This window comes from Pantherophis guttatus, chromosome 2 (genome assembly GCF_059756535.1).
Source record: "Pantherophis guttatus breed Tessera chromosome 2, ASM5975653v1, whole genome shotgun sequence".
NCBI classification, from domain to species: domain Eukaryota; kingdom Metazoa; phylum Chordata; class Lepidosauria; order Squamata; family Colubridae; genus Pantherophis; species Pantherophis guttatus.
The window spans coordinates 34,640,313-34,864,584 of record NC_142064.1 but is presented as its reverse complement, the minus strand read 5'-3'; the positions used below and the strand labels follow the sequence as shown (position 1 = coordinate 34,864,584).

The 224,272-nt window shown below is 38.4% G+C and overlaps 4 protein-coding genes, 3 long non-coding RNA genes and 1 other non-coding gene across 17 annotated transcripts; 3 read left to right on the top strand and 5 right to left on the bottom strand.

Annotated features, from left to right (window-relative positions):
* The first annotated feature begins 19,596 nt into the window (after nt 1–19,596).
* AGGF1 (angiogenic factor with G-patch and FHA domains 1) lies at nt 19,597–44,540 on the top strand. Its single transcript, XM_034441089.3, has 14 exons — nt 19,597–20,121; nt 21,719–21,818; nt 24,365–24,552; nt 26,253–26,399; nt 28,154–28,342; nt 30,175–30,508; nt 31,570–31,681; nt 32,795–32,846; nt 32,975–33,076; nt 33,308–33,473; nt 35,677–35,759; nt 37,109–37,236; nt 37,998–38,097; nt 41,816–44,540. The coding sequence occupies exons 1-14, from the start codon at nt 19,969–19,971 to the stop codon at nt 41,999–42,001; spliced, it is 2,040 nt and encodes a 679-aa protein (XP_034296980.2). The 5' UTR covers nt 19,597–19,968; the 3' UTR covers nt 42,002–44,540.
* On the bottom strand, nt 35,011–47,085 carry LOC117679286 (uncharacterized). The gene is made up of 3 exons (XR_004595339.2): nt 46,876–47,085; nt 45,645–45,679; nt 35,011–35,682 (listed from the first exon to the last, which is right to left on the bottom strand). It is a non-coding gene; the product is annotated as an uncharacterized LOC117679286 (long non-coding RNA).
* Nucleotides 45,875–46,011, bottom strand: LOC117679386 (small nucleolar RNA SNORA47). Its single transcript, XR_004595379.1, has one exon. It is a non-coding gene; the product is annotated as a small nucleolar RNA SNORA47 (small nucleolar RNA).
* Nucleotides 47,086–56,347: 9,262 nt separating the features above from the next.
* PDE8B (phosphodiesterase 8B) lies at nt 56,348–120,634 on the top strand. Of its 6 annotated transcripts, none has more exons than XM_034441083.3 (22): nt 56,348–56,362; nt 78,964–79,023; nt 80,147–80,337; nt 82,727–82,786; nt 83,915–83,972; nt 93,671–93,759; nt 95,946–96,024; nt 96,380–96,520; nt 97,424–97,512; nt 98,860–98,920; nt 99,535–99,586; nt 100,264–100,341; nt 101,096–101,172; nt 102,402–102,566; nt 103,582–103,627; nt 106,732–106,858; nt 109,315–109,513; nt 110,483–110,700; nt 113,391–113,526; nt 115,869–116,036; nt 116,678–116,807; nt 118,050–118,377. In XM_034441083.3, exons 2-22 carry the CDS (start codon nt 78,997–78,999, stop codon nt 118,169–118,171), a joined length of 2,313 nt encoding a protein of 770 aa, XP_034296974.2. In that variant the 5' UTR covers nt 56,348–56,362; nt 78,964–78,996; the 3' UTR covers nt 118,172–118,377. The 6 variants fall into 6 exon arrangements, with proteins under 6 accessions (XP_034296974.2, XP_034296972.2, XP_087741891.1 ...); XM_034441081.3 differs by lacking the exon at nt 56,348–56,362 and adding an exon at nt 62,266–63,175 and having other exon boundaries at nt 78,967–79,023; XM_087885765.1 differs by lacking the exons at nt 56,348–56,362; nt 118,050–118,377 and adding exons at nt 62,269–63,175; nt 118,712–120,634 and having other exon boundaries at nt 78,967–79,023.
* Nucleotides 120,633–145,685, bottom strand: WDR41 (WD repeat domain 41). 5 transcript variants are annotated; one of them, XM_034441085.3, is made up of 14 exons: nt 143,562–145,685; nt 141,318–141,430; nt 139,470–139,518; nt 137,166–137,297; nt 136,591–136,653; nt 134,544–134,655; nt 132,229–132,291; nt 130,681–130,788; nt 129,539–129,720; nt 126,896–127,017; nt 126,230–126,318; nt 125,595–125,642; nt 124,001–124,134; nt 120,633–122,026 (listed from the first exon to the last, which is right to left on the bottom strand). In XM_034441085.3, exons 1-14 carry the CDS (start codon nt 143,610–143,612, stop codon nt 121,865–121,867), a joined length of 1,428 nt encoding a protein of 475 aa, XP_034296976.2. In that variant the 5' UTR covers nt 143,613–145,685; the 3' UTR covers nt 120,633–121,864. The 5 variants fall into 5 exon arrangements, with proteins under 5 accessions (XP_034296976.2, XP_034296977.2, XP_034296978.2 ...); XM_034441086.3 differs by lacking the exon at nt 143,562–145,685 and adding an exon at nt 142,984–143,551; XM_034441087.3 differs by lacking the exon at nt 125,595–125,642.
* A 19,343-nt stretch (nt 145,686–165,028) lies between these two features.
* LOC117679112 (uncharacterized) lies at nt 165,029–168,243 on the bottom strand. Its single transcript, XR_004595281.2, has 3 exons — nt 168,166–168,243; nt 166,520–166,618; nt 165,029–165,334 (listed from the first exon to the last, which is right to left on the bottom strand). It is a non-coding gene; the product is annotated as an uncharacterized LOC117679112 (long non-coding RNA).
* Nucleotides 168,244–197,315: 29,072 nt separating this feature from the next.
* Nucleotides 197,316–206,806, bottom strand: OTP (orthopedia homeobox). Its single transcript, XM_034441079.3, has 2 exons — nt 206,405–206,806; nt 197,316–199,034 (listed from the first exon to the last, which is right to left on the bottom strand). Exons 1-2 carry the CDS (start codon nt 206,804–206,806, stop codon nt 198,504–198,506), a joined length of 933 nt encoding a protein of 310 aa, XP_034296970.2. The 3' UTR covers nt 197,316–198,503.
* A 7,707-nt stretch (nt 206,807–214,513) lies between these two features.
* LOC117679098 (uncharacterized) lies at nt 214,514–217,910 on the top strand. The gene is made up of 3 exons (XR_004595274.2): nt 214,514–214,733; nt 215,742–215,834; nt 217,542–217,910. It is a non-coding gene; the product is annotated as an uncharacterized LOC117679098 (long non-coding RNA).
* The last annotated feature ends 6,362 nt before the right edge of the window (nt 217,911–224,272 follow it).

Below are 224,272 nucleotides of genomic sequence, written 5' to 3'. Positions count from 1 at the left end.
CCATCCTTTTGAGTAGGTAAATTGAGGACCCAGATTGTGGGAGCAATAAACCAGCTTTGTATAGAACAACACCGTTTAGGGGGGGCCGAAAGCCCTAATAAGCAAGTATATACATAAAAGTATGCAGGCTATTGCTATAATGCATTGTAAGCCGCCCTGAGTCTACAGAGAAGGGCGGCATATAAATTGGACTAATAAATAAATAAATATCTTAGGGCTGTAATTTCAGATTTTAATCACAGTGTATCTGAAAGGTGTCAGGTTGGAAAAGGTTGTTCTATGGAAAACAGCTATGAGTAATTTCAGATTAAAACGTTGCATTTAAAAATGTTTTGTAATTATTACAATTCTTTGACAAAGAATTTTCCCTGAAGTATTTTTTGTTTAAATCTCTTGGTTTGTAGCTTTTATTTTTATTTTCCTAAGCACTTTTCTTTTATATTAATTTCAAATATAATCAAAGCATGCTTATATTTTTATTTCCATATGAAAAGGATTTGAGAAACAAAACAAATACAGCTCACCATATTTTATGGCACACAGCTGTCACTTTTATATCCGCATTCTAGATGAAGCCACTTTCATCCATCTTTCTGTAGCACCATTATAGCTTATCACAGTATCAGCAATCAATTTTACTTCTGCTGCAATGCTTATTTTTCTGTGGGGAATAACTCCAATGTTAGCCATTAGGAAAATAGATAAAAAAATTTAAATACATTAGCATCTCATTAGCCAATAGTTTAGAAGAAGCTTTCTTATGACCTGATCCTATGAGAAACAATTTTTACATTGGAGCTCTTACACCTCACTCCCCATTTCCTCGTGGCTGAATCCATGCAGCTTTGTTAGTAATAAAGTTGATTACTCTTGCTTTTCTTTCAGAATATTTATTCAATTTCCTAATCCTACCAACAGCTCTAGAATTTCTAACTTGTCTCCCAACCAATGACTGACCAGACTGACTGACCCTTCTTAACATGCAGGGTCAACTAGGTCAGGGGTCTCCAACCTTGGCAACTTTAAGCCTGGAGGACTTCAACTCCCAGAATTCCCCAGCCAGCTTTGCCAAGGTTGGAGACCCCTGAACTAGGTAGTTCTACGCTACCTCCTCACACAAAACGTAACTGCTACTCAGTAAGTACATGACAAACAACATAGTGCAATAGGTTAAAAATGTGAACAAGAATATCATACCTCATACGACATAATAAGGGGATCATATAATTTAGATGATTAGGCTCCAATCCCTGACATGCTCGGTTTTCTGTGAATATGCACAAACTGAAGCCACAAATAGAAAAACACTGTCAGAAAAGCTAACATTTAGAAAGGAAATGAAATGATGAAAGATTCTAAGAAAATGTACATATGCAAAACAAAGAGAAAAGAATCACTATATCAGCCGCTCAAAATGCAAAATGCTTACAGCCAACAACAAAAAAGGTTGAGCAACTTGATCACTCTTTTGATTCAATCTTTTCCAATAAGAGTTATATTAGGAAATTTAAAAAGCAAACTGAAACTTGAGATTAGCTGCAAAAGTTGATGGAGATGGCAGAGATGGCTAAATTGACTGCTTCAATTAAAGAAACAAACACAATTACTTTGGTTTCTACTTGGAAATCACTTCTGGACTTTGTGCTTGAGGTGGAAAAAAAATGAAACCTTGATTTTTGGGTTTACCTATTAGATTTGCTGTTATAGAAATTGCTAGTTTATACAATTATGTAAAAATAAAAAGTTGAGGTTTAATGATATTATACTGTATTATTCTATTGCACCAAAGGGAGTTGAAAGTCAACACTTTTTCTTTCTTTCCCCCTTTTTCCTACACTTTTTCCTTTCCTTTTCCCTTACCTTTTCCTTCCCCTATCTTTCCTACGATTTTCTTTTGCATTTTTGTATTTTATATTATAAATTAATTTAAAAAAGAGATTGGTAAAATGTGGTTTGGAAAACATGTTTTTTTTAGTTTTAATCTTCAGAACCAGAACTAAATATTAATATCGAAGAAGATTCTAGAATAGATCACTAAAAGATCAAGATATAAGCACCTAAAAACAACTTGATCACCAAAAAGCACTGATTAGTCAAGAACAAGTAATCTTTAGTAAAGCATTTGACGAAGTACAATATGCTATGACACTCTTTATTAGTGACTTAACTGTGGCTGAATCACAGAATGTAAAGGATGGAAAGGACCTGGAGATCATTAATTCAATTTCCTACACACTTCAGGTGTCCACTACTACAGCACCTTTGATACATGGCTATCAAGTCTCTATTTAAACATTTTTGACAAACACCTCCACCTCCCAGGTTTGTCTGTTCCATTAGTGAACAAGGGTTACCATTAAATTTTTCCCTATTCCCCGCTTCCTTGTAACTTAAATTAATTTCACCTTATTCTGTCTTCTGGAACAATTCTGAAAAAAAATATATCCTGTCTTCTAAAAGATAGCTCTTAAAACATTTTAAGATAAGTTATTTTGTCTTCCTGGAGTCTTCTCTTGTCCATGCAAAACACACAAGAGCCAATTTGGTCCAGTGGTTAAGGCACCAGGCTAGAATCTGGAAGACTGTGAGTTCTGTCCCACCTTAGACATGAAAGCCAGCTAGGTGACTTTGGGCCTGTCATTCTCTCTCTCTCCAATCCAACTCACTTCACTTCACTGGGTTGTTGCCAAGGGAAAAATAGGAGAAGGAAGAAGGAAGGATTACATATGTTTGCCAGCTTGAGTTATTTATAAAAATAATAAAGGTAGGATAAAAACATCTAAATAAAAAAATACATAAAGGTTCTAACTGTTCTTCCTACGTTTTCCTGCTAGTGCTCTTATCACCTTGATTGATCTCTGGATATCCTGCTATTTATCAACATCCTTTCTAAAATATGGAAAGACACAGCTGGACATAGTATTCGATGCATCTGCAGAACTGAGATCAATAATGTCTCTTGATTTTGTCATTATACTTCTATTGATATGGCCTAGGATTTTATTGACTTTTTCTGAAGCTGTAGCATAGTAGTATTCGGATTGTGTTTTACCAAGATATCTAGAACATCTTCATGCATATTGGTGCCTAGTATGTTATCTCCATTATGCCTTTGATGTTTCCCCTCAGATCTAGGACTTTGGATTTGTTCTTGAGATTTATATTTTACCCAATGCTCCAACTTATAAAGAATTTCCTTTTAAGCACAGTTCTCATATAGAGAAAGAACTGAAGAAAGTCTCAATACCCTATTAGAATTGGCCCTTTCCTATTGTATTTCTACAGTGCTGACATAGTGAGAGAGAAAAAGCTCTGTATAGAAATATAGCGATGCATGTACATGAAACCAACTATACACATCAATACAGAAAACACCTAAAGGATATAATACATAGAAGTACAGGAAAAAAAGTTCACTCATTCTTCATCTTAGAATCCCAAGTGGCTGTGCCTTCTCTCAAAACAGGAAGAAGGAGGTGGGAGAGTTTTCTAGCTGTAGTTGTAAATAACTTGCTAAGGATTGGGAAATTGAACATACTGTAAATGCTGAATAAAGGCTTGCTTTTTGTTGGGCCATATGAATAATGTTGGTGTGCTGCACTGAACTTCTATCAAATACTAAGAATCCACAGAAAACCCCAGCCCCAGTCACTATCAATTATGCATGCCCTCTTGAATGACCTCCTACGAGATGGAGAAATGATCAACAAAAGGATCTTGGCCTAAAGTGAACATCATAACAAAAGACCAAATGAAATATTAACTATATGATGAACTCATTATTTTGGGTATCAACATTATCTGGATGAACATGACTATAGAATGATAAAGTGATTATTGTTATTATACTTAGTCTACTGGCAAGAAAGTGCCCAGCTTGTACAATATTCTTCCTCTCTTATATACAGCTAGGGAAGGAAACAATGTCTGGTCATTCCTTTTTCCTGGAAATAGTTGGTGGGAGCAATAAACTACTAAGAAACCACAGCTAGGCAAGAAGAAGTGGAGATATGTAAATGGGAGCTGAGGGTGGAAACACCTTCACCTTTCACCCTAGCAGGCCCATCTCACATGTATTTAGATGTTACAACAAACACTTGATTATCTGCTGTTTTCAACAGGGTGGTTATTACCCACATCTTCTAGGTAAAGCACAGTGGATTGTATTGCACTTTGTCCTAGGAAAGAAACAATTCAGTTGTTCCTTGTTCAATTCAGGTGACAATGGGAAACAGCAAACAACAATTCATAGATAGCAGCACCTGGCCAACTATGGACCTCAGAAACTCAGCAAGGTTGGGTTGGTTAATAATTATACATGGGAATATGGAGGCTGTTAGCTAGAGTGCTGTTCAAACACCTGTATGAATGAGTCCATGTATTCATCGGGTGTTGAATTCTTCTTTCTTACTTTATATTTCTTTCCAAACAAGCAATTTTAAAATATTATTATCTCTCTCCTTGTAAAGTAAACTGATTTCTTCCCTTTTCCTGATATACCTGTATGTGAATACAGGTAGTCCTCAATTTATAACAATTTGTTTAGTGACCATTCAAAGTTACAATGGCACTGAAAAAAGTGACATGATTTTTTTTTACCGGGTTTTTTTTTACCATTGCAGCTTTCCCATGGTCACATGATCAAAATTGGACACTTGGCAACTGACTCATATTTATGATCATTGCAGTATCTCAGGGTCATGTGATCACCTTTTGCAACCTTCTGACAAGCAAAGCAGGGGTGGATTCTACTTACCTTTACTACCGGTTTGTAGCGGGGCCACGCGCGCTCTTTTGCACATACGCAGAAGCGTTTTGATGATGTCGGCAGTGGTGGGTTCCTCCCAGTTCGGCCTGGTTCATCTGAGCCGGTAGAGGTGACGATATGACATCACCGGTTCTCTTTGTTCGGGAGCTGGGCCCTCCTGCCTCCCCCCAGTATTATTCTTACCTTTTATTTGGCCCCGCCCCCAATCTATTCACTGCCTCCCGAGTCCCAGCTGATCGGCTAGAAGGAAAAAAACTGCTTAAACTCTTGCCGCAGGGCTTCAAAGGGCCGCCCTACAGCTGATCAGTGTTAGGTTAGGTTAGGTTAGGTTTATTAAATTTATATACCGCCCTTCTCCCGAAGGAGTCAGGGCGGTGAACAGCCAAAAGTAAAATACATACAGTATAAAAATTAAAATAAATTAAAACAGAATTAAATTAGTTTGGCTTCCCCAAATTTTAAAACCCCTTATCCATAAAATAGCCCATTAAAATTTTAAGCCAGCCCGGCTTACTGAAATAAGAAGGTCTTCAACGTTCGGCGGAAAGTACAGAGGTCCGGGATCACTCGTATTCCTGGGGGTAGCTCGTTCCAGAGGGCGGGTGCCCCCACAGAGAAGGCTCTCCCCCTGGGGGTCATCAGTCGACATTGCTTGACCAACGGCACCCTGAGGAGACCCTCTCTGTGGGAGTGGATTGGCCAATGGGAGGTTATCGGTGGCAGAAGGTGGTCTCATAAATACCCAGGCCCTAAGCCATAGAGCGCTTTAAAGATGAGAACCAATACCTTGAAGTGCATCCGGAAGACCACCGGGAGCCAGTGCAGCTCGCGCAGGAGAGGTGTTACATGGGAGCGCCATGTTGCCCCCATAATTACCCACGCGGCTGCATTCTGGACCAGCTGGAGCCTCCAGGTGCTCCTCAAGGGGAGCCCCATGTAGAGAGCCATGTTAAAAGGCAGTGTGGTGGTAGATCAGTGCGCTCCAAAAACAAATGGGTAGACCGGTGTCTCCAAAAACAAATGGGTAGACTAGAATGCTCCAAGAACAAATGGGTAGACCGGTACAGCTCTGCAAGCAGTTAAAAGCCTGGTAGATCAGTACTTCTGCTAAACCCTAAAGAATTGTCACATGACCATCAAACCACGCCTACAAAATAAGCCACGCCCACAGAACCGGTAGTAAAAAAATTTAGAACTCACCCCTGGATGTCGGGGTCGGTGGGTGGAATTTTACTACCGGTTCTATAGAACTGGTGCGAACCGGGGACAACCCACCACTGAAGCAAAGTCAACAGGGAAGCCAGATTACTTAACAACCATGTTACTAACTTAACAACTGCAGTGATTCGCTTAACAGCTGTGGCAAGAAAGGTCATAAAATGGGGCAAAAATTCACATAACAACTGTCTCAGTTAAGCAACAGCAATTTTGAGCTCAATTGTGGTCATTAAGTCGAGGACAATCTGCATGTGTGGTACATATAGATGTGCATGATTTCACTTCACCAGCCGAAATAATTTTGGTAGAGTCCAACATGGCTCACCAAACCGAAAAGAATGCCTCTCATCTTGCCATAAACTAGATTAGTGAAAAGGAAAGGTTACCTTTTTGTAATAATCCAAATTCCATTTGACTTAAATACCTGACATTTCCCAGTAATGACACTGTTTCGCTCTCACCAAATTTGTATGACGCACCCCAAACTGCCCCCTCATATGCAAATTGTATCTGCATTTCTTAAGCTAATGTTGCGCATTTGCACTTGTCACATGTTAAAAGTAAACTGTATACACAACTACAAAGGCATAATTAATCCTTTTCATAACATAAAATGACTTTTATGCAGTTAATCTAATTGTCTCTGTGCCTTGTCATTTCCATTAATAAACACTGCTAAAAATATTTTCCCAGTTATTTCCACTAACAATTGAAAGAACACTTTAGTACTGCAAATACCATTTTACTTTTTTGAAAAATAAATTTCTGAAGTACCCCTAATCATATATTATACATTTATCTACCTCAGTTTTGGCAGAGAATTTCCCTTGGCAGCAGGGGTGAAATCCAGCAGGTTCTGACAGGTTCTGGAGAACCGGTAGCGGAAATTTTGAATAATTCGAAGAACTGGCAAATACCACCTCTGGCTGGGGTGGGAATGGATATTTTGCAGTATCCTTCTCCTGCCATGCCCACCAAGCCACACCACACCCACCAAGCCACGCCCACAGAACTGGTAGTAAAAAAATTTGGATCTCACCACTGCTTGGCAGGCTATCCTTATATTGGTATAGTGTGTTTAGCACATGGCCAGGAGAAGATCTGTGTCAGGCTTGATTCAGATTTGGCCTCAACTGTGCGTAGGCATTGACACAAACCTACACTGCAAAAGGATTGATGGGTAAGCATAGGTTATAGATGATTGCAGACAGGCCAATGTGCACACCTTCCAAATCTCAACTACATATTGTGTGGAGATGTGCATCCTGCTTGCTGATTGGTTGATCCGAATTCCTGTTGGGAGACAGGCAGAAGGCAAAGCACATTCAAACAATGTTAACATTTGCAGAAGTATAAATGCAACAACTATGCAATCATCTCCGAATGGCAGACATATATGTTCTCTGATGTGCAGTAACACAGAAGTCTAGATCAAACTTTAAACAACATTGCAGAATACTCTGTTCTATTCACTCTGCTGAATGAGCCAGAGGAAAACAAAGGAATGGCGTTTAACTATTTTGTCATCCAAGATTTTTTCCCTCCTTCTGTATATGCCTAGACAGGACATCCCAAGTGTAAGGGACAAGAAGATTTCCAAAATATGGTAGTATTTCAAAATTCCAGTATTGATATACATTCTCAAAGTGATGGTTTTAATCAAAGTGAGCACTCTTTCTTAATGGTTTTTTTTTTTCCTTTTTAGATCAAGTAGGGATGAAGTGAATTCTATTTTGAGATAATGGTCCTGAATGTAAGCATTTAGGTCTTTGTAAGTACACTCCAACACCTTGCATGGTGGTCCAGAAATACACCTACACATAAATGTGTTATTCTGCAGAAGTGGCTGCTGTTTGATAGCAAACAGGAACCTGTATTCTGTGCCAGCTGCCACTTCCAGCTTGTCTTCAAGGGCAACCCTACTTAAAGCACATCTAACTAATGAGCCACTGTTTTCAGCACCTCCTAGTTTGGCTACCAAAGCTGGCCACCTGCTGTTCCCATAAAAGTTGCGACTCCAAGAAAAAAATTGGAATTGAAATTGCATTCCAGTTCCTTCAGAAGAAGAATAGCCGCATTAAAATAATAGAACCACAGAGTTTCTGTAGTCATAAATCTATCTTGTTACGTTTCGATATCAGATTGTTTTACTCCATGCGGTAAAGCCTGAACATGTATGATTCTGGTCATCTTCATTCCTTGTCTTTTGCCATGTCATTCTAGACATTTACTTTGGCACTTCTTCTGGAATTTCTTGATTTGCCAAGGGGAGGCTGCCCTGGAGCAACCCTATCAAGAAAGCCCTATCTTTGTGTTCTGAAAATGAAGCAAGCACCTTTCAGAGCTGCCCAGCTAAAGCAGCTAAACAGAGTTTTCCATTTAATTCACTTGTTTTAGGTATCATTTTATGTCTCTGGTTTTCTATAAATGAGATTTCCTAAGCCCAGAGGAAACAGAAATGATAAAGTTCCATATTTTGGGATTCTGTTGTTATCTACAAGTGCTTTAATGGTTCATGGTTTGAGAACTTTGGAAAAGAGGAGAGACACTCATTTGGTAGCTCTCCTAGATTAGAGCAGAAAGACATGCAGTACAGGTAACCCTCGAATTACGATCACAACTGAGCCCAAAAATTATGCTGCTAAGCGAGACATTTCTTAAGTGAGTTTTGCCCATTTTATGACTGTTCTTGCCACAGTTGTTAAGCGAATCATTGCAGTTGTTAAATTAGTACCCTGTTTCCCCTGATAATAAGCCCAATCGGGCTTTTGAGCGCATGGCCATAAGGCCAAGTGCTTATTTCAGGGTTCAAAAAAATATAAGACAGAGTCTTATTTTCGGGGAAACATGGTAACATGGTTGTTAAGTGAACCCGGCTTCCTCATTGACTTTGCTCGTCAGACTGTTGCAAAAGTTGCATGACCCCAGGACACAGCAACCATCTAAATATAAACCAGTTGCCAAGCATCTGAACTTTCATCATGACCATAGGGATGCTGCAATGGTCATTAAGTGTGAAAAACAGTCATAAATCACATTTTTCAGTGGCATTGTAACTTTGAATGGTCACTAAACAAATGTTTGTAAGTCAAGAGCTACCTGTACATGAATATCCTGTCAGATGTAAATGCCTTATTCTCCAATGTGTAAATAGTGTACAGACAGGGTATCAGGGGTTAACTTATTCTTCACTTCTTAATGTATTCATAATTCACCACTCCCACATATAGCTCCACCCATTGTATATATAAGGAGCTACCTACACCATTTCCCTCGCTTCTATCTGTGAATATTCAGTGAATATAGAATGCCTAATGTAAATAAAGAATATATAGTTAAATCCTAAACTCTTGTTGATCTTATTGAGTCTGATCCTGAAAATATTGCAACAAACTGGTAGCAGAGGATGGTTAATTGACTCAATAAAAAAGCTTTAAGATGTCTAAGAAAGATAGGCCCAACACCAGGGCCTACAGCAAAGAAATGGAAACGGAACAAGAAATAATCAACGAATCCACCAATGCAATTTCGAGAGAATCCGAAGAATACACCACTGAAGACGAAGAAATAATTGATGACCAGGAGGAAACCGAAATAGGAAATAACGAACTCAGGTCAGAGATATTAAAACTATTAAAAAGTCAGAAGAATGATGAAAGCCTCATCGCGAACCTCCAAGATATGCTGAAGAACAGCGGAGCAGCGAGAGAGAAAAACATCACCAATGAAAAACCCAAAGATCCAAAAATAGTGAGTAATATGACTGCGGAGGAAATCATTACAAAGAAGAAAAACGATGATCCCGCACAAAAATTTGAATGGCGGCCATCTTGGTTTCAACCGGCCTCCAAGATGAACGAAGCAGAGCGAGCAAGCCGCAATGAGGAGAACCTTCTACGACGACGCCGAAGAAGAAATGAGCATCGCGCATGCGCGAAACTACGCTGACGATCCGGGAAGACATGAACAGGAGAGAAGATCATGCAGACTCGTAGCGAGCATCCCCACGCCGTTTTGCAATTTTCTGCATTTACGAGACCACGGACTACCTCAGGTTGTAAGTAATGGACCCAATAATGTCGGAAATTTACCCAGTGACTTCCCAAAACTAAGGGTTGATGGCATTAATTTACAAGAATGGTATCAACAGCTCCAGGTTGTCTTTATGAAGGAAAACTTACTGTTTTTTATCACTAGTCCCCCAAAAAGACCTTGGACACTAAAAATAGATTGTTTACACCATAGAGCTTTTTTCTTAATAATATCTAGTGTGTCTCCTGCAATGTATCACAGCATTAAGCCAAATTTGACTGTTTCAGAAATTATTCAATGCATGTTTAATTTGTTTCACAGTGACAGTGTAGCCACCACCACAAGGATATCTAAAGACTTCTTTTCATCTAGGATAAAACCAGGGGTTTCCATAAGTGAACATTTAATATCTTTGAACAAAATAAGAGCTGAACTGCATTTGAGGGGGGAGGTGATTTCAGACCAAACAATGAAAAGTGTCATTATCAACTCACTTGATCCATCATGGGACAATTTTATGTCACATTTAGACACAATCAATCTAGGGTATTTATCCATAGAAAGTCTATCTAACAAATTGATAACAGAAGATAATTCTAGAAGGAATCGTTCTAACAATCACACAGAACATAAACCATATAGGAAAGTAGCTTTCCAAGAAAAATATAGTGGAACATTTAAATGTCATAATTGTGGATCCAGGGAACACAATAGAAGAGATTGCCCAAAATTCTTAAAAGAAAGATATAGATCAGAATACAGAAACAAATACGATTATAGACAGCCTTCCATAGAAAGGCATAGATATAGGAGCCCACCAAATCACAGAGAGAATAGAGGGGGCAGAGACAATTCAAAGGATAGAAAGTCTGGTTCACTGAATGGATTAAATAAACAAGACAACACTAACACACAACAAAGTGAGAACAATAATTGGCTTATTGATTCTGGAGCAACTAATCACACCACTAATAACAAAAGTATATTGTCTTCATTTGCAGAAGATAAATTTGTAATTAAGGTAGCTAACCAAGAAAAGGTTCAAGTATTAGGTAGAGGAAATGTAACCTTACCTGGTCTAGGAAAAATAGAGGGGGTATTACTAATACCTGAAATACCTCATAACATATTAAGTGCCATAAAACTAAGCAGAGATTCTGACATTAACATTGTCTTTTCAAAAGGAAAGGCAACTTTGGAAAAGAATAAAATAAATGTAGGCACTGTGGTGACTAAAGGAGGACTACCTTACCTAATAACAAAAGAAAAATGGTTACATAACATTGATTCAAATATGGAAGATTGTATTGAGATAGATGATGAGAATGTTAGCAACAGTGACAATGATGAATGTAAAATATCTCATGATCACACAGATGCACACAACGATAAGAAGCCAAAGATAGGCAAACCAATTCATGATGAGTGTGCTCACATATTGCATAGGAAGTTAGGACATGCCAGTTTTCCTGTAGTGCAAAAAATGACTGAACACGCAGAAGGTGTCAAAATAAAAAATTGTGAAAATTATCTGGAATGCTCAGTATGTAAATCTACAAAACTAAAAACTAGTCCCAGGCCAAAAAAATCTACCAGATCAACTAACAAAATTTTTGATTTAGTACACATGGACTTAGTTGGTCCATTAACCCCATCAATCACTTATAGGAAACGTTACTTCCTGACAATAGTGGACGATTATAGCCGCTATGGATTTGTTTACACATTAAAACACAAAGATGAAACATTTCAAAAATTTAAAGAATTTTACAAACGCATAGAAACACAACACAACATCAAAATAAAACAAATTATGACAGACAGAGGATGCGAATTCATGTCTAAAGAATTCTCACAATGGTTAAAAGACAAAGGAATGTTACATTACACATCTAGTCCATTTTCTCCGTTCCAAAACGGGATTGCAGAGAGAAAAAATTCCACATTACAAACCATGATTAGATGCACATTGGAAGATGCTGGCTTAAGCAAACAATTCTGGTCAGAAGCCTTACATTATTCAAATTACACACAAAATAGAACATGGTCCAGCATTATAAATAAGACACCATATGAAGTGATGTATAATAGAAAACCAAAATTAGCACACATGCATATATTTGGAGTCACAGCAGACGTACACATACCTAAACAATTAAGAAGAAAGGGAGAAAATGTGTCCAGGAGACTCAGATTTATGGGATATGAGACTGGCACTAAAGGATACAGATTCATTGATAGTAACAACAAATTTATAGTCTCCAGAACAGCTGTGTTCCATGAACAAGCTAACTGGTCTAAATTACATCTTAATGAGATATTCCCAAATAAACATGAAGATACAAAATCTCATGAGAAAGGGACTATAGAAAAACAAAATATCGACAAATATAGAAACAAAACTAAAACTTGGACAAATAGCCAACTCAAAATAAAGACAGACACACTAACAAAAAAGGAAGCAAGATATTTGCATGATAACGATAGTAAACCCGAGAAAATCATTAGAAACACCAGAAATCAAATGCCAAATAAATACAAGGATTATGTAATGCACATGAATGGTGAACCAACAACACCCAATACATACGAAGAAGTGTTAAAACTTCCTCACGAAGAAAAAGAAAAATGGGAATTAGCAATGAAGAAAGAGATGGAAAGTTTACAAGGACTAAATGTATTTACACCTGCATCTGCACCTAAAGATAAGACAATTATTGGTACCAGATGGATATATAAAATTAAGAATTTAGAGGGAGGAAATACTCTATACAAAGCTAGATTGGTTGCACAGGGTTATGCACAGAAATATCCAGAGGACTATACTGACACGTATTCCCCCACTGTAAGAACAGAGAGTGTCAAAACAGCTCTAGTGGTAGCTTCAGCACTCAATCTAGATGTATTCCAATATGACATACAGACTGCGTACCTACACGCTAAATTAGATAAAGAAATATACGTGAGAGCACCTCATAGTCCATACACAAACAAAAATGAGACTTGGTTGTTAAACAAAAGTTTATACGGGCTAAAACAATCTGGTAAACGGTGGTATGATTGTTTAGTAAAAGTACTTAAGACCATGGACTTCAACGCTACCACTGCTGATAATTGTTTCTTTGTCAAGAGGGGTGATGATTACATTGAATTTGTATTGATTTATGTGGATGACATTTTATACATAGGAAAACATAAAGAAAGAAGAGAAACTTTTGTAACTAAACTAAATGAACATTTCTCATTGAAATCTTTAGGCAAGGTAAACAAATACCTTGGTGTCCAAATTAATAAGACAAAAAGGGGATTCAAACTTACCCAGAGAGATAAGATCATAGATCTTTTAAATAAATGCAACTTAAACAATGCCAAACCTTGTGATACCCCTATGCAAACTGACTTTCTAAGGAATTCTGATGAATCTTCTCCCGAGTTCAAGGACAATACATTCTATAGATCAATCATAGGTTCACTCCTTTACATATCTAATTGGACTAGACCGGACATCGCTTTACCACTCAATTTATTATCTAGGCATGTCAGCAAACCAACAATGTACCACTGGGAAGCTGTTAAAAGAATTTTAAGATATTTAAAAAGTACACTAGACTTTTGTTTAATGTTAGAACCTAATGATATTAAAGAACCAAAGCTTACGTGTTATGCAGATGCAGATTGGGCTGGAGACACCTCATGCAGAAAAAGCACATCTGGTTATGTATTTCTCTTAAATGACTGTCCAGTTTACTGGTACACTGGTAAACAAGAACTAGTGGCTACTTCAACAACAGAAGCGGAATATGTTTGTTTATCCAAGGCCGCAAATAATCTTGTATGGTTTAATGATTTAATTTCAGATGTCTGGAAAAAACCTGCTCTGCCTTTTGTTATGCATGAAGACAATAAAGCAGCCATTGAAATATCTAGATCTGATGCCATTGGACAAAGGTCCAGACATATAGATATAAAATTTAAACATGTGAGACAATTATCTCAGGATGGATTTATTAAAGCAGTGCATTGCGACACTTCAGAACAATTAGCTGATATATTAACGAAGCCTTTACCTTCTAAACAGCATAAATACTTAACCTCTAAGTTGTATGTTTTGTATTGTCCTGAATCTGAATGTAACTGGTGTTGTATAACGAATCGGCATTTAGAGGGGGATTTGTCAGATGTAAATGCCTTATTCTCCAATGTGTAAATAGTGTACAGACAGGGTATCAGGGGTTAACTTATTCTTCACTTCTTAATGTATTCATAATTCACCACTCCCACATATAGCTCCACCCATTGTATATATAAGGAGCTACCTACACCATTTCCCTCGCTTCTATCTGTGAATATTCAGTGAATATAGAATGCCTAATGTAAATAAAGAATATATAGTTAAATCCTAAACTCTTGTTGATCTTATTGAGTCTGATCCTGAAAATATTGCAACATATCCCTTCCACAATACTGGTGCCACTATTCTATTCAAATGTGGTGTGAATATGGGGAGATAGACTCCATGTGTCTGGCCTTCTAGGTATGGATTATCATGTAGACTTGTAATTACTTTATGTCTCTGTTCATATCTTTATATTGATATGATACTACTTTTCTAAACCTATACATTAGTTAGCAAAGAATGGATTAAGTTGCAAAATTTGCTAACTTTTGGGATAATAATATTTGTAAAGCCTACATTATTAATAACATAATATAAATAGTTTACTAATAGTTTACTAATAGTTTACTATTAATAATTGTTCTTTTTTAGAGCAGTTTATCTTCAAGACACAAATGTCTTATGACCTTTTTTGGTCTTATGACAAAACTAAAAGTACAACAAATCTTATATCTCTTGGTAAATTAGCTCTTTCACAGAAATGGGCTTAACCTGTAATTGATGATAAAAGTATTTATAGCTGTGTTCCTTTTTTCTGTTATTACCAGATATATCAAAAGATAAATCAGCATGGTGACTTGATGATTGATTGCTTCCACAAACTAAGAAGGGATTCAGAACTACTAAGCAAAAAGCAAGGCAAAAAGATAACTTTGTAAAAGCTTCACTTTGACAGAATGCAAATCATAGATAATGTAGCTTGAGAACTGAGAAATACACATATTTGGTCCAAGAGCAGCTAACAATACTTACCATCAAAAGTCTTCTTTTCAGAGGAAAATAGTACCTTCGTCAGATGTTGTATGGGGTTGAAATACTTACTACTGACTAATAACAAAGAAATACATGTCTCTGTGTGTGTGTGTGTGTGTGTGTGTGTGTAGAGGGCGAGAGATAGAGAAACTAATTAACTGTATACTAATTAATATACTAATAGTATGCTATTAGTATACAAAGCATACTAATATATACTTTGGTATGTATATATTAAAAGCTGCTTTGACAGCCAAGATGGCTACATTCTTCCCATCCCTTTCTTAGCATAGCTCATGCTGCAAAATGACCAAGACCGGTTGTGCTACAAAACTAGGCCTAAAGCATTAATTCAAGTATGTTATCCAGTAAACTGGCTAAATTGGTCTATCATTGAATATTTTAGAACAGTTAGGATTTTTAAAAAATATTTTATTTATACATTTTTCTTTAACATACATAAGTGCTTATTAAACAGTGTGCTGCCTGAGACAATTTAGTTATACATAATAATAGTAATATTATTATTTTCTTGTACATAATGGTATTCTACCAACTTCTAATTTTTACCTCTATTATATAACCATTGGTAAAACAAATCCTATGTCAAAAAATATTCTGTAGTTAGGATTTTCAGGTACACCCCCATCATAAGTAAAAATAAGCTGAACTGGATAAAGCTTATTTTATTTTCTGTCTATTCTTTTGAGGCAGGTTTCTTATTTATTTTTTCATATTGGTCTTTTAATTTGGTGGATGAAGGTCAGATTGTCATTCCAGGAAATGCTGCATTGTATGCTCCATATATGCAATAGGAAACAAGACAGCAAATGCATTACTTCATACATTTTCTCAAATGTAATGCATTTAATTTCAAATATATTAATATCTGAATAAATTTATGATGCAGAATCTCTTCAAAAAGCCAAAAATGGGCAGGAAATTTATTAATCAAATCAAGGAAACCTGAGTGTTACTTAACCTTCTTCTGGTTCTAATAATCCTGGTGTACCATAAATTTTCTTCTGTAAAGTCACACTGTCACCAGTCAAACTGTTCTCCACAACAGCAGTGCAAAGTCTTCAGTTGTCAACCCTATAAGGTAGACTAGGCTAAAAGATTTTTGTAATCCACTTTCATTGTCTGGACTCCAGCTATGTTTTCCTCTTTGTTGCGTTGGTAAGAGATCTTCCCTCTCTCCATTAAGGTGGTGCTCTTTACAGAAATGAAGGAACTCTGGATATGGAACTGTTCATGGGAAGATTTTTATGTGCACTAAATCCTATACATTCAAAGGCTTTCCATTTAAGAAGGCAATCACCTTGCACCTGATCTTCATTAACATCACAATGTGACTTTATAGAAAAGAAGGATTGCTCACCAGTATTTTTATAAGTTGTATACATCTTTTTAGAAGTCGAGTTGGACTTTTGTCTAATATATTCTCATTAAACAGAAGCTTCTATATGAAATTGTAAGTGACAAAAGGATTAGAGAAACATGTTGAATACATTTCTTTCTTATTTATTAAACAAAATATGGTTTGCCAGTTTGATAGCAATTCTTCATAAAGAATGGTAGTAAATAGGAACAGAACTGTTTGGCAACATGTGACAAAATATACTATTGTGGTTAACAGTACACCAGCACCATCTACTGGATTCTAATGAAAGTATCTAGACAGCTGAAGGTTGAAAGTAAGTTTCAGTACAACAAACCACAAGGACAAAAAAAACATGTGAGGTTATGCAATAACCAAAAGATTTGGTTCAGATTCCAGTTCTGAAAATAATTCAGATCATCTCTGAATTAGAGAAGTCTCTAAGTCAAAAACTACCTATTTAAACACGATCTAAATTCAAAATGAGATTAAGAAATCCAGATTTTCATTTTTCTTACTAGCTATTACTAAAAATGGGAAATTAAAATTTTTAAGAACATTTTTAATAAAATTGGATGAACGTAACAGCTCCGAGTAGATAAATCTGTCATGTTTACATTTTAAAGTTTGATTTTTTAAAAAGAAGCTTCTCCAGTTTTTAAAATTTGAGGGCAAAATTGGATGAAGGTGATAGGCTTAAAGTTTTATCACAGAGGGCCTGGCTCCAATGAACACCACCATATCCTTATTGTCAAGTTAGTGTTGTCTTTCAGCAATTGAGCTAAATTTTGTGTGCATTTTTATTTATTTATTTACTTATTTATAATGTCACCATCTCCAACCCTGGGTGGTTTACATTTTTAAAAAAGAAGTAATAAAACTAACTAATGCGACAGTAAGCAGAACAGGGATTCAGAAACCTACTCCAGTGCCTGGGAGAATAGCCAAGTTTTGAAACACTTCTAGAATGTTATCAGTGAAAGACCCATCCAAATCTCATGGAGGATATCATTCCAGAAGGTGGGAGCTACAACAGGGAAGGCATACTTACTGGGGCCCGAAAGATAGCATTTTTTAATTGAAGGGAGTCAAACTGCATTGCATCTGTCTGATCTTACAGGGCAAGTTGAAAATATGGGAGACAAGTGGCACCTTAGATAACTTGGCTCTATTTATGGGTGATAACCATATTGCATCCAGGCTCCATGACAATCAGTGTAAATGGGTGACTAAGAATTGTCCAACACTGCTTGCGCTATTTCATTTTGGACCAGCTGTAGCTCCTGAATCGTCTTCTAGGGCAGTCCCATGTTGAGTGCATTACAATAATCCAGCCGTGAGTGACTATCTGGAAAGCTTCCCGAGAGCCTTGGCTGCACAAAATCCCAAAATATAAAATTAATTTCCATTTTTTGTTTTGAGATACATTGCTGCCAAGCTGGGCAGCTTTCGTTCCGACAAGAACTCCCTCTATTTTCTGCCTCCTGGTTCATAGGCTCTTAAGGGAATTAAAACTAAGTTGTTTTTTTCCTTGCCATGAGAATGGCCAAGGTAGTGCTGACAATACTACCAAAAGCTGATTTTGCACTCACTTATTGCTCAACCAGGAGTGTAAATCATCTCTGGCTTTTTTTTTTCAACTGTGAGATAATTGCAACGCAGGTTGTCCTTGTTTAACCATTCAGTAACATCAGACTTTAAAAGCTACTTAAAACCCATCCTCAATGTTATGATTGATGCCCCTCTAGAAGTCACTATTGTATTTTGGGCACTTGGCAACCGGTTTGCATTTATGACTGGTGAAAGTGATCTTCTAGGGCAGCATTTCTCAAATATTTGGTCTCAAAACTTCACTTTAAAAATTACTGAGAATACAAGCAGCTTTGTTTTTTGAGGGTTATATTTATCAATGTGTACTGTATTATAAATTAAAACTGAGAAATTTTAAAATATTTATTTGATTTTGTAGACCGACTTTCAGGAATCTGGAAACTTTGGGAACTGCTGTTCTAGAGAAACCATCTTTGAGGATTGCCAATTTTAAAAATGGGGAAAAAATTAGGAAAAAAAACCCCCAACATAAATATTTCAGTAACTCAATTATTTTCTTTCACTTCTCCTCATCTTGGCTTTTCATAGAAGAATGAAACCAAAGTAGCCTATTCCGTAAACCTGCGGATTGCTTTTTGCATTATTCCAAAATTCATTCGGAATTATTAGAAATATCCAGGTTAAGGTAAGTCCTTCATTGCTACTGTGGGAAAACTGCTTTGCTCCATTCATCTTGGGTATTTGATAAAACACAAGGTACATTGAAGCACTGCTTTTTCAGAAGATATCCACTATTTGAACTGACATTTAATATGAAAATACTATTCTTGCCCTTAAAGGGGGAAGGTTATTTGTTGTGGGGGGGGGAGCATCTAATAATGACTCACTGGCAGTGTATAAATAATTCAATGTATCCGCAATCATATTCATTTATATTCATTCAGTGATGAAAATCACTGTTCTTTAACAGCGTAGCTCGACTGGAGGACCGGATCCGATCGGCTGCGTCCTCTTCCCGGCCTGCCAAGCTGTCTCAGGAATTCTGGGAGTTGAAGTCCACAGGTTGTAAAAGGGCCACATTTGCCCACCCCTGCACTACCTGACTCTGTAGTTTCTTCCCCAAACCCCCAAAACTTTTAACCGTAAACTGCCTACTTTTGACCTCACCCCATTCCTAAGAGGTCTGTAAGGAGCGTGCATAAGATCACCAGCGTGCCTACCGTCCCTGACCTAATATTCCTTTTTACTTACTCTTTTCATGTATTCAAATTATGTTTATACTTTTACATGTTATCTTATATATGCTTGACAAAATAAACTTATGACTTAAATAAGCTTCTTGGATGAGAAGCGAAACGTCTTCAAAGAAAAACCAGACAGTCCAGTTGCCTCTTGAGGTGGGGGGGGGGGAAGAACCTTTGGGACTCCAGCCCTAAAATAGCATGCAAAAAAAAAAAAAAAGGTGAGGGACGGACAAAGACTTTCCGCGCCCTCCTCGGCCACCAAAATGCAGGCCGGGAAGAGGACGCAGCCGATCCGATCCGATCCTCCTTTGGCGCAGAAAGGCGTCACTTCCTCCCTTCTCAGGAAGAGCGACGAGGCCGCCCATAATCCCCGACGAACTTTGTTATGTTTTCTTGAGGGAGGAAGGCCCACGAGGAGCCGAGGGGCGGGGCGGCGTGAGGAGAAAAAGGGAAGCGGCAGACGGCGCCGGGGCCTCTCGCGTCTGCGATGGGCTCGAGGGACGTTGCGGAGGCACCGGCGGCGGCGCTGCTGAACAGGCGCCGAGGTCGCTGCTCCTCAGCCAGCCCGGCTGATCGCTGAGCAGCCGCCGCGCCTCCTCGCAGGGAGAGCGGGTGGGGGGAAGGGATGGCCGAGGCGACCGGCGAGTCCCCGGCGGCTGCCCTGCGGGAGAAAGTGGCTGCGCTGGAAGCGGAGTTGAGCGCCTGCCGGAGCCGGCTTGAGCGGGAAAAGAAGCGGCGCCTCCAAGCCCAGGCCTGCTCGGCCAAGTTACGGAAGCAGGTGAGGCGCTCTGGCGGGAGCTCTCGGGGAGGCCCCGCGGCTCTTGCGCCTTTCCACTCCGGCCGGCTTCTCGGGGACAGGCAGTCGCTCTGCTGAGGCTGCTCAGCCGGGAGTCGGTTGCTTGTCGCCTCTGTTGAAGGGAGGAGGTCCTCTTTGATTCACTGCCGGGCCTTGGATAGAGACAGGAGGCAACCCTGCGCCTCAGCTACCTCTACTTAAGTTTCCCTGCCAGGGAGCAGAGTCTGGAAAAGATGTTGGCCTTGACTTGAACCGTCCTGGTCCAGCTTTCCCTAAGATTTCCCTCCTTAGATCCTGGCTTTTCTCAATATGGCAGCTGCCCTGTATTTATTTATATCTGGCTTGCAGTTGGCTTGTTGACTCATTAAATACCATCATCACATCGTTTTTTGACTCTTGGGGACTACATACATCCCCTCCACACCCACACATTATGATCTATTCCTAATACTTGTATTGCAGAGGAAGGTAGGCTTAGACATAAGTTCTCTCAAATGATTCAGAAGGTAGTTAAGGGCTCTCAGGAGTCTTTCAGAGCCACGGAACATTACGAATCTATTAAAAAGAGAGAAAAGCAAACCAACGTGATGGATAAAAGATGAATTAGGCGGCACAATCCATTTATAGGCAGTGTTTGACTTTGTTCAATGACCATTTGAAATTATGCTGCTGCTGTAAAAAATGACTTGCAACCGGTCCTTGTACTTATGGCTACTGCAGCATCCCTGTGTGATCAAAAGTCAGGCTTGTGGCAAGCCACATTTATATTTGCAAAAGTCCTGGTGTCCTAGGTCAAGTGATCACCTTTATTGACCTTCTGGGGGACTTACGATAAGCAAATTCAATAGGGAGAAGCTGAATTTGCTTAATGGCTGCAGTGAATCACTTAATGACTGCAGCAAAAATGGCCATAAATTCAGGCATAGTTCACTTAACTATCACAATACTTAACGATGGACATTTCAGTCCCAATTGTAGTTATAAATTGAGGATTAGCTATACAGCTAATGGCATGCTAGAAGATGATTAGACTAGCAGGCGTGACCATATCTTACATGATTTTGTTTTGGGCTTGGTTTTTTTTAATTTCCCCCTCCCTTTAATTAAAGAGAATAGACACAAAAAGCAAAAGCAAAAAAGAAACAACCAACAATAAAAATATTATATACACTATGACTTATATGTACACACAAAGTTTCAATAAAGTTTGACTATTATTTCCAATACATAATCCACTCTGTAAGCAACTCTTTCATATATTGCAAATAACGTTAGAACTATGCACCATAAATGTACCTTTCCAGTGATGAAGGACAACCGTGTTACTGTTAAGCAGTGCATGGAAAATCCATTTCGGTTGTTCACTGATCAATTTCCAAGTTCTAGTAATTCAAAAAAATGTAGTTATCTGAAAGTATCAAATTTTGTCTGGCAGTCAAATTAACATGCATGTCCAGCAACTCTTTTTTCCCTTTCTATACAAAGGAGGGTCTGATCTATTTGAAATATTTTTTGGTTGAATAAGTCATACTAATCTATGCTGTGGGTTTAATTTTTAACTGCTTGTCTTATTTTGTAGGTTGAAAAACTTTGTAAAGTCAGCAATGGTGAAAGAAATGATAGGACAACATCTACTGTAGAAGTGCAAACTGAAGACTCTGCTGCATGGTTATATGCAGGTAATAGGAAATAATGGAAATCCTATGAAAATACAAAATAAAGGGTCCTTGTTGCTCTGAGCTTGGTTTGTTTTCTAACATTGTTTGTTAGCACTTATGATGTTACCTAGTTTGGATAATGGAATGTCTACAAAAAAACAACCAAGCTCAGAGAGCAACAAGGACCTCTTGTTTCAACCCTGAACTACAAATATTCTCCTTTATTAGATTCAAAATAAACTTGTGGCTATTAGATACATGCCTGTTGTTTTTGTCTTGCTGATAAAATACTTCGTCCTAACCGATACAAAATGCTCCAAGTTGCATTGTAAGTCTACATTTATTATTAAAATTTTGTTATGAAATTATTTAGACAATAGCTGCCAATGCAACTTAAAAATAGTAATATTTAAATAATTACTTCCCTTTATAGACTGAAATACATTATTTGAAAAGAAAAGAAGGGTGGTGGGGGGAAGAGAAGGTATTTAATGTAGTGTTTAAAATTACAGTTCATATCATGACCAGCTATAATGACAAAAGTTCAATCAAGTAACTAGATATGATACAATTTGAGCCAATCAAAATCAACCCTGTCTTTTTCAAGTATCTATTTGGTTATATAAATTCATTATTAATCCCTGTTCTATCTTTGAGTTTAATATTTTGTCCAACAGTAAAGATTCATAATGACGATATACTTTAAAACTAAAAAATAAATGTGTAATAAATCTAACATTCCTATTTGCTTATCCCTAGCTTCTACCTCTCCAGAGAAGCTATCAAAATCAGTTGCTATCAAAATTGATGTTTGGGTTAAGGCTGTTCCCCAAGGCAAATCCACTGAGGAAAAATATGCTTTTAGGTGTTCACAATGATTGGAATGTCTTATAGTTTTCTTATGTATCTTTGAATTACCGTATTTTTCGCTCCGTAAGATGCTCCAGACCATAAGACGCACCTAGGTTTAAAGAAGGAAAACAAGAAAAAAAATCTGCCTCTGCCTCCGAGCCCCAGCACGTGGCTCGTCAGAGCTCCTCTGCATTGTGCCCACCACTGGTCACCTGAGCAACGGCTGGATCCTGGCCTCCCATAGCCCCGCCGATCAGCGGGCTGGCTGACCAGAAACGATGCCATTGCTGCCTCCTCCGTGCCTGCTGCCTCCTCCGGGGAACGCTGGAGCCTTCACCGCTGAGCAGCTGATCGGCGGTTGGATCGGCCTTCTGGAATACTGTCAATCAGCTGTTCCAGGTGTTTGCCGCCAGCACTGTTTGCTGGCAATAGGTGGCAGCAGCGATAGGCACCGGCGATCCCCACCGCCTAGAACAGCTGATCAGCGGTATTCTGGGAGGCCGATATAACTGCTCTGTCCCCGTCCCACACACGCACCCCCACGGATGGCCCGGAGTTAATAAGCCACACGACAAAATCTTTGAAGATAAAGCTGGCAGCAACCCAGTGGCTAGCTGCCAATTCAGACTTTACTCACACAAAACAAAGATTAGACTGCAAGCATTCCGATAAAGCAGGCAGAGTTTCAACAATACAAGGATTAGTCCAAATGCAGTCCGACAAGGCAGGCAGAAGTCCAGTAACGCAGAGATCATGGATTATTTCTAGTTTTTGCTCATCACAAACTGAACCGGCCACCACACCCACATTTATACCCTGTGGGGTGTGGTCCAGTGACTCAACTAATCTCTGGCATGCCTTCCCCTCTGCTGCGCACGCTTCTCCCTGCGCCTCTGCCGAGGGTCCAGCCAACACTTATCTACTTCTTCGCTGTCCACCTGTGGCTGCGGGGACGTGCTTGGCTCTGGGCCTATATTTTGGCCTTCGGTGTTCTCCGGAGGCATTGCCAGAGAGGAGGGTCCTGGAGAGGGAGGCCTTGCCAACTCCTCTCCCTCACTCTCAGAGTCTGCATCTGTTGATAGCCCAGGCTCAGGCAACGGAGCCACAACAACCACCGCCGATCAACTGCTCAGTGGCCAAGGCTCCAGCATTCCCTGGCGGCAGTGGCAGCAATAGGCGGCGGCAGACCATTCGTCGCTGCCTGTTGCCGCCAACACCTCCCCCCCTGCTGCGGCGCCCTGGTTTGTGGCGCAATATTCGCTCCATAAGACACACAGACATTTCCACCCACTTTTGGGGGGAAAATATGGTACTCTAGAAGTGTCAATAATCTCAATATTACGCAGAGCCCTAGCATAGGCACATTAACAACACTTTGTATTTTTTGCATGCTTTTATGCTATTTATTTATATGATGTGTATCCATATCTGCCTGTCTGCCTATCTTGTCTTAATGAAACTAAAAAGATTTCCAAGCAGGTTTACAAATACCAAATTACTGTACATTATTATTTTGTTATAAATAATGCAGTAGAAATTAAACTCAGAACTAAAAGATACCTTCTTAAAAGTCAATAGAATCTTACTTTGGTATTTAAATTGTGATAGACTTTAATGCATGAACACTAGGAAATTGGTTTTATATATATCAATAAAATGAATATTGTCTCGTATGTAAAGTAGTTTTTCTAATTCTTCACTCTGATTTTTAACAGATTATTACTATCCTCATAATTATTACAACTGTTCTGAATTATCCAGTGCACCAGTGCAGCCAAATAACGATAATGAAATATTGAACTCAAATTGTACAGATCATTTACAATTAGACAATCATTTAGAAGTTAAAGACAGACAGCAGGATGAGCTTGAGGAACAGGGCAACATAATAAATAATGTGCAGGTAAGATAGCTTATTTGTCAAATTTATATATTTTTTTCATCCAAAAATTGTTTGTGGCATATTTCATTGTTCATTTCATTTTTCTAACATCTTTTAAATTAGTTTTTGTTTAGAAATGCTGGAAGTTCACTAATAAACAACAATGTACTAAAAGGATACTAAGATTAATTACCGGGACAAAGATTAATTATATATGTCATTATACTATCTATTGATGCTTGAGGCATTATTTTGAATTTTCTACATGAAATGTAGATAACGATGCATGAAAGAAGAAACATTTTTCTCTAAATAAACTTAAAATTCTTAATTGTAGCTGTGTATTATTGTACAGTAGCTGTGTATTATTGATGAAACACATGCCGCTAAGTGCTTCTTTACGTTTTAGCAGCTTCCCTCCATATTGATCATTCTTGATATAATCTTAAAATAGCCTTATTGTCTATTTTAATTGTGGAAGGATTGTGTCTGGGTAGGCAATGCTTTGTAGTGAAGAGATGAAATAATATTTTTTTAAATTCTATTTTTAGTGACTACAGTAATAACATCAGTGCATTTCACAAATGGATGGAGTTAATTTTAGCAACAGTCACTACTTTCTATTCTTTTGGAAATTAGCAGAAAACTATGAATAAAACTATTTGGGAATCTGCCACTGAATTTTATTTGCATGATTCTGGAGACTTTTAAGAATTACTAAAATAAAAGTTTGGAGTAATTTAAAAATACTTCTGTATCAAGATCATTTTGAATCAAGATCACATGAAGTGTTAATACCACTTTATAATGCCTTGATAAGGCCACACTTGGAATACTGCATCCAGTTTTGGTTACCACAATGTAAAAAAGATGTTGAGACTCTAGAAAGAGTGCAGAGAAGAGCAACAAAGATGATTAGGGACCTGAGGCTAAAACATATAAAGAATGGTTGCTGGAACTGGGTATGTCTAGTCTGATGAAAAGAAGGACTAGAGTTGACGTGATAGCAGTGTTCCAATATCTCAGGGGCTGCCACAAAGAAGAGGGACTCAAACTATTCTCCAAAGCACCTGAGGGTAGGACAAGAAACAATGGGTGGAAACTAACCAAGGAGGGAAGCAACTTAAAACTAAGGAGAAATTCCCTGAGAGTTAGAACAGTTAATCAGTGGAACAACTTGTATCCAGAAGTTGTGAATGCTCCAACACTGGAAATTTTTAAGAAGAGATTGGATAACCAGTTGTCTGAAGTGATGTAGGGTTTCCTACCTAAGCAGGGGATTAGGCTAGAAGACCTCCAAGGTCCCTTCCAACTCTGTTTTTCTGTACAATAAGCATATTTTTTTTACAGTGTACTTTTCTACAAAGTTTTTACAACTCTTTTGTTAGTATGATTTTTAAAATATTTTATATGGAAAATTTATCTTTTTAAAAATATAAGATGCAATTCATACATTATTGTATTATGTTAGAGATTCACACACAAATAATTTATAATAAAAAAGTGGGATTGGTTGCTCTTATAAGCTAATACATTTAACAGATAATATTTTGGAATGAACATATGGAATGAAATCTTATCACATAGAATGAAATCTAAACTTAGTTTGGGATTTGGTGAATCCTTTATAAAGTTACTATAAAATAAAGTTTGCAAAATAAAAATTGCAATATTCCTACATATCATAATTTATCATGTCATATTGTATTTCTTAATCCTAGAAATCAAAAGATGTTTCATTAACAGAAGGCACATTAGCAGAAAGTCTGAGAGCTGCTGCAGAAGCTGCTGTTTCACAAACAGGATTTACATATGATGAAAATACTGGATTATATTATGATCATAGCACTGGATTCTATTATAATTCGGTAAAGTTTTTTTACATTGAAGTTTTCATTGTTTACATTGTTTAAAGTATGTTCTTGTGAGTAAATTTTAACCATTAGAATCTGTTAGCAAATCATCATGTTGTTTGTTTTGAAAGTAATCAGCAGTTCTATTTAACAAATGGGTTGACTAAAAACAGGGCTTGTGTATTTCAAACTGGTTTGTGTAAAGGAAGGATTGTAAAAGTAATATGAGAATACATATGGGGTGACATGCCTCTGAAATTTGTTTCAGCAGATATTAGAGAATATTTTCAAGGGCATCTACAAATGCATAGTTCATGAACTGTCCCCCCTTAAAGTAGCATGTTGGAATGCTTTGAATTACAGAGGGCAAAGGGCATTGAATTACAATGGGTGATCCCATTTAATATTCATATTCAGAGATCAGTGATGCAATCAGAAGAACAGTTTAATGTAACAGTATCAATTAAACATTCTTAAATGTATATTTTAGGATTAACCTAACAATGACAAAATAAAGTACTGATTTTTATCGAATTAATTATAACAAAAATCTGGAAATGCAGAAACTAAAATACTGAAATATAGCATCCAGAATTGTGCTACATGTATTTAACTGAAAAGTTAATTCATCCAAAAATATTGAACAGGGAGCAATAAAAGTCAGACTTGTTTTAATAGTAAAGCTTTATTTATAAAGATTATGTAGGCACTTCCAACTTGAAGGATTCTAAGAAGTGTACAAAGATATGCACATTATATATTAACACAGCCAATATATATAATAAGAAATACATTCAAAGAAAAATATATACTAAATATGGGGGGGGGGGGAGAAAAAATAGGAATGAAGAAAAAGCATTAGAAAAAACATTATTTTTTCTATCTACTTTTTCTTTGTCTCTTCCTTTTCTCTTCACATTTTTTTCCTTGAATGACACAGTCAACGTAAACAAACGTACAAAAAACTGCAAAAAGGATGGTATTATACTTAACAGTTACACATTTGGTGCCAGCAATTCCATACCAATTCGGTCTCAGAGGCCTTCTAAAATTCCCAAGTTTTTACAAGCTTCCAAAAATCGATGATAGTAGAAACTATCCTTAGGGAGCAACCTGTTCCAGGTATTCACTCGGGTAAGGGAGACAGAATCTGTCTGAGATTTTGTAGATATTTGAGCTACAAAGGGCTTTATTTATGAAAACTAGTACTTTGAATTCTGCTATGAAATCTGTTGATATAGGTAGTGAAATTACTATATGATATACAGTAATTGTTTACATATAATCTTAAAGAACAGTCTTGTGTAAAGTGAATTACAGTAATTCATACAGGAAAAGACAAAATGGCACGAGCGATATCTGTTACACAAACAAAAGTAGGAATGTTGCCATTACTTTCTGGAATTAAAGTTAAGTCAAGGACTACATTCAACATTACATAGATGGGTTTTTGCAGATATACCAAGACTTATTTTATGCCTCCCTCTCCACCACTCATTATATACAGTATACAGAACTTGTTCCAGAGTGTCCATAATTGTCTAGAAAGGAATTGGGATGATATATACAGTAAGGGAAAGCAGAAGAATTGTTTGAATCAAATGACATCATTTTTAAAATCAAATGCTTTTAGGAATTATATCTCTTGCAAAGTATTTTTATCAAATGTATTGTCAAATGTTGTTATAGTATATATCTGTCAAAAGTACATAGTAACATGTATAAAATACCAGATGTAAAGATATGATGCATATTTAACTTTATTAAAGGAAAATCAGCTGTATTATGATCCAACCACTGGAATTTATTATTACTGTGATGTTGAAAGTGGCCGATACCAGTTCCACTCTCGAGTGGATCTACAGTCTTATGGAACTGAAACGGTTCAGAGCAGCAAAGACAGAAAAAGCAAAAAGAAACGAAAAGATGCAGAATGCTCTAGGACAAATGAGCACAAGGTATTTACTTAGCAAATGATTTTTAATTCGTAAAAAAGCAGCTTGTGGTGCATCAGTAATAATAATCAAATGATAATTAATGCAGTAAAATAATATTCCCTGTTGGTAACATTTATTGATCTCTTGTATATATATCCAAGCAATTGTGTTGATCACTCACTCACACAGGCATGCATGCTCTGACAGAAATTACAGACACTTGTGCTCAGCAGGCATAAATCTGCATGTTTAGTAAATCCTATTAAATTCTGTGACTCTTTTTGCTAAGTGACTATGTGTAAATTGCTGTTATGTTCAGACTAGATGCTTATACCCATTTATTTTTGGGGTGGTGGTGAAAATTGGGATCTTCCTTTAGTTGAACTGGATCAGTAGAAACCTTCCTTCTGAACTGAAAGCATAAGAAATCCTATGCTTACTATATAATAAGGTCCAATGAATTCAGTGGCTCTTACTCCCAGGTGTGGTACTATGTACTTAATTGAGTTTGACCTCCCACAGGTAATAATTTGAGAGGGGGGAGGTCTTCCCTTCAGGAAAATATGGTGATTATAATTTGAAATACAGAGCAGGTATGGCAACAGTTATTGTATATTTGATGTCACAGTGAAGCGTAATTTGTGGCTTTTTTTCTGATTATCTCAAGGCCAATTGGAACTGACAAAGATGTTTCCTTTTGGAATACTGAGTTGGACTATGCCCCCCAATAAGTCGTACTTCCCAATAAAATTACTTTGATGATTTTAAAAATTTTATACTGATCAGTGGGAGGAAATTTGATTTATTTGCTTTTTTGCCTTTAGATAGATTAAGGCAGGTGTCAGGATTCCAAGTAACACCCCCTAATGAATTTAAGTGTAAGTCATCAAATTATCTGTTTTTACAGATAATTTTAAAAATACACTTATGGGCTCTATATGTGTTACACTTTGTCCTAAATTATGCATGAAGTTGCTTCTCCTGCTTTGAGGTAAGTAATTTTTTTGCCTTAACAATAAGTAAAATGAGTGGTAGATAAAACAAGGAACTTAAATTGCTTATGGCTTCATTGTAAGAATTTGTATCCTTAAAATTGAATATAAAATAAATTAGCAGCAGCCCAACAGCACTGAAACAGGCACAATTTCTTTCCTTTGGGAATTATAGATCCTGGATTTTGGATGCATTTTATGTTAGCCCATCTGAGGTACCTTGGTTGAAAACAGTTGACAAAATGCAGCATGTTGTCCAGTTAAAGATTATGGGAATAAGAGTTTTAGTAGTATATGGGTAGATAACCAGAAAAGTAACAAAGAATTAACAAAACAATGGTTGACAGTCTTTCTCCCATAAAAAAACTATCCTAACAATTCTATCCAGAATATAATAAACTCACTTCTGTAAAAGAAAAAATTGGTCTTGTCCTTCTCTTTTGTCAAGTAATTCAGTTGGAGCTATATGTTTTTTCCTAAGAAGAGAAATTAAAAGTTATTTTTGAGAAGACAAAGTCTAACTGTTTTTCCTAGGTTTATTGACAGAATTTGGAAATGATGCTTAGTTGGCCAGCTGTTTATTCTAACAGACTACTGAACTAAAGGAAAATGTAGGAAATGCATTAGGGGCAAAAGGCTAGGAGGAAAGTGACATCCCCAAGTGTAAGGCACAATTTGTTTAAAAAAGGAAAAAAAAGTGTTGAGAATAGTAAGGGAATGCAACCATTATATTTTGCCATAATTGTAAAAGCCATCAGTTATTTCTCATTATCCTGCTATATACTGTCTGTACGTGTACACACAAACACACACACACTAATTTTAAAACTTAACTACATTCCTTTTTCTATAAATCTTCAGAATCTGAACACAGAGGAGCAAAAATCATCTAGCAATCTGAATTGCATTTTTGCCCCTAATGAACCAAGTTCTCCAGGAGAGGAAGAATGTCCAGATGTGAAAAAGGCTAAAGTGGATATTGATACAAGAAACACTCAACAGACTAAGGAATCAGTTACTGCCAACGGAAGTAGTATAAATGCAGAGTTTACTGCTAGTACAGAAGACAGTAAAACAGATACAGAAAGTGAGCCAGAAGAAGGTGAAATCACAGACACCGAACAGGAGGAATATAGCAGTGAAAATGAAGTGACAAGTGAAGAAACTGTAAATTCAGAAGATGTGGACAGTGAAGGTGAAGGTTTTTATGAAGGATATTTAGGAATAATATTTGCAGATTGGGAATGATAAAAAATAATTGTCAGAAAGTTGAAATATACACATTTGAATGCAAAACTGTCTAAATCAGGTTCTTCAGTGAAGTATATAACCCAATATCTTGCTTATGAATATTGCAGTTAAGTATGATCTATAATTAGAAAAATATATCAGATAAAAACTTACTGTGCACATTGTTGTTTATACTGATAGAAAAAAGTAAACGGACTTGAAAACACATGTTCAGAAAAACTATTTTTACATGTGGATATAAGAGGCTTATTGATATCAATAAGTTATTAAGATGGTAATTCTCTTTAAAAAGTACTTAAAGTTCACAAAATGTTCAGTAACATTTAGTCTACTGCTGAGAAAAAGTATCACTTCTGCTTTGTTCCAGACTGCTCCAGAAAAATAGACAACCGAGGTATTCCTCAATTTACAATCACAATTGAGCCCAAAATTTCTGTTGCAAAACACTTGTGAATTTTGGCCCATTGTATGGCCTTTACTGCCATAGTTGTCAAGTGAATCACTGTTGTTAAGTTAGTAACATGGTTGTTAAGTGAATCTGGCTTCCCCATTGATTTTGCTATCAGAATGTTGCAAAAGGTGATCACATGATCCCAAGACACTGCAACCATTATAAATATGAGTCAGTTGCCAAGCGTCTGAATTTTGCTTTGGTTACTCTAAGATTATTTTAACTGTAGTAATGCTATATTTTTTCCCATATATGCATGTAACCAAGGTAGGGTTACCTTGATATGCATGTAACCAAGATCAAGGGTTACCTTGATTAACATTGATCTTTAATGGCTACACCTTGAGAAAATAAGTTTGCCAATTTTTCACTTGTAGATATGGTTGCATTATTCATACTTTAATTTTTACATAGTTTTTGCACATTTTATATATTGCTTCCAGATATATAATGGCTGAAAATCAAATGTGCTTTCTAATTCTCTTCGGGAGATGCAGATTGCATAATATAGGAAAGTTTGTCTTTCTTAGCCTGATATTGATTTATTTATTTAGATGAAGACAAGATCTGGCCACCTTGTATCAGAGTGATTGTAATTAGGTCACCAGTACTGCAGATGGGGTCTCTGTATATCATCACAGCTGTGAAACCTGCCACAATTGGAAGGTACCACACAATTGTTAATGTCTAGATTTCCTCATTAATTCCATCCTGTTTATTCATATTTGTAATATTTTTAATGATCATCTTTAATTAAGACTTCATTTTGAATGAACCTGATTTCTTGTATAAGTATTAATTATAATGAATGTATTGATTTACCATTTTTAAAACAAGTAAATTAGATTTTTTTTCATTACATACACAAAAACAGATGCATGTATATGTAACTGTATATGTAGGAAGAGCACTGAGGAGATACAGATGAAGAAAAATGTCCTTAAGTTATGTCCACATTTCTCCTTTTTTCTTTCCTTACTGCTACTTAGGTAGAGACTTCTATCCTTGCATAAAAGGCATTTGCATCCATTGGGGGTTGGGATTTTTTCTTCTTTTTTGTAAATTCCACTTTTTCTCTTAGTTTATCATCTCATTATAAGGCATTTTGATGGACTCTTGAATCTGGTCTGCTGGATATGAGAAAACCAGCATTTTGTGTGTGTGTATAGGTGACTATCTGAACCCTGCTCCTTTCTAATAATAATCCCTTTTAAATTGACTGATGTCTCTGGATAATATTGGCAATAACTGTGTCCTAATGGGCATTTCTAGCAATACTGGAGGAAATTACTGTTTAATTCAATTTACACTAGAGCTTTGTAGAAAGTTATGAAAATAACTAGATTCAAATGCTCTGCAGTGAAGTGGGGAAATAAAAAAGAATCAATTTCGGGCAACCTTTAGAGGGCTTGTCTAAGCCCATTTTGATGGAACCAGGATATACTGTTCATTATTTAACCAAATAAAAAAGCACTAAGAGATCAGCATTCAACTTTTCTAATATGAAAGGTACTATTTTACTAAAAATAATTTTAGCCTCAAAATTCAAAGAGTTATGTGTCTAGTGTTCTTACAGCTCTCAAAAGGTAATTCTTAAAAAGTGTGCCTCTGGTAACCCAAAGGCTTCCATCAGGCAATTAAAGGAATGCTGACCTAATCCCTAATGAGGGATTCTGCCAATGAACTCAAGTCTGCCATGGACTGCTGAGGCTAGTCTTGCTTCTGAGTGAATTTGTGTGCCATGTATCCTCAGACTTTAACAATTACTTATTTTTACAGAGAGAAAGGGATGGAACATACTCTGCAGATTCCAGAGGCCTCGGTCAGCAAGGTAGTTTATTCTTTAAGGATTTTTATGGAATTGTAAAGATGATTACAGTAGAAAAAATGATTTATTACATTTTAAACACTTTACAATATTTATGTACTTGCTATCAAAATATTTGATTTTTCTGTTAGTTCCACGTGGAAGTATACTTTGATCATGAATTGCAAAGTTATGTTCTTGTGGACCAAGGCAGTCAGAATGGCACTGTGGTTAATGGAAACCAAATTCTTCAGGTGAGTATAACAATGAGACCTGTTCTTGGCTGATTTTGTTGACCCCTGCCTTTGCCCAGCACTTCAAATGGCCACTTCTCTATCCTTTCTGCTCAGCTGTGACACTGCTAAATGCAGGTTTTTGCTGTGTCACATGCCACACTCCCTGTACCTTTCTGAAGTAATGGTCCCAGGCTCTTTTGTTAGCATTTAATTTTCTGCTTTCTAGTTCTTGTGTTAATTTATTTACAGCCTAAAACAAAAAGTGAGCCCCATGTTCTGGAACACGGTGATGAAGTGAAGATTGGAGAAACTGTACTATCTTTTCATATACATCCTGGTAGTGAAACTTGTGATGGATGTGAACCAGGACAAGTCAGAGCTCATCTTCGCCTTGATAAGAAAAATGAATCTTCTAGTAAGTAATGAAATATTAAAGTTAACTTCTAAGGAAAAGTTTAAACAAAATATTATATTGAAAATAATATTGTATAGTTAAGTTTAACATAGCTCACCAAAAAAAATCAGTAAGTAAATTGAGTAAAATCAGTAAGTCAACCTCAAAAACTCTTAGACATAGATATGTGGATCATCCAAAGTTAGGAAACATTCAAGATCTTTTTATGAGGCAATATATTATAAAACCCAGATAGGATAGAAAGAGAATAATAGAAAGTTGAAGTCATGAAGCTTGCATGGTTAGAGTCTTAAGATAAAAAAGAAAATGAGTTTATTTAATAAATTAGATTTATAAGATGTATACTTTTCAGACCACTGAAAATGCTGATGTTTAACATTTACTGAGATTTGCTGAAAATTCTTAATATTTAAAAAAGCAGATGGATCTTTTCAATACTGAAACTTTTTGTGTTTTTAATGCACAAAAATATTCAACCTAATGGTGTTTGTCTAATGATGTACGCTAATGGTCTTAGCCATATTAAGCAGCCTGAATTCAAGAACTGAAAGTTTTCAAACTTAAGTTTTTTCATCTCTGTTTTAAGTTAGAGTCTCAAATTCTCTCTCAATTCAGGATGCAGAATATATAGACATATATTTATACCTTTTAGTCAATTGACAGCTCTTATGCTATATCTGATCTCATCCTAGCTATATTAGAGGAAAACACAGTTCTTTGCCTCCTTTCTAATTGGATTAACCACTCTCAGTGCTCAGTTTAGCATAAGATTAACTTCACAGATAGCTCAAGACAATATTTATTTCTGCATTCGTGGGGAGGGCTACATTTTTGTGGGGATGACTAAGAACCACAACAATCTGGGTAATTATGCAGAATGTTATGGGTAGGACTGGATTTTGGAATTTTACATATGTGTTTTTTCCAAGTGATAGGCCAGTGGTAGAGAACCTAAATGGGAGTGTACGTGCATGCGTGCCAGAAACCGGAAGAGCAGCCACCCAGTGCACATGCACATGCTGGGCAGCTGCTCTTCCGGTTTACGGCGCATACCAGCCATCTAGTCTTCCGGTTTATGGCGCGCATGTGTGCACTATCACCAACTGGCTGGTGGGCATGCGCGTGCCAGAAACCGAAAGATCATTTTCCCGGCATGCACACCGGCCAGCTGCTCTTTGGGTTTCCGGCGCTCCCGCATGTGTGAAGACCAGCTGGCTGGCACGCCGGAACACGGAAGAGCAACGGGCAATGGCTCTGCGTGCCACTTCCAGCATGCATGCCATAGGTTTTTCCATCATGGTGATAGGCTGCTTCTTAATATTAGTCCTATTCTCAGACATACTTTATATTTTGTTTGATGATGAAAATTGGCTAGAAATAATGTCTCTGCTTACTGCTGAATTTTGATACCATGATTTCTGTTGTTCTGGGAATTGCAAAAAAAGTGTACAGGAGTTCATCTACCAGTCTACCCAACGAAGTAGTTACTACACAGTAATACAAGTACAAGAATTTAGATAATCAATAGTCTGTATAATGAGGTTATTACTCCTTTATTACCATCTTCAGTTATAAGTGAAGTAAAAAGTATCAAGTGTTAGAAGCTAAAAAGTATAGTGTTAGATAGGATACTGCTGTCCTGTGTACATAGTCACCTGACAATTAAAAGAATATGCACTTGTATCCTGTTCATCTCAAAGCAATTGAACATAAAAACTTAGTCTTTCATCGGCAGAAATAAATTAATTCAGAAATAGTAAATAACTTAAGCTCCTTCACAGGTTTTATAATGGAAGGGGAAGATTGTGTTAGTTGAATTTGGAAGCGTTTTTAAAGCTAGCTAATTTCATTAGGGCTTAAACCTTTGTGAGCAATAGTTCATTGGATGCATAGAATAGTTTGTTCTTATAGGACTTTAAATACAGTGAGTGTTTTTAGCAAATAACAAATGTTCTTATCCTTTTCCATTTGCTAATTGATAAGGTACTCAGTCTCTTCCTCTCAGTCTCTACAATTAAAATCATGCCCATTCTAAACATCTGAGAGAGTGAGCTCCTGCTTGCGAATGATCACGCATTAATGTTGGTTAGTCTTGAAGGTACTATGAGGTAGATTGGTGTAAGTCTAACGTGGCTAATTTGATTCCTATCTACATGCAGTAAGTTACTGGTTTTGTTACTTGATGAAATCCTTTGTATTTCAGTTGTTCCTGCATTGACAAAAGAAGAAAAGGAATTAGTTAGAAGAAAAGAATTAAAACAAATACGTGTAAAATATGGTTTACAGGTAGATTTATTTTTAAATGTATTCTTAATTGATAATGCATTTTGGAACTTTTTTTAAGCATTTGGACTCTAGTCTATTCCGATATTCCTCAATTATGATAGTTATCAAGGTCTGTAATACAGAATGAGATGTACTACAAATAAGAATCAGGATACCATACTGGATTGAAATGGTGGAGACATTAGCTCAAGTCCTTATTCAATCATGGAGCGCATTTAGTAATTTTGAATTAGTCATTCTCTCTCACCCAAGCTATTTTATGTGTCATGGGGATATACTGCCCTGCACTTCCAAAGAAAAGGCAGGGTATAAATGCATGAATTATGCCCCATTTATGGATTATGTGAGCATTTAACACAAATTTATAGGAGTGTTTTTTTTTTTTGCCTGATTAGACCACAGGCAAAGGCTCTAACACCACCATTGTAAACATAATATTGCCTTTTAAAGGGGTTCATTTTTATAGTAACTTAAGAATATAAAAGCAGACCTACTGGATAAAATCAAGAGACCCTTCTAATCCAACACCTAGCTCCTATTGCAGGTAATGAGCTCCTTGTCAAAAACCCACAAATAAGTGGGGTTTTGACAACTATGTGGGTGTACAGGTTGTTTTTGACTTAACAATTCATTTAGAGACCGTTGGAAGTTACAACAGCATTGAAAAAAGTGACATGGCTGGTTTTCACACTTATGACTAAAGCAGCATGGTCACATGATCAGAATTTGGACGCTTGACAACTGGCATGTATTTATGACTTACACTGTTCCAGGTGTCATGTGATTGCCATTTCTAACCTTCCCAGCTGGCTTCTGACAAGCAAAGTCTGTCAAACTATTTACTAAGATTGTATTACTATTATTCTTCTCATCCTTCCTATTACCTATCTCCTCCCACTTATGACTATAACCATGTTGCTTGTATTTTTACAATTTATATTGTTCTGTTTGTTTCCTAATATGATTTGATTGCTTATTAGTAACCTATGACTATCACTAAGTATTGTATCTTAATGATTCTTGATGAATGCATTTTTTTTCTTTTCCTTTTAAGTACACTGAGAGCACATGCACCAAAGACAAATTCCGTGTGTGTCCAATCACACTTGGCCAATAAAAAATTCTGTTCTGTTCTATTCTATTTATTATGCATACTTTATGAGCCTGTACTATTTTCTATCCCTCCTAGTCATTTCTTTCTAAATTAAAAGAATATAAATAACTCAGTCTGTTTTTTAAGATCTTTCAAGCCCCATTATTTTTACTGCACTTTCCTGTAGCAATATATATATAAAACTAAGATTTTAAAAGTACACTTAATTTATGAGATTTATTTTTGTTTTTTAAAGAATACAGAATATGAAGTTGATAAGGTTATGAAAAATCCGAATTACAAAGACAGAGCAGGAAAGCGCCGTGAAACAGTTGGAAGTGAAGGGAACTTTTATAAAGATGATGCTCCAGCCTCTATACATGTGTAAGTTGGTTGGTTTCTTTTATTTTACATAATTAGAAGGTATTGCATTAATATACAATACTGCATAGATTCAATTTTCTTAAAAAAATTAAAATAATTTGGCACATTACAAATATTGATTAAAATAAGTCAAAACAACCAATGTTGTAATCACAGCGAAGATTAAAATACATTAAAATTATGGTAAGAGACAAGCACTTTAAATTGGGTTTGATAAGAATTTGACATCTACATTAATTGGAAGTCAGGATTGGTATAATATGATCAGAATAATAGACACTGCAAAATATCATAGTTATATGAAGTGTTCTTGATGCTCTCTGAGCTGAGTTTTTTCCTTGTTTTTATTACCCAAATTAGGTAACATCATCAATACTGTAGGGAATGGGATTTGCTCTCATTCTATATTCTACTGGCTTGCCCTGTCCGTGTTGATGGGAATGCTCTTGGTTGAGCTGGTTACTGTTAGCTTGTTTGGCAGTTCCTTGATTGGGCTATTGCTTCTTGATTGCTACTTTAATGTTAATCTTGGTGTTAATCTCTGTTCATCTGGATGTAGATTGCTGGTGAGGTATTTTGGTCGTAGTTGTATGTTAGCTTTGGTGTTCAGAGATATTTCCTTGCATAAGAAGGCATATTTTATATAAATATATTGTCAAAATAAGTATTAAAATATAACCCCAGTATCTTCCATTATTGAAAAATTTAAACAATTATTGTTCCAACTCCTCTTTTCCATATTTGCTGTTTTACGTTTGAAGGGAAATTAGTGAGAATAACAAAGGACACAAACTATTGGAGAAGATGGGATGGAAGAAAGGAGAAGGACTTGGAAAAAGTGGTGGTGGAATAAAAGATCCGGTAGGTATTTTTTTTTTTCCAGTGAGCAATCCCATATAAATAATATCTTAATTCTGTTTATCAAAAAAGAACCCTGTTAAAATAAGTAGAATTTAAGTATACTTGTGCCGTGCTGTAGGACACACTTGTCTTGCAAACCTCTGCAGACTTACCATATGGATTTCTGAGCACACACAGGTGTTCTGTATACCAAAAAAGGTGGATATCATTAGTTGAAAAGGACCTCCAAACCCTTCCCAAGTGCAAGAAACCAGCACCATCACATCTGGAACAGCACATGGCCAACCTCCAGTAAAGGGCAGCTCATCATCTCCTGAGGCAGCCTGTTCCATTGTTTAATTCTTACCCTTAAGACTTTTTCTTGGTGTCCAATTAAATCTGCTTCCTTGTCATTTAAACCTTTTAGGTTTTTTTATGCTGTTTTCTGGAGGAGTCTGAATAATTCTGCCTTGCCTTCTATATGATAGTCCTTTACATACTTCAAGATAACAATCATGTATCATTTCAGGTTTTTCTTCTCCAATCAAAATGCAATCAACTGTTTGACAGTTATTAGATATATAATCTGATTGATAAATCTATCATAATTAATTTTTGAATTACATAAAAAGTCATTACAAGTAGTCCTCACTTACTGACCACTTGCTCAGTGACCATTTGAAGTACAGTGGTGCTGCAAAAATAACTTTATGGCCAATTTAAGACTATTTACAACCCGCAGTCACATGATCACCATTATAGTCAGTATCCTATACCGGACCTGTGGGTTTTTTCATTTTTTAGCTCCTTGCAGTGCAGAAAGAAAGGGACTGCAAGAGAGTAAGCAATTTATTCTTCTATCCCCTGAAAGCAAAGCAATCCCACCAGCAGCCTGGAGTTGAGAGCTACAGGTACACTAGGGAAATAGCTTATGGTGCCCTCTTGAAATCCCTCTCCAATCTCTCCACTTCTACAAATGGGGAAAGTTCTGGGAAAGGACTGCCTTCAGAAAGTGCTTGCTTTTCCCCCATCCCCTCACATAATGGAGACATTGGAGAAGGGATTTAAAGAGTACTATGAGTTGTTTGTGTAGCAAGCCTGTGGCTCTCTGCCTGGGCTGCTGGCACCATTGCATTGTTTTCAATGTGTATAAGACAGTAAGCGGCCACTGTCCTTTCCAAAGGGCAGAGGAATGGGTGGGAAGCAAACAAAAGCTGAAAGTGTGAAACTGCCTAGTTTTGTCTTTCCAAACAGAAAGCACAGTTGCAGTCACGTGATTTCCCATTTAGCCATCTGCTTTGCTTAACTGTGGAATTGCTGGTCCCAATTAAGGTTGTTAAGTAAGGATAGTTATAACCACTTAGGACCTAATGCAAACTAGATTTTAGCCCCGAAGAACCTTGGGTGTATAATTCTCTAGTTACTTAGGGTTATCAGAGGCACATAATTTCTGCCATCACAATTCCCTTGGAGAAGAGCCTAAGATTTGCTGCTGCTTATTCAGGTTCTGCTAAGCCTCTATATCTGCCAACAAGAAGTTCAGAAATTCAGTTGGCCAATTCTGAGCAGGTCATGATTTATCCAGGCTGAAACTCTAATAAGCATTTTAATTGCTTCTGGTTTCATCTGGGAAAATTTTAAGGGTTTTACAAGCAAGTAGAATATGATGTCTTGCCCATCCTGTTCCCTGTGCTCATGTGCTCGGCTTATTTCCTTTCTGCTGCCACATGTACATTCAGGTGCAAGATACCTGCTGCCCTCCACCCCTCTTCATGATCTCCCAGCACCCTCCTTCACCCGTGGCTACCAGTCTCCTGCCAGAGCCCACCTGTCCCTCCTCTGTTGTCTAGTGCCTTTCTTTCCCTTCTTTCCCTGTCACTGCTGTAGTGTACGGCACCCCCAACCTTACCCACTTGCTCTCCATCCCATCTTTTCATCACCTTATTCTCCATTACATGCACTTTACTGCTGCAGTATGCAAATATTGATGGTTTTGCATTTTCTCCTCGGTTTCCCATACCAGAACAGCTCTGCTCAGAATGTTATGTTATGTTCAGGCACAGACCCAGAATGAATATTCTAGTCTCTGCCTGAACATAACACACGTGCTTTGGACAAGTATTGCTTGTTCCATGCATGCAACATTTTGTAATCCCTACTACTACAGTATTAAAATATTTGTGATTGGGAACTGACCATCCTGACAATGTAGTATGGATGAGCAAATCATTCCAATGAGATGCTTTTACAATGTGCAGAAACAATAGCAAAGCATATATTCAATCATTAAAACAAAAGCTACATTTTTTGTAAGGTTGGTGTAGCTATCTCCAATCAGCCTGCGAACAGCTGTAGTAAAGTAGCTGTGCATTTGTATACATGCAGAGGCATCTGTGTGAATCTTTTAAAATATATTATGTTTCAATAATTGAAAAGTTGACTTTATACATGATTGTTTGCTTTGCAAAATACCTCTTTCAAATGTTTTGCACAATCCTACACACAGGCATATGGCGTTGGAATAACTTGCCGTTTTTGACAAAATGCAAAGTTTCGTTTTAAAAGCAAAGGGTTCTAGGCACAGATGTCATATGAAATTGTATTTGCAAGGATATAGTTTCTGCACTGTAATATGTTTACTGGAACTGATAAAGCAAACAAATTCAAATTTCTCAGTGACCTTTTCATTTTTACTGCTTACTAACAAGCCTAAGAAACATGATATGCATGCATGATACGCATGGCTGTCTTGCTAACATGATATGCAACAGGGTTAAGAAATTAAGAAATCTGGTCTGAAACAGCAGTAAGACACAAGGATGATTAAATTTGGAAAAAGTCTTTCAAACTGTAAGAGCTTTTGTCAGAGGTGATAAGTTCAGTTTTTCAGATCTGATAATTTAGGAGGGAAACTGGGAATTAAATGTTAGTGTCTGAATGGTGGCTGCCAAACTCACATTAGGCTTAATTAAGTTGTCTAAGAAAATTGAAAAGTTTCCCATGTACAGTAGAACCTCTGGTCACGACCATAATTAGTTCCATAACTTTGGTCACAACTCGATTTAGTCATGACCCAAACCTAATTTTGGAAATTTGGTGCTTACAAAAAAATGGTGCAGAAAGGGAAATCAGCTGGGGGGGAGGGAATGGGGGGAGGGTGAATTTTTTGGGCGGAACCTGATTTGGTCATGGTCAGAAACGTTTGTGACCAGAGGTCCTATAGTATGATAAAATTAAATGGTGAACTAGTAGTCTACTAGATTGAAACATACACTTGAAATTTGACATGGCATATTTACTTGTTTTGTTAAAACAAATTAGTCTTAAACACACTTGAATATACTGGAAATTTCTCGATTAATGTCTGATCTTGTAATATACTTGATAAAATCTAAGTGTACTATGGAGTGTGACTTCCCCATCTTCCTCCCTCTCTCTCTGTAGCCTTAATATATTTTTAGAATGTAGCCAGAAGAACAAACTATATCAGAAGAAGAAACTATATGTTATTATATTTTCCCATTGGCCATTTTGGGTGTTTTAGTGCCCCAAAAGACAGATGGACTTGTATATGCAAAGCATGAATACACACCAACAGTACCTTAATATTTTAGCAAAGTAATAAGAACATTATTTCAGGTTCTGCACACAACAGTGTTTTTCCATGCCTAAAAACATAATTAAAATTATAGAATGCATATTTCCTGAATTTAATTTATAAAAATTTAATGTTTAACAGATCAAACTTCAGTTACACAGAAAGCATGCAGGCTTAGGTGCAAGTATGCCTATTTCTGCTGAAGAGATTCAGATCATCAGTACCAAAAATAAAAGGAACTGGGAAAAAGCGAGAGAAAGATTTGCAGAAACGTTTCAGGATTCTAAAACTCCGCAAAAATGCACCGAAGAAGCTAACCTGAATTAGAAGAGCACCAAAATTAAATTCATAATTTGTTAGCTTGTTTATGTAATTATGGTTTTTTTTCCTTAAAGATGGAAATGTATTTGTTGTATATTAACTGCTATATACGCTCACTTAATTGTAAAGCACTGTCATTGTACATGTTGATTTATTTCTCTGACACCAATTTTAATCATAAGATGTGCATGGCCTTAAGTGGCCCAGTTCTTTTTGAAGAATTTTGGAAGCGAGTATGAGGGTAATTCAGGATTTTTTTTTATTCTACCACTTTGTTGAAATAATTAATTTCTGTCACTTTTTTTATTCCTCATGGATCTCAAAGGATTCTGTGGCCTGATGCAACAGAAACCAAGAAACAAGAGCCAAAAGAAAAGCAATACTGATGCATCTCACTTTCATAAAATGAAATCAATAGATTTTCTACCGTGTTTCCCCGAAAATAAGACAGCCTTATTTTCTTTTGACCCCCAAAATAAGGGTGTAGCCTTATTATCAGGGGGGTTCTTATTATTTGCAGGAGGTGGCGAGCGTCGAACTGGATGTCCTATCGCCACCAGTGCCTCCCCTCCCTGTTCTTCGCGCCAGCCAAGCAGCTGGTGGTGCTGCCCTGGTGTGTCCCGCCTCCGTCTCGTGGCTTGTTGTGCCTTGCATGCACGAACTGCAGCATCGCTGCAAACTTCATCATACCGGCAGAGCTGGTGTCCTGCAGCTCATGGCTGCACTGGTATGTCGAACCTCGCGGTAGTGCTGCTGTTCATGCATGCAACAGCACAAGCCTTGCAGAGCCCTGCTCCACGAGGCAGTGGCGGGACGAGTCTCACAGACTCATTTCTGGCAGGTGGGGCGGGTGAGAAGCAAGACGCGCATCTTACCTTTCCACCTCCATCACATTCCTTGCTGTTGTGTCCAGGGAAACACGTAAAAAAAACCTTGCAAGTTCAATTAAACTTCTCAAACTCACTAGGGTTTTTTTATGTGTTTCCCTGGACATAATGGCAGGGAACGTGATGGAGCTGCCAGTCTCCGGTAAGATGCTTGTCTCACAGTGGGGTGCAATTTGGGGGTGGCAGGTGGGGCGGGGCGGGCCACGAGTCTCGCCAGAGACTGGCAGCTCTGTCACGTTTTGGCCAGTCTCTGCAGGGAAACACCTTGCACGGTCAAGAAAAACTTCTCACAAATTGCTCGTACTCGCAAGAAGTTTTTCTTTACTGTGCAAGGTGTTTCCCTGCACAGACCAGCCGAGAGATGCGATGGAGCTGCCAGTCTCCAGTAAGATGCGCATCTTGTGGCAGGGCGCAATTTGGAGGTGGCAGGTGGGGCGGGCCACAAGACATAAATCCCAGCTGGAAGTGGAGAAGAGACCAGTCGGGCCAGCCGCCTGCTGCCGTGTCTTCTGGCAGCCGGGGCAGAGAGGCAGCTGCAGCCCCGCATGGAGCTGGAATCATAGAGTGGGAAGCGCACTCACAGAGCGGCCACTGCCAGAAGACTCTCCTGCCTTGGCTCCTGGAAGACTCAGCAGCAGGCGGCTGACCTGACCAGTCTCTTACCTCTCAGTCTGTGAGTGGCACTCTGACTGGCCAGAGGGGGGGGTTCTCCGCTGGGTGGGCACTACATGGCAAGAGGTACCAGGCGGCTGCTCTTGCGAGTGGGGTGGGAATTTGCAGGCAAGGGGGATGGATGGGAGGCGGGTAAGTGCCAACAACACTGGGGAGAGATAGAACAGAGAGGCAGTTCCCAATAAGCTCAGCTGATCTGTGGGTTGCGATTAAGGGGCCCTGCAGCCATTAGCTGACCAGGGAAGTAAAGGGCTGCATCCTGTGCTAGCCATGCCCACCTCTTCACTAGGGCTTATTTTCGGGGGAGGGTGAATATGCCCCCCCCCCCAAAAAAAATCAGGCTTGGCCTTATTTTCAAGACATGTCATATTTTTGGGGAAACACAGTAAAATTAGACAATTCTGTTCTAAATGCAATATCACTATTTTTGGTGAGAAAACAATATACCAAAGGCCATATAGAAGGCCTTATTTTCTTCTGTGAAGAATTATTAAGGGTTGTACATTAAGCTTCTAATATTCTATTCAGGTAGCATGTTTAGAAAATGATACTATAGTCTGATCTGTACTTTTTAGAATTCAGAATTACATAGTTCAGGGGCTGAACTATTATAAAATTCAGAATCTTCCTGGATTCAATTATTGTTTTTGATGACATGCAAGGATGTTTCTAATCCAGTTTAGTTTTTTCAGTATGAAGGGAATTCTGAGGTAGAAAATGCAATCAGAGATTTGGAAGTGGCACAGTCTAGGACTTTGGTACCATAAACTTGTCTTGAAGCCCTATTATTATTAGCCTTATTAGCCTTCTTATCTTCAGTCTGTACTGCCATACACTTTAAGATTTTTAATAGACAAGCACTATTTATTAACCTTTGTCCGTTGCTGGCAATGGAATTTAGGCTGGATTCTATTTTTTCCTCCATTTTTCTTCAAGGTAGAGACTGATTTATTTATTGAAATGTTAATAAACATGCTTTCAAAAGATGTACTGTGAATTTTTAACTCACAAAAAAGATAAACAAGAAAAATTGAATCAAATTTCATTTATATTTGGGTCTATGGATATTTTCAGTCATCCAGGTTATGACATGACATTTGTATTCGTGTTTTATAATTATATAGAATAATCTGCATTGTGGGTAACTGATCTGAACAATGGCTAATAGACCAATACTTGGTTTTATTTTTTGTTTTTTTTAAGATGCTGGAATTCTTACATCAAAGATCATTCAGCCCACATTTCATCCAAATATCACTATTTAAATTTCTAGGGATAAAACTGATTTAATTTTAAAACTAGTTAATCTTTCAGATTAAATTACTGGGAATAGCAGCTTGAGGTGGCATGTTCCTTCTTAATTATTCAAAAATGCCTTCAGTTCTTTAAAAGGCACCTATTATAGTTCAATTATGTCTTCCTTAGCTCTCAAACAGCTAATAATAAAAAATTGTATTGAAATAATTGTAACATCATAATGCTAATATCAATCATCCACATAGTTCTGTGATCATCAAACAGCAATGTTTCAGGAACAGACATGTTTTTATGGAATTTTTTTCAACTGCCTTGTTCTGCCTAAGAACAAAATGACAGTTGTGATAGTTTAAATTATAATTTAGAAATGAAACTTTGAACCGTTTCATACAAAAACAAGACAATTCTCAAAGCAAGCCACCATGTTTTTAAGTATTAACAGAATTGGATCCAAGACAGCATGTATTATTTGATGATATTTTAATTGAAGAACGTTTAAATAGGTTCACATAAGTGTGAAAAGTGGAAAGGTACTCGAATATGCTGAGTTTATGTATCAAATCAAATTAAAAAGGCATTTGTTTGATTTTGATTTAGAAGTACACAACAGAGGCCCTAGATTCTTTGAAAGTATTGTCACAATACTGCATTTTTCAATGCAATAACAAGTGAAAATGTTGAATATATGTGTGGAAGTTCATCAACTATAATATGAAAAAGTTATATAACAAATGTAACAATGTGGTGATTCTATGGTAAACTTAGATATTTAAAATTGCTCTGTAAAGGGCATGTTGAAAGGAAATCTTGTTTGATGTTTATAAGATACCTACTGTAGCAAGATCTGTTTTTCAGTTTTTTGATAATCCTATTGGGAGGAAAACAGGTTTGAATTAATATTTACCATATAATTCATCTACATCTATACTCAGGTATGCAACCTATCGTGCTATAGATTTACAAATCAAAATTTTTTTATATATGTTTCAATATCAAACATGATTTATAAAATGCTATTTAATAATGCTAGAAAAGCTACTTTAAGCTGCCATGAAGTTTGAGAAAAATATGTGCAAGTAGCAAAGGTATTCCTATATCTAGTAAGTTAAAGGAATGTGACTTGCTTTTGCACAATTTGATTTTGGAGGTTGTAACCAATAAATGCAGTACTTGGAACTGCCTTATTTTCTCAGACCTCCTTCCATGGGCCACTTATAAATTGCACAGGAGGCAATAACATTTAGCCCTAGAGATTTCAGACGGTTTGCAATATCTGGAAAAGTGGCTACAGGCAGAGAACTTACACAACAATCAAGAATTCGCTTTGGCCCAACAGTGAAAGTTATTTTATTAAGCTTATTTTTTTCATTGTGATACAATAAAAGTATCTGCCAATTCTTCACTCACCCCCAAATACAAAGAACAGTCCCGAGATATACTGAACAAATAAAGGAACTGAAAATGCAAGTAGTTTAAGAAGATAATTTTTGTTATTTTTCACATTTAGAGTACATGCAAATAAACTTCAGTGTATTGAGTTTGTCTCATTGTCCCAGTATAGGCATGTAAGCATCACTGCTGTAATAATCTTCTAAATGCAAGTCACCAGATTCTCGATTCTCTTGTTGCTGGCAACGTGTGAGCTTGAAAGGCTAAGGCGCAATTGTGTATGGGTTTTGCTCCACGTGCAGCAGCAGTACAGTTTAACTTTGAAAAGAATGTAAAATCTTGTTTATCCTAAAGATGTGTGAGCATTTCCTAAAATCTCCCCTAGCTTTAATTACACTAGGAATTAGACTTTTAAGTTTGTAAGAAGCTTTCTCTTTTTCTGCCTAAAAGGTAGGAGAGTAAAAATCATTCTCAACTTTTTTTTAAACAGCAAGCGCTACAAAAAAAATTGGTAGCAAGCTACGCCATGCTGCCTTTTGTCTCCTTTTAGATTTTACTTTTGGGACAAGGTATAAATCCAGCCAATGAGATATACAAAAAGGTTTTTGAATTTAACGCTTCTATTCCCGCCCATTTTGTTCGGATTTAATTTGTATTGTCTTTCCAACTACTTACCCTTCCCGGCAAGATCTTCCAAATTGTAAGCCGCTTTAATCTACCCAACTCATTTTCAATAAATCCTGACCTTTATAGAATACTCTCGACAACAACAGCCTTACGCAAAGCAATCGCTGTCCTTTTAAGAGAGAAAATATCTTCACCAATTCCCCAATTTTCCCCGTCGACTTCCTCTTTTGAGGCACGGGCCATCACGTGCTTTGCCTTAAAGAACCCGTGCGCAATTTTATCCGTGCAGTTTTCTGCATTTCAACTGACGATTCCTTTAACTGGCTGAAGGATTCTGGGAGTTGAAGTCCACACATCTTAAAGTTGCCAAGTTTGAAAAACACCCTCAGAGTCTCTTGGTTTCTAATTGCCTTAACTATTACACCAAACGGACTCTCCTATTTTATATTTAATAGAAAACTTAATCATATAAAGGTGCCACCATATCTCTCTATATCTCATATTTTATATCTTGTAACTCCCAGCATTAAAGATATGTAATGGTCGTGTACACTCCACAACCTCTGGTCTGTGGTGTTGAACAGCCAAAGCCAAAATGTTGTTTACATTTTTCTGCCAGAAAATCCCATTTATTTATTTAATATAACTAAAGAGTAAATAACCATTTACTCTTTAGATTCCCTCAAGATGAAGACGAAGCTTTAGAAAAGCTTTACAGCGGATTAATGTTTTGCCAGCCAGGCTGGATATTAAGGGAGAGAAGACTGTTCCTTAGCCTGTAGTTTGATGACCCAGAATATGATCTTGAGTTTCACCTAAACTTCATTATTAAAGAGATACAGATTAAATTGTGTACTGCATTTGCCATCTTTTCTGGGAAAAGTACAAATAATTCTTGCTTAATAGCTACTCCTTCAGTGACTGTTAGAACTTACAATTGTGCTGAACAAGTAGAACATATAACCAACCGTTCCTTTGTAGTGTTTCCCTGGTCCCATTTTCATGATCCAGGTGCTCAGCGAACAGCTCAGAATTACAACATGTGGCAACCACGTAATGTTTGTTTGTTTGTTTATTTATTTATTTATTGGTTCGATTTATATGCAGCCCTTCTCCGGAGACTCAGGGCGGCTTACAATGCATTAAGCAATAGACTTCATACTTTTGTATATACCTGCTTAGTAGGGCTTTCGCCCCCCTAAGTGGTGCTTTTTTTTAATATACAGAGTCAGTTTATTGCCCTCACAATCCGGGTCCTCATTTTACCTACCTCGAAAGGATGGAAGGCCAAGTCAACCTTGAATGTTGCATTTAACAAGGGTCGGGGTTCCCTTAATGACAGAGCCAGAAGTGCTGGAACTGCTGTCGCTAAGTGGTGTGGTCATGTGACATCATTCTTTATGATTAGATCATTAGGGGACTAATCAAGATGATTAAGGGACTGGAGACTAAAACATATGAAGAACGGTTACAGGAACTGGGCATGGCTAGTCTAGTGAAGAGAAGGACCAGGGCAGACATGATAGCAGTGTTCCAATATTTGAGGGGCTACCACAGAGAGGAGGAAGTCAAGCCATTTTCCAAAGCACCCGAAAGCCAGACAAGGAATAATGGATGGAAACTTATCAAGGAGAAATTCATCCTAGAAATAAGGAGAAATTTTCTGACAGTGAGAACAATCAACCAATGGAACAGCTTGCCTTTGGAAGTTGTGGGAACTTCATCACTGGAGGCTTTCAAGAAGAGATTGGACTGCCATTTGTCAGAAATGGTGTAGGGTCTCCTGCTTGGGTTGGGGGTTGGACTAGATGACCTACAAGGTCCCTTCCAACTCTGTTAATCTGTTAAATCTGTTAGACTGCATTGGTTAGCAATGAAAATTCCAGTCCGGATTACTTTCATTAACTGAGGACTACCTATAGTGTTAAACTTCCTGGATTTGTAGATTTTTGTTCCAATTGCTCCTTTTGGCCACTAGATGCCGCCATAGCTATACGAGAATCAATCAGCAAACTTGGGTGAGCTGTAAAGAATAAGAGTGAAAGGAATAACAGTAATTAAAAATCCTGGTAGTTATTTGTTAGCAAAGGAAATTCTGGTGCAATTACCATCATTAAATGAGGACCACCTATACGAGAAGCTTTGGAATTGCAACTGATGACCCTTCTTCTAGCACAATCACTTCAACCAAATATATCCTGTACCAGTTGATTTGTTCACAGAGAACAATTCATTTCAGTCTGTCTTACAAAATCTAAAATGCCACAGCATTTCAGTTGGATTAAGGTCAGAATTTTGAAATACGGAATTTCTTCCATGAATGCCTTCTAGAACATTTCCATAGGAGACCTTTGAATCAATTATACACATGGCCAATATCACAGTGTTGATCATGCCTGAGATCTGAGCCAATTTATTACTAAACATTTTTTAAAAGGTTCTTATCTGGTACATCCAAAATTGTAACAAAAGTGATTTACTGACTTGTTTATGTGAAATTTGCAGAGTTTGTAGGTGAAAATTTGCCCCACTCTATCTCCTGTTCCCATAGGTCACAGGTCCTAACTCTTGGTCCATGGACCAGCACTGGTCCGTGGCATGCCAGCAACCAGGCCACACAAACACGCAAAATCCCATCCATGGAATGCAGGCAGCACGCAAAACCTCGCCCCCTCTGGTCCGCGGAAAAACCTTTCTCCATGGAATCAGTCCTTAGTGCCGAAAAGGTTGGGGGCTATTGCCATAGGTGTTCAGTTGCCACAGCTTTATTCTCAGCTTTATTTCTCTGAAGTTGAGAAAAATGAACACATTTATGTAGTTTTGGAAAGGCCACCTAGCTCCCAAAGGACTCTGGGCAGCTTACATAGTTCAAAGAAGTTTTTAAAAAAACATGTACACCTGAATAACATCACCCATTGCAAAAAACAACAACCCCACATTGCTCAACAAATCAACAACTTTAGGACTGGAGTAAAGGAACCTTTTCAAAGACTTTGTTCTGCCCCAGCTACGGACCCCAAAGAACGCAGCACACACAAACTCTATACAAAGCTTATTTTACTCAAATAAGTTAGTCTTTATCATTCAAAGGCTGTTAATGAACTGTCTTAACAGTCTACCAGAATTCTAAGATAAGGTAATCACAGTCTTACTAGAGTTGGCAGAAAGCCCAGAAACAATTTTGCAGACACGAAGGAGAGTGAACTAAAGTTGTTCTCTACAGCTTGTTGCAAGTGGCGTTCCTTCTTAAATAGGCTAAGGGAGTGGCCAATTAGCCCCAAGCCTTACTCTCGAGGAGACCTCCTCCTGAGGAGCCACTCCTGCCTTTTGGCAGCTCTGCACGCCCGTGCATTGAGAAGAGGTTCCTCCTTCACTTAAAGGAGGTTCTGAAGGCTCTAGCTGAATCCCTGCCTCTAGCACCACATCTTCTACAGCCTCCTCACTGTCCGACTCGAGTGCCAGCTGCACAGGCTGCTGACGCAGCACCACACCAGCCTCCTCATTGTCAGAATCAGCTACAATCTGCACAGGCCGCTGATGGGCCACAACAGACTTATAAAACCATGTAGGGTGGGAGTCATGCACACCTATGGGGAGATGCTGTGCCAGAGGGCAAACACATTGACAGAGAAGGCATGTCTCTGGATGCTACTAGGTGGCATTGTTTAAATGAAGGCACCCAGATCATCCCTACTGTATCTTATTAGATAGGCAGAAATAACTGGAGACAAGTGGTGCCTCAACACCCTATATGCCATGAAGATTTTTTTAGATGACAACTGGCATCTTAAATTGCACCTAAATGCTAACTGTCCAGCAATGTAACTAGTGACATATGGGTGCATTTAAGTACATGGCAAATACATGTGTATATTTGAATGTATATGTCAAGATCACGGTTGTAACCTTCTCCTTTTTTAGTTATGAGCACTCTTGACTAGTTCTCATGCATCTGGGATTAAAGAAGAGAACCTTTTAGTCCAGGGGTGGGTTCTACTTACCTTTACTACCGGTTTGCAATGGGGCCGCGCGTGCGCGTTTGCTTCGCTCAAGCGCGTGTACTCTTCTGTGCAGAAGAGTTCTGATGATGACACGGTCGGTGGGCGGAGCCTCCCTCCGGTTTTATTACTGGTTCTATAGAACCGGTCCGAACTGGGGGCAACCCACCACTGTTTTAGTCAGCGATCACAGATTCTAATTAAACTGAGCTGGTGTATCATTTCCTCTCTTGGCTTATTGTTTAAGGCTCTGCTTAATTATTAAAACATCAGCTAATTTCTTTTGTATGTCCAATATAATATATTTTTCCATGTCATTCCTGTAGCCTGTCATTTATAAGTCCACTTTTAACTCGGTCTCTGCCTTGCTCCTCTTTCATTACATCTTTTAGACACTGTTTATCCATAAAGACAGATATTGCTCTTGACATTGTTAACATTAATTTCTGACATGATTTTTTGAAAGTATCAATATTTCATGTTAGAATATTTTGCACCAATCTCTGTTAGTCAAGTTTATGTGCTTTTCTCCTTTAAATGAAATCACTAATTCCCTGTATTGTTTAATTTTTAACAATTTTATGATTTTTAAAAAATTAAAAATAAAAGTATTTTACCACTAGAAGGATTTTTATAATTAATCCAAAAACCTTATTTCAAATTTATCTGGATCTTTACTTATTTGTAGCTTTATAAAATCAAAGTTTTAATCAATATTTTGCATTTTTTTCAAAAACTTTTTTTAAAAAAATTCAGCTTGTAGTTAAAATTAACTTTTACTAAGAATTGAAGGCATAGTCACCTGGTGTTTTCAAACTTGTTGGATCAAACCATTTATAATAACTGAAAAGTAGTTAATAAAAAATTTCCAAACATGATTAGAAAAAGAAGTATGCAAAGTTAGTGTGTTTTCAGAAGGCATTGACCATAGTATGAGCAAGATGACTATTCCCTCGTCTTCTAGTGGTCAAAATCCATTGGAGACTCTGTCTTGTGGTCTCCTTTCAAGGGCAACTGTCTGGATTCCTTGTGGCTCGTCCACTCCTTGATTGGGAGAAGTTCAAAGAGACGGTCAGCATGCCATCTCTTCCTTCCTTACTGCAGTTATTGGCTTTCATTTTTGTGCAGCTGTCTTCAGTCTATAATTTCTTCTTCCAGATGTCAGGCTTGTCCTTTATTTTTTTCCATGAAAACACGGTCACAGAATCAAGACTCCAAGGGTGCTATTCAGCAGGTTCTGACAGGTTCTGGAGAACTGGTAACGGAAATTTTGAGTTGTTCGGAGAACTGGCAAATACCACCTCTGGCTGGCCCGAGAGTGGGGTGGGAATGGAGATTTTGCAATATCCTTCCCCCAGGAGAGGGGAGGGAATGGGGATTTTGTAGTATCCTTCCCCTGGAGTGGGGTGGGAATGAGACTTTGCAGTATCCTTCCCTTGCCACGCCCACCAAGCCATGCCCAACAAGCCACACCACACCCACAAAGCCTCACTCACAGAACCGGTAGTAAAAAAAATTGAATTCCACCACTGCAAGACTCATATTCAGTACTGTGTTGAATCTTCCTGAACATATTGGCTGTAAATTTTGTTTATCTGGAACTAAGGAATATCAATGGAATATGTATATACCCCCTTTTTTTTTTTTTGCAGATTTGTTATTGGCTATTATATGTATCTTTCACACATTTAAGTAGCTATACAGAATTAATGAATTAGCCTATAATGGACAAAATAAACTTGACAAACAAAGTGGAGATTGCACCCCTACTACTGTTTTTTAAATATAACCAAGGTCAAATCCAGTTCTTCTTGAAATGAACAGTAGGTTTTGGCACCCCTTGCTTTTTATACCTCTTCGTACATAGCCTAAAACTATTATTATTGAAAGAGAGCTACAGCGAATGACTGGAATGCGGTATGTTCAGATCAACTCAGAGATATTATCCCTGTTTTCTGTTATTTTAGTGGATGAAGTAGAAAGTCTCTGAAACTGACCCTGAAATGATTTAATTACATCTTCCCTTTGTGGTTATATTGAATGGAAATCAACTGAGAATATTTATTTACTTCAGTGTGTTTGGAGACTAAAATATTTATTTTCTGTTATTGATCAAAGCCTACCTTTTTCACAGCTCAGTGCACAACAATGTGGTAGATTCTGTGAAGTTGCTTGGCATAGCTGCCATCTTCCCTTGCTCATTAACTGTATTTACTACCAGAAGGGAGATTGTTTTCTGGTGAAGGCCTCAGACCATTTTGCAGGTGGGAGGAATAGGAGTGAGTGAGTGAGTATGTGTGCATATAAACTCTCTCTTACACTCTCTCTGACACATTATGTACACTTGTATTATACACACATAGTGTGTACATACACATACAAATACATATATACACATACACATATATAGTACATATAGCCCTCGGCTTACAATCACAATTGAACCCAAAATTTCTGTGGCTAAACAAAACAGTTAAGTGAGCTTTGCCCCATTTTATGACTGTGTTTGCCACAGTTGTTAAATGAATCACTGCAGTTGTTAAGTTAGTAACACAGTTGTTGAGTGAATTGACTTTGCTTGTCAGAAGATCGCAAAAAGTGATCACATGACACTGGGACACCATCATAAATATGAGTCAGTTGCCAAGCATCTGAATTTTGATCACATGATCATGGGGATGGCTGCAACAATCATAAATATGAAAAATTGTCATAAATCACTTTTTCCAGTGCTATTGTAACTTTGAAAGGTCACTAAATGAGTTGTTAAGTCGAGGACTGCATATACACATACACAATTGTAACTTTGAACTGTCACTAATTGAGTTGTTAAATCGAGGACTGCATATATGTATACACATACATCTACACATCAGCAGATTTTTTTGCTGATCCCTCTTTCATTTTTGTCATGTTTTCCTGAATTTTTAATTACTTTGCTGTAATTTGATTATTTTATGAACATATTCATCTTTTATTGTATCTCAAGCTTTGAATTTTGCTGTTTTAATATAAAAATGGCACATTGATATCTCAGATCTTTCCAAAAATTATTAATAAGTGTTTGGTGTCCAAAGGCACATTTTGAAACCTAGGAAATAATTGTGTATACCGTAACTGAGATGTCCTATACCTGGTAAATATTATTGAAATGAATTAACTTGAACAGGTTCTGATTTTAATTAATACGGTATTGTAATGTAGAGAGTTTCATAGACACATTGTTGCCACAAGAGGAAGTCTGTGCAGCAATATTAGTAAACTTGCCTTAAATTATCTTCTTGTGCCTCCACATTCTCAATCTGTATTTTTTCACTTAAAAAGGACTGCTCAAACTATGCATATTTATGAACAAAGAAGCCTTCCACTCCCTGCATAGATAATGATTGTCGTAGATTCAGGTAGCACTGGGCCTTGTTGCATTATGCACTATGGTTCACCTGTCACTCCCCATCAGTGAAATGAAGAACAACAGGAATAAGAACAGCGGTGAAAAAACAGGTCTTTATAAAATATAGAGGCCTTAATTTCAGAGATCTGAAAGCACTCAAAAAAGTGTGAAGGCAAAACTAAGTAGATTTGGCCTAGGATAATTTGCTGTCCAGGAACGTCCAAAGGATGAGATTAAAAAAAAAACAACAACAGTCAAGATGGCAGCTGTGATGGTGTGATCAAACTCTACCTGTTTCTCCTCCATTCTTTGTACAAAAACTGGTAAAACTGAAAGTTTACTATTTATATTTCACTGCAATTATGGATACATCCAGCTGTGTCTTCTGAAGCATAATTATTAATTTCTGTAGGTCTTAAGGAAGCCATATGCTGATCAGTCAAGTTGAGTTGACTCCAACTTTATCCTGCAATATTTGGACTGGGACTTGTTAACAGTCAAATTATACTATTGTGATTTTTTTTCCCCCATTCCATCAGGCAACAATTTTTTATTGTTATAATATCTGTATGGAAGAAATAGATTTTGCAATGTTCTGTGGTTTCTGATTATAAGGTTTGTTATTTGCAAAATCCTTAGCCCCTGTCCTTTGAACATCTGGAAGCCACAGGGTGGTGCTTGGACCTTGGCTTCTGGTTTTGGTCTTGACTGTTGTTCATTAATGTTTACATCAATTGTCATGTTATCCCATCACCAGCTGGCACGTCTCAAATGATCTCATCTTAGCTTGCTGAGCACCTGTATCACTTTAGGGCCCAAGTATTGTTCTTCATGAGCTTCTTTTGTTTTATTTTCTGGCCATTCATTCTTGTTTGGCTTTGTGTTCATGGGGATAATTCCAACAGCATTAAAGAACATATGACAAAGTTTCCCAATAAATTTTATTTTGAGAATGCGTTGCGTATAGTTATGTTCAGGTGCTGATGGATCAAGAATATTTAAAATAGAGAGGAGATTGAGTTTGCTTTACTTTTAAGATTTAATGGCTGGATAAAGGTAGCCAAGTTACAGGAATTGCTCCTGTACTCTACTAACCTCCACGTTGAGGAGGCATTTGGGATTTATAATATGGAATAACTATTCTTGACAACCATTTCAAAGCTCTAACTGTTACATAGCTTAGCTGCTAAAATTGTCCTAGCATCTGTAGGTCACCTTGCAGACTCAATTTCCTCTGCTGAAATTTGGCAGCAAACCATCAGAATTTGCCTGCACACTTTTCCTTTTAAAAGGAACAATGTCTTGCTTAGCAACGGAAATGTTGGGCTCAATTATGGTAATAAATCACGGACTACCTGTACTGACTTTTAATACCAACATGTAGTATTTCAGTCACTGACTTGGTTGACAATAGTCCCTTGCAGTTGCTGGGTACTCCCTCCCTTCCCTTTGGATCTCTAGGTTTTATTTTGGATTCAGTTGTTATAGCAGAAACATTAAAGCAAAGAAAAAAAGATCAACAAGCATGTTAAAGACTACAGTGTTGTAGGAAAGACTTGGGAGAATGAAAAAGTCTTTGCTATTGAAAAAAATACATAAGTAAGTTCCAGAGAAGTCAATTTTGCTAAGAATATTCTATAACCGCCAGTACTGACCAGCTATTTCTTAGCTGAGGACACCTAAAAGGGGCATTCATACTCAAGGGGGCATGAATTTCTCCAAATATAAAAATATCAAATTGTATTTGCAGAGGACTTTCAGAGTGAAAGTGAAATGTGCATTTTATTTCACTGTATGCCCAGTAGATATTAATCTGAACCACACACACATACACAATGTGATAGATCTATCAATTATAATTAGCTGTCACATTAAATAAAACCTCTAATATGATTTGTTATTTCCTGGGAGTAAACAACTTCCTCCCTAGTAGCATTTAAATCACCGATTCTGGCTTAGAAGAACAAACCATACCCTCACTGTGGCTCTTACATTAATGCAAGAATCTTTGCAGAATACAATTGATTTCAGAGGTGAAATAAATGCCCAGAGGAGATTTGACCAAAAAAAATCAGGATATTGAGAGCCGGCAATGTATTTTCTTTTTATTAGATTTTGCAACCAGGGATCCTTGGAATTGAATCAGGTACTTTTATTTTCAAAGATCTTTAGTTTTAAGAATAATGATCCAGTTTGGTGACTATTGGATAGGTCAAATTACAAAGCAATAATTATTTTGCACTGTCTGCTTTTCATCAGCTATCTCATGGTTGCTTTGAAAAAAGGACTTTTGTAGGAGGATATGCAGGCTCATTCATTCATTTAAGATCCTGGCTTCTTTTTGAAACACCCGCAGTGCCATGCCTTTTTGTGGTTCTAAATAGGGTACCCCACCGTCTGAAAGTACCCCACATTGGTACAAAACTTGGAATGTACTTACCCCAAATGCAGCAAACTGCTTCAGCTATAATGCATGTTCTTCTAAGTTTCTTATTTAGAGAAGCTGACTTGAGAGTCATGACATGATCAAGATGGATTGCTTTTGCTGCTCCATCTTTCTGATGCAGATAGCGATCTGGGACAGTCCCTATACTATTGTGTGACAGGAGATTGCTGGGTGCTGCTGGAACTTTAGGAAGCTGCAGTTACAGCAAAGGAACCGACTCTTCTTACAATAATGTCAGCATAAGCCAGAGTCTTTTAAGAATTGGAAATGCGAGGAAAGTGAGATGAGAGAGATATGAAAACTGGTAGAGGAACTGTAGCCGTAACTGATCTTAGCTGGAAGCATATATACCCAACATTTCTGTTGCAACATCTGAGCTTTGAAGCAAACAGCCCAGTGAGATGCATCTGGCTTGCTGGGACCAACCTGAAAATAAATGGACACTGAAAGAAAATCTAAAGCCATTTTGGCTTGAACAGCACTATTTCCAGCCTAAGAATGACTGCTTTAAAAGTGAACGGAAGTAGTCACCAGAGTTTGACTGTACCACATGGGAAGGTAAAGCATGAATGACAGAGAATGTTAGAGATACATTAAACAGAAAGGAAAACTGAAGGAAAACGGATAGTTAGCTATTTTTTTTCTCATGGTAAATGTATTTTAATTGTGTTGTACGGTGATCAATGTTACATAATTAGTTTTCTCCCTATCTTCTCTCTCTGAATGGTACCCAGTCTGTTACACAGTTTCTCCCTACTTCCGTTCCACTAGTGGTCCATTAGTATCAAATACAATTTGATGCTTTTAATTTTGCTAACTAATACAATAGAAGGATTAGATAATGAATGGAATCAATGTGTTCTAAGTGCTGGAATCAGGGTTGATTTTATGTTTTATATCTTGGAAATGACCAAACTGCCATAGTCATCTGTCAGTAAATTATGATTGCTGTTCCTAATTCCAACAAGTGTATCATTATATTTAACCAATGTCTGACTTGTTACTCTTCTATATGCCCTTGAATTCATGGAGGCAGAGAGTCCTTTGTAAGGATATAAGATAAACAAAGAGTAATTTGTTTCTGTTTCTCTAATATATTTTCTATGTTACTTGCAGCTTCTTGCTGTAAAACCAACAATTCATAGAAGTGTTTCAAAACAGCAGATAAGCTGCTTAATGCTTATGTAGCAATGAGCTTTGTTTATTGTGCAGTCGCAGGCTGTAGTCCATGATCCCTTAATTTACTGTTTCAGCTCATGCCCATTTTTAAACTTTATACAGGAAATCTTCCAATAATCCATTGTTGTATGCTTTTACACGTTTTTTCCTAGTGGTGGAAAGTTCTATGAATATTGCTAAGAAGCTGTGCTTCCTTATAATAAAAAAGGACACTTAAACCATCTTTAATTTTTTTTTTTTGCTTAGTTTGGAAATATGAGAACATTTACTAAGGTAGAAGTGACTTCCCTACAATAGATCTAGAGAAAACAAGCTAGACAAATAGAAATGTTATTTTCTAAGTGTTTTGCTTTTACCTCCGACACTTCTTTTTGCCCTTTTCTGCTGGGTATTGTCAACAGTGATTTTTGGTTCTTGGTATTTGTATAACAGTGAGAGACCTCTGTAGTTTCCGCAATCTCATTTGCTTCCCTTATTTTTATAGAGAGACTCAATGACCACATTGGGGAAATTGTCAGTCATCCCCTCTGTGGAGCAAATGTCTTCCATGATATCTTGAAACTCCTGCAACGTGTTTAGCTTTAGTGCTTTGTAGGACTCAGCAGGAATGCCCTCCTGCCCTGTTGTTTTATTTGAATTCATTTGTAAGATTGCTTTCTTGATCCCATAAGTAGAGGGAGTCTGGTCTAGGGCAACCAAGACTGGCTGCTGAGGAATCTGCTGTAAGACAACAGGATCAACTGTGGATAGTCTACTGAGTTCAGCCCAGCAATTTTTCAGTCCTTCCTGGTCTTTGGTCAGGCTTGGCCCATCAGATGACAGCAAGAGGGAACATCCTGATTTAGAAGGTCCATAAACTGCTTTATGGCACTGAATAAACTCTCTGGTGGCACGCATGTCTGCATAACTCCACCAGCTCTCAGCCTTTCTCTGCCACAACTTGTTTTGCATTACTTGAGGTTCTGCCTGTACTTTGGACAGCAGGTGTTTAAACTTGTCTTTCTTTGAGACAGATGATGGATCATTCTGTTAGTCTGCATAGGCCTTGTTCTTGGCCTGGAGGGCTGTTGAAATTGTCTTGTGATTTTCATCAAACCAGGGTATGACCAGGTTTTCAGTAAGAGTACAGCTGTTGTACTGTATATTATAACATCTTTAAACTGTGTTCACTTTTCAGAATAGGCTTGTACAAGCAGTAAATGAAGTAACTTTGAAAACATTGGATTTGGACTGGATCTTGCAGTCTACTAAAGATGAATGATGCTCTGGTAGTCCTTGGGGGTTTACAAAATGAAAGGGATTATGTGCAGGTTGAGAATTGACCAGACCAGCCTATGATCTGTCCAGCTCTCAGCACCTTACATAATCCAGGTAATGGTGACATTGTTAAGGTTGTGCTGACATACTATGGCATAGTTAAGTACATACCAGTGTTTGGACCTGGAATGCATGCAGGTTGTTGCAAGTCTGAACATTGTGTTAGTGATGCACAGGTTGTGCTTGGCACACTTACTCAGAAGCAGTAGGCCATTACTGTTGACTTTTCTCACCCCATGTCTGTCAAGGACTCATTTCTTTTCTTGATCTGAAATTTGGTCAGTTATCTTAGTAGGTGTTAGGTCTTAGGTTTGATATGTGTTACTATTCTTAAAGCTTCTATTTGAATTATTGTCATTGTATCAAAATTCAAAATGAAAATACAGAATGCAAGGCTGGTGACAGTTAAAACTGATGACAGTACTTCAAATTTATTTTCCTTCTCTGAATTATTATCTTCCAAAGTATGGAAAACATCTGTATTAATCCTGTGAATGTCAGAATTAGCTGCATTCATACATTTATTAGGAATACATAGTGCTTACAAGGCACCTATATCTAAGTGTCCTTAAACTTGTGTAAAAATCTAAGACTAATAAATAATGAAAGAACATACAAACAAGCCTTGTTTAAATATAAAAGATGAATTTAGTGGTATATAAAGAATGTATAACCTTTTTTTTTTGTTTGAGAACTGCATTTAAAACCTTCAAGAGATATACCAGAAGCCTAAATATTTTTTTAATAAATTAAATTAAATAAAAAACTCTCAAATATTATTCCATATATGTATGGAATATCTATATGTACCGGTAATCATTTCTTTCGGGCTCTGGATCTCTTCTTCCTTTCCCATAGAAAACCATAGGACTTTGAAGTCATAGTTGTACCCTCTTGGGTTATAGCAGTGGTAGGCAGTCCAATGCTTTTGGAACAAATTGTTGCTCCTTCCATTATAATGAGGCTTAACACAATTTATTCATGTAGTGCTACTCTTGAAGATAGTTCATCAGCTTCATCTGGTCTAAAATATGACTGCAAAGGTTCTGGTAGGATCTATCCATTCAGATTATGTAAGATCAGCTCTCTCTGTTCTCACTAGCTACCAGTCTATTTTTGAACTCAGTGGTGGTTTTAAATTTTAAAGCCTTAAAAATATGGAATCATATCTTACTTACTACTGCCTTCCTCTATGACTCCGCCCAGGAGTTTTATTTCATAAACAAATCTTTGTATTTCTTTGTCTTTTCAGATTGCAGAGGTCCAATTATTTCAGTTTCTCAAACTCAGCAAATTTAAAATGTACAGGTAGTCCTTGACTTACAACAGTTCATTTAGTGATTGTTCAAAGTTACAACGGCAATGAAAAAAGTGACTTATGATCATTTTCCACACTTATGACTGTTTACTGCATCTCCATGGACATGTGATAAAAATTCAAACGCTTGGCAACATAATGCCAAGATCATGTGATCACCTTTTGCAACTTTCTGACAAGCAAAGTCAGTGGGGAAACCAGATTCATTTTAAAACCATGTTACTAACTCATCAACTGCAGTAATTCACTTAACAAATGTGTCAAGAAAGATCATAAAATGGGGCAAAATTCATATAACAAATGTCTCACTTAGCATCAAAAATTTTGGGCTCACTGTGGCCGTAAGTCGAGGACTGCCTATATGGTTTTCAGCTCCCAGAATTCCCTAGTCAGTATATTACTCAGGGAATTTTGGGAATCAAAGTTCACATATCTTAAAGTTGCTGAAGTTAAAAACCCTGGGTTATATTGCACCCAAGATTCAAAAAGACCTTGTAAAGAAATGCTACCTTTGTGCTCAATAGCCCTCCCCCAAGTTACCTGGTTTAATGTACTATATTTTATTTTTGAAGCCAGTTTTTGTAATCCAAAAACATTCCTTGATTTGAGGACAGTCCATAATCCAGAAACTAAAGGATGGCTGGTATGTTTGAAGAGAAGGAGTCCCTGCTGAAACCCACTCAGTGCCCAAAGATTCCCCTTTAAGGCAGTTTGGAGAAAACAAACTAATGGCAAATTTGGAAGAGCATTCAAAGAAAACTCTGGATTTGCCAGAGAGAAAGGGGGTAAAATTTCATTCAAGGGGAGTGAGAAGGCTCTTTTTCACTTCATACAGTGTTGTACTGTTTCCCCAGTGGGATGAAGTAGTTGACTGGGCTGCCAGCTGCTTGTTGCTCTAGTCCAGGGGTCCCCAAACTTGGCAGCTTTAAGACTTGTGGACTCCAACTCCCAGAATTCTTCAGCCAGCTGTGAGTTGAAGTCCACAAGTCTTAAAGCTGCCAAGTTTGAAGACCTCTGCTCTAGTCCAATATTTTTGGCCTCACAAAATTTTGGGGCAAAAATTCTTCCTCTTCTAGGAGGGGAGGCTAAGATAGATAAATGCAGCCCAGCTGATCCTCCCATGCCCTTTCTGTACTGAAGGGTGGAGAAGGAATGTGGCCTGTTCTCCTTTCACAAATATTCAGCTCGCCCGCCGTTTCCTTTAGAATAGAATAGAATAACAGAGTTGGAAGGGACCTTGGAGGTCTTCTAGTCCAACCCCCTGCTTAGGCAGGAAACCCTACATCACTTCAGACAACTGGTTATCCAACATCTTCTTAAAAACTTCCAGTGTTGGAGCATTCACAACTTCTGGAGGCAAGTTGTCCCACTGATTAATTGTTCTAACTCTCAGGAAATTTCTCCTTAGTTCTAAGTTTCTCCTCTCCTTGGTTAGTTTCCACCCATTGCTTCTTATTCTGCCTTCAGGTGCTTTGGAGAATAGCTTGACTCCCTCTTCTTTGTGGCAGCCCCTGAAATATTGGAACACTGCTACCATGTCACCCCTGGTCCTTCTTTTCATCAAACTAGACATGCCCAATTCCTGCAACCGTTCTTTATATGTTTTAGCTTCCAGTCCCCTAATAATCATATTTGTTGCTTTTCTCCGTACTCTTTCTAGAGTCTCCACATCTTTTTTACACCGTGGCGACCAAAAACTGAATGCACTTTGGTTTATTCTCAGGCGAAAGGCACTGAGGCAGCTGTTGCCTCAGTGCGCTGGAACCAGCGGCTGCAGACGATCCGTAGAGGAGAAATGGGGGGGGGGATATAAGATAAAAGGACCGAGGTAGAGACGAGGAAGCCCGAAGTGGAGTCCGAGAGGAGGCTGCCCGATTCCTGAAGGCGAATTGAGGGAGCGGGGAGCGGCGGCTGCCGTCTGGGTTGGGCTGAGCAGCGCCGGGCGCCTGGCCGCCTTGCTCCAAGTTTCCGTCAGGCGGGCAGCCTCCGCCTCCTCCCTGACGCGGGCTGTGAGGGATGCCCCCATGATGGAGCGCGGCGGACTCGCACTCCCGTCTCTGCCTGGCGGCGGGGAAGGACAGGGCGCCCTCGCCGCAGGGAAAGAGCACTGCGGGGACCGGCGAGGCTCTCCGGAGTCCCTGCCTCCCGTGTCGGGCAGCGCGTAGCCTCCGCCGACGGAGAGGAGGAGATGGCGAGTCGCAATCGGCGCCGTCGCCGCCGCCGCCGCCCAAGGCCGACGGCCGATGTTCCCGCTCTGGGCTGAGCTGCCCGCTCGGCTCGGCTCGGCGTTCCGCAGAGCTCGAGAGGCGCGAGGGCGGCTTGGTGTGGCCCCCGCCGGCTTGTTCGGTCGGTGGGAGCGAGCGAGGGCGGCGCGGCGGCGCGGCAGAGGGATGGGCTGCGCCCCCAGCATCCACGTCTCGCAGAGCGGCGTGATCTACTGCCGCGACTCGGAAGAGTCCAATTCGCCGCATCAGACCGCCGCCGTCTCGCAGGGAACGGCCGCCACCTTGCACGGGCTCTTCATCAAGACTGACGCGGCCGACACCATCCCTTCGGTGCTCGCCTACCAGAGTCGCCAGCCGCCGCCGCCGCCGCCGAACTGCCCGGCCTACCCGCGCAGGGAGGTGCGCAGGAGCGGGGGTCACCACTGCTGTGGCGTCGTCGAGGCGGAAACCCAGACCAGCCAGAGTAGCGTCAAGGTAAGGACTGCACTTGCTGGGCGCTATCCAGATCTCTTGCATCTAGCTGGAAGACGGAGCAGCCTTCCTTCAACCTGCTTCCTTCCAGATGTGTTGGACCAGACTCCCTACAGCTGTCATCAACCTTACCTGATGTGAAGGGGGGTAGGTCTGGGACTGACATGGGGATCATGGAAGCTGTAGTCCAACACATTAGGAGGGCACCAGGAGGGGAAGGTCAGAAGGGCATGAGGTTGGGTTGAAGAGGAAGAACCTCATGATGAAGAAAAGGAGAAAGTTTTTTGTCCTTCCATCACCAGAGATCATCCTTTCAGGTAACAGAGACATCTTGAGGAAGTCACAGGAACAGAGATTTCTAATTAACACCTGACCCTATGGTCAAAATAGTAATTATCTCAGTGGGACTCTCAATATTCCCCAGAAGAAAAACTTTACTTGGGCAATTCTTTCCCACTCCAGTATTCCTTAACTCCTAACTAGGAATCACTCATTTGAAATAACCAGCCAAGCCAGAAGTTCACTCCTGAGTACCTTTGCCAAGTTTAGTTCACACTCCCTTTCATAGTTTAGTCCAGTTTTTCCCCCATCTAAGATTCTCTTGTTGGATTCAGCTGCAGCTTTTGTTTTCGACAGTCTCAAATTCCAGCACATCTGGCTTCAGCTGAGGAAAGGCTGATTTAAAAACTGCCTAAAAAGGAACAGATGAAGCGCCTTGAGCCACCTAACTTAAAACTGTCTTTGGGCTGTTCAGTCAAGGTTTTTTTTATCTGTTTCCCAGGAGACGAGCAATAAAAGCCACAATGAGACGAGGGGACTAGAAAAAAGGCAGTGCGTTTAGTCTTCCATACAATATTGCTTTGGCTGTCGGGGCAGAACCTCCCATGCTCTACAGAAGATGATAAGGGAGAGAGCACGAGGTTGACGATCAGAAAGGCTGCAGCAGATGCACATGGGATGCGGTGGTTGCCATGGCATCCAATGGCTTACTTCTTCTCCAGGTTTTTCCTGTCTGGTCAGGTACAAGCACATTGGCCAATGTCCTCTCCTGTATATTGGCTGGTAGGAATCATGTTGAAATTCAGGGTTAAGTTTCTGTATATTTTGGGAACTTCGTTGTATTTACCTTTATCAATCCATGTGCTTTGTCTGTCAGAACGTATCCCAAATGCATCTTTATCTACATACACATGGTGGAATATGAGTTAAAACAGAACCACCTTATGAAAGCACAAAGTAAGTAAAATCTCCCTTGAGAGAGGGAGGTCAATTCTTGGTGACCACGTTAACAAGTCCATTAATTTTCTTAACAACAATAGAGAATACATGAATTCATTTAAGCTGGTGCAGGGATGAAGGATAATATTTGCCTAATTCCTCCAGGCAGCACATTCAGTGTTCCTGGGAAACTGTCAGATGTGAGTAGTAAGTGCTCAAAGAAGACTTAAACAGTGGGAATCCCTGGGATTTGACAGGATTGCTACAGTGATCACAGAAGAGTTTGGGAATCTTGTGGTCTTCGCCATGTTGGCTGGCATCAACTGGAGTCGAGTTCAAAATATTTGGACTTGGTTGCTTTTTTCTTGGTTAGAATATAGAACTTGAACCTAGGGCCCCTGCTTCTTCATGTAATTTATCTGAAATAGTTATTAACTCTAAACATATCTTTCTTCTATTTTGATTCTTAAATGGAGATAACTTGTTCATTTCTTGGAACTCTTTGGTGGAATTTTAAGAAATAAGGGCAGGAGTCATTTATATGCCTCTTTGGAATTTCTAACCATTGCATTTTCATAAACAACATTTTAAAATACATATTGGACATTTTGAAATATATTAGAGTGGAACTGAAAGAAAGGAAAGAAGAGGCTAACAAAATAGCAATAGCAATAGAATTTAGGCTTATATACCACTTTGTTGTGCTTTAGAGTCCTCTAAGTGATTTACAGAGTCAGCATTATGCCCTCAACAATCTGGGTCCTGGTGAGAATTGAACTGCTGGCAGTCAGCAGAATTAGTCTGCAATACTGCATTCTAACCACTGCGCCACCACAGATTTTAGAAAGCCAGCATGGTGGATTAGCATTCACTAGATGGTTCTTAAAAGGTACATGGGGGACTGAAGTAAATTACAGCTAGTCTTTGCTTTACAGCCAAAATTAGGACCAGAGTTTCTGTTCCTAAGCAAGGTGATCGTTACGTGAGTTGTATCCTATTTTACCTTTTTTACCATGATTGTTAAGCAAATCACTGCAGTTATTAAGTGAATCATGCAGTCGTTAAGCAAATCCAGCTTCTCCCGATGATTTTGCTTGTCAGAAGCTGATCGGGAATGATGTTCACATGATATTCGGGAATGGGGATCACATGAATGGGACACTGCAATTGTCATAAATACATGCCAGTTGCCAAGCAACTGAATTTTGAATAGGTGACCATAGGAATGCTGCAACAGTTATAAGTGCAAGTTGTAAGTCACTTTTTCAGTGCTGTTGTAACTTTGAACAGTCCCTCAACAAAGGGTTGTAAGTCAAGGACCATCTGTACCTGATCCATGGACGTACATATGGGCCAAATAAAAAATGAATATAGGGATGGAAATTTGGAGGTGCTCAGAACTCCTTTTCTTCAGTATTTTGGTACCTTTTCTGAATAGACTTACTATACTGTTTATTCTTATACATTAAGCCCAATGTGCAGGAATTGAGATTATAAGCAACAAATATAATTTCTATGAGGTCAGCCCAAGACTGCTTAGTAAAAGGCAAGCTAAGGCTGGCAAAAGGTTAAGGCTCAGGCTAAGATCAGCTCCTGATTGGGAGAGCTACTGGTGAGCTCATAGATTACATGTGATCTCCAGATCTTTTGCAGCCCTGAAATCCACTGGTCACGAAGCACTAAAATTTGGCAATAAATTGTCAAATAATGGCAGCATGGATAAATAGCTCATCTGATAAGTTTTAGATAAGCAGAAACATTACATTCCCTTCTTCCTAGAAAAGAATATGCACAAATAATTCTGGTCCTGATTGTTTAGTGACCATATAAAATAATAGCCTAGGAAGAGGGAGAGAAATAAAGTATAATTCTCAGATATTAAAAAGTTGCCTATTTGTAATTTCTTTGTACTGATTCCCTATAGAATTCTCTCCCTGGCAAGAGAAGGTTGGTCCCATCTGTTTATTTTTTTACAAGATAGATATATATAATATATATACCATATATATTCTTTTAGCTTCTGGCTCGCAGTTCTTATTATTAATATACATGTAATGTAATAATAGTCAAGTTGCATTTATGCTCTGTATTTGGTTTATTTCAATTAATTTACTCTTAGGTTTGCTTAAACATTGATTTGTGGTTTTATGAATAAGTTGTTGATTTGTATGATGTTTTTGATTACATAATCTCTTTTCTTTTTGTATGGTAAATAGCATCTATTCTTTCAGAAGAAAGAATGATCCATAATATATATGGATGAATAAATACCTTGGCAAAGATGAAGTTTTAATATATGGCTAATAAATATACTTGGTATATAAATGCATAAATGGAAACCATCTAAATCTAGTTAAAAATGTTGCAACCTGATGCACAGAACTGCGTTTGCATATTTTCCCACTATGCAAGTAAGCGGACAAAAGCATATGACCCATCATTGCAGTGATGGGTTGCCCCCGGTTCACACTGGTTCTTTAGAACCGGTAGTAAAACCAGCAGGAGGCTCCACCCATCGACCCCGACATCAACAAAATGCTTCTGCGCGAGCGAAGCAAGCGCTTGCATGCAGCCCTGCTGCGAACCGGTAGTAAAGGTAAGTAGAACCCACCCCTGCATCATTGGAAGAACCTCCTGTATTCTACTATAAATATGAGTGCATATATATTCCATTATAGTTCAACTAAGCATAAAACCATTGATTAGATGGCTGCGAATTCAAATGCTTTGCAAAATAAAAATGTCAAGTTGCAACTTGCTATATTCTCTTGACATAATTTGTTAAGTTTTTTCCTCAACTACTACATTCTGCAAAAGTTTAAAGAGAGTATTGCAGCTCTTTTAAGAAGAGTAACAACAATGAAAACACTTCCACTTCATATATTGTTATTCTCACCTCTCTCTATATTTAAAGATGAGTCACTTTGTAAAGAACCAGTAATCTCATGGTTTACATTTGGAAGTTCAATGCCATCTGTCTTCTGTGAAGTTCCTTCAAGTCAGTCCACAATTATATTGAAATATGGTATTATCTGGATACAGACCTATCAATCATAGAGTTATGTCAGCAGCTTTAGCCAACACAGGTACATGGTAGTGATTTATTATTACTGTTTAACTATAGTTTAATATAAATCCATCTTTTATAGACAGGACACATTTGTGTTAGGCTAAATGGGTGTATAACCCTCAAAAATAGATGGGATTCTACTAGCCAGTTTCACTGGGTTACTGGATAAACTTTTGATGGTTGAGAGTACCACAGAATAAGAGGGCAGCAGTAGATGGGACAATGAAGCCAAATGTACTGTGTTATAGGTGTCCTTATTGTGTTCTCTTCCTCAGATTTTGGAGAATCACCTGTGGGAAGGTCATACCACTGATTTCAAATAATAGTCTCAGACAGAACCTTGGAGGCCTCAAAAAAGAGAAGAGATATGGGATATTAAAGAATACCAATCACTGCTTTGCACAGCCCATTTTGCTTTCAAGATAATGCAGAAGACTTTCTGTGAAATTTCCATAAATAAGGCTTCTAGTAAAATTTCAGAGCTGTCAGTTATTTTCATTGTGAATATATTCAGCCATTAGTTATATAACTTAAATTAGGAATGTACTTTTCTTGAGGAAAAAGGGGGACAATTTTCCCCCTTCTGTTCTTATATTAAAGTCATTTATATAACAATAAAGTTGGGCAAAGAGCAGTCTGAAAATTGGCCCTGTTTTATTGTAATCTAAGATGAGCTAAGAAGAACATGCCATTTTATGCTAATGTATCCTCTTCTATAATAACACCGCAACTAAAATGAGATAATTTGATACAGCAAAAGAAATTTCTTAAAGGATTTCTAAGTTTGGTTAATACTTACTCTGCAGAATAAAGGTTATTTTTTTTTCTTTTTAATATTGAAGAGAGCTCAAAATGATACTTTGCAAATGACAGCTGAAAGGAGAAAAAAAAGTACATTAAACATTCAGCAGTGTGAATATGCTGGCTCAGTGCATTATAACAATCCAAAATGAGCACATGGAGTATTTAAAATTCAGGTCCAAGATTTGTTATAAAATTAAACTTACACATTGCACTCATGTTCATTAGAATGATGTGACAATTTTTTTGAAACCACTTCAGAAGAGCAAGCAAATAGGTCATCTTCCTTGCAAATTTAGGATTACTGGATTACTTAATACTGGGTACCAGGCACTTTCTCTCCATAATTATATTAAAGAGGTTTTTGAAAGAGCTAAGTTTTTTTGTGCAATAATAATGTTCTTGGTGTGCACTGTCCTTTCACTAAAAGCAAGTTTTTTGGGACAAAGTTATCCTACATTGGACAATGTCACTACAGTGTTCTCCAAAAGAGGGAAGGAATTATTGAGATTCTGTAGCCTTGAACTATTCAACAGTTTCACTGACAAATGGAAATTCGGATCTGTTTGTTGTTGACTAACAGTTTTGCTGCTGCTACTGTAGTGAGCCAATTTTAAGCAATAATGTATTGTGACTTTAGCTTTCTTTTTATAGTGTTTATTTCACTGTACCATTCACGAAAGAGTCAATACTTTTTCTATTGTGAGTCTCCAGAATCCAATCTTTGCTCCCATAAAATATCACAGGGAAAACTATGGCCTCAATCTATGGCCAGAATTGAGCCCAAAATTTCCAGTGCTAACAATACAGTTGTTAAGTGAGTTGCCTCCCATCTTACGATCTTTTTTGCCACAGTGAAGTTGTTAAGTGAACTATGTGGTCATTAAGCAAATTCTGCTTTCCCCATTGACTTTGCTTGCTGGAAGGAAGCCAGCTGCGAAGAAGGTTACAAATGGTGATCGCATAACCCTGGGACAATGTAACTGTCATAAATATGTGCCAGTTGCAGAGAGCTCAAGTTTTGATCACATGACCATGGGGATGCAGCAATGGTCATAAGTATGAAAACTGGCCAGAGGTCCCTTTTTTTCAGTGCTGCTGTAATTTTGAATGATCATTAAGAAAATGGTTGTAAGTCAAGGATTTACAAGGACTGCCTGCATTGCCTGCACCATTCTGCTCTTTGGAGGCATAGGCACATCATGATCTCCGAACACCTTTTCCACAGCTTTCATTAAGGCTCTACAACGTGCAACTCTGTGGTGTATTTCTACTGGATCCTTTACTATTGATAGCCAACCCTAAAGGCAAAAGCTATCTACTACTTCAATATCTTCATTGTCACTTCTAAGGCTGGTTGCTTACTTCTGGTCTTAGTTTCTCTAGCCTGGAACATAGTTCTTGCCCATCTTCCATGGAGATTCCATTTATCTATCTGGATGCAGCTTTCATGTCTCCTCCTAGTCTTCTTTTCTCCAAACCAAATATCCCAAGTTCTTTCAGTCTGTGTTCACAAGGCATCTCAAGTCTCTATCAGCTTTGTTACTTTCCTCTGAATCCTCTCTAACATGGCATAGTAAAATCCATTTTTCGCTGTAGCCAAGAAAGATTTTTGCTCCTTTATAATATGGGAAATCATAAACATAGATTTCTAAACCCTTTAAAACTATAATTTTACTAAATGGTTTCAGATGCCTTTGCTCTAACAAAGGATTACAATTATTGCACAGAATTATAATGAAATAATGGAAAAAAACATTGCTAACACATTCTACTACATGTATTAAAATTTGTTCCTCATAATACTCAGCTAATGATTATACTTGTGCTACAGAAAAAATAATTTTCCATATTTCTTTCCTAATGCATGTGCTATCATGTAAACTGCTCATTTTATCATATTCTGATATCATGTCTAAAATATGAAGATTAGAGTTGTAGGAATAAAATCCTGATATTAATACAAATTAATGGAAAATGCACTACTGAAGCAACTAATAGTAACAAACTAATAATTATTCGAGTTCTTTGAGTGAAATATAGATTATATCTGTTTATTAAAGAGCCTTGGTGGTGCAGCAGACTAAAGTGCTGTTAAGTAGCACCAGCTGCCTGCGATTACTGCAAGTTCAAATCTTACCAGGCTCAAGGTTGACTTAGCCTTCCATCTTTTCGAGGTAGGTAAGATGAGGAGCCGGATTGTGGGGGCAATAAGCTGACTTTGTATAAAAAAGAACACCGCTTAGGTGGGGGCCGAAAGCCCTACTAAGCAGGTATATACAAAAGTATGAAGGCTATTGCTTAACGCATTATAAGCCGCCCTGAGTCTCCAGAAAAGGGCGGCATATAAATCGAACCAATAAATAAATAAATAAATAAATAAATATTATATTTCATAAGGCTTTAAAAACTTGGCTATATACCCAGACCTGGGGCTCGGAATGTGTTAAGGGACCCATTATCTAACTTTACTATTAGTTGATTAATCATCATAGCTGCTGTTTGTATTTATTTATTTTGTAGATGTTGTTACTGTTTTAATGTTCTTAATTGTTTTATAATTTTAGAATTGTAAACCGCCCAGAGTCATCTGGTTGAGTTGTATGGCTATAGAAATAGAATAAATAAATATCAATAGAGTATAAATTAAGCAAAGTAAAACACTTTAAGAGAGCCAGTTTGATGTAGTAGTGAAGGCATCAGGCTAGAAATGAGAAGATAATGAATTCTACTTTTTTCTTCCTGGGCTTAAAACCAGCTAGATAATCTTCTGCCAGTCACTTTTGCTCAGTCCTAAAAAGCAGGCAATGGCAAATCACTTCTGAAGAACCTTGTCAAGAAAACTGTAGGGACTCATCCAAGTAGTCTCTAAGAATCAGACACAACTGAATGGGGAGTGTGTGTGTGAAATCCTTTTAAAACTCTCTTATTTCACTAGTGGATGGCGCAGTGCTCAGTGATTAAGACGCTGGGCTTGTCAAGCTGGAAAGCCAGCAGTCCAGGTTTGAGACTGCCAGCTTGTGCCACGCAACAGAGCTCCTATCCTCGCCCCAACTCCTGCCAGCCTAGCAGTTAGAAAGCATGCAAATGTGAGTAGATAAATAGGAACCACTTCAGTGGGAAGGTAACAGGACTCCGTGATGTCATGCTGGCCACAGGACCATGGAAAGCTCTCCTGACATTGGCTGAATGGCCTTGAAATGGAGATTAGCACCGTCCCCTAAAGTCAGCAATGACTAATCAAGTAAAATTCCATAGAGACTCCTTTATTTCATTAGCACATCGCTGAAGTTTCTGACTGAAAATAAAGGGAAATTTGCTTTCTGTAGAAATACTCAACAGAGAAAAAAAGAATTGGACTTGTATTCTCTCAAATTCCCAGATGGGATGGATAGTTTGCTAGAGCAGTAAAATAATTGTCTCAGCAGCTATCCAGCCATATCTGAATCTGGAAAATATAGCAGTTAGGGCTGAGCTCAGCAGCTTAAAAGATTCTCCCATAGAAAACTATAAAAGGCAGACTCTGGGCAGACATAAGGGAAGCTGATCTGTCCCTACATTAGAGGATCTCTGCTGTAAAATGATCCAAAGAAGTTGTATAAAAAACTGAGAAGGGATATAAAACAAATCCAAGAGACAATAAAGCTTAAAGAGCAACTCAAATAGATAAAAGATCAATAACATACTGTTCGGTCAACATTATTTTTCTCTCTGGAACAGACTAGTTGGAGCAGAATCCCTCTTTCTTACCCCCTATCTCCGCTGTGATTTTCTTGATCATTTCCTGCCCATTTATTACAAAAGATAAGAAATGTTGGATAGATTTAGTACAGTACTTGAGTAGGAGACCATCAGGAAATTTTTTGTATTAGATTGGGAAATAATTTTTAAAAATCTGCCCTCCCCCAAAAGAATGGCAAAATGCTTCTATAATGTTGCCAGGAAAACCATTCAGTTGTCTCCCTATGCTCTCTAGGAGCTGGACTCTACTCAAGGATACAGTTGTGTTTACCTTTAATAAGATAACCAGGTTTGTTGTTGTTAGTTGAGAAGTCGTGTCTGACCCATCGCAACCCCATGGACAACATTCCTCCAGGCCTTCCTGTCCTCTACCAGCCTCTGGACTCCATTTAAGCTCACGCCTACTGCTTCAGTGACTCCATCCAGCCACCTCATTCTCCGTCATCCCGTTCTTCTTTTGCCCTCAATCTTTCTCAGCATTAGGTTCTTCTCCAGTGAGTCCTTCCTTCTCGTTAAGTGGCCAAAGTATTTGAGTTTCATCTTCAAGATCTGGCCTTCTAAAGAGTAGTCAAGGTTGATCACCGGTTTGATGCCTTGCAGTCCAAGGGACTCGCAAGAGTCTTCTCCAGCACCATAGTTCAAATGCCTCAATTCTTTGGTGCTCAGCCTTTCTTATGGTCCAACTTTCACAGCCATACATTGCAACTGGGAAAACCATAGTCTTGACTATACGTACTTTTGTTGGCAGAACCAGGCGATTTTTGTTAGGCAATAAAATTAAAAGGATCAAATCAGCAAGGGCAGATGAAATAATCAGTAAGTTCAGTAGTAAGTTTAATATTTCCAACTTTGGATTTGCATGCATTTTATATTATAAAATATATAATATATAAATCAGTAACGATGATTTTTTTCTTTCATAGGACATGATAGCATGTGTTCCTAATGGCCTACTGTTTTACCCAAGGAAATATACAAATTATGTTCAAAATAAGTGTCTTTAGTCCCTATAGAATAGATAGAGCCATGGTGGTGCAGTGGTTAAAATGCAGTACTGCAGTGCTAACTCACTACTCACCCCAGGAATTCGATTGTAAGCTGTTCAAGATTGACTCAGCCTTCCATTCTTCCGAGGTCAGTAAAATGAGGATCCAGATTGTTGGGGGCAATATGCTGACTCTGTAAACCGCTTAGAGAGGGCTGTAAAGCACTGTGAAGTGGTAAGTAAGTCTAAGTGCTATTTCTATGGTTAAAAAATACAAATTCAGTCACATTAGTAACATATTTCTCCATAATAAGTCTAGGGATTACTATAATAATGCATTTCTAGTTAGTTTTAGATCTTATCTTAGTTGAATATGGCAGTCCTATCATTATGTTATTTTTTCTGTCATTTCATTCCATGTATCAAAAAAAAACCCCAAAGCATATTAGTTCCATTAAAACTGTGTTACAGAAAGAGCCTGGTATATCAGGTTTTGGCTTAAATTGCTGACAATTTTGTGCCAGTGTTCCCTGTTTCTAAGGATGCTTTGGAAATGTGTACAGAGACTTCAGCATAAAGAAACGGGGTAACATATAGTGTTTTTTCAATAATAGCAAGAAAAATAAAATGAAATGTTCCTTAAATGCTGGGACATATGCATTGCTCCTTCTCTGCTGTATTCTCCTCCCTCCCCCGCACCCCGAAAAAAACCCTAGGCTGGATTAATAATCAAGCAATCAGCCAAAAGCTCTTTATATAAAAACACATTGTAATGAAACTATTCTGTGGACTGGTTTCATTTTAGTAATGTGAAGATTACAATGTGTGGCTAGGAACACTGGAAGTTATCTTATGCTAATTCAGACTAATTGCCAATCTAGATCAATAGCACATACTGAAGCCATTCAGAGCCTTGGAAAAACCATGAATTCAATGTGCAGGAATGGGTATGAATAATTAAAGTACTTATTTCATGAAAGTTGTAGGTCTGCAGAAGTATCTTGGGCTGAATTCTCTGCTTTTCTTCTCTCTCAAAAGAAGAATCCCCCAAGAGAGCATGATGTTAGTGCCAAAAATAGAATACAGAGCTCAAGGATAAATATTCTGCAGGCATGCAGTACGTGGTCCCAGAATCTGTCAGCTGAAATGATACCTCAGTACCCCAGAGGTTAACTGAGCTTTTAACTCCTGCTGACGTCATTCAGTCTTTTTGTTCTTATTAGGGTACCCTGACAGCCGTTAGGCAGAATAAAAAGAGCTTCTTCAGGCAGCAAATATAGAAGTGTCTTTAACACTACCATTGCCCTCAGCTTTGGAGAATGGCCTTGTGGTTGTCAGTGATGAAGTAAAGCTGCTCTTTAGCAACAAACCCCTTTGATTATTAAAACTGGTATGTCATCTGTGCATTATACAGCACCCACTGTCACATCTAGTTTGGCTCTTAGAAGTTTGCACAGTGGCATGGCAATGAAAGAGAAATATTGGTGAATCTCATTACTAGTTCTGTCACGAATAATATAGGCTATGTACTCCTGACAAGTGATGCAGCACTATTCAATGCCGCAATTACATTAGAGCACGATGTCTAGTTTCCCTGGTACTGTACAAAAGTGGAGTAGTTCTAGTGTCCAGAAAATTGTAGTCTTGAAGAAAAATACATAGAGCTTCCAACAAATCAGTAAGAACTATTGTTCTGGAAATGATTCTGCCAGTCATAAGAAGCTATTCGTGTGATATTTTGAAGTCTCTGCACAGAAAAGACATCAAAACTCTTAATCAGTTATGTAAATGAAAAAAGTTTGTTATTCATCGTGTGTCATTAGCTTTCAAATGCGTTCACATTTCTTTGTTCTAAATTCTTTAGCAGGAATGGATGAATCAGTAGCATGGATTGATGCATATTCTCGGAGAGTAAGAGACATCACGATGCTGTTCAGCTATTTCTTAGAAACAGATCATTGGATACCTAAATTAAAAATTTAGAATTGCCTTATTCTGAGGTTAGATTTCTATTCCATCAATACATAGTGATGGGCAGAATCTTTCTAGGATGCCAGGGAGGAGTGGATTTGGGACTTTGTGCTCATGTAACATATACCCTGCCATCGTTGTTTGCAGGGATGGGCAGGATGAGGTACATAACAAATCAACTATCACGGCCTTACAATACAAGTTCTGTCCTTATATAGGTGTGTTGGCATTGTACAAACATGTGCAAGGGATGATGCTTTCATCACAACACATTGATGCTTGTTTTGTTATTCTGAGGTGTATGGAAAAAAAACAAAAGAAGATCAGAGTACAAATCTAAGAAACAGATCAATGCTTCTTTAAAGTTTTAACTCAGTTAGGTCTACCAGATTTGGGTGATGGAAATCAAAGGAACCACTAACTGGCAGGAAAGAATTAGGAATTTCTTTTTTTTTTTTTTTTGCCATCTAGTCAGATTTTTACCTCCCCAGAGCTGGTAGTTCTATATGAAATAGTAGAGAGCCAGATCGGTGTAGTGATTAAGGCATTAGGCCAGAAACCTGGTGACATGGAGTTCTACTCCTTTCTTAGGCACAAAGCCAATTGGATAACTTTGGGCCAGACACTTTCTCTCACTCCTAGGAAGGAGACAACAGCAAACCACATTAAAAAAACATTGCCAAGAAAACCGCAGTTACCAGATGTCAACACTGACTCAAAGGCATAAAAGAATCTCCACCCTGAGATAGTAGTTGGAACTAGATGTTAAAATGTGCACTAAAAAAAAAAAGATGGCGTACTTAATTGGCATGCTTATATATCCAAATTTTATTTCATGTTTATAGGAATCATATTCTATTATAGAGGGATGAGAGTATCTCAAGAAGGAGAACTTCTGAGATACCTTATACACCACACATTATTATGAAAAAAACAGTCTGTTTAACTATAGCCTTTTCCATGTTGATATGCTTGGATACCCCTCCCATCATCACACCCCATTCTGCAATAATAAAAATTATATGGTTGCATTTAAAATGCCTACCTTTAAAGGCATGTACCATGTTGAGAATAGCTATTTGGAGTACTTATGAATCTCAAACAAGTCTGTCTTTAAAGGAAAAACTGGCACAGGAATCTTACAATAATACTAATTTAACTTGCTGCACAAAAATTATCATGAAATTGGCACAATGACAGCTTTGTAGTATTCTTTTGTGCAGTGCAGCCATGTTTTTTGTGAGCTGCAGTTAATGTAAATGCTTAGGTACATATTACTGACAGTGTTAATGAAATGTACGTTCATTCTGCATTGTGCTTATGGTGTAACTCAGTAAGAGAGTTTGAGTTGGGCTAATTGAGCAGCCTATTAATGTTAGAATAAACAATTTAGTTTATGTTGGATACCACTAAAGAAGCATCAATGAGGCAAATCATAGATCAGGAAAACATAGGATTCATGTTGAGCATTATTTCTTGATGTGTTTTTCTGGGAAACTGTTTTTTGAAGTGTTCCAAACAACGGAATATTTACTCCAATAAAAGTAGAATTGTATCACCATATTAAACCAGTTATAATTCTCAAAAGCATTTTTCAAATTCTCTTCACTAAAATTTCATTTTATTTTATTTTTTTGGCAACCAAAGAAGCTTGGGTGAACTAGATTCATGCTGAAGGAGTGGGTCATTTGAATCCGGGTCCTTGCAACAATGACTCATGCCCTTATCATAGGGCAGTGCCTAGTGTGATGTGCTTTACTTGGGGCTGTCATGAAGACCACTTGGAAACTAAAGTTGGTCCAATATTGCATCCACTCAGTTCTTGGCCAGTGACACTGCTATAGTCACATTACAATGCTTTTGTAGATGTTGCACCAGTTTCTAGTAATTTTAACAGAATAACAGAGTTGGAAAGGACCTTGGAGGTTTTCCAGTTCAACCCCCTGCTTAAGCAAAAACCCTATACTATTTCAGACAAATGGTTGTCCAGTCTTTTCTTAAAAACCTCCATCATCAGAGTACCCACTACTTCTGTAGGCAAGTTATTCCAATGATGAATTATTCTAATTGTGAATAAATTTTTCCTTAGTTCTAGGTTGTTTCTCTCCTTGATTAGTTTCCATCCATTGCTTCTAGTTCTGCCTTCAGGTGCTTTGAAGAATAGGTTGGTCACCGTCTTCTTTGTGGCAGGTCCTTAGATATTGGAACACTGCTATCATGTCACTCCTAGTCCTTTTCATTAAAGATTTCATTAAAGTTTCTGATTGCAATTCAAAGTTCTGGTTAATCTATGAAGTTCTATGTGGCTTGATTCCTGGATACTTAAGTAACTGTCTTCTTCAGGCAGTTCTTCATTACTTGGCAATAAAGAACCTATCTGGTATGATGTCAATGGAGGGCAACCTTGGGGCTTCTTGCCTAAAAGGGGTAGTACTGATGATAAATCCTCTCAATTGTTTCTTCTTTAGCTGTGAAGGGGTCCTCCTGCCCCAAAGGGTAGACAATATTTTAAGAGGATGGAAAAACCAATTATGTTCTGTCAAGTATTTGTCAAGTAATGGGATCATCAGGATTTGGGCTGTGGATTAGTTGCATTGTTTGTAGAGATTTTATAATGTTTAATTTTACCATGGCTTTTGTTGATGGTGGTTATTCTGTTGGTCATTTTTGACAACTATCCAGAATCTAACGATGGAATAGAAATTTGTAAAATAAATAAGTAAGCTAACTAAAATTAGGACTGTGCAAAACTTTTGAAAGATGCTGTACAAAACTTATGACAGCAAATAAAAACCTCTCTTCAAATAATTAAATATGATTCGACTCCTGGATACTTTAGCAACTGTCTTCTTCAGGCAGTTCTTCATGACTTGCAATAAAGAATCTATCTGGTATGATGTCTGTGGGAGAGCAAGCTCATCTAAAGCTCATATAACTGTTCCTGACTGCAAGCATGTCCGTGCCTAGTAATCTCATTTCATTGGCAATCATAACAAAAATATTGCCTGTCTAAATACACAAATGTGCAAATAATTGGAAGAAGGCTTTTGAAGCAGCTGAATGAAGTTCCCAAAGGATGTGGCTCCTTTAATCATTTAAGAGAGGTGCTTTGTTTGCACTAAAGTATTTTGTGGACACCTAATTTGAACTCTTTGCACAGCTCTAGGTAAAATGATAAATATAAATACAAGGGTAGTCCACTGGAAGTTTATAAAATTGAGTGAAACTTCAGAAACCCAAAGAAGTCCCAGTGGTCTGCAGTTGATATCTGACAAATATTCTTCTTGAATAGGTTTCATTCAATTCAATTGTACTTATTCCAAGTATGATTTTAGCTTATGGTTATGGAATGTGTCTTTAAACATTAATTCGCTTCAAGGAGAATTTAGAATCAAAATGATGTACTATAGTGCTTCATGTCTTACAGGAATAAAAATATCTTTGAACACTGAAACCTAGTCTTCTATATAGAGAAAGGGTCTGTTAGGCTACACTTCAGTACCTGACATTTAAATTGTGTGAATAGAACAATAAGCAAGACTGTTCTGACAGAATATGATTATGAAATCACAAGCCCCAATCATTTCCATAGTCTTTTCCTGCCAGAGGAATAGTTAATCTGATTTGTTTCAAGAGCAAAATGTGATTTTGACTGAGTTGTGCTAAGAATAACTGGAAGAGTTCCTGTTGCAGAACTCTCAATAAATAAGCTGTTGATAAATTTCTAGAGACTGATAGCTATGCTTCCTAGCAGGAAAGTCCAGAATTCTGAAGTCTGTATAAATAGAAAGAATAATTCAGTATAGACCTAAGGATCATTCTTCTGGCTTAAAACACAAAAATTTACAGTATATGACTGGGCTTTGTTTGAAACCAGAACTGTAGAGAAAATTATCAAACAATAAATTATTTTTATTCATTAGTTTAATCATTGTAATGAAATGCCATTAATATAGACTCACAATGGGACAAAACAAAGACTTACATGCTGCTTTTTTTTTTAAGCAGGCTTCAACTACTGAGACAGAAATTGGACCTATGAGACTGACACAAGATCCTATTCAGGTAGGACTTCTTTTATTTGGCAATAAAAAACCTATCTGTCTTACTTTACCAATAAACATTAAGTTCTACAGCCCCCCCCCCCAAAAACTCATTTTGTAGGGTTTAAGAATCCTTTAAAGATACTTGGGGGGTACCTCCTGGAAGTTTAAGAAAGTCTACAGATAGATAGATGATAGATGATAGATAGATAGATAGATAGATAGATAGATAGATAGATAGATAGATAGATAGATAGAGGTGGCGCAGTGGTTAGAGTACAGTACTGCAGCTACTTCAGCTGACTGCTAGTTCACAGATCAGTGGATCTAATCTCACCGGCTCAAGGTTGACTCAGCCTTCCATCTTCTGAGGTGAGTAAAATGGGGACCCAGATTGTTGGGGGAAATATGCTATTTAGTATACTGTCTTTGGTGTAAGCCGCCCAGAGTCTTCGGAGAGTGGGCGGCATAGAAATATGACTAATAAAATAATAAAATAAAGATAGATAGATAGATAGCAATAGCAATAGCACTTAGACTTATATACCGCTTTACAGTGCTTTCCAGCCCTCTCTAAGGCTTACAAAGTCAGCATATTGACCCCAATAATTTGGGTGATAGGTAGGTAGGTAGGTAGGTAGGTAGGTAGGTAGGTAGGTAGGTAGATAGATAGATAGATAGATAGATAGATAGATAGATAGATAGATAGATAGATAGATAGACTAGATGTATATTATTCACTGAACTGAAAGGTGGAGGTAGTGGCATCATTATATTCTGGACCATTGATGACATAATTAGAAATGAAATAGACATAGTTAAGAATAGAAACTTTATAGACACATTCACAAGCTCACACATATTCCTTCGGCAATATAAAGCTTATGTCTTTAAAAGTAAAAATAACATTCAAATATGTACACACATTTAAAACATTGCTTTTTATTTCTTGCTTTTGAAAAGTGAATGCATTCATGGGGGCTATGAGGATATTTTAAAAAAATAATTTAATACTAAACATTACTGAGTCAATTATACAGTGAAAGAGTTAGTTTAGTTGTTACTTTATTTTATTTTATTGTCATAGGCTAAAATTATTGTTTTAAATGCATAGTAATTTTAAACTATCTTCTGTATTTTTATAGGTATTGTTAATCTTTGCAAAAGAAGACAAACAGAGTGATGGATTCTGGTGGGCTTGTAATAAAGCTGGGTATAGGTGTAACATTGCTCGGACACCAGAATCAGCACTTGAATGCTTTCTTGATAAACATCATGAAATAATTGTTATAGATTACCGAAACCCCAGACACTTTGATGCAGAAGCCATCTGTAGGTAATTACTTGTTCTTGTATTTCATATGACCCTGACAGTATAGGAAAATACTATTATGCAATTTCTATATTCACTTCCTAACTTCAGTATCGAAACTGTTTCTGGACAATTGAGTGGGCTGTCATATGATGAGATGTTCTTCCATATGAAATCAGTGTGTGAAATCTCTGAATATAAAAAAGTTAGATTTTAAGGAGAAGGATTTATCAGTTCTCTACATGGGGCATATATGAGAAAGAGGTAAAAAAAATCAAGGTGATAGCTGCGTCCTTTTTATATGTGTTACATGTTCAACATATATGAAAAAGCAGCAGGGCTTTGATCATGGAGTCATGGCAACTTCCCAGTCTGTGGAGGTTCTAGGAAGATGTTTTCATATGCCAGAATCCTGTGGAACCAGGGTATTTCTTCCTTGTTCTGTCTTCCAATGACAGGCATAAAGTCAAATAAAAGAGATGCCTGGGAGATGGCTCTCCATAAACCAAAAATAAGATCAGGAGTCTTGCTGAGAAAGTAAAGACTAAACTGACCATTGCTCTGGCCATTTTGACTGATGGTTGGGTCAGATGCATTTATATCAGGGGTGAAATCCAGCAGGTTCTGACAGGTTCGGGAGAATCGGTAGCGGAAATTTTGAGCAATTCAGAGAACCAACAAATACCACCTCTGGCTGGCCCCAGAGTGGGGAGGGAATGGGGATTTTGCAATATCCTTCCCCTGGAGTGGGGTGGAAATGGAGATTTTGCAGTATCCTTCCCCTGCCACGCCCACCAAGCCACATTCACCAAGCCACACCACACCCACCAAGCCACGCCCACAGAACCGGTAGTTTAAAAAAATTGGATTTCACCTCTGATCTATATTGCAGATAGTTACTTACATACCAGTGCAGTTAATGATCAGATCCTCAGAAGTCCATCCATTAAGGCATTTATGAAATTCAATTCCTGTATAAACAGTAGAAGTACATTCTATTGATTATCCCTGGCTGGTCAGATGAAGCATGCAAATACAAAAAAAGTAACATAGAAAATTAAACTCAAAAGTAAAATCAAAGTAAAAGTTTTTACTTCTGGACCCTGGACCTCCACACGTTATTTATAGTAGTAGCATCATTAGTAATCTGAGGAGTTTCAAAAATTTTGTAATTATTCTGATATGCTATGGCAAATCCAAGAGTGTATTTTCATGACTGCTAAACAAAATTTGTCTGTGAAATATGTAATATTGATCTGATAATGGGATAGGAGGAATGAGATCTATATTTCATCTTCTATGCCAGAAAAGTCTTTTAGAAGGGGCATGTTTAATATGGCTCATAAATCTCTGTAAAAACTGCAAAATAACAAAACAGGGCCTACATCCTCTGTTGCATGAGAACCATAGTAGCAAAAAAATTCAAAATAGTGGATCTTATCATGTTTAACAGCTGAAGGTAATATGTCAAATGTGGCTAGGAAAAATGCTCTTGAAGTCTGATATTTGATGGAAAAAATGGCAACAATCAGCTGGGCTGGCATAGAGAAGCATAAATGAAGACTTAGCCAGATTCTAATTTATAGACTAGGTTCTGGAGTACACAAACATGTAATTTGTTTCAAATCATATATACTGCAAAAGAGCCAATAGATGTTTTGCTTTAACATTGCGTCTAAGCTCTGCCTAAAACTTGTATCTTCAGCATTAAGTACATGTGTAAAAAATCAGGATACTGCAGTAGAATGATGAAAATGAGGCTTATATTGCTTTTCTTGGGAAAGGACACATGAACCCATATTCAGGATCTTGTGACAAAAAAGTCACTGTTTTGTTATAATAAGATGAGCGGGATAAATGAATAATCAGTCACTATGGGCTTTGATAGAACCTTGTTCTTGCCAGCTTTACAGAAGCCAAAACTGTTATGTTAAGCTTTGAACAACCCATATTCCTTCTCTGACTGCTGACCACCATCCATATAGTCCATATAATATTTCAGTTGAATGACTTCTGAGACAATATCCTTCTAACGGAAGAGTTTTAGCCAATATAATCTATTTAGAATTCAAAACCCAAGTTTAATAAGGACTCTCTTCTTACTAGCCTACATAACTGCAGATATGCTTTCAGTATATTGGTTCTATATGATCCAATCTTGCTTGCCAAGAATCTGTTTCAATTTAGCAGAATTTATTGTTTCATCTGTTTTTTTTAGCAATCTAGGCCTGGCCTTTCATAAAATAGAACAGTAAAATAACATCCGATTTGCTTGCTGTCTTTACACTGTGTAAAAACAGAGAGAGAGAGAATAAGATTCACATAATTATGCAACCCATTTTAAAATGTGGTTGGTAAATTTTTGTTAATAAAATTGTTTAATCAAATATGGCCTGAACTTTCTTCATTCCAGGTCAATTCGTGCTACAAAACCTGCTGAACATACTGTGATAATAGCTGTTACCTTACAAGTGTAAGTATTTTGGGGACGCATGCTTATTTTATATACTTTTTTTAATGGGTATGGTTATTCAGTGAATAAGTAGCAGTTTCTTATGAACATCTTAGTTTATGTCAGAGGATAAGGTGAGGCCCCATACCTGCATACAACTCTTTAAAGCCTGTAGTGTCCGCTGAAGACCACCAAATATTGTAATGGTTAATGGAGACAGAAGGAGAACTATGTAGCTCTCAAATATAATTACATTTGATTTTAATTAAATGTAAATGTAATTAAAAACTAGCTTTGTTCTGGTGAAAGGTACTACTTTCTGGACTGCCATTGTCAACATGTCACTGAAATTCAATTTTTTCCCGGCCTAGAAAATGATCAGAAAACCATCAGAAGATTCTTTTGACACATAAATCATTACATGGTTGAAATCTCATTTAGAAACCATTAGGACATGGTATGGTTGCTCCTGGAAGGAGACTTGAGATCAAAGCAAACAACGCTCAAGCCTTCTCTGCAGCAAAGTTTCTGACAGGGGTTCCAAGAGACGAGTTCAAACCTTTTACCATCAAACACCATACAAACCACAGCTTAGTTGGGTTTTTCTGTGCCCATCTTAGCAACACATAAAAAAGACCAAATTCTAGAAAATTCATAATAGTTGGGAAGCTGAAAGAACAACAATAAATATATCCATCATGAGTTGTCATTTGTGAATGCAACATGAATATTTCTTTGGCAGTAAGGAAGGGTGCCTCTCCGTGTCTCCTTTTTTTTTCTTGTGGCCTCCAGAGCTTCTCAGAATGATCTTTGCAAAATTTGGCAGCAAATGTATGGTTTTTAATGTGACTTTTATTTTTAAAAAAAACCCAAAAGCGTGACACACCTATTTTGATTTTAAAAAAAATCAAGGAAAGAAAAACCAAGCCTTTTAGTCCTGCTCTCTCTGAAGATGTTACTACAGTTCTGCCATTTCTTCTGTAGTCCATAGAGATATTAACCTCCCCACACCAAAATAAAATACAACCACAAAAAGTGGATTTTTTGAATGATTGATTGATTCAGTGCCATCATGTTGGTGTGGTATCAACTCTTAGCAACCGCATACATCGACTCTATTAACTGATAATATATTTTGTATTTCTGTAGATCTGCTGGTCAGGAAGAAGCTTCTGTTCTCCCACTTCTCCATGCGGGATTTAATAGGGTATGTTAAAGTTATTGCAGATTGCTTAGGCCATAAACAATTGATTTATCAACCTTCATGTCGACATGACATTCGTGTTGTTGTCATGCAAGCATTTGTTGCATGTGACAACTGCGGCCCCTTCAGCTCCTCCACATTTTAGTCCATAAATAAACACTAAGTTATAGGAGTATTATTGTTGGCTAGATATAAGGGGGTGAAAAGATACTGACAAATAAATTTCTACAAGCCTGGACATGATTTCCTGTAATAGAGACCAAGAAAAGTGTGTTCAGTTTGAAAATAAGGTTGTCTAATGTAATCACATAAATCATCTGTAACTGCCTCAAGCTCTGTATTTGCTGGTGCAGCATAGCCAATGCTGATTGAAAAAGAACTCAAGGAATTGGTTGGCATTTTGCCTTCACAATCACTATGTAAAGAGAAAATAGGCCTGGGTGGTGGGGTTAGGAAGGAGGATCACACCTTTCCTAGCAGCATGTTGGACTGTGTAAAAGAAGCAGATTTCAGAAATTAAAAAGAAAAATGTGCTACACAAGGAATTGTTGATTTAGGATCACAGCTTCTGTTACTAAACAAGGCAGCTATTAAGTGACTCCTGCCCAATTTTATTACCTTTTTGCCATGGTTATTAAGCGAATCACTGCTGTTGTTAAGTGAATCACATGGTCATTTAGCAAATCTGGCTTCTTGACTTAGTTTGTTAGAACATTGCTGGGAGGGTCACAAATGGCAATGACATGTCCCTGGGATGCTGCCACTATCATAAATACACGCCAGTTGCCAAGCACCCAATTTTTGATCACTTGGGTTTGCTGCGATGGTTTATGATTGGGCCAATCATAAATCACTTTTTTCATCAGAGTTGTAACTTGGAATAGTAGCCAAACGAATAATTGTAAGTTGGGGACTACCTCTAAATGATTTAAATTAAACCTCAGATTTCTTGCCAGATTTCATTCTTGAAGATGTACTCTTTTACTTAGCTCTATGTTTTTGGAATATCTTGATAGAATGAGATTTTCATTCTATGGTTGTTGTTTTTTCTGAAAGAACAAAGCTTTAGTTAGCCTTTACTTAACTGATGTTACTTTTTAAAAATCAGTCTCCCTTCTAACTTTTTGTTCCATCCTTTTAGCATGCCTCCTTGCTACATGTATCTTCCTGTTTTCATAATATACCATATGGTCCTGCAAAAATATTGCATTTATTGGCGCCTTATGATGTAATTGTTACTGATATATTTGTTGACCTCTCCCCTCAGATATTTAAGTGTACAAAGTACTCTGATGACACTTATTACATTCACCACTATTTCTCTCTCTAAATTTTTTTTTTTTTCTGAGAATGCTTCAGCAGGAAACATTCTCTCTCGCCATCAGCCATCAATACATTTATGAACTATCTGGAAAAAAGCTGATATAGAAGGGAAATAAAAAAGACACTAAGACTTAGACTTAGGATAAGAAGAATAGAATAGAATAGAATAGAATAGAATAGAATAGAATAGAATAGAATAGAATAGAATAGAATAGAATAGAATAGAATAGAATAGAATAGAATAGAATAGAATAGAATAGAATTCTTTATTGGCCAAATGTGATTGGATACACAAGGAATTTGTCTATGGCACATACGCTCTAAGTGTACATACAGAAAAATAAAATACATTCATCAAGAATCATAAGATACAACACTTAGTGATAGTCATAGGTTACTAATAAGCAATCAAACGGTCATTCATGCCCTCGTCACTTCTTGTCTGGACTATTGTAATGCTCTCTACATGGGGCTCCCCTTGAAGAGCACTCGGAGGCTCCAACTTGTCCAAAATGCGGCTGCGCGGGTGATTATGGGAGCGACACGACGCACCCAAGTAAAACCTCTCCTGCGTGAGCTGCACTGGCTGCCGGTGGTCTTCCAGCTGCGGTTCAAGGTGATGGTTACCATCTTTAAAGCGCTCCATGGCTTAGGACCTGGGTACTTATGAGATTGCCTTCTGCCACCGATAGCCTCCCACCGGCCAATACGCTCCCACAGAGAGGGACTCCTCAGGGTGCTGTCAGCCAAACAATGTTGACTGGCGACCCCCAGGGGGAGGGCCTTCTCTTTGGGGGTACCTGCCCTCTGGAATGAACTGCCTCCAGAGATACGTATGATCCCTGACCTACGTACCTTTCGCCGTGCCCTTAAGACCTTACTATTTCAACAGGCTGGGCTGGTTTAAATAATTTTAATGGGTATTTTAGTTTCTTAGTTTTTAATAAGGGCCAAATTATTTAATATTTATTTATTTATTTATTTATTTATTTATTAGATTTTTATACTGCCCCCTCTCCCGAAGGACTCGGGGCGGTGAACAGCCAAAGTTAAAAACATACAATATAAACAATTAAAAATACGTTTAAAACAGAATTAAATCTAAAATGGCTCCCCAATTTAAAATGCCTTACCCATACCCCTATAAAAAGACGAATTTAAAATTTAAAAATTTAAAATTTCCACATTTAAAAAGGGGGAAGATTTAGGCCAGGCCAGCTTGATAAAATAGAAAGGTCTTAAGCGCGCGGCGGAAGGTGCGCAGATCCGGGATCCTACGTATCTCCGGGGGGAGCTTGTTCCAAATCGTAGGTGCCCCCACAGAGAAGGCTCTCCCCCTAGGGGCCGACAGCCGACATTGTTTGGCCGACGGCACCCGGAGGAGCCCCTCTCTATGGGAGCGTACTGGCCGGTGGGAGGCTATTGGTGGTAGCAGGCGGTCCCGTAAATAACCAGGTCCTAAGCCATGGAGCGCTTTGAAGGTGATAACCAGAACCTTGAAGCGCACTCGGAAGACCACCGGGAGCCAGTGCAGCTCGCGCAGGAGAGGTGTCACATGGGAACTCCATGTCGCTCCCATCACTACCCGCGCGGCCGCACTCTGCGCCAGTTGGAGCCTCCGAGTGCACCTCAAGGGGAGCCCCATGTAGAGAGCGTTGCAGTAATCCAGACGAGAAGTAACGAGGGCATGAGTGACTGTGTGTAGGGAGTCCCGATCTAGATAGGGACGCAACTGGCGAATCAGGCGAACCTGATTAAAAATCCTCCCGGACACGGCCGTCACATGCTCTTCTAACGACAGCCGTGAATCCAGGAGGACACCCAAGTTGCGAGCCCTATCCGTGGGGGCCAATGATTCGCCCCCAATAGTCAGCGATGGCATTAGCTGACTATATCGGGACGTCGGAAACCACAGCCACTCGGTCTTGGATGGGTTGAGCCTGAGCCTGTTCCTCCCCATCCAGATCCGTACGGCCTCCAGGCACTGGGACATCACTTCAAGGGCATCGTTGGGGTGGTCCGGGGTGGAGATGTACAGCTGGGTGTCATCCGCGTACTGATGGTGCTTCACCCCAAAACCACGGATGATCTCGCCCAGCGGCTTTACATAAATGTTGAACAAAAGGGGCGAGAGGATCGATCCCTGCGGCACCCCACATATGAGGGGCCTCGGGGTCGACCTCTGCCCCCCTGTCAACACAGACTGCGACCGGTCGGAGAGAAAGGAGGAGAACCACCTTAGTACGGTGCCTCCCACCCCCAACTCTTCCAACCGGTGCAGCATGATACCATGGTCGATGGTATCAAAAGCCGCTGAGAGATCTAACAGGACCAGGACAGAGGAGCAGCCCCTGTCCCGAGCCCTCCAGAGATCATCAACCAACGCGACCAATGCCGTTTCCGTGCTGTATCCAGGCCTGAAACCCGACTGGAACGGATCCAGATACGACGCTTCATCCAGGTACTGGGGAAGCTGTCCCGCAACCACACTCTCAACAACCTTCGCCACAAAACGAAGGTTGGAGACTGGACGATAATTAGCCAATATTGCCGGGTCCAGGGAAGGCTTCTTGAGGAGGGGCCTCACCACCGCCTCCTTAAGGGCGGCGGGGAAGACACCCTCACCCAATGAAGCATTTATAATCCCCTGGAGCCAGCCTCGCGTCACCTCCCGGGAAGCCAGCACTAACCAGGAGGGACACGGGTCCAACAAACATGTGGTCGCGTTCAATCTACCCAGAATCCTGTCCACGTCATCTGGGGTCACAGGATCAAACTCATCCCAGATAACAGTCTCAAGACCTGCCTCCGTCACTCTCGCTGGATCTACCCAGTCAGAGTCCAGACCTTCCCGAATCTGAGTGATTTTGTCATACAGATACTGAACAAAGTCCTCGGCTCTTCCCTCCAATATGTTTTAAACTGTTTTTAAATTTTATGGAGCTATGTTATTTTATTGTGGCTGTGCACCGTCCTGAGTCCTTCGGGAGAAGGGCGGTATAAAAATGTAAATAATAAATAAATAAATAAATAAATAAAATTGTAGTAGGAAACAAAACAATATAAATTGTAAAGATACAAGCAATATGGTTATAGTCATGAATGGGAAGAGATAGGTACTAGGAAGGATGAGAAGAATAATAGTAATACAAATACAGTCTTAGTAAATAATTTGACAGTGTTGTGGGAATTGGTTGTTTAGTAGAGTGATGGCATTTGGGGAAAAACTGTCCTTGTGAAGAAACTGCAGCTGGAAGGAAGATAACTGAAGAGAGCATCAGGAAGTGTTATGAAGGCCTATAGGACAACCTAAGGGAAAGGGAGAAGAAAAGAAAAGGAATTGTGATGGTAGTGTGTTACTCTGAATGGGAGCATTATAAATACTAAAACTCTGTAACCACTAGATCTAAGCTCATGAAATTAGGGCTAGACAACACCTTACCTACTGGAATCCCAAATGACTCTAAGTAAAAAGTCAATAAAATTGACTTTTATTTTCTTCAAAAAGGGGAGCTGCCTGATGTAAAAGAAAGCCCCCAATCTCTAGCATCCAATGCTTTTGGATCCTATAGGGAGAGTAAATATATTCAGATAACTAAGATGCAGTATAGTGTAAAGAAATAATTGCATGTAGCAAGTTGATATTTTGTGGCTGGCCATCCCATCTAAATATTTGATAAAAATGTGTAAAGGCTCTAATATTCCACGTCTGTCCACTGAACCCAAAAGGTTGCTTACCCCTGCTGATAACCATCTCTTATATTTTCATCCTCCACTGGCATGAATCATAACCAACTGAGATTTCTTTCTTATCTTTCTTGCATATTTGCACACTTGCCATCAGAGCAGCAACAATAATAACCAACTTGTTCAGACAAAGTCCCCTGCCATCATTAGCCTGCGCAGTATATTTCATAAGTTGCAGGGGAAAAAAAGATAAGCATAACAAAGAATGGACGTTAACGTAATTATTGAACAGAGTAACAGAGGCACTTCCTATGCCTCAGTGATTAACTTGAACGGTTGTTTGTTCAAGGAGAAAAAAGCTGAGACTCCCTTCTTCCTTACCTAATAAATATCCTTCTTTCCTTCTAAACATAATTCTTTATAAGTAAAGTTCATAACTACATAATAAATAGAAAAATAAATTAAAAGTATCATACTTACCAATTAATAAAACATATATTTAAATATTAGAATTATCCTTTCAAAATAGTATTTTTGTTATCTAATCCTGAAATGTGTATCAATATGCATACATTACTTTTTTGCATATGATCAATAAATTAATCTTCATCTTTTTTTTTTAATATGTAGATACCAAAGACAGTGCTTTTATTTATTCCTTCATTTATATTTACCTAGCTGATCTCTACAACGTTACTAAGTTCATTTGTTTGGATTTCTAAGCAAAAATAGATGCTGTTTAACATACAACTTAATGTTTTCTAATTCTACTTTTCAATAAACAGTATTGCATCTTTTGGTTGCTATATTCTAACAATGGGAATCATGTCACTAGATTTCTGTTACATCTAATATATCCCACATGCATTACTGTATGGAGAACTCATCTTGTTTATTTTCCATAATCTGAATTTTAGTTCAGAGTATGGGAAATAAACAAAATGAACTCAAACTCATAAAGGTTATGCGCTGCATGGGCCAATGAACTTTATAGGTCAATGTTCTTTCTGGCTTCTTCCACAAAATGGTTTTAAAAGCTCAGTTTCACAAACACTCCCACATTCTACTATATACAAATGTTCATTCAAGGTCCTTATTTCAGGGTTTTGTTTCAACCTTAATCAAGCTTAAAGCTTGTTCTGATAAACATATATTTATTTGTCCTTATGAAATACAACCCATTTTATGCCAGCAACACATCACCTGGATAGCTCAGGCCATATCCCAGAAAGAAAATATCTTCCATTGATACCATTTGCAGAGCTAATCTTTCAATTGCAGTATTCTTATTTCTATTTCCTCTCCCCTTTCATAGAGTGGAAGGATGGATGAGAATTTCACCTGACCTGCGGGATCTTGAGATTCTTTTCGTGTATCATTTATCCACTTATATTTTAGGAAGGGAAATTGCTGGTGGACTTGGTAAATGGTGATACTATATATAGTTAGACTGCATTCTCCTCGTCTTTTGTTGCAATGTCTCTTTTCTTTGAACTAATAAAACCTTGCCCATTCTCATTAGTTTGTCCTTTTGGGTGTACTGTACCTGGCAATTTGGTGGCTAAAAGCATTTAAAATGCATCTCCTGAAGATTTTAGCATCTGTGCTAAGAGATACAGTCCTTCAGATAATCACACATTGCAAGGTGTACTGGGCATTCAAGATTAACACAAATCCTGAAATTATACCTGGAAAATAACTTCCAGTCAGTGCGGGCTTTTCATCGTGGGCATAGCTTACTTAGTATTGGATTAGTACTAGCCTAACTACCACAATCTTCAGCAGCCATTTTCCAGACATATTTCAAGAGTATCTTTATCAAGAGCATATTACAATATTCCAGTTGTGATGTCACAAAGGCATGAATAATTGTTGCAAATCCAACAGGTTCAAATCATATTTATATAGAAATTATTTCTGTTAATGATGACGTTGCTTACTTTTAAGAGATTCTGTTCCTGAGGTGCAGCTATCATTTGTACATGCCTATTTTATTTTTTATTAGATTTAGGTACCGCCCTTTCTCGTCTAAAGGGGAGACTATTATACAGAATGGTTGGTGGAGGCTACAGTTATGACATGAACATTGGTATTTTTTCAAGACAAAACAGAAATAAAGAATATGAGACACACTTTTAATGTTACATTTCTTTCATTGTGTGCCTTTGAAACTTTTTCAAAGATTTGTATGTTGACCCTGGGACTGTTTGTTCTTATTTAGGGCAAGTAACATCAGAAATAGCATTATCCATTGAGATTGCCATCAAAGTTATGTGTCCTCTTAAAAGAAGCTTTTTTCCCCCAGTTGTATATTACTATAATATGCAGTTTCACTGGCAAAATCCATTATCATCAATATTGGAAATAACAGGAAACCATAATTATTTTGGCTATGATTTATTGTCTTTATTTCCCAGAGGAATACCAATGATGTTTGAAGTATCTTAAAACCATAGTTTTCATGTACTACCGTATGCCTGAGCATTCTTTTTGCATTGATCAAAAGCAGTTGAAGTTTCCTGTCAATTGTGCCATGGACAGATATTAGTAAACATCCATGTTATGTGCTAGTTAGTAATTTCTATTAGGAAATTCTGTCCTAATTTTGTCCAATTAAACTGTTATACTTAGTGTAATAGTTAAGGTGGCAGGTTAGAAAGTGAGACATCATGAGTTCTAGTCCCATTTTAGGCATGAAGCCAACTGGGTGACATTGGCCAGCCCCTCTTTCTCAACCCTAGGAAAGAGGCAATGGAAAAAACCACTTCCAAGATCCTGCCAAGAAAACTTCAGGGACTTGTCCAGATAGTTGCCAGAAGAGAAGACTAATCTGGAGGCACGCATACATTCACCTTGCACTAGCAGCTTATTATTTTGTAAGCAAAGAAGATGCATATATACAATAACTTCAGAGGTGGTATTCAGCAGGTTCTGACCAGTTCCGGAGTGGAAATTTTGAGGAGTTCGGAGAACCGGTAAATAACATCTCTGACTGGCCCTGCCCCCATCTATTCTCTGCTTCCCAAGTCCCAGCTGATCAGGAGGAAATGGGGATTTTGCAGTAATCTTCTCCTGGAGTGGGGAGGGAATGGAGATTTTACAGTATCCTTCCCCTGCCATGCCCACCAAGCCACGCCCACAGAACCGGTAGTAAAAAAAAAATGAATGCCACCACTGAATAACTTATTTATTTATTTATTTATTTATTTATTAATCAAATTTCTATACCGCCCTACTCCCGAAGGACTCAGGGCGGTGAACAGCCAAGATAAAATACAGACAATACAAATATTAAAAATCCCTTAAAATTATTAAATATTTCGGCCGAAACACAGATTAAAACACCCAATTTATAACTTACACCCAATGTAACTTCAATTCAAGTTTCTAATACAGCGCTTGTTTTCCCTTGGTAATTATTTTTATGAAAATCTTTAGTCATATTTTTTATTGAGAGATGTTATATCCTAGTATAGCTTCCCCAATCTGATAATCGTCTCATCCAAATGGAAGTATTACTTCTAGGACTGCAAGCCAGTGTCAGAGATTGTAATTCTAAGAGTTGTAATATCAATATATGTCGATAATAACAGGATCCTGGCCTCTCTTATTAAAACACAAAGTTGGCAATGTGATGTGAATGGGCACTAATGTGATCTCCCATACTTCTTGCCCAAAGATTTTTTAAAAGTCATTTAATTTTTTTTAAAAAAATTACATATGAAGCTGACATATGTAAATTCAGGCACCAGCTTCTAGTGCAGAAATGCTTTTACCTTTACAAAAATCCCTCTGGAACAACAGCGAACACCCAGGAGACTCATTTGCATTTCCTTAAATTGGTGCTTCAGTGATTAGTTATGCCTGCCATTATACCTACTGGATTGCCTGGCAGCTGTAGAGAAAAAAAGAATCACCAAATGCATTGCTTTGGAGATGCAATTGGGCCGCATCCCTAAATACTGTTCATGCCTTATTCAAAGACACTTCCTTCTTCTGGTTCATCTGGCTCAAAGCATTGCTATTTATTAAGGCAGAGGTCTTCAAACTTGGCAGCTTTAAGACTTGTGGACTTCAACTCCCAGAATTCTCCAGCCAGCATAGCTTCTGGAGAATTAGCATAGCTGGCTGGAGAATTCTTGAAGTCCACAAGTCTTAAAGCTGCCAAGTTTGAAGTCCTCTGTATTAAGGATTTGAAAAAAACCAGGAGCCAATGTCTACATGGTTTCCCTATATTGTTTGCCTTTTAGAATTGCATTCCCTTGAGTTTGGTGTTTTGCAAGCTAAAAGTATTTATTGGTTAACTCATCAGTAGACAGATCGGTCGTGGGTTTAAATTTTTTTTTACTAATGGTTCTGTGGGTGTGGCTTGGTGGGCGTGGCATGGTGGGCGTGGCTTGGTGGGAGTGACAGGGGAAGATACTGTAAAATCTCCATTCCCACCCCACTCCAGGGGAAGGATACTGCAAAGTCCCCATTTCCTCCCAATCAGCTGGGACTTGGGAGGCAGAGAATAGATGGGGGTGGGACCAGTCAGAATTTTTCTACCGGTTCTCCGAACTACTCAAAAATTCCACTACCGGTTCTCCAGAATTGGTCAGAACCTGCTGAAACCCACCTCTGAGACAGATGATTGTAGAAGTTAATTATTATAACCAGTGACATCTACTTTTTGTTTTCGTATTTCCCAGAGATTTTTGGAGAATAACAGCATCATTGCTTGTTACAATGAACTGATTCAAATAGAACATGGTGAGGTGCGATCACAGTTCAAATTACGGTATGTAAGCATATTTGTTACCATTCATCCCCTGGGTTAGTAGGAAAAGCAGAGTCCTAGTATTATATTAAGATAACTCTGTCCAGATCTTTGGCAGAATAAGAAGAATGGAAATTAATCAAGGAGAGAACAAACCTAGAACTAAATTAGAACAAGTAATCAGTGGAATGACTTGCCTCCAGAAGTTGTGGGTGCTCCAACACTGGAGGCTTTTAAAAAGAGATTGGATAATTATTTGTCTGAAATGGTATAGGGTTTCCTGCTTGAGCAGGGAGTTGGATTAGAAGACTTCCAAAGTCACTTACAACTCTGTTATTCTGTATCCCCGATGCTGGGTATTTATGTATTTATTAAAAGAAGGACCAAGGGAGACATGATAGTCGTCTTCCAATACTTGAGGGGCTGCCAGAGAGAGGAGGGGTCAAGCTGTTTTCCAAAACACCTGAAGGCCAGGCAAGGAATAATGGATGGAAACTGGCCGAGGAGAGATTCAGCCTAGAAATGAGGAGGAACTTTCTGACAGTGAGAACAATCAACCAATGGAACAGAAGTTGTCTTCAGAAGTTGTGGGAGCTTCATCACTTGAGACTTTCAAAAAAAGATTGGACTGCCACTTGTCAGAAATGGTGTAGGGTCTCCTGCTTGAGCGGGGGGTTGGACTAGATAATCTGTATGTATTACGAATAGATTTCTGACTTTTGAATTGTAGGTTTGTGATTGTTAAAATAAACATAGTCTAAAAAAAATGAATCTCAAATAACTAATTGCCTATATTTCAGGAATAATTGCCAGATAGGTTTTGCATGAGGATTTTTATTTCATCCAAGAGTCTTTCAGGTCTCATCTATACTATGGTACTTCCATACCTTTGTATCTCCAGATCAGATAATTTCTTAATGGCTACAACTACCCTTTAAAGATAGCCAACAATGATTTTTTTCTGTTGTTTTGAGTTACTTTTTCTTTTCTCTCGCTCTCTCCTTCTTTCCCTTTTTTCTTTTTTTAAGTAGGTGATATGATTAGAAGTTAGATAAGAAAGAAAGAAAAAGTTTCTTAACAAAGGGTGATATGATCAAAAGCTAGAATAAGTGATAGAAATAAGAAAAGGGGAAACATTAGCATATACTTTTTGACATAAAATGAAAGTAATAACAAGAGAAAATGTGGAATAATTGAACAATGATAGACTATAACTTAATATAAGTATGCATTATTAGAAATATATAAGCGGATTGAATGTAAGGATTATGATTAACTTGATTAGTTTTATTTGTATTACAATGTATGACACTCAGCTGCCACACTGTTCACACATTGATTTGATATTATGATAAAAAATAAAAAGTAAAAAAACTTGGGGAAAAAAACCCAACAACTCAGTAGACACCAGATCAATGTTGCAGAGAATTTGTGGGACTAATTTTTTAATGCTATTTGATGGATTGCATTCCGTTTATGGTTTTAGCTTATTTATTTATTTATTTATTTATTTATTTATTTATTTATTTATTTATCCAGAGATTTGCCTATTTTTGTAAATGTATTTTTATTTGAAAAATCAATGGAAATATTTGCCTCCGTGAGCAGCACCAAATGTTAGTTGGTACAATCTCAGGAAGACACATAAATATATTTCAACTACCCTCAATTTATATGTTGTGGGTTGCCTCCTCCTGCTTTACTATGTGGAACTCTAAACTTCCCTAATCAGAAACATTTTCCCCACAAAGTGCCACTTTGTGTTAGGTTGCAAAGGTAGACTTATCACTGGATTTTCTCCACACTCATGCAAGATGCAAATTGTTACATAAATAAAAACATACATATTTAATACGTCTGAGGAAACATCTGGAAAAATTCTGTTGAGTCCATGCCTTTCTGATTTCTTTCCTCCTGCCAAATAAAAGTTATAATTTTATTTGAGAAATGGGATCTATTTATATTACTATTAATAGTAATATATAGTAATATATTAGTAATATTTATATTAATACTAATAGTATATCATTCATATATTAATGACATTAATGTTGCATAGTTTAATAGTAAACTAATATATTCTAAAAAGTATATTTTTACAGGAAGGTGACGTATTTCCATGAATTTGCATAGGAATTAATCAGTTATGGCATCCTGAATTGTTCTGTCATAGATTCTAATAGTTTCTATTTATTGATTAATTACAGGGCTTGTAATTCAGTATTCACTGCACTAGAGCACTGTCATGAAGCAATAGAAATAACTAGTGAAGATCATATTATTCAGGTATGGAAAAAAGTACAACTGTCCTCAGAAAATTTATTTATCAATGTAACTAGATGTCAATAAAGGAAAGAATCACCATTTTGCCTGAAGTATATGCACATAGGTATCAATTCTGTTTAGATATTATTGGTCTAGGGAGGTAACATGCAAAGTTTTCTGTATTTTATTTTGGAATCCTTTTCTATTGGTGCATTTGCACTGAGTGAATACAAAGCAAAGCCTTTCTATTTAAGTATTTGCATTGGAGGTTTCCCACACTGGGATTATGCAAACAGAATATGAAAATTATCAAAATTTGATTTTAAGTTTTCTGTACTTGCTTATAAACTTCATTTCATTTTAATTTTTTTTACAGTATGTTAACCCAGCCTTTGAACAGATGATGGGCTATCAGAAGGGAGAATTAATAGGGAAAGAACTTACAGAGCTTCCAAAAAGTGACAGAAACCATGCAGACCTGTTGGATACAATCAACACATGCATCAAAAGAGGAAAAGTGGGTGATAATTACCCAATGTGTTTTGCATTCTTTAATGTAATTTATTTATTACAATCTGAATATGAAAAATCACTGTGATGTGGATTCTCCTTTACTGGAGAGGATTAGGCAAAGAATGGGTAGTTATTTGCCATGGATGTTTTAACTTGGAGCAGAAGGTTGGGCTCAGTGCTGTCCATGACCCCTTTTATAAGTCTATGGAGATTCTCAGTGACCTAATGACCGGCTGGATGGGCGTGGCCATGGTGGATGTGGCCAGGGGTGTGACAGGTAGCACTTCACTTCCTGTACCCCCCTGGGAGCAAAACCAGGCCAAGGGGGATGTGCTGCACCCCCCGCGCCCCGTTTTGGGCCTAGTAGGCCTCCCTGCAGCGTCCTTGGAGCAAAAATGGGCCGCATCTCCCCCGTGCCCTGTTTTGGGCCTAGGAGCCTCTCTGAAGCCTCCTGGGAGCAAAAACGGATGGCAGGGGGGACGCCGCACCCACCAGTGTCCCATTTTGAGCCTAGTAGGCCTCCCTGCATTTACCTGGGAGCCAAAATGGGGCACATGGAGACACCTGGAACCAGCTGAATCCCACCACTGGACCCAGGTCATGGTTGTCCCAAAGGTGCTTTTTCAGGAGGCAACTGGACTTTCTTGTTTGTTTGTTTTTTTAATAAGAAAGTCCAGTTGCTTCCTGAAAAAGCACCTTTGGGACTTTTAACTCTATGATTCTCTGTATGTTTGGTACATATGAATATGACATGCTGCATGAAAGCGTCAGAAGGCTACCTGACTGGGAAAGAATAGACAGCAACTTTGTGGATCTCACATAGAGAAGGACTGCAACGGACTTTATTATTTTTAGTAAGGCGGATTGACTACCTTTTTTTTACTATGGCTTCATTTGGCTTCTTTAGGAATGGCAAGGAGTTTATTACGCACGAAGAAAATCAGGCGATAATATCCAACAGCATGTTAAGATAACGCCTGTGACAGGTCAAGGAGGGTAAGGGTGTTAATGAAAAAAATGCATTGACCGTAAGCAATGTGTATCAAGTTTGTTTATTTATCATATTTACAGGTGATAAGATTGCCTCTCGAATCAGGTTCTGGTGACATGGTTTCTCTTTGTTTTAAATCCAACCAGGGATAAGTAGCACCTATCCTATAGGTTGCATTTCTGCGCTTTTAAGTTGACAAAATAATTAAATCTGAGTAATATTATCTTTAGATTTTCATTCACTCATTCACTCATTCACTCACTCACATATTCATTTAAGGTGGAAATCAGAGTAGATGTAGGGGGCTCTATCACTTTATCTACCCTTAAACTCTGCACCGAAGGGGTTGAAATAATTTCATCTGCTTCAAATCTTGCTAGGTGGTCTCTGGCATTTCAAAAGACTGAGAGGCTACATAGCAGAACTCAGATGACAAATGTTGCCATCCATGATGTAGCTTATTAGTTTTTTCTTCTATTTTCTGTAGGGAAAAAAATTAAATGTTGCTCTTTCATTATCTTAGAATTCATTAATTTATGCAATTAATGAATTCAGAGATAATGAAAGAGCAACATTTAATCCTCAAGTTTATAAAATAAATTGAAAATATAGGATGTATTTAGAATATAAGAAAACAGAAAAAAATCAGAAAGAATGACAAGAATACAATACTTAAATAAGTAAATGCTTAATATTTAATTTACTTTACAAAGGATCTACTTTGGTGAAGTATGATAACTGTATATGATAACTCTAGTCCTTGCTCATCTGTGAACTTACAAAAGATTAAAGTTGACAATGTAAAGGAATTCCATCATTGGAATGTCCAATACCTTTTGCTAAATTAAAATGACAGAAGTTAAGGATTTGATTATCTCAGGCATGTTAGAAACTTTATACAAATTAAATACCATTTATCTCATTCAGTGAGATGGCGGAAGTTTCTGTTGCAGCCTTAGACAGAGTTTTATTAACATCATGATGCTGCTCTGCATCAGAAGTGTCAAACTCGCAGCCCACGAGCCGGATGCGTCACACACTGGCCACTCCCCAACCCCATTTTAGCGAAGGGGGAAAAGGTTGCGATACATCATGTGATGGCAATGTGACGTCGCGAGTTTAACACCCTTGCTCTACATGTACAGGATTCTGCTGAATCAGGATAGGCTTGTGTTCTTGAACCCTTTTTTTCTCACACCAATATTAGTGTATGCCAATTATAAGTTATGGGTGTTTTATAGAATGACTTCAATAATTGCCATAAGTAATAAATACAGCATTGAAATAAACTAATTGGATCGAGATTTTTTTATACTGCATTTGATAATAGTAGATTCTTTTTATATTCATAGAAAAATTCGACATTTTGTATCTATCAAAAAACTGTGTTGCAGCAATGATAGAAGCAAACAGGTATGATTTTCCCTTTGTACAATTGCTTGTTGCCTCCTTATTAATAACTGGATGTTTCCAAAGTCTTTAATTATGTATTATTTAAAATATAAATGCCAAATCACATTATCAAAAAATGGATCTTGCTGCTTGGCAAGATGATTTGCATTTATTTTAGCGGCTTCTCCTATGTCTTATTATATACAGCTAATGAGATTCAAATTTCTCTGTTTTGTAGTGGAAAGTTATGGTATTTCAAATTATACTGTTATAGTCATTCAGATTCAATGTAATGAGGAGGTAGCTATACAGGGATAACAGCTGGTTCAACTTTTTAACAGATGATATATGATATAAGCACAAGCAGACTATATAGTAGAGATGGGAAACCCTTGGCCTCCAACAATAACTTAACTTTCTCTTTGACATCCCACCAAAAAGCTGATAGAAGACAAAGTCAATTCCCTGAACACCTCCAAGTTGCAGCTGTCTAAAAAAATTGTTTTTGGTGGCCTTCAACAGTTTTTGATTAAGAAAGTTAAGGGATAGTCACTGCTTTGTGGCAGATCTTTATCTAGCTATTATGATGGGTGCTTATATGTCTCTTATATGTTTCCTTTTTCATATAACACAAGACTTACAGAATACATCATGATGAAAAGTGCACAGGAGATCAGTTTCAATCAGGTTAGAAAATAGTCTTTCTATTATTTGAAGAATCAGAACCAGTCTTACTGTTAGGCTGAAGGATGCTTTATATATTATGGCACTTATACAGAGGTAGTTGATTCTGGAGTGGAAGTTCTATCTGAAATCTGGAAGTAGTTTAAACTCTAAAATTAGGAGTTATTACTCTTTAGTAGATTGCTTCTATTATATATGAAGAGAATCTTAAGCTAATCAGTCTTTTCAGTCCATGTATGTTTCACTAGGCTGAAAAATATAATTTTCAATATATGCAATAAAATGGAAGAATATTTCATTAAAATAATTTGTGACATAATATTGCAAGAAAATAGAAGAATATAGAATTAAGAGATTGACTTTAAGGGTATAGATCAGAGGTGTCAAACTCATGGGCTTAATATATTCCTAGTTATTCTCCGATAGGCTTTTTAACAACATATTATCTTTAAATCAAATCAAGTTTAGTATATAATAAGGCAGTAGCAAAATTGGCTTTGAAGCTAGGAAATTAAAGAATTTGGTTTCTTTGTTTTCTGTTATCCTTCCCTATTTACTGGTAATTGAGGAAGGGTTAATTTTTAAATTTCTGATCTGTAGTTGGGAGGCAATTAGTGGACAAATGTGGCTGTGAAAATAAATCCTACTCCTTTTTAAATCCTTTCCTTTAACATTTATAGACTCTCACTCCTTCAGATGCAAGAACAGGAGGAAAGAATCCATTGATGCTAAATCAATAACTTCTCAAAGTAGTGATGGTAAGAAATGAAATATGCGGGAGATACTATTCAGAGCCCTATGTTAAAAGGAACTGCAATTGATGATTTAAATGACTGGCATTTGATTTAATATTTTTTTTATAATCTTTTTCCAACTATCTTGGCTATTTAATAGCAGGAAGAGGCAGGCTAAATTTAAACTATGGAAAAAATAGGCAACTTCTTACTTTTTAATCATACAGGTAGTCCTCTTGTACCAACCACAATTAGGACTAGCAATTCTCTTACTCAGCAACACAGATGCAAAGTGAAATGCCATGTTATCACGCCTGATCTATGACATTCAGCTGTGGTCCTTAAATGGATCACCCTTGGTCATTGAGCAAGTCATCACATGATTGCGATTTGAGAATTCTTGCTAACTTCCCCTTTGACTTTGCTTCCAGGAAACTGGCAGTGAAGGTTGCAAATGATGGTCACATGACCATAGGATTCTGTAACTGACAACTGACAACATGTGTCAGTTGCCAAGTGCCCATATTGCAATCACATATCCAAAGGGATGCTGCAAAGGCCACATCTTCAAGGAGTGCTCATAAATCTCTTTTTTCAACACTATAATAACTTTGAACAGTCACTGAACCAGCAGTCAATAGGTGGGGACTACCTATATACACAACATAAGAACATATTATTTGGAACAGTCTAATTTCAAATAATACAATGTAAAAACAAGTAGCATTTTAAAATTTTTCAAGTAGCCTTTTTAAAAAGCCTTTTCCGTTTAATGCAGCAACAAGTTTACAGAATCATCGATATTCATCTATAGCAAGAATCCACTCCATGACAATAGAAGCTCCAATTACAAAGGTATGAGGCAAAAGACTTTCTGATGTCATTTTATGCATTGACAATCATTTGCAAAAAATAAATAAAAATGAGCACATCTATTTTTATTATACTTATTGAAATATCAATTCATGTCACACAGAGAGGTTGGGATTTACTATAAATAAGATGGTTGTTTTGCACAAAGTCAAAAGGGGGGAACCTTTACCTTTACCTTTATAATATAGTGAATTTTTAAAATATGCATTTTTAAAAATTTAATTGATTGAAGAATTAGTTAATCATTTTAAAAGCCAACCAAGAAAGTGCCCCCCTCAGAACGGGCTAGCAATTTGGGTGTCCTCCTAGGCTCACAGCTGAGATTGGAACAACATCTGACGGCTGTAGCTAGGGGAACCTTTGCACAGGTTCATCTGGTGCACCAATTGCGACCCTACTTGGATCAGGAGGCTCTCCTTACAGTCACTCATGCCCTTGTCACCTCACGGTTGGATTATTGCAATGCGCTCTACATGGGGCTACCCTTGAAAAGCGTTCGGAGACTACAGTTGGTCCAGAATGCAGCCGCACGAGCTATTGTGGGTGCACCCACATTACACCAATTCTCCGCAAGCTGCACTGGCTCCCTATCGGTCTCCGGGCGCAATTCAAGGTGTTGGTTATTACCTTTAAAGCCCTACATGGGTCAGAACCAGGCTATCTTTGAGACCGCCTTCTACCGCATAGCTCCCAGCGACCGGTAAGATCCCACAGTCAGTCTCCTCCGGGTCCCATCAGCTAAACAATGTCGGTTGGCGGGCCCATGGGTGAGGGCCTTCTCTGTGACTGCCCCAGCTCTCTGGAACCAATTACCCCCTGAATTACCAACTGCCCCCACCCTACTGGCCTTCCGGAAAGCGGTGAAAACCTGGCTCTTCCGGCAGGCTTGGGGCCGTTGATCTCGCTATAGTGATCTTGCGAGACCTGGCCACGAATTGGAGTGTATGGATTTTAATAAATAAAAAAAAAGTTTTCTTTTAAACTTTTGAATGGGAAATTGTTCGCATTGTTTTATTCTTTGTTGTAAGCCATCCCTTGGGAGTTGGGCAGCATAGAAATGCGACAAATAAAATAAATAAATAAATAAACTCCTTTATTTGGGTCATAGTTCTTTTACATTGATAACTCAATATTGCATACAGATTTTATAAATATACCGGATTGAAATCAGCAATGGCCTTGTTATTTCTTTTCCATTTGTAATCCTACAGGTTATTAATATAATCAATTCAGCTCAAGAGAATAGTTCCGTGACTGTAGCAGAAGCCTTGGATAGAGTGTTGGAAATCTTACGAACAACAGAACTCTATTCTCCACAGTTAGGAAGCAAAGATGATGACCCTCATACTAGTGATCTTGTCGGAGGTCTGATGATGGTGAGTAAAGAGACATAAATCACACAATCTGTTTCACTATAAAATTGGTGGCTGGGGTCAGGGGCCCTTTTGCTGTACATCTCTACCATTAAAAACATACTAAAAAGAAATGTATAAAACCAAGCAGTTGTAGTCATTGCAGGAGAAACAGTTCTAGATTCTTGGCCATAAGGAGAACAGAATGTCATGAGACAGGGATCTCCAAACTTGGCCACTTTAAGAATTGTGGACTTCAACTCCCAGAATTCCTCAGCCAGCTTTGCTTCTGGGAGTTGAAGTCCACAAGTCTTGAAGTTGCCAAGGTTGGAGACCCCTGTCATGAGAGACCTCTTCTAGATTAATCATAAAACAGCCTTTCATAAGCTGAGATGAAGTTGTGATGAAAATTCTACAAACCCACATCTTACTTTTAGGAATGTTGAAAGTGTGGTAGAAGAAATTAGTTGTTATCTTCTCATTTTTACTCGAAAACCCGGGATACGTCCTTTAGTAGACCTTAAGGAAATAAAACAGTATTTATTAGATATTGGATAGGAATCAGATTGCAGTGATTTTTTTGCAGAAATTTTATATAGACGTATAGACATTTTATAATTATTTTTAACATTCATATTCATATAGTATCTATTAGCAAAGAGCTCTGCTGGCTCAGCAGACTAATTAACATCCACTTACATCTGCTGCCTGCAATTACTGCAAGTTCAAATCTCACTAGGCTCAGGGCTGACTCAGCCTTCCATCCTTTCTAAGGTAGGTAAAATGAGGACCCAGATTATGGGGGCAATAAGATGACTTTGTATAAATATACAAAAGTATGAAGGCTATTGCTTAACACGTTGTAAGCCGCCCTGAGTCTCCGGAGAAGGGTGGCATATAAATCAAATTAATTTTTTTTTTAAATGTAATTTTCTTGCTGTTTAACTATAATATATGTAATAAATTACATTTATTAAAATGTAATTTCATCTTTTTTGTCTTGGTATATGGAATGTTTTTCTTCTTTTCATTATTTCAGGATGGCTTGAAAAAACTGTCAGGAAATGAGTATATCTTTTCTAAAAGTAAGTTTCTATGTTAAACTCTCTTTTTATTCATTCATTCATGTTAATATTGCAAAAAAATCGCTTTTGCTGAAAAAAAATCAGGAATACAAAACTAATTATCTTAATTTATTTCATTAGTTGTCTATTGAATTTGGTGCATAAAGATGTAATAGGTTTTCACACAACATTTGGAAAGATAAGTTTATCCCTTTTTATCATTCCAGACTACTTGTAGTGCAGTAGACAGAAAATATTCATTAAGTTTGTTTTGCTGTAATACAAGAAATAACAGAATAACAGAGTTGGAAGGGACTTTGGAGGTTTTCTAATCCAGTCCCCTGCTCAAGGGGAAGCTTTACCATTCTGGACAAATGGCTGTCCAATTTCTTCTTAAAAGTTGTGAGTGAAGAAGCAACTTCACAACTTCTGAAGGCAAGCCTTTCCACTGGTTAATTGTTCTCATTGTCAGGAAATTTCTCCTTAATTCTAGGTTGGTTCTCTCCTTAATTAGATTCCATCCATTGCTTCTTGACCTGCCTTCTGGTGCTTTAAAAATTGGTTTACTTCCTCTTCTTTGTGACACTCAAATATTAAAAGACTGCTATCATGTCACTCCAGTCCTTCTTTTCACCAGACTAGATATACCCAATTCCTGCAACCATTCCTCATATGTTTTAGCCTCCAGCCCCTAATAATCTTTGTTGCTCTTCTCTGCACTCTTTCCAGAGCCTCAACTTTCAAGAATTTCAAGAATCTCAAGTTCATTTTAAATTTTCTTAATTTAAACCGTTGGCAAGCTTTTTGCCTTTAGTTATAGATGGGATAATTTATTTATTTATAGAGTAATTTATTATTTGCCTGCATATAGATGGGAAATTGAACAACTGGTCTTGTGGTGCAGCTGGAACAATCTTGAATTGAACACACTCAAAATTGTAGAGATGATAATAGATTTTAGGAGAAGTCCCCCTATTCTACCACCTCTTACAATACTAGACAACACAATATCAACCATAGAGACCTTCAAGTTTCTGGGTTTTATAATATCTCAAGACTTGAAATGGACACCTAACTTCAAAAACTTCATAAAGAAGCACAACAAAGAATGTTCTTCCTGCACCAACTCAGAAAGCCAGCTGGTCCGGTGTGTATGCCGGAACCCGGAAGAGAGCAGTTGGCCATGTGTGCCGGACCAGCTGACTGGCGCACATGCGCGTGACGGAATCCAGAAGAGCAGCTGGCCACCGCATGCATGCGCACTGGCCAGCTGCTCTCTTTTGGGTTCTAGCGCTCCAGTGTGCACATGGGCCCACTCCAGTTTTGGCACTGGATGCCGAAAAGGTTAACCATCACTGCCCTAGGATGTCAAACCACGTAGTAGGGCTGTAGTAGGGCTGTACTACTACTATCCTTCTCATCTTTCCTACTACCTATTCCTTAGTATCTTATGACTATAACTTTGTTGTTTGTGTCTTATGATTATGTTGATTATTTTTATTTAGTATCCTAGGACTATCACTGTGCTGTATCTTATGACTTACAATGATTGTATTTTATGATTATGACCATGATTATCACTTGATGCTTGCATGTACACTGAGAGCTTATTCACCAGAGACAAATTCCTTGTGTGTCCAATCACACTTGGCCAATAAAGAATTATATTCTATTCCATTCTATTCTATTTAAAATTCTTTAAATTGTTCCTTTAAGAACCAGTTTAAGAAAGTGAGAGCTTTTGTAGGCTCCACTGCAGCTATGAGCTTGCTGTTTCTTCTGCAGCCTTTGACCTTCAGACTCGCAATAAGCCTGCAGAACCTTTTCAGATCTTGCAGGTCTTCTCATAAGGAGCAGACTTTAGCCGCATAGGTGGGCAATCTCTCAGCCTGTCCTTATCTGGAGAGGTGCCATTGATTAATGCCACATTGCTGGTCTTTGCTGCAGCATTGTCTCAGCTGTTCACAGAGATGTATCAATCTGCCATTTCCCCCCAAATAAGCAAGCCAAAAGAGTTGAAGGAGCTTCTTGGATGAGAAGCAAAATGTCTTCAAAGAAAAACCAGAAAGTCCAGTTGCCTCATGAAAAAAGCACCTTTGGGACAACCATGACCTGGATGACTGAGAATCTCCATAGACATTAAGCAAACCAAAAGTGGGACTTTGACTGTGTACTTCTGGGTGAGGTCAACAGTAGACAGTCTAAGGTTAAAGTTAAGGGGGTTTGGGGAAGTAACCACAGAGTCAGGTGGTGCATTCCAGGCATTGACCACTCTGTTGCTGAAGTCGTATTTTCTGCAATCAACTTTGGAGCGGTTTACCTTAAGTTTGTATCTATTGTGTGCTTGTGTATTGTTGCGGTTGAAGCTGAAGTAGTCATTGACAGGTAGGATGTTGTAGCAGATAATTTTGTGTACTACAGTTAGGTCAGACTGAAGGTGGCGTAGTTCTAAATTGTCTAAGCCCAAAATTTCGAGCCTGATGGCATAAGGTATTCTGTTGTGAGCAGAGGAGTGGAGGACTTTTCTCGTGAAGTATCTCTGGACTCTCTCAATTGTATTAATATCCAATATGCAGTGCAGGTTCCAGACAGATGAGCTGTATTTGAGAATTGGTCTAGCAAAGTTTTTATATGCCTTAGTTTGCAGTACAATATTACCGGAGAAGAAGCTTCGCAAGATTAGGTTAACAACTCTTAATGCCTTTTTGGCAATGCTATTACAGTGAGCCTGGCACTTAGATTATTTGAGATGAGTACTCCAAGGTCCTTGACAGAGTGAGGGTCGTCTACGAGGTCGTATCCATCCAGCTTGTATTTTCTACTCTGATTTTTTTTTGCCAGTGCATTTGTTGGTTGAGATTTGGAGTTGGTTGAGATTTGGAGTAGCTTCTTTTCATCAGTAAATGGGTAAGATGATACAAATTGAATATAACAATATAAGAAGGTAAGGCACTCCTTTCCAGCAGCCCCATTTTACATCCATGTCTTTCCACAGGCATGGGGCTTCTCTCTGTTTAAGTTTGCTAACATCTCCAGCTTAGCCTTGAGACTTCCTTTTTATTAAGGGTTCTTCAATTGGGCTCATGCTTACAGATTCATAACCTTCCTGTTCCCCATTTCTACAGATATGAACCAGAACCAATCAGTGCCAGTCACCATCAGTGATGCTCCGCCCTGTATTGCACACTTACTGGATAATGAAGAGAGCTGGGACTTCAACATTTTTGAACTGGAAGCTGTTACAAATAAAAGGCAAGCTTTATACCTGTGTTCATTAGATGGATAAAAATAGAAGTTGCGGGCAGTTGCAGTTTTGTCATAAATTAAATTTGTGTGGCTTATTTATAATTGGTTTGGCTGTGTCTTTGTGCTGTCCCAGGTCTCCTAGGCAAATGCAGGCATCAATAAAGTCTTTTATTGCACCACTAAACAAAAGGCCCTCCAGGGGTGTTGGTAAAACTCCACTCCACTTTCCCCCACAAAACAACCACCAACAGTCAGTGTAACCCAGTTCCACCAGAACCAAGCCCCCAAACAGGAAGAAAGTTGGTCTACAAACCAGGTGCATTGTTTGCAAAATAAGATCCATAAACTACAATCCAGAGTCAGTGCCCGTAAAGCAATGTATGAAAATCCAAAGGCTGAAATATGAGTCAAAGTCCATGAGTCAAGGTTTCCAAAAGTCTGGGGAATGCATGCTGAGACAAATGGTTGTTCCCAACAAACACACCTTCCCCCGCCTCTGGTTAAATCACCCCGAGCCAAGTATTCCTTGTGAAGAGGGGCAGGGCATCCTCCTCATGAGCAGCTTTGCAGACCTTCTCTGAGCTTCCCTCCGCTCCACTCTCCATGACCGTGAATCAGGTGAGGGAGGCAGCTTTTCCTTGTCAGAGAGGATCTTATTCCCCTCAGCGTTCCCCATTGTTGCTGCCCATCTGTAGCTGATCCTCCCCTGCGTTTGTGAAGGCAGGTGGCTCCCCATCCAGTCGACCACTTTCCCCAATGGCGGAGGGGCCTGGAACAGCCGGATGTTCCACGGAAATGTCCCAATTCCAACTCTTCCTCCTCCAAACTGGGAATCGACAGGGTCATGACAGTCACCTAGCCCTGGCAGGATTATGACTATCAACAGAGTAAAACCTTAAATGATGTGCTTTTCTTTCTGTGCTTCTAGGTTTGATGCAAGTGGTTTGTAAATTTTAAATATATTAAAAATAGCCTTTTTAATTCCATCTAATCATTTTATTATTTTATAGAAATGTATATATCATAGTTAAATATGTTTTATTGTCTGGTTAACAATGTGGTATGGCACATTGCCATGTTCTGGACTGACAGTACTTAGGGTGGTACAAAATAGGATTTATTGTCATTCACAGCTTTCCTAAAATACAGAAGCTTTATTTTAATGAACGTTCTCTAAAATACTGTGCTGATACTATATATTTTCAAATAAATAGTTTAAAAGTCATTTTCTTTAATGCTATCTTAATTTCCGAAATCCAGTCTTTTTAATACCGGTACAATCTTTATATTATACTTTTAAAAATATAATTATTTCCTTTCATATGTAAGTTTCAAGAAGTTTCATATTCATCATAAACATTTTTAGATGGGTTTTTTATCAGAAAGGATAGAATAACTGCAAAACAGACTCTTCAATGTTGCTGTGCTTAATCTGTCTTTTAAAACTATTCCCATAGAAATTCATGGTCAATTCCTTTGAAATCTATAGATTAAACCAAGATACAGCATGTTTCTACCACTTATGACTTTTATGATAGAACTACACAGAATCACATTTTATCTGCAAAATTGTATCTAAATATCCTCTCCTTTCATGAAGAAATTGAAACTAAGCTATTCTAAATATTTAAGAGTATATCTTTATTACCCTTCTCTCGTTAAGCCTCATTTCATTAAACATGAATTTTGGGTACCTTCGATTGTAAGAATGTATGTTACTAATATGGCATTTTCTGTTTTTCTAATCCTCTCATCTGAAATTCCAAAGATTCCTTTCCTGTCAGGTACAAACTGGACACACCTAACTTACATTTCAGATAAGGCACAATTTGGGCCTTTATTTCTTTCCTTTAGTCTCCCTTCTCTAATTTCTTTCAGATGTCATTTAGTTGTTTATCTTTGGGGAAATGGAACGCTGTACCTCTATTTATAATGAAGCAAGAGTGATGGTATACAGGTGGTCCTCTACTTACGACCACAATTGAGCCCAAAATTCATGTCACTAAGTGAGACAGTTGTTAAGTGAGGTTTTGGTCATTTTATGATCTTTCTTGTCACAGTTGTTAAGTGAAACACTTCAGTTCTGTTAGTAACAGTTAATTGTTAAATGAATCAGGCTTCCCTATTGACTTTGCTTGTCAGAAGATCACAAAAGGTGATCACATGACCCAGGGACACTGCGACCGTCACAAATATGAACCAGTTGCCAAAACATCTGAATTGTGATCATGTGATCATGTGACCATGGAAATGGTGCAACAGTCTAACTGTGAAAAGCAGTAATAAGTCACTTTTTTCAGTGCCATTGTAACTTTGAATGGTCACTAAACAAACTGTTGTAAGTCGAGACCTACCTGTAATTTATCTAATAAAGTTAAACTATCAGTAACCAAAGTCTATAAACATAAGAAGTTCAGTGATGAGTGACCTTGTTTCTTCATTTCTCTCTTGTTATGTTCCAGGCCATTAGTTTACCTGGGTTTGAAAACTTTTTCCCGTTTTGGCATCTGTGAATTCTTAAACTGTTCAGAAGCCACCCTGCGCGCATGGTTCCAAGTGATTGAAGCAAACTACCACTCCTCCAATTCTTACCATAACTCCACTCACGCAGCAGATGTTCTGCATGCTACAGCATTTTTTCTGGGGAAAGAAAGAGTTAAGGTACAGCTTGTGCTGATAATTATCTATTCCTGTTCAAGAGTTATTAACAAGTTCATTTTATAAGAAAGAAAGATTAGTCAAGAAGCAGTGATTTGAAAATCACAGGAAGGTACATTTAGATGAAATGCTGAGGAAAAAGGCATCCATCTTTCCTTTCCTAACTTATTCGTTTTGCTAAAATAAAAGATGGAAGTTAGAGAAAAATAAGAAGAAGTTACAAATGGACAAAAATACCAGATTTCTCCCTACTATGATCAAACAGTTTGAGAATGGGATTGGGCAACAACACAACAAAAGATTTGCCTCTAAGCACCTTAACTGGAAGCCTTTCCCAAATTATAAATTCAGATTCTTTCACTGAATAAGAAAAAAAATCACTATAAAACGGCACACCAAGGAAATCCAATCCTGCTTAATTTTTTTTAACACACTAGGATTAACTTGATGCTTCCATCTGCTGTAAGGCAACTGTGCAGTAGTGGGTTTCAAATCCCATCGCTACTGGTTTGCTCGTGGATGTGTGCACACACAATGCTTCTGTGCATGCGGAGAAGCTTCTGCACATGCGCAGAGATGTCCGGGCAGGTGGGCGGAGCCTCTCGCCACCGCTGCTACCGGTTCGCCTGACCCGGGGCGAACTGATAGCAACCTACCACTGCAATTGTGTAGCCAGAGTTGTCTGTGATGCAGGTACAAAAGAGATGGAGCTTCATCTGTAGCATTCTGTCCGCCATCTTTACTTTTTTTGTAGCCATCCCCCCACCCCCCAGATACTTCTGGAATGTGACTCTGCATTTCATATAATTGAGTCTGCATTTTCCTATTGCATTTACAAGAATAGGTAAACTAATGAAGAATCACAGGGCAATGTTAAAGCCATGTATATTGCCTACATGAATCCATATATGAATGCAGATTTATTGATGATTGACACATTTTAACTGATAAAGACTTAATTTTTCCTTCTAGGGAAGCCTTGATCATTTAGACCAAGTGGCTGCATTAATAGCGGCAACAATTCATGATGTGGATCATCCAGGACGGACCAATTCTTTTTTGTGCAATGCAGGCAGTGAACTAGCTGTTCTCTACAATGACACTGCTGTCTTAGAAAGCCATCACGCAGCTCTGGCCTTCCAGCTGACAACAAAAGACAACAAGTGCAACATTTTTAAAAATCTCAACAGGTTAGACTCCTCAAACTTTTCTTGGATTTGAGCCTGTAAATCAAGAACTATCTGTATACAGGTAGTCCTTAACTTATTGCCACATTTGAGCCCAGAATTTATGTTGCTAAGTGAGAAATTTGTTGAACAAGTTTTGCTCTGTTTTATGACTTTTCTTGCCACATTTGTTAAGTGAATCACTGCAGTTGTTAAATTAATAACCCAGTTGTTAAGTGAAGCTGGCTTCCCCATTGACTTAGCTTGTCAGAAGGTCTCAAAAGATGATCATATGACCCTGGGACACTGCAATGGTCATAAATATGAACCAATTGTCAAGCATCCAAATGTAAATCATGTGACCATGGGGATGCTGCAATGGTCATAAGTGTGAAAAATAGTCATAAGTCACTTCACAGTGCCGTAGTAACTTTGAACGGTCACTAAATGAACTGTTGTAAGTCGAGGACTACCCCGATAATTTATTATTTTGACATAGGCAACACAATAGCAGTATGGTTCCAGAAAATTAATATGGTGAATTTATTTTTGCTTTACAATTAGTTCTCAACTTATGACTACAATTGAGCCCAAAATTTCCATTACTAAGAAAGACAGTTGTTAAGTGAGTTTTGTCCAGTGGTGAAATGTAAAATTTGTTACTACTGGTTCTGTGGGCGTGGCTTGGTGGGGGAGAATGTGACTGGGTGGCCGTGGCCAACTTTTTTTTTTTTTTAACTTTTAAAACCATTCTTTCTACAACCTCTTCGGCCGAAGATGTTGTAAAAAAAATGCTTTTAAAAGGCTCTGACGATCCCAGCTGAGCCGCGCGATCATCAGAGGCTTTTTTTTTTACTTTTTAGCTGAAGAGGTTGTAGAAAAAATGCTTTTAAAAGTAAAAAAAAAAGCCTCTGATGATCGCGTGGCTTAGCTGGGCATGGGGGGGAGCGCGCAGGGATTTTTTTTCTCCAAACCACCTGCCGCCATCGCTAACGGATCAGGTGATCCGGTCTGAACTGGGAGCATTTCATCCCTGGTTTTGCCCTATTTTATGATCTTTCTTGCCACAGTTGATATGTGATTCACTCCAATTGTAAAGCTAGTAATATGGTTGTTAAGTGAGTCTGGCTTCCCCATTGGCTTGCTTATCAGAGGATCAGAAAAGGTGATCACATGACCCTGGGACATTGCATCTGACATAAATACAAGCCAGTTGCCATGCATCCGAATTTTGATCATGTGACCATGGGGATGCTGCAAGGGTCATAAACAATCATAGGTCATTTTTTTCAGTGCCATTGTGACTTCAAATAATCACAGGAAATAGTTGTAAGTCACAGATTACCTGTTTTAAGCAATTAAAATAACACCAAATGCCAACATCATAATACCCAAAGAAATAGAAATATTCAGTTCAATATTGTATAAATATTCCCAGTATATAACGTAAGTTAATAGAATAGTGAAGTAAACAACATTTATAATCCAATAGGATATAAGTTTTATTAAAAATAAAATTATGAATGTAAATATTGTATTTTACAAGACAGATTTAGGACCAAGTTGAATAGTGATAGCAACTAATTCCTATGTATTGCAACTAAGAAAGGAGCCTATTTGCCCATAAAAGGAAGACAAAGATAAACTGGGAAAAGGGATGGAATGAAGCAGATCTTTTAATAATCAGATGCTTTGTAATTGGCCACTGTCACCGAAGTAGTAAATTTGTCACTGCTTCCATTTTATGAGAGCATCCAAAACATGCTCTCAGAATTAACCCCAGGGAGAAGTCAAGTTGTGAGAGTGATTGAAATTCCTCACATTGAAACTAAGTGGTGATAAGTCATAACAGAGGGGTGCATTCTCCCTGACGCAGTTTCTTGTTATGTGCCCTATGATTTAAATTTCAGAAAAATGTATTTCTCTGTGTCCTCTTAATTCAGTGAGGTATCCCAGGGCACTGCCAGTGTTGAAGGGAATGCTGCAAAAGATGCCCCAGGAGCCACTCTCATCTCTGTACCCATCAAGCAATCCATGTCCTGGTTTCTCTTCCCCACCCCCATTTACTCATCTAGCACACTTTTCTTTTCTTTGATATAACAGGTTAAAGTCTTTGAACTACCTGAGAGCTAAACTTTAGTTGTACTTGAAAGCTTAATTTCTCCAGAGGGCTCAAATAGTGGAAAGGAGAGAGAGAAAGAGAGAGAGACAAATAGACAGAGAGAAAGAGAGAGAGAGAGGCATGGCCAGACGTGGCAAATAATTTAACACCCAGTTCTCTGCCCTAATGACCAGCTGGGTAGGCGTGGCTGGGGGGGAATCATGTGACTGGGTGGGAGTGAGTGACATCAAATTGGCCACACCCATCCAGGTTTTGTGGCTCCCGGTGTTTTCTTTTCTGTCGGAAATGGGTCCAAATGGTTCTTTGAGAGTTTTAGGTTGCTGACCCCTGCCCTACCCCAAAGGAAGCCTACTGTTGAGTTTGTGATCACCTCAGATGCCTGCTGGCTTTGGCCATACCTGCTTTCGTGGGCCTCAAAAGCTAAAGCCCACTTGTAGTGCAGTCAAATTGCATGTTTTAGTAACACATAATTGCTGCATTGCAAGGAGATACCTGTACAGTCAAAAATGGATTCGCCAATGTTATCCTGATACATGGGAAATCAGGAATCAGTTCTACCAATACCTATTCAGATGGCTCTTTCTCTTTTCAGAAATCATTATCGAACCCTTCGTCAAGCAATTATTGACATGGTCTTGGCAACAGAAATGACAAAGCACTTTGAGCATGTGAACAAGTTTGTGAACAGCATCATCAAGCCCATGTCCTCAGATGAAAGCAACTCCAACGTAAGCACCAGACCTTGTGAATAAACCAAAGCATTTCAGTCAGATGTCTTTTCTTAGCTTTGGTCATCTTTCATTCATATGACAGCAGTATTCTAATGGGAACAAGGGTGATTTGCATTTCATTTTCAACCATAAGTGCCCATAATTTTGCCTGAGTATATTCTTCTTTATTTTTATGTTATTTTAATGTTTGCATTTTGAATTATTAATGTAATGCATGCTTCTTCACAATTTGAAGGTTTTATTAAAATGGAAAGACTGAGTAACATGGAAATTATTAATAATAATGTTTCAAGGCTTTGTGAACGATACATGAGATCATACAAAATAGCCTTTATCAGTTTAACTCAGGATAGATTGGAAGATTGGTTCCCACAAGCAGTTTTTATCTCTTTCTGTCTGGCTGTGGTTCTTAAAGAGTTTTCAGTGAGGTGTTGCTACATAAGGAGCTTACATTTTGGTCCAGGAAATAAGCTGCTGCAATAAAATGTTGCATTGTGCAATGATGCGAAGTTGGTCTACAACCATTTTACCCCATTCCATCCCGGCCAATCCTCATTGAAAAAGCAAAGTAAAACTGGAGCCTTTGGCTTTTAAAGTTCTTTGCAGTCAGGTAGCATTCATTGAATGCTGAAAATGTTCAGCCTAACTTTTTTTAGTTCTTTTGCAAATCATAGTGTTCTCAGATTCTCCTGATCCTTTCTTTTCTATGAACGGTGCCATCACTGAATATGTAAATATAAGCACCCTTAACTGAAGATTGGTATTTGTGGGAATTTAGCAATGTGTAGAGATCTAAGATTTTATTTAGAGTAACTCCAACACAACATTCTTTTAAATATGTACCTGTTCACATGTAGTAATGAAGGCATAAAAAGACTTCAGATTTACAGGCAAAATGATAATTTTATATTCCTATGGATTTGGGAGAGTTACTTTCATAACTGTATTAATATAAATATCCATGTGGAAAGATTTCTAAAAATATACAAAGGGCTAGAGGAAAATTTGCAATAAATAGTTTTTACAATATTTTTCCTATTGGAGTCACCTATATCTACACCAGTAATTCTCAACTTTGGCAAGTTTAAGATCTGCGGACTTCAAGTCCAGAATTCCTGAGCCAGCATACTTAGTTCTTATGCATTAGGTGCTAAATACAAGAGCCCTGGTGGGGCTGTGGTTAAAGTGCAGTATTGCAGGCAAATTCTGCCCACAGCCTGGAGTTTGATCCTGATGGGGCTCAAGGATGACTCAGCCTTCCATCCTTCCGAGGCCGGTAAAATAAGGACCCACATACAAATAATGCTTACATTGTAAACTGCCCAGAGAGTGCTTTATAGCACTATGGTGCAGTATATAAGTCTAAATGCTATTGCTATTTCTATACAGTATAATGAACATCTATGGCTTTTTATACTTTTGTTTTGATTATATTATAAAATATATTATTACATTGTTTTTATAATACTTTGCACTTTGTATAATTGAAGACACGATCACCAGTTCCAACACTGTTTATTTTTTGGGGGTGGGGGGGTTGGCACATAGGAACTAGTCAAAGACTTAAGTAAGGTGAAGAGAAGGAACTTGCATTCTTCACTTCACAATTACTAGTATGGAGACTACTTTGTCTCAAAATGAAGCTCTTAAGGGATGTTGTGCTCAGGTATCACCAAATCAAATTGTGTTATATTTTGGAGTTTTACATAGCATAATTTCAAATAGGACTTTTAAATTTTTCTACAGTTAAGTTATGAGCCAGTGCATATATAAAAATAAATTGGTTCAATGAAATAAGTGTAGTGTATGCAGTTAATATTCTATTATTAAAAATGTTTCAAGATGTTGTGACACTTGACACAAATGTGTTTATTGTATAGTGAGATAAAGATATACAATAAATGAGTGGCCAAAGACAGACACATCTAAACAGGAATCCCTCATCTCTATTTTGGTTGATTCATTGTCATCACATTACTATAAATTGAGATTTACAATATTTCTCTAACAACCTTGAATTCATTAGACTGAATTCTGAGACTACCCAATAGTCACGTTTCCTGAGGATTGTACAATAACATACAAACCATTACCCTGCCCCAAAAAGCAATGTAAAATCATAAATGCAGTACATGATTTCAGTTAAAAAATTATTGTACCTTCTGATAAGTCTAAGTAAGAAAGCAACTTCTTCACCTTGCTCAAATCTATTGAATTCCAGCCAAAACCAAGCAACTGTGTAGTTTTTCTTATAGTGCATATTTACAGAGTATTATGATAACCTTATATAGCGTCTTGAGCAGTAATGCCAACTGACAGAATGAACAATCATTTTCCAGAATGATAGTGGTGATTGTGAATACACACACAGTCTCAAGAACTTTCCGGATAATCAAACATTGATCAAGCGCATGATGATAAAATGTGCAGATGTTGCAAATCCATGTCGTCCCCTAGAATTGTGTATTGAATGGGCTGGGAGAATTTCTGAAGAATATTTTGCCCAGGTATGAATTTACTGTTGTTAGAAAATCAAAGAAATGTTTTAGTTTATAATTCTAAAATCTAATGCTTCTGTATGAAAATCTTAATGTAATAATTTTATTCGCTTTACTGAACAACTATTTCCCATTCCCCAATAGTTTTTAATTTAATTCCATTTGTATGGTGCCCTACTTACATATTTGGCTTTGGGTGATTAACATGTTAAAATGGACAATCTGCTTCTCAATCGTCTTGTAAGAGATAGACTCGAATGCCAGAGCAATACCATCAGCTCCTATCATGTTAATTGCTGACAAAACAAATTCTGATCTTGAGATATGAATTGTGTGTGAGAAAAGCAACAGTAAAATAATCCTAAATAAGAAGTGAAATGCACATGATCTATTACATGTGTTTATCTTAGGGTACAGTTTGGTTAAAGCAGACCATGATTTAACATTTCCCCTTATAAAAAGTAGGACAGTAGATCGAGTTTCATTTAGGATTATATTTTCAGTTGCCAACAAACTCAGTTTTGTTAATTGAGTTATATAAGTTGTCTTTGCTAGATCAGTATGAGCCCAATAATTAATTATAAAACAGACCATTGATCTACTTTTGTAATTTTCATCCTGGTTGTAAAGTTGAAAATTTCCCCCCACAGACTGATGAAGAAAAGAAGCAGGGCCTACCAGTTGTGATGCCCGTATTTGATCGAAATACCTGCAGCATCCCTAAGTCTCAGATATCCTTCATTGATTACTTTATAATGGACATGTTTGATGCTTGGGATGGTAAGAATTTTCATTTTTCCTCTTCCCTTTTGAGCAATGCATTTTTTATTGTTTTGCCAAGTGGCCCAACAGGTCTTATGTGTTAAAGGATATCCTTGTCCTTTCCGTTATTTAGAGCCTGAAGGTTGTTCCCTAGCCAGACACAGTTGTTCTGGCAAGAGAATATGAGGGTGGAGGTGGGGAGGGGGAACTCTTCCCATTGATTATGTGGCCTTCTGAAAAGAAGCTTAGAGTTTCATGCTAGTTAAAGTTATTTTAAAACTATTTTTAAAAGGCTAGCATGGAGAGAGATTATATTTAAGTGACAGCTATATGGGATTTAACAATTCTACAACTCTTAATTCTACAGCTGTTTGTTTTTAAATCGGGCAGAAGCACTGAGTTACTGTAAAGGGAAAATGAAACCATAAAATATCAGTACGAAAAACTGCATGGTTTCCCATATAATATAGGTGCGAGATGAAAACCAGTTTGATAAGGATTGGCCATGCTCAGGGGCCACGGAACGCTGATCATTGGCAAGGACAATAGCAATAGCACTTAACAATAGCACTTAGATTTATATACCGCTTCATAGTGCTTTTACAGCCCTCTCTAAGCGGTTTACTGAGTCAGCTTATTGCCCCCAACAATTTGGGTCTTCATTTTACCCACCTCGGAAGGATGGAAGGCTGAGTCAACCTTGAACTGGTGAGATTTGAACTGCCAAACTGCAGCTAGCAGTCAGCTGAAGTAGCCTGCAGTACTGCACTCTAACCACTGTGTCACCTTGGCTCTATATGTTAAAAGCTGTGATTTACAGCAAGAGTTCATTGCTGGAGGAATCTGAAATTAACTCAGTGGATTTCTCCCATAAATGAATTGGAATGTAATTATATGAATCAGAATTCTCCAAATTTCACAAATGTTTAAATATACATTTTCATGTATTTTTAAAAATGAATTTAAGTCAGATGCATGATGGAATAAATTTGTTAATGAACATGTGCAAAAAACGTATTACGTTCTAAACTGGAAATGATACCCCACATTCTGTTGTAAGCTATACTTGGGGGAGGAAAAATTTTGAAGAGAAGGGCTACGTTACCTGGTTGTGCTACTGCTAGGCATATAAAATGATTCTTTGTATAATGCTAACAATTGATCCTAAATATACAAAGGCTGAAAGAATGCAGAAATTGTTCATGCTTTTAAAACAAGTATGGCATTGCTTCCCCCATCCCACCCTTCTGTATCTCTCAGCATTTGCATATCTACCTGGTCTGATGCAACACCTAGCAAATAACTACAAACACTGGAAAAAATTAGATGAATCGAAGTGTAGGAGCCTTCGTCTCCCTTCAGAGAATAATCTTGGAAGCTGAAGAGAACAAAAGAAAGATCATAGCCTACCATGTACACTGTGAACCATATACTGGTATGGACCCAAGAAGGGTTGAATTTCCTTCACAATGAAGTAACCAACTGGGAAATGCGGAGAAAAATATTGTTTCTCAATTTTAAATAGTTCAAAATTCTATAAAACTGTGGACTTTTTTTGAAATAAAGGACATAATTTAAAGACAAGAAATGGTTTATAAATGCTATCCTGTTTTTTGTGGAATAATAGATCCTTTTAAGGGTAGTTTTATAAAATGATTGTAATTTGTCAAATGATATTTAATTTATTAGCCAAAATCAATTCTATACATAAAATATAAAACAAGAAAAAATAGCTTCTTTGAAAAAAATTATCAACAATATTTAATTTAAAATTTATTTTACAAAAGCCTTGTTCATAGCAAGTATTACATTATACACTGGTCACTTTTTTGACCCTGAGAACAACTGATTTGAATTCATCCATAGGGACTCTAATATCTCAAACATGGCGATATCTCATTTCCCGTTGTATCTACTTCCAGGATCTACTGCAGATCTCTGGGTTTCCTCCTGCCACAGCCATGGGAGAAAGAGCTCTACCTTCAGATAGCTAGTTAATCTTATAAGGACCCATTTGCTTGCTTTCTTCCAATTAGTAGAGCAAAAAAGCATATGTGTTGACCCCACTGAATGAGAAATCGTTTCTTAATGTAATTGCTGATCTGTCAGACTTTGTTCTCATTTATACATTTATGATTACTGTGATTCAAGACTGTCTATGTGTGGAGCCCTCCTCCCTATGCAGGTTTCCCAGCAGATTTCATTATCAGGGGCAAGTTTGTATGCACAGAGATAGCTCCCTCACTGGCCCTTTGTTACAGTGAGGACTTGCTGCACACTGTGATTTTTACACACAAGAAATCCTTGTATGTGTTTTGCTTGTTAACTAATCTTTTAGAAAATTGTAGTTGATATAAATTCACAAATTAAACAAGCCCATCGTTTTCTCTGCCTTTTAATAGGTAACATCAGCCATATATGAAAGTCTAGAGAACTAGTAAAATGAACAACTAACACTCCATCTTAAAACATTTCTTTGCATCTGCCACAGTATGTCATGCTCTATGATGTTGTACAGTTCCAGATTTCATCTACATGCTTAGAAGAGGAATTGCTGGGACAGATCCTATGAGCAGAAAGTGACAGATGCTTTATATACATGAGCCGTAAATAAAACAAATCCTGCTTATATATTATGTAATATATGAGCCATATTAATAGAAAATCTCCAGAACTGACACCCATACAAAGACCTCCAACCCTCTTTCTTAAAGAAGGGAAATGGATGCTCATCCCTCTATGAGGGGTAGGAAACCCCAGTGCCTTGATGTCCTGGATTGCAGCCATAGCAATTACTCTAAAGACCTTAGTGTTAAGAACATAAGCCACTTATATGCTGAATGCTGAAACCTCTAATATTAAAACTATGTACTTAAAAAACTAAAATAATATAGCCCTAATGATGTGGTTCATATACTGAATGTAACTTTTTCATTCAAGTATGAAGTTTTTACATTAGATGCCAAAGCACAAATATTTTTACATTTACTTTAAACATAGTGGAAAACTGTGATGGGGCTTGCACTGGACAATGAATGAAATCTGTGCTTTTACACAACTGCCATTGATTTAAACTGAGATCACACAGGAGCTATTCCTAACAAATTGAGGTGTTTTTTTTAATTACCTTGACTTCTAGTTTTCATTAAAATAGAAGCATTCTTTAAATAAGCTCATGAGTTTAGACAATCTTCACTAACTTGGTCATTACTCAGATATTATTCTACTTAACTAATAATTTATATAGTACTTTATAAGCAGCTCTTGAAAAATTGACATTTAATGTAGAGTAGTATACTGCCCATCAAAAAGGACTCCGATTCTCTTCTGTATAGTCAGAGAAAATAAAACAGGTGAACTGAAAAATGACAATGATTGTAGCTTAAAGAATGTGCCAACATTTTTCAATGTTTTGTATCAAGTTATGTAAAAGTATACTCTCATAATTCCCATGCTGAGAAATGTACAAAAGCTATATTTTTGTTAAAAATGTAATAGGATCTAACTTTGGTTGCTATGTATTAAAGTGCTACATTGTGTTTAAAAATTTTGCATTTCCTGCAGAATTCATCATTGCTATTATGTATTTCTATCAAAGCCTATATCTAACTAAATTTTAATTAACTTTTATTCATATTGCCTTACTTGCCATTTTATTTGGAATGGATTTGATCCAGGAGGAGAACCCTTCCCTTCAGAAAAAAATTGGCAGGGGATATTGTCCAAAACAGTGAAATGTGTTGGAAGTAATAGTAGATCACATTTTGCTTTCACTGCGAGTGTTTTGTATTAACCCTGCTCAAGAGCTGCTCTCGCTTGTGAAATAAAAACTGAATTCAAATCTTTATATACATGCCCAAATTTTATTTTTCCTCATGTACACTATTCAGTTTTTCAATCACAAAATAATAAGCAATGAAGACAACAATACTGTAAAATATGCCTCATATAACAAAAGCCTCGACTTTCAAGAATCCTCCACTTCTGTGTTTACTTGCAGGTCTTTGTTAGCAAAGAATTTTGACGTGCAGAATTCAACAGAGCTGGCTTTGAACCTGTATGTTTCAGCATACTTCTACTGATTTGCACACTAACTTTCTTTGTTCACACATTGTCCTATATAATGTAGACTTTGAAGAACAAATATAGACTACACTATTTTGTCAAAATATTTGAGGTGGCAAATCATTCAGTGAAATTCTTTGCCTAAAAGGTTTATTTTGTACAAATCTGCAACATATTTCTAAAGCTCTAGACAATTCTCTGTAGAAGTCTGTCTCAATGTTCAGTTTAATCCCTGGCGGTATATGGGGAAAGAATAGTTTGACAATCCATAGATCCTAAACTGTTACTTCCTGACAGAGAGGATCCTTCAAACTCACAAATAAATAAGTTATCACAGAAATTCACTGAAGACTTATCTGGCCAGAATCTCAACATTTGGCATAAAATCATAAGTGTATTTATTATGCTGTATATTAAATTAGAGCAAAGCAAGATCTTCAAAATGAAATACCAATTGACTGCTTCTATTATCTATCATCAAATGCTATTTCTTGGCAAGAAAATATGCCATTCTAATATCTAGTATTTAATAGGGCTGTACAGCAATCTGGATTCAGTCAAAAAGGTGCTTCGGGATATGTAGGATACTCATACACCAACTGCTTGCCATTCCTTAAATGAAATTTCGCTTTTCCTGGGATCTGGCAAAGGGCAGTCATGCAGTTCTAAATAACTAGTGACTGAATTCAAACTGTAGATTTGCATTTGTTTCACCTGTCCTTAAGGAAATGTGAGGAACTGCTTGAAGGCAGCATCAGAACCTTGGTGTATTTATTTGGTGAAAAATCCAAAATTTGGCAATGTCCCTGATTAAGGCATTGTGGGCTAAACAGAATGGTCTGTGTACCAAAATTCAGTTTCTGTGTAGAAACTAACAGTGCTGGGTCCTCATTCATCTAAATTTATGGCAAATTCAAAACACCCCTTAAATATATTTTTTAAAACAAACAAAATTATACCCACAGTTATTTTAAATATTTAATATAAACATCCTATTTGTATTTTATACATTACTTTATCTCAGACCTTAAGTGCAAATCTTCAATTTGTTCCAACTTATGAAATAATATTAAGCTGCGCAGTCTTGATTCTCGTTCTCCATCTTTCCATAGAATAATAAGATGATCAGCAGAACATGTTGCTAGGCCGTGCTCACCAAAATAAAGGAACATCTGCAATTAAAAATCATCAAAATAATGTACTCAACTATCAGATGTCAGAAACATTCCTAATAAATAAAATTAGTTAAGTGTTTTTACATAATTGTACATATTCATTACAATAGTAGCAAAGCAATGAATAGTAATGAACATGTTCAAGATTTATCTTTAGAACATCCAAGCAAACTAGCAATGGTAAAAAAAAAAATTCAGAACAGCTGTAAATAATAAAATTATAATTCCAAAAGTGAACATAAAGGTCAAGATCTAAAAAGTGATTTGAGATATATTAAAAGGCTTGATTACACTGCATGAGGTTTGTAGCCTCATTGTACAAGACACTGTACAAACATTCCCCTATTATAATAGGCCTTCATATTTTTTATGAAATAAATCCAAAATGTCATATGAAGTAGCTGGCAAATTACCAAAATGCAATCAAATTACAACAGTATGCCCACATCTTTATATGAAAGAGACAACTTATTCTATCTTTGGTATAATGTTATGTAAATAGCATTGTGTGGAATTATTGTTTCCATTTTGATTAAATCTATATCTAGTTTTTAGTTCAAATATACTAAATCTGCATGATAAAAGCATCATTTAACAATAAAGTGTTAAATAAAATGCTAAGAATAGTAATAATTTAGTATCTGAGAATTCTGGGCAAGCAGAATATCAAATGAATAAACATATAGCAAATTTCAGCGTAACTCTAATAGCTGAAGACAGATTGGTATCAATCAGAGGTGGGTTTCAGCAGGTTCTGACCAGTTCTGGAGAACCGGTAGCGGAAATTTTGAGTAGTTCGGAGAACCGGTAGTAAAAATTCTGACTGGCCCCGCCCCCATCTATTCTCTATTCCCAAGTCCCAGCTGATCGGGAGGAAATGGGGATTTTGCAGTAACCTTCCCCTGGATTGGGGAGGGAATGGAGATTTTACAGTATCCTTCCCCTGACATGCCCACCAAGGCGCACCCACCAAGCCATGCCATGCCCACCAAGCCACACCCAAGAACCGGTAGTAAAACATTTTGAAACCCACCACTGGTATCAATCCACAAAGTGACACTGTAGGCATAAATAGGTGAGTTTTGTTAAAATAATATACAGGTAGCCCTCATTTAATAACCATTCAAAGTTATAGCACTGAAGTGATTTATGTCCATTTTTTATAGTAATGATCTTTGCAGCATTCCATGATCATGTGATCAAAATTTGGAAGCTTGACAGTGGGTTCATATTTAGGACTGTTGCAGCATCCTGGGATCACCTGTCTGACAAGCAAAGTCAAAAGGGAAGCCAGATTCATTTAACAACTGGGTTACTAACTTATCAACTGCAGTGATTCCCTTAACAACTGTGGCAAGAAAGGTCGTAAAATGGGGCAAAACTCACTTAACAAATGTCTCACTTAAGAAGAGAAATTTTGGGCTCAATTGTGGTCGTAAATCGAGGACTACCTGTATTCCCACTAAACAAAAGAAACCATTTTTAAAGAGTCACCTCATAAATAAATCTTCATAGACAGAAATGACAAGTATATTGCATATTTCACCAGTTTTTAGGGAACCTTTTTAACATGATCATTTTGTTTTGCCATGATAGCAAAGCCGTAGCACTTAGACTTATATACCGCTTCACAGTGCTTTACAGTCCTCTCTAAGTGGTTATAACATTTACAGTCTGGATCCTCATTTTACCAACCTCGGAAAGATGGAAGGTTGAGTCAACCTGAGTCAGGATCGAACTCCAGGTTGTGGGCAGAGTTAACCTGCAATACTGCAGTTTAAACATGATCATGTAATTTCATACATAGTTATCAAACATTTTTCCTACACCAATGCAGGTATAAGATAAAATGTTCTTAGGACCAAAAAAATCCCCAAGGATGAAACAACCAAAGCCAAGGTAACAGTTATCTTAAAAAGTAGCCACCATACAAAAGCAACTTCTGTTACTGCTGTTCTCGATCCAACAAACCTGCACAGCTGCAGAGTGTCCAATCAGATCCCCAGTAAGGTCAAGGGAAAAAATAGTAGCACACTCTGGTGCCTTTTTAGCTATGTGATTTGCTTGTTTGCTTGTCCTACCAAATCCCCATATATTGAAAAAACCTGGAATATAAAGAAAAGGGTTTTTTTAAAAAAAGGAGTTGTTTGTCTAGCCACCATTGTTCTGTTTGTTCACACCCAAAATCTGATAATCAAAAACTTTGTTGAATTAGCATTTCTTTTATTTGCATCCATTCTTGCTATTGCCTATGTATAGAGGGTGAGTTGTCAGCCACTGAAGACTAAATTTCACTTCAAAATATTATGTAATCATAAACATGTTATATGTAGGAACAAAAATGTCTAATTCAGATCACATAGTTTGGAATAAGCTAAATCATTAAATGCTAACATTTATTGTGAACAATAGAGCCAATGTTGACTGAAATCAGTTATAAATAATACTAACTATTTACATTAAATAATATACATTTTTGAGCCATAAAATATGCAGCCACAATAAATGGATAAAAATGTAGCTAAAATAATCTGCCCATTGTACTTTAATTTACTATCTGTGTCCTTAGTTCAATAGCCACTGCCAGAGCCTTCTGAAGAGTCATGTCATAACTTCAGGACAAGAGCCTGAGGTAATTATAGTTACCTCAACCTATACAATTATACCTATATAATTATAGTTATATCAACCTTGGTTTTTATATAAACCTTGACTTATTACATAAACCTTGACTTGGTTTTTTTTTGTAAAGGCCAGATTAATTTTCACTAACCCCACCACTTTGCTGTTGCAATGACAAAGTCCTCTTGCAAAAGGTATTCCACTCAAATCTATGTTTCAGCCAGTGAGGAAAAAGCATTTAATCTAGCTTGTTAAAACAACCTGATATTTGCTACTATTATTATCATTTCTAAATAAGGGGCTATCTGAAAGGCATAGTTAAATGTGTAGCTGGAAGGCAGATTTATGGTATATCTGGACACTAGTGCCTCCCTAATGTATGACATTTTTGGAACTAGAGAACTTGCTTGAAAGTTCCAGTAATAACTTGCATTGGCACTTTTAAATTGATTTATTTCGACTACTTTTAACAGAAAAATATACTGCTCAAAAAAATAAAGGGAACACAAGCAGAAGACATCCAAGATCTGAATGAATGAAATAGCCTTATTAAATACTTTGTTCTTTATATATAGTAGTTTATACACTGCTCAAACAACTAAAGGGAACACAAAACTACTGTATGTAACGAACAAAGTATTTAATAAGGCTATTTCATTCATTCAGATCTCGGATGTCTTCTGCTTGTGTTCCCTTTATTTTTTTGAGCAGTGTAGAATAACAGAATTGGAAGGGACCTTGGAGGTCTTCCAGTCCAACCCCAGCACAAGTAGAAGATCCAAATGGTTGTCCAATATCTTTTTAAAAAACTTCTAGAGTTGGAGCATTTACAACTTCTGGAAGCAAATTGTTCCACTGATTACCGGTAATTGTTCTAATTGTCTACTTGGTTCTAGGTTAGTTCTCTCCTTGATTAGTTTCCATCCATTTCTTCTTGTCCTACCTTCAGGCGCTTTAGAATAGGTTGGTCCCCTCTTCTTTATGCCAGCCCCTTAGATATTGGAACAGTGCTATGATTATTATAAACAGGACTGCTTATTCTCCATATAGCAATACACAAACATGCCTTTTCTTCAATATTGGTATACACCCTTTTGGCTGAAACAACCATACCTCTAATTCATTTAGCTATTCATTAAATTTAATGGGATAAAATGTATTCTTGCCATTCCAAGACAATCTATGAGAAAAGCCACACCACCACAACCTACTGTAACCTATTTTTATTCAAGGCTATAATATGGCAATAAGTTTCTTATTCAGAAGGAATAATTCTACTTTACCCATAAAGTGGCTCTAGGATTAAATGCAATTCTTAAACTGAGAAATATTGTTCCATTTAGAGAACGTGTATTTTTCTACTAAAGGCTTTTTACTTTTTTCCTAAAATGAAAATAAAATATTGGCTAGATTCAAATTAAAAAGGATCTGCTTTGTTTTCAAAATTTTCACAAATACTACTAATAATAAAAGGACAGAAGAACATCTTTACTATTATAAATGGGACTCTAAAGTAGATAAGCTATGGCTGATCACACTCATTTTTATGCAATTAATCTTATTTTTTTGTATACAGACCTGATGGAACAGGTTCAGCTGTAAGATGTTGTTTTTCATGTAATTCCCACATACGAACACTACCATCTTCTGAACAAGATATTAATTTTCTATAAGAATAAATCAAATAGTTGTGAAGAAGCATATTTGCACAACTCTACAAAATCAGTTGACACTAATTTTTTAAAAGTAGCGTTTATCTCTAGAATTGCTTTTATTGATTTACCTACGCAATTTGCTATTTTATCAACCAGTCTAGGCAGCTTATAACCAATCATGGTTAAAAAACCCACGTACAATTAAGGCTAAAACAAGTGGTTTCATCACAAATGAGATAATCCAATTTAAACCAAAATGGAAGAGGGAAAAACATGTCTGTGGAAGATTCTATGATAGGTTTTGCTTCTCCTCTGTGGAGCTATGCTGTGGAGCTATGCTATCTCAAAGGATAAAATCTAGGGATTCTCACAGATCCGAGACTTTTGTTTCTTTGTTAATACTTTTTTAAAAAATTATCTTAAATTTAAAAACAGGTTGTTTAGGCTAAAGATTAGGTTGCTTGCACACAGACTATGACAGAATTCAATGTAAGGAAAGTTTAAGACAGAAAATGCATAAATATTAAGCATGTCCCTGATCATTTTTCTGAAAGTAAAGAATGTATGAAATATGTAATGTAAATGGCACCTATTGGGAATGTTGGTAATATGCAGGACAGTGGAATCATGAGCAGTCTTCTGGAAGGCAATCACACGTTTCATCTGAAGGTTATATACATAGATGCCTTTGCCAACAGCAGCAAAAACACACTGGAAAAAATAAGTCAGTAAAACATCTTAACAAAAGGTACATATTTTATGTAAGAGGTTTCCAATTATTTCTAATTAAGTCAAATATGTAAAAAGAGAAGAACTATGCACATCCTGATTTATAACTACTATATTTATTAAAATATATTAGACTTCAGTTTATATTAGTAGTATAATCAAATTATTAATTATATCTAATATGAAACATAAAAACACTTTTTTTAGATATTATTATTACTACTACTGTTGTCAAAATTTATTGGCCACCAAATTTCAGTGGACTCAAAACTACAAAACTATTTTATTAGGTCTTTGCCAGCGACTCAATTATTTAACAGAATAACAGAGTTGGAAGGGACCTTGAAGGTCTTCTAAGGCCAACCCCTGTACAAGTAGGAGACCCTATACCAGTGAGGGCTAACTTTTTTGTCCTTGTGTGCCGAAAGTGCGCATGTGCGCATGGCAGCACACACACGCGTACCCACAGCCATAATACAATGCGTGCACAACACCCCCTGCACATGTGCGCACCACCAACCCACAAGCTCCCCTTCCCCCTGCGCATGTGACCCCCCGTGCCCTGTTTTGGGCCTAGCAGGCCTCCCTGAACCCTCCTGGGACCAAAATAAGGGCATGGGGGGGCGCTCCACACACATATGTGCTCCCCGTGCCCCCTCCCCGCATGCCTAAGCTGTTACTGGTGTTATGTCTACCTTGTATGCAGCTTTATTCCTCTCTAGCATTCATCTCCATTGTTTAGTGATGTATTTCCTGCCTCTCTAGGTTTTACCTCTATCTGCTCCTTATGAAACCTTATGAAAAGAAACCCTCATTGAAAATAATGTTTTATTGCAGCATCCCTAAATATACAGCTATGTCTCTTCACCCGCTATGATCGCCTAATCCAGTGATGGCTAACCTTTTTCTCTTTGTGTGCCAAAAGCGAGCCTGTACAACGCTCGTGCCGGCAGCCATAATGCAATGTGTGCCCCACGTGCATGCATGCACGCCCCCTCCATGCATGCGCGCAAGGGGTGGGATTCAAAATTTTTAGCAACCTGTATCACAGTGGGGGGGGGTGTTTTTGCCCTCCCCAGGCTCTGGAGGCTTTCCTCAAGCCTCTGGGACAGTGAAAACAGCCTTCCCCGGGCTCCAGAGGCCCTCCGGAGGCTGGAAATTGGCCCGTTTCTGCACTTCTGATACAAACGTGCCACTACCCCTGCACTCCTACCACGCATGCATATGAACCCCGCGCATGTGCGCGTGTCTCCCACATGTGCCCTGCCCCATGCATCCCAAAAATCAGCTGGCCAGCGGGAGGCACACACATGTGCAATGGAGCTGAGCTGGGTGACGGCTCGCATGCCTGCAGAGAGGGCTCTGCGTGCCAGCTGTGGCACGCGTGCCATAGGTTCGCCATCGCAGGCCTAATCTATCCAACTGGCTGCACTTTGACAAGCAGTTGCAAAAATCACTCCGATTTAAGAACAGCACTGATAGTCACTGAATCTAATGTTCTTCCTCCCTACTAAGAGCTAAACAGAAATTTTTCTTTAAAAAAAATTATTTTGGATTGTGGACAAAACTCCTGGTATTTCCAGCATTTTGTACTGCTCTATATACAGATCATTCAGTATTCATTCAAATGCTTAGCAACAGAGATTTTGAACTCAATTTTGGTTGTAAGTCAAGGACCATCATAAACATGTGAATTGGAGATGGAGCAAATTCAATAATCTCAAATTCAATATTCACCATCAGATGCAAGGTTTGCACTAACTCAAAGTATAGCTGATTTCCTGGGTGTTACAGCATTTGAGGTTTTACATTTTAAAAAAAATAATTTGCCAATATTTCTCTTCATGTGCACCAATTATACAAAAATTTACTTAATTGCAAAGGAAGTTATCATTATTTTATGTGTTTAGTACATGTACATTTCGCCTTCCTTCATGGAATTTAAAAGAACATGCATAGTATTCCTAGCTGCATCATAAATCCTCTGACTCATATAGCAAGATCAACTTGACGTACACAGACTGCCAAATACTCAGTAAATTATGGTTAGTCAATGAAGTAAACCAAAATGTTAAGATTACTATTAAATATAAGGAAAATAGAAAAACAAGAGGAATATTAAAGAATTTAATTTTTTTCTGAATGAGAATTCATTTCAATGAGGATTTCACTCACAAATTATATTTTTCATATTCCCATGTACCTTATTATTACTAATATTGTACAAAATACATTAAAGTATATTCTACTTCAGTTTTGAAATGAAGTCATCCATCTGCATTTAATGGTCTTATGTATGAATGATTTTCATCTACACTGCTAAAGGAAATTTTCAAACTTAAGACTACTTTATCCATAGACCCTTTGCTTAGGACTGATTAACAGTATTTCTAGTTGGGTTGAACGTAAAATACAACTGAAAAATAATCCAATTATGTAATAAGGTATCATTTATTAACAATGAAACATGTAATTTACATACTTTTTATAGTATTATTTTTACCTCATGATCAGAAGTTAAATCCTGAATTGACATTTCATTTTGACTTTGTGATAATTTTATTTCTTGTTGGGGGTTCACATGAAGAGATGCATCCCAATTGCATTCATACCCTTGCATTGTCCAGTCCAATGAATTCCACACAATCATTTCACCAGCATGGGAGCCAGTCGCAAAAATCAAATCTAGATATCAAAATAGTAAATATTGATATTGATAAATAGCAATCTATTCTTTATTCAAACATTTGGATTTTAAAAATGAACAATATATTATGTTTTATAAAGAGAAATGTTTGCAATGGGTATAATCCTTTCCAAACAGGAAGATTTAGTAAAGTCATAGAGAACATAGAGTAAAATGTTTTATTACTGCAGGCTACTGACGGGTAACAGATGAACTTTAAACTAACCATGGCTTGCTGAAACCAACCATTAAAATATTTCCCAGAAGCTTAATTTCACTTTGCTGTTACATTAGTCTCAGCTCTCTAAAATAGAAACCATAACTTTCTACTAGACAGCAGAACTATGTTGTCTCTTAGTGTATCACAAAAGTCATCTTTATAAGATATAAAGATTTTGTATCTTTACCAAGTCAGCCTACAAGAATGTAACATCTTTATTCCTCCCTGCCCCCCTCCCCATAAGGTAAGTGTAAAGGTTTCCCTCGCACATATGTGCTAGTCGTTCCTGACTCTAAGGGGCGGTGCTCATCTCCGTTTCAAAGCCAAAGAGCCAGCGCTGTCTGAAGACGTCTCCATGGTCATATGGCCGGCATGAATAAATGCCAAAGGCGCACGGAATGCTGTTACCTTCCCACCAAAAGTGGTCCCTATTTTTCTACTTGCATTTTTTACGTGCTTTCGAACTGCTAGGTTGGCAGAAGTTGGGACAAGTAACGGGAGCTCACCCCGTTACGCGGCACTAAGGATTCGAACCGCTGAACTGCTGACTTCCTTCTCCATATTTCTAGTATAGACATTTAGAATATTTAAAAACAAAAACTTCTAACTTTATTAGGGAAAGGTTTATAGAGGTATATAAACTCCAGTTGGCAGAGGTAGAAGATAGTTATGAAAATATGTAATGTGTAATGAGTGTTGTACCAATCGTTACAAATAATAAAACTGGAAACAAGCTTACCACTGACACTGACCAATGACACAATATTATCCTGGTGATCAATAAGTCGTTTTATTTCAGACACATCCCATTCGGTTCCATCTCTGGAAGCTTTCAATTTTAGAATTACTTGGAAGACAAGATTCATGTTAAAAAAAAACTTTATTAAAGTATAGGAAACTATATTAACTGAAATATTGTTCTTTACTTCCTATCAGCAACATGTTTGTAGTAGTTTTCGCCCATGCTACTTTTTTCCAGGATATACCATTCCATTATCATGCCTTCTTTTCTGTGTTTACTTGAGATTATTGTTAGGAAGTATTTGGGGAGGATGAAAGGGGTGAACAATCCCTTTTAATGTTTGAAATTACAATGTTTTGTTATATATGATAGAGATGCTAGAAAATTATCTATCAGTACACTATGCTGCAAATCATCTAGGCTCCTTTCCTTGATTTCAATGAAAAAACTAGATATCACAATTCATAACTATAGTTAACTACAGCAGTCCTTAATTTACAACAATTGAGCTAAAAATTTCTGTTGCTAAGTGAGACATTTGTTAAATAAGTTTTGCCCCATGTTATGACCTTTCTTGCCACATTTGTTAAGTGAATCACTGAGTTGTTAAGTGAATCAGGCTTCCACATTGACTTTGCTTATCAGAAGGTTGCCAAGGGTGACCACATGACCCTGAGACACTACAACCGTCATAAATATGAATCAATTGTCAAGAATTTTGATTAAGTGATCATGGGAATGCTACAATGATCATAAATGTGAAAAACGATAAGTCACTTTTTTCAGTGCCATTATAACTTCAAACGGTCACTAAATGAACTGTTGTAATTCAAAGATTACATGTTCAAGGAAAGAATATCATCATTCTAATACTGATAAACACATTTTAACATATAAAAAGCTGAATAAGATTTTCCCTACTGTAGAGAGTAAAGAAGATAACTTCATGGAGCTATACAAGCTACATTGCCAACCTAAACACTAAGTCGAGAATATCAAGATGTTTGGAAGTGGCTTGCAAGATTGAGGTCAGTCCCACTAGTTAGACCAGGCCAAGAAATCAACTCCACAGTAAGGCTAAGATTAGTTTTATTAAGATTGGCTATAGGAGCAAGATCTTCAATTCTGAATATATTGTACTTTCTATTCCTCTTATAAGGAGGAGTCTGCTCAAGCTACTTCTGAATACTCTGGACATACACTGGACATACACAATGTTTTACGGCTTATTGGAGTTTGCCTATCTCCATCAAGGTCATCTTCCTTATCTCTATAACTATTTATAGCAGGAGTGTACAACCACATGTAAATCTGAATGACAGAAGAAAAAAAATATTCCATTCTCAGTGAACTATCAATTTACCTATATTTAGGTATATTACATTTTAATTAATTATATTATATACAAGTTAAACTCCATTTCTTATTCTGGCTCCATCAATTGTTTGAAATGTGAAATGTGGATTCCAGCTCTAGCCATTCAAAGATCAGATGTGGTGCTCAGCCACAAGAGCTGGTACTCCTCTAATTTACAGTGATACTTACTCAATTCTTTGCCAACAGCTGCTGCCACACAATTTTTTGGCAATTCAATCATAGCACTGATATCTTTATTAAGAAAGGGGGAAAGCAGAACAAATAGGAAATTAATATCTAGCTTACATGTTATTTCAAAAAATAATTATGTGCTACTCTCTGACTACTCTCAGAGAGCTACTTAAACCAGTCAATATATGATTTCCAGGTGTTTTGCTCTTCTTAGAAACACTTCCCATGAAAGCCATGAAAAAAAAAGTTATAGAAAACCATTTTTATCTTTCTAGGAGATGAAACACAAAGACACCCGCACTGAAAGATGTTCCGATTTTTTTTATCAACAGATTTTGAGGCAATGGCTAGTGTTGGGAGGGCTTTTGGATATAGCTAAAGGTGTGCATGAAGCAGAAAATGTGTTCAAACCTGAAACAAATACTATGTTCAGCAGTTCTGCCAAATTGTGCTGGATGTAGTGTGGTTCAGCAAAAACCAAACCCTCCTCCCCCCAAAATTGGTGGGTTTGGACTTCAGTTGAAAGAAAATCCAGGGTAATCACACAAGCATAATAGGGCAAGACTGGTGTGTTTTCTCCATTTCTTCTATCTTTCCCTGAACGCTCTGTGAGCTGGCCCATCTACTAATTAGCCAAGTGCCTTTCATTCCCTATCTTTTCTTATGCTGCACTTGAAACCAAGGACACCAGTATAAAGGGAGGTACAGAAAGGCAAGCTCTAGGAAAACTGGGGAAATGGGCAGGCAGTTTGGACATGCTGAACTTAAAGTCAGGGGTGGTGGATATCCCATTTGGTCCATCCATCTCCCAATATTCCCAGCATTTTATTTTTACTGCTTCACCTTTGCTACTGCATACTACCAATGACCTTGGATTTTTCTTCTTCTCCCACATACAAATACTTATTCTTGGAACATTTGTATTCTACTCCATGTCCAGGCCAAAACATACATATCTCAATCCAGACATATATGTCAGGCTTCTCTAGGAATCTTTTGCATGTTTACATCTGGCAATTGTCAAAATGTCCAGTTTTCAAATCAAACTGTGTTTGAAATTGTCAGTATATTATGAAATTAAAAAGAGCTTTCAACATGTCTTCTGTCAATTCACATTTAAAGATATGTTCAGCCAATCTACTACCTGTTTCTTCTACATAATAGCAATTTTAGACCGAGCCAGATCCAAGAATGCAAAATAATTCCTAAAGACTTGGCACACGAACAAGTCAGTTATTAGCAGATAAATCAAGGAAAGAGGCCAACAGCTCTATCTGATACATCAGATCCCATCACAGATCTAATAAACAACCAGATAAGTTGGAATCAGTGTCAGATAAACAAGAATAAAGAAACAAACAATAAGACATTCAAAGAATAATCAAAGATGAAAGGATATCTCAGTCAAGGATGATAAGCAAACTAATTGGGTTATGAAAAGACACAACAAAAATGATGGGAAATGCAAGTAAGATTTTGTTGCTGTTATATTTGAAAGTCCTACATGTGTCCAGTAAGAAAATAAATTCTAAGAGGTATTCCTTTTTTACCCATATTTTAGAAACAGAAAATAATATATTTGAAATCAATAAATTTGGTATGGGTATGTAAATTTATAGTTCCATATACACTGTTAAATTGTATCTCCCAATTCTGAAATTTGAGAAGATGGGCATTCTAGAAACAAGAAATATAAACAAACATAAATTTCTCAATTGATGAAAAACTTTGGATATATAATTTGTCAATTCCCTTTTTCAAATTAACTTATACTGAAGGAGTGGCAAGACAAGTATGATCCATATTTAATTCATTCTTTAAAAATAAAATAGTGACAAAATTCCAAACTATAAACTTCAAAACTTGAATAACCTAAAATTTTAATTCTTTTTTTCTGTCTCTCTATACATATTCAATATAAATTTCCTTTGCTTGGTTCAGTTTTGTACTTATATTTTTATTCAATGTTTTTCATTTCTGTCTCCTTCCTTTATTAATATCTTATTTTAAATAAAATATTAAAATTTAATATTTGCTTTAGTAATATGTAGGATTTTTTTGTATAGCATATAGTGTATTATTTAATATTAGTTTTTCTTCTAAAATGCAATTTTTATACAGCTGTATATTTAACGTAATTTATATAAAATATTACATATCAACATTTGTATGAAATGTTAATAGTAACCATTTTAACTTTTATTAAGCTTTAATATATGTTATCATTAGAATCAAAGAGACTTTGCCAGATTAATGCTATAACATTTTATAGATTCATTCTACTGTTTAATAAGTTATTTAAATTTGTTTACCTGCATCAGTTAGATGACTTGTCTTACACAAGAGATCTAATTTTCGGTTCCAAACACACAAATCACTTCCTCCAGAAAGCCATACATCCATTCTTTGAAGAACAGTCAAACACTACAAATTACAAAATCAGATATATAATGTGTAATATTTTTGAAGTATGTTTTCAAATAAAATCATCAGTTTTCAATACTAAAACATTCAATTTCCCACTATCATTCAGATACTAAAACATTTAATTTCCTCCCAGTGACATTTATAATCATTTATAGAGCTTTATGCAGTTTATGAAGCAGAAAGGAACAAAGGGAAAAAAGGGAATTCTAATATTTCAAGATCATGTTGAATTATAAATGCAGTTGAATATGTCTTCTCAAAGGCAAAAAGGTAAAGGTTTCCCGTCTGGACATTCCTGACTCTAGGGGCAATGCTTATGTCTGTTTCTTAGCTGAGGAAGCCAGCATTGTCCAAGGAAATTTCCATGGTTATGTGGCCAGTATGACTATATGCCAAGGCACACAGAATGCAGTTAGCTTCTCATCAAAGTGATACCTTTTTATCTACTTGCATTTGCATGCTTTCAAACTGTTAGGTCACACAGGACTCCGGTCTTGATCCCAGGCTGTCAGCTTTCCAGCTGACAAGTTCAGCATCTTTACCCTCTGAGCCATTGTGCCCCCTATATTCAATAACACTTATTTTTTAAATTAAGTAGGATTGCAATCTATATTTTTCAAATCTTTGAAATAGATTTTTTGTCAAGACAATATCACATTAAGAAAGTTTTTATATCCCACATCTAATTTTGTTTAAAAGGAAGCAACTCAAAATGAAACTTTAAATACCACAAAAATAATTAGTCCTTGAGATGTTTCAGGTTTTGCAAATAGGTCAACATTAAATATACAAAACTGAAATTAAGATTTTACATTACAGAGAAGTTACCATATAGTAGCTCAGTATGCCACCTGAAAAGTATCAATATTAAAGACCAATACTGACATTGCTTTCCACATTCTGTGTCAGATAGAAACCTAGTACAGACGATCTTGACTTATGACTAGTTGTTTAATGACCATTCAAAGATGTCAGCTTGTAAAGACTGCTTTGTGGCCTGTAAAGCATTTCTGCCTATCATAAAACATTGCACACCCTTGGTCACATGACCACATTTCGGGCATTGAGAAACTGACTCACATTTACAACTGATTTCCAAGTGCCCCATGATCATGTGGTTGTCATTTCCTATCTTCTCTACCAGCTTTCCCTGAAAGTCAATAGAGAAGACAGCATGAAGGTTGCAAGCAAAGGAGAAAAGGGAAGCTGAAATCCTTCAAGATTTCATCTCCGTACCTGCAGTCTGCTGAAGGATCTCCTTTTGGTACACAGTGGGGAGCTGAAATCCTTTGGTGGCTGCAGGAAAGCTTAAGAATGAAAGACAGGGAGCTCTTTTGATCCATCTTTTGGATCACTTAATAACTGCAACTAGTAGTGCTGGGATTGTAGTTGTTGAGCAAAGCAGTCATGTGAGCATCTTGTTTAATGATTGCTTCATTCAGCAATCAAGATTCCGGTTTCCATTGTGATCATTAAATGAAAATTTTGTGCAATTCTCTAATAAATGATAGAAACATGTATTTGTGCATTTAAAGGAGTCTTTCACCATAATCTCAAAGATGTAATTTGAGAAGTAATCAAGAATACATTGGTTGCAATCCATAGGCTTCCAAGATTATACAAAGCTATTTATAGTAGTGATTAATATTCTTGTAAATGGACAAAGTGATTGAATCCATCCTATTATAATGTGCTCTAATTAAGAAGATTGAAAATATATGGTTCACTGAACTCTCAAGGTATCTAAAAAGGAACCCAAAGTATCTAAGATTAGACACAGGTAAACACTAAACCTGCAAATTTGTTAGCCGCAATTGGGTTCTACAGCATGTAACAAATATGTAGCTGATAGAGCTGCATCCTTAAAACTGATGGCGTAGGATTAAAATCTAAATAAATGAAATAGATAAAATCACATCCAGTTTTACTTACCTTTACGGTGGAATGAAAACATGATACTTTGTGAATTTGTCTGCCATTATCACAATCCCAAACCTGATTTCAATTATTAAGGACTAAGAATAGCAGCTGAAATATCTTATGTGACTATAATAAAAAAAAATTGAGGCATAAAATGGAGGAGTCCATTAGATATTATTCTATTTCCCACACTATTTCCTATGCAAAAGTGTTTCCTTGAGCCTCTTACTACCACACAAATGATAGAAGACATTATTTCCTGACTGTAAGAGAAGAAAAAGCACCAGGTATGCAAACATGTAAAAACCTGTCCTGAGTGTTTTTATTGATCCACCTGAAGATTATTATCGCCAACAGCCCTTTTTGTCCATGCAATGAAGAATTGTGCAGTTTCACAATGCATCTTATCACTGACTTCTTTAGCCATACATCAATTTGTCGTGGAAATGATGAAAGTCTATTGCTTTTATAGCAGTTTGCTCATTAAAACCCCAAACTTTGATGTAATAACACTATGAGCCATATGCATCATTTATTATGTAACACAAACCAATTCTGCATTTCTCTAGCCAAAAAGTAAAGGATACAACTACAGTTCTGTCAGCACTTGCTGTCAAAATCATATGGCATTTTTCTTCACATGTATCTGACAAAGGAAAAGCTGCAAGAGCTGTGATTTTTTGTGTATGTGCATGTAGCTCAAATAACTTTTCTCCAGTCTGAAAAACAAAAACAAACTTGGTATTATAACAGTGCTAAATGAATACAGAAACATGTGTTATGAAGAAACAATACAAGTAATCAGAATCTTCAAAATATTATTTATTTTAAAATGAGAACTGATACTATACAATGCAAATAACTGGTCCATCTAGCTTAACCTTCCCTCACCTGCTGCTGTTATTTACCAGAAAGCCCAGCCAATTCCTATAAATCTGTTCACTGTGCTAGCTAACGATTACATTAAGTAACGGAAAACACATCTGGATAATGGTAGGCTGAGGAAGGTTAACCAACATTGTGTGGTAGAAACTCTCAAAATTTCAGGCAGGATCTTTTCCAGCAATACCACAGATTCTGTATGGGGTCATAAATGTGAATGAATGAATGAATGCAAGCATGAATGAATGAAAATCTATCCCAGAATGATGACTTTCAATTCCTTTGTAACTATTCTTATAGCAAAATCTGAAAAATATTTGTATATTTCACCATGCAAGTTTCAATGCCAGTATGAAGTACATTCTGCCTTTTCTAAAATACAATTTTAGAGCCTTTTCTAAAAATGTACCAGAGTTCTTATACTAGAAAGTTGAATTTTGTTAGTAAGACAAAATAGTTTTTAAAAAAAATTATTGTATTTGATTTGTGTTTATATTAACTAAAATTATTTATTGTATTAATGCTAGGTATGGAACATAATGAATAGATATGCAGAATCCCTAAGCCAAGTAAAATTTTTGCTCTGACTTCTTAAATTTAGTTGGCACTTTGAACAGAATACGACGTTTGTTTTTACTACTTTAGACTTTAAATGCTTTTTAAAAAGAAAAAGGTAAAAACTGACATCAGCCACACAAGGAACAGCTGAAGGATCTGCTTCAACCTATTCTGCCATCTACAAGTACTGTAGATTTGGTACAGCAACCCTTCCAAGGTACTGAACAATATGATGGTGCTGACAATGTAAGTTTGTGACCCAGGCCAAGACATTAGGACCTTTGCAACGTATGTCTTTCCACAAGTTTGCCATTACAGTTAGTACGCATTGTCTTGTGCTTGATGGGATCCTCCCCCCCCCCTTTGCAGAATGGAGAGATGCCTTAAGCAATATTTTTAGACAATTTCTGCTGTGACTGACCCATTGTTTTTATCCCCTCTGTCTCGCAGAACAGAGAGACGGGAGAGGAAGAAATGACAAAGAATAAGCAGACATACAATGAGGAACACACATCTGCTAGCACAGCTGTTTGCCTGGTGCATTCAGAGCAGGGAGTCATGCACAAGCTAGCACATTTCTTTCTATGTGCATTTCCTGTTGTGTGACTACTTACTCTCTTGCAATCCCTTCCTCCCTAATAAATGTAAATACAAACAATAATTCCTTTTTTGCTAATTATCCCAGCACCTGGATGAACATTCAAAATGGGAGAATGGGAGAATGGGAGAAAAAGGAAAGCTGAAGCAAAGTAATAAACACAGTTGTGGTCTGATTATAAATGAGCAATTAGTGAGCTCCTGTGTGCACCTGTAACAAGCCTTTCAGGACTTTCCCCAATTTCCTCCAGTACCCTCCCCCCCACAGTACCCCAGCAGTCTGTACCTGGGACTCACTCTGGTTCCTGATAAACAACCAAAGATCTTGGGGTTACAATAACAAATGGAACTGCATGGATTGTCATTGCTAAACAATGCAATCACATGATGTCACGCTTTAGGATCAGATAGTTGAGCTAACTCAATCCTAGTCCCTATTGCTGTCATCTCAAGGACTACCTATATTGCATAAGTGTCTGGTTATATAAAATTAAAAAATAGTTCATTGGTTTGTTAACAGTATTACAAAAGACGTAGTTAAATAATTTCTGCACAAATATTCTAATACTGCAGATATGCAAATGTATTGATAATCTAAATTCCTGTTTCATCTTCACCTGTCAACTGTAAATTACATTCACAAACCCATGGTTCTTTATTATGACCTACAGAATGCATTTTTAAATTTATATTTCTACTTCTGCAATAATGCTTCTGTTATAAATCTTTGGAATATGAATTACAAATAATAGCTAATTTTATGTTCCAGCAGGTCATGAATTTAGACATCACCCACATCACCATCTACATCTATGGATATTTTTATAAACAATTGTTTAATTTCCTAAACAAACCTCGACATTCCAGAGACATACAATTCCATCATCACCAGCAGATGCAAACCTAGTAATGAAAAAAACATATTGAAGACATCTGTAATTACATTACAAAAAAGCAATAAAAATGTTTATTGATAATCATTAAATAGACCAGTGACAGATATATATACAAAGAGAGATAAAACATTAACAGAACCTTAGAAAGTATACTTAAATCTCCAAAATGAGATTTTGTTTTTATTATTGAATAAATGTGTATTATATTTTTATATGATCAGGCTTCCATTTCTAGCACCTCTGCATTCATTTGTTGTAACCCTAAAACACTTTTGGTATTCATTATTTTAAAAGTAATGGTTGAATCCAGATAAGAAACACTAGCCCCCTACAAGCTAAATTTAATTCTGAAACTATATATTGAATTACTACTATCACATTATGTAACACATACTTTTAAAAATCTTCTAGAAAGAATTAATGTCTCAATAAGAACAATGTTTTTTTTAAATTAAACTATGAAACTCAGGCTTTCATGTGACATTCTCCTGCCAGATCAATCTCATATTGCAAATGGATTTCTTTTCACCAAGTTGGTGTTTCATGGGTCATCTGATTCTTTTCCAGTCATGATCACCATCCTCTATAATCTTGTCTATTTCCTGGAGGAGCACCAAATGGTCAAACAAGCAATTTTTAAAGTGTGTTACGAATTCAGTCCAGTTTAATGTGTCAAATGCTAGAGTATTACTTGCAATTTTATTTCATTCCATTTTTTGAAAGATGCTTGCTAAGGCTTAGCCTTCTTTAGTGATCTTGCAATCAATATGACCTTCTCTTCATGTTCAAAAACATAAAAGAAAAGAAGTGAAAAGCAGCTGCCTGTTAGGTTGATACAGGATTTATTTAGTATCTTCAGAAACCAATCTGAGAAAATTTTCCACTCACTGGTTTTAGCTGAGCCACAGAGAAAACAAGAAAATCCTTCTGCAAAATTCTCAATAAGATGAAATTATCTAGAGAGCTGAAGCATGAAACCTGGCTTACAACAGTTGACAAAAATGCAATCAAAGAACTATGAAAACTAAATGAAATTGTTTCAGAAACCAGGTAACAATGCTAATATTGTTGGAAGTATTCAAATAAGATAATCATGTTTTAGATAAAAATCCTCTAATGACTGAATTAGGAACAATGAAAATAAAATTGTATTATAATTAAAGGAAGATGCAATGTTCTTGTGTATAAATTATTCCTCTTTAAATATTATCCAAAAAGTGATTTTAGTTTAATATGTCAAATTTACTCTAAAACTTGGTACTACATTTCACTGTGTAAACTTAACTATTCAAGTAAAGAAACTTAAATTTAACATTTGTACAAATTAACAGAACCTGCTCTTCAAAAATATGGAATAAATATCATACTTCTGAGAGATATAATTGATAACAATAGATAATTTGTACAGTTTATTCTATCTGTTCTGTGATTCACCAAAATCACAGTAAGGTATCTTTTGTTTTGTGTAAAATGCTTTCTTTCCAATTTTGCTGATAAGAAAACTTATAAAATGTATATAACTGTTGTGAAATAATGCATTTTGAGACATCTGTTTCCAGTGAAGTGGGGAAAGCTAATGGCAATTAAAATCATACAACTTGCTCTGTCAAAATCTTTGACAGATGTCTTTTAATTGGGTTTTCGCTGAAGGCTTGTAGGGATTTCTTGTATCAATTCATATATAAGAACTAAGCTGTTCATCATATATTTTTCAATTTGGGAAAGCAAAACATTAAGATTCATTTTAAAAAAATAATTGAAGTCATCTTTACAGTGCAAACGAGGAATACAGAAGTAATGTCTCACCTGTAGTCATCAATTGCCACTAGAAAACGCACTATATCATGGTGACCTTTCAGCACAAGAAGCTCAGTATATGGATTCTGAGCTTGTTCTTCACCAATAGTCTGTATAGATTTCTAGAAAAATAAAACTGAGGATCACACAATTTATAGTCTTAATATTTTTCAATCAATAGATTATACCCATTTTCTACTCCTCTTAGTCTGATCCTAACTCCTGATTTAATATACAATATTTGTATATTCAGCCCCACTTAAAAGCCAGAGTATAAGCAGATATATTTACCATGCTAATATATTGTATGTATGGAAACAATTCTTCTTAAATTTAGTTAAAATTCTATTGTATAAGTATCCTGTTAGTTTAAGCATAGCTGCATATTTTCCAAGTTTAAGTTCCCAGTCAGATATTGTTGGAATTGTATTTTGCCTTCCAATATTGAGTCTAGTTGATTTTTGCTTCTCTAATCATGTATCTCTTTATTTTTCTTGATTTTTTTTTTTCTTGAGATTTACTACTAGGAAAAATTGTGGTTTTATTTCAAATCACAATTTTCTGCATTATATTATGTATGGCTTTCTAGTACATTTAAGTTCTTTTACATGTCATCACGTGGTAAAATGTTCCTTCTGTTTCGTGACATTTCCAACATTTATTGCAGTCTGATTTGTTTCAGTTATTATTGGTGGAGTTGTATACCATCTATACAACATTTTAAAATATCTAGGGCATAGGGACTGGTATCTCAAGACACTGCTTGTCTTCATTTGTTTATCAGACTATTTCAGTCTGGGCTGTCTCTATGATTTTATGGTTTTGGTTTTTCTTTCTTTCCTTTTTTGCTAGCTTTGTATGACATCCAGAGTCAGCTGGAGGTAGGCATCTAATAAATTTAAATAAATGCATTTTGTACCAATTTTCCTTTAAGTTATAACTTGGTGTTTGAATAGTGAAAGTAGCTGAAAGTGATAAGCAGACTAGAAAGCACCTTTTCTGAGCCCATTGTTAATTTTGAATGGTCATGGTTGTTAAATGACCAGTCGTATGTCAAGGACTACCTTGTATGTCCAAAAATAGCATAGCTGATAGTCAGCTGGCAAAGGAAATAGGCATAATGAAGTAGGAAGACTGTATATGACTTCTCAACCACTTCTTCCTCACTTGCCTTCTATCTACTGATCTGTTTAACAGCCTATACATTGCTGTCTGTAAACAAAAGGGGGAATTACATTTAACCTGGGAGAGAGAGATTGCTGGTTCAGTCTTAAATGAATCATTTAAAGGTTTCTGCTATTTCTGTCAATAGTGGGTTTTGCATGACTCTCCTATTCTTATTAAGTGAGAGGGAGGCAATACCATTCTATATGTTCTAAGGCCATTTTATGTACTTCCAGATCCTGCAGACTGTAGCCAATCACTGGCAGCACTATATTGTTTAGATACTTAACAATTTAGGAGCGAGGATGAACTTGACAAAACATTTGGCAATTTCTTCCTCTATTGTAATCTAAGTGACAGGAAAATTAGTAAACCAAGTCTTAAGTCTTCTAGGTGGCTGTTAAACTCATATCGTTTCCATTGAAAAAGGAGTGCATTTAGTCTAAGAAGCTGAATATCAGCCATTTCCCATTTTAAATCCACTTTTCTTTTCTCAAGAGTTCTCTCTCACTTTCAACGATTTCTCTTCCATGTTTCTTCAGTCTGTTGCCTCGGTTTCCTTTATTTATTCCTTTCTTTTGAAAGAGGAAGAAAGAGTAGCTGCGCAGTTCAGTTTCATATTCACTTAAAACAATCACACAGAGAAGGGGCAGGAACTCCGTCTGAAAAATAAGAGGCGATTCTCCTACTTGGAGCAAACCAGTTGCAGGGATAAAGGTTCTTCTGTAGTTACCAAGGGGGTCGGTCTTTCGCAACTTGCGAGGTCTCTAAAAAAGCAACCAGCTTCCCTAATTCCCAGCAACGTGGGAACTCTGGGAATTGGGAAGGGCCGCCTCTTCGGGGGGGGCTTGGAGAAAACTACCACCTGCCAAGGCTCAAGGCTGTGTAACTGGCCTACGCATAAGGGAAAAAAAGCCCTCGACACTGCTCTGGTTTCCTCAAAGGCAGATGCAGCGCTGCGTCCACCAGGCAGAAAGGAAATCAACAAAATGCCTCCCTTTGTCAGGACAGGAAAAAGGAAGGATTCCGTTGACGCGCCGCACCTCCACTTATCAACGCCCCTCCTCGCGACCCATCGCGGGCTTTTACCTCGGCCAACCCTTGCGGCTCGCGGCCCCCTCCTATCAGCCACCGCAGCATTGCGAGAGGCGGAGTCCGGGCGCCTGGAATGACGGCCTTCGCGTCTCCGGTTGAAATGCCGGTAGTTGTCAGGCACAGCTGGCGTCCCTGGGCTTAACGCGGAAGGCTTGTCCCTCACCTCTCGCCGTACTTGCAAGGGAGGGTGGCAGGGAGGAGGGAAGGGAAGAGTCGGCGACGGAGAGGCCGGTACTGGAATGAGGGGGCTGGTCGCGGGAGGAAATTTAGAAGATACCTCCGCGGCTAATCGGCCCATGAGATAGAAACACTGGTTTTTCCCTCAACTCCTCTGCAGGTTTCCTGGATGTTAAACTAGATCCGACTAAAGTAGATCCGACTAGATGCTTAACTAGATCCGGCTAAACTAGATCGAACTAGATACTAAAGTAGATCCGACTAGATGCTAAATTAGAGCCGGCTAAACTAGATCGAACTAGATACTAAAGTAGATCCGACTAGATGCTTAACTAGATCCGGCTAAACTAGATCGAACTAGATACTAAAGTAGATCCGACTAGATGCTAAATTAGAGCCGGCTAAACTAGATCGAACTAGATGCTGAACTAGATCCGACTAAACTAGATCCGACTAGATCAGTGGTTCTCAACCTGTGGGTCGGGACCCCTTTGGGGGTCGAACGACCCTTTCACAGGGGTCACCTAAGACCATTGGGAAACACATATTTTCAATGGTCTTAGGGATAATTTTATGGTTGGGGGTCACCACAACTTGAGGAACTGTATTAAAGGGTCACGGCATTAGGAAGGTTGAGACCCACTGGACTAGATGCTAAATTAGATCCGACTAAAGTAGATCGAACTAGATGCTAAACTAGATCCGGCTAAAGTAGATCGAACTAGATGCTAAACTAGATCCAGCTAAAGTAGATCGAACTAGATGCTAAACTAGATCCGGCTAAACTAGATTGAACTAGATACTAAACTAGATCCGGCTAAACTAGATCCAACTTTGCTAAACTAGATCCGACTTTGCTAAACTAGATCCAACAAATGGACAACTATTTGACCAGGATGTTATAAGTTTCCTGCCTTGAGCAAGGGGTTGGACTAGAAGACTTCTAAGGTCCCTTCCAGCCCAACAATTCTATGTTATATGGTATATCAGGTGCCAAATTGGCACCCTGTCAATCTTAATACATGAGCCAGGAGGTCTTCCGTCAACCTGGTGCTCTCTCGATATATAGGCTTTCAATTCCCTCGATTCCCAGCCAGCATGACCTGAACTGGCTCGGAATGGAGGGATCTGGATTTGAAATATCCACAGGTTATGGGAGGTTGGATGCTTTTATAAGGGGAGTCACAGTTTTCAGCAATTGCATGACAGGCATAAAATCAACAGGAGCCATTTTTTCTCCTTGCCTGTAAGTGGGAATACCGTCAAGTGTTTATCTCCTATTGGTATTTTGTGGTATTTTGAAGCAGGAATGAGCACTCTGATTTTCCAGATTTTGAGCTCCAACTCAAACTAATATGGGAAAGAGTCAACTATTGGAGTAATCCAGCACAAAATTTGGAGAAGCATCTACCATAATGCCATCTCTGTCTTTCTTAAAGAGGTAGCCTTCTAAGTTCAGTCTCCACTTTTTAAAATAAAGAAGATGAAGGTTATATTAAGTAATATTATATTGGTTATTACAGAACAGGACACATATTGAATGAAGAATACCCCTTGATTATTCTGAAAAGTCTGATAAGATCATGGGTTGTCCAGTTTAAGAATTAATATCTCCTCACCCTGTGCTGTTAATCATTAAAACCCCAACACTTTAGGGTTGTCCTTAGATACGGTAACCTGATTCATAGGGTGGAGTGTGGTCCTTTGAAGGGTTCTGTTTTACATGGCTAATACATTGATGCATTAATAACTAGATTATTTCCAAGCACAGTTCAAATGTCAGAAAGTGTCAGAAGTTACCTTCTTGCATTTAAGTAGGTTGTGAAAACCGTTGTTTTACAATTAACTTTCTGCTCCAGATAATTAGTCCACGAGTCTTCCTTCAAGCATGTATATTTTTGTTTAATCTTTAATTGAATATTACCATATTATAATATTCTGTTTTTACAAGAGTTTTAAAACTGTTTTTATAATTGTATATTGTGCAGAATATAAGATTGACCTGTTAACAAATACAGCAGGTAAAGAAATTAATAAATCTATGGAAACTGTTCTGGCTCTCTATCATAGATAGTTAAATACCTAATTATCTTAGGTAATTATCATGGAGAAAGATCACCCTGCAGTGACAATTGAAACAGAATTTCCTCTCTGGACATTTCACAAAACAGTTTGTTACTTGCATAACAAATAAACCTTGTGAGGTTTATTGACCAGTATTAAATTATTTAGTGCTACTTAACAGTTTTCAGATCTAAACCAGGAAAAGTTTGTGGTATTGCACCAAAAGCTATAGAAGGCCTACCCACCAGAAAGCCTACAGGATACTGATTCTGTCCATTTTATTGATGCAAGAGAATTCCATAAGTCTATTATTTTAACTCTTGCTCACCGTTTTGTAGGAATAAGTAAGTATTCCAAACAAAACATCTTCTTTATGTATTTATTAAATGTATTTAATAAATAAACATTTATTAAGATATCCAAACAACTGAGAGCTCCTTTCGTGTAGTGGCTCAGAAGCTGAACTAAAAACTGGGAGACCATGAATTCTGGTCCTCCTTTAGTCATGGAAGCCAGCTGTATGATTTTGAGGCAGTCATTCTTTCTTAGGTCAATCCACCTCACCGGATTTTAGTCGTGGGGAAAATAGGAGGAGTGGCCATTATGTATGCTGCCTCAAGTTGTAAAAATAAAGGTTGGGATATAACCCTAATATATAATAATTATTGTTTTAATCGATCAAAAGGCCAGAAAGAATAATGTTACTACTTAAGTTTGTAGTTTGGGTTTACCTAGAGTGCATTTACATAGCAATGTTTCCCAATCCAGTGCTTTTCCCCAAGTTCTATTAATATATTCTGCAGTGGCATTAATTTTTTGAAGGAAGGGTCAGATACTAGTCAAGTTGATGATTTGCTTTTGGAAAAAAACATTATAGAATTTATCCATGTCCGACATCTGCTTGGTTATTTTCAGAACAAATTTAGCAAGAGTTTATTATCTGGACTAGAGAGAGGGTGGAATTGGAAGTGGGCGTTTGACACTTTGTAATGATGTGCTAGATTTCTCTGCATGTGTTCTGAAGTCATGCTGCACTTGGCCACACACTCCCATTGGAGATTTATTTTGGAAGTTGGCATATGATCAGAGGTACTCTGTCTTGATCTTTTACATTTTTAATATTGATATCTGTAATAGACATCCCTTAGCAATGCATCAATTGGCTAAGGCACAATCAAGTACAATCACTGTACAAAGCAACAGAAGGAACTAAAACATCCCCTGTGTTTAAAGAAAATTACTACTGTTAGGAGAGCTTTTAATGCAAATTAGCTATAAGGAGCTTTTACTAGTCCAAGTCTTTGTGAGTTCATTGATCCTTTCTCTCCCTCCCTCCCTCCCTCTCTCTATCTCTCTCTCTCTCTCTCTCTCTCTCTCTCTCTCTCTCTCTCTCTTTGTCACCATCTTTATATTCTAAGGAGCAGTTGTAGATTGCTTAATGGGAACCAAGAGACATGCTGTAGTTTTTCATTTGTTGTTACAGAATTTCTAATGAGTATTTTGGTGATGACACAAATATTTTGCCTATTATCCACAGTGCCTCATTCCAAGACAGGCTTTTTAGTAAATGGTTTATTGGTGTAACTGCACATAGTCAGCCATGAGAAATTAAACAGATTGCCATCTATCCTGTATAAACATTGCACTTTATTTTCTCATCATGCTCCTTGTAAAACAATGATTAATAATAGGAAGCTGTTTGCATATTCATACACCATTTGATAAATGGAGTTCAGAGCAGATCACTTCAGTTGTCAGGGATGCTGTTGGATCAGGACCTCATGTGTCACATGCCAAAAGAGAGCTGCTGTGATATGACTGTGAACCCCCAGATGGCATTATAGCCTTGGTTTATTATGTTTTTGTACTGAAGGAATTTTTACTTTGATTTAGGCTTCTTTTTTCCCTTTCCAATTCCTCATGATAGATTTGATCAAAAGAAATCGAATCTTACTTTCTTCTGTTTACTTTTAAAGATTCCAGGTATTCTAGGACCCATCTATGAGAGCAGAAATTGTACTCTTAATGCATTCAGCAAATTAATGCTTACCACATAATGAGATCTTGCAGCCACTCTTCAGTAAAAACCTCCCCATAGATTTTAATTGTTATAGCTGCGGTCAGATTATTTACATTTTAACAGATTTATGAGAAACGTGAATTTACTAAAGTTTTATTGCACACAAATATTAAAGTGATGCTATGTATGATGGAACCTGGATAAGATTATTGTCATATTGTTGAAGGCATCAGTTAACTAGCAGTTTTGTTATGGCAATTCATATTGTCATGGAAAATATTCGTTCTTTTGAAGGGAAAAATGGTGTGTTTTTTCATTACCCTCTATTAACTTCTTTTAGGCTGATAGGAGGGTCACTCATTTTCATGTAAGTCAAAGAAAAGGATTTTTGCTAAAATGTATTAGGGAAACCTCTACCAAATAGAAACTTGATGCTACTGGGGGACTTATGGGGAAGAAGGTATGCAACAGAAAGCAGAGTCAGTGACTGCAGCGGAATGAGGTGCTGGTGAATAGACCATATTTTGATAACTCCTCTCTGGACAAGGAGATAACTTGAGATTGCCTAGAAGTGCTCCAGGCAGTTGCTCCTTGTAAAAAGACCACAAGGTAGTGGTCTGTGGAGGATTTAGAGTTCTGGAAAATGAGGAAATAGCCATCTTCCTCAAAATACAGTTGGTGCCTTTAAAACGATACTAGATTTTCATATTTTCTTTTCAATCACTTTGTCGAGCGGCACGACGCGATCGACACCAACCGCAGCAAAGCACTCGAGTCCAGCCGCTGCAGCCTGAGTGGCGCGCTCGATGGGGGGGGTGGACATGGGTCACTGGGTGCTGGTGGAGGGGTTAGTGTACCGGCTAGGCGTTCCTGTGCACGGAGGTCTGATGGGGACGCGTGGGCATAGAGAGATATCTGCAAACAACACGACTCCGGCGACACCCGGGATGGATGACGTCATCCCTGCGCGGCCGGAATGACAGCTGCGGGAACTTTGAATCGCCCCAGCTGGGAGCACTTGGCGCTCGCTCTATATATGGACACTAGCACAAGCTCCCAGCAGCCGCGTCTTTGTATGGTTTGCAATCCGGTTTCCACCGAGAGCTGTTGTTGCCGATTAAACCAAGATACTCCGATTCAGGCTCGAGCGTGTTTCTTGTGCTTCAGCAAGCCAGGGTCCGGGGAGGCCGAGACACTTTTGGAAACTGCTGGTCAGCTATTCGGAACTTTTGGATCAACAAATTTTATAGCACCAGGTGAGTTTCCTTCAATCTTTAGTGATAGAAGCTTTAAAAAGAAGTTTAAGGACATTAAATGTGTTTTTAATAAACAGCAAAAGGTGATTAAACCTTCAATTTTAGAAAATCACAAACATACTAAGGATCTAAATAAATTTGAAACGTTTTGGAATTAACTATAAAGGATCCTTCCCAGGGGAAAATGATTCTGGATTGAATTCTTAAAAAATAAAATAAGATTTTAAGGCATATTGAAGGATATTTTTGAACAAAAGTCCCAGAAATTAATTTTAACAGTGTCTTCCTCTATAGATAGACTCTTTTTAAAAGATGCTATTGAAGAGGAACGATTTCTACTTGATAAGATTGAAACAGATTTGAAAATGGATTCAAAAGTGATAGGCTATAAGAATGACATGGAGAAAGGTCTTATACTGGACATATAAAAGATTCCAACTAATATCTTAATAATTAAAAGGGCAAATAACAAATCGCAAAAGTGATCTGGATAGTTTTCCTATATTGGATTTATAAAAAGAGAATTGTTAAAGCTTTGAAGAATTTTGTGATAAAGAAACCATGAAAAGAAATCAAATTCTAGGTCTAGGACATTATTTGAGGGGACTTAAAATCAAAAAGTAAAAGGAAAGAATATAAAGTTAAACCAATTCAATCTAGTCAATCATGTTAGAGAACTATTGTGCATATCTAGTCCTCCAAAGAAAAGAGTTAGAGTTACAGAAAGACAGAGAAAAAAACCCTAATTTCTTCATTACAGAACTCACTGCCAAGACATAATAGCATAGAACTATATCCCCCATGCAAGAAGAATTTTAGAGTTGCCATCTTGTTGGGATCTGTTTTTTTTTAATTTCACAATCTAGTCTTCAGCCTCCAATTCCCAGGTAGGCCTGATTCTGCCTTCCTTCAAGATCAACCAAAATTGGGGAGGTGCTTCTATATTTAGGTGAAGGATGCTCAAGAGGCTCAATCAACATCTTAAAGGAAGAATACTTCCTTTAGGTAATCCCCCTTTAGTGAACATAGAAGAGCGGCAACTCCTTCATTAAACAAAGGAGTTACTAAGTAAAACTGCAATTGTACTTACGAACTTACTTACTTGCTTTTCTTTGTTTTACAGACCTGCAAAGGTCGTAAATGCAAGGATGGATCATAACATTATTTTTTCATCACCCCCACAACTTTGAAAAGTTGCTGTACGAGGCAGTTGCTAAAAGAGAACTACCTGTAAAAGTAGATTTTCCCAATGTGTCCTATTTAGTAGATAAGGAACTTTTGTCATCCAAGAGAAAAGCAAGAGAATGAAGTTAAGTTATGTTGCTCTGGAGCCTCTAATTAAAGGCTGTTATACCCTGGAAAGATCCAGGAAAGTAATCGGAAAATTTGTTTATATGTTTGTCTCTAAGAAATAGATAACAATTTTGAACTAGAAACATGGCTTTATGTTATTTTTATTTTGGGAACGGATATAATTATTTAAGCTTTATGATCTCCAATGTGCATTTTCTCTATTCAGGTTATCTTAAGTTACAGACTAATATAAACTTAAGTTCTGTTCAGAGTTTATTGTTTTTGCATTTTCCATCTGCCTATGTTTTCACACCTTTCTATTTTTATCTTGCCCAACGCTGAAAGTTTTGCAATTTTTTTTCTTTTCCTTTTTTTAAGAAAAATGTTGAATTTTGTTTATATGAGATGATTTAATTTCCTAGGCATATGCCTCAACAGCATCAGAAAGTCATGCTATAAAATGTATTTCACTTTTATCATTTTTCTTCTTATATAGGCAGTGGTTCCCCTATCTGTCTCGCATAGTTCTATTAGGAAAACATGCCAGATAAAGGTATCCATGTGGAAGATGGGTAATGGCAAGATCAATTATCCAAGTATCACACCAAAGAAATACACTGTAATTAGAGAAAACAAACAAAGAGGGTATTTGCTAGGTAACAATAAATATATCTTCTATACATTTAAAAATAAGTGGTTCCTTCCATTCTGGTGTTCTGCCACGAATATCCACTATTGAAGACCGAAAATTTATTTATTTATTTATTGGTTCGATTTATATGCCGCCCTTTTCCGGAGACTCAGGGCGGCTTACAATGCGTTAAGCAATAGCCTTCATACTTTTGTATATACCTGCTTAGTAGGACTTTCCCCCCCCCCCAGCGGTGTTCTTTTTTATACAAAGTCAGCTTATTGCCCCACAAACCGGGTCCTCATTTTACCTACCTCGAAAGGATGGAAGGCTGAGTCAACCTTGAGCCTGGTGAGATTTGAACTTGCAGCAATTGCAGGCAGCTGGTGTTACTTAACAGTGCTTTAGTCTGCTGCGCCACCAAGGCTCTATATTCCTTGAGTTTGTGTGTTATATTGTGCAGGGTCAATTAACCAAATCTTATAAAATTACATGATTCTTGTACTGGTGGGAGAGGGAGAAGAAATCCCTGTTATGTCTTTGGAGAAATTTAGAAGAGTGATTATTAGAAATTTAGAAGAGTGATTATTTCTAAGAGAGAAGATGAAAATAAGTGAATTGTAATATTTTGTTTTGGAGAACTCTAGGTTGTCTATCCTAGACATTTGAAAAGTGAATGAGTAAGAGAAATGTGATGAATAAAACCAGGAAAAATATTTAAGTTGTTATTGAAAATATATTCCCTATCTGTTAAAAGTCAGATTTAATTTACCATTTAACCAAAACAATGTAACAGTATGCAGTGTTTAAGAGAAATGTATAGAAAGACCTGTTCAAATCATTTTTTTTTCTCCAGTTAACAACTGGAGAAATCTCCTCTATTTTGTTCTCCTGATAAACTTGCCCACAGACTCAAGAATTGGTCATGCAGATGGATGGATGGATGGATGGATGGATGGATGGATGGATGGATGAGTTCGGGGACTTGGTACACATTAAAATAAGCAACTCTCTCCCTCTCCAAAACACAAGGCAACAGCTGGAGGTACATATAGCAGTTTCATTAATGGATGTTTTCCTGCCAGCTGGTGATCTTTGGTAAGCTGAACAAAAGAAAACTCAGGGGACTCCACAAATCTCTGCCCTTAATATGCTCTGTACATTGTAACTAAAGTAGTACTTAACCTGTAGCAGGATAGCAATCAGTAGTGAGGACAATATGTTTTATGTTAGTATAGTTTTCTGCTGTTACAAGGGCCGGTGTAGAGCGTATTAACTTGACAACAGAGAAGCATTCTTAATGTTTCTTTTTTGGGGGATGGCAAATTACATTACTTCGAAATAGAAAATATCTGCAAACCCAGGTAGAACTGTGGAGTCTTTGGTGCTATCTGAGCCTGGTTGTTTGCTTGCAGACATTTCATTAACCGACTAGGTAACATCATCAGTAGAAATCAATATGGGGTTTGTTGGCTGTTGATATACAGTTGGTTGCCAGTGTTGATGGGGATATGGTTTTCTCCTTGGTAGTTTCTTGATTAGTGTATTGTTTACTACTTGTTTGTCTGGTGCTGATCCCTGCTTATCTGAATGTGGGCTGCTGAAGGAGATGTGGTAGTCTTTTTGTTTCCTTCTTAGGCCTTTATTGTCTCTTTTGAATTGTGTATAAATGTGGTTTATCTCTATGTGTCTCCAGTGCTTTACTTAGGGCCTTGCATAAACATTGGCAATATTCTGTTTGCCATATCCCCATCACTTTGTTTTAATCTTGAATTTCAGCTGTACTCAGTCATCCAGGTCATGGTTGTCCCAAAGATGCTTTTTCAAGAGGCAACTGGACTTTCTGTTTTTTCTTTAAAGACATTTTGCTTCTCATCCAAGAAGCTTCTTCAGCTTCTTCAGCTCTGAACAAGCTTCTTGGATGAAAAGTGAAACATCTTCAAAGAAAAACCAGAAAGTCCAGTTGCCTCTTGAAAAAGCACCTTTGGGACAGTTGTCCTTAGCTATACCAGTCTTAAAGTAATGCTTTCCCTCTAATTCCAACATCACACAAGGGCAATTGTTCCAAATCTACTAGGGAATCTCCTCAAGAGAAACTGTTTTCCACTTCCAGCAGTGTCTGGAAACCAAGTCAGGAGTGGGATTAGCAATGGGGACAGAAACTTTATACCAGTATTGTTTCTGCTGATTCAAGGATTGGTGGATAGCCATTTCAATTCAGCTGTGGGGAAAAAACCGTAAAATCTCAAAAGTTAAGTTGTTAGCTTGTTTCGGGCCCATCCTGCTTATTCTGTGGAGTGGAGCCCTAGAGATCTGCTCCTCTAGTCTTATTTCAATGGTGCCACTGCCTGAAAGAACATCTTGATGTTCTTATATTCTTTTGCCTCAGGTTGCAATTTTCACTCTGGTTCATCAACTCTTGAAGAACATGCTGGTGTTGAGATGATCTTCCATAATAAACAAATACAATTTAAAAGATAGACTAGGATTAATTTAAATATAAAAAGAGATGCCTCCAAAACTATGCTCCTACTCTGTTAGCCCATAAGATGTTAACAACATCTGATATGCAATAGTTTTACATATCCCCTTGTGGGGAAAAGATCAACTCGCAAACCGCTTTATAAATCTGCCACAGTGTTAGAGTTAGGCTACTGTAGCTAAATGCCTTTTAGATATGCTTCTTCTTTTGAGCTCCCATATTTACAAATGAAAGCTTTTTCAAATCACGTCTTTTAATATAATTTGCATATTTAGTAATACATTGATTAACATTAAACACGGATTATTGCAATTTATTTCAGAAACAGATGGGATGCATTAAGTGAAAAAAAAAGCCTGCGTATTTAAATAGAACAGACTCGCTGGCTGACGATTGATGAGTGATGAACATAAAAAGTTTGTTAATTGACGGGGGAGGCAGAGAGAGGCACCGGGCGCGCGCCTTTCTTTTGCAAAAGCTTTCACCGCTAATGGTTCGGTGAAGCTGGTAATACAGTTAATTTTAAATGAATAATGTAACTCAAAGATGTGCTTCACTTTAAGCACACCTTAAAGTGGATGGATAAGTGATAAAACTTTGACAGCAAATTCAGAACATAGTAGAAGACTCAGGAAAATGGAAGAGTGGGGGGGCGGGAATAGAAGCAAAAAGTCTGACAAACTTTTTGGTTGCCACGTTTTTTTCTCTGAGCTTTCTCCTGTATGGAGATTGGCCACTAGATGGCAGTGTGTTATAAGCTACTCGATTCTCTTCTGTTTCTCCTTTTGTCTCAAATCCATAGAAATCTCGATAAAAGCCTTCGCTGCTGTTCTTCACCTAACGTTGTCTATGTGATATCATTTGGGACTACTGTAACAGTTGAACACAGTATCATGAACTGGTGTTCCAAATATGCATGAGCACATTTCTTCCTGCTACATTTCTGTGTTTCAGTGATAACCCTGAGGTGCAAAAGATCAGCATAAAAACTTGATTTATACAACATGCTGGAAACTAATAGAAATAACTAATGAATGCACATTTTACTCCATCAATATACACCTCTTTATCCAAAATCTTAAACTGACTGTGTTGTCGGAGCCCAGAAACATCTGCATTTTGAATTCCTGGAAATCAGACTGATAAATCTAAAATGGTGACTGCTCCATCATTTAGCCTTTGGGTAAAGTTTGAAGTAAGAATGTGCTCGCTGGGAGGTTATTGGAATCTTTTGGCTGAAGAAGTTGTGTGAATACAGGCCCAACTGCTTCTGAGCATGTGTTCACTCAGGAGTGACTAGAACAAGATTTCTCCAAGGTTTTTTTTTTCCAGCAACCCAATTTAGGAGGGAAAAATGCATTGACTGGTGCAATTGAAAGACAATTTTTAATGAGGAATCCTTTCTATATTCTATTGCTGCAGCTGGATGTCAAGGAAATATCAAGTAGCATTCATTGCAAATCCATAAACAACTTGGGACCAGCTTTCCTGAGAGGTCATCGTCTCTGGTGAAGGTTAAATAGTTGCTAAGCCCTCCAGAAGTTGACATTCTGCTTGTTCCATAATTCACCTTGCCTTCTTTCGTTGAAATATACTCTTAGATCTTTCAGCCCCATTGAAGATCAAGTTCTCACTTGGTCTATTGAAAACTGACTTAGGTCACATGATAATTCTGCACCAATTTGGAAGTAGCTCTGGATCTCATACTGTCTGCTATGTTTGAGAACGGATTCTGTTTCTAACTTAAGCATGGTATGTTTGAAAAAGAAGTGGCACAAAAAAGCTGGAGCTCCGTTGGACTCAGGTGAGGTACATTTCCCTATTAGTACAAATGCTTGCTTACCCATCCATGTGCAATCTGACCCCTGGCTATTAAGTTTCAGCAACCAAGTAGGCCTTTCAAGGAGAAAGGTAGAGGAACGTGATCAATTCTTGGGGCATGTAGTTAAGCAAATGTACACAAAATAAGGTAAGGATAGAAATAAGGATGTACAGGCAATTTATTTTATTCCACTTTTGTTTGAAGTGAGAATAAGGTTTTTTTAAAAAATTCCACAGCAGATTCATAGGACAATGAATATTTGCTCTGTTTGTCAGTGTTAGAAGTTGGGGATTGGGAAGTGAAAACTAACTTTCGTTGTTTTAATGTATTGTTAGCCACCCAGAGATGGGCAGCCTATAAATTTATTAAATACACATATTGTGGAATTAGAGAACCAATCCCCCATCCTCACTACATTTTTCCCAGGCAGAGCTTTGTCTGTTCTCTGAAAGAAATGGTCTACCAGTTCTTTGAACTGTGACAATATGGACTCTCTTTATAATAAACAAATGGTCAAAAGTACATCAGAGAGCCAAAGCAAAAAAATATTGTAGGCATATCTAGTGGGATTTTAAGCAAATATTTGTGCTAAGTGCTTTAATGTATATCCTGAATGCATACTTTCTGTGTATAGGACCCCATATCAATCAGCAGTATTTTCAGTTAGGAAATTAAAGTAGCAAGTCTGAACTTTGACAGGAGTTGATTATATAATCCTCAATCCCTCCCTTTAATTAGGATTTTTATCTGAGACCATGAAAGTAACCCAATTATTTACTTCAGGAGGAGAAATGAGATTTGAGCTACACTCTCAGAGCCATCTAAACCCCAAGATTTGAGCTCTTCCTTCAATGCCCCCCCCAAAGCAGATTCAAGCTGAAAGACAAATTAGGTGACCTACAGTGGCATATTATAAATAGCAATATTTGCTATTTAATAGTTTATTTAATAAATAGCATATTTTGCTACTGCAGCAAAAATAATTATTTAATCATTTTCTGTGTAGTATAAATCCAGAACACTGAGTTAATGAGGTAAACATGGATAAGTTAACCATGGGTGAGCATGTTATGCCAACAACATGTTATGCTTTTGTCTCTTAAACTATATTACCTTTACTTTTTACCACAGAGATAAAACATTTCTAGACTGTCTATAACTATAAGAAATGTCTAAAAGTGAGGGTGCCGTCTGCCAGACAATGCCGACTGGCGATACCCGGGAGGAGAGCCTTCTCTGAGGGGGTGCCAGCCCACTGGAATGAGCTGCCCCTTGAGATTTGTCTCATCCCTGACCTGCGTACCTTTCTCCGCGCTTGAAGACCCTTCTGTTCCAACAAGCCGGCCTGGCCTAATATGAATTTTAGAATGGGTGTATGTGTGTTTTAATCTATGGGCCAAATTTTTATATATTCAATTTTAAATTGTTTTAATTTTGTAAATTTATATGTGTTTTAATATGGCTGTACACCGCCCTGAGTCCTTCGGGAGAAGGGCGGTATAGAAATCTAATAAACATAAACATAAACATAAAAATTGCACTGATTACTGCTTTCCATGATTTTTCTTCCAAGGAATCAACAACGTATCTAAAAACTAGATTGTTGAAAAATGTCTTTTATTTTCTTGTGCTAAAGCTCAGATTCTGAAAGATACACTGTTGGTTGTGTTCACAAGGCACACCAAAACCAAACATGCCAGATTACAGAGCAGCCCGGTATGTTATATTTTCTTTCTTCATGCCTTTGGGTACATTCATACAACATACTAACTGTAAATTCAGATAAGTGGCATCCATCACCTATTTGCATGTCTCATTTCATCATAATGGAGCCGCTGAATGTGATTATGTAAATACACACATGTATTTATTGCATATGTATTCAGCTTGAGTGGTTGAACAAATGTGCCCATTTCAGCTCTGCATCCTCCAAGGGAGTTGCCATTAAGATCCTCTACACAGGTTCTACAACCTCCTTGGCCAGTCAAGGAGAAGGACTATACCATATTTTAAATTCAGTAGAAGGATGCCTGATGCATATCAGCGATTAGACCTCAGAGCTAAATCCTCTTGAGATGCACACTGATAGGTATTTCTTCTTAAAACGTAGTTTCATTTTCATTTTTTTTCATTTTATTTGATTTATATACCGCCCTACTCCTGAAGGACTCAGGGCGGTGAACAGCCACAAGATAAAACACATAAATACAAAATTTAAAAACAAAGTAAAACCGAATTAAACAATTTGGCCTAAGACAGATTTAAAACACCCCAATAATTTAAAACAGATTAAAATTTACATTTGAAAAAGGGAAAAAAGGGAAAAGATTAGGCCAGGCCAGCCTGATGGAATAAAAAGGTCTTAAGAGCGCGGCGGAAGATGCGCAGATCCGGGATCCTCCGTATCTCCGGAGGGAGCTCATTCCAGATAGTAGGTGCCCCCACAGAGAAGGCTCTCCCCCTGGGGGCCGCCAGTCAACATTGTTTGGCTGACGGCACCCGGAGGAGCCCCTCTCTATGAGAGCGTACCGGCCGGTGGAAGGCTATTGGTGGCAGCAGGCGGTCCCGTAGGTAACCAGGTCCTAAGCCATGGAGCGCTCTAAAAGTGGTAACCAAAACCGTGAAGCACACCCAGAAGACCACCGGGAGCCAGTGCAGCTCGCGCAGGAGAGGTGTTACATGGGAACGCCATGTCGCTCCCATAACCACCCGTGTGGCCACACTTTGCGCCAGTTGGCGCCTCCAGGTGCTCCTCAAGGGGAGCCCTATGTAGAGAGCGTTGCAATAGTCCAGGCGGGAAGTGACGAGGGCATGAGTGACCGTGAGTAAGGAGTCCCAATCCAGAAAGGGACACAACTGGCGAATCAGGCGAACCTGATGAAAAATCTTCCCGGTCACGGCCGTCAGATGCTCTTTTAGACAGCCGTGAATCCTGGAGGATGCCCAAGTTGCGAGCCCTCTTCGTGGAGGCCAACGATTCACCCCCAATAGTCAGTGATGGCGCCAACTGACTATATCGGGACATCGGAAACCACAGCCACTCGGTCTTGGATGAGTTGAGCCTGAGCCTGTTTCTCCCCATCCAGATCCGCACGGCCTCCAGGCACCGGGACATCACTTCAAGGGCATCGTTGGGGTGGTCTGGGGTGGAGATGTACAGCTGAGTGTCGTCAGCGTACTGGTGATACTTCACCCCGAAACCACGGATGATCTCGCCCAGGGTCTTTACATAAATGTTGAACAAAAGGGGCAAGAGGACCGACCCTTGTGGCACCCCACATATGAGGGGCCTTGGGGTCGACCTCTGCCCCCCTGCCAACACAGACTGCGACCGGTCAGAGAGAAAGGAGGAGAACCACCGCAACACAGTGCCCCCCACCCCTAACTCTTCCAACCGGTGCAGCATGATACCATGATCGATGGTATCAAAAGCCGCTGAGAGATCTAATAGGACCAGGACAGAGGAACAACCCCTGTCCCGAGCCCTCCAGAGATCATCAACCAACACGACCAATGCCGTTTCCGTGCTGTACCCAGGCCTGAAGCCCGACTGGAACGGATCCAGATACGTTGTTTCATCCAGGTGCTGGGGGAGCTGTCGCGCAACCACACTCTCAACAACCTTCGCCACAAAGCGAAGGTTGGAGACTGAACGATAATTAGCCAACACTGCCGGATCCAGGGAAGGCTTCTTGAGAAGAGGCCTCACCACCGCCTCTTTCAAGGTGGCGGGGAAGTCACCCTCACCCAATGAAGCATTTATAATCCCCTGGAGCCAGCCTCGCATCACCTCCCGGGAAGCCAGCACTAACCAGGAGGGACACGGGTCCAACAAACGTGGTCGCGTTCAGTCTGCCCAGAATCCTGTCCACGTCCTCAGGAGTCACAGGATCAAACTCATCCCAGATAACATTCTCAAGACCTGCCTCCATCGTCCCCCCTGAAACTACCCAGTCGGAGTCCAGGTTTTCTCGAATCTGAGTGATTTTGTCATACAGATACTGTACAAAGTCCTCAGCTCTACCCTCCAAGGGTAGAGTTCAACGTTAAAAGACCGGGTTTTGCCCCATATAATATGAGCATCTTATAATGTGTAGGAAAATAAATAAGAGGTGGAACTGAGCCAAGAAATGAAATAATAACATAAAAAATAAACTAACATAGTCAATTACATTTAATCTTTTAAGGAAATTAGATAAAGGGTGTGTTTACAGAACACATTATACCACATTGCAGTTGGCATTCTTATGACATTCTGACATATATGTGGGCTCTTAAGAATTGACAGAGAGGCAGTTAACCTCAATTATTCCTATTTCAGTATGTCAGGGGTGAAATCCAGCAGGTTCTGACAGCTTCTGGAGAACCAGTAGCGGAAATTTTGAGCAGTTCGGAGAACAGGCAAATACCACCTCAGGCTGGCCCCAGAGTAGGGTGGCAATGGAGATTTTGCAATATCCTTCCCCCAGGAGTGGGTGGCAATGGGAATTCTGCAGTATCCTTCCCCTGTCATGGCCACCAAGGCACACCACGCCCACCAAGCCACGCCCACAGAACCGGTAGTAAAAAAAGATTGGATTTCACCACTGCAGTATGTATTTACATTGTATATATCTTGTCTTTCTGCCTATAGGAGGCTTGAGGTCTCTAACCACAAAAAGTAAGATACAGATAATAAATCTGTAAATACAGATAAGTCATACAAGCATATTTACAAGATCAAACTAAAAAGCAAGAAAAAAAAGTTGAGATTAATCTTCTCAAAGTGGAAGGGGTGGCAGCTGAACAGGAAGCTCATTCCATTCTCGGGTGAGCAGCTCCAGCTTTTGTGTGAATGGATGTAAACTCATGGAGTCATCGGGAAGAATGCAGCTCTCAGTCCCAATAAATACATAGGGGCAATATGCCAGTTGCTGTGAGTTTGCCTTTAGAATGACTATTTCTTCATTTAGACTAAACTTAATCAGCTTAAATTTAGCCACTAAGAGCTGGCTGTCATCAGTCCAATGGCATGGTGGCTTAAAAGTGATATTCCCTTATTTTTGAGCTGCACTACAAAGTCAACACATGATGCTACCTAGTTAGAGTAATGAAAAGTCTGCAAGAAAATAAGCAAGCTCAGAGAGGACCCCTCATTTCAACCATGAGCTACAAATATTCTCCTTCAAAGTCAACACAGTCTAAGTCAGTATTACTGGGTGCTGAACAATTTAAGCTATGTCACTTTTGGTCTTAAGGCAGCCCCAATGTCTCCTTGCTTCTTAGACTGCATTTCTCATAGCATTAGATTGTGCAAAATTGCTTTGATACTCTTGATGTTTCTGAAAAACAAAGTACTGGCATTCAGGATTTTTCTTCTTTTCATGTGATACCCTGCTTATTCTGCTTTGCTCCTTGGAATGTTTTACAAAAAAATGGATTGTTCACAGGCATATAAAAATTGTAACCTCTATAAATAAATACGTACACATATAAGTACATATTTTCTCACAATACATGACTGAATGTATTTTATTCCAAATCTTAAGGCAATGAATTTTGCCTTAAGGCAGATCTTAAGGCAATGAATTTTGGATGCAACAGATGAATTCTTGTGGTATTTACATCATTTAGGTCATTTGCATAATTACATCATTTGCATCAATTTGTGTCATTATGCAATTGACATGAAATGACACAAATATAATTTGCATAATAACATTGCTGTTGATGACATACTTTCCGATTTAATGGACAATCAGGAATAATGGACACCCCCATCCCTCTAACTGGTCCATTAAACTACAGATTTTGCTTTATATTTTTCCCTAAAAGTTAAATTTTAAATGCTTTTTAATACATGTTTTAGAGTTGAAAACTGCAATGCAAAATTTACAGAAGTGCAAAATTCACACAGTACTGTACAGTCTTGTTTATATATTAGACCAGAGCATGCAGGTTGTCCTCATTTAATGACCAACATTGGTCGTTAAGTGAAGCAACTGCAAAATGAAACTGCAACCCTGCTTATAACCTTACTTCAATTTTCCCTTGCTTTACAGACCTGGGCAAAGGTCACAAATGCGAGGACAGGTGAGGATAAGTTACTCTTTCATCTTCATTGTAACTGCAAACAATTGTTAAATGAGGCAGTTGCTTAACAAGCATTACCTATATAGCTCAAACGTGCAATGAAATTCACAGAGAATGAAATATTTAAGCTTCCTTAGCTATGCGAGTGAATCTATCCAATTCAATTCCTTGCTATGAAAGTTACGAATGATGTAGGATTCTGAGCTGTGGAGCATCTGCCTGGGGAAAGCATCAGAACAGTCAAGATGGTGACTGCAATCACACAGTTGAATGCCTGTTCTTTCTTTATGAGCATTATGAAGAATAAAAAAGAAAGAAGGCACTTATTATGCTTTTATACCAGGGGTCCCCAATCTCAGCCATGGACCGGTCCCAGCCACACAACTGGAGGTGAGCAGCAGGTGAGTGAGGAAAAATAAAACCAATTCGCTCCCACCAGTTCCCTGTGCCAAAAAGGTTGGGAAACCGCTGCTTTATGCTATCTATTCTGGTTCCACTCCTTCCAGGATGTGGTCCAATCCAAATGTAAAAGCAACAGTCAGAACCACCAAAAGACAAATTCCATGGTGGGGCCGCCTTGGTCATGGTGGCTTGGAATTCTGTTTTAGTACCAGCTCATCAGAGGAGAATCATGTTTAGGGAGGCTGCTTTGAATGCTAGGCACAATTTCGAAACAGAACCCTTGTCCAATGGCTGTTAAAAACAGCATGCAATATCAAAAGAAGCGGAGGATCCTAGAAATCTCTGAGAGAGGCAGATATATTCCCAGGAGAAATGCTCATCTCCCCCAAGAGCAATCCAAAGGAAAAGCAAGTAGTTAAGCTGCTTTTTTTTTTGCTCTAAAAACATTTCTGAGCAGAGGTAAAATGCAGCTTATAGGAGGAAAGAAGTTTATTTGGTTACCTGATTTAGAATGAATGAGCTGGAAGGGACATTCAAGGTCTTTTAGTCCAGCCCGCTACTCAAGCGGCAGAACCTATACTACCTGTTTATAGCCTACCCAATGAGAAGAGCAATTTTCTATCTCTGCATTGTCTGCAATCTTGCAACTTTCTGCTACTCTTTATCTTTTGCTTCTGATATGAAGACCACAGGGGGTGGGTTCTAAATTTTTTTACTACCGGTTCTGTGGGCGTGGCTTATTTTGTGGGCATGGCTTGATGTCATGTGACAATGATTTAGGATTTAGCAGAGGTACTGATCTACCAGGCTTTTAACTGCTTGCAGAGCTGTATCGATCTACCCATTTATTTTTGCAGGCACTGATCTACTCATGCATTTTTGCAGGCACTGGTCTACTCATTTGTTTTCTTTTAACACTGATCAGCTGCAGGGCGGCCCTTTGAAGCCCCTTGGCAAGAGTTTAAACAGTTTTTTTCCCCTCTAGCCATCAGCTGGGACTCAGGAGGCAGCAATAGATTGCGGGTGGGGCCAAATAAAAGGTAAGAATAACACGGGGGGTGGGGGGGCGTGGGCGTGGGGGGGCAGAACCAGTTCAGTGATGTCATATCGTCACCGCTACTGGCTCGGGAGAACTGGGCCAAACCGGGAGGAACCCACCACTGGAATGCCTCCATCTCCAGAGCTAATGGTTAAAAATTAAAAATAGCCCTTAGTGCACTAAGCAAATGGGTTCTCCGATTCTGCCTCATATACCCTCTGGCAATCCATCCACTTCATCCCAGGAAAAAAAATATTTTTAAAATCACGTTCAGCAACATTATCCAAATATCATCTGCTTCCTGCCATTGATTAAAGAAACTTGGCATTTTGGCATTTAACAGAGGCTAAAGTATAGCACCAGTTTATTAATGGTGGAAATTGCTTGCTTCATCCTATACTAAAATAATCAACCCCACAGCACATCATCTGCTTACTTCTGGAGCCAAGATCAGAGCAAGCTTTTCTGAGCCTCAGGGCTAAGGATTTGAAATAGATTCCTTCTGCCTTTGTTGATCTCTCAAAAGACTGTTTAGTTCTCTGTAGAGTTCAACTTTGGAAAAATATGATTCATGCCTTTCGAGTGATCATTAAGGCCTACTTAATAATTTTCTTCCCAGCCGACATCAATCATTTGAATTGCATTCTAAAATACACATAGATCATGTTCAGATATTTGAAATGATACTGATGATTTGCTTAAACAAATCGTATCTTTAAAAAAACAATTTTGGGGTTATGTGTGTGTGTTATTGTCACTGTCTCCATTTATGTACTGTATTTAATTTTTTAAAAAAATCAATACTTCAAAGATAGCTCCAACTAGCTATCACGGCAATTTAATCCTAGTAAATATCAAAGAGTTGGCTGCATTTTATACAGAAATGTCACAACGAAAGCAGGATAATAAATATATTAGCCTTCCTAATTTTGGCTTGGGGCAGTATGCAAAATAATTTGATGATTTCTTACCAAGCAAAATTTCTGGTTGGATTCCTCCTCCTCTCTCTGCCCCCCCCCCCAATGTATCATTAAGGAACAAAATTTATTAGCAACTTTAGATGCATGGCTGGACACATAAGCACAAACCTATCCCAGTGAGATTCCCTTCACTTCAATGGTGTTTAATATGGCATCTTGAATGCATAACTGTTATCCCCCTCCTATTAAATGAAGATATATTATCCGTATTTGTCTTAAGCATTCTGTTTTAACACTCTGCATATATATTCATTAGCACCTGGAATAAGAGTAGGTTTGCACTTTTACAATTGCTGCTTTTCCTTATTTCCCAGGGCTGGCCTAGATACGAGAGCTCCATGTTTCCTTCTCCTTTGCAATTTCAGTGTCTGTCATTCACATGTAGAAAACTCAGCTCTCTATTTAACACATTGCTGGTGAGAGATAGACATTTACAGGGCCCCTCTGCCCTTGAGCTGTTCCATTAGTGCATGGAAAGCACCTTGCAGTCTGTGACAAGCGCAGCAGATCGGCACTAAATCAAAAATCAGTGCCAGCCAGGGATCTAAGCCACCATGAAGGTCACAGACATCAGCCGCATGCCATCTCAATCCAAACAAAACACACTGGATACAGAGGGATTTTCGCAACTCACAATAGGAGGCAAACATGTCATGTTAGAATAATCCCCTCTAGTAGCGAAAAGGGTAAACTGACCTTTTTTATATAAGCACTTTGGCATCCTTAATCAAACTTTGAAAGAGAAGGGTAGTAATTTGGGGGTAAATTTTTTTTAACGCTGCAATTGAAGCTCTGGCTACTGAGCTGCCTTTAGGATGAAGAAGTTATCTTTTTTATAAGATGGGGAATCTAATATTATTATTTAGTCTTTAAAAAGGCCCAATATAAACAGTGGTGCTCATATGTGATGTTCATTGACTAATGTTGCTAATCATCCTGTCAGTTTGAAACGTTTAATTGTTCATGTTTTGTGCGGTTATAGAAAACGATAATGGTGACGTTAGAGAGAGGCAAGCTAATGCATAAGCCATACAGAAATGTGGATGAAAATCATCCTGCCTCTGGGCCCATAAAGAAGGGAAGAAGATGTGCATTTTGTGAGCTCGGGATGTTTTGCTGGAATGCAGGCAACTGAACAGCAGGACTTCCTGGTTTTCTTACTTTTGCATGATTCCATGCACGCACCTCGCCAAAATCTACAGAGGCCATAGGAATGTCTTCTTTGCAGGCTCTTTTCAAAAGGTATGTGCTTCTTTCTTTCCCAATGAATCAAACAGCGGAGACTCCTTCCATGTAACAGAGGGAAGCAATCAGCTTCAGTGAGCTGATTTTGAACCATATCTGGTCAGGTCTAGATCAGGTTGATAGAATGAGAATTAACCATTTCCCTACGTAGCTGCTGTCTCTATCTTGCCACTGAAGCAGGTGTCACTATAAGTAGCTACTGCTAGAAGATGTCAGGTAAAAAAGTGCCCATTTCCTCTCACGGCATTTTAGTTATAGGCCACATCGGGCCACTGTGGTTGCTCCTGGCAATAGAGAAAGCAAAAAAAGTAATGCAGAACAGGTAATAGCGTAACAGCTAATTGGGCTCTTCAATTCTGGCAATCCTGCACTTTTTCCATGCTAAATGCTCGCACTGGTCCAAATTAAGAAGCAAAGTCTTTGGAGGCTTGCTTCAAACCAAGAAGGCTGGTCTTTAAAATTTGCAATGGGATGTCTACTTTCCGTTGAAATAGGAAAGGAATATAACATTTATTCACTCAATCATGACCTCTGTGCTGCCTTTCAAATCTATCCTTTTCAGGGGTGGGTTCTACTTACCTTTACTACTGGTTTGCAACAGGGCTGCATGCGCGCACTTGCTTTGCTCGTGCACACGTGCGCTCTTCTGCACATGCACAGAAGCGTTCTGATGACATTGGGGTCGGTAGGCAGAGCCTCCTGCCAGTTTTACTACCGGTTCTATAGAACCAGTGCGAACTGGGGCAACCCACCACTGATCCTTTTCTAGTTGTAAGACTGGAGTACGGCCAAATAATAAAGTTTCCCTTAGGTCAAACTTGTCTCCTGATGACTTGATGAACTCAACCTTGCTGTTTTCTTGAGTAAGGAAGTGATGTGGCTTTTTCTCATAATATTTTTCAGTGTCTCAGTCTAACATATAACTATGGGATTTCCTATTTATATCTCATCTAAAAGCTAACTAGGATTTACTCTGACCCACCATGGTTTTCATGACCCCATATGATGTGCAGATCCAGCCACCAAAAAATGGCCAAGTCAGATGTAATACCTTTTAAACGTTTAGCAGCTTCTGCCTATATATCATAGGATTCTTCCAAATTTTTCCAAGTCCTACAAACTTCCTTCTGTTTCTTCTAGAATTCTACACACAGAAATGCAACATGGTAGGTGATTTAATGAAGAAATGTTTCAAACTTCTTGCAAAATGATATATTGGGAGAGATTCCAACTTGAAAATGTCCCCCTAGTCAGTATTTATCATGAGTCAATTAATCTCTCTGGAAGAGGAACAATCCCATAATAGTAGCAATAAACATGATTTTATTGATTTGTCAGATTCCAGCATGGTTTTTGTTATTGATGATGTTCCTTTATCCAAAGTGAAATCATCCATGCATTTGTCTTCTCCTTACCCAAATTAAAATATATCCAAACAAGAAGTTCTACTAAAGAACTGTAAGTAGTACCTTACAGATGCTGTCAGAAGATAATGGATCCTTGTTCCAAATTTAGCAGTAGTTCTTTAATCTGATGCTTGCTTCTTTGGCAGTAAATGTCTTTCAACTCTGTAATTTCAAGAACACAGATATCAGTTTTGGCTGTTGTTCAACTTGGAATTGTTGAACAGCCTACATTAAAAGACTAACATTACCATTAAGCAGAAAAAGATAGATCCCACTAAATGTTGGAAGATAAATAGTAGAAATTTCCCAAACTAGGCTCCCCTGCTTCCCAGATGTGGTGAGAGAAACTGCCCATTCATCAACCCTATGTATTTAGGTAAGATTCAATGACCTCTGGTGACATCTTTTATATATAGAATGTATATGTGAATCATGAATGAAAATTACATTTATTACATCTTCTGGATTCAAGGCAACCTGTGTTGCTGAAGGTGAGGTCTTCTGTAATTTTTCCTCACAACAATCATATGTGGTAAACTGGGCTGAGAGACCATGCTTTGCCCTCAAACACCTAGTGATTTCCATGGTCTATTTGAAACTCGAACTTCGTCTCCCTAATTCAAGTCAACACCATCATATATTGACTGTACTGTTCTTTGACCATGGATACAGAATACAATGGACCTAGTCAAGTAGGTATAGCTCAAGCAGAGAAAATGGAAGCATAAACTAAGCTTGGTTCTATTAATTTTGCATGCACGTTTTGTGACTTAGCGGGTGGCTCTGTTTGTTTAGTTCATGGCTCTATTGTATTAACTCAACAAATGGGTTGTTTAGTGTGAATGCAGATTTGTCGCAGATAGCAGCAAAAAATGTTATGTTCTTTGCCTCAATTTGTGCAGACAATTCCCTTGAAATTGCCACTGAGCCAGTTCAACACATCAGAGGGGCCAAGGTTAGAGAAAGAATTAAATATAACAGAAATACTGTTAATGCATTGTTTTGTTTTTGCCCTTTTGCACTCTATAGGTTAATACTGCTATTTGCTCTGTGTTAGCTATAGAGCTAATGGTCTCTGTTTGTATTGTAAAGATAACAGATTAATTGTGAACTAAGTTCTTTGGGACATGAATCTTTAGCTCCTGAAAGCTAACTTGTAGATAGATCCTATGCAGTTTCCTTGGAGGTAACTCTGACTGAATATACATGGATGCATATGTTATTCATTTCAAGGTAAGTAACATTATACAAAGCAATAAGAAGAAAATAAATAAAGAAATAAGAAGTATGAAACAAACAAAAATAAATGCATGAAAAAGAAAAAAGAAAATATTAATCCCCATGTTTATAATTTACTCCTTTCACATTTCAAATAGTGATTTCCTATATGATTTCACTCAACCATGATAACTTTGGTCAAAACTGAGGCTTTTGCATACACACACACACACACACATATACATACATACATATATACATACATACATATATTTATATATGGATTTTATTTTTTAACTTTTTATTAGATGTTTCTTACTGTTGTGAGCCGCCCTGAGTCCGGCTGGAGATAGGGCGGCATATAAATCTCAATAATAATAATAATAATAATAATAATAATAATAATAATAATAATAATAATAATAATAATAATATAAGTTAGAGAAGGAATAAATCAGAACATCAACTTTAGTGGTAGCCATCCCACCTACAGTATTTCCTGCTAACAATGCAGTTCCAGTCACCTTCTGATACATTTTGGCCAATATGTCACAACACAACCAGTGCTCAGATTCACCACAAACATGCTCATGCTATATTATACAAGCTATATTATGATCTCTAAACTAGAGACAACTTTGCAATTCAACTTATCACCCCACAACCCACCATTAGGGCTTGGCAATGTCCAAAGAGGCAAGCTAGTGGTCAAGGTATTGTGATCCAAGCCCAGGTCCTTTGTGTGTTGCATGTACATATAAAGGGGTGAAGCTTTGAGGACAATGTCACAATACTGACCTCGCCTGCTTTGACTCACACATCCCTCTGCACACACTGCTTTATTTAAATCATGCTGAATTATTCACTGACCTTCTGCAGAGTAAACCTTCTTCAGCCTAGATTCTGTATCTCTGTAGCATGTTCTTGGGATTAAACCTCAGTGAATAATGTAGGACATGTTTTCAGGCACAAAAATTTAAAGACTGATGTTTTAGCAAATTCTGTTTTCTAATTATATCTGTTCAAGAATCCATTCTTACATACTTCTGCATTAACTTGTGGTTTTTCTTTTAAGAAAAAAAGTGTAATTATGTATTTAAGTCAGAATTTTTAAATATATTTTCGTACAAAATGCATATTTGCAAAAGTAGCATCTCAGGATGGTTTTTGTTTCTGATATTTCGTTGATCTGTGCTTTGTTGCACAGAATTCAGAGAACCATTACAACTTTCACCAAGTTCTGGTCCACCTGCAAAATCCAGAGAAGCATGAAGTCTCCAGAATAACTCTGGTCTGATGGACCCTGGATTAGTTCATTTTAACGTCCCAAAGATGGCGTTCTCCAAACATCCCTGTCCTCACTTAGCTCTTAGAGTGTTTTTCTAGTGTTTTCAGATAAATTGGGAAATCCCATCTGGTAGTCTACGAAGGGCACTGACAGCTTGTGGGTTTCTTAATTCTGCAAGAATGTTCATGTAAACTATTAATGAAATTATATTTAAAAAGAAAAATGTTCCTAGAATCCTGCAACATTTTAATGCCTCATTAAAATCATTAGTAATGCTAATATTAGAAAGAACTCCCTTCATCTTTCAGGGAACCCCAAAATAAATCATAATCAAACATTTGCTAATGCATAGGCAGGGAAATAATTTATATGCTACTGGCATATAGGCATCACGTCCTCCTCAAAAGATGAGCTGGTAAGGTCATACTGTTAGAAAACACTGGCAACCATTTCTGCCTCTGGAAATTCACTGTAGCCAATATTCTCTTTTCATTTTAATTAAAAATACTGAATATTGTTTATGTTTTTTTTATCTATGAGAAAAATATATAGTGAACCTGTCATCCAACCGAAGCTTTTGTGGAACAGTAGATGCAAACAATGACATGCTTCACTGACCTGAATGACTTACAAAAGCCATTTATATTCAGTACTCTCATTTAGGCTATCTTTAAAAATGAGTAAGAGACATATATTAATAGCAAGAAACTGAGAGGGTGATTGCATCACTGCCCATCTCCAGACTTATTGCAACACTTCATTCTCCATCAGTTCAACTGACATGGCAGTGTAAATGTCGTATATAGTAGTCCGTTAAAATTTTACTACAAGAAGAAGCACAGCTTGCCACAGTTATCCCTTTGAGGTCCAACTTTTTCTTGGCAAAAAGGATTCCTCCCTGTGTTGCATATTCTCCAAGGAGAGAAGCACCTTCAAAATGCTTTCTTGAAAAGAGTTTTGCATAGAAACCCTGGCATGACGTTGTAGTTGATGGACATGGGTTTTATTTCCTTGTGCTGCAGATCCTCAACAGATGTATGAATTGGGCTGTTGCCATTTAGTATGTGGCATAAACACAGAACTAATGACCAACTAATGTAGGATTTGATCATGATATATATAAAGATGGGATAGTGTGAGAGCATTGCACAAAATTGTTCATTGTATGTAAAGATCTAGCGTATAGCTTTTTCAGGGTTTTTTTTTTATGCACGAGAATTTTGCATTATGTGATCCTATACATAGTTGCTTACAAGAAAACTTTATTGAGTTTCATGGCCTCACTTCTGAGTAAATACTCATAGCTTTGCATGCTGCCTCTCTCTTCTGAAATAGAGATGGGTCAGTAAATATGAGAAGAAGAATGTGTGCCCAAGTAGCAATTGTTTTCAATACATTTAGAAGACTGCCTTATTTTTTACTGTGAAAATATAAATGCATTACAGCAAGAAAGTAGGTCTTAGAAAGGATTCACCAGAATCATGCAACATTCAATAGAAACCACTCCCAACAAAAGTGCATGGGTTAAAGCCTTATGTATCCTGCAACATATGGGACGCAGTGGCTCAGTGGCTAAGATGCTGAGCTTGTCCATCAAAAGGTCAGCAGTTCAGTGGTTCGAATCTCTAGTGTGGCATAACGGGGTGAGCTCCCGTTACTTGTCCCAGCTTCTGCCAACCTAGCAATTCGAAAGCATGTAAAAAATGCAAGTAGAAAAATAGAGACCACCTTTGGTGGGAAGGTAACAGCGTTCCATGCGCCTTTGCCGTTTAGTCATGCCGGTCACATGACCACGGAGACGTCTTTGGCTCTTTGGCTTTGAAACAGAGATGAGCACCGCCCCCTAGAGTCAGGAACAACTAGCACATATTTGCAAGATACTAGCACATCTTTATCTTTATCCTGCAACATGATACATGATGGACTGTGCCAGTTGTTCTAGAACCAAAATTTGTGGAATTAAAAAATTATTTCAATCCTTTACAATCTGGATTTAGACTTGAACTTCAGACGGAAACAGCTTGATAGATACACTATACGGGAGACTAGATAAATGTAATGCACAAAAATGAACTCAAATTCCAAAGAGTGAAAACACTGTTCTCAGAATCTTCATCTTGGAGCAAAGGGCCATTGAAAAAGAATGATTCTAAATGCCTCCCAAAACATCAGAAAAGTAGGAACCATGCAAGTTACTAGTCGTAATATATTCTAATCTCCAATCTCCATTTGGGAACGGCCTACATTCTCTGTCTTTTTTTCTTTTTTAATATACCCAACTTTGGTATTTAGCTGGTTTGGTTTTTTTGGTATCTCTCATAAGCCTCAATTCATTCTGAACTGATTCTTTCTGACATAATTACTACAATTTATGGAACCTATTTTGTATTTTTCTTTGGTAAGTCTCCTTTCCATTTCCCATACATGTCCCACTTTTCTCTGAAACATTTTAGAGCCCTGCATGTATTCAGGCTAGTCTCTGTCTAGATTTCTTCCATTTGTCTTCCTTATGAGAATTGTTTGCAGTTATATCTTCAGTATCTCATTTCATAGAATTTCCCAACCTTCCTGGACATTCTTCTCTTTGGGATTTCAATCATTGGATGCTACCTTAATGTCACCAGAGTTCATCAAAACCTGAGCTTCTGAAGTCCAAGTTGCATGTTGGACTCTTAGTTCTTCCTCTTTTCATATCACCAGTTCAATGCTAACATAGCCAGTTTCCACCAAGCTGCCAGTCACTTTCAGTTTTTCAATCTTGGTGGGGATTAGGTCCAAGATAAGAGAGCCTGTTGTTCTTACTTCCACTTCTGACAAATGAAATTGTCAACAAGAAAGGTCAAGAATATGTTGGACCTCTGACTCTTAGTAGACTTAGATTCTGAGAGGTTTGAAAAATGTTTTATCATTCTGAATGACAGACAATGGGTGGGTGAATGGGTAGGTGGGTGGCTGCATGGCTAGATAAAAGAAAGTCAGTAGTGAAATTGAGACAGAGAACTACTAGGGAACTGGACTTTGGTCAGCTCTATGGTTCAAATTAAAATGAAAGATAGATTTGCTTGTATAAGTTTTGTGAGGGCCCTCAAATGCTCTTATCATGCTATGCCATAACAGTTTACAACTGATAATTTTACCATCAATTAGACTAAAATACTTCTTTGTATTCTGTTTGAACTCTCTTTTTCGGGAGCATGCCTATCAGATTGGGAATAATTTTCTTATTTTGTTCTGTGTTAATTTCCATCATTTAAAAAAAAATTGGCTCAGTTACAATTATTTTACAAAAAGTGGCCCATGTTTAACATGCATAGAAACATCCAGTATTCACTAAAATTCCAGATAGTAAAGTAGTACCCAACTGGCATCAGGTTAAATTATAGTCCTGGTAATATACAGTATTTGAATATTTGACCCATTGCCTGGATAAATACCTTGCTGAATTAGTATTCTTCAGTGATGTCCAGTAGTCTCTGTTTCAGTGAACAATATTATACAGTCTTTGAAAATTGTATTTTCATACTTCTGTGCACCCAAGTATCCCAGGTCTTTGCAGGAGGCTGACAATACCTTGTGTTTCCTGCTGAAGTCAATGATAGTGTAAACTGCCATTAAGTTTACTCCCCTGTAAAAAGTGAGGGAGGGAGAACTTCCTTAGAAGTGGCAAAAAAAAAAAAAAGAAGCACTTCCCCCATGGATGTTCTCCCTATAACACAGCCATTCCCTCTGCTTTTCTCGAAGAAGAAAATAAATATATTTAAAATGGAGAACTAAATAGCATAATGTTGTCCACCCATGATGAAATAACTCGCATGGTTAAAGTGTCCCAGCAGAGCCAGATTTTTATCCTAAGAAGCTTATGTTTAAGACACTTCAAACTAGATTCCTGAATATTAATCTTTTCTGCTTAATTTAGTTTTTCTTCTAAACTAAAATGCAATTTAATTGACTCAAACTGTGCAATGTTCTTCAGTGATAGCTCTAAGGCTAAGAAAGTCATTTATTTGGGGGAGAAAATTTAGCCACATTATTCTTATCCAATAATGCACCTATCACAGCTAAAATTAATTGTTCCAATCTAGCAAGCTATGAAAGAAATACAGTCGACAAAGGGTGAAATATGAACATCAATGGTAAGTTTTGAATTTACCCTATTTATCTTGAACGTAATATCTCATGACCCACTAAAATTCAGTTCACAGTGTTTTATGAAAAATAATGGCTGAAATTGAATGTCTTAATTTACATTTAATGCAATTAAGAATGGTTTAAATTATGACTGATGAACAGCACACACAGATGTCAGTCAGTTTCATCAGAATAAATTGAAGTCAGTGTCAATGAATGCTCCACTGATAAATCCCACTTTACATAAAATTAATAAAAAATAAGGAAATATAATCCTTAACTAATTGCAAAATGTGTTAGAATTCCCCTGAATTTTCAGGTGGAAAGGAGAGGAAACTGCAGCTAAGAAAATATGTGAAATAGTTCATAAGTATGATTTTTATTCACAGGAATCTTTGCCAAAGTGATCAGGAGGTTTATAACAGAAAAAGCTACTACACTCTAATGTTGGCTGCACATAAGGGGAAAGCAAGCCAAAAGACTTAATTCAGATAAAATCAGGGCAGGAGTTTGGCTAATGGACAAAATGTTCATCTGGAAGTTTAAGAGCATGTTGTAGGCATGCTCACAAAATGGCTACCATAAGAACATTCTTATCTTTCAAATAATGGAAGCCATGAGCAGAGTCGCTGCTGTGAGATGGGTGACTCTGTAAATTAGACATGGTAGGTATATTAAACCAGTTATAAATTAGTGGGGTTGATCCTTGACATCTGTTTCCTCCTTCCCTTCTCCTCCAATGTGTCACACATGCTGAGATGTTCTTTACCAACCTAGGTTATTTATGTTTTTTTTTCTTTCTGAACTGCTGACATGTCTAACTATCTTCTGGTTTGCAGACCACCATCGTTTTAATTTCTAAGAATGTCACAGGGCCTATGTGGTACTGTAGGAAATTCTGTAAATGAGGAGGATGCTAGAGGGTAAGGATGGGCAAGAATATAACTAAATTAGGTAACAACTAAGCAAGTAATGAGTATGGCAAGCTGAACAATGAAGGCAAGACCAAAGGAACCAATGTATTTGGGTATGGCTGATCTCAGTGGAGGAGCTTCTTCTCCTGCTCCCATTTGACTCTTTGGACAGTTGGGAGCAGCAGGCTCCCAGGCTTAGTCCTGGCAGTTCTGGGGTGGCCCCCAGGAACCTGCAGTGGGGCTGTGCCATTGCCCCTTTGCCTTTCTAAGCATCTCCTTCCTCAGAACAAACAATGTGTTCAGACAAACTGAACTGAGTAACAGCTCTGCCACTTTGCATTGCAACATGAATTAGGGAGAACTTGTGAGTCAGGGGGTGTTCATACGTACCCATGATTTTTCCTTAAAATCCTGACTTCTTTTGCCTAAAGTAGCTGAAAATTAAATATCTATGGAGATTCTCAGTCATCAGGTCATGGTTGTCCTCAGAGCTGAAGAAGCTTCTTGGATGAGAAGTGAAACGTCTTCAAAGAAAAATCAGAAAGTCCAGTTGCCTCATGAAAAAGCACCTTTGGAATAGCTGAAAACTACTTTAACTGTAGACTAAGAACCAAAGGCTTGCAGGTGGATAATTAAAAATGATTCTAATATTGAAAACTATCCTGAAAGCCCTTTGCCTCCATTACCTTTCTGTTTTTAACTATCCAGGAAGACTTGGGACACCTCATGTGGCCAGTTTCACACAGCAATTTATTTGACGTGTCGTGAAGCAGGAACAATGCTCTAGCTCATCTTTTCTGAGCCAACGTCCGATCCCAGACTGCCTGCTTACATGTTTATGCACTGTGTCTTTTGCAACATGATATTATAGTATCAGGCACATGTCATAGCTGGTACTCCAAAAATGTTGGTTTACAAGATTAATGCAACATTAGACCAGACTGACAATAATAAAGATCAGAGCAGGCTCTCATATCACCTAACTGTGCAATGGAAAAGTAGAAGTGTCTTTAAATAGGTCAGAAAGCAGAAAGGGAGAATGTCATCATATATGATAGAGAAGGAGTGGAGAACATTTTTTGTGTGCTTTGCTTTGCTTTACTTTCTTTTGTCAAAATTCACAAGGCTGAAGGGAAAAGGGAAAAAACCTTTTCTGACCTCCGCTATTGTTTGGAAGGAATAACCAGGAAGCAGGAAATAAAAGTTTCAGGCTGTGGTTTAAAGCAAAACGGGCAACGTTTTAAACAAACATCACAACCTACCGAAGGAGGAGGCAGAAATTATTCCACCGGTGCCAATCTGGGTTGTTTAAAATTGTCCAGTCGGTCCAGAGATTTGACAAACAAGAGTAATTGGAGAAAACCAATTCCTAGCCCTATCTAATGGTATGATTGTGTGGTTAGTGGGTTTTCTCCTTTTATTTATTTGTTTTTTTCAAGTTTATCATTCCTGCTGTCATGTTTTAAGAACCTATAGCTGCGGTCCAGATTCTCCCCTTTTCTAGTTTCTCCTAAGCGTCAATGCATGTAACAAAAACTACGGTTTTACACCAGGGGTGAAATCCAGCAGGTTCTGACAGGTTCTGGAGAACCGGTAGCGGAAATTTTGAGCCGTTCGGAGAACTGGTAGTGGAAAGCTATGTAGGGTTAGAATGATTCAAGCATCTTACTATTTCTGGAGATGTCTGGCCTACAGCATTATTGGATAAACCTGAAGTGACTGCATTACAGGAATACATCTCAAAGAGTGCTGTCACTGTTAAATTAACCATCTTATATTCTAAATGATGTGATGAAAACCTAGTACATACTTAGAAACATCATAGAGCTTTGAGGCTTCAAGGAACTTAATGATTAATATTCATTATGGCATAAGTTCTCCTTCTCTGACTTGGTGCCATTAGATATGATACAATATACAATTTCCAGAATTCAACTCATGTGGACGGTAGCTACAAGCTACAAGCTATTATGGACTGCAGCCACATAGAATATGTCCCAAGAGAAGACCATATATAATAATAGTTTAAATAAATAGTTGCAAATGAAAGCAAGTAAATAAATACTTTTTATAAAGATTTATAAAGATTTCAGAACCGCATATTGGCTGCCCTGGCTGTTTCCTCACAACTATTTTTTAAGGGAAGTGGGGTAAAGACAATCTTTCCAGCTAGTGATCTCTGACTTTCAACTTTTCAGTGATCGTAGCAGTTACTGAACTTCAGTTCTACTTTCCTAAATTATACTCCTGAAATACAGAATTTTAGGAGTATAATGAGTAATACTTTAATTACTCCCCCTTGTTGGCTAAATATAAATGCTCATCAGTAAGGAAAAATATGCTTTCTAACTGCATACATTAAAATGCATTTAAATATCCACTTAATCATAAAATGGTTAAGCAATGAATATGTCATGCTAGTTCTTCATGCATGGACTCTAGATCCTCCTGCAGGAGATAGAGAGTATAGCTTCCCAATCATGGATCCATAATCTAACCATGGTTAAGTTCCCTGAATGGCAAAGTGTTCTATTAATGAAGGACAGGGGTGTCAAACTAGATTTCATTGAGGGCCACATCAGGGTTGTATTTGACCTCGGGGGGCCGGGGGGCATGGCCAGGCTGCTTTGTTTACTTGTAAAGAAATTACAGAAAACTAAGTTACCATATTTTTTGGTCTATAAGACACACTTCCCCACCCCCAAAGTGGGTGGAAATGTCTGTGTGTTTTATAGAGCAAATGTTACCGAAGCCCCACCCACCCACCAACCCCATCCTTCAGCCTCTGCCTCCCAGCAATTTTCCTTCTTGCAGCAAACAGCAAACAGCCTGCTCGTGCTAAATCAGGCTGTGCTGAAGCTGAACAGGCTGTTTGCTGTTTGCTGCAAGGAGGCAAATTGCTGGAAGGCAGAGGCAGATTTTTTTTCTTGTTTTCCTCCCCAAAAGCTAGGTGTGTCTTATGGTCCGGAGCATCTTATAGTGCGAAAAATATGGTATAAATATACAATAGCACAAAGCCATTGATTCTTCTCTCCTGACTCTTCTGAATGTTCTTCTTCTTCTCCTTTTTTCAAGTGGTTTGTCCATTCTTGTTTACATTTCTTATGTGATGAGCCTTCACACTCTCCTTTAAGGGATAGCTCCATAGTAGAGATTCAATTGCCAGGAAACGTTTCGTGATGTTTAAATTAAAATTTCCTTTTCTTAATTTTATGCCATTATTCATACTTAGACCATTTCCCCCAGGCATACTCTGATCCATAACCATGCTCTGAGTGTCCTCTGCAATTTACCACCTTTTTAAACTGGCACTTTTTTTTTCAAAATCAAAACTGTATGAAAACATGACAGATAACTCTCTGAATATTATTTTCAGAAATAAGGCAACAGCCCGACTTAAATAATATCTGTATAATTTGCCTTAAATCCAAATATTTTGGCAAAACAGTCATTCATTTCCTTCACTAGCTTTTATCCCCTTTGCATATTTGTTGGCAATCTAAGCCATTTAATTTCTCATATAGTGGCTGCCTTTTTTGTCCTACCCTTGGGGACACCTATGCACCAAATTGAGAGGAACTAGCAGACGGTAGTCTGTATTTCATGCAGGGCAATTTGGGAATAGGATACCTCTATAGCTCTAGCTACGTAGCCAGCAAAAATTACTCTAGGTGGGGAAAAAACAAGCTACATTCATGGATATATTAAATATTCAGTGCATAAAAATAACAATGAATTGGTAAAGCTTGAACTTCTTCAAATGTATTTAATCTTTAGATAGAGCTATCTTTGTATAGAAATAAGATCTATTGAAGCCAATGGAATATACGTCTTCATTTTTTTCCAGTGGAGAACCAATAACTCCTTTATCAAGCTTTGTGTATTTTTATTTAAAACAGAATTTGATGCTTTTCTTCATGGATATAAACTCCACTGTGTTCAGTAGAGGTTATTTCCAGATATGCACCTATTATTCCCAATACCAGTCCAATAGGAAAAAAAATACTGTTTCTTAAAAATAATTATATTAGAAGTACAGCTCTCTAGCACTTTATTACAACATCCACTACAATAGTTCAACTCTGCATGTCAAACATAGGGAAGGAAGAAGCATTTTGTATCCATGAATATTTGCTACACATCAAATAATGTGTAGTGCTTACTAATAAGAAAGCCTTAAGCTTTCAACTATATGCAGGTTTTATCATTTAATGTTACAAAAACTTTATTCAGGCCCTGAACTGAAAAAAAGCTTAAGGCAAACACTTTGATGAGATATTTAAAGACACTGATTTTCCATTCTTGCTGATATAAATAGAATGGACAAAATAAAAGTACTTCAGAAAGCCTAATGAACCATTTCTTACACCCCATTACCTTTAGTCTGATATGACTGAAAATATAGGTGCTAATTATGCTCATTCACATAGGCACTAGCATAGAACTACAGTTAATCTTAAAGCACAATGTTCTGTATGATTCTTGCCAATATCTCATCATGTATCATTTTGCCTTTTTTCCTAATTGAAATATAAATTAATGATGTGCTATTTCCATTCAACTATTCAAAGCTTCTTATGTTTCATTCCTTATTAAAAAAAAAATTGTATTGTTCATTGGAAGGGAGGGAGGGAGGGAGGGAGGAAGATGACAGTTAGATCCCCAACTTAAAAAAAATGAGTTGGGGCTTCCCCAAACACTTTTCCAAGTGGCATCTAGGCAAAGATTTTGATTTAGTTCATTTAAGATGATTTCCTGAATTACAAATGAAGTTTCACAGAACATCATTTAGGTGGAAACTGTTCACTATATATCACCAGAATATCAGAATGCTGCAATATTTACTTTGGAGAGAAGGGGGGGGAGGAGATGGAACAAGCTGTCATTTGGTCCCCTCTTTACATCATTTCTCATCTACCAAGATCTCTGTGTGGGAGAACTGGATGAACTCTATTAGCTTGGATGACAAATCAGCTGTTCCTTTGACTTCTCCTTTTTTTCAAGTTGTTTCCATTCATGCTTCTCCCATTAGAACCTGCTAAGTAATTTTAAGAATAGGTTTTCAATACTGTATACTTTGGTGCAGGACAACCAATTGGTTCTGCAAGTTATGCATGCTAGGAAAATAATTTGGAAGAAGTGCTCCAGATCTTGGGGCAAAAGCAGGACCTCTCTTTACTATCAGTTGAAGCAGCCCCTCTACAAACTTCCATATAAATCTGAAGAAAGGCGCTGCCTGCAATGCATCCCAATCATTTTCCAAACATACCTAGCCCTATTCAGTTCTGTATAGCACCTAGTTTCTACAGTATCTTATACAGTGTTTTAATAGGAGTGCACAAGGGCATTAATTTGCCAAAGCTATCTAGGACTCATGGTCAAATGTGTTTGCACAACATGTTGTGAGAACTTTCCAGCAATGAATTTAAAAAATCATTATATTTTTAGTTTAGATTGGGGTCATTATATGTGAAGCTAGATTGTTCTTAATCCTATCTTATGCTATTTTTATGAGTATTTGATTGTAGAGGTTAAAAGTGTGATTTCTGTAATGTGAATAAATATTCAGGCCAAGGCAGGTTTTGACATTCAAATTACAAACCTGCTTTAAGCAATATTCACCTTTAAGCCTCTTGGGTGAGATGATTTCAGCCTGAATCTCAAAATTGATCACTGTATGGCTTTAAAAATAGTTTTCTTATGATTAGTGTCAGGGGTGAAATTCAAAATTTTTCCCTACCGGTTCTGTGGGCGTGGCTTGGGGGGCATGGCAGAGGAAGGATACTGCAAAATCTCCATTCCCTCCCCACTCCAGGGGGAGGGATATTGCAAAATCTCCATTCCCTCCCCACTCTGGGGCCAACTGCTCAAAATTTCCACTACCGGTTCTCCAGAACCTGTCAGAACCTGCTGAATTTCACCCCTGGATTAGTGTGAATGATTGTATCCAACTTTATCTGTGGGAACAGATTCACTTTCTCCATGCACATATCTAAATCTGCTGCAGAAGAATAAGTGATACTCTAAAATAGGTTTGGAGTCTGGAACATAGGAAGGAGAGACAAAGGGGAAATTTCATAGCATTATGAAAAGTTAGCTCATATGCTATTGAATGGACCCCTTTCTTTTCCCATTTTGGGTATGTGGCTGATTTGGAAATAAAATTGATGAAATTAGCAGACAGTTTCTTCACACTGAATACAATTTTGGGAAATAAGACATAACTAAGCTTTGCCTAATAATATTATTTTTCTTCAGATCTGAAATGAAAATCTATTTACTAGAAATGTCCCCAAAGCTACTTTACAAAAATCATGCAGTATGAATTTCTACCAATTATTGACTAACAGATAAATCAAAGATAAATGTTATATTACAAAACATGTGAGCTATATGACACTTGGGGATAATTTACAGTAGCAAGTTCCACATGGTGTCAATTGAAGTTCCACTCAAGTAATGGAGAGAAATATCTGAACCAGCAGCAGGGAGGAGATGACGTTGGAGCTTTCGGCTGGTTAACAAGGAAACACTTGGAAACATATGACCTGCATATTAGGATGCAGATGGTTCTATAAGACAGAGCATACATTTATAAAGGAGATGTGTAAGGTCACAGGAACCATCTGTTTAAATATTTAAATGTCCATACACTAAATATATGATTAGTTTTGCCCTGGACTTGTAATCCTATCAATCTACCAATTTTATAATAATGCTAAAACAAAAGAAAAATGCAAGTGTGGGAAGAAATCCATGGCAGCAAATTTACAGCATATGGGCTTTGCATATTCAGTTTATAAGCAACATTAAATGTCCAGAGGCATTGACATCTTTGAAATAGATCTTACCAGGATAAATAGCAAATGTGGCACATTATTTTTGGCAGATGGGTGAATCTACACAAACATGCTTTCATATCATCACTGCAGATAACACAGAACAAACTGGAGATTTGCGCATTTTATTATACATCCAGTCTCATAATTAGAGTGGGGTGGTTTTTTTCACTAGGTACAGACAATATTCTTATGGTGAAAGTTCTATACTGTCTATATAAAACAGTCCTCAAAACAAATTGTTAGCTTTGGTCCTAGACTTTCAAATTCTGGAAAAGAAATCTTTCTTTAAAGTTGTGCAATGTATTCATGGGATCTCCAATAATAAACATTTTCAGTATTCTCAAGGCCCTCAACTATATTACTCTTTAAAGGATAAGGTCCTAACTTCCCATTAATTTAAATGCACAAATAGACCCCTCCCAGTTAATTGGGCTATGTTCTTTTTTGCCACTTAAAAAAAGTAACCTTAGGTAGGTAGATTTTGGCACAACACTGCCTGAATTTTCATGACCAAAGCAAAGTTATGGGGAATGGTATCTAAAATCAGAGCAACTGAAATTAAAAGGGTTTTTTTTTCCTGTATGACTTTAAATGACGAGAGGAAAGGAAATCAAGGTTTAAAAAAATTGAATAAAAGATGGAAAACAAGGCCTTTAAAGAAACTTTTGTGTGTCAGTGGTTTGCCATCTTTTCTTCACCACGGACCCCCTTTAAATACCTTCTGTGGCCACAGATCCCCCCCAGACTTAATTCAATATTAACTCAACATTTCTTCAAGCCTTCACCCCCTGTGATGACATCGCGGGCCCCCAGGGGTCCACGGACCACAGATTGAGAATCATGGTTGTGTGTCATTCAGTATAGAATGTCAAGATGTTATGAGTTAAAGTCTGGTTACATGTCTAGGTTACAAGCAATCAAAGAATAAGATGTCTAAAAGACTCTATCATCAAATGTATCACATTTATTTTTTTAAAAGCCATATTCTCTATGACTTTTCCATCCATCAATCCTTCCAGCTGTGATTTCTACCTCTCAGAAACTCCAGTACAGCTCTTCTTTCTTTGCAGATTGAACAACTTGGCCTTCCCTCCTTCCCCATTTTCAATGGCAACAACCGCTGAGCCCTTCAGAATCTGACCTGCTGAGGAAAACCTGTTTTTAATTACATGTTAATTGCTTTAATGCAGCTTGCATTATGCGGAAACCTCAAATTATTTTAATCTGGATTTTAAAAAAAGAAACATCTGAGGCCTTGAGCCATCACTGGAAACAGTTAGAAGATGAAAGATTCAAAGAGCTTTTTGTGGGCCAAAGTCTGGGGCAAGTCCAGTGAATTGTAGATTCCATTCTCCCCTTGAATATCAGACCTTCATGTTCAGAGACGAGGGGGGGAGGGAGGGAGGGAGAGAGAGAGAGAGAGAGAGATTGGACAGTGGGTGGGAGTGTCTTATTAGCCTCACTAAGATAATGTGCTGCATATCCCTTCCTCAAATTGCTAACTTTAATTAAAAAGACCTACAGTCTTTTGTATTGATAGAACTCTAGTATAAATAAACAAGATACTATACTTCTAGTATTAATAGTACTATTACTACTGAATAAATGCTATTTATTTCCATTCAACACAGTAGAACTCATCTGTTAAAATATACTGATATAAATCTAATATTATATTTTGGGTGGCATTTATTACACATGTACATGGGGCTGTTAACATTAGATAGAAAATAGTGGAGAAAAAAATTACAAAGTAGTGTGTCCACAGGGGACACAGTCCAAAAAGTAGTGTATAAGATTCACACACACACACACATACGCACACATGGGGGTCTTCCCATCCGCCCTGAAAGAGGTGGTGGGGAGGCCCCTCCTCAAGAAGCCTTCCCTGGACCCGGTTGTATTAGCTAATTATCGTCCTGTCTCCAACCTCCGCTTCGTGGCGAAGGTTGTTGAGAGTGTGGTGGCGCGACAGCTTCCTCGATTCTTGGATGAAGCTGTCTATCTAGATCGGTGCCAGTCGGGCTTCAGGCCAGGTTACAGCACGGAAACGGCATTGATCGCATTGGTTGATGATCTCTGGAGGGTCCGGGACAGGGGTTGCTCCTCTGTCCTGGTCCTCCTAGATCTCTCAGCGGCTTTTGATACCATCGATCATGGTATCATGCTGCGTCGGCTAGAGGGGGTGGGAATGAGAGGCACCGTGCTACGGTGGTTCTCCTCCTTCCTCTCTGACCATACGCAGTTTGTGTTGACGGGGGGTCAGAGGTCGACCTCGACTTTCCTCACTTGTGAGGTGCCACAAGGGTCGGTCCTCTCGCCTCTTCTGTTTAACATTTATGTGAAGCCACTGGGTAGATCATTCGTGGCTTTGGGGTGAAGTGTCAACTGTATGCCGATGACACGCAGTTGTACATTTCTACCCCAGGCCACCCCAATGATGCCCTTGATGTGATGTCCCACTGCCTGGAGGCCATGTGGATCTGGATGGGGAGGAACAGGCTCAGACTCAACTCCTCCAAGACTGAGTGGCTGTGGCTCCCAACAGCCCGATATAGCCAACTGACACCATCGCTGGCTATTGGGGATGAGATCTTACCCTCCTCAGAGATGGCTCGCAACTTGGGCGTCCTCCTGGACTCACAGCTGTCCTTGGAGGATCGTATGACGGCCGTGGCCAGGGGGGGCTTTTATCAGGTTCGCCTGATCTCCCAGTTGCGTCCCTTTCTGGATTGGGACGCCCTGTGGCCAGTCACTCACGCCCTCGTCACTTCCCGGCTGGACTCTTGTAATGCTCTCTACATGGGGCTCCCCTTGAGGAGCACCTGGAGGCTCCAGCTGGTCCAGAATGCAGCCGCGTGAGTAATAATGGGGGCGACTCGTCGCTCCCATGTAACACCCATCTTGCGCGAGCTGCACTGGCTCCCGGTGGTCTTCCAGGTGCACTTCAAGGTGTTGGTTACCATCTTTAAAGCGCTCCATGGCTTAGGACCTGGTTATCTACAGGACCACATTCTGCCACCGATTGCCTCCCACCGACCAATACGCTCCCACAGAGAGGGCCTCCTCAGGGTGCCGTCAGCCAAACAGTGTAGGCTGGCGACCCCCAGGGGGAGAGCCTTCTCTGTGGGGGCCCCGGCCCTATGGAATGAACTGCCCCCGGACATACGAAGGATCTCTGACCTCCGTGCCTTCCGGCACGCTCTGAAGACCCTATTATTCCAGCAAGCTGGACTGACAGGATAAAGGTTTTTAAATTGAGTTTTGATAGGGGTTTTAAAATGATCTTAGTTGGATGTTTTAAATTTGGCCGAATGATTTAATTATTTTAATAAGCTTTTAATTTTTGTTGTACATTGTTTTTATCATGGCTGTTCACCGCCCTGAGTCCTTCGGGAGAAGGGCAGTATACAAATATAATAAACTAACTAACTAACTAACACACACACACACACACACAAAAACCCCAAACAGAGCTTCCATCATAGCATCCATTTACCTTACCTTGCATATACTTTCTGACACTTTTCTTCTCAAGGAATGTAACCTTCAAAAGAAAAGGATTAGCCACTTTTGCGGTAAAACAGGGGTCTCCAACCCCAACCCCTGGACCGCAGCCCACTGCTGGGTCATGGCCTATTCGCAACCGGGCCATGACAGTGGCAGGGCAGTGCACATGTGCACATGCGCAACTCAACTTACACAAATTGCGTCGCGTGGATGCGCGCATGCATCCAGGCCTGCTTCTCGTGCGGACGGGTTCCTCACCCCATCCTCTTCACCAGGCCGCCAGGCCACAAAGGCTGGGGACCGCGTGCTGTAAAATAAGTGTAATTAAAAAACATTTTTCTTTTTGTGTAGCTTTTAATATTTAATACTGTCACTGACCCACAAAAAACCCCTCTCAAAATACTGCAATGAAATACTCCCCTTAATTTCTCATGCCAGTCTAGTCAGTTATGATAAAGTTTCAGAATTCTTATCAGTTGGCATCACATTCAAAGTGGATATAGGTGGGATAGTTTCACAAAGCAAAGCAGCTATTCTTCTGAATTTACCCCAGATCAAAGTTGCAAACATTTTTCAGATCCTCTTTCAATGTATCAGAAATAGAAAGTGAAATGGGGAAGAGAATCTCTGTTTAATAAAAGGCTCATTCATCAAAAGGTTCCAGTGAACATCACTTTCATTCACTATACAAATAAGATCTAATAAGGTAATAAATTTGGGGGTGTCTCATTGTTTTCATAATTTTATGAGCATTATTTTTCACATCCTAAAATTGTCCAAGTATAGAAAAACACAGAACTTCAATAACTGTTACCAGCATGATTTGCTTTTATTACCTTTCTGTTCAAGACCCTTGTTTCCCCTTGTAGCATGTCAAATTGCCCCCAAAACCATATTATACAGCAGAGAAATGCTGTTCACACTTCACTGGCTATTGATTTACTTTATTTATTGGCACAAAATCAGCCTGAGATAAACATTTTGTCCCCCATTTCCACTATTGTAAGCTATACAGTTCACTGTGAGATAGGTAAGCCCAAATGTGTTGGGATCACAATTTGACATGGCTTTCTAATCAATGTGTGAAAAATTACCTAATGAATAATGGGTTGCACATTTCCACAAACAAATTAACCAGGGTGAGACTGAAACTAATGATTATATTTATCTAATGTAATTTCACATCTGTTACTACTGGTAGTAATTTTTTTCCACCCCTAGTGTTATCAGAATTAGGATTAAATTTTTATGATGTGGCTTCAAGATGAAGCTTTAACTAAGACATGCATCATGTTTGCTTCACATTTAATTTATTTTTAGCATAATTTTAACTGGAAAGTTGGGCTTATAATTTTATAATGTAAAAAGCCTTTTTTTGCAGGATTTATACTATATACATCTCTTTATTTCTATAATACAATCAGATGAATTATTAGAATAACTTTTGTATCAATTAAAAGGATCCTTCCCTAAATTTAGCTAACCAATTAAATAATGCTTTAATCTTAGCTTAATTTACTTGGTTTATGGGTAATAGAACAGTCACTGAATAATTCACCAGACATTTGTTTTGCAAATTCAAATTCATATCTGACATGGTTTGCAGCAATTAACTGTACAAAGCTAGTAGTCTAAAGCCTGCCAATTTTCATGAAGTAAAAAACAACAAATGATATGTTGGTTCATATCTACTCTTTACAACTGGCCAATTCCAGCTGGAATTAGGGATTATCTTTAGGAAGAGTATGTTGGAGCTGCTGAGAAGAATACAAAAGTATGTTTGGAAAGCTGATCATCAAATTAAAATGGAAGGGACAAATGAGAAGCATTATAATTCTAAGGATGACTACTTAGAGAGGGTTGTAAAGCATTATTAAATGGCATACAGTTAATCCTCAATTTACGACCACAATTGAGCCTAAAATTTCTGTTGTTAAGTGAAACATTTGTTAAGTGAGTTTTGCCCCATTTTGCAACCTTTCTTGCCACAGTTGTTAAGTGAATCACTACAGTTGTTAAGTTAGTAACCCGGTTGTTAAGCGAATCTGGCTTCCCCATTGACTTTGCTTGTCAGAAAGTCACAAAAGGGGATCACACGACCTTGGGACACAACAACGGTCATATGAACCAGTTGCCAAGCATCTGAATTTTGATCACGTGATCATGGGGATGCTACAAGGGGTATATTCAGCTGGTTCGGACCGGTTTGCCCGAACCAGTAGCGGAAATTGCCGGTGGATTTTAAAGATAAATATTGGGAAAAAACAGAACTCTTCTTATTGGAACTTTGAGAGTAATGTATTAGAAAAGACTCATGGGAGATTGATTTTGTATTTAGTAATTGTACCAAGATTATTGTATGCTCAGTGATGGAAGAACAACAAAACTTTTTTGGAAGACTGGAAACTTTACGGTCTTTTTGCTGAAAAAAGAAAAAATTATAAGATAATTTATGGGTTTGAGGATTAAAAACAATGACTGTGGGGATTTGAAGGGAATTATATAATATCTAGGAGGGAGGGAAGAATAAGATTATAATTAATGGCTTGAAGAGGTCAGAAGTCATATTTCATAACTTTAGTTTCTCTTCTTGTTTCTTTTTTTTTTCTTTTTCTCATACTTCTCTTTTCCTTTTCTTTTTCTTTAGATTTGCCTTTTACTTCAGGTAAAATTCTTAATTAAAAAAGAAAAAGATAAAGAAGCAATTGTTCGCTTGTCCTGATTCTTGGTTTCTCATTTTTCCTTAGTCACATACTATATCTCTCTTCCATTTTGGTTTGTTTTATGTTGATTGTCCTACCATCATGCTATAATGGTGGTATGATAACAAATAAATAACTCCAAAAGTGATGTCACCATCAAAGCCAACATTATTAAACAATTTCACAACTCATCTTGGTCACAGCAGCAGCTTTCATAAGGATTTATTATCCAGACAGAGGAGACAAGGGGAGGGGTATGTGGGTGTAAAGGCACATGAGAATTATTGTACTGCAGATTTAATTATTGTATTTTCACTGAAATTTAAAGTAGAGTGAGAGAAAAAACTAGAACATTTTGTATTATTAACTCTTTTTTTTTTTAATGATTGCTCAGAATATGCAGTTTCCGGTGGGTAAGAGAATATTTGAACTCTGTAGTTTATAATTAAAACCACCCTAAACAAGCTACATGTCTCGGTCATTCTCAAATGTGTAGACCAGTGTTGGCGAACCTTTTCAGCACCGAGTGCCAAAACAGGAGTGCAGGAGCAGGTCCACATGCCAGAAACTGGAAGAGCAGGTTTCTGGCATGCATCCATGCATTAGACCAGCTGTCCAGCACGCATGCTCCACGTGGTCTTTTTGGGGTCCTCACACCTCCCTGCCCGCCCCCCTGGTCCCCATCGGGGTGGCAGGACATGCCCACCCAGTTTTGCAGCCCCGGACAGGAAGAGAAAGTTGGGCAGGAAATGCCACCTCCCTCCACTGGAAAGCCAGAGCCCCTTCCCGGCCTTGAAGGTAAGGGACATCAGTGTTCCCGGGGCTTGGGTTGGCGGGCCAGCAGGCGGGAGAGCTTCACCCCAACTCTGGCCAGGATGAAGCCCCCCCCAGCCCACCACTGAGAACAAGCCAGTGCTGCCCCCCCAATTCCTGGCCGCTTCCTGGCCTGTGTGCCTCTTACCCCTTGGCAGCACCTTCCCGTTCCCTCGCCGGCATGCCTCTTACCCGTTGGTGGCATCTCCATGCATGAGGAGCTGCATTCTCCTCCTGCCCTCCTAGGGCAGCTCACCTCCCCAAAGGCGGCTCCTTCTCCTTTTCTTCCTGGCTACTTCAGCACCCCGGCTGGAAGAGACAGCACGAGAATCACTACCCCCTCCCACCCCTCACGGTGGCAGGAGCAGAGGGCAGGGCGGGCAACCACCCAGCCAGCAAATGCTGCCTGGCTGCCCCGTGTGCCCAAGGTGGACAGGCATTCCGGACCACAGACTCGCATTGGTGCTGCAGGCTGGAGGGCTGAGGTCACACAAGAAGCCTGTTTGGGCAGGGAGGGAGGGAAGCCCCAGCCCACCTGTCCTGGCTGGCAGCTCTGCTCCCCTTACTCTTACGAGTTCCAGCACGCTGGCCACCTGATTTTCACTCATGAGGGAGCACCAGAAACTGGAAGAGCAGCTGGCCAGTGCACGTACACACGCCAGGAAGATGATCTTCCAGTTTCTGGTGCATGCATGTGCACTGTCCAGCTGGTGTTCACACATGCATGCATGCCAGAAATCAGAAGACCAGGTGGCCGGTGCACATGTGCATGCCGGAAACCAGAAGATCAGCTTCCTGGCGTGCGCATGCACACTGGGCAGCTGCTCTTTCAATTTCTGATGCTCCTGCATGTGTGAATACCAGCTGGCCGGCGTGCCAGAACCTGGAAGAGCAACGGGCAACAGCTTGCGTGCCTGGAGAGATGGCTCTGGGTGCCACTTCCGGCACACGTGCTATAGATTTCCCATCACCAGTGGTGGGTTGCTCCCAGTTCTGTCCAGTTCTTTAGAACTGGTAGTAAAAGCGGCAGGAGGCTCCGCCCACCTGCCCGGACATCATAATGGACGATCTGTGCATGTGCAGAATGTGTGCGCACTCCCATTACAAACCAGTAGTAAAGGTAAGTAGAACCCACCCCTGTCCATCACAGGTATAGACAATGAGAAATGATGACGTTTGTAGAACTCCCCAAATATTTAGGACTTCAAATAATTGCAAGCCTTGCAAAAGGCAGTCAATAATGTTTCAAAACACTCTACTGTTGCTCTAGTTTCCTTCAAAATATCATTATTACTAAAAAAAAATTCTAGCTTTAGAGATGGCCATTTCAGCATCTAAAACTGAGTTGGTGATTTCAGTCAGTTTTTGGCTCCTGGCAACTGCTTGGATAAGTCCTTGAAGTTCTCTTGGCAAGATTGAAGAAGTGATTTGCCATTGTCTGCTTTATTAAGGCTGAGTGGGAAGGTCACCTAAATTGGCTTTCATGCCTAAGGCAGGACTAGAACTTTGTCTTCTGGTTTCTAACTTGATGTCACAACTACTACAACAATCTGGCTGTGTTTAGGCATTATAGTTTAATTGATTATGGCTTGCAAAACTGTAGGGAATTCTAACTGTAAAAATGTTTAAAGATGCCACAAATTCTCAAATATATTTAGAAATTTAATACAAAAATGCAAAATATGTAACTATTAAAATAATTCTCAGTGTCATTATTTTGAATGTAAATATGCTAGGTTACAAAACAAGGGAAAATAAGGGAAATTTGAGGCAGAACTTTTGGGACAGTGCCAAAAAGCAAATCTAAAGTATAATTTAGTGAGATCACCTTTTATGGAGGGACTTGATGAGAGGCAAAAGACAACAGAAGGGAATGATCAGCTGGAGCAGAATGAACAAAGAGACAGTGAAAGTGAAGGGGGTAAATGAAGAGTAGCCTTAGCTTAGATGGTGTTTTGAGGTCTCTGGTAGGATCAAACTGTTATTCAGTTATTCAGAAAATACGTAGGATTGAAATCTAGTACCATAATATTCTCAATATATATCAACTGCTTAGCGCATGAATTTTAGCCACTAAATATATGATATTTCTTTAACGTGAAGCAAAATGAAATATTTTTACAAGCACAACTCACCTGAAACTCACCCTATTTAAATTAATAGAACCATTCATTTATCATAATGTCTGTGTATATTATGCCTTTTATCTTCTGTTCTTAAAATAATTAAAAGGAATATTTTTTTTAAAAAAAATGTCTGATACACAAGGACGTTATCTATGTTGGTACCAAATAAAATACAGCAATCCTGCAATGTAATATATTCAAAATATAATATAATATGCCAAATAGATGTCTAATTACCCATGTCTTCTGAATATGGCTGTATCTTGTACAAGGATATAAGAAGGAAGAGCTGCAGTTTTTTAGAGAAGATATGTATGCTGCTTTATTAGGAGAATCTGTATTACTAAATTACTAATAAACATTGCTTCTACCTCAGTTTAGTCTGAACTTGGTGAACCTAACAATAGTGAGAAATGAAGGAAATAACTACTCTGAAACATCCCCCGATTGAATCGGACTAATCAAAGAACTCTGTAGGAAGTCGATGCCTGGATTAATGATCCAAGCATCTCTCCATGCTGTAGTTCTATTTTTTCACATAAATGTTCTCAGCTGAGATTATCTTTGTCATGAAAAGGAGCAGGAAAAGGTTATACAGTTTCATCTGACAGGTTAACTACCATCCTTCCATTGCTGCAAGAAACATTTTAATGATTTGAGGTTTTTATTCTGAACATGAAGATTTAAGGTGCATAACACCAATTAATACTTTTTTGCATTCTTTCATTTTGGGTGTGGGGTGTGTGTGTTAGTGGCCAGATTTATTGCCAGTGATACTAAAGTAGCAAAATCTATTCCATAGTGTCTCTTTTCCAAAGTTTCTGCAACCTGAAGTCATTATCCACTAAAGCCTCTTATAGAACTATCAAGGAGGAAGCAATGACAAGAAATATTCCAGTATAATCCTTCACTGCTTTGCCACCTTAGTTAGATCCTTTGGATTATCGTTTGTCAAACAGAAAGCAGGAGAAGGTAAATGGGTCAATGATTTTTAATGCAACTCTCCCAGATCTACAGAAAAGAGAAAATATTTTTCATTCTCATGAGAAAGAAGTGTAGGAGAAGAAAGTAAGTAAGAAAGAAAGCGATGTAGCACTAAACATAAATAACAGAGTTTGCTTAGTTATGTAACCATCTGTAGGTATTCGGGGTGAAGCAATATTTAAAAGAGCGCAAATGTATTTGGAGGCATGCTGGCATGAAAATAAATCGATATCTACTCACTAATACCTGAATTGGATTAACATTGTCAGTGCAAGCTAAGGCAAGCAAATGGGTTGAGTAAATGTAACCCCAGTCAAACAGTAAAACACACTTATGCTGGAAGCTGAGGGAAGGGTCTAAATATAAATTTATTTTGTGTGGGGGATGAATATATGTATTTGCTTTGTATTGTGAAGTTACTTCTTAAAGTACTCTTAATAGGCAATGCACTGCAGTCTTTTATTACAGCCCAACAAGGGAGTGTGACATGTAGGCCAGTGCAGTGCTGATACAGAAGCATTTCTATCTGCATTTATTTTCATATCTGCACATCAGCAATCATTAAATTGACTGGATATATGATCTGAATCATGCAAGAACATCCCAAGTGTGACCATTCATCATTGCATATGTTTAGTTGTATGGGAGGAGAGCTATATTAAAAACTTTGCCTTCTTTGTTCTCATAAGAATCCAGAGAGGTCACTTTTGCTTAACTCTTTGGAAAACAAGCTAAGGAAGGCTCTTCACATCAAAACCCGGTACACAATATAGAAGTAGACAATCTGAAGCTGTAGGACTCTATAAATACACTAGCTTCTCTGATGTCTACTACTGGAACAGTACTGTAGTACTATGGATATTCATTAAAACTGTAGTCCTAAAAAGGCTACCAAAATTCAGGTCAAAAATTAAAATCTTGTCCTTTTCCAAATATGTGACAAAACCTCATTCACCATATATTATTGTCAGCCCCTGAAGCCATCTTCCAAGCATCCGAAGGTTGACCACTGTTGACTTAATATAGGAGGGATTGTCTATTTATTTATTATATTGATTTGATTGGTGTAAGAATGCTCTGATGATTAATAGTTTTAAAGGGATAACTGATTTACAGTCAAATACTCTCCAAATGTGCTTTGTATCAGTAATTTTAGGACCTCTTTGGTACTGCAAAATGTGAAACAGGTCTACAGATATTTTCATCTGACAATGTTAAATATTAGTTCTTTGCTGCATCCATGTATATTATACCATCCTCAAATTATGGAAAGATATGATCAATTGTATCTTGCTACTGCATGTAAATGCACAGAAACCTATGGATGAAATTAGCCTATGATAATATACAGTAAGCCTATATGCTTTTTGCTAATTCCAGCATGAAGATGCCTACATTTATGTATTTGAAATATTTTCATCCTTCAGAACTCAGAAGAGTACAGCCTAACATATCAAAAGTAAAGGCATCACAAAATGTGCAAAATTAAGGGAAAATGAATTATCACATGGACGGGGAGGGGGGTCCTCTAAAGGACCCCACAGTTTAATCCTCAACTATAAATATTCTGACTTTCTGAATGTGGTAGCCTTGAACAAAATAGCTTTTCAGAATCATGTGACTCTCGGCTCCTATTTAGTAGTACAGAGTACTTATTAATTGTGTAGGCTTATTAATAACAAAAAAGTCATGTTAAAATTAAGCATGAAAGTTTCTGGCTATTAACTAAAGGGCCTGAGCAAGCCATGATCTACCTCAATCATAAATTAATGAGTCCGATATGTAAAATGTTGTTGTGGATGTGGATGTGTATGAAGTAGAGTTTGTAAGGCACTTTGCACAATAAAAATCACCAATACATTGCACTCCATTTCCCCCCGCATTCCTGATTTAAGTGCATCATTTTTCCTATGATAGACAGAAGCAAGTATTTCCCCTATAGGACCCCAGATCATCTGGTTCCACTAATTTCCAAGCCTTTATCTAAGGCAAACATCTATTGCCATGGAAACAAATGCCTGCATGAAATCAAGAAACTTCATTCAGAATCAGCACAACATTTTTCATTAAACTCTTGATAATATGATGGATATTTGGGAAGGATGATAATTAAGTGAAAATGTTTTTACAACGCTTCAGAATTTTCCATTAGTGAAAGGAGTTCTACTTTTGGCTCAGAATTTTCACCTCACTCCAATTTAAGTGCTCATCTCACCCTACCGTCTTAAAGCATGTGGTTGGGAGTTTTTAAAAGCTTTTGAAAACACTGTTTTGTTGCATAGCTACATCATAAACCTGTTGCACTTAAAGTTATATCATATTAAAATTAACATACTTGTAAACAACCTTTGCTACTTTTTGGAAAGTAGAAACTGGCAGATATGTACAGATCTCCTAAAAGTGAAATGATCCTGTTATGCACAATTTCAAATGGATAAACAAAACCATACTGTTCCCATATTGACATGATTATGTTGTGTTAACATTACAACTATATCATCAGGACATAGTTGCCATTGGTTCAGTTCTTTGGAATGTGTAGGAATTGATATATAGTCAGTTTTATTCAGACAAGTGTAACAATTATTTCAATCCTATTTTATCTGAATGTACAGACATGTGTCATGATATTTAAATGCATTTTTAAATTAACATGAGGAACACTGCAGTCCATGTTCATGTATCCAGAACAGACATTAGTGAGATTAAATACTTAGGTATATTAAAGCACCAGACTTTGAAAGAGCCCTTTCCCCATCTGCTATCCTTCAAATGTTTTTGGACTACTGTACAACAGCCGAAATACTCAGCCATGAAGGCTATCAATCAGGCAAGTTAGGAGTTCTGAAATTCTAATCTCAACATTTCTGTGAGGGACCAGATTGAGGAAGACTGCTTTATACCAGCTGGTCAATTTTAATATACTTTTCCATCTTAAATACTATATAGTGATTTCATTTATTTATTTAAATACTTTTGAGGTATATACTTTATCATGGCCATGAAACCCAAGAGGCAGTTTGGCTGCATCTGATAGTTGTCACCCATTTAGCACCAGCCAGGGAGCCCAGGAATGCTATGGACATTGGTGATTATTGTGCATATTATAGTGTATTTTTACTGCTTTTCTGTCATGTTACTATCATTAATAAATAAATAAGTGCCTTCCAGTCAATCTTGACTCCTGGAGATTGTCTCGACAAGTCCCTGCAGTTTTTGTGGCAAGGTTTTTCATAGGTGATTTTTCATTGCCTTCTTCCTAGAGCTGAGTGACTGGTCCAAGGGCCACCCAGCTGACTTTGTACCTAAAGCAAGACTAGAACTCAGGGTATCATGGTTTCTAGCCTGGTGCCTGAACCATTACACTGAACTGGCTCTACTAAAATACCAATATCACTACTGATTTCAGTGGAATTCTCTTAGGAATATTGCTAATTCTTCCTATAGTTTAACAATGCTTGTAACCTAGCTAGCTTGGCAGTTGGGTTATTCTGACTTTGCAAAAAAGGCACTCAAAATGCTATATCAATATTATTTAATAACATTAGATATATCATTACCTCCATATTGCAAATTAGGATGTGAGGACCGAAGAGTTATTTTGTATGCTACATTTTTGGGTGCTCGTCATTAATATTGTAATTATGCACATAAGCATTTTCTACATGAAAATAATACATTCATTTAAAAGATACATTATGTAAGAACCCTAGTCAAAGAACCATGTCTGGAGACAGCTCTTTGTTGAATAATTCAAGGTTTTCTTGTGCCTCATTAGGAAACTCACAAAGTGAAAGAACAGTTACTTGCCTTAGGCCTTAGCAGGTACTTTCAGTTAGAAGTTAGAATTTGCTTGGGATCTCCTAGTTTAATTTTAGACATTGCTGCAGTTTCCTAACTATGGACATTTCCACACAGTCACCATTGTCACTCCTCACATCTTCTGAATTCATCTTATAATGACCCACAATTGTCTTTACCCATGCCAGTGTGAGAACTCATGATGAACCAGCCAGCAGTCCCTCCTGTTGACCTATAGGGAACCCCCAATTGAAATCGGGTGGCACTCAGCTTCCCACTGTGTTTGCTTTTGTGGTAGAAGGCTGGGGAAAAAAACGATAAAATAACAAACAAACAGGTCATTAGGCAAAACTGATCTGAAGCATAATGTGAGAATACTAAAATGTTATAGCAGGTTAACAGTTGCAAGGGAAGAAAAATACAGAAGTGTTCCAATTTGACTTACTTTACAACTGAACTGGAAAAAACCCGGCTCAGCTGCCTATTAGGATAAGTGGTGTGAGATCAAGGGGTGATGTTGCTTTTGAAGCAATGCTAAAGCGTTGAATAGACGAACCCTAAGTCTGCCCTCATAGCCATTTTAATTGTCATAAACTAGATTTTCTATGTGCCAAATGGAGTTAATAGAACTGCTCAAAATTAGGACCTTTTTAATCCAAGAACACCACACAAACAAGATCCGAAGAAGAGGGAGATTCTTTTATTTTAAAAAAATACATTAAAAGTAGGTAAAAGACACAAAAATGGAATAAAAGCACACGATAAGGATACCATGATCTAAATTAAGAGACAAAAGGCAGGCTAGAAAGATGCCTCTTTATAGGGAAATACCAAACGGGGCCCTGGTTAAATAAGAACTCTTTATTATGTTTCAAAACCACTATTGTGTTCAAGGTTAATATTTAAATATACGCTATTATTTAGAATCCATCAGAGATTCCTAGCTGAAGTATAGAAAAATACAGAGATTAGAGTACACCAGTAAATGAATCCTGGCCCAAGAGAACACAAAAGTGATTTTAAAATTAAAAAACAAAACAGAACCATTCTTCTAAATGTATACTCAAGACCAAATTTCCTCTGATGCTGCATGTTTAATTAAAATAATTAAAACATTAAACTCATTGTTTGGATAAAGATGCTGTTCCCAGTTTAACAAACAGCATATTAAAATTTCAGGAGTACTGTAGCCATTTTCCAAAGCAATAGTAGGTCATCAGGAGTACCATAAGGGTAATATTTTTGCTTGAAGCATAGGGAATCTATAGAACTTATTTTTTGAATGATTGCTTATGTTGAAACATTTTCAGCCTTTGTGTTGGCTGTTTAAATGCTGTATCATAAAGCTCACATTAATTAGACGTCTTTTTCAGAGGCATTATTTAATCATAAACAGTTGTCATTTTGAAATTAAAAATTCCTTAAAATATTGAGGGGGGGGAGCAAAATTATTACTCTATGTGTATGTGTGTGTGTGTGTGTGTGTGTATCCTGGGTGATGCTCGCTGGGAGCCAGCAATGCCCTCCTGTGAAAGGCTCCCGGACATGGCATCCTCCAGTGTGTAATTAAGAAATGTGTAATTGATGTGCAGACATAAACGAAGTGAGCGCATCCCATTAATAGGACAGAGTCCTTTTCTGCCTGGTGCCTGGCAACCTCACTTGGCCTTTCTGAGACCAACTTTGCAAAAGCGCAAGGAAGGGAAGTGAGCATCTTCTGCCGTGGCAGCAAGTCTCAGCAACCAGAACAGGCACTAATTCCAGAGCCAGGAAAAAGATGAATGGCAAATGTACCTTCTGTTTTCCCGAGTACATTCAATTTCATTTCACCCTCCCTCCAATCTTTACTCAATTTAAGATTTTAAAAAATGGGACATTATTTAAGCCTACCATCTTAATATTTGCCCTTTTTACTACCAATATAGTCACAAAAGGTGGCTTCTGTTTTTCTCTCTGTCGTTCACAGAGTTCGTAATCCACATGAAATATACACAAGCAATATTATTTTTAAGAAATCTGAAGAGGCTTTTTTCCTATTGAATGCCTTGTGTCCTCTATGGTAGCTTGGTCTGATCAAATGTTTTGCTCAGAACTTACCAAGAAAAATATTATTTGTTGCAAATGGTTCACCACCAGAACAAAGGAACTTGGGTATTTGCCATTTTTATTGTAACCCTTATATGTGCATCAAGCAAGCAAGTGCTTGTTTTAGATTCAGATACTTCTTGCTGCTGCTATTTCCATTAGAACCTTGCTTCTTATACTAAGTCATTTGACACAAAGAGATCAAGCGGTTTATTGAAATTGTAATTAAGGAATGCTGTAGCTTCACTGCAAAATCAGCCAACTATTCCCAAAACATGTGACAATTCTCCCCATTCCAAACTGGGGGGGGGATGAATTATTTGCTCACTCGTTTTAAAATACCTCTTATCTCACAACCGTGGTTCCCACTACGCGCTTAGCAAATGAGTTTATTTATCCATTTACATTAATGTGGTGCCAACTCGCTGGGAAAAGTCAAATCATAGGTTTGTAATAGGCTCAAACATTTATTAAGAAACCCAAAATTCCATAATAAATAAGCACAGACAGTATTTTTTTTTAAAACATATCACAAATCGACCAGTATGTAACAAGAATGCTTTATCTACACAAAACATCCTATTTCACCGTGGGTTCATTCTTCGAAACAGCTTCTGTTCTCTGGATTTGGACCAGCACATGCAGAAAAGGGGGGAGAAATAGCGGCTTGCTGTATCTGTACAAAGTCTTCGCCAGATTGGAGGTCTCTCGGGTCCACGCTAGCCAGGCGTCGCTCGCCCGCTGCTCCGAGAGGGCGCGGGGCTGCGGCCGAAACAAAGCGAAAAAAATGAGGGGCGCCAAAGCTGAAACGGGATCGCCCTAGAAATTAAATAGCCCATCAAAAATGGGAAGGACGGGAAAAGAAGGGGCGGAGGTTTCTGTGCCGCCTTTAAAAAAAAAATTCATTTGAATTCGACTCCCGTCGCTTAAAAAGGGTTATCAAATGGGCTGTTTTCCCTGGACGATTCACGTCATCGCCACTGTTCTCACCGCCGTCACCGCGCCCGCCCGAAGGTCGAGCTCGGCCGCCCGTTCAAAAACCTGCTATCAAAACCCCTGCAAAAAACGTGGCTATTGTTTTTGTATGTATGTATACACGCACACACATGCATACGTGTGTATACATGTACACGTACATGTGTGTGTATATACATATATACTTTATACAGACGCACGCACGCACATATATCTATCGTTTTCCTGTGGATCTGGGTGAGGAGTAGGTCGGGGAGCAACTTCGACAGAACTTAAACGAGGTCCGCTGAGTCCTTAGGATAGGAATTTCTTAAATCTTAATTAAGACACGCGTTGGCTCCGTCTCCGCCTTTGCAGCTCGAACTTGCCCGGGTTGCTCACCGGAGATCGCGTGTGTGTGTGTGTGTGTGTGTGTGCGCGCCCTTACTTGCGTCTTTCTCTCCCCCACAAAACTAGCCCATTGGTTTCAGATCCTGAGTCGGCTCCCTGGTAAGTGAGTGGTTCCCCCTCCTCTTTTAGGTTAAAAAGGTGGGGGAAAAATGGCGGGAACGAGGCGATCCGCTCGGGTCAGAGCAGGGAGGCCGGACGGAGGTGAAGAAAAAGGCGGGAAAACGGGAGGCGCGGCTGGGAGAGGCTGCTGGCTGGGAAGGCGGGGGCGCCATTAGGTGAAACTCATGGAGACTGTGTGCTCCAGCGCTTTCCGGCGGAGGGAGGCGATGCTCGTGCCCCGCCACACGTCGCTGCTGTCCGGGGAGCTGCAGAGCTGCGGCGAGCCCGTCACGTTGCTGGGGCCTGGCAGGGAAGCGGGCACCATGCCAGGGAAAGCGGGCTGGTAGAGGTGCGACTGCAGGCCGGCGCCGTTGGAGCCCGCCAGGCTGTTGGACAAGCCCATGGAGTTGGGTGGGGGGCCCGCCGCCAGGCTGCACTGCGACAGGGACTGCGCCATGGCCTGCTGCCTGCCCAGGGCCGGCGGCAGGGGCAGCTGCGACACCCCCGGCATGGCGGCCGCGGCCCAGCGCGTGTCGTTGGCGTGGAAAGAACACAAGCTGTCGCCCATGGCTGCCGCGGCGGCGGCGGCGGCGGAAGGGAACTGGGGCAGGCCGGGCGTGGGCAGCAGCGTGCCGGGGGCGCGGAACACGTTGGTGGTCTTCTTGCGCTTCTTCCACTTGGCCCGTCGGTTCTGGAACCAGACCTGCTCGGATCAGCCGTCGCCGCCGAAGAAGGAAAGGAGAAGAGAGGGCCCATGAAAGAGAAAAGAAGGCCGGGTTAGACCGACGGAGGACTGAGCTGTCATCGGGCGAAGCCGCAAGGGCGTGCCCCCACCCCTCCCCGTAAGGCCACCCGGTCCCCGGGAAGGCCTGAGCGGCCGAGGAAACCCCGAAGACCCAGAGGAGGGCTACCCTGTGGAAACCTCTGTGCGAAAGCGAGCTTTCTCCTACTTCGTCTGAAGCAGGGAATGGTTACTCAATTAACAAACAAAGGAATATATAGTGAAGGGCGGCTATTATATTTCCATTGGGATTTTGGTAGAAAAAGGAAGAATCTCCTTTTAAATAAGGGGCATCTGCCAGTTCGAAACACAGATGGTCCGAGGGACAGAACAAAACTGAACTTGTATTGTAAATATACAATGCTTAGTTTCTGTTCTGTAATGAAATACAGTATTTGTCTCAAGCATCACCATTACCTTACTAATAATATACATTGCATTTAATAAACATTTAGGTTATTTTTGTCAGGATAATTTTGCTGTACTGTAGTTGTTACTTCTTTTATCTGCTTAAATATTGAGAACTTTGTTACATTCAGGGGATGCTACCGGTAGTGGGCAAATAGAAAAAAAAAAAAGAAACTAAAATGTAGAGTTGGATTTAAATTGCTTATAAACTATAACATTCCATTAACAGATCCAATTGTTATTTTCTGCCCCAGCATGTTACTAGCACTGATTTAAAAATAAATACTTTTAAATAAGTATCATTATATTTATCTCCACATTGCTGAATAATAAAATCCTTGCATTTAAATCTAATGAAGTTTTAGAATTCAGATTAAACTACCTGGTGCAAGATTATAGTTTATTGATAAGTACTATACTTCATTGCTGAGTATTGTACTTCATTCCACTGAAGCTATTATTTGACCAACTTATCAGAAATACACAATAGCCAAACAGTATAATCAAAGCAGATACATCATCACATTAGATTAGACTATAGCTATAATGCAACATGATTGAGGGAGTCATGGTAATTTGGGCTGCATTTTTATATTTTAAAAGAAAGAGGAGAGGGAAGTCTAAATTTATATAGTCCTCCTTATTTTGATACGTTTGACACTGACTTCTATTAATCAACAAATATATCCAAATAGTACTTCTACCTTTCCATTATTGCTACATGTGCAAGAATTAGTAGCACATTCCTGATAAATCTTTTGTCTCTCCCTCTCTCTCTCTCACTCTCACACACACACACACACACTAATACTGATATGGTGTAATATTAAAGATGTGGAGATTTACATTCCAAACCACAGCAAAATGAAGGTTGAAAAATACATGGCAGCCTTCATTTTATCTGTTTCTGTGTTGGACTTTATATCCTTAATTCTCAGTCTTAAGGATGGAAGTCATACAAACAACCATTATTGCTAAATCGTTAAGTTCAGCCTTGGATTCAGTAACACACAGAGTGTCATGTTGCGTACAAATATCCTAAAGCAGCAACTTACTAAGACCCACTGTATGTTGATATTTGTGCAAGTAAGTACCATTTGAATACTTACTGGCGCTTCTAAATCAGTGGTATGCCTAATACTAGTATGGTAATTGCCACCAGTTCACATTATTGGAGTAAACTCTTTTCATAAACCCCACCAGTTAAAATGTTTTAAGAAGAATGCAGACCAGATAAATGTTTATCCAGTATGATTCAGTCTATTTTTTCCAAATATATTCATGTATGTGACTTTTTTATACATAACCCAAAGAAGATTACACTATATGGTTCAATGCATCCTCCTCTGACCCAAGAATTAAAATAATGCCTTTGAAAATAAAAGATGTCTCAGGGCTCAGTGTAACAGCATACAATGAGTTCCACCAAGATCTAATGAATTTAACAGCAGTTCAAATATTGCATTTGGTTTTAAAAGAAAGAGGTACCCTAGACTAATTGTCCAATAGTTCCCCATTTTTTCCCAGAAATTCCAAATGAATTTATAATGAGAATGGACATAATTATTTTATATTGGGTCTCATATTTTCTAATCATCTAAAATAACCATATTTTCCACACTGGAAACAAAAAGCCATTGCTTAGGTATAATAGGTGTGCAATTTAAATTTTCTTCAGCTAAATTTCAGTAAAGTTAAGCAATTATCTAGATATTTCAATGGAAACATTTCAGTATTAATTTTGAAATTGGGGATTAATCTCAAATGCTGCAAGATTACTTACTAAAATGTTACCTTAAGGGAGCTGCTCTGGCATGTGTACAGAATTTTGTTTTAGGCATTCACACTGATGCTTTAGTTAACCAAGGTTTCATTAGTTTCAGCTACTATTGACCTTACCTATGCTTATTTTTTCACTTCCATTTAACCTTTTAATTCAAGAACCCTTTAAAAATCCACTCCTAAAAATAAGTACTTATTTAAAAGCTTTTGGAAATTACACAAGTGTGATTTCTCTTCAAAACTAACAACCACTATGATTTTAAGCATGACAATAAGTATAATAGGATTGTCACAATTAGCTCTAAATATAATACTAAACAAACTCCATTTAATTCACATATAGACCTGTGTCCTTCAGTTAGCTTTCTCTGTTCTCTTATTTAGGCTTTGTATTCTTTGTTTCAGTTCATATCTCAAATACAATATTTATCTATAAAACTGTCATTTGTTTTAAGTGAAGGGGCCTGCTCATGAATTGCTGTTTGAAAAGAATGTGTTGCTGGCCCTTCAGTCCTCTTCCTCCAGCTAAAGTTTAACCAGGCTAAACTTTTATTGTTGTTTTATTGTTTAGCCAATTGGCTTGGCTTTTCCTATTGTCTGTTCTTGCTTTATGCGAATATGGTTTGTTTTTAATCAGCCTGGGTGCTGTCAACTGGCAAGTGGTGTAGGTATTCTGTTTCGTTTTGCATTCTCAAGCATAGAGCCAGTTTGGTGTAGTGGTTAAGATGTTGATCTGGAAACCAGAACACTTGAGTTCTAGTCCAGTTTTAGGTATGAAAGTCAGCTAGGTGACTTTGGGCCAAACACTTTCTCAGCCCAACCTGCCTCACAGGGTTGTTGTCATGAGAAAAATAGGAGGAGGAAAGAGTATTATGTATGTTTGCCATCTTGAGTTATAAAGGTAGGGTAAAAATATATTTTAAAAAATCCACTTGTTTAAAAGATAATAAAGATACTATTCAGAGAAAGAGAAACTAGTTGTTTCCTGATCAGTTTCTATCATTTTTTTTCTCCAAATCTTTTAACTCTGTTAAACACTTTTAACAGATCTTTAATCTTTGTGTTCATGTATTAAGAATGCCATAACTCCTTAGGGAGCACATTTGTTAATTTCAGAGTAATATGGACTACAGATTTGTCCACAATTTCCACCTTGTTTGAAAATGAGATTGCTCTTTGCTTTTTTCAACAACACCATTGTTCAAACAATCTCCAGGACACTTTCTGAGCCTTGACTTTGGGGGTGTATGGGTCCCAAGAAGAGACATATTTTTCCAATCCCTTTTATTTAGACTGGGAAACGTGCTTGGGCCCATTAGCAAGAAAGAACAGCTGTTAAGTGTCTAAATGTTATAAGAATAATAATTGAATAGAAGGGAGGGGAAGATGTGGAGCAGAGGGGAAAGAATTTTGTTCAATTACGTTTTAGGGTTAGTTAAATGGTGGCCACAAAATCATTTTATGTGTCATGGTTTACTGGGGTTGTAAAAGAATTTCCATCAAGTCTGGATCACCTCATTTCAGAGCAACAGTGCATATGCTTTTGAAAATGTGGATGTATCCACTTGGAAACCAGTGCATGACAGATTAAACAGGAGCAAGAACCAGAAGGATACTTGGAAAAAGCACACTTGACAGCTTGGCTCTGGAAATATATTAGCCAGAGGCATTTGGGCAACTTTGCCTTGAGATTGGCATACCAACAATTATCTCTCAGCTTCTGCATCAGCCAATGATATTAATATGGTATTAAGGGTCTAATGGAGTTTGCAATTTGAAACTCTATTTTCATGATAATCTGTAGTTACAGTAATATAGACACACTGTAAATGTATTTAGAGATACATAGCTCTGTTAATCCCCCAGCTATAAACGGGAGAAGTAGTCAAGGGAATATTATCTTCCTTCCTTCCTTCCTTCCTTCCTTCCTTCCTTCCTTCCTTCCTTCCTTCCTTCCTTCCTTCCTTCCTTCCTTCCTTCCTTCCTTCCTTCCTCTTTTTATTCCCCTCTCTATTTTCTCCCAAAGCCTTATGAAGATCTCACTGGAATCCATCAGATGATTAATGGGAAGATTTGGTAGGAAATCTGGAGAGCTGCATTAAAGCTCAGATCTGAGGTTCATTTCGATCAGCCAGCCGTGAACTCTAGGCCGAATTCATTACGCTTTAATAGTTGCTGGGAGAGGAAGAAAATGCAATTTCTCATTCCATTAGAAAACTAGAAAATACTCTCAGCTTGTCCCCTATTAAGATGTGGCAGGTGACATGGGCAGCGCAGAGGGACACGGTCAATGGAATCCTTGCACATTATTTTTAGGTTGGTGTAAAATATTGAAAGGCAAGCTTGGGCTGAGCAGAAGTTATTTCACTGATTTGCTTTTTATGTAAATAAAATATTGAAAGTTAATTAATCAGCACGAGAGACTAATGATTATGCTTATTATATTGCATTGGATCGCTGTCATTTGCATGATTCTCACATTGCTGCTTAATAAGCCATTCTGGGTTATAAATAATTCTGAAATTGGTTTCTAATAATGGCATGCTATAAAAAGAATGGTTTTATTACTATTACACCCAGTCTGGGAAGATGGGGGGGGGAGATAGGGGGAATAGTACAGCAGTAACATAAAGGAGAATAAGCTTCTGCCTTGACAAGCAGGAATAGCTTTTTAAAATGTAGACCAGAAAATAGAAAAGATATAATTTATTCTTGCATGTAAGGGTACATCCAAGGCTGCTGCAGTAAAAGCGGGCGTGTGAAGCATTTTGGATATGTGTAGAGTCCCCACGCACCGAAAAGGTGGTATGAGACCATAAACTCAGCCATTACTCTTCCATTTCGTCAAGTAGCAAGAATACAATGAACTGGGAAGTAAATATATTTCCCATAATTTATTTTTTGCACAAGCTTACATAGTGTTAATCATTCTGAAGTGTTAATTAAGAAGGTTATGTTGATTTGATTACTTTTTAAACTGCAGAACATTATTGTAAAGAATATTTAAATTGCCACTCGATTAAACTGTTTCTATTCAGCTGCCTGAAGCTATTAGAAGACTGTAGGATTATGTAGCGGTTATTAAGATATTTTTTCTAGCTTGCAATTCACTGAGAGATAAATCCAATTGATGTAATTGTGCTTGCTTATAAGAAAGTCTTGAAGTCCATGGAAATTGGCTTTAGGTAAGATGTAACTAGAGAAAGGCAATTATATATTTTCATTTTTTAAAAAAAATCTACATTTTAATTGTATTTTTAAACTAATAATTTAGATAGTTGCAAAGAGCCAGGGTAAGAGATTTTAAGGGCATGGATATTACTACATGATTGTAAATCAAAGTCAATGTACATTTTCAGTTCATGAGAATAAAACTAAAATCATTTAATTTAAAATCTGTGTATTTGCCTTTTTTATTAAACATTTGTAGTGGCATATAAATAATAACATTCTGTGGAATGTATTGGTTGAGGGAAGAATACATGAATAACCACCATTTCCTTAATATATTTGCATTTTGGCTTTTTTAAAAAATCAAGTTTCTGGTAATAAAACTGCTTTGATTAACCTTTGCCAAAATCCAATGAAATTTACATGATCTTGTTTTCTTTAATTTTGTCACCAACTAAATGACCCTCTTATTTTAGCTGAAATCTTGAGATATAATTCATAGTAATATCTGTTGTATTCTAACTAAATCTTATTACTTGTGAAAAATATTTTTTTTTTAAAAAATGTCTTAAGTTTTATTCATTGAAACATGCCATTGGACACTTTTTATTTTTGTACAATATAGGCCTAATTTGCAGATATCTCCCTTTTAAGTATGTTTATTATTTTTCTGGAAGTGTTTAAAATAAAGAGATGGGTGATAACAATCCAGAAAAGACATATTTTAAACTCTTAAGGATTTCTAAATGCAAGTTTAAAAATGCCATTGAATTTCCACTGGCATTCTCCAGTTGCCAATGAATTAATTAGATCTGCTCTGCAAAGTCAGACAATACTCCAATTGTATCAAAATTTGTTTGGAAATAAATTAGCAGATTTTTAATTCTCTTTGTCCTTTTAATGCCAAGCCAAGACGATTTCTATTGGATCCAACTACATTTAATAAGATTAAAACACGAACTTTCGATGGAATTTTTTTAGACTCTAAGTAAAACTAGATTTCAAAATATTTAAGTAGTGTAATCTAAGGTCGAAATAATCAGGGAAAGAAAAGTTCAGGACTAAGGACAGCGCAGTTGCTTTAAAATGACTCACAAATCCAGTTCAAATCATTTGATATCAGAATTAGAACAATTAAAATAATATCTACTTGATGAACTAAAGTGAATCCAAATTTATTTCTATGTACCAAATTTAATCATCGTTTTACAAATATATTATCTTTTCTCAAATATATTTATCATGTTCACAAATAAAAAGTTTGAGTCGATCTAGAGATTCTCTGAACGAATAAAAAACCTCTAAGCTTTCTTTCACAAAGATTTTATTCGGAGATCTGTCCCCCTGAAATTGGTGGCAGTTAAATTAAGTAAGGAGTCTGTTGCACCAGAAACCAATTTCCTAGCGTTGCAGTGCAGCAACTAAATTTGCAGGTTCAAAATAAAAGCATCGCTAGAAATCTACGATGCCGCTCAACCTTGCGCTGGGAGCAAATCGGGCGAAATTATTATTATTATTATTATTATTATTATTATTATTATTATTATTATTATTATTATTATTATTATTATTATTATTATTATTATTATTCGTCTTCACCTCTTGAAAGCAAAAGCCTTTGCCCCTGTGATGCCTTTTTATCCTTTCATTTCAGGCAAACTTTAGAAGGGCCACGGCAACCTGAAAGCTTTTCTATCCCGGGGTTAGGGAATCGGGATGGCTGTAGCGTTTGCTTGGCTCGCCTTTCCGACTCCCTCTGTTCTGCGCCTGATTGCTCGGGCCGGGACCTAAGGAGGAGGACCAGCCTTGGCCTGGCAGGGCCCTGGGCTCCCGGGGGTGGGTGGGGAGGGGGAAACGCTGCTCCGGCCCTTGCCGAGGCCGAAGGAAAGCAAGGAGGCAGAGGGCCGGCTTGCCGTGGCTCAGCCGCATACCTGGACTCGCGACTCGGTGAGGCCGATGCGCAGAGCCAGCTCCTCGCGCATGAAGATGTCCGGGTAGTGGGTCTTGGCGAAGCTGCGCTCCAGCTCGTTGAGCTGAGCCGGGGTAAAGCGCGTCCGGTGCCGTTTCTGCTTTTGCTGGCCCTGCTGCGGTCCGGCCTGGCTGGGGTTCTGCGGCGGCCCGGGCTGCTTGTCGGGGTCTTTGGCGCTCACGGCCAGCGCGCTCGGCGTCGAACCCACCGTGGTGATGTCCTCTCCGGGTAGCAACGTGGCCCCTTCCACCGCGTCCGAGTTGGGCGCCAGGTCCCCCGGGTGGCCTCCGGGCTCCGAGCCTCCGACGCCCAAGCGGCACTTCACGGCCTCCCGGTGGCCCAACAGCTCGGCGGCGTCTTTCATTCCTGCGGAGGCAAAGCAGCGGCCCACCACGCTTCAGCGTCGGATCCACTAAAGGCGGGCAAGGCGGCAGCCTTCCCCGAGCGCCGGAGCCGGGATCCTGCCCCGGGCACGCCGGAGGAAGGGAGCCGCCAACTTGGAAGGAACTCGAGTACCATCCCGCTTAAATAGGAGCCCCGGCATGGGGGCCCTGGCCGCCCCTTTCCCGCCCGAGCGAGAAGTAAGTTCCTTTGGCTCAACAGCCATTTATCCAAACCCCAACAAATGCCTGAAATTATAAATCAATCTATGTCTTCAATTCTTTAACAAGAACTTAAGGGAAACAAAATAAATAAAAAAGAAAGAAAGAAAGAAAACAACCAAGGCGAAGACCAGGAGGAGGAAGAAGAGGAGGAGGAGGAAGAGGGGGCAAAACTCCAAGCGAAATGGCCCCCAATTGCGCTTTTAGATCTACATATTCCATAGTTGTTGTTTTTTTTTTTAAAAAAAAAAAGAGGCGATGTTAAATCAAATTAAACTTTAATACAGTACAATTACTTTTAAAGAAATTAGCCCATTTAGATCGCATTAAGGTAAAATCAGGCACAAATTGTCAATTTCCTGCTCTCGGTTTCTTCCTGGGCTGCTGGCGATGAGGAGAGGGAGCAGGGGAAAAGGGGGGAAAAAGCTTGGGGGCAACTCACCGAGCCGGGCGTCCAGGAGGTCGGCGTGTGAGAGCATCGCGCACCGCTCCAGGGCGAAAGCTGTTCCCCCCCAAATTTTAGCGGTTGGTTGTTGATTTTTTTTATGAGAAAAAAAGGGGGGCAAGTTAAAATAGATCTAGGTCCTCCGCACAGCTTATGGATATATATTTATATATAGATCGCCTAAATGAAAGAAAATTCGGTGTGTGGTTAAAAAGGGGGTCTCTTGCATTATAATGTCCTTTAGAGAGACGGGGAGGTGCTTAACACTTCAGTGAACCCGTGAGCAGCTCAGCGAAGGGACCAATCAGGAGGGCAGCCTGCAAATGTCAGCACCCAGAGAGTCCCCGCTCCACCCGCCCGCAGCCACGGCACCCGCCGCTGCCGCGCCAGCCGAACGCCGCGCGGGCTGGGCTTTTAAAGCCCCCTTTCCAATTCGGTCCCCCGACTGATTGACTGCATTAGGGACAATCTTCCCCCACAACCCGCCCGCCTCCTCCTTGTCCTCGTCGTCCTCTTCTTCTTCTTCTTCTGACCTCCTGATCAAATTAATTGGAAATGACTGACAAAGCCAAGGCAATAAAAGGGGCATTTTGGGGGGGAAACGCCAATGGCTGGAGGGGTGCCTGGCCTCCTTCTCATCGCAGGGAGGCCTTGAGCCCTCTGGTGGGCACTTCTCCCACCTTTTTGGGCCCGGGGGAAAGAGGGGCCAAGAGGTCCCACACAACTGCAGAGAGGGATGACTTGCTGGATGTCTTTATTTAAAGGGTCTCTAATCCGACCACTTCAAACTTGGTAAAGCTACAGTCTGGGATGATTGGAACAAAGTGGAGCGTAACCCTGATGAAATTTATACTCCAATCGGGATGCCTCTTCGCTCTCCCTCCTCCTATGATCTTAGTCCCCTTGAATTAAATATTTGTATATTTAAAAACAAGATGTAATTCCAGCTGTCGGTTTGGCTTAGAAAACTAGCGCCAGAAATGCCGGCCGGCATCGGTCCATTTGGCGGGTGTGAAAGTTTCTAAGTTCATCTTCTCCAAACTCAATTGAAGGCAGTAAATAAAGTTTTTTTTAAAAAAAAATAAATCGAAAACATTATTTTCTTCTTGAATATGTTAAACTATCCCAACAATTTTAAGTGCTTTGCACAAGGGAAGCGAACCATTTCTAATGTTCTGATTTTTCAAAGCCAGCCAACAACAAAGTTTAGATTAGTAATATATTTCTAACCAGAGTAATTTTCAAGATCATTAGGCATTTATGTAATTAGTGCCAAATCTATAAGCTTTTATTACGATTATTAGAGTAAAATCAGTATAAATTTGTACTAATTTACTACTGTTTAGACTTGGCTGTCAAGGCAAGAGGTCCTTATTGTAAAAGATAACGGAGGAAATTAAGTGCAAAATTCTGTACCGTTTCTGATCCGCTTCTAAACAATCCGTTTCAATTGTATTTGTAGCAGAACAGAATGGCCTTTTAAAGTTATTTGATTTTTTTAATCTCCTCCTTACTCTCAAAAGGAGGGAAATGCCAACTAGGCCAGGCACAATGAAAACTGATATTTCCTACTTCTAGCTTGATTAACATTGATTTTTAATTCGAAAGTGATGCAATTAAGATTATTCATTTAGTGCAAAGAAAGCTTGCACCCAAAGAAAAAGGAAGGGGGGGGGAAGAGCGAGGCCGCGAGATTCACCCCGTAGCCTGTGGGCTGAAGACTCCAAAGGCCAAAAAAAGGTTCTGTGGGAGGGAGGTGGCAGCGGCACTTCGCCGCCCAAGTGTCTCCCACAAACCGGGCGCAGTGGGCAGTCGTTGAAAGGGTGGGGGGGGTCTTGGGCAGGTTGGTTCTGCCTGGCCCTCGAGGCGGAGACAAAGGATGCGCCGGTCGCTAAGCGCCTGGCTTCTCGGCTCAGGATGCTGCTACAGGGGCGCCAGCCTGCGGGCGCGGTTTGAGACCAGGAGCCGCGGCTCAAGACGGCTGCGATGGTCGCTTTCCTCTATACGGAGAGCCCCCTCCTCCTTCTCTTAAGGGAGTGGGACTAAGCCTGTGGGGGCAAAGACTGACTGCGGGCCTTCCTTCTCTCCTGAAGGTAAATTGCCCGAAGCCGAGAGAAAGCAAGTGTCCCTGAGTTCCGCCGACTCGCTTCCCGCATACCTTCTTTTCTCACGTCCCACCTTGGAGGGCGGCTCTCTGTACCCGATCCCAACCCACCCTCCCTCTCAGTTAGGGGCCCGATCCCAACTTCCGGGGTATTCCTACGCTGCCCCCCCCCCAGCCCCCGCTTCGGCTCCCTCCACTGATCCTGGGCTCGGCCGCTGCCAGGTCGATAAATAAAAAGCGTGATCGTTAATGGGCAGGCCCCTCCGCGCGCTAACAAGGGGGCCGAAGCCCGCGGCTGATCCATCTCGCTTAGGAGCCGCGGGAAAACAAGGCTGCGGCGTGATGGATGGCGCGTTGCTTTTTATGACTTTTCTATTGCTCTTGATTTTTATAGCAGGATAAACAAACTAAATCATTCCTTCCGAGAGTTGAAAGCGCGGGGGCGAGGGGTTGGGAAAAGGGAAAAAAAAAGAAAAGGAGGCGAAAAGAGAAAAGGAAGGGAAGGAACGAAGGGGCTCTAAGGCGGAGAAGGCGAAAGGGCAGCTTGGGTTGCCAGAGTTAGACTCGCCCCGGTTCCTCCTCCCCCTGCGGTCCTCTCCGGCTTTGCGATCCAAAGATTTGGCAAGGAAGATTTGATGCTGCCAGAGTTGAAGCCGAGGTGCACTTACAGAAGCCTCTCGCGGGCCGCCCCTCGTCATCCCCCCCCCCCCGCTTTCCTTTCCATCGCCCCTCGCTTTATCCACCCCCCACTCCCGCCCCTCCGCAGCCAGAAAAGTGCCAGTCAGGCCATTCCGTGGATAATGGAAGGTATTTCCCACCTGATCAGGCAAAGTGAAGTCCCTAACAAGGCTCGGCTTAGCGCTCTGGTCCCCAAATCTCCACCATGACAAGGGCGTGCTTGGGAAAATCACTTTCCCCGCAAAGTAAACGGGTTTTCTATGACGGATCCGGCAAGTTTTCCCACCATAAATAGGTTTTAGATTGTTACACACACGTAGGGCTGGAACAAAGGGAGCGACTAGAAAAATATATTGGTTGCCCCTAATAAAATTTATTTAGACGGTTTACTTCTCATAAAAAATAGAGATTGAATTTCGTACCAGAGTGCCTGCCAAAGGGCTCCGTGCAGGGAAATTCTAACCTCGCCACCACCCCTGGTTTTTCCTCGCTCCCTTCCCGATTTCTTCAGGGGGACCAAACGGCATCACAGGGACCGACCGGGGTCCTGATTTGGCAAGTCTCGCGCCACCTGGGGCACAGAGGGTTGGGGGCCGGAGAAACAGAAATGGCAAATAGAAATGCGTGTTCTGAAACTTCGAAGAGCGTGACGTTGTCATCTTGGTGGCAATCCTGGTGTGCAGAATCTGTACAGTTTATAAATGTTCCGTGCTCAGAAGGAGTGGATCGCTTTTTTAAAACTTTTATTTTATTTTGCCTTATTTTATATTATTGCTAATATTATTAAAACCCAGTCCATTGTTACTTTGATTCAAAGACAGGCATAAAGGGCACAGATTTGCAGAATTCTATTTCCGCGCTATATCCAGATTCTATTGGGAAAAAATCCCAGCCCGAGTAGCCGGTTTTGGACCTCTCTTTTTTGGTTTTTGGAAGACAAGTGTCATCTTTTGTGTTTTCCCTGGAAGGGGACGAAATCACTGAGAAAAAAAAAATCAGTGCGTCTTTTAAAGGCTGAAATGTGAATTCTTACAATAATTATTATTCTCACTTTGCAGTTATTTAAATGCTGAATTGTAACAGCGCTGCCTCTAATGAGAAAGCGCCTCCCTCAATAATTAACGATCTCACATTTTCCTATTTTCTGTGCTTGATGAAAAGAATCAATTTTAATTCCTTGTAAATTACAGGCCCACTTTTAGAAAAGGAAGGCAGGAGGGGCGCGGCCACGTGAGTGGAACAGGCTGCCGCGGCGATAGTAAGAGACCCCGGGTCGGAAGGCCTGTCGCGCCTCTCCTTCAGCTCTTTGCGCCTCCTGCCCTCCCTGGACTGGAGAGCCGCCGACGAACCGAGGCGGGCAGGCAGCTGGTGGTCCTGGTCTGTTCTGGAGGATCAGACGGTAGAAGGAAGGGGGACAGAGAGGAAAAGGGATTTCAGCAAGCCACTTCTCAGATCACTGATTGGCTTGAAAACTCCGGCTCGGTTCGCATTTCGGTTCAATCGAAGGATCTAACTGGGATGTATTTTTTCACCACTGAGCCCAGAGTTGAAACGGCCACAAAGAGAAAAGCTCCAATGGAGGAGGACGCCCACCCAAAAGGAGAGCGAGATCGCGGCCCCCGCCCGGCTCCTTTCCTTTCTCCCCCTTTCCTGCTCCCCCCCCCCGATTCTTATGCCGCAAACGTATCTTTCTAAATAGACCAGGCAGGCAGAAAGAGAGCGCAGCTTGCAGAATCTGAGGCGTGGCGCCAGTTATGTGCGCCAGGGTGTGTTTGAGCCCGGCTCGTTTCAATTAATTTCTCATCAATCGGTTTCCTGGGGTGGGGTGGGGGGAGAGAGCAAGCTGCTGAAGTAAGAGACAGCTTTCATCTCAAAAAAACCCCCAATGTTCTAGCACAAACCAAATCAGACAATTCCAAACCCTACTTTTATTAGTGGTGGTGTTCGTATTTTATTTGCATCAGTATGATTAGCGGCTTCCTTCTTCTCAGTAGGCCCACTTGAAAGAAACATGCTATTTCGCTTAATTCAACCGATTGCGTGTCTGTGCATACACACAAACACACACACAAATATAACTTGAAAGCCAAACAACTTTGGCCAAACAGGTATTGCGAAGTTTATCCAGGACTCTCAATTTTTGGCAATAGCCCAACCTGAGCAGAACAACAAATCACCCTCGCTTGTATTTCTAAAATGCCCCCCTCCCCACTACTAAATCGGCGATCAGACGCGACTGCGGCAAAAATATTTATCTGCAGCTTGACAGCGAGCGTTTAAGTTTCCCTTCTTTCTGTCTTCAACGCCACCCTGTTAATCTGGCCAATTACCGGGGTTGACTATAATAAGAAACATACATATTTTTGTTTGTATGTGTTAAGTTGGGCCGCTTTTCTGATTTCTATTTGCTCAGGATAAATAATCATATATCAGTTATTCAGTTAGGTGACAAGCCTCGTAATTGGAATAAAAAGAAAACATCTCATCCTTATCTCTTTCTATAACTAGATATAGCGCTAATAAGACTGCATCAATCTTATCTAGCCAAAGAAATAAAATAGACAAACAAACAAATTCGCCTCCAACAAGTTAATGCGGTGTATCTGAGTGGAAAGTAGATATTTTCACGCATTCTGGAGATGAGGAGTGACTTTTAATAAAATCACAAGAAAAACAAATGTAATTCTGTAAGCAATTTCAGCGATCAGCCCTCTCTCTCTCTTCCCCTTTGCCGCTTGGTTAGCATTCGCCAGCCGTCCTAACCTTTTCTTTTAAAACCCAGTTAGTGCCACAAATATGATTGTCACTCAATCGAGGGGCCTTCGAGCCCTCCTTTATTACTGGGGGGAGCGGGGGCAGGTCGGGAGGTGGCGATGCCTTATTTTGCCAGGATGATTTTTGTTGACTCTCCCCGGCCACCCGGTTCTTTTATTCTCTCCCTTCGCACCCACCTCCATTCCTCTTCTCCTTTCCCTCCAGCCCCCAAATGCGGCTAATTCGGGGCGTCTATATTCACTCAATTAGAGAAATCTAAAGAGAAAATCGATCTTCCATCTGCAGAAATGCCAGCTTAACAAATTAGATTCTTGTTTCGTGCAGGTGATTTGGTGACAGTTGGGGAATTAGAAGTAATAAGTTGTTGTGCTTCAGGCCCCCCTTTCCCCCCCCCGCTCCTCTTCCCGACCGCTTCTTCTCCGGCTTCGCCCCCCGCCCCGTGGCGAGAAGCGCCTGGGCATCCTGGACGGGCCCCGCCTCGGTCGCCTTCTGCTTCAGCCGAGCAGTCCAAGAGGCGAGCTACCGCCACCGCATCTCCCGCCGTAATTAGCGCTGCTGCCCTCCATGTGGGCTCGATTAAACCGTGATTTAGCCGAAAGAAATATAATTATGGCTGCAAATAAAATAATCAGCATTGAAGAGCGATTTCCTTAATGAGATGGAGCGGTTGCACGTCACGGAGTAAAGGGGTCTCATTAAGGGCTGGTAATGAGCCTGGGGCGGAGAAGACGAAGAACCAGCGCGCCGCCACCCGGCCCGGCCCAGTCGCTCTCCCGCCCAGCCGGTTGCCGGGCCCTGGCAGAGGGGCCGTCAGTCTCTCCAAAGGCCCGAGGATCCTCGGAGCAGGCCGCAGCGCGCAGGCCCCGGAGCTGGGACTGAGAGGGAGAGACAGTGACCACAGCCTCTACCCAGGCAGCAGGGGGAGCGCAACCAGCTGCCCTTCTCGGGCAAAGGCGCCTCCCGACCCTTCCCGCGAGAAAGGAAAGGCCGTCGGCGGAGGCCCAGAGAGTGGCCAGGCGGGGCGCTATGTGGCGCTCCCTTCTGTCAGCAAAGTTTCGGAGCGGTTCCTGGAAGGAAGCCCCCGCCGTCAGCGGAGACGCCTCTAGCCGCCTTTGGAAGGCCCGAGAGGAGAAGCAAAATGTGTCTCTCAGCCCCTCCCCGCAAAGGGCGCTGTTCTCCCCGTAGCCCGCGAGGCAGCATTTCCCCTCCCCCACCACCTCAGAGTTCTTTTTCCCATTGAAATCAACGGCCTGTCAAAGGGATAAGCAGCAACCGAAAATCACGTTGGACTTTATTAATCTTATTGCCTGAAAGGAAACACAGAAATCCATCTGGCCGTTTCGAATCGTACTATGAATGGCCCCTTCTAGGCGTAGAGTCCCGGGCAAAACAAAGCAAGGCAAGCCAGCAGGCCTCAGCTAAGCCCTTGAGAAGAGTTCCGCTCTAGGTCAAGGGACAACGAGGTATTCCACAGGCTGAGCCTTGGAATAGGGGCAGCCACGCCATTCAAACTGCTGACCAATGGGGTCTTCCGTTGGAATGCTGGAGGAGGGGCTTATTTTCTGGATTTCTTTTTTTTCTTCATAGGCTGGAGCCATATCCAGCTCATCTTTTAGCTTGGTCGTTGTTGCGGTGGCTTATCTTGCCAGACCAAATACTACATAGTTTTGAGTTATTCTGCTATCAGGTAAACACAATCCTGAGACTATTAACTAATTTCTTTCCAAAATTCAATGCAGAGTAACATGCGTATCATGGCTTTGGAAATTCTTTCCAATTTTGTTATCAGCAATAGTCAGGGCAGTGTCTGCATTTAATTCTATGTAATAATAAGATAAGATAACCTTTATTGTCACTTTTTTCTGCGAACACAATGGCACACATTTAAAAATAAAATTCTGATGCCCACTTTCAAAAAAGTACACATATCCATACACATACACATACAAATACACACCCACACACACACACATATATATTAATGTAAGCATGCATGAGTGTGTGTGTAATCCCCAAGAAGATACACACACACATACGCACACATCAATCAGTGTGTGTGTGTCTGTGTGCATCTTCTTGGGGATTACAGGTAGTCTTCAATTTACAACTACTTGTTTAATGATTGTTTGAAGTCATAACCGCAGTGGTAGGTTGCTACCAGTTCACCCTGGATCGGGCAAACTGGTGGCAGCAGAGGGAGGCTCCGCCCACCCACCCGGATGTTTCTGCACATGTGCAGAAGCATTGCATGCATGCACGAGTGCACACATACACGCGCCCGAGCGAACCAGTCGCAAACTAAATTGAAACCCACTACTGCATAACCACACTGAAAAATGACTTATGAACAGTTTTCACAGCATTCCCATGGCCACGTGATCATAATTCAGGCACTTGGCAAGTGCCATGTATTTATGACAGTTTCATCATCCCTGAGTCATGCAATCACCATTTATATTCTTCCCAGCTGGCTTCTGACATGCAGAGTCAATGGGAGAAGCCAGATTTGCTTAATGACATGATTTGCCTAACAACTCTGCCAAAAAGGTTGTAAAAATGGGGCAACACTCACTTAATGCCTGCTTGCTTAGCAATGGAAATGTTGGGCTCTATTATGGTGATAAGTCAAGGACTTCCTGTAATCAGCATGGGTACATAAGTGTTACAACCTGTTTGTGTTTGGGGGATATTGCAGAGCAGGTGTCATAGGCTGTGTCTGATGGAAAGAAGGAGGATTTGGAAAGGAGGAGTCAGCAACATTTGGAGTCACTGGCCATACAGATGCACTGTAAGTACTCCAACCAAGTCAAGCTCCAACTTTGTTTTGTCAGGTTCTTCTGTCTCACCAAAAATGTGGTCATTTTCTGCAATGTTTTCAGTGAATTATCCGGATAATGCATGGACAGAGTTCTAGGCCCTTTTTAAATCACCTTCTAACATTTTGTTGGACTGGAAAAAATAAAAACACAGTATGTGGAAATGGCTTCTTTTTTTTAAAATTTGATTTATATGCCGCCCTTCTCCGGAGACTCAGGGCGGCTTATAGTGTGTTAAGCAATAGCCTTCATACTTTTGTATATTTTATACAAAGTCAGCTTATTGCCCCCACAAACTAGGTCCTCATTTCACCTACCTTAGAAAGGATAGAAGGCTGAGTCAACCTTGAGCCTGGCAAGATTCAAACTTACTTTAATTGCAGACAGCTGGTGTTAAATTACAGTGCCTTGTCCGCAGAGCTATTCAGGCTCCTTCTGTAAATATTAAGGAACCCCAACTTGCAGACATCTGTTGTGCATTCAGTGAATGTAAAGTCTGTCTGTCCTTTCTTGATGTATTCCAAGTATCTTGAAATTATAACTTCCAACCAATTAAGTATCCATCATCTGGGATGGGCACCAGGTCAGAGGAGGCTGGAATTGGTCTAAGGAACAATACCAACATACTCTTTCTTGCTATCACATTTGTTTCCTATTAAAGTGAAGACATCTCAAATGTTCTTTTTAGAAGTTTTTCTAACAGGAAGATTGTTAGGATATTAAATTTAGTAGCTGGAACAGTAAAGTGTACAATGGACACAATACAATACAATACAGTACAATAGTTATAGTTGATTGAATGAAGTGTGCTGGCTCATGCACGAGGTAATCTACACTATGATTGCTTGCTGTCCATGTAAAGTGTGGGTTTACTACTTGTAGTTAAAACTACAAGTTTGTGTTAGTGTCTCTGACTTAATTTAGACAGCTGCTGTACAATTCCTTCACAATATATTCCTTGAAGTTATAATAGGCTCTACAAGACAAAATAGTCTCCAGTTATTATTATTTGGTCTTTTACAATAACAGTTTACATTTAACACAACAGATTGAAAAATAGACCTGCTTTATGCATCACACTGAATTATAATTTAATTATTTGGCATTGCTTTAGTGTGTTTAGTGCATGAACTAGCCATTTGTGGTCTACACAACAAAGCATGAATGCACATAAGCAAAGTGTAACTTGTACAACTCCAGTCTTACAATAGATTCACACTCAGCAGTTTAGTCCAGCTGAAATCCATATGACAATTGCAGGTCTATTTTTCAATTTTTTAATAATCTATTGACCAGATAAAGGGTGAATAAGCCTTATACTATATTAATGTAACCAGGGGTGAAATCCAGCAGGTTCTAACAGGTTCCGGAGAACCGGTAGCGGAAATTTTGAGTAGTTCAGAGAACCAGCAAATACCCCCTCTGGCTGGCCCCAGAGTGGGGTGGGAATGGAGATGTTGCAGTATCCTTCACCTGGAGTGGGATGGGAATGGAGATTTTGCAAGATCCTTCCCCTGCCACGACCACAAAGCCACGCCCACAGAACTGGTAGGGAAAAAATTTAGATTTCACCCCTGAATGTAACCAAAGATAAGTCCTGAGAGTCTTGAGAAATATTAGTTAAAAATAAGTAAGTTTTGTGTTTGATTCATTCTCACCTTATCTTTTAATTCTGGTAGATACTTTACCACAAACCATATGGAATATACACCAGGCAAAAAATAGAGAAATGTCTTTCCCCACCTCTCTCCAAGTGTGGAAATCATGTAAACCCCCATACACTGAGGCATCACAGCATGTAACACCTATATCTCTCTTCTCTGGGAGTTTAAGGGAAGTTGGACTGTACAATATATACCCTTCTGATCGGCTTCTATTCCAGAAACTTCAGACCTTGGAGAGGTCATCAATAGCCGTTGATACAAAATCACTGAGGATCTGTTGCATAGAAGTATTCTAGATTAGTTGCTGCAAAATTATCTGCTTGCACTCATAAATGTAACAAAAGAAGACAAAAGCCCAAACATTCACAGGGAATTAAAGAATCTGAAGGATATCAGGAATCTGCATTTTTCAATATATCATCTTTGTCTATGATTACTGGTTGAATGTGTGAACTTTTCATTGTAAATAATATCTATCTGAAAAAATAGTAAAACCATAAGGTTAAAAGAAACCTTGCAGGTTTTAGGCCACAAGTATAAAGTACAGTATTTATATCATTTAATCTTTGAAGTTTGTCCCATATAAACAAATTACTGCTGAACTATTGAACCAATGCTTGATGAGAATACACTTGGGTAAGCATAACATGGGGAAAGAAACAGACTAACCTTCATTTAAATACCGTGTTTGCCTGAAAATAAGACACTCTCTTATATTTTTTTGAACCCTGAAATAAGCGCTTGGCCTTATTGCCATGCTCTCAAAAGCCCAATTGGGCTTATTATCAGGGGATGTCTTATTTGGGGGGAAACAGGGTACTATAAACATAGAATACAATCAAATATATAATTGTATAACTGCATATACCCCCATCCACCCACCACCTCACACCCCTCACAAAAATTATTAAGAAAGACCAGAAACAAAACTTGCACATTCAGTATGTTTATCCAAAACATTCGCTTTGCTAAGAACAATTTTAATTTTTAGGTGGTACCTTATAGTGAACCCTTTTTTCATACAGGTAGTCCTTGTTTAGCAACCACTTCATTTAGTGACTGTTTGCAGTTACAATGGAGATAAAAACTTATGACCAGTCCTCACATTTACAACCTTTGCAGATCTGCAAAGCAAAGGAAAGCTAAAGTAAGGTCATAAGCACAGCTGCAGTTTTACTTAGTGACCACTTTAGTTAACGGCCAAGTTGCCATTCCCAATTGTGGTTGCCACATGAGAATTATCTGTAAGAGATTTGCTAGGTATACAGTATGTGTTTCAAAGATACTATTATGTTTTAAGTAGCAGTGGTGGATTAGCTGCAAAGGTAGTAGATTGCAGATCTTCATTACAGGGTTCCCAGAACTTGGTGGGGGCAGCAGTGGCTTTGATGGGGCATAGAAGAAAATACTGGTAAGTGTGATGAATGAAAGGAGTCAAGGGAGGGAGTTAAAATTGAGATTTGTGTGATGGAATTTGTCTGGCAGCAACATGATGTCCTGTAGGACAGCGTCATCTGTATGGGAGAGAGTATCAAAAAAATCAAGAGGGTGGCAGAATGAAACAATTGCCCTTTTCAGTTGTGTTATGAAATGGAATCCATGTTAAAAATGATGGGATTTCAAGCACAAAGATGCAGCCACATCTTTGTATATCTATATCTATATCTATATATATCTATATCTATATCTATACATATAGATATAGATATAGATATAGAATCTATATAATATATATAGGAGAGAGATATATTATAGATATATCTCTCTCCTGTGCAAACATGCCTGCTGACAAGAGCGGGTTAATCTCCCCATCATCCACAGATAGCTTTGCCACTAATCAGAGATGCTGGGAGTTGTATCCAAAACTTCTGGAAAGCAGAACCCTCTTTTACAGCCTTTTCCCTTGGAACTATTGATAAACCCTTTCAATCATCCCAAGTTGGTTCAATGCATTCGATTACACTGTGCTGACTTTGGAAATGGAAGCGAATTGATCAATGGGGAAGGACAGTTCACTTTTAGGGCCAACTCGGCTATCTCAACTCCTTTGCTTATTTTTAGAAAGAAAAATAATATAATTTAAGAAAAACATTGTATCACAAGGTCACAGGGATCCTGCTGTCATTTCCAGGGAACTGGAGTCTGTGTTGAGCATTGGACCAAGTCTGAGTTGCTTTGCCGTCCATCCAAGGATATGTTTGTACATTTACCTGGGAAAGCCTTCAACATCAGCAGCCACCCAGTGCAGGCTTCTGTTATCTGGGACTGAATCTGGAACAGAAGTGTCTGAAGGATCTGATGCATTTATCAAAATGAGGGATGAAGTATTGTTCCCATCAGAAGCTCCAGCTCTTTGGTATGCATTTGTAGGGTCAGAGGGCATGTAAGAAAGAGACAAAGCTTCCATCACAATGGTGCCGTGATTATTTTATTATGTGAACCGTTTCTCTGCTGACTCCATAGTAAGCATGTGATCTGCTACTGAGCTGGTTGCCCCTCCCTTTCTAAATCAAGTTTAAAATGTTTAACAATGCAACATCGGTAACGTCTTCAGAAGCAGAAAATGGCAAGGATTCCGTCTCTTTTTCCCTGCAAGGCAGGAGTGGGTTCTACTTACCTTTACTACTGGTTTGCAACGGGAGTGCCCACGCCTGCGCATGCACACATCATCAATTATGATGTCCAGGTGGGTGGGTGGAGCCTCCTGCCGCTTTTACTACCGGTTCTTTAGAACCGGACAGAACCAAAAGCAACCCACCACTGCTGCAAGGTCACTTAAAAGTTTCCTCAAGCCCCCTGAAAGCCCTTTCCAAGCTGTGACTAACAGGAATTTATTTCCCCTCCCAAGTTAATTCAAGGGTGTTAGATAACCAAGTATGGTTGTATATTGGGGTGTTGCAGGCTTTGAAACTAATTTGCACAAAGTTATTCAGACCTGGAGTGAATGCAACTTCTCTCTGCTATTCATTAAAGCAGCATTAAAGAAGTCTGGAAATAAAATACTGCTGTTTTCAGAGTTACATTAATTTTAATGAGTCAACTCCTTAAAGTATTAAAGTTATTAAACCCTTAAAAAACAGCTGTTTTATTGAATAGCTGAGAGATGCTGCGTTGAGATAAGATTCAAAGTATTTCTTACAAATAATGTTCAAACTATGCATTTAATAGATACTATTAAAGTCCTTAAGGTTTTCTTTGCTGGTCTTTTAGTATGAGGCAATCTTAATTAATTTTCCATTATACTCAAATCTTGTAGGACTTCACATAAATTTGTCTATAAATCTATTCTTTCTGTAGAAGATGTCTATTGAAGAAATGTGCTCATAAATGTCTAAAAGCTTTTAAATATTATTGTTCTTAATAAATGTAAAAACCCTAAAAAATTCAATCTCTAAGGTAGAATTGTGACTTAATTAAAGGATTCTTAATTGCAATTCTAAACCTACTTACTATATTGTTGGCACCACTCAAGACTTACTTCCAAATATATTCTATTTCTTGCTGTTTCGTTTATTCAATTACTCATTGTACTACTAATCAAACTAATGCTAATTAAAATAGTTCACCGTGTTTACATAATGTAGGCATAAAAAATTAGGAAAAACCAACTCTCTTTAGAAAATGAATGTAAGCAAAGATGAACAAACTTGTTGTTTGAAGAGTCATAGTCACTTCGCCTCCTCTTCTGAAGTGCTTGTTAGCTAAAGAATGTTCCATTCATTTGCTATATTTTATTTTCTTTGCTTTTTAATTGAAGAAGCAACGATATAAGCTACTGTAATAAACAAATACTTAATTAAAACATCTTCAAAGCATGTTGATTATATCAATAATATATAGTATTTAATTCATATTTAATTGATTATTGAATCAATTGTTAGCCATTGTATCTAAAATTTATATTATTCGCTTCTGATTGTAAAGGAATTGCTGGTTTTCCATATCTCTTACCCAGTGAAGCTCTGAAAAAAATGATCTTCTTTGAGGGAGATGCGTGGTATGGAAATGTGAAAAATAATTAGATAAATTAGATTATCCAGTCCAATTGTCAAAACCATTGATCATAAATTCATTTTTTTCTGTTTTATGCAAAAAATCTGTAAGGGTTTCCCAGCCATCAATAAATGCTCTACTCATACATTTTATAGGATCTTGCACCAAATATTTCTCCATGACTTGTGTCTCCATATACTCCTATTTATGGAATAGGCAATGGCTGGATAGGTCCATATAGGTTGATCTCTACTGTTTTGCAAAAGAGGCATTGGTCCTCATGTTTAACAATACCTGCAAAATGAGTTGCTTGCTGCCTTAAATTATATTTTTTAAATTTAGAAAGCTAGGAAAAACCAGGAGCTGATCTTGAATAGAAGGACTCTGTAATCCTTCAATCCAGTAAAGATTGAATTTCTGGGCTCAAACACCTTTAATATTACATGTCTCTCTTTTGCAGTAAATGACATTTGGGCTGCTAGTAATGAAACAAAGTAGATTTTGCAAGCCAGAATTCTGCCCATCCTTTGTGTAGAGAATGAGAAAAAAAGCTCAACTTCATCTTTCAGAAAGCATGATTATTCCTCAAGACTGTTGTAAGATAAAAAAATGTAATAAAATATTTGCAGATAGTTTCTTTTAATTGCTCTTATCCTCACCACTTTTTTTGAATCTAATAGTGAATAGCTCTCGTCCTTATAGTGTTAAATCGGCTCTCCTAGTGGTAGCTCATCCTCTTCTAAGAACTGCCTGGGTGCTATAATTTTCTGTTGTCAGTGCCATTGAAATGATGAAACCACCTGGTAAGTGTAAGAGACAAGCCCTGCCCTCCATTGGAGCCATTTTCAGCCAAGGTAATTGCTAATGCCATCATTTCTGGTTTCCCATTTTTATAAAGCTCTCTTTATGGCATAGCTAGACAACACTAATATTAAGCATCTCAGTGCAGAAGACCAGTTTTAGCATCAAATAAAAAGCATGATACTTCCATTTCCATCTTTGCCTTCTGATTATATCTTTTACAGCTATAGAAAAGCCAAAACATTTGTACACAGATCACAGCAACAGCAAAAAGCTAAATTAATATGCCAGTTCTGTAGTAAAGCTGTCTTAGGAAAGATTACCCCTGAATCAAGCTACAATATCTTTATAGTCCAATCTACTGCATAGGGTTTGTAAGGTGTAAACATAAAAAGAAGGGAGGGAGATCTCCATGTTGCTTTTGGAGAAAGACAAGGGAAAGTACTAACCAAATAATGAATACATTCTACTAAGAAGACATCTGTGTTAACTACCTACAAAAAAGATACTCTTTCAAATGTTGTTCTTGTTTTTTTCTGGGTAAGAACCCAAAACCAAGTGATAGTGTGAACGGATGAGTGAATCTCTTTACATTGTTTTTAGAGGGTTAATTTCAAGGTCTAGCACAAAACTTCTAAACTGATTAGCCTTTAATTGTAGCAATCAGTCTAGTTGTATGTTACATCTTTTAGTAAAGTAATGAAAATTACAAGGATATTAAAAAGGACCCACAAATTTGTCAAAGTTCAAGCCTACAATACAGGGTTTGGGATATCTAATGCCTCTTCCTTGCAGGCACCCTTCAAATTTATTTTTTTATTGGTTTGATTTATATGCTGCTCTTCTCCGGAGACTCAGGGCGGCTTACAATGCGTTAAGCAATCGCCTTCATACTTTTGTATATACCTGCTTAGTAGGGCTTTCGCCCCCCCGCCCCAAAGCGGTGTTCTTTTTTATACAAAGTCAGCTTATTGCCCCCACAATCCGGGTCCTCATTTTACCTACCTCGAAAGGATGGAAGGCTGAGTCGACCTTGAGCCTGGTGAGATTCGAACTTGCAGTAATTGCAGGCAGCTGGTGCTACTTAACAGCACTTTAGTCTGCTGCGCCACCAAGGCTCTAATAACAAATAGTCATAATAAAGTGTTCATGCTAGGGGACTGAAAAGATCACTGAACATCATATAATGCAGCTATCTTTGGGCAGCTAGAAATTCAGTGTTTTTCAACCTTAGGATCTTTAAGATGTATGGATTTCCATCCCCAGAATTCCTTAGCCAGCATGCTTGGCCGTGGGATTCTGGAAGTTCAAGTTCACACATCTTAAAGGTGTCAAAGTTGAAAAACACTGAATTAAATATTATTTATTTAGTAGCAGGAATACTGGAAGAAATAACTGGAGAGTATCCTAGGAAATAACTGAAAAGTAAATGTTAACTGAACATACTTGTACTCGTGCATGATTTACAACCTATAATTGAAATTTCTAAATCCTTAATCCAATACTTAATGTGCCCCGTTACAAGAAAATAAAAAAGACGTTTGTGATTAGCCCTTTTTTGTGATTGTTACATGTATTTTATTCCAAATTTAGAATGCCTCACAAGACAGATGCAGTGGATGGGAATTTGGAGCAGTTTTTCCTGGCCTGTTCTATTTTATGGACTAGGGACGGGAGATTCCATGATTTAAAAGCAATTGGGACCTTGGTATATTAAGCACATTTAGCATGATTCTTCTGTCCTAAGATGCACATGCTTTCATGGTAAAATCACCATTATCTGAACTAAGAATAGACTATATTATAAGATTTAAACTCACAAGGTGTTAAACCCCGGACCTAAGAAGATAGATTTCTGATATTTGTTGGCCTTGTCTTTGGGAAAAGCTAGATTCAAAAGGAGACAACAATTTCCTGGTGCATTTGTTGAAAGTGAAATTGATCTTGTTTAA

What these genes read in the sequence shown, in the direction of transcription:
- AGGF1 (XM_034441089.3), top strand. Translation starts at nt 19,969, where the DNA reads ATGGCCGAGGCGACCGGCGAGTCCCCGGCGGCTGCCCTGCGGGAGAAA. An exon ending in TAAGAAAAATGAATCTTCTA is followed by an intron (nt 33,474 to 35,676) that starts GTAAGTAATGAA and finishes TTTGTATTTCAG; the next exon opens with TTGTTCCTGCATTGACAAAA. An exon ending in GTGTAAAATATGGTTTACAG is followed by an intron (nt 35,760 to 37,108) that starts GTAGATTTATTT and finishes TGTTTTTTAAAG; the next exon opens with AATACAGAATATGAAGTTGA.
- PDE8B (XM_034441080.3), top strand. Translation starts at nt 62,720, where the DNA reads ATGTTCCCGCTCTGGGCTGAGCTGCCCGCTCGGCTCGGCTCGGCGTTC. An exon ending in CGATCACAGTTCAAATTACG is followed by an intron (nt 93,760 to 95,945) that starts GTATGTAAGCAT and finishes GATTAATTACAG; the next exon opens with GGCTTGTAATTCAGTATTCA. An exon ending in TGAGTATATCTTTTCTAAAA is followed by an intron (nt 103,628 to 106,731) that starts GTAAGTTTCTAT and finishes CCATTTCTACAG; the next exon opens with ATATGAACCAGAACCAATCA.
- WDR41 (XM_034441085.3), bottom strand. Translation starts at nt 143,612, where the DNA reads ATGCTGCGGTGGCTGATAGGAGGGGGCCGCGAGCCGCAAGGGTTGGCC. An exon ending in AGCTGTTGGCAAAGAATTGA is followed by an intron (nt 130,789 to 132,228) that starts GTAAGTATCACT and finishes TTGTCTTCCAAG; the next exon opens with TAATTCTAAAATTGAAAGCT. An exon ending in ATTACCAACATTCCCAATAG is followed by an intron (nt 126,319 to 126,895) that starts GTGCCATTTACA and finishes TTATTCTTATAG; the next exon opens with AAAATTAATATCTTGTTCAG.
- OTP (XM_034441079.3), bottom strand. Translation starts at nt 206,806, where the DNA reads ATGAAAGACGCCGCCGAGCTGTTGGGCCACCGGGAGGCCGTGAAGTGC. An exon ending in TCACCGAGTCGCGAGTCCAG is followed by an intron (nt 199,035 to 206,404) that starts GTATGCGGCTGA and finishes TGATCCGAGCAG; the next exon opens with GTCTGGTTCCAGAACCGACG.